The sequence below is a fragment of the Mauremys mutica genome, chromosome 6, assembly GCF_020497125.1.
Source record: "Mauremys mutica isolate MM-2020 ecotype Southern chromosome 6, ASM2049712v1, whole genome shotgun sequence".
NCBI classification, from domain to species: Eukaryota; Metazoa; Chordata; order Testudines; family Geoemydidae; genus Mauremys; species Mauremys mutica.
The window spans coordinates 88041056-88326034 of record NC_059077.1 but is presented as its reverse complement, the minus strand read 5'-3'; the positions used below and the strand labels follow the sequence as shown (position 1 = coordinate 88326034).

At 42.0% G+C, this 284979-nt stretch overlaps 4 protein-coding genes and 1 long non-coding RNA gene across 13 annotated transcripts; 2 read left to right on the top strand and 3 right to left on the bottom strand.

Moving 5' to 3' along the window:
- The first annotated feature begins 24362 nt into the window (after window positions 1-24362).
- SLC1A1 (solute carrier family 1 member 1) lies at window positions 24363-95013 on the top strand. Its single transcript, XM_045021997.1, has 12 exons — window positions 24363-24455; window positions 47800-47940; window positions 68739-68831; window positions 70492-70606; window positions 73017-73059; window positions 74493-74600; window positions 79475-79659; window positions 80898-81005; window positions 85965-86087; window positions 86678-86872; window positions 87630-87764; window positions 92990-95013. Exons 1-12 carry the CDS (start codon window positions 24365-24367, stop codon window positions 93234-93236), a joined length of 1584 nt encoding a protein of 527 aa, XP_044877932.1. The 5' UTR covers window positions 24363-24364; the 3' UTR covers window positions 93237-95013.
- On the bottom strand, window positions 36050-112428 carry LOC123373161. The gene is made up of 3 exons (XR_006580591.1): window positions 112328-112428; window positions 40697-40905; window positions 36050-39280 (listed from the first exon to the last, which is right to left on the bottom strand). It is a non-coding gene; the product is annotated as an uncharacterized LOC123373161 (long non-coding RNA).
- Window positions 112429-127359: 14931 nt separating this feature from the next.
- On the bottom strand, window positions 127360-173360 carry SPATA6L (spermatogenesis associated 6 like). 5 transcript variants are annotated; one of them, XM_045022380.1, is made up of 13 exons: window positions 166797-167046; window positions 162372-162509; window positions 159586-159634; window positions 159380-159421; window positions 155178-155302; window positions 149170-149247; window positions 147542-147817; window positions 144639-144750; window positions 141713-141756; window positions 137889-138082; window positions 131717-131810; window positions 131448-131564; window positions 127360-127925 (listed from the first exon to the last, which is right to left on the bottom strand). In XM_045022380.1, exons 1-12 carry the CDS (start codon window positions 166818-166820, stop codon window positions 131466-131468), a joined length of 1275 nt encoding a protein of 424 aa, XP_044878315.1. In that variant the 5' UTR covers window positions 166821-167046; the 3' UTR covers window positions 127360-127925; window positions 131448-131465. The 5 variants fall into 5 exon arrangements, with proteins under 5 accessions (XP_044878315.1, XP_044878311.1, XP_044878314.1 ...); XM_045022376.1 differs by lacking the exon at window positions 166797-167046 and adding an exon at window positions 164477-164621; XM_045022379.1 differs by lacking the exon at window positions 166797-167046 and adding an exon at window positions 164477-164621 and having other exon boundaries at window positions 147542-147814.
- Window positions 173361-173545: 185 nt separating this feature from the next.
- On the top strand, window positions 173546-276642 carry RCL1 (RNA terminal phosphate cyclase like 1). Of its 3 annotated transcripts, XM_045021906.1 has the most exons (11): window positions 173546-173704; window positions 175338-175619; window positions 176525-176618; window positions 239147-239218; window positions 240811-240986; window positions 248441-248515; window positions 249683-249807; window positions 252143-252268; window positions 258532-258688; window positions 269477-269580; window positions 275017-276642. In XM_045021906.1, the coding sequence occupies exons 1-11, from the start codon at window positions 173612-173614 to the stop codon at window positions 275165-275167; spliced, it is 1455 nt and encodes a 484-aa protein (XP_044877841.1). In that variant the 5' UTR covers window positions 173546-173611; the 3' UTR covers window positions 275168-276642. The 3 variants fall into 3 exon arrangements, with proteins under 3 accessions (XP_044877841.1, XP_044877840.1, XP_044877838.1); XM_045021903.1 differs by lacking the exons at window positions 173546-173704; window positions 175338-175619; window positions 176525-176618 and adding an exon at window positions 232061-232297; XM_045021905.1 differs by lacking the exons at window positions 239147-239218; window positions 240811-240986; window positions 248441-248515; ... (3 more) ...; window positions 269477-269580; window positions 275017-276642 and adding exons at window positions 180516-180631; window positions 180988-181110; window positions 183068-183232; window positions 185209-188798 and having other exon boundaries at window positions 173551-173704.
- Window positions 190211-208917, bottom strand: AK3 (adenylate kinase 3). 3 transcript variants are annotated; one of them, XM_045021907.1, is made up of 5 exons: window positions 208595-208917; window positions 196796-196915; window positions 193763-193935; window positions 192218-192336; window positions 190211-190613 (listed from the first exon to the last, which is right to left on the bottom strand). In XM_045021907.1, the coding sequence occupies exons 1-5, from the start codon at window positions 208740-208742 to the stop codon at window positions 190490-190492; spliced, it is 684 nt and encodes a 227-aa protein (XP_044877842.1). In that variant the 5' UTR covers window positions 208743-208917; the 3' UTR covers window positions 190211-190489. The 3 variants fall into 3 exon arrangements, with proteins under 3 accessions (XP_044877842.1, XP_044877843.1, XP_044877844.1); XM_045021908.1 differs by lacking the exon at window positions 208595-208917 and adding an exon at window positions 206073-206093; XM_045021909.1 differs by lacking the exon at window positions 208595-208917 and adding an exon at window positions 202547-202565.
- Window positions 276643-284979: the final 8337 nt, after the last annotated feature.

Genomic DNA, 284979 nt, shown 5'->3' with positions numbered 1-284979 from the left:
AATCCACTCTGGGATAGTCCGCTTCTGAAATGCTCAGAGCAGAGGGGAAGATTTACTTCTCCTGTCTTGCTTACAACACTCCTGCTGATACATCCCAGAATGATGTTGTCTTTTTTTGCAACAGTGTTACACTGTTGACTCATATTTAGCTTGTGGTCCACTATGACTCCCAGATCCCTTTCTGCAGTACTCCTTCCTAGTCAGTCATTTCCCATTTTGTATGTATGCAACTGATTGTTCCTTCCTAAGTGGAGTACTTTGCATTTGTCCTCATTGAATATCATCCTATTTACTTCAGACCATTTCTCCAATTTGTCCAGATCGTTTTGAATTTTAATCCTATCCTCCAAAGCACTTGCAACCCTTCCCAGCTTGGTATCATCTACAAACTTTATAAGTGTACTCTCTATGCTATGATGCAGACATTGAACAGAACAGAACTCATAACTGATCCCTGCGGGACCCCATTTGTTATGCCCTTCCAGCATGACTGTGAACCACTGATAATTACTCTCTGGAAAAAGTTTTCCAACCCGTTATGCACCCATGTTATAGTAGCTTCATCTGGGTTGCATTTCAGATGCACTGCTGTTTCCCTGGGCTACTTCCTATCTATTAGCCACTTTTGCTACTTTCCTGCAACATGTGCATAACATAGCTCTATTATGGTTCCCAGGGCTCTGGCTTCTCCCTAGGTCCTCCCAGCTCCTTCTTTCTCTTGCTGGAACTCCAACCTGTTAGGACTGCCCCTCTGTTCCCTACACCAGACAAGCCAAACCCACAAAAAATATGCAGAAATTGGGCGTGTTTTTGGCTAAATTGGCTTGTGAGTTGCTTGTTGGCTAGTTTTTGGCTTCTAGTTTGGTGCTTGTTTGGCTTGGAGCTTGTTGCCTTTTTTTTTCTTTTTTTTTTTTTAACCCTTATCAGCTCCTGGCAAGCAGGGGCAAAGGGGGACAAGCAGCGGCAAGGAGAGGTAGAGAGTCAGGGGTTCACAGCAGGCCCACCACAGTCCCAGACTGCACGCTGGAGGGATCTAGTCACATAGAGTGTTGCAGTTCTTAGGGATTGGCTTGTTTTGGCCTTGTTTTGAAATGGAATTAGCTTGATTTTTGGCTTACTGTGAAAGTTGGGGAGCTTATTTACTGCATGAAAGTTGGCAGCCGTGCCCTACACCCTTTCCTTCTTCAGTCTACTCTAACCCTAACCCTTCCCAGAAAGCTGGGACTCCCTTCCTCTTCTCTCCTGGACCTCCCATATAGCTTTCACTTCCTTCTTTTATGAAGACCCAGCTCCTTCCCTACTGAGTCTAATAACAAATCAAACCTGAAGCAGCCTCCAGGTGAAGCAAAGTGGGCTGATCTCTCAGACTCCTTGTTCCCTTATCCTGTTCGGTAGACACCCCATCACACAGGGTTGCTGTGAAAATTAATTAATTAATATTTGTGAACCACTTGGATACTATAGTGATGAGCACTACAGAAAAGCCCATGAAAAAATTAGTAATTTTCTCTTCAGAGACGGCTTTGAATAGTGTGTGATAAATAAGGCATAGGGCCACACGTTAAACAATGAGGAAAAAGCAAAATATTGTCCAGGCTGTGCACTGAATGAGGCAGGAGTCTGTGGAAAAAATAGCATGTGACCATGTAGTTAAAAACTATGGCATAATGTATAATGTATATGGAGCTGAATTAAGGTTACACAGGCAATATTAATCCTGGCATTTCCTTACTTTTTAGTGCTTAATTTAGCAACCTTAATAATGTTTCTAAATGTAGTTTTTGTGTGCAGTAATTTATTTACACTGTAATAGACATCTTGGGAATAAATATATCAGGATTTATATTTTAAATATTTGGACAGTGTTGGTTTTCCAAATCAAATTTACAGAAACGATAATTTTCCTTGTTAGTATCACATGTACACCTGACCTTGCCATCATTAGCCCCATTTACAGACTGTCCCTGATCCACCTTCTAAGCTCACACTCTTCAAGCCACAACTGTCTTTCCCTCTGGATTATCTAATCACAGCCTGAAGTCAGCAGTGGATTATGTTGTTATACTAAATCTTGTTTGCAAGGAATCCCATCTGTATGGCAAGCTCTTTAATGGTTCTCCTTTAAGAGGATTGGGATGCATCCATTCCTGACTGTATCCTAATTACACATTGAACATTGCCTATAGTCACAGCTTTGGTTTCTTGGCATGACAATGGGCATATTCCTCTGAAGTCAAAGATTTACTAGAATGAAGAATCCTTGATGCATGCCTCAGGTTATAATTCACCCCCAGCTAATGATGAGTTCATACTCTGTGGCAGTTTGTTAGGTTTGCATAACAATGCAGTCTAGTGAAGTAGAATGAAAACTACCCAATTTGTTACCCAATTTGCTCTGGTCCTCATTCCCTTGAACTTCTGCTTACATATTTTCATTTTCCCCTTTATTAAGTTGTCATCTTAAAGTGCTTTTCTTAACACAAACTACACAGAATGCTGTTTAACTTCAAATTAATGGAAAACAAATTATTCTCTCCCTCTATAATAACCACATGATGCACTCTGAAGATTCTCAGATTACAGTTGCTTATTACAAATTGCTAGACACCACGGAGGCCATTCAGCCAGCAGTTTCCTTGGCTAAATCTTCACTACACTGATCACCCAAGGATTAGCACCTGGGTATGAGCACCCAAGGTAGCCTTGAGCAGCTGAAAGCATCCCCACTGCAAAGCTTTACCCGTGTTACAGTGTACTTGCTGTTTCTCCACTCGCCCGTGTTTGTCTGGGGGCATGTCCCATCGTTTTTTATGCTGAGACACTCAAAGTTTCTTTCACAGTCAATGGTGTCAATTGCAGGAGAACTTGTTTATCCACCAGAGGGAACTGTGGGAAGGGAATTGGAGGACTATCAGCACTCAGGTGATGTTGCCTGTGTCCTCACTGCACAGTTGGTAGGTTCCAGCCTGAATTAAACTGGAACCCAGGTTCTAACCTTCACCCCCATCTGGGTAAACTAGCCTAGGCTTAAAGCACCTCCAGACTGAAGTAAGGGGTTTTTCCTGTTTGGATGGTTTGGGGGATTGAGCTAAGAGCCTGAGTTAACTGTGCCATGAAGACAGATCCTTTAAGGGCAATCCCCTTCTCCTCCATCACTACCAGTTTCTCTAGTCCAGTTGCCCTGACACCTGTCTGTATATTTTCCCACTCCTCACCTAAGGGAACATGAAGATGCACTGAACAAAGATGACTGTTTTAATTCAGATAATTGTATCCTACCTTTCACTATAGCTCTTTTGGATTTGTTTGGAGAATAGCTGTTATCTTCATAAGAAATGAATAGCACTATTCAGTATTATTTGGAAAAACATATGACTGGTTATTAAAAAGAAATCCAGCCACACAGGATGTTGTTTTTACCTTTGCATCCTGACTTCAACAAATAGATTAGCATCCTTACATGAGTACTGATGCAATATATTTCAGCTAAACCAAGGTTTGGTCTTTGTATGTATGACAAGTCATCTTCATTTCTATTCTTCAAAGGGTTTGCCACTTTATGCTGTTTGAATAATAAATTCATTATTTTCTTTTTCAAGAAAATTGCCTAGATTCTTAGGAAATCCAGATATCTGTGGACACAAACATCTTCACAACATGTTCCATGCTATTCCTTGTGCATTGACCACCCGCCATGAACTGATTTGTATAACCACTATTCTCTTCTCAAGACCCACATCTGCTGAAATGCGTATGAGAAAAATACCTGTTAAAGATGGCTTGAGGGTCAGGGGGGATGCCTTCATCTCTTTATAAGTTTTCTAAAGTGTCGTGTATTTAATTATATATCTCTCCCCTCATTCTTCATATGTCACTTGTCTTCTGTCCAGGAAAGGGACCGTGTTTTGACATGTATTTGTATAGCATTTCGCTCACAATGGGACCCTAATCCTGGCCCTTTGACTGCCACAACAATCTAAGTATCATTAAATAATGCCCATCATTACCTGGCACCTAAAACATGTGTTGGGTCTACTTAATGAAATCTCTTGAAAAATGACTTTGTTGGACTAGACCAAATATTTTCTCATGAATAGTCAGCACACTGATCACAGGAAGAAAAAAACTAGAGGAGAAGAAGACGAAATATTTGTTGTAACTGTGCACTGCATGTTGTCCTATCACATAACTTTTTAAGTAACTGGTACATGGCATATAATGCAGCGAGCAGCAGCAGCAGTGGAACACATATATCTATAAATATGGTAATGTCCCTACAGCTAATAGACTATCAGATTACCAGTGTGCTGTAATGAACCTATAAATGTCATGCTTCATGTATCAGTGATGATAGCAACATGAAAGGCACTCTAGTCACAATCACAATTCCTTCCAATTCTTTCTTCTCCTTCCCTAATAGGACACTCCACTCCCCCCGCCACACACACACACACCCTTTCTACAAGAATCGGATGCCCCTCTTTCACAAACTTTGTGAGTTATTATCTGGGAACTCATATACCTTCAGATTCTCCTCCCTGTTTCATAGTTATCTTGATATGGAAAGTAAACAAGCAGATGCATTAAAGTATTCATTGATCTGTGAAAATAGTTTCCTAATTTGGTGCTATATTTTAGTTTATTTCTGCCACAACCAACACCTCCTGTATTTCCCTAAGTAATGAAACTGGCATACGGCTTACACTGCAGATGGAACATTAGAGGCATGTACCATATCTTCCAAGATAAAGAGAAAGAGTTCCACAAGTTAGACTCTGAAGGTCTTCTGGAAATTAGAAGGATAACAACATCCCTCTAACTCTAAATACATAGGTAAAGATAGAGTACCAATAATATCAGAGTTCAATCCAGCTCATTGAAGTCAATGGGTGTTTTGCCACTCATTTCAAAGAAAGTATAATCAGAGTCATTGTAGGACAATCTTCCTTTAATGGAATTCAGAAGAAATACCAATAATTCCTCTCTCTCTCGTTTTCATTTTTTTAAGCTAAATGTCTGTCCACTTATTTCTTAGTCCAGCTTTGTAACTGTGATAGCTGGCATAAACTTTGGTGGCAGTGTAATCAAATAAGTGCCTATGAGAACAAGGGCAACTCTACCGAGAATGAAGGGGGACCAAGACAGAGATGCCCAAAGTGCTTTGCATGAGAGTCCAAGTTCACAAAGCAATGTTCCAGCAATATAACAAATATGCAAATAGAAAGTGACAAAGTGGCAGTAAGATCAATACACATGATGGGATAGGACCGGGGGGGGAAACATTAAGGGCTATTCTAATTAGTTCTAGGGGAGAGATGACGTCTTCTGATTAACAAATGCAGGCCAACATTTTCAAAAGGAACCAGTGATTTTGGGTGCCCAGCCTGAGACACCTTAGGCCTGATATTCAAAGTGCTGAACATCAGCAACTGTAGGGAGCTGCAGGTGCAAAACATCTGAAAAATCAGGCCCAAGGTGTCTGAGTTAGGGAGCCAAAAACTGGAACAAATTTAATATTTTTAATATTTGGCCCTTATTGTCTAGCCTTGTAGAATCTCCAAGAACTGAATTATTTGATTAGTTAGTTTTGCACGCAGTGAGACCAAATCTATAAATACTACAGTATCACACACACACTATTAGAAGTAGTCACCTTCTTTAAAGATGTCTTATGTTCATGAGGGACAGCACAATGCTAATCCCATTAATTCATAAAATATTACAATTATAAAGTGTATGGGCAATGCAGAAAAAGTCATAACAATGTTACATAAACATTTGTAAATAAATGACATGGGGGAACAACTGTGATATCTCTTGTGTCAAGCTGTAAACCACACAGGGGCTGATTCTGCAAACCCTATTCACACTGAGTAGAATTTACAAGCCCATTGAAAGGAATGAGACCATGCATGTGAGAAAGTAGTATTCAGAGTGAATAAGGATTACAAGAATTAGGCCCATAGCATTAATTAAGGTATTGCAGTAAAGTAGAACAAAATTTATATTAATATATGTACTGTAATAATACATTATAACAGGAGGGTTAATATTTTTAACTGGACACTGGCTCAGTGGATCTTTTCTCTTGCTGAGAAACCAGCAAAGGAAAAGTAGCTAAGACAGTCTGTCAGCAGCCAGGATGGCCCAGAGGTAAGTCCCCTTCTGTCTCATTTTGTGTGAGATCTTTAATCTTCCTGTTTTCCATCTTTTATTGCCCTTTAACTTTACTCTTCCTATGGAGCCTCTGTGTGAGGCTCTACTACCTCCTGGCTGAGGACTGCTTTGGTTTACAGCATTAGGCAAGTAGAAGGTGCGAGTGCAGGAAATGGTCTGAGATGGTAATCTATGCAATGGTAGGGTGCCAACTGCAAGATCTGCCTGGAGGAACAGAAAAGTTGCCAAGCTTGTCAGGAAAGTTAGTGATATGGTTATGGAACTCACATTTCAATCTGTGACTGAGTGGCCTCAACAAAACTTGGAACACATCTGTTAATACTGTGATCTGTGTATCATTATACACTTGCTTCACTTGTCAAGCATTTTTAGCACATTAGTAACTAGTGGGTTGGGTTCAGGGTGGGAAGATGTATTTTTCCAGGTATTTCTCATTAATAGTTTTTGAAGAAAACCTGAAAAGTGATCTACTTCTGGCAGAGAGTTACTAGCAGGCAGGCTTAAATAGGTTTCTACAGAACTAGTCTTTTAGGACTACTGTAAACAGAGATGGGTCTATGCCATGATGGTTCTGTGGTAATCCAGATCTAAACTTCCCTACAGTGTGAGGTAAAATGGACTAAATGTTCTAGTTTGAACTCATATTTAATAAAATGGTATTTTTCCATGAATGTTTCCCCTATTTGCAACTGTATTTTTAGTTTGAACATCTGTAGGAGCTTGCAATTTATTTCTGTTTTGAAACAATGATTCATTGATTCTCTCCCCCTTATCCAGAAGAATGTCCCACACCTTTATTTCTTTCTTTCCCTTCTGCACACCCCCTGCACAAAATGTATTTCTTGCCTTGTAAAAAGGCCCAAACATGGAGACCTAACCATAAACAATCCATACCTTTGGGGAATGGTGAAATCTACCCTCTAGCTGGGAGGAAAGTAAAGAGCAAGTAGGATGAATCAAAGTGCAGTGGCTCAAGATCAGCAGGTCTTGTCCTCATGGATCTTGGACCATCTATGTGCAGCCATGCATTCCCTGGGCCTGACTGAAGCAACAGCAACATGACTCACAAGGCTGCTGCTGACTGCCTCAACACCCACCTGGCATTGCACTTACCCCTTCCCTTAAGAAATACAGCAGAAAACTTCCCGAACATCTACTCATAGATAATGTAACCTACCACAGTAATCTGAAAAGTACTTTTTAAACACTCCATTTCAAAGCTTTCTCACTGAATAGTAGCATCTGCTGGTGATATACTTGTTGCATTTTTCTGGCAAGAAAAACCATTACAACCAGAAAACAGCCTAAGTATGGATCTTTGCTTTACTCAAGTTAATGTCAAGATTTCATAAGAGAGAGAGCTCTTGCAAAGTGCCTAATTAGTGTAATTTCACTGGTAAGACTGACACACAGAAGATCTTCAGAACTTAACTGATACCCTTAGCTCAATGCAGTTTATACATTTGAAATCTCATGTTCTGAGATTTTTCTGCAGTTTCCTCCAAGTTAAATTTTCTGCAGCTTCCTGCACCTTGTGATCTTTGTGCAGTGCTACTGTGTCTATAAACTAAGTGACCATGGCCTTGGTGAAAGTCATTTGACAGAACAAATCTCTCCCCACATATCTTATAATTTCTTCTTTACATCTCTGTAATATATGAGGTGACATAAGCTAATAGAAGGAAACTATCAGCAATGAATTGTGCACATATTCGTTTATCACAAAAGGAGGAAATGTTTGATGGCAATCCTTAATGTACATTATATCTCCTCCTCTTCCATGTAAATGCAGACAGATGATACATTGACTTGTCCTTGGGATGGTGTCACACAGCAGAGCTGATAATAAGTCATTCACGACCACACTGCTGACTAACACACCCAGAAAATCTAGACATATGCAATACAATACTGCAAAGACCAATATCCTAAACTATTTCCATTTGCAATGCAGGATGTATTTTTAATTTAAATCACTTCAGTGGTCTGAGTAGGTCTTCAGTCCTAATCAGGGTGGAGTCAGATTACGTAATTATTAACAATACATGTCACAATTTAACTGTCTCACCCATGCTATAAGATAAAGTGACCTTCCTTCATGTTATATTATGTTCAAAGAGGAACGCCATAATACTAGTCCTGTCCCTGATAAAAGGCATGTTCTGCCTTTCTCTGTGGGTTCATATCACACTGTCATAGAATATGGGAGAGAACTACAGTGGACATATCCTCATGCAGTCACAGATTCGTGAAACGGGGTTTGGTTTTCTCATTGAGAACATCTTTATTTGTCATACTAAAATGTTTAACCAGTCCCTATGAATGAACATATTAGTCTGAAATGGGCATAGCACTTGAAGTTCTGCTGCACATTTTGAGCCAGATTCATTATTGTCCTTCAGCCCCTTTGTGCAAGCACAGCTGGTGGAAAGAAGCATAGGGCAGGCAGAAGCACATACACACACACACCCCAGTGAATAGCACAGGCACAGAGGGCCTCTGTGTCAAATACAGAGGCAGCTCTGTTCTGCCCCCTCAGAAGCTTCTGTTGCTGGGGGCATTCCAAAATCATCCACAGGCATACTGGAGGTTAGCTGGAGTTGGAGGTATGGCTGGAGTGGTCCTGTGCCCTGAAAATTCCCTGCTGCCAAAAGCCACATGGAGATAATGGGAATGCTGGGGACTGTTCATATCCTATGCCAGGGATGAACTGGCCCCACAGTCCCTGAACAGCGGTGCAAGCCACCTGCTCTCAATTCCTGCACTGGCACAGGGATCACAATCAAGGTATTATGCCTCCTAAGGAGGTAGGGAGTCCTGTTATTAGATTTTTCCTGGGTTATCTGCAGTGTTTTATCTTTACAAAGACTGTTTTATCTTTACAAAGACTATTTTATCAGTTCAGAGTTTTAGAAAGGCTTGTTTATACTCACAAAGCATTTCAAGTCAGGACTGTGAAAATATGATAAACCTGTAGTCAATAAAGTTAATCATAAACCTATCAGGATGCTCAGGTTGAAGTCCTGATTTCCTATTGATAACTGCCAGTCTTTATCTGCTATGAAAAGATAACTGCTCTAAAGTAAGCAGTGACTCCATGACAACATGCTATTATACTGCTCAAATTTTAACCTTTCAACAGATACAAAAGTAATTACATTAATTTTCTTTATATTTTTATATTTCACATTTTAATGCCCTTCAGGTCAGGGACTTCTCAGTAGTTAATTACCAGATGGATTAAGGCCCTGAGGCAAATCCAAGGGACTTCATGTTTCCTACCATCTGTCCATTAATAAATAAATAATAAAGTAGTTACACTTAGCACTTGTTAGCACTTTTCATCTGTAAATCTCAGAGAGCTTTACCAAGGTCAATAAGAACCATCATCCCCATTTTGCAGATAGTGAAACAGAGGAGCAAAGAGGTGAAGTGATTTCCCCAAGATTATATAGTGACTCACTGGATAGAGGGGGAGCACTAGTGATGCCTATGTATCTTGTGAATGAATATAAACAATAATTCCTTGGAATACTAACAGTACTGCTGAGATAGCTACTTATATAACTTCCACTAACATATAGTCTTTTGTATAACTAACAGCTGTCCACACTGAGCATTCACCAGGCTAGATCGTACTACACTACACTACAGCCATACCCCTGGGCAATGTAAGTTACACAGACCTAAGGGACAGCGCTATGCTGGCAAAAGAAGTTCTCTCAGTGACATAGCTACCGCTGCTCAGGGAGGTGGAGTAATTATGCCGACAGGAGAGCTCTCTCCTGTCAGCATAGAGCGTCTGCACTAGCAGCGCTACAGCAGCACAGCTACATTGGTACAGCTGAGCCACTGTAGTGATTCTAGCGTAGACTAGCCCTGGCCCTTCGCTTCTGGTCAGTAGGAACCAATACCTACGTTCCGGCTTCCAGAGTTTGTGCCAAGCGTCATTGTTATCTCATCTCCTTTACCATAGGAAACTTTCCAAATGCCAGTGATCCTTCCAGGTTCACGAGCCCTGCTCCACAGCACTAAGGATGGAATTTGACATGGCCTATATGCTCATCCCTCTTAAAGTTGTGCAGGGGTGTGTCCTGCCTATGGAGCATTCCTTCAAACAGCCAACTACTGTATCTGTGATTTGCTCCAATATCGTTCATGAGGAGATTCTTACTATGGAACACATAATGGACTGCTCCTAAATATTCTCCACCAGCTGAGGTTGTGCCATCTCCAGTACTAACAACCAGTTTTCTCTCCAATTGTCAGTGCTTTCAGACAAAGATAAATCTGTGTGGAAAATACCTGCATAGAGATAATGAAAATCACAGAATTTCAACTTGCAGAGTTTCTTCCAGAGCATCATATGGTTAAACAGGCAGGGGCAAGACCCACCAAATTCATGGATGTCCTGAGATGTCTGGAGAAATCCCACAGTTCTCAGGACACCTGTGGAAAATGGAGGTTGTTGCATAGAAGACCAATGAATCCATAATGTACTCAGGTACATCGTGTTCCCTATAGCATTAGCCGTGCCCCTACGGACTCCCAGGTGCAGACTGTCCCCCAGAAATCCATTCTTAAGAGCAATTTCAAACATGAAGGGGAATATACATCCAAATTGCTATCTGTGTCAACATTAACTTCTGTAGTGCGGAAGTGTAAGATCTACTGTATATTGGCCTAAACATCATCTAAAAATAGCTGATGATAAGAGCGTTTTCCATGAGGAAATATTAAGCAAACAAATCCCAATCAGATCATCCTGCTACATTTTCCTTCAGCAGCAAAAGAGCCTTTTAATTCTGTTTATGCGTATCTCGATAAGGTAAGGAGACTGTCAATAGTTCTTCTCTGACTTGAACCCCCAATAAGGTTTTAATCTTTTTCGTTGTCTAACTAATCGTTTTTGGACATATCATATTTTGCAATCTCTTTGAGAAGTAGGAAACTCAGTATATGATTCAAAACCACTTCTCCCAGGTCACTTACTATATCCTGCTAATCATAATTTTCACAAACGCATTCCGTCTTGACTGCCACAGGCAGCATTGAGCGTTCAGTATGCAGCAGGTACTGTGAGAACTTAATTACATGACCAGTGCAACCATTCCCAAATTGTATCAGCTTCTGTCAGTTGAGAATGAGCCATTTCAAATACTTGTCTTTGTAGACATTCACCAGAAAAATCTCTGTGTGATTCATTAAAATGGGTTATACAGCACAAGCTGAAAACCTGGCCCTCACCCAAATCAATTCAGCATCATTTTTCTTCTCTTGCTCCCCATTTCTCTCCTCCCACCTCATTTATATTCCCAGACTTCCCTACCTTTACTATTAGTCAGCAGTCATCTGTACAGTCCTTTACTTCTTGATAATAAAGCAAGTCACACAACTTCTGTCAATGCTGCAGCCTGTTCCCTCTGCCAGAGACGGAGTATGTCACCTCTTTAAGATACTCAGCCTTTGTCAAGAAAAACTGGAAGTGTCGTGTTCACATCTCCTACATGGCTGAGCCGTTAGGATTCCAGAGAATTACAAGGCACTACTACTCACAAAACAATATGGAGTTGCATGCTTTTTTTAAAATCCTCGCTGCAGACACCATCCAAATTTAGATAGGTTGGGCATCAACACCAGTGCAAATTTATTTCCCCTTATTATTTATCTATATTGTGGTAATGGCTTAGAGTCCCAGGTAGGGTGCAGGACCCCATTATGTTAGCCAATGTAATAGCACACAAAAAAATTGATGGGTCCTGCCCCAAAGAGCTTAAAAAACAAAAAATAAAACTCTCTCTGCAAGGATGTGTTTGTTACAATATTGCCAATGCCAAATGTTAACAAAACCATGCGTCAGTCCCTAAAGAGCAATGAGGCTATCTTAAAAACCATGAGATTTCTAAAACATACTACATTTTGAGTTCTTTTTATTGGCCTTCTGGGTTTCCAGTCTTTAAGGTGCACTGGGGTTACATTTTTAAACTTTTCTCCACAGTCATAAGGGCTAAAACTTACTTTTTAAAAAAATGGAAGCTGAGATTCTCATGTATTCAACTTCAAGAGAAACACCAAATATTGCAAGACTCATGATAAAATCATGAGGGTTGGCTACAAAATCATTGTTTATCTATGCCCAGAATGGATTTTGTGAACAATGGCCAGTATTGAAAATAAATTGAAAAGTTTGGCCACATGGCTGTAATTATTTTTAGTATGCTTCGCAGTCCAGAATTTTTGAAAGCTTTCCCCATTTTGGCCTCTAGATCTTTTGGGAGTGTGAGTTAACCTGTTTTGTCAAACTTGCTCAACACAGTACAGATTAATGTTCACCCACTCATCCATTTCTATGTGTTACTCAGTGATTTAAGCTTTAAAACCCTCTTGTCATTTGCTATCATTATCTTCTGCAGGGAAAGCATTCTGCTTCATTACATTATGTCTTCATTAAAATAAAACTTCAAATGGCATGTGGGTGAACAAAGCCCTCCAGTTCCATCTACGCCATTTGTAAAGAGTGGCAAAGAGCCCATTGCCTGCACAAATCAGTAATTATATAATTATATTAAAGTAGCTACATGTATGACACATCAATATTATATAAGGAGTCATTCTGCAAAAGTGCAGGAGTGGCAATAAAATATTATTCTGTCCTTCACTCTTCATTTATCATTATTGTTAATGCACATTTCACACTATGGAAAGGAAAAAATGCCAACCTGATATGGCAACATAACAGCATAATCTTTTTAGTGGAACAATTTGCTATTCCATGAGCAAAACAATATTTGCTTAACACACTATTATTTCTCAGTTTCCTGGAAGAAAAGAATTCAGTGCAAGCATAAGCAGGACCAAATTTTCTGTTTCTTCCTGGAGCTTGAACACCATTGCTATTATTAAACAACACTTGTTCTGAGCTGGAAGATCATTCCCTGTGCTTGGGCAGGAACAAGTATAACTAGGCCATCTCTGAAAAGTGTTTTTTCAGCCTCTTCTTAAAAACCTCCAGTGGAGATTCCACAACCTCCCTGGGAAACCTATCCCAGAGCTTAATTATCCTTACAGTTGGAAAGATTTTGGAATATCTAGCCTGGATCTCCTTGCTGCAGATTAAAGCCATTACTTCTTATCAGTGGACATGGAGAACAATTGACCACCGTCCTCTTTATAACAGGCCTTAATGTATTTGAAGACAGTTATCGGGTCCTTCTTCAGTGTTCTTTTCTCAACATGCTGAGGTTTTTTTTAACCTTTCCTCACAGGTCAGGTTTTCTAAACTTTTTATAGCTTTTATTGCTCTCCTGTGGACTCTCTTTCCAATTTGTCTGCATCTTTCCTCAAGTGTGGCACCCAGAACTGAACATAGTACTCCAGCTGAGGCCTCACCAATGCTAGGTAGAGTGGGACAGTTACCTCCTGTGTCTTACATATGACACGCCTGTTAATACATTCCAGAATGATATTAGCCTTTTTCACAACTGCATCACATAGTTGACTCAAATTCAATTTGTGGTCTACTATAACCCCCAGACCTTTTCAGCAGTACTACGACCTAGCTAGTTATTCCCCATTTTGTAGTTGTGTAATTGATTTTTCCTTCCTCACCAGTACAGTACTTTGCACTTGTCTTTATTGAATTTCATCTTATTGATTTCAGACCAATTCTTTAATTGTCAAGGGCATTTTGAATTTTAATTCTGTCCTCCAGAGTGCTTGCAACCCTTCTCAGCTTGGCATCATCCACAAATTTTATAAGCATATCCTCCACTCCATTATCCAAGTCATTAATGAACATATTGAATAGTATCAGACCCAGGATAAACCCCTTTTGGATCCTACTGGATAGGCCCAATGCAAAAAGTCTGCATCCAGGTAATCCCACAAGCATCACATACAATTTTTTTACCACTTAAATTAGGAAATTAAAGTTTCAAAATATTTCCTCTGTTGGAAATTATTTTAATTATTATACAGCTAGGACCCATTCTACTTCCCTTTTGAAGTCTATGGTAATACTCCTGTTAGCATCAATGCCAGCAGGAACAGGCCTTAATAAAAGTTATGAGAGATTTGGAGTGATTTTTTAAGATATAGTAGAGTCATTAGTAAGGAAGGTTTTTTAAAACAATATGTAAATTAATTATTCTGGGTTTTTTTAATAAGAGATAAGGAGTTGGCACTTTTGTGACATACTCGCAAAGGGAAGAAGCTATTATGATGCGGCCAGTTAGTTTATGCAGAAGTGATGTGGGTTTCATGGAGAAAAGGTATCCAGCAGAAGCTGTCACCACCAGGCAATACACTTGCAACTTGAAAGATAAATTCCCTAGAATACATTAATGTATAGGGCCAAATGCATCCCAGTTATAGCCCTATCGGCTTCAGTGGAGTTGAACAAGGATGGATTTGGCCCATAATGTTTTATCATAGCCTTATTAATTTGGCATGACTTTTATAAAACTATTAAGTATCAGACGGGTAACCGTGTTAGTCTGGATCTGTAAAAGAAGCAAAGAGTCCTGTGGCACCTTATAGACTACAGACGTATTGGAGCATGAGTTTTCATGGGTGAATATCCAACGAAGTGGGTATTCACCCACGAAAGCTCATGCTCCAATATGTCTGTTAGTCCATAAGGTGCCACAGGACTCTTTGTTGCTTTTATAAAAATATTATTTAGCCTTTCATTGTTGATTGCAGGCCAAATCCTGTTGTTTTGATTCATGTTGACACACATGCTGATCAGCCAACCTATTTTGAACAAACTCAGCTGTGGAAGATACAGAGAAGGGTTAGTAATCTGATAAGGGTACGGAAGATCTTTGCTAAAACAGCAGAAGAAGCTATGCAATCTGGAGGAGAGGTGGTTACAGGGAATCTTACTGCAGTATAAAAGGGGATCAGAAAAATCAAATAAGAATCTCTGTGTGAATTTAGAAGCAGCAACAGGAAAATACATAGACAATATTATAAAATTAAAAAAGAGAATATAAATTAAATACATAGAAGGATACTGCGGATGCAACTCACATTGATTTAAATGGGAACTCGATATGCAGATAAGCTGCAGTTTTAGGGTCTTCCCCGCCCCCCCCCATCAAAAGGTAATCATCAGCATTTGGTAATCTCTGCCCCTGGAGGTAATGGTAGACTCTACCCAAGGTTGGGGTTTTTTTTGTTTTTGGGGGTGGGGGGAAGGGGTTGTGGTTTTTTTTTAAATAGGCATTTTGACACTAAAGTTATCTTGAGGGTTTAAACTTGATTATGTCATTAATTATGGCGATTGTCAAATTTGACGTCATGTCATGAGAGGATCAGGTCCACGCCAATTGGGTGGGATCTGAGAGCTGCAGGTGCTCAGCATCTATTGTGGTCCTAATTCAGGGAATGCTTACTTGCATTCCTGAAATGGGGCCAGGATCAGGCCTTTTATTTCCACTGCCTGTTTTCTTTTGAAAAGATAAGAGTAGAGCCAATGCAAGGCTATTTTGATGAAAGCTAAATTCTGTAATTTTTAGAATAAAATATTGTCTTTAACAGGCTTGTTTTTAGATAATTCTACAAAAGATTGCAGCTTTCCTCTTACCTGCTACATAGCCAAAATATAACATCAGTGAGAAGAGTAACCAGTGCAGCATGCTGGACTCATGCCAAACGATGACAACTGGAAATGTTTTGAGTACTTACAAATGCCATATTTTTTATTAAATTATGTTTTCTGAAAATTAGCTATATTAGGCAGAAGTGAAATTACCTGATAATTTGAAATTTCCTAGAGGTTGCCAGGCTTCATGATAAGAATAATTGATGCAACCTTCCAATTTAATGGACTTTCCATTAATAAAAAGGCAGAATAAATCATTCTGTCAATGGCTCATGTAGGATATTAGCAACTATTTTTGGCAATTTTTTCCAAATGCTTTAGTTGCATCAATGTATTTCAATAAATTTAATATTCACAATGGAAGAATTCTCCTTGAATTCAGCACTGCCCTGAGACAGCTGTTCATATCCAGCCTTGGTCAGTAATGACTAAAAACCATTCCATCTGATGGTGGTTTGGTGACCTGCAGTATGTGAAATGACTTTGGTTGTCTCTATCCAGTTCTGAGTAGACATGTCTCCATCACAAAAACGATCACAGCTGGTAACGACTGGCAAATGTGGCAGAGAGAGTGCAAGACTGAATTAGCAAGACTCAATTGTTCTTTCTCTTCTAAAGATGATGCCTTCAGGTCAATTCTGAGGAACAATGGTGGGAAAGGTTGCACCATGCGATACCTGTTCTATGGCTCAGCATAGGATTTAAATCTCCAGTGCCATCTCTCTTAGGTACTTATATATCTCCCATCACTGCAGTACCTGAGCACCTCACAACCCTTAAAACATTTATCTTCACAACACCCCTATGAGGTAAAAAAGTACAATTATCTCCATTTTACCGATGGTGAACTGAGGTTCAGAGAAGATAAGTGACTTGCACAGGATCACACAGGAAGTATGTGGCAGAGCTGGGATCTGAACCTGAGTCCCAGGTTAGCACCCTAACAACCAGGACTCATGTCTGTGCACTTTCATAGAAACTATAAAAAAATAGGGCTGAAAATGACCTCAAGAGGTCATCTAGTTCAGTGTTTCTGAACCTTTTTGATACCAGGCTACAGCTTGTTGCCTTCCTAAACTGTGTCATGGAAATCTCAGGGACTGGTGCTGGTCCACAGACCGGTCATTGAGAAATGTTGTTCTAGTCCACCCCCATACTGAGGCAGGATTAAGGTCATCCCTGAAAGGTGTTTGTCTAACCTGTTCTTTAAAACATCCAGTGAGGGGGATTTCAAAACCTCCCTAGGTAACCTGTTCCAGTGTTTAACTACCTTTATAGTTAGAAAACTCTTCCGTGCTACAAACTAAATCAATTACTTTTTGTCCTTGCTTGATATGGAGAACAATTGATCTCCTTCCTCTTTGTAACAACTTTTTACATGTTTGAAGATTCATTATGTTCCCGCTTTTCCCTCCCCTCCCATCCTCCCAGCCTTAGCCTTCTCGTATTTAGACTAAACTAGCCCAATTCTTTCACCATTTCCTCATAAGTCCTGTTTACTAAGCCATATATTTTTGTTACTTTCCTCTGGACTCTCTCCAATTTGTCCATTTTTTCATGAGCATAAACAAAACAGTAATGGCACATTTACATGATCTGATTTGTTTTTGTGTGTGTGAAACTAAGCACCCCCGTATTCATACCCTATGCACTATCATAATAATCTTTGCACAAAATACAACATATCATTTGAATGTAATGTATCATTTGAAAATTAACTCACTGATCATTAATATTCTTTCGTGATGTATGTATGTGGTGGGTTTTAAGATTTATGGGTATATGGGAGAATTATGACTAAAGTGTGTTTAAACAGGCATGTCAGATCTGCCTTACACAAAGGAAAGGATATTTGATTCTCTGATCAGCCCAATCTTCAGGCAAAGATAATGAAGGTCCCTTTACAAATTAGGTAAACAAAGCTATTAAGCTAATAAATGGGGGAAGAAAGTGCATGGAGCTTCCTTTACCACCAGACTCCATGTCACCTTCCTCACAGCTTGAATAAACTTTAGTTTGAGGGGTTTACTAGTCTATAAAAATGGGGGCTCTGAACCTCAACTGATAAGCAATTGAGTCAATTTATAAAATATTATTGTATTATGAAAGTGTATAGAGTGAGGTCTTTTCTGTAAGCTAAGGACACAGTGGTGATTAATATAATTGTGAAATGTATGTATTATATATGAGGAAATATTGATACTTAATTATATTATGCCTGCAAATCTGTGGCCAAATGGGGAGAAAAAGATATCCTTCCAGATAGGAGAGAAGGCAGCCATCTACCTGTCTCCAGTGAGATTGAGCAGGGTGTGAGGCTGGCAGACCAGGTGCCAGCATAGGTGCTGGAACTAGGCGTGCTGGGGGTGCTGCCACACCCCCTGGCTTGAAATGGTTTCCATCATATATAGGGTTTACAGCAGTGGTGGGCAACCTGCAGCCCATGGGCCACAAGTGGCCCATCAGGATAATCTGCTGGCAGGCCACCAGACAGTATGTTTACATTTGCACGGCTGCCCACACTCCCAGTGGCTGCGGTTCGCTGTTCTCGGCCAATGGGAGCTGCGGGAAGCGGCGCAGGCCATTTGTTTTATTTTTTTACTTTATTTTATTTTTACTTTATTTCAGTGTTGTGTTTGAAGGGAAGAGTGTATTTACCCCAGTTAAGTTAATAAGCTGTGATGTGTTCTGTGTCATTCAAGGAAAAAACCCTAACATTATTTCTCTGAACTGTCCAGGAGAGGGCTAAACATTCAAGATCACATGGTTTGGGGAAAATTCAGGAGTGGGAGTCACCTTGCTGGTTGTAACCAAGAGTGGTGGAAGCCAGAGTGGGGCTGTGGGACTGTAGACAGGCTGCAGAGCTCAGAGCTGCTGAACCAGGGTTGTCTAGCACACAGACACTTCAGTGTGTGACATGCATGATTGTAGGCTAGTTGTGAGCATCCCAGGCTGGGAGCTATAGCAGCAAAGCACTGTAAGTCACCCAGAGTTGTAGGGCAAGTGGTGACACAACCCCTCACTGGTCTGGATTGCTCCTCAAACCTAGTCACAATCTGATACATCTGGAGATCTTCATAGGTATGAACGTTTTCCCCAAAAGACAGGCTTGAATGAAATAACTATTAAAGAGTTCCCTATTGTCTCTCTATATTAAACATACTGAAAATTTCATCAAAGTCTTCCACACAACATTTAATAGTTATTCCAGAATGTCTTAATGTCACACAAAATTCAAGTGTCTTGTTTAAATAACATACAGCCTTTTGTTTTGCTCAGCAAGTGTGATCACTGGGTACACAAGCTATATGGTTGATTACCACCCAAATTATTCGGGGGGGGTCATTTTCCATAGCTTTGCTCATTTTTCAAATAACTTCAGTCTCTCAGGAGTGATCTATGAGCCTGTAATTCTTTTCCATTTATTGGGATACTTTTATTACAGATTCTTTTCTAGCTCCCCATACAGAAACTGCCAAGTTGAATCTACATCCAAGATCACAGAATCATAGAACTGTAGGACTGGAAGGGACCTTGAGAGGTCATCTAGTCCAGTCCCCTGCACTTATGGCAGGGCTAAGTATTATCTAGACCATCCCTGACAGGTGTTTGTGAAATCTCCGTCATTGGAGATTTTTAAGAGCAGGTTAGACAATCTCCCCAGGCAATTTATTCCAATGCTTAACTACCCAATCTCTGTCATTCTATAATAATAAGATGAATTTTTAAAAGCCTATTCATAAGAAAGTTTAGAACATCTCTATTTCACCTGCATAAGTCTCTTTTTAAATGATTCCTTAATTTTGTATGGATGCAATAAGTTATCCACATTGTGGTCTTAAGTTCATGACCACTGAAGTACATTTGATGAAGGCGGCAAACTATCTAATGTTTTAAGGTAGCAGGGTTCTATCCTGGCTTGATTAAATATTGTTAGGAACAGAAAACTAGCAAAATGGAGCAGAAGCAGTGTCCTACAATAGTAAATAAGAGGTACATGGATCTATTCAGTATGATCAAATAGGAATATTTGACATCTCACCAGAAAGTAAAATAGTGAAGAATATTTTAGGTTTATATGGCACATTTCTTTCTGAAAGATCCCAAAGCATTCACACGTTGTATAGCATAACGATTTAGATAATTATAAAGCTGTACAGCACCTCTGGAATGCATCTGCTTCCCAGGTGGCAAAGAATAGCCAATCAGCACACTGCCCAGTACTAAGGCCAAGGGCACTGGGGTAAAACCCTATTTCTTACCCCCAAAAAAGTGCTATGAAACCTTTAATGTCCACACAAAGAAGCAGACAGGATGTTGTTTTTAAGAAAAAAACAACAAGGAGTCCTTGTGGTACCTTAGAGACTCTCAAATTTATTTGGGCATAAGCTTTCGTGGGCCAAAACCCAAGAAAGATACTCATACACAGAGGAGACTGTGATGTTACACCCCATATTCTTCACAGAAATGTGTTTCTGATATGACTAAGTCTTAACTAAGATATATTTTATGCGAGATGGATCTTGTAAGGTATTGGAAAGGTTATGATTTATTGAATGTGATTATCCAATTTGTATGCATGTCATTTCTGTATATAAAGTTAAGAATATTGACTATGTAACAGTTACAACTGTGTGTATATTTGGGAGACACCCACCAGACAACCGGCCATCACAGCCTTGATGGGTCATCAGGAAGAAACAATAAGACTGTGAAGATACTAATCTCTCTCCTTCCTGATAGTGTCACAGCAATGTCCCAGGATGCCTATCAGGTCAGATGATAAGATCACCTGATACAAAGTGCCACCTTGAACACTGCTGGTCCTTTTCCTTGGTAGGGGGATGGGGATCAAACAACGGTTTCCTGCCTTTTAATCTGGACTCTCCTCCATTGCCTACCCAAGAAGAAGGGCTGCTGAAAGTACCTGAAGGGACAAAGGAATCAACCTGAGGTGAAAGGCCGGGGTGAGTCCAGACTGAGACAGGGGGTCCAGTCTGTAGAACAAATAACTGGAACTCTAAGCTACAGAAACTCTGCAACTTGCCTAAAATAACATTTAGGATGAGAAATTACTTCTTGAAACCAGTCTCTTCAAGATCTTAAGCTTAGTGTGCATGTTTTGTTTTATTTGCTCAGTAATCTGCTTTGTTCTGCTTGATATCCTTTATAATCACTTAAAATCTGCCTTTTATAGCTAATAAATTTGTTTTGTTTATTTTTCAACCCAGTTTGTGCAATTTCTAACCGGGGGGGGGGGGGGAGAAGTTGTGCATCTCTCTTCACATTGAGAGAGAGGGCAAATTTTTATGAGCTTGCGCTGTGCAGATCTTTCTATACAGCGCAAGACAATATCCCTTTGGGTTTGCACTCCAAGGGAGGTGGGCACCTAAGTGCTGGGGCACGTCCCTTAAACTGAGTCTTTCCAGAGCTGATCTCAGTGTCTGTGTCTTTCTGCAGCTGGGTCTGGCCCTGCCTGTGTGTGTGCTAGAGGAGACTTAAGAGCCTGGCTCAGCAAGACAGGGTAAAGAGGGCCCAGGGTGGCAGAACAGACGGGTTCAATGGTATCCTAGTACATCAGGTAGCACCTTAAAGTGGGGCAACCTGTCACAGAGATGTAATGGAACAATTTATTTTCCTCAGAACTGGGAGTTAGCCCTTCCAAAATGTAAATGTTTGATTTCAGGGAGCATAGTATTCTAAATGTAAACAGCTATTACCTCCAGCTCGAAGAAAGAGTAGTGCAATATAGACCTGTGTTCAGATAGCCATGCATAGAGAAAAGGTACATAAACAGAAAGGCTCACTTCCTTTTTCTGACTCTGTAGTCTTGAGGCTGGTTTAGTCAATACCCTTGTGCAAAGTGGGTGCAAAATTCAATCAAATCCTAATCCTTCACTCACTGATGGTGGAGATAGTGTACATCCATGGTGCACAAGGATTAAATGTCAATGCAAGGTGGAAGACAGTGGCAAACCAGGGCCGGAGTTTCAATGTTCTGCATGGACCTGCTTCTCTTGAAGCCAATGGGGTAAGTTCAGGCCCCATTGTCTTTTTCTTTTAGAGCAAGTCTACATTACAGCGCTACATCAGTGTAGCTGCACCGATGCAGCTGTGCTGCTGTAGCGTGTCTGGTGAAGACACACTATGCCGACAGGAGAGCGCTCTGATGTCAGCATAATTACTCCACCTCAGCAAGAAGCAGAAGCTATTTTAGCTGGAGAGCATCTCCCACCGACATAGCACCAATGTCGACAGCGCAAAACTTGCGTTGCTTGGGGGGAGGGGATATTTCACACCCTTGAGTGACATAAATTAGATTGATTTAAGTGGTAATGTAGACCTGCCCTCCGTCTTTTCTTTGATGTCAAATCACACTATACAGTACATGCTTATAGCAAAAACTATAAATTAGTGTCTTCATCTTTACTTAACTATTTCTTTGTTCAAAATTGTATTTGTTTTGCTGCTTCTTTGTTTTTTATAACACAAGTATTCTGCCAGCTTTCATTTTAAATTGTCTATAACCATTTTTATTTTTAATTAATCTAACATGATACTTATTCATCTGTTTCCTTTTGAATGATGAACCTGCAATAAAGTTAGTTGGGAAATTTCCATCTAAATTAAATAGATGATAAAATAGATTTCCCCCCCCAAAACATCTAAGTTTTCTACCTTCCAACTAGTTCTCCCACATAATCATTAATCTGTTCTGCATGGGAATAGCAAATCATCCAAAATTTATACTGGAAAAGTTTGTAAATTACAATGTCTAATTTAAGCAAATAACAAGAATAGTAGTAATTTGCCACCTCACATTCTGCACCACTACAGTTGAATCATTAGAAGATTCGGCTTGATGGTACCAGCCACTGTCTTTCCTATACTTGCCAACTGATTTAAACAAAATTGGAAAACCAAGCCAGAACCAATATATTTACAAATACATATTAGAGGAAGCCTTCCCATAGTCCCACTAGGCATGGGATCCTATTAATACATGCAATAATCACAGGGCTTTGGAGCTGTGCTCCGGCTCCACTCCAGCTCTATGCAAAAACCTGTAACTCCATTGCTCCGGATCTGCTCCGCACTCCAGCTCTGGGCTCTGCTCCAAAGCCCTGAATAATCATGCTTACAACATAGAATATTTTGCCCTTTTTTCTATTACAGTGTCAACATATCATATGAGAAAGTGAATAATGTTTCTTCAGACTTCTAATTTTTAAACTTACTAGGATAAAACCCCAGTAGAAAGTCCTATTCCCTTCTCTTCCCCTAACTTTTTCTGACATAAATGATGGAGCAGAGTATTTCACCATAACTGGAAAGTTTCCCTACTCAATGAAGCATTCCATAGGTAAGAACCAGTTACACCAGGAGTGAAGGTAAAGGAAAACCCCTACCCACCCAAAGACTGATTATATTTTGCATGTCTAGTATAACAATAACTTTGCCTGGGTGTGGCACGCTCCTCTCTCTGCCTCCAGTGCCTCCACTGCAGACTACTGCAGGCAGGAGTTGCTAGAGCTAAGCTTGCCATTGGTAATGGAGTGCAGTATATAGAGTAATTATGAGCAGTCTTTGAGTGGGTGGGGGTTTTCCTTTACCTTCACTCCTGGTGTAACTGGTTCTTACCTATGGACGTATGTAGTAGTACTACATTGGGTTGACCACTTGGTCACCAGAAGTGGTCTACAGCCAACACTTGTGTAATCATTGTGTGTCACTAGTCTGAGTCAGACTCTTGGGTTATATCTACACTGCAATTAGACACCCATGGCTGGCCCATGCTTTAATTACAGAGTAGAGTTAGGGCTTGGGGTGGAGTCTGACCTCTGGGACCATCCCAGGAGCCGAAAGCCCAGGCTCCTGAACGTCTACACAGCAAACAGCCCCTTAGCCGAGTGCCAAGAGCTGGAGTCAGCTGGCAAAGGCCAGCGCATGTGTCTAATGGCAGGGCAGACATACCCTTGGACAGGACAAGCCAGCTTTAGGAAAATGTTTACTATTTTCCCCTAGTCCAGCTCACTGAAATGGCCTTTAAGACATGTCCCTATTGTTCTTCCCAAGGAAGGCAATGCAGGGGTAAAGGCCAGTGGTGGAAGGGGTTTGTGAGGGTCTGGAAGAAAAGTGGGGGTGGGGGAAGAAAAGTGGAGAGATTTGTGAGCGCAGGAGGAGAAGTGGGGGGGGGGCACTAAAGACAACTTCCCTGGGTGCCCCCAGCTTCTCCTGCCAGTCTGTATAACTTACAGCGGGCGGCTGGTCCGGGGCTGACACCGGTGTGCGCTTGGGCTGTGTGGGTGCAGGGCTGGCGAGGCGGGAGCGCAGGGCTGGGGCGCGGCCAGGTGTGTCTGTCTCCTGCCTCCGCCCCACGCTCCCTCCTCCCGCGCCGGGGAGCCGCAGAGCGCAGTAGCGGCCACACGGGCGGAGCGGCGGTGGCAGCGGCAGCAGCAGCAGCAGCAGCAGGAGGCGCCGAGCTCGCAGCGCAGCAGCAGAGCTCCGCTCAGCGCGCACACCCCGCGGCTCAGCCCCGGCCGCCCGAGAGCCGCCGCCGCCGCTGCCGCCGCTGCCGCGATGGCGAGGAAAGGCAGGAGGAGCTGCGACTGCCGGCGCTTCCTGAGGAACAACTGGCTGCTGCTCAGCACCGTCTGCGCCGTGGTGCTGGGTGAGTGGGGCCGGGCTGCGGGAGCTGCGGCATCCGCCCGGGCTGGGCTTGGGAGGATGCTGCTTCCAGCCAGGCGAGGAGGCAGCAGGGTGATTTCCGCGGCCCAGCCGCAGAGACCCCAGCCCCATCCCTCCCTCCAGCTATTCCTCTCCTGCCTCGTGGCTAAGCCCTGCTCTTCATCGTGGTCTTCAAAAGGGGGAGGGGGATAAAGGGCCGCTCTAACAGTCCCCCATCCACGCAGCCCCGGGGGGCTTACAGTCCGAATTCTCCCACCCCCAAATACCTTCCCTTGGGGCTTTCTGGAGCATGTCTCCGTGGAAACAGCTGCAGGAGAATCAGCATCCTAGTTTAGCCAGGCAGCGGCACGTTTGTGATGATGCTGATGAATGTTACGATCTCGCAGCGCAGCAATCCGATTACCGTATTTTACATTCACACGGTGTGTGTGTGGGGGCCAGTGCTGGAATGCCAGTAATGACAGGGATTCATTTCTATAGCACTGCCTACCCAGGGGCCCTATCCTGCGTTCCTTATGCACCAAAACGTTACTATTAAAATCAAGGGCGCTTTGGGTACACAAGGAATGGAAGATCCAGGCCCTAAAAGTCTTTCCTGAATGTCTGGCACAGGCACATTTTTGCTTTAATTCTCCTTCCTGGCATATATCACGGATAATCTTCCCTCCCCCAAGATGGAGAGTTCTTTCAGTGTAATTATTTACCGAGGCAGACACTTCAATCTCATGTAGGCAGGCTCTCTTTCAGCTTCGACTTGCCTCACTGTAAAATAAATAAATAAAGACCCTCCGTGGTTTTCCTGCCAGGATTTGCTAAATAATTAATTTGTCATCTCATTTACTTGACAGATTGTATGGTGGATTGTTAGAAGTGGAAATTACTCTTATGTAGCCAATGCACTTCTCATAAAATATTAACACCTGTTAATGACAGAAACTTAAAATAATTAATAATAATTTGAGACAAATTGATGTCAGACTGAATAAATATTTTTCTGTTCCTGCATATTGGCTTTCTTGTTGGTTAAATTGTTTTTCAAGGTTAATGACAGAATATAATCATTACACTATAAAAATAAAACCACAGCTTGAACTTTGCTGTTCTGCTTGTTAAAAACAGAAGTTTTACACAAATTAAATAAACCAATTGCTGTTATAGCCACAACAAGAAAGGGGGGGGAGAGAAGTATTATGGACTCTCCTAAAATTTGATAGTATGCTTATCTAGCCCCTGTCTATGCCTTTTCTGCTACTTCATCACAGTCTCCAATATTTATGCCACAAACTTTGAATAATAAAAATATAATTAATAGGCCTCTGAAATTTTTTCAGTCTGACATGAAAAATCTGCAAACGTATCTTCTGTATCAATAGGGGGTTTAAAATGTCATGGGAATGTAATGCTCATTAGTGGTATCAGACTGATAGACCCTGAAAAATTGAAGTCATTTGTGTATCCACACTACAGGTGCAACACACCGCAAGAAGCTTCCGCATACAGACTTGTCAGCGTGCCTCAAATCTGACAAGAGAGACCTCCTCTAGATAAAGAGGGGAGTTCGTTCTCAATGGCCCATTCAGTGTTAGGCCTGTAGGTTGAGGCTGTAAACAAAGATGCAAACAGCGGTGGTGTTTTTTGTATTTGAGCATCTGCCTATCCAGGTCACAGGCCACTGAACTTTTGGTAATCTCTGATGCTTAGTTTGTGCCAGCGTCCTACAGTGAAAAATTCTGCTTTTTGTTACCAATCCAATGTGCCATCTAGTTCCCTCTAAAGTGGTTTCAAATGGATTTCAATATTTTAGGGAAGGATCATCTTTTTTTCCCCCGAGGAAAAAATGGCATGAATTTCTGCAAATCAGAGAATGTGACCAGAGTGGCTGAAAGGGTGGTTATTCAAGTTTTGCATGACACATTTAAAGATATTTTTGCATGAAATATAATACTTGTCACTGGCATATCTCCCACCCGTTTTTTTCTGGTTATTATTTTATGACTTTTTAGATGAGGACAGCATCCTTTACTTTTTTGCTCCTACACAGATATGTTGCTTCCATTGTTTTATTACTTACATTTGCCTTTGGACATTTTTTGTTTTTTTCAGATTACTTAGTAAATTATTTGAAGTATGTGTGTGTTTGCAGGGGTATAATTATTATTATTATTTTGTGACTCCCCCCATACTCTAATCTGGAGATAAAATCAGTTTATGTCCTCATGCATGTTTTTGTGTGTGTGTGTTGTCATCTAAGGGCTAGATTTTCAAAATATCTGTGCTCAGTTAGGCACTACAATAAGTGGCCAGATTTTGAAAAGAGGTCATTACACTGGATGCTGAGCTCTATATACACCACCACTATTTGTTAATTATTATTATTACCCACACACAGTTATTGTTCTCAGATATGTTTTTCATGAACTGAACTAGTTATTTCCTAATTATAGAAATGCTACCAAACAATATTCATTTTCACATTAGCGTCAACAAATAGAACTGAAATTTATGGCCTGACTGCAACCCCAGGTAAGCAAAATGCCTGCTGACTCCAAGGGGAGTTATACAGTGCAAGAGTTAAACGAGGTGCCAAAATATTGAGGTTGAGTGATGTCGGAATTATGGGGAAGACTTTCAGATTACAAATAGGGGGCGTACATGCAAATTCCGTATGTGCCTTTGAAAATCAACAGACTAGAACCTTAGTCTGCTTTTTTGATTAGTTACAAAATGACATAATATTAACGGAGTAAATCAGCTTGATATAAAGCGATCTTAATCTTCAGGAACAAAGTTGCCTATTGCAACAAGCTGCATGATATCTGCTATATTTTTTATGTTTCTTGGTGGTGGTATAACTTATATACCACAACATCAATAAAACCCTTATCAGAACAATTTAATTGTAATAATAAAATGTCATTTCCTTATTACAGTCTGAGGAATGTTTGCAATATACCAGTGGTTCTCAAACTTTTGTACTGGTGACACGTTTCACATAGCAAGCCTCTGAGTGCAACCCCCCTAATAAATTAAAAACACGTTTTTATATATTTAACACCATTTTAAATGCTGGAGGCAAAGCAGGGTTTGGGGGTGGAGGGTGACAGCTCGTGACCTCCCAGGTAATAACCTCACAACCCCCAACCCACAGTTTGAGAATCCCTGCAATATACCAAAACTCCATAAGTCTCAGAATTGTAAGCCTTTCTTAATTAAATTAGCAGACATACTGGTTTTCTGCATACTAGAGCACACAATTTAGTTAGGAAATAGCTTTTTTCTTTATAAAGATGGTTAGTTTGAAGGAGGAGTATAACATCCCATAAAGAGAAAGAGAATGTAATTCAGAGATCATTCTGATGATAGAAAAGATACCTGGCTTTTATAGAAAACTATATATATGGCAAGGGATGGATATGAATACTGCAAATTACTCAAAAGAATGTTTAAATTGTTAAACTATTTGGGGATGCAAGCATTTTATGGTGGTTTGATATAGCTTTTGCCAATCATCACTAAGGAAAATAAGTAAGCTAGAGAACAATATCACACTCACCTCTGGAGATTAAAAACAAAAACAAGAAAGGTTCAAGATTCTGGTGGGGTTTTCTTCCGCATACTTGTAATATAATGTGGGAAGCATTTATTTATCTGCCTGAGCTATTCATCTTTTCATATGAATAACCTTTTTCATTTTTAGAAACCCATCTTATGTAGTTTTGAATTTCTTTTTTTACAATCTGAAAAGAGATTTATGATCTGTGGTTTAAGATTTATGCAGAAAGCATTTTAGAAGCCTCATGCTCTTTTGTGTGTGAGTACATCCATCTGCATTAACTGAAGAGTAAGAATAAGGATTTTTTTAAAAAACGATTTGTGTTCAGAACTGTTTATTCTTAGTTTCTAAGAAATACTGTGTGTATTCAGTGAAATAACATAGACAACATGCTATAATTTTTCAGATTTCAAGCAGAAGAACTTTTTGGAACAATTTTGGTTGGATTTTTTATGTTTTAGTTTTTATTTGAAAATGACCCTTTGAATTAAAACAACAGACTGAAGTGATTATTTAGAAAGCATACTTTTTCTGGACTGGCTTACAGCTTTACAATCCAGACTGAGAAAAGGGTAAGAGCAGAGAAGGGACTGAACTGTCTCTCTGAGCGTCATGCTTGTGACTTTGAAATTTCCTTTTAACAAAAATATGTGTGCCTAAAATACAAATATTCAAGGAAAGAGCACAAGACTGGCCAAAGTGAATTCATTTATAAATTCAAAAGAAAGTTTACAGAAATTTTGTAGATTGTTTCTGTAGGTGAACCAGAGAGTTAATGCAGGTCAGATACCCTCTCTCTGTTTTAGCAGTTCACATTTCTTTGCCAGGGTAAGCAGTTACCAATAGTGCTACATTCGTGTTGTCTAATTGCAACACTACACAAAGGTGTGGAGGTAAGCAAGTTAATCTAGAACACTACAATGTTATTTATAGAGTGATTATATGTTTGGGTACCTGACATTACATAGGTAGTTATTTAACTAATCAAGAAAAAAGACAATCTGGTCTAATTCACTCCTGAACTTGAGAATGAAAAACAAACCTTCCCCTCCACCCCCACCATCTCCTGCAACATACACTAAATAAAGAGAGTCACAAAGCATATTAACTAAAGAGAATGAAGTCATTTTGCTTGGAGGACTTTTAGACAAGCAACTATCCCACTCTCCCCCTCCATATTGTGCATCTGCTTAAGAATCAAAGCAACATTGACAGGTCAAATTTGTCCCAAATGTAGATTTTGTAAAAATATTATTTTACAGAATTGAAGGCCAATAGCTAAGGAACCTATAAGAGAAAATGACGAGACTATTTTCATTCTCTAACCCCAGAGAAAATCAAAAGTAAACAAAGAGCATCCATGATGGAAGTTACTGTTAAAAATTCTTTCACTTCTCAAACTGTAACATTACATGGAACATGGCCAACAAGATTTTAAAAATATGTTTGCTATATTGACAATGCTGCTATATTGACAATTGATGGGACTGAGGATGGCAAGATTCCCCTTCCGTGGTCAATTTTATATCCCATTTACGAAAATGACTGTAACCACTGCATTTGTGAGAAGTGAGGAATAGAGTTTCTGTACTCTGCCATTAACTCCCTTCTTTTCTCCACACTACATCTGCCTATTCACTTAGACTACTTCCTGAATTCCCAAACAGAACTCAGACTATAATGGTGGCCACTAAACAGTTAACATTTCTTACAGTCACCACATGCGAGGAAAGGAGATGATCAAAGAAGGCCAAAACATATGGCAGGGGTTAAAGAAGAGCTGGGAATGGGGTGTGGTAGGGTTTAGGGAAGTAGCAGGAGCTGTCCATGGTAGTTAGGAAGGCACAGCAATGGGAAAGAGACAGAAAATGGGTTGGGAGAGGGGGAGAAGGGTTGAGGAAACAGAGGAGGGGAAGGCAGCATAATAAGTGGGAATATAGTTGATGGGGAGAGCAGAGAAGAGAGCAGGGAGAAGAAGACATGCTTCTCTGCAAAGCACTTGTTAGCCAGAACCATGGAATCCTGCCAGAGGGAAAAAACAAAGAAAACTAAATTGAGAATCCTTGGTTCATCTCCATGCTGGAGGCAGGAGAGAAATGAGCTCATTGAAGGCCTGATCCTGCACCATTGAAGCGAATGGGAATTTGGTCCTTGACTTCAATGAGCATGGGATCAGAGCCTTAGCTTGTCCAATCTTTTTATGAGAAGCATTACATCACTAATGCCATGTTTGTTTTCCCACCTTCATCTCCTTGGAGGAGGATATGTGCTAGGAGAAGAGACACTGGAGTAAATAAAAACAGTGTAATTAATGGTGAATTACAGAGCTATAATTCCTGCTCAGGATTTTGATTATTATACAAACTACAGGCGCTTCATTTCTGTTTTTAACAGTATCACTTCAGTAGTATCATAGGCCCAAATTCACCATTGCCCATTATTTATTCTAAAATTAAAATATGATTATTTTATATTTCATAGTAGTGACATATGTCTGTCTGATATCGTACACACAAAAATACATTAAAAGAACAGTAAGGCTGCAAAATCAAGCACTCAACAGTTAGGAAGTGCTAGAACTAAAGCTGCTTGTGCAACCTTAATTTGGCCTCCTTGTGTGTATGCATTGTGCTACAGTCTTTAATTATACAATAACATATTACTATTTCCTCTGGACCCCTGCTTGATTCAGTGCACAGGATGGATTGTACATCCTTAATGAGTAGAGAGTCAATATTTTATTGTCTTTTCATTGAACAATGTCTGACCCCATGGCTTATTTACTGCACCGTATTCAAACCCTGTTCTGAAGGCAGAATTATTAATTTCCTCATGGGTTATTCCATAGCACTCATTGTAGTATCTCAGTGCTTCACAAGCATTACCTTATTTTCACACCACAATGAGATAAAGGGTGAAATTATCCCAGTTTTACAGATGGACAAGTGATGCACAGAGAGATTAAGGTAAAACTATCCAGTAATTGTGGGTGCTCAATTTAAGAACCTTAGGACTCAATTTTGCAGTGTACTTAGCATTATATAGCACTTTGTATATTCAAAGCCTAACTCCCATTGTCTTCAGTTGCAGAAGTAAGTCCTCAGCTACCTGACATGGAAATTTTCAACATTAACAGTTAAAATTTGGCAAAGTTATAAGCAACTGAAAATAGGGCCTTATACTGGGATGAGTCAGGAACCCTTAATAATAGACAGAGTCAGAGAAGGGATAATGTGTGGGATAATGATGACGACACCTCATCTTTCAGGGATAAGATTACAAAATAGACTTTGGTTTCACGTCACTTATTAGACCTCCATTTTCCATTGGCCAATTAGTCACTCTTTGTAGTCATACATATTTTGTCCTGAGATCTCCCTGATACAGTTTAGCAAGGCAGTCCCTGGTATCAAAAAGGTTGAGAAACACTGTATCTGACAAAGGAAGGAAGTGTTATAATGAGGAAATTTACTTTTAGAGTAGCTGTGTAACTTCATCAACTCATTTATGAGTAAGGCTCCGTGTCTGTGATGGAGGTCATGGATTCCATGACTTTCTGTGACCTCCGTGACTTCTGTGTCGGTTGGTGCAGCTGGCTCTGGGGCTGCCCGAGCAGATCAGTTTTAGTTATGGGGTATATAGTACAAGTCATGAACAAGTCACAGGACATGAATTTTTGTTTACTGTCCATGACTTTTATTAAAAATGCCTGTGACTGAAATGTAGCCTTATTTATGAGATAGGAAACACAAAAATTCCACCTTGATTTGGGAAGGGTTAAAGATAAAAAGAAAATTAACCCCTCTGTAGCTGCAGTTGATGGGAGTGTCCAGCCAATCAGCAAGACTCTCCTCAACCTTAATACTCTAAGATGATAATGTATCAACAGGCACTTGGGAATGTGTACAACTTCTGATTATTTCTTTATAGAGCAACCTTTACTTTGCTGTTATCAATGTTTTTATCATTTATTTTTACTACCATTGTGCCCAGAGCTCCCAAGCAAGATCAGGGTCTCAGTGTGCTGGGTGCCATACATACACATGGTAGAAGATCTTTCCAGTCCTGAAAAGTTTACAATCTAGACAAGACAGACAAATGGGGGGGAGAAAGGAAACACTGTTATCCTCATATTACATATTGGGAACTGAGGCACAAACAGATTAAGGACCAGAGCCCACTGAAGTTAAAGGGAGTTTTTTCAGACTCTGGGTTACACAAGGAGTCTATGGCAGACCTGAGAAATGAACCCAAATCTCCTGAGTCCCTGTTAAAAAGGGGAAAATCTTGTTAAACAGATGCTGGAGGAAAAAAAGAGTTTACCTACGATTTTGAGGAGAAACACAGCCTTTCTTCAAAGTAAAAATACTAGTTTGACAATCTTCCATGGGACATGTTCATTTAAGAAAACACGGTGTGAAAATCTCATTGCCAAGGGCATGAGACTCTGCCTCTGGGTGTAATTATATCTACTAAATTTTCTTACAAATGCCACTAATTAAATAGAGAGACAAGGTGGGTGAGGTGTAGTATCTTTTATTGGATCAACTTCTGTTGGCAAGAGAGAGAAGCTTTCGAGCTACACAGGGCTCTTCTTCAAAATTTAGTAGGAGTGCTACGTATTTAATCATTGAAGGGCCTGCTGCAGTCAAATGTAACCATGGCTTCATGAGTTGAGCAAGCCCAGAAGGCCATAGATGCTGAATTAGTGGCAGGTCATCTATGTAGGAAGAGGAGCAATCAACTATAAAAAAAAATAGCCTTATATATTTGGGCCACAGAGCCCTATCCAGGGAAAGGATCATTCTACCATGAATGCGTCCTACCCTTGGAGTAAACTCACTGCCTGACCTGAGGTGATACTGCTGGGGGTGTTCTCTGTAGGTATATATATCTTCTTACTATATGTTCCATTCTATGCATCTGATGAAAGTGGGCTGTAGCCCACGAAAGCTTATGCTCAAATAAATGTGTTAGTCTCTAAGGTGCCACAAGGACTCCTGTTCTTTTTGCAGATACAGACTAACACAGATGCTACTCTGAAACTAAATCATGTTTTCTTTATTTAAAAAACATTTTAAATTTCTACATGTGTGTTTTTGAATATGGGGAGCATGGGTTTTTCCCAGCCACTGCAGTCTTGGTGGATGGGGGCTACCCCTTATTAGGAAAAATCCTTTCCGCCCCATCCCTGTTCAATCTCTTTTATTTTTAAAGGTGGGTGAGACTTTTGTCTGTTGTCAGCATCTGTTTAACAAGGTTCCCCCCCAGTTTTTCCTCCTTCTTTCCAGCTACCAGGAATTGAACTGTTAGCTTCGAATATCCTCAGACATTTGGCCCCTATAAAGTTGAGTTGTTCTCTGAAAACTGCCTGTAGAAACGGCACAGGGAGATCCATGTCTACATTGTCTACACTGGGAGAAAAAAAAAACAAGTGTGTTCTTAATGTGGGTTAAAACAGCAGTGTTGCCATGTCTTCACTGTTCTAACTTAGGTTAGTAGTTTGAGTTCAACCTCAGGCTCCCCTACAGGCTTTAACTCGAGCTGCTAAGAGCTCAGTATTTGCAATTTCCATTTCCTTGTTCTGTTATCTCTGGGGTTCCCTTTATCTTGGCTTTTCTCCTGAACCATTTCTGTGTACTTGCAAAACACAGCATGAAGCATATAAAAGAGGATGAACCATCTTTGGAAACACATTTGTGAAAACAGAACTGTTCCTATTTTTGTGATTAGGACAAAACAAAGAGATTATGATAAAGCAAGTGAATTACTGTCTGATAGGTTCATGATAATGTTGGTTCTCCATTAAACATCTGATATTCACTTCCTTTCTTTAAATCTTCAAATACATCTTTTATTAATTTGGAATTTTTAATGAATGCAAACCAGACATCCTGAGTCGACAGTTAGTCTGGAAGTTTAATGAGAGGTTTCAGTTTCTTCCTGCTGTGATACTACGTGTAACACAGTAGTACCTCTTTAAACAGCTGTGATGCTTGTCTCCCTTTCCTTCTCCAAAACTCAGTACAATTCAATTCAATTAATTTATACATAGTAGCACAGAAAGACAGAATCTGTGCTGTGAGTAACAAAACACAATCTCTAAAAGAGACTTTGGATTGACTATTAAGACACAAAACAGACTGTGGATGGCTTTATTTCAAAGTTTCACACTAGTGTTGAGGTTCGAAAAGCATCCTCAGACTAGAAATTTATCTACAGAACAAAAGCAAAGATAATTGAAGTTAAACTCAGTTCCTTTGCTGTCTGACAAGAAGTTCTGAAACTTTTTTTTTCAAAGCAAGATTTGTTTATTGATTTGACAATTAAAACATTCCCCTGCCTCTCATGTAAATTGGCTTTTTATTAGGGCTGTCAAGTGATTTAAAAAATTAATCTCAATTAATAGCATGATTAATCGCACTGTTAAACAATAATAGAATACTAGGTCTGTCAAGCGATTAAAAAAATCGCAATTGCGTGATTAAAAAATTAATCGCAATTAATCGTGCTGTTAATAATAGAATACCATTTATTTAAATATTTTTGGATGTTTTCTACATTTTGAAATATATTGATTTCAATTACAACACAGAATACAAAGTGTACAGTGCTCACTTTATATTTATTTTTATTACAAATATTTGCACTGTAAAAAACAAAAGAAATAGTATATTTCAATTCATCTAATATTAACTCCTGTAATGCAATCTCTTCTTTATGACGGTTTAACTAACAGATGTAGACTTATGTAAAAATAAAACTGCATTCAAAAATAAAACAATGTAAAACTTTAGAGCCACTTGGTCCTACTTCAGCCAATCGCTCAGATAAACAAGTTTGTTTACATTTGCAGGAGATAATGCTGCCCACTTCTGGTTTACAATGTCACCTGAAAGTGAGAACAGGCGTTTGGATGGAACTGTTGTAACCGGCATCACAAGATATTTATGTGCCAGATGCACTAAAAATTCTTATGTCCCTTCATGTTTCAACCACCATTCCAGAGGACATGCGTCCATGCTGATGACGGGTTCTGCTCGATAATGATCCAAAGCAAAGCGGACCGACGCATGTTCATTTTCATCATCTGAATCAGATGCCACCAGCATCTGGTTTTCTTTTTTGGTGGTTCAGGTTCTATATTTTCCTCATCGAAATATTGCTCTTTTAAGACTTCTGAAAGCATGCTCCACACCTCGTCCCCCTCAGATTTTGGAAGGCACTTCAGATGCTTAAACCTGCAGTCGAGTGCTGTAGCTATTTTTATAAATCTCCCATTGGTACCTTCTTTGCGTTTTGTCAAATCTGCAGTGAAAGTGTTTGTAAATCAAACAACATGTGCTGGGTCATCATCTGAGACTGCTATAACATGAAATATATGGCAGACTGTAGGTAAAACAGAATAGGAGATATAAAATTCTCCCCCAAGGAGTTCAGTAACAAATTTAATTAACGCATTATTTTTTTTTAACTAATACCGCCAGCATGGAAGCATGTCCTCTGGAAGGTTAGCTGAAACATGAAGGGGCATACAAATGTTTAGCATATCTGGCATGCAAATACCTTGCAGAGCGGGCTACAAAAGAGCCATGCAAATGCATGTTCTCACTTTCAGGTGACATTGTAAATAAGAAGCAGGCAGCAGTATCTCCTGTAAATGTAAACAAACTTGTTTGTCTTAGCGATTGATTGGCTGAACAAGAAGTAGGACTGAGTGGACTTGTAGGCTCTAAAGTTTTACATTGTTTTATTTTTGAATGCAGTTATTTTTTGTACATAATTCTACATCTGTAAGTTCAACTTTCATGATAAAGAAATTGCACTACAGTACTTGTATTAGGTGAATTGAAAAATACTATTTCTTGTTTTTTACAGTGCAAATATTTGTAATAAAAAATAAATATAAATTGAGCACTGTACACTTTGTATTCTGTGTTGCAATTGAAATCAATATATTTGAAAATGTAGAAAACATCCAAAAATATTTAATACATTTCAATTGGTATTCTATTGTTTAACAGTGCAATTAATCATGATTTATTTTTGGGGTTAATTGCGTGAGTTAACTGCAATTAATTGACAGCCCTATTTTGTACATGAAACTTCAGGCCTAGATCCACATGCAGAGTTCAAACTGATGAGCAATTTGGACATATAGATAAAGAACTTTATAAGAATTTTTCAATAGAGGGAGATTTGGAAAGAATGACTCTTAGGTGCCTTTCCATGCCATAAAAACCAAAATAGAGTAAAGCCACTGAAATTGATGGATCATTCCTCCCCTACCTGAAGAGCAATAAGACCACCAGTAAAATATTTCCTACCACTGATTTCCCACTGACTGTCTAAAAGAACCTCTGTAGGACTCCTGGTGCTGTTTTCCCATTCCACAAAAATATAAAGACACCTTCTGCCCATATGCCCCAGTAAACACAGATAATGCACCAATTGAGGCTAATCACAGATATTTGCATTGTAATCTACCTCTTCCTTTTCCAGAAACACTGTAGCATTCTTGCATCTGACCCTTGCAAGCAATACCTCATCTGATGAGTACATATAGTCTCATGCCTTTAATTGCTTTCTAATGCTGAAGGGCATAACTATAACAGATTAAAAAATTGCCAGAGTCCAATTCATTTTTTTAAAATTGTTCCTCGTTCGAAGTGTTTCACATTCCATGCTTACTAGTTGACATCTTGAGAGACAGAGTGTAACACATCATGTCCATTTACAAAGATTACAAATTTTCCAACCCTAACACTTTCACAATATATTGCAAAACAAACATTTCTCAGACCTCGACACCTTTTAGGAATCACAAGCAAACTGACCTTGCTTAATCAGAACTCCATTTCTAGGTCATCTCTTTGATTTCTCAACTTTGCTGTAGGGATTAGTTTGAGTAATAGTTTCTCTACACGTCACTATCGTGTGTCTTCAGTCTCTTACTAAACAGCCTTTCCAATCTCAACTATTATAGCCAGAATAAAAAATTTTAAAAAAATCATTCGGCATCAAATGAAACATTTTTTTTATTTTGAGCTTTGTATGTTTTAGTTGTTTTTTCATTATATTAAATGAGATTTCTAAATAAAAAGCCATTTCCAGCTGAAAAATTAAAACGGTTCATTTAGAACTTGTCAGAATTAAAATGTTTTTATTTTGGGGGAGAGGTGTTTTTTTATTTTTTTAAGAAACACAGACAATTTGGTGAAACCCATATGAATTCACAAAATGTTTTGGTGTCACCAAATTTGCATTTTTCACTGAAAAATGGTTCGGTCAAAGATTTTTGCCCTGCTGTACTCAGGAGAGGGCAAGTAGATTTGCCAGTCAATAGTTGAAGCCATGTGAGTGGAGGAGATTCTCCAAAGAAAGGGTGTAAAGTGAGATGGGAAGAAGGCTAAGAACAGAGACAGATGGTGAGTAACTCAAAGCTGATAAGCTCGTCTCCTGCAGACTGGAAGCTGAAATGAATACTATGTCTTGAGAAGACCCAGGTTTATTATTTGTCATCTATCTAGTCCTAGTAATCAAGAATAATTAATGACCAAAATAAAATTTAAAAATATCACATTGAATGACATCAGATTTTTAGAACAACAAAAATAGAGGTCTGAAACCAATAGGTCACTAGAGTTGTTATCTTGACCCATCCAAAATAACTCATTAGGGGAAGCACGGAGATCTGATTGTTGGGAAATAAGCACGTTTTTCAGATTATATTTGAAATTATTTTGTAATAAAAACAAAGTGTTCATTATGTTGTGGCTATAAATATTTTACTTATTTGGCTGTCTGTAGGGATTCATTAGTTTTGTTCTATTTTCAGGTTGTGTTTGATCTATACAAAGAGCAAAAACGTATCTCTGGTGTAACTCATTGACTTCACTGGAGTTACATCATGAATGAACTTGACACCAAATAACTATGCTGTAAAGTTTTCATTATGTTGCTGAACAATGTCCATATTCAGATTAAATCTAAGGAGCAGTTCTCACATCTTTAGGAAATGTATGTACATGTATATACAGCACAGAGAAAGTCCCCATGGATAAAACCCCATTCTGTCCTTCACTTTACCCTAACTTCCCAGCAGTATTGTTTTATCTCAGTATTCTGAGCTACACATTTTAAATATTTGGAAGTGGAGTGAATATAGAGTCTGCCTATGTCATATGTAAGTTCTTTGGGGCAGTGACTATCTTTTTGTTCTGTGTTTTTACAGTGCCTAGGGCAATGGGGTCACAGGCCATGACTCTATGGCTCCTAGGTGATACAGTAATACAAATAATAATAATTATTCAGATAGAGGGAAGCTAAGTTTACAGTGAACAGAAAAGACATTCAGGTGGTCTAAATGAACTGCAATGTAAACATTACAGTCTGGTCATAATAGCAGCATTGCAAAACTCTGCTCATCCCTAGTCCTGGAGACATTCTTTCTCCCTCTCTACATGGGCAAATAAAGTATTTTTTAAAACAATCATCCTCGGTGTGTGATAGGTGGATGAGTAGAATGTGTGGCTTGGCGGCTAAATTTTAATGCAAGGCTGCCTTATAGTGAAGTTGTTTTGAAAAAAAGTAACTTTGCTACAAGCCAAATCTTGGCCAAGTGTCTCTGTGATGTGGAATGTGGCTGGAAACTGCATGGCTCTCTGGTTGCAGAGGCCTACACCCGTTCTGTGAGTGAGGGGAACACCTCAGTGGTTACCACATAGTGCTTCTGTAGTACCCAACTTTTCCCCTCAACAGAACTCCACCTCACCTGCATTCATGGGGAGCACTGTACATTCAGAGCTTCTGACTCTAGGCTCTTGGGCAGCTGGTTCCGCCCCAAGTGATTGACAGTTTGTGCATAGGTGCTAGAAGTAGGGCTGCTGCTGCATCCGCTAGGTTGAAGTGGTTTCCATCATATACAGGGTTTACAGTTTGGTTAAATGGCTCTCTGCACCCTCACTATGCAAATTGTTCCAGCACGTGTGAGATTGTGCACAGGAACTTACATGGGCTTTCCTGAAGACAATCTGCACCTGTGGCTGAATTGTTAGAGGGCACAAGCAGGGTCCACCAGGCTAAAGAACCCATTATGCCTCCCTGTTCATTTCCCAGCAACATACCCATCATTTATTTATTTTTTTTAAAATAAGGATCCGGCTTTTGTTCTCCTCTCTTTCTTCATAGTATCTCCATGAGGAAAGTGCAGTCATGGGGGTCCAGTAGCCTCCATGTAGAGAATCTGTGGAGAGCTGCAGGAGTAAAACAGGGGATTTTATTTACCCAAGATGAACTTCCCTTTCTTTCCCAGAGCATGTTTGCACTGCCACCTGTGGAACAGGTGTAGAGCCCCTCCATCCCTCTCCAGTCTTCAGCTGACTAGCCACATTGGGCTGGTGTGCTGCCAGGCTACAGGCATAAGAATTTCATGGGTTACTCCATCAAAACCATGAGCTACTTCAGCAGAAGCATAGGCCAGGGTTTGGAGCTGTAAAAGGGTTTTACTGTACACATCTTTCTAAAGCAAATTGGTAGTTTGGAAGATGCCAGCATTCTGAGGGTAAAAATCTGTTACTGCAATTTTAAAAATTGCTGGTGAGACTAAACCCTGACTTTGCGGGCCCATGCAGCTTTCTAGAGGCTCTCAGAATCTTGCCTGTGTTACATCAGCATCGGTATCTTTATCATAAAAGGCACTAGTTGTCAAGTAACATGCAAAACAAATCTGAGCAGAGATGAATTAAGAGGTTTATTGTAATCACTTGTTACACACCTAGATTTTAGTACAATGTTGTTGCACTGGATACACCTGAGTGATTAAAAGTTAGCCAAACTATTATAAATCCTCTAGTAAGACCAGAAACAACATGGACCTTTATAAAATATTAATGAAGGAGAGCAGATTCTCTTGCAAAGTGAAACAAGTTGCCTGTCCATGTTGCAGTCTAACATGTTAAAGCTGAACAGTTTTTGTATTGTCTTTCAAAAGATGTCAGTTAACAGTGGTTCCTAAACTTGTCAATCCTATGAATGGTTAATCATAAAAAATAAACCATTTAATGACACTGTTGATATGAAAAAAACAGAACAAAACTTTGTCCGCTACAAAGAATATACACAAAGCTGTCACAAGATGTATATTACTGTGGTCATGCTTCCGCAGCAGGGGTGGGCAAACTTTTTGGCCCGAGGGCAACATCGGGGTATGGAAATTGTGCGGCGGCCATGAATGCTCACAAAATTTGGGGCTGGGGCATGGGAGGGGGTGAGGGCTTCGGCTGGGGGTGTGGGTTCTGGGGTATGGCTGGGGATGAGGAGTTGGGGGTTCAGGAGGATATTCTGGGCTGAGACCAAGGGGTTCAGAGGGCAGGAGGGGGATCAGGGCTGGGACAGGCGATTGGGGCATGGGAGGGGGTTGGGCTGCAGGCTCCAGGCATCATTTGCCTCAAGCAGCTCCTGGAAGCAGCACCATAAACTGTTGCTAGATTAGCATCTAACACAATGTAACAACAATACAAAGGAAATCGCGTCAGTCACTCCTACCATATCACCTGGGCAAATGGAAAATGGTAGATACATTAGAGGATTTGTGCCTCCTAATTCAAGGCCAGATTAGAGTTGGGCCATATGTGGATATACAGGAGGGAGTGCAAGGAGCCTTTACTCACCTCTTTTCTCTTGTGCAGCCCATGTAGAACCCACCCAACTATTGTCTTTGTGCTTGGAAGAAGTGCAGGGGCTGCTTCCTCCATGCAACCCCGAGGCCATGGCCCTGCCTTGTTGCACCAGGAGAGCTAGCTGACTGGCTGTGGAGATATGAAGGCACATGGCTGAAGTGATGTAGCTCCACAAAGGCCCCCATGTGCACAGCTGAGTCCTGAGGAAACAGGAGAATGTTGACAAGGCACCTCTTTTATTTTTTTAATAATTCCTAAATTTCTGTCATTTGCCAGATAACACAATGGTTAAAGGGAAGAAGCACTGTGACTGTAGTTATCTCCCTGCTAATGTTATGCACCAGTCCTAGAGAATGTTTCAAAAACAATAGCTATAAATAACAAGATGGAGAGACATACTTTAAAAGTGTGTCAGATTATGACAAACAGGTGAACGCCTACATGATGCCCCAAATGAGACAGACACATCTAAGTACCTGGTTTGCAGCTGCACCATTTAGAGGGTTCCCTAATCACAGCTTACCTAGTCTCTGAGGTTCATACCCACACAGAGCAGGCAGGTACTATCACCTACTTAGAGAGCTCCCATCCCTCACGGATTTTGAGAGGCCTCAGATTTGATAGGAGTAGCACCACAGTTCTGCTTTGCAGTGTAGCTAACTCCAGATGCTATCATTTCACATCATTTCCTGCTTCCTCTCCATTAGGCAGAGCTATAGGAGAAGCACAGGGTTCCCTCTTCAAAAGGCAGGACACCATACTCTACAACTTTCTGTGGTGGAGACTCTTTTGTGATGAATTGGTGGGTAGTTACCCTTTCTTATCACACCTACTGCTATTAGGGTTAGTAAATAATTGATTTTTTCATTTGCTGGCAGTTCCAAAAATATTTTCGGTGGGAGCTGGGGTGGGGCGGACATTGATTCTGGTTGAAGCCAATCCAGAAATTTAAAAAAAAAATTCAGTAAATCAAAAAAGTCTATTTTGGGTTAAATGAAATGTGCTGTGCCTGTGCATTTTTAAAGGGCTTGAGTCACAAAAGGGGAAGGGGAGGAGCCCATCTTAATAACCATTAGCCAACTAGTTATAGGTGCTCAACTGGGATGTGGGAGATCTTGCTTCAATTCTTTCTTCTGCCTGATGTGGAACAGGGATTTGAACTTCAGTCTCTTCCCATACAGGAGTTTGCCTAGGGTTGCCAATTTTGGTTGGACATATTCCTGGAGGTTTCATCACATGACACCTTAGTTAAATCCTTAGTTAAAATTAATCTTTAATTCCTGGAGACTCCAGCCCAACCCTGGAGGGTTGGCAACCCTAAGTGTGCCTGAATCATTGGCCTATGGGGTATTTTGGGGAAGAGGTGTCTCAATATCTCCTGTTGAAGTTGTTCCATTTTTATTTAAATAATTAAGTGGAGCAAGGAATTGAACCAAGAGCTCCTGCATCCCCTATTCTGCATCTTAAATACATCAGAAGCAGAAAGTCTGCTAAACAATCAGTGGGGCCACTGGACGATCGAGATGCTAAAGGAGCACTCAAAGATGATAAGGCCACTGCAGAGAAACTAAATGAATTCTTTGCATCAGTCTTCACTGTTGAGGATGTGAGGGAGATTCCCAAACCTGAGCCATTCTTTCTGGGTGACAGATCTAAGGAACTGTCCCAAATTGAGGTGTCATTAGAGGAGGTTTTGGAACAAATTGATAAATTAAACAGTAATAAGTCTCCAGGACCTGATGGTATTCACCCAAGAGTTCTGAAGGAACTTACATTTGAAATTACAGGATTATTAACTGTCATCTGTAACCTATCATTTAAATCAGCTTCTGTACCAAGTGACTGGAGGATAGCTAATGTGACGCCAATTTTTAAAAAGGGCTCCAGAGGTGACCCTGGCAACTGCAGGCCAGTAAGCCTCTCTTCAGTACTGGGAAAATTGGTTGAAACTATCGTAAAGAACAAAATTGTCAGACACATAGATGAATATAATTTGTTGGGAAATAGTCAACATGGTTTTTGTAAAGGGAAATCATGCCTCACCAATCTATTAGAATTCTTTGGGGGGGTCAAAAAGCATGCAGACAAAGGAGATCCAGTGGATACAGCGTATTTAGATTTTCAGAAAGCCTTTGACAAGGTCCCTCACCAAAGGCTCTTAAGCAAAATAAGCAGTCATGGATAAGAGGGAAGGTTCTCTCGTGGATTGGTAACTGGTTAAAAGATAGGAAACAAAGGGTAGGAATAAATGATCAGTTTTCAGAATGAAGAGAAGTAAATAGTGGTGTCCCTCAGGGATCTGTACTGGGCCCAGTCCTATTTAACATATTCATAAACGATCTGGAAAAAGGGGTAAACAGTGAGGTGGCAAAATTTGCAGATGATACAAAACTACTCAAGATAGTTAAGTCCCAGGCAGACTGCAAAGAGCTACAAAAGGATCTCACAAAACTGGGTGACTGGGCAATGAAATGGCAGATGAAATTTAATGTTGATAAATGCAAAGTAATGCACATTGGAAAACATAATCCTAACTATACATATACAATGATGAGGTCTAAATTAGCTGTTACCACTCAAGAAAGAGATCTTGGAGCCATTGTGGATAGTTCTCTGAAATCATCCACTCAATGTGCAAAGGCAGTCAAAAAAGCTAACAGAATGTTGGGAATCATCAAGAAAGGGATAGATAATAAGACAGAAAATATCATATTGCCTCTATATAAATCCATGGTACACCCACACCTTGAATATTGTGTGCAGATGTGGTCGCCCCATCTCAAAAAAGATATACTGGAACTGGAAAAGGTTCAGAAAAGGGCAACAAAAATGATTAGGGGTATAATACAGCTTCCATATGAGGAGAGATTAACAAGACTGGGACTTTTCAGGTTGGAAAAGAGGCGAATAAGGGGGGATATGATAGAGGTCTATAAAATCATGAGTGGTATAGAGAAAGTAAATACGGAAGTGTTATTTACGCCTTCTCGTAACCCAAGAACAAGGGGCCACCAAATGAAAATTAATAGGTAGCAGGTTTAAAACAAACACAAGAAAGTATTTTTTCACACAGCGCACTGTCAACCTCTGGAACTCTTTGCCAGAGGGTGTTGTGAAGGCCAATACTATAATGTGGTTCAAAAGGGAGCCAGATAGATTCATGGAAGATAGGTCCAACAATTGCCATTAGCCAAGATAGGCAGGAATGGTGTCCCTAGCCTCTGTTTGCCAGAAGCTGGGATTGGGTGACAGGGCATGGATCACTTGATGATTACCTGTTCTGTTCATTCCCTTTGGGGCACCTGGCATTGACCACTGTCAGAGGACAGAATACTGGGCTTGACGGACCTTTCGTCTGACCCAGAATGTCCGTTCTTATGAGTACCCTAAGAAGCAGACTATCAAGCAATTCTCATGCCCTCTTGCCCAATGACTATTCAAGTATTTTATAGAAAGTGGAACCACTGCAGCAGAAGTGGAATAACAAGACGGGAGAGAAGAAGAAAACACAACAGACTGAAACTTTGTCTACACTAGAGAGTTTCTACTGTTCCTAATATTGGTTCAGTTTAAAAGATGGTAGCAACAGCAATAACTATCCTCTAAATTTGATCAGAACAGGTCTAATCAACATAGTGTTAAAACACTGGTGTGTAAATGAATCTGTTCTATACTAGACTACATTTCCTATATTGCATTGCATTTCCCAAGGATAGAATTCCACAGTCAGAAAAGAGGTGCTGACATAATTCATGCTGATGACAGCTCAAAAAGGGATGGAACCTGTGATTCACAAATTCCAGTACATAGGCAAATATGTGCTGCCTACCAAAATTCCCCCATTACTTCAGTTGAATAAAGTATTCTTCTCACTTCCTGGTCCTAAATTGTAATGTAGCATTTCTAGCTCCATTTTTAATGGCTGTCCTATTTTAACTCCACAATGCGTTGAGGTGCTACACAAGTCATTAAGAATTAATTGCTGCTTGTCAGAATGTAGACTGAATAGGGAAGTGGCAGCACAGACATTTCAAAATACTACTGAGAGGTAAGCCTCTTCTATGGCATTGTCTGAGTTTCCAAAGCAAACAAACAAATTACATGGGTGAAAGACTGAGGAATCCCCACCCCCATCTTAAAAATTTGAAAAAATGGCATGTAGAAGTGGAATCTAAAAAAGTGGAGAGGGTAACAGAAGATCAGGGAAAACAACTTAAGAATGGTGACCCAATTCCACTTTTCAGTAACCTTATTAAATACATGGAAATCAAGAGGAGAAAATCACCCAGATATATAACCATTTCATGAGTAAGTCACCATCTGGGATAATTAAAAAGACACTGTTCAAAGACATTTTTGTCACTGTTCTTACAAGTAACACCTAAGATGACTGTAACTGAAAGAGATTAAAGGAAAAGAAATATTTTCCCTATTTTTCAACTTGCTTGCCATGTGCCTCTGACAGCTCTTTGGGTATAATCTGTTCCCTTTTCCCCCTGTCTAGTCAACTAGACCCAATCCTGGAGAAAGAGCACGTAAGCTGGGCTCTGTGCAGAACCTGACTGAAATCAGTGGGGCTCTCTGCGAGTGCAGGGGTCAACCTGCACCATTGTCTTTGCAGAGCAAAGGCCTTAATCAGTTTTCCTGTTTGTGTTGGTCTTTTATGCAGCAATGTGGGAGAGAAACACGTTTTTTAAAATAGGAAAATGTGCTTTTGAAACCACAAAAATTGTCCAGGAGGCACAAGGGCAAGTATAGCACCCAAAGCTACGTTGAACTCTGTTTTTTGAAACTGACTAGATTTTAAGTAGATGGTGTCTCTAGCATTCCCTTCTCCCCAATCCAATGCTGCCAGCCACTCTCAGTTCTTAATTTTCCATTTGCCTTCTCACCTAAATATTGCATACTTAGCAACACTGAACATTTCCGTGCATGGGCGGCTCCAGGCATTTTGCCACCCCAAGCACGGCAGGCAGGCTGCCTTTGGTGGCTTGCCTGCGGAGGGTCCGCTGGTCCCGCTGCTTCAGCGGACGCCTGCGAGAGGTCCACTGAAGCCACGGGACTAGCGGACCTTCCGCAGGCAAGCCGCTGAAGGCAGCCTGCCTGCCGCCCTCGCGGCGACCGGCAGAGCGCCCTGTGTGGCTTGCCGCCCCAAGCACGCACTTGGCGTGCTGATGCCTGGAGCCGCCCCTGTTTCCGTGGCAGAAGTGATGGGTTCTCTTCAGCTCGTGGCTCAGCCTGACATCAGTTCATACTCCCTAGCTAGCACCTCTTTATCCTTACAGTGGGAGATCAGTAGCTAATGTTTCCTTTTCCCATCTCGCCCCTTGAAGGCATTTTGGAAAAGTTAGCCACATTTGCCCCCCAGCCAGAGCTCCTGCCTAGAGTAAAGGAAGTAAGAAGCAGATCTGTTAAATAGCAAGACTTTTTCCCTAAGATTTCAGAATTATTTTTAAAGACCAACCTTGCTCCAAGACTGTACCTATTCCGTTCTATATTAACAAGCATTTGTATATATGATGGAGCTGTAGTTTATATACATTACAACACCTTATTTTAAATGTAAACTCCAGTCCTGAAAATACTTACAAATGTGCTTAACTTTAGGCATGTGAGTAATTGAAAACACTGGGATCTAAATTTAAACATGTACATAGGAGTTTGCAAGATCAGGGCGTTAGTGACTTACCTTGATAAATACACATTCAGGGGGTTTTTTTTTACATTTAGGGCTTTAAGAGCCTTCTTTGGAATTAACATAGAACTCAGACTAGTTCTTTTCCAACACATTTCATTTAGTCACTTAGATTAACAGCAGAGAGTTTTGTGTCTCTCCTTCCACTGATGAAGGACATTTACATAATATTGCAAATATCTTAAAGGTGGTTAAGATTCAGGGTGTTGCAGGAAGGTTAAACTGTCTGTGCTCACTGATACAAATAAATCAGGAATAGCTTTTTAGTTGCTTAGGATTTGGCTGAAAGGTTAACTTGCACATACTTACAAGCAATATAAACAAGGTAGAAGTTCTGGCTTTGGAATCTATGATTCTATAATTATTTAGGGAAACAAGAGCTAAACAGCTGACAAAACATTAGTAAACGTGTCCTAACTCACTGATTTTCATTTCTTAGTCCAGGTTAAAATTGAAAATAAAGGGTTTGTTCAGTCAGAGTGGAGGGATTAACTCTCTTGGACTAGGATTTGTTTTCAATAATATTTACTATCTTTTACCTCATTCCTTTAAGCAGAGTAATCACCTAATTCATTTAAGAGAAAGATACGAATAAATACAGATGTGTCTAGTAATTTCTTTTAGCCATTGATTATACTGACTGGCTGGTATTTTCTGGGTGGCTCAAATGGTGGAATAATGCAAGTATAATTTGGTTTGAATAGTGGTTTAGGTTGATTGAATACCTGGTGATTATTAAACAAATGTAGGGACTACAATGATGCTGTGTGATTTTTCACATGATGTTTTTCTTTCTAACAATATGGAGTATATGAACTAAAAATATTGCTAATTTATATATTTTTAGTTGATATGGAGAAGCCAAATTAGAAAATTCCTTACATATCAGATCATCTTAGTTTCTTTTTAATATACCAGTAGCATTAATGTGATAAATGTTTAATTTTTTAAAAATTCCATTTGCAAACCCTCCTGGTAGAGGTAAATAGAGTAAGCTGTACAAAGTCCTGCTGGCCTTGTAGTTACGGGACAGGGCTGAGCCTCAGAAGACCTACGCTAAGATTTTCCAAAAGAGATGCTTAAAGTTAGGCCCTTGTGTCCTTATTTGGTTGCCTAAATTAGTGATCCTCTCAACTTAGACATCTTATTTTATTAATTATTGTATTACTTTGTTACCTGACCATAAGGGAAAAGAGAAAAGACTAAGGTGTATGTATCTCTGTTGCTAACATGGAGTCATTTAAAAAGTCACATTACTTTGGAAAAAATAAAATTGGTAGCCGGTTTTGTTTTACCCATTTTCTTTAATACTTGTATTTTTTTCTCCTCCACCTCTATGTATTTATGACAACCTACTGCATAATCCTGAATATGTGTTATGTTTTAATGTACCCTCTAGGTATTGGGGTAGGAGTTCTAGTACGAGAATATGGCAAGCTCTCCAATCTGGATAAATTCTACTTTGCATTTCCTGGAGAGGTTCTGATGAGAATGCTCAAACTCATCATTCTACCCTTGATCATATCAAGCATGATTACAGGTATGACTAGAAATATGCTGTTTGTTATATTCCTTCAACTACTGTTTGGTATTTCTTCTAATTTTTTATGAAAATAAAGTGTAAGAATATTTTATTAAACTCTTTTATCTGCAATCCTAGATTATAAAAATTCTATTTAAGTGAAATGTTTCTATATAGAATGTGAATGGAAATAGAAGATTAAGTCAGAATGTGATAGATGATACTGCTAAAAACCAAATGTATGATAAAACTCTCCCATAATCATTTGCAGGTTTTGTAAATAATCTCTCCCACCCCATTCTTGATGGTGGATTAAGTGTTTACCAATTATGGGTCGAAATCTGCAAATTCTAACTCTGAGTACTCTCTATGAATGCACAGAAATAAGCTTTAAATGCAAAAGGTGGCAGAACTGGCTGTCAAATATGCTCTAACTAAAAGGTCGTTGTGGTGTTTTTTTCATTTGTTTATTTTTTATTCTCTCATTTTTTGTTCAGGAAACAAAAGCTCAAGTAGTCTTCCTTTAACATTCCATAATAAACCCACCCATGTTTGCCAAAGTGCTCTACTCTATCATCTCCACACAGTTTTTGCTTTTGGCTTGTGTTCAACATGCCCTTTGTTGTTTGGCTGGGTTATCATGGAAAGGCCTTAGGGATTTGACTGAGGAGAGGAAGATCACCTTGTGGTTGAAGAGTGAGTGAGAGAATGCTGAGCATAGGGATGGCATGAAAGAAGGGTTGAAGACAAGATTGGTAGGAAGGAATAAAAGCAGCAGTCAGAGGCGTGTACGCTGTAAGGGACTCAATCCTGAGTTTATTGAAGTCCACGGCAAAAATACCATTGATTTCAGTGGTGCAGGATCAAATGCTATGCAGTAATTGCCAGGAAATGAGTGCAGCAATGGAGGCAGGAGTGGAGTTGGCCAAGCCTTGGAGGCATGATTATGGTATAAAGGTGAGAGGAAACCAGTGAAGGGATTTGAGATGAGAAGAAACAAGAGCAGCAGCAGAGAAGGGTTTTGTTTTGGTTTTTTTGTTGTTTGTTTTTTTGCAACATTATTTTGGATACACTAAAGGGAGACCAAAAAGGAAGTTGCAAGAATCAAGATGAGAAATGGCCACAACATAGACAAGGGTTTTATCAGGAGTGATTAAGATGAAAGAGGAGATTTTAGAGATTTCCCAACAGCCAGGATGTGGGGGGAAGAAAGAGAGGAGTAAAAATGCCCTGAGTTTTAAATGATGGAGAAAGCAGTGGCAATTTTATGGCACTGGAGATGGGAGGGAGAAGAAAGCAAAGAGGAGTTCTATTTTTTATCATGTTGAATTTGAGTCAGTGATAAGAGTTCCAGGAAAAGCTATCAAGAGGAAATAAGCCCTTTTCTCTTTTCAAACAAGCTGTGAAGTAGGCTCGCTCCTTTGAGTGGTGAATGAAACTGGACCTGGATTTTCAAAATAAGTGATATAATCTGGTTAATTTGTACAGGCTTCAGAGGAGCCAAATTAATTATTCATGAATAAGGCTACGATTTAATTGTGAGTATTTTTAGTAAAAGTCACGGACATGTCATGGGCAAAAAACAAAAAATCACGGCCGCATGACCTGTCCATGACTTTTACTAAAAATACTCATGATTCAATCTTGGGGGTGGGGTGCTGCAGGGGGAAATCCGGGGGCCTGCTGCCACCAAAAGGGGAGTCCCAGAGGGCCCGCCCCCACTCCAGCTGCCGCCAGGAGAGGGGAGCCCCAGGAGGCCCGCAGCCGCTCCAGACAGTGTCATTTCCTGGGCAATCGACATTCCAGTTCTTTTCAGTAGTTTATATATTGCTTTAAGTTCTGTAACTCCTGGAGATATTGACAATAACTTCCACTATCCAAATAGCTATGAAGTGCTTGCTAAGAAAACAAAACAGGCATGTCCATGCAAGGTAGCTGTTTACACTGCTATCACTATTTTCCTTCCTCCTGCTGTGCAAGACATTGAGTGGATACTGCTTTTGCCACATGTACAGTACAATATGATAGTATTGAGGAACTGTCACAGACTGAGGTGTCATTAGAGGAGGTTTTGGAACAAATTGATAAACTAAACAGTAATAAGTCACCAGGACCAGATGGCATTCACCCAAGAGTTCTGAAGAACTCAGATGTGAAATTGCAGAACTACTATAATTTAAATCAGCTTCTGTACCAAATGAGTGGTGAATAGCGAATGTCATGCCAATTTTTAAAAAGGGCTCCAGAAGTGATCCCAGCAATTACAGGCTGGTAAGCCTGACTTCAGTACCAGGCATACTGGTTGAAATTATAGTAAAGAACCAAATTGTCAGACACATAGATAAACATAATGTGTTGGGGAAGAGTCAACATGTTTTTTGTAAAGGGAAATCACGCCTCACCAATCTACTAGAATTCTTTGAGGGGGTCAACAAGCATGTGGACAAGGGGGATCCAGTTAATATAGTGTACTTAGATTTTCAGAAAGCCTTTGACAAGGTCCCTCACCAAAGGCTCTTAAGCAAAGTAAGCTGTCATGGGATAAGAGGGAAAGTTTTCTCATGGATTGGTAACTGGTTAAAAGATAGGAAACAAAGGGTAGGAATAAATGGTCAGTTTTCGGAATGGAGAGAGGTAAATAGTGGTGTCCCCCAGGGGTCTGTTCTGGGACCAGTCCTATTTGACATATTCATAAATGATCTGAAAAAAGGGGTAAACAGTGAGGTGGCAAAATTTGAAAACATAAATGGTTGTTACTAGGAGGAGAGAAGAATAGTTCTTCTTAACCTTTGAGGATAGGACAAGAAGCCAGGGCTTAAATTGCAGCAAGTGGGGTTCAGGTTGGACATTAGGAAAAACTTTCTAACTGCCAGGGTGGTTAAGCACTGGAACAAATTGCCTTGCTTACAACACTCCTGCTAATACATGCCAGAATAATGTTTACCTTTTTTGCAACAGTGTTACACTGTTGACTCATATTTAGCTTGTGATCCACTATAACCCCCAGATCCCTTTCCACTCCTTGCTAGGCAGTTATTTCCCATTTTGCATTTGTGCAGTTGATTGTTCCTTCCTCAATGGAGTACTTTGCATTTGTCCTTATGGAATTTCATCCTATTTACTTCAGACCATTTCTCCAGTTTGTCCAGTTCATTTTGAATTTTAATCCTATCCTCCAAAGCACTTGCAACTCCTCCCAGCTTGATATAGGCTGCAAACTTTATAAATGTACTTTTTATGCCATTATGTAAATCATTTATAATCTGGTCTCTGGAATTTCCCTTGATACAGGATACACTTTAAAATAAATTGACCATGATGGGTAAAATCTTAACCCCAATGAAGTAAATAGCAAAATTCCAAATGATTTCTTAAATGAGGCAAGGATTTTACCTGATGTATTTTCAACACTGGGAAGCAAAATCCCCCCTCTTGTGTAAATGGAGAGCTTGGCAAGAGATACTTTTCCTCTGCTGTCTTGGTTTCCCAAGCTGTAAAGGAGAGATGATAATACTTGCATGGCTACCTCACATAGGTATTGTGAGGATGAAAGGCCTACTCCTGTTGAAGCTAGTCAGAATTTAGCCTTTGATCTTATAGGGAAAAGGACCAGGCCCTAGTAGCTAGTCAATGTAAGTGCTAGGTGATAATATTATTTCTGACTTCCCATCTCCCCTGATAAAGCTTTAGAAGATCTTATTAAAATATGAGAAATGTGGTTATTAGGCTGTCAAGAGCTCTGGGAATATAGGAGATTCAGTATAATACAGTGTTCTTTTTAATTAATTTTAGTTTACCTCAGAGACCAAGTTGTAATTATTCTCATCTCCCCATAACTAATTTTATTGGCTAGTAGATATAAATTTGACTCTGTCCAAAGGGCCCATTAAAGATAATTTGGCCCAAAATAGCTAATTTATTTGGTGCTCACTGAAAAATTAATCTTTCAAAGTGCAATTTCCCTAAGACTGGTAACATTTTGGACTTTACCTGTATAAAGACATAAATGTCTTAATCAGCTAGAGGAAAAGAATGATATTTTACTCAGATTTGCCTAATAATGTGTCATTCATCTGCAGCAATTCTTCACATAAAGATTATGGTTATGCCTAATAGGAAATAATAAGAAAGTTGTAGAACTGGCTAGAAAGGGACTAGATACAGTTCACTAGTGATTAGAGAAAGGGACTTGGTTAATGGATGAAATCAGTTATAATTGGGATGAAATACTGTTGAAGAGGGAGCCCGTGGGGAGTTTGTGGGCTATTGTGGGCTTGATTTACTAGAATTTAAAAAAATTCCAGAAGGTATGCAGATACAGGGTATGCAGGGCCGCCCAGAGGGGGGGGCAAAGGGGGCAATTTGCCCCGGGCCCCGGGCTCCGCAGGGGCCCCCAAGAGAACAGCGGAGGCTCCCGCCTCCACCCCTCTCCTGGAGCCTCAGTGCATCAAGCGCCGAGTCTCCGCTGGGGCCCCTGAGCCCCGCCCCGCTCAGAGCCGCGTCGTCAGGGGGCGGGGCTGGGAGCTCTGGGCTGAGCTCGGCTCCCTCCGCTCGGCCCGGAGCTCACAGCCCCCCCCACCACGCGGCTCTGAGCGGGACGGAGCTCAGGCCCCGCCGGCCACACGCTGCGGCTGTTCCGGCGAGGCGCTGAGGCTCCGGGTGAGGAGGGAGCCGGGGGTAAGAGGCCGGGGCGGGGGGGAAGCGGGACCAGCCGCTGAAGCGCAGCCCGGTCTTTGGCGGCGGGGCCCCCTTCCGTTCCGGGACCCGCCGCCGAAGTGCCTCGAAGACCCGCGGCGGGCACCCCCCGCCGCCGAATTACCACCGAAGACCGGGCTGCACTTCAGCGGCGGGTCCCGCTTCGGCGGTAATTCGGCGGCGGGGGGGCCCCCACCGCGGGTCTTCGAGGCACTTCGGCAGCAGGTCCCAGAACGGAAGGGCCCCCCGCCGCCGAAGACCCCGGGCCCCCGGAATCCTCTGGGCGGCCCTGAGGGTATGTATCATCTATTAAACCTGTTTCCTAATAGAGCTCATCTGATTAGTTTCAGCCTCTATTCTTCACAGACTTAAATTTACAAAGTGGTTGTTTTGCAGTCTAACTCTAGTAAATGTGAAAGCTGCTGATGAATACTGCAAATGTGTGAATAATGTTTAGTGACTGCCAAACATCAGTGCATAGAATCATCTGACTCCATATGCGTTAAGAGAAAGGAAGCGGTAGGAAATAAATGATGGACTGAAGTAATGAAAACAGATCATTCTTCTGAAGCAAAATGTAAATATTGTCAGCTTTGTGCTGATTCACCTAATCAAAATTTATCTTTCCTTGTAAGTGTGTAAACCCCAATTACCACAACAGGTGCAAACCCCAGCTTGTCCTTGTTTGCTGGTCAGCATCAGTGCAGTGGCAATGATTGCTAGCCATCAATGACTGAATCGGGGCTATTCCAAATGCAGACTAGACCTGAGTAAAAATCCTTTTCCCCTTACACTTGCTCAACTTTCACTGTTTGTTGTGATTATACCATTTTACTAGCTCTGAAGTCAGCACAGAGTGCTCCAGAGCAAATAAGACCTGCATTTCTATGTAAAAAAAACCAAAAACTTTTTTTAAAAAAGGAAAAATTGTTTATACCTTCTTTGTAAATCATAAAGGAGCTCCCCCGCTCCCTCCCAAAAAAGGCATAAGCCAATTTTTGTTTCCTGTAGTGTTTAGGAATTAGGTAGTATCCCTTTAAATAGTATTGACCCTTTAGTGTTCCTCACTGTCTTCTGTAGTTCAGAAGCCACTATAGTCTTGCAGAGCAGCAGTGTGTATATGTAGCTAGGCCCTACATATATATAATTAGTAAACAGTTATTTGGACCCCACTGTGCCCAGCTGGTTACTTTACATCATGTCTATTGTGTAAAGAGCAAAAATACACATTTCCCTTGTAAGTCACCTTTACATTTTTGGGCTGAAGGATGCCAAAAGCAAATACCCCATGATGTTCAGTGTTACTGAGGCAGAGAGAACTGCAGTGTCATGGGCTATTAATAGACAAGGATTTGCTTCCATTCTCTTAAGACTGTACAGCCAGTCCTGTCCCATCAATATTGGTTGCCATCATGAAACACAGGCAGGCTCTGCATTATTTAAGGTTTTTAATTATAATAATAAAATTTTGAAGTGCTGTTCTGGTTCACAGAGCATGATCACCACCAACTCTCAAGGGCAAAGAGTCTAGAGAAAGCATGCTGCTGTATCTGCAGCCTTCAATCTCTTTCCAACTCATGTCACTGAGGATCTATTGCTTGTGGCAATCTGATCAGACCAAAAGTTGAAGTAATCCACTGTGCTGTACTGGCTTTCTTTATGTGCCATGACCCCCTTCCTTTCCTGTATTTCCTTATATGTAGTAACATTAATGCCACAAGCAGTTAAAATACTTACTGTCTTAGAGTTTCCTTTGTAGGAGCCTGTAAGCTAATAATTGCCCCTCTGTTCCTTTGACTACTGGTAATGCCTGTCTAAATAAAGCATTTTCAGGGCTTGCCTCATTAGCAGTATTCACATCATATTTTATGTGCAGTAATTGGGAATTGCATGTCTCCTATATCCATTAACTAACTCTACATTTTCCTGTGAAATCAGTTAGCCTTTTTTGTTTGGCAGTGATGTGTTATCCCCCCTCTAATTTAGACTTTTAGTACATCCCACGTTCTACGTTCACATCATGGATTCAGAGCCATATAAAATCTGGTTTTGTTTAATGTATTCCTTAGTTTTGTGTGAGCTAAGTACTATACTAAGGGTTTTGTTAAACGTTAAAATGTACTGGAGAATGATCCCATATAACACTGTGGGAATTAATACTACAGGTAACCAGGTCACTAGCTATCATGAAATAGTCTATTTTGGAATATGTCTGTTGCCGGTAAAGCAGTAAGTATATCTCTTTGTGTGGAGCACAGGAAGTATCAAAGACTTTACTTAACCTAGTTATTGTGTCCCTTCAAGGAACAATAGTCATTAACTTGGACTTATCTAGCCTCTGAGACCTGATTAAAGTTCCCTGCAAATGTCATTTGCAAGTGTGTTAGTTTTTTCTTTTTTTTCTTCTAAAGTTGGATTCTGTCTCCTATGTTTTTGTCTTATGTTTTATTATCGAAATGACAACTTACTGAAATTTTGCAGCAAATGTTTCGGCAGTGAGCAAATTACTTTATATCCATCCATATAAAGTTTTAAAGTTGGTGAATTTGCATATTTGGTATGTGATGGTACTTTTTGTATTCAACACATATTAAACTGCTGATTACTAATTAGTTTCTCATATCTTTCAGGTATGGAAAAAGTTATTTGAAATGTTATATACTTACATTTTTCTAATAATTATGATTGATCACTTTTTCTATCGTCTGTTTTTAATTCATTTGTGTCTTTTATTCTGAAAACGTTCAGTAGATACTTTTTAAAAAATCAATTAGTGAGTGAGTTTAGCTTTCCATGAGTTGTCAGAGCAAATGACAAACATTTAAGTGTCTTCTTTATACTCTATCGAAACTATCTCTTGCTGCGCTTGGTTATAACTGACAGTATTCTTTCATTCTGTTAACAACAACAAAAGCTAGGTAGTGCATTCTTCACTGGACAGCTAGAATGGGTTTCATTCTTGGGTCTAATTCTAGAACAAGCAGAAACCAATATGTGATTAGTGTATAATCCTTACCTATGCATTTATTTGTCAGCAGCCCTGCAGTTGAGATCCCACTCACTGTCAGATATGCCCAAAAAACCTACATCAGCATCATAGTGCAAATTGCTCAGCCCATACTATATGCAGAGGCACACTACCTTTTTTCCTAATTATTTGGTGGCGAGGGGTTAAACTAAGGACTGAAATGACCCCCAAACTTCCATTATTATTCATTGAACAGTGAGCAGTCCTATACAGAGAAAAGCAAGTGCCAGGATTTTCAATAATGCTCGGTTAGATTCCTAAGCCCATATTTAAATTCCTAACTGACTGGACTGATTTTGAAAAGTGCTGAGCACCCAACAGCTTCCATTAAATACAACTCACAATCTGGCAGCCCGCTCCCTTCATCATAAAATATTTCCTTACAGTTAAAATTTTAGGGCCAAACTTAACCTTTACAAGCAAACAAATGTAAACTATGTGTTTTATTAGCAGTCATAGAATGCCTCAACACTAGAAAGGTTTACACTGAATTTTGCTGTGAAAACACTTAACAACTGTGGAGCAGTGACAATTACACCAGTGTTTAATGTAAGGGTTATGCTAGCTGCTCTAGATGTAGATAGACAACATTTTAAAGCTCTTTCATAATTCTTAGGTCATCTAGTCCTGGAGAATGAACGGCCTTAGTCAAGACCAGATCCCTCTCTTCTCCCCTGCCCCCTATGCAAACTCTAGTGTTCCATGAGTAGAGATGGTTGGAAAATGGAAGGTTTTTCTTTGTTTATTTTTACTCCCCAAAATGTCTTGTTTTTCCATCAAAACATCTTTGACCTGAGTTTTCTGACCACATTCTGGCTCCAGTTCAGCAAGGTACTTTAGCATAGTAAGAGCATGTCTACACCACAACTGAAGATGTGATTGCAGCTCAGGGAGGCATACCCATTCTAGCTTTAATTTAGCTAGCATGGCTAAAACTAGCAGTGAAGAAGCGGTGGCATGGACCTCAGCACAGGCTAGTTGTGTCAGTGGCTACCCAGGGTTCCAGGCAGGTTTGTACAGCCCACATTGCTGCATCTTCACTGCTATTTTTGGCCATGCTAGCTAGATTAATGCTAATGTGAATATGCCTATCCGAACTGCAATCACACCTCCAATTGCAGTGCATACATAGCCTAAGACACAAAGAAAGAAGGATTTACTGTGCAATCCAGATAAGGGAATAAATTTAATTTTCATGTATTATACTTTATAAAGTCAAGATTCGTGGCCATTGTGGAAGAGATGAGTTTTTGGAAAGGGTGTGAATAAGGAGAGAGTGGTGTCATTGTAAACTAGGACTGGAAGATGATTCCAAATATGGGGGCAGTATAGAAAAGACAGAACCAGAAACGGGAAAAGGGAAATTGACAGGAGGGTAAAAACTGGCATCATTGAACCATAGGAGTAGGCTGCTCTTAATTATGCTGGGGTCACACTGACTGGGATTAACTGCAGCACAGCACTTTCCAGCCAGACCCTTTCCACTGCTGAGGGTGGTAGGCGTGCAGCACAGAACAATTGTGGCAACTTCATGCTGCTGGGAGCATCACTTTACAGCAGTGGTAGTGCTTGGGGTTTGTTTCCACACTCCTTTTAAGCTGTTCCAATGTACAGCAAACTCTGCCCTCCTATGTCGTGAGTCTGGCTCAGTTTTGTCTTCTGTATTTCCACATTTACTTCTCTCCTTTAACCTACTTGTCTTACTAATGTAGACCAGTTGGTTGGTTGGGGTTTTTTTTAAATGTTGAAAACTGGCCATTTTATGGCATACACAATCACATTCCACTTCAAGTCAACCTGCAAGATAGTGCAATTTACAGATATGGTACACTCTATTTGGTGAAAATATTTCAGGACACTTTATGCAATAACACAGCTGCATACTCCTGCCCAGTGACACTTTGTATAGCCATATCTTCTATACTTAGGGCTTGATACTCATTTACAGTAAAATCAAATACAATGCTTTTAAAAGTGTAGATTTCACCCACTTTTAGGAACACTGCCAGAATGGTGTGAATGGTGTGAAATAATTTCTCTAACTTCATGAATGCAGCCAGAATGAGCTCTCAAGCCAAAAGCATAACAATTAAACTACTAGTTGAATACGTCATTCTGCAGACTATTTGAATGAGCTCTTCAAAACTCAGTTTACAACCTTTTTTAAAAAAAAAATGTTCATCTACTCTGAGTTTGTGAAAGGAGACAGGATGATTTACTGTATAACTGCTGGAGCAAGAAAAACTGAATGCTCTGTAACGCTAATTGCAGATTCAGATGCGCTAATTAAAAAAAAAAACAACACTACCAGTTGTTAAGCCAACTACATGCAGGGAATCCTTTGCTCAGGCTGCTCCATCTCAGCTCATCCTGGCCATATCTAGATACTGCAGAGATCTTCTAATTGTGTGTGAGCTTGAATGGACTTTATGGTACAGTAGTTTAACACATCAGAAAGGAGACTGCAGTTGTAGAGCCAGTCACAGGGAGCACCAGTGGGGATGCATCAGCTCTGCAGCATACTCACCCATTTCCTTCTGACCCACTGGGGATGTTTTGTGGGGTTCTGTGAGGTTCAGATTCTGCATATGGGGAGGGGGACAAACTGGGGAGAAGGCTGATTTTGTTTAACAAGAATACTGTACAATGTGTAGTGTTATTACCACGCCAAACTTCAGCACCTGGAATAGCAAGACAATCGCTACTACAGTAAGAGCTATGCACTGTGACTTTGAATGATATGATCTTTGAAGTATACATATTATACAAAATCTGTTATGGTTCTTCTGCGAGTTCAAGGATTCCCCTAACCCCGTGCACTCTAGGGAATCTCTCAGACCCATAGTTTAAGGGCCAGTATACACTGCAGTCAGCAGCATTTCTGCTCCCCACTGCAGCAGGATGACAAAGTTATACTGCCAGACTGAGGGTTTGGACAGAAACAGTTTACTAGCTATCCCTCTGGGATACTGGGTGGGAGAAGCAAGGCAATGGACAGCTAATGAAGGAACGGTAGGGAGGAGCAGGCCAGTCATCTACCCCTGAAAATATGAGGTGAGTGTGTTCCCTTCCTCTCAAGGAGAGGGGGAGTCTGGGGCCTGTTACCAGAGGAGTATTCTAGAGTCAGCAGACTTCTCCCAGACCCGGGCATCTGAAGAAGTCAATGCTCAGGGCAGGGACAGCATGCAGAGACCCCATCCCCAGGGGCCGCAGGGACGTGTCGGCTGCTTCCAGGAGCGGTGTGGAGCAGCGGAGCGAAGATGGGCAGGAAGCCTGCCCTAGCCCCGCTGTGCTGGCCGCCGGGGGCCCCCGGGCCCTTTTAAATCGACCAGCCCTCTGGTCAGTTGCCCCCTTGCCCCACCTCCCATCAGCAGGCCTGAGGCCAGGGATTATTTGCTCCCACTGATGGTCATGAGGAGGGGAAGTGCCCAGGCCTGCTGATGAAAACATATTTGTTTTATTTGCAATGTAACATTTGATTCACCCATTCTTTATTGTCAGGCAGGTGAATACAACATTCGCCCCTACTTAGATACAGTGGTATTGCTCATTTCCTAAAATGGCTTTGAGTTCATCCTGCTCTACTCAGTCATAAAGGAGACCACATGCATGAAGACATGCAAGCTGAATGCACATGTCACTGGAGAGCTGAATTTAAGATCACAGACCTTTCAAGAAATTGCAGAATAGTGTAAAAGACCCTTCTCCATGTGAAAAGATATTTGCATCTATAGCCTGATGTAACATATGATGGCATGAATTACATGAAAACATGGTAGAAACAATACTTGCAGAGTCTAATATTAAATTTTCCAAATTTCACTGCAACTAACATCCATATATGTTTGTTACTACTAATTAGCATTAATGTCCTATGGAAGATGAATATAAACTTGAATTCTTTTATATAATAAAAAGAGGAGGAATATATGTAATAAGACTCCAACACTGGACATAGAACCCTGGATTTTCAGTTCCTAGAGATAAAAGAGTAACTCTCATAGCGGGTAGCAGTAGTAAGTGCTGATCCTTATTAGACTAGCCATTAGAGGACGATACAACACTCTTGCCCAGCAAGTTACAAATAGGCAGAATAACTTTCCTTAGATTTGATTATTTTATATTCTCATTAAATTCAGATTCAAATTTGGATAAAAGTGAGGAACAACCCCCGGATTTGAGTGTTTACAGGGCTTTTGTGTGTGGGTAGCTCCAGTGGTCACCCTTAAAAATTTAGTAATCTCTTTAGATAAATTTTCAAAACTGATTAATGATTTCAAGTGCCTCAATTTTAGGGTAACCTCTTGCGATGCCTTGAAGGACAGGGCCAGCCTGGGGGGTGATATGGGTGGTTGCCCTAGCCACCACCATCCAGGGGCACCAATGAATATCCGGGCACACTGCCTGGCTGCTCTGCCATTTTTTGTGTTTTGGCTCAGTTGCTCGGGGGTGCCAGAAACGAACTTAATTTCCTCCTTTGACAGGGTTACTGCCCTAAAGGATAGAGAGGAAGCAGTAGATGTGATATATCTTGATTTTTAGTAAGGGTTTTGACACAGTCCCACATGACATTCTCACAAGCAAACTAGGGAAATGTGGTCTAGATTAAATTACTTAGGTACACAGCTGGTTGAAAGACTGTACTCAAACAGTAGTTATCAATGGTTCACTGTCAAAATGGGAGGACATATCTAGAGGAGTCCCACAGGGATCAGTCATGGGTCCAGAACTATTCAATATTTTCATTAAAAGTGTGATCATGGAGTAAAGAGTATGCTTATAAAATTTGCAGATGACACCAAATTGGGAGGTGTTGCACACTTGACATATTGGAAAACTGGTCTGAAATCAAGATGAAATTCAGTAAGGATAAGTATAAAATACTACACTTAGGAAGGAAAAATCAAATGCTCAACTACAAAATGGGGAATAGCTGGATAGGTGGGAGTACTGCTGGAAAGGGTCTGGGGGTTATAGTGAATCACAATTTGAATATGAGTCAACAATGTGATACATTTGCAAAAATGACTAATATCATTTTAGGGTGTATTAACAGGAATGTCATATGTAAGAGACAGGAGGTAACTGTCCCACTGTACTGGGCCATGGTGAAGCCTCAGCTGGAGTGTTGTGTCCAATTCTGGGTGCCACACTTTAGAAAAGATGTGAACAAATTGGAGACAGACCAAAGGAGAGCAACAAAAATTATAAAAGGTTTAAAAAATCTGAACTATGAGGAAAGGTTAAAAAAAACTGGGTATGTTTAGTCTTGAGAAAAGAAGACTGAGGCGGGACTTGATAACCATCTTCAAATATGTTAAGGGCTGTTATAACAAGGACTGTAATCAATTGTTCTCTATGTCCACCAGCAGTAGGATAATAAGTAATGGGCATAATCTGCAGTAAAGGAGATTTAGGTTCCTTATTAGGAAAACTTTCCAACTGTAAGTATAGTTAAGCTCTGGAATAGGTTTCAAAGGGAGGCTGTGGTTTTTAAGAACAGGTTGGTCAAACACCTATCAGAGATGGCCTATGTTTACCTGGTCCTGCCTCAGTGCAGGGGGCTGGACTTGATGCATTCTCAAGGTCCCTTCCAACCCTATATTTCTATGATTCTATGCTCATACTAACAACACTACACTACACTACTGTTACTGCCTGCTGAAAAGCACTAACTGCATTTTGAGATGTCTTATGTATTTCCCCCATTCATGCTACTGTTGTGACAGCCTATAAATAAAATTTAAACATATGGTTCTGTTTACATAGGATGTCCATGGTGGCATTTCCAGAGCTTAGTATTGGGAGGTGGCAGCTGGAATGGCTAAAATAAATGAATAAAATAAAGCAGCAGCAAGCAGCAATTGTACTGGTGTGAGCTGAACACTGCACTAATGGTTCCCTGAGCTGCTGCAGAAATTTCTCATTTCAAGCAGTGAAGCAGATGCAATTTGGTGCAGTTTTAGACTGCATTTTATCCATGGATCAGCCTCTGAATTACTATGCAAATATGGATAATAGGGGCGTGAACAAAGGGGGACAAGCAGGGGTATGGGCCCTGGGGCCGCGACGGGGGCACAGAGCTCCTCCAGCCACGGGCCGTGGTGGGGGCACAGAGGTCCTATAGCCCTGGGGCCACGATGGGGAGAGTGAGTTCCTCCAGCCCCAGGGCCTCAGTGGGAGCTGACAGCTCCTCTGCCCCGGCCAGGGCACAGAACGTGCCTCTCCAAAAGCGGTCAAATTTAAATTCCTGTGCATGCTCCTGATAATAAACATGATGCAAACAGATGCAATAGCTCATTCTTCCTCTCAAGGGCCCTTGCTTCTGTTTAATATATTTTACAATGGCAAATTAGGTTCCAGAGAATGGGGGCGGGGGGAGGGAGCTGACCCCTATGATGCCCCAGTGGGCATGTTCCTAAATGTCAATTATTTCCCTGCAACAGTGTGATTTGGTTTCTCTACAGACCAAATACAAATACCATGCAGGATTTTGGGTGGCTGGTGGTTGTTGGCCAGGCAGTAAACACCATAATCTTTTCATTAAAGTAACAGAGGAAGTGGGATGGTCCTTTGATTAAGTCGTTTGTCTCAGCAGTCAATTCCACACAGAGCACAACCAGTTGCCGTCTGGCTGGGAACTGGCCAAGTAAGCAGTATGAAATCAGTCTCAGTATAGAGAGAGTTTAAGTATTGGTCATCAAATGTAGCACCACTGAAAAACACAGTTAAATAGTCTGCCTTTTGCTGATTCTACTTAATGGCCAATTTATTGTGTGGGCTATGTGGGATGGTGGAAGAAATGGATTCTGTCAGTTTCCACTAATCTTAAATTGACTTGTTTCAGTCTTGCTAAGAGAACTGATGAGAAATACTGCAGATATGCATTTGATGATGACTTTCACTATTTCTAGAGCAGGGTGGGCAAACATTTTGGCCTGAGGGCCGCATCTGGGTATGGAAATTGTATGGCAGGCCATGAATGCCTGGTGGGGAAGGGGGACTCAATGGGGTGTAACCTGGGGGGGCTCTAGAAAGGATGTTACCGAGCAGGGGCAGGGAGGACTCATGGGGTGTGGCACAGGGCACGGGCAGCTCTATAGGGACAGTACCAGGGACTCGTAGGGGCCCTGCCGGCAGTGACACCAAGGCAGCCGTACCAGGCACCGTCATGGGCGGAGGCACTCTAGCTGGGACGAGTGCGGCCCCTGGGCGGTTTCGAGGCTCTCAAGGGTGGGGCTGTTGGAGACCGTGAGGGGATTGGGGTGCTGCTGTGTGGGGAGGGGCTGCCACATAGGGGCGGGTTTCTGATCCTGGAAACAGCACAGTGAAGTCGTGCCTGCACACTGTGGCTCTGCGTGCCAGAAGATGAGGCATATCATGGGAATTATGAACTGGGGGCTGGGGAGCACTGGGTGGACAGAGCGGGGCAAGCCCCTGACCCCGCTCCCCAGTGGGAGCTCGAGGGATGGATAAAAACGTCTGATGGGCTGGAAGTGGCCCGTGGGCTGTAGTTTGCCCACCCCTGTTCTAGAGTCACAAAAAAAGTTGTAGGTTTCCGAGTGGTAGCCATGTTTGTCTGTATCAGCAAAAAGAACAGGAGTACTTGTGGCACCTTAGAGGTTAACAAATTTATTTGAGCATAAGCTTTCATGGGCTAAAACCCACTTCATCAGATGCATGTAGTGGAAAATACAGTAGGAAGATATATATACACAGAGGACATGAAAAAATGGGTGTTACCATACTAACTATAACAAGAGTAATCAGTTAAGGTGGGCTATTATCAGCAGGAGAAAAAAATCTTTTGTAGTGATAATCAGGATGGCCCATTTCCAACAGTTGACAAGAAGGTGTGAGTAACAGTAGGGGGAAAAATTAGCATGAGGAAATAGGTAGTAGCTCGATGTGAGACTTGGTCTTGGACTGGGACCACTACAAAAGAGGTTGCATTAACATGGACATCATCCGTAAGGGGCAATGGAAAAAGAAGTCTCAAGAATTTAAGCCCTTGCTCTCAAACAGAAAGCTCCTGAGACAGGTGAAAGGAATGAGAAACATGCCAGGACAGAGTTGCTCATCCACCGAAGAGATCTTAAATATCCGTAGTATATAGCTCCACCCGGTTTACTTCCAAATCTCTAGGGACTTTTGAATTAACTAAGTAGAGTTCTAATAAAGCAGAGTGATACAAATTTGGCATGGCAGTATAATGAATGAGTGGCAACGTTTAGGAAACAATAAGAAAGTTATAGAACTATTCAGAAGCCTAGAGGAAAGGAGAATAGGTAGAGCTCATTGGTGATTGGACAGGGTGAGCCTTGTGTAGTTAGTAGGGGCAAAGAGTTGTCTGTTACTGGAAGAAGAAAAGAGAGGAGTTCATGGAGCTAAAAAAAATGAGGGATTATTATTTTGAAACTTCTGAAAGAAAGTTGTCAAGCAGCAAGACAGAAAAGACTGGTGCCCATCTCAAAAAGTGTAAAAAAAACTGATCTCTTCTGATTCTTCAAGATCAAATGTACTATTGGATGAAACTTCGTCTATTGAAATGGAAGATCAAAACAGTAATGATCCTGCAAAATATACCAGCAATAAGATGTTAAAAGTTTTCAAGCAGCTCTTAAACATCAGCTTCATTCAGGAACAGTCTCGGATCCTCTTTGATACCAAAAGAATAGCAAAGATTACTCAAGATTACTCAGGATTATTCCATAAAGTAAAATGAAATGCAAAAACTTGATTTTGAGGAAACTGAAAGTTTCTTTTATAGTAACGCATCACATTCAATGTAGCACAAACGGAGCATCTGAAAGAAATGATTGATGCCCCAGCTTCTCAGTGACTCTCGGTGGCACTTTAAGGAACATTGTGTTTCTGCATTTGCCTTCAGCTTTGCACTGGGCAAGAGGAAGATTTTGATCAGAACACATCATTCATTTTATACAACAAGGGTTTTCAGAGAGCAGCAGTAATTTAACAAAAGAAAATCAAAAGAGGTTTTGGGGAGATTTAAGAGATTACAGGTGACTGTCGCTAGTCTCCAGTGTAAGTGGAAATTTGGCTTGATGTAATTAACAAAGAATTGGTATCACACAAATACAAAATTTTAAAAATGGGCCAGAGAAGCTATGAATCTTTTCTATTACTTAGCCAGCATCACTGATCCCAAATGCAAACGTCAAAGATTGAATCCTGAAAGGAAGAAACATGACAATTGTCAATGTTGCCACTTCTGGTATTTTTATCGCAAGTCTTGCCATATTTCGTGTTTTTCTTAAAGACCAAGCTCCTGAAGTCTTGTAATAATGTAAGAATCTCACTTTTTTAAAGTTAAGTCTCTAGCCCTCACAACTGAGGAGAAAAGCAAGAAAAAGTTACCTCCCCTAAAAGCTCAAAAACTAGAACGTAAATAGAAAAAGCTCAATTTTTTTTAATTTCAATCATTATTTTTGAACGATAATACTTATATACTATAACCTAAAATTATTTCCTTCTCTTCTAAAACTGAAGATCCATATTTCTGCACTAAATTTCTGTTTGCAGAGAACTTTGCGTTTTAGTCCATTATGTCAATATGGTGACAAATTGTGGAAGTAAAATCCCAGAAGATAGGACAATTGATTTCAGAATGTTGTTACATTTTAAGATGCCTGCATTCTGTTCCAGCACATTTGATACATAGATTTATAGATTACAAGGCCAGAAGGGACCATTGTGATAATCTAGTCTGATGTCCTGCTTAACACAGGCCATAGAACTTCCAGGAATTAATTCCTGTTTCAAGTCCAATAGCTGTGGTTGAACTAGAGCATGTCTTTAGGAAAACATCCAATCTTGATTTAGACTTCCAATAACTGAGAATCTACCACATTTTCCTCTATACAGTACATTTTCACTCTGTTCCAGTACACTTGGATGGTTTGGTCAAAACTTGATACCTATCAAGGTGCTAAAAAGTAAATAAAACCGGTAAAAAATTATGGTATCTAAGGGCAGATACAAAAGCATGGTAGGGCTATTATTGTATTCTCATATTTTACTTACAGAATTGCAAGCTTTATGTTTTTGATAATGTGTTTGCCACATTTGAGCAATAAATATGCTTATGAACTGAAACATGTAGTGTGTTTTCTGTGTTTCATTTTATAAAACCTCCAATACTCTTTTCAATTTTTTCCACTGGGATTTTTGAGTGATTTTTTTTTTTCAGAAAAAAGATTTTTGGGGGGAGCGGGGGGGAAAGAGGGAGAACAACACCCTTGTGCTATGCCAGTATGGTAAATTACTCAATCACTCCTTGCTAATGGGGGACTAATGCATTTGTGTGAGAATTGTTTTCTACTTTTTAAAAATAAAGTGTACACTGCGTTTTTCTATGTGAAACAAATCCCAGCAAAGGAAAAGTGCACATTTTTTAAATCAGCCTGATGTACCAGTATAGATCTCCATCTCTAGACACTGTCTGTGGGAGTTGTCATGAAATACTGCTTTGCTCTCGAGGTTGGTGGTGTAATCATAAAATCTGAAGAAAATCCATTTTTCTATAAGTACTTTTTTTAAAAGTATAGCTCTTCTCTAAAAAATGACTGCATGAGAATAGCATGTTTTTACTCAGAGCAGCTCACCATCACCTCAGTTTATGTTACTGGCAAATATATTTTTGGACTCTTTTTTTAGGTTTGGACTACTTTTTACTGCTATTAACGCAGCACACCTAGTACTGCAATGGGCGAGTAAGCTGAATTCTAGCATGGCTTGCTCATCAGCAACAGAATTGTTAAATGAGTTAAAAATGCAGGGCCATATTTTGCCTTAAGTTACGCCACTCTAACTCCATTGAACACAATGAGACTGCATAGGAACATCATTTTGGAGCCAATAGAATTGCTGTGACAGGAACTTATCTTAATTCTATAATCTTTATTATTAAATACATGAGGGAAATAACCTAGCTTGATTTTTCAGCTCTCAGGTTGAGTTAGCAAGGCTAGCAGATTGAAGAGAATCTTAAATCAGAGACTTGTTTTTAAGGAACCCCATCCCTTTTAGTGTTTATGGTAGGGTTTATATTTTATCACTACTGAAGCCACACTTGGAGGCCAGAACTGATATTAAGTGCAACAAGGTTTAATACAAAATACATAGTTTCCTTAACTTTATATTTCCTACCAAAATATGATTTGTATTTTAGCAAAAATCTATCCATTTCCTTTTTACAAAATGGTTTAAAATCTTGTAAGTGAATTTATCATTTGTGGGAGGTGTGGGATTGACAACCCGGGAAACCAAAATCCTTTTATTATACATGAAGCCAGTATAAAATTCATTATCACACATATCTCAAGAGCACTTATAACTATGATATCCAAGCATGGACAGTGGCTGTGCAAACTCCCCCACTCTACCCTATGTATTATACCAACTTCCTGACATGAAAAGTGAAAAATGATAGTCTGGTCTCCCTGCACATTTGCTTCTTTGATGGGATTGCTACCACAAAGATACAATCAGCACTAATTGTGGTGCTGTTTTTTCTGCTGATGACCTGAGAATTCTGGGAAATGGGCTTTGTCCATTTGCAATATATATATATATATATATATATATATAGGGCTTTTTACTGTGCCCAGAGTGTTTGTTTCATCGTACATATAGTCTTACTGTACATAACCTGGTTCTTCTCTGTTCTCTGTTAGGTCTTGTAATACCATGAAAGTCCAAGTAGTCAAATAGTTATGGGTCTATTACAGGAGTGGATGGGTGAGGTTCTGTAGTCTGCACTGTGCAGAAGGTCAGACTAGATGATCATGATGGTCCATTCTGACCTTAAAGTCTATGAGAAGAAAACAACATACTAAGAGAATCTCCATACTTTTTTTAAATTGTTGTTTATATATATTGTGGAAAATGATTGAATAGTACTATCAGGATATTATCTAAGCACCTGATGCTCAAGCTATTGTTATCATGTGCACAGAGTACATTTGCCACAATCCTTGCTTTGGATAGAGGTCCATATGTGAGATTTTTGTCTTTGAAAATATTTAAACTTACACCCACTCACTTTTCTGAGGTTAAACATCATGAGTAAGTCGTTTCTTTTCTAGTCTGAAGAGAAGCCAACCAACCTCTGAGAACCTGACTGCATATACTGATGAGTGCAAACATGAGGGGATCTCAGAGGTATAACAAATAGATAGTAGTGAGTCATTAACTAGCTGTGGTTATAGATTATTGAGTTTCAGAACCTGTTTTGGTGCTTGTTTTACAATTGTACCCTGGTTATTGAACTTAAGATATGTGGGCATGATTGTAAATCTTTGAAATAGTTAAATCTTCAGTGCAGAATTGCTTTGAACTTAAGAGAACCTCTCTCAAAAGCCTGGTATTTGATATATCATTGCCAGAGGTTAACATTTCTTAAAGGTGACTTCAAATACAAATTCCACATCAGAATTCCTGCTTGACTCCTGCACCATCAAAAACTGTTCTCTCTTACTGGCAGTGGCAGATCTAAGCACAGTGGTGGAAGCAGCTCTACTCACTCCTGCCCTTGTCAGAAGAATTTTAAGTTTTCACTTTTAAACAGAAAATAAGTTTTTTGCTTTTCTGGTTACAAAGAAAAACCTTCCATGGCAGAACCAATGCATTGTTTCTTGCCTGAGTATGTACCCAAGCAGACTGAAACAATAGCTCCGAGTGGCATGAACTGCCTTCATGCTTTTCAGTGGGTACTAATTCTGAAGCCAAGTGGCAACTTACAAATCTGAGATCTTTTAAAAGTGAATATCCCAACAGCTTGGGAAAAAATTCCATTATATCCAGATAGGGGTGATAAGTCACTTGCCTCAGCAAGTTAGCAAAACACTGAAGCTTTTTCCTGCAAGCTCCACACATGCGAACAGAATGTGGTGTCTCAAGCAAACACTGTAAGTCTGTTACAGAAAGTTTTCAGGGTATTATTAGTACTGGGTGCTTGCTAGTTGTTTAGGAAGATTTAGGATGATGAACTATCTCCTTCATAGAAATAAATCACTTTATATACACAACACGTTTAGTCTTTAAAATTGGTTCATTTCTTTTTTTTCTCCAGGTGTTGCTGCTTTGGACTCCAGCGTTTCTGGGAAGATTGGTTTGCGTGCCGTTGTATATTATTTCTGCACTACAGTCATAGCTGTAATTCTAGGTAATATCTGTAGCCTTTAGAAACCTTAAAATATTGTATAATTGGAAGTTTACAGCATCATGCAAATACTGGGTTTTCACTGCTAACATGGAGATTAGCACTTGAATCAATTCTCAGTGGTCCAACTTCTAAAGTCGGGTAAGATCTTTCTTAGGGGCCTGTGACAAACCTGTAATGAATATGGGGATTTCAAGAAAGAATCTAAAGGCCTGATCCCATACTTCTGAAATAAGTGGGAGTTTTGCTATGGATTTCAGTTCAGGGACTCTCTGCCCAGGTAAAGTTTAATTATCAGCATGGTGTAATTGACTGAAGAGTATTCTGCCTTTTTGCAGGCCAAACATAAAAACAGATAGAATCTTCTCAACCAGAGTCCAAAAAGCAAAGTTATAAATTGAGACTTGTTTCAGCCACAGTCCTAGAAGCACAAATACACAGTGTGACTCACCGCCCCGGAGAGAGAGAACCCCTGCTGCTGCTTCCCTGGTCAGCTCCTTCCCTCTCTCCATCTCACTGCCAGGTTCCACTCCTGCCTTCCTGCAGCACAGCCCTCTTGTAGTCCACTAATTCTATGCAGCAGCCCAGTCCAGCCACCTTGCAATTCCCTGCACTCAGGGCAGGCATCAGTGGCCCTTCTTCTTAATCCAGAGGAGAGAATTAACCCCCTATATGCCAACTTCTCTGTAGGGTCAAAAACAAGAACAAATTATGGGCCCAGATATCTCCCATTTATGGAAATAGTGTAAACTCATTTAAAGGCAGAAGTCTGCTCCAAAAATGACCCATTTGCACATGAAAAGGCTACTTAACAGTTGAAAAAATGGGAGTGTCGATGCATGAGCCTGATTCATCCCTAGCAAAATTTCACTGATGTCAAATACCAGGATAAATTTGGCCTGTGACTTGCTGAGCTTAGGATAATACTTTATTTAGTTTAAATATGTATGTGAGAAACTTTCAGTGATTAATTGCAAACCAAGATTGAATACAGAATACGTTGGGAGTTTCTGGCTCCTGCTTTAGAATTTCAGTTTCTGAGGGGAGTTTACACGAAGTTAGTTCTGCCTGTATCAATAAAAGTAATTCATTGACAGAGGTGTTGAGGGATCATGGAGCTACAGTTTGATTTATTTTTGTTCATTTATTTTGAACAAGAAGGAACACCATGACAAGGGCTTAGCTTTTATTATTCCACTGATCCCACTGAAGTCAATGGAAGTTTTGTCATTGACTTCTTTGTGAGCAAGACTAGGCCCTATGTTTACAGCATGTTTACAGATATTTTTAGTTCTGTCTGTTTCTGAAACTTAGTCTTGTGTGAACCTAATGCTCTAGGCTATCTTTACAAAAGCAAATTCAGTTCTGTGGATTCATGGAATGAGACAATCCATTATCATCTGAAAGCAGTAATGAAAACTAGCTGTGTGAGGAAAAATTAGACCAGCTCTTGAAAACATTACAACAGGAAAAAGCAACCATTTGCTCTTAAAGTAATTGCTCTTGAGATATATATAGTTTGAATAGATAATAAACTCAAGAAGAAGAATGTCAGTAGGGTCTGACTCTACCAGTAGCATCATAGAACTGCCACTGCCACTCTATTCTATTGGTAGAACCTACTCTTTAAGGATTCCAACTACGGGGTTTCTCTTGATTACAGGGATTGTGCTAGTTGTGACCATCAAACCTGGGGTGTCTCAGAAAGCTGATGAAATTGACAGAACAGGCAGTACCCCTGAAGTCACAACAGTGGATGCCATGCTAGATCTGATAAGGTGAGTTTTTCAGCTTCCATACTGTTGCTTCAAAAGGCTAAATGATAAAGCACAATGATTAAAGTGCATAACATACAAATGCTTCACAATATCATTTGGAAGAGTAAGGATACAGAAAAAAACCTATGTTCCCAAAGGTTAGATAAATGATCACATAGCTTTAGATGGATTCCTACAAAACAGTTTTGTAAAATACCCTTTTGCCTACACTAGCACCTGCCTGGGTTGCTTTTGCATATAAGGTGGTGTACATGAGACACTTCCGATAGTAACTCACCCAAGGATCCAGCATCAACATTGCTCCTGCCGTTTATTTCCTCTGCCTCCAATGGAAACAAAATTTTACACTTATTGTCCTATCATGAGAAGAGTATCCAAAAAAAGACAGATCAAAAGGCTAGTTGCCCCATGGCAGCTCTGGAATTCTGTTTCCTAGAGCACAGAAGACTGCATAGTGTAGCTGTGCTTTCTCTTCTCAATAAAGGAACAAAGGTAACTGATACACTGCATGTTTGTACATTTCCTCTGCTTGCCTAGTCTACTGGTTTGCTGTGTCATCTGGTTTCAAAGCAATCTGGTTACTTGCCTTCCCTGTCCACGGTACTGTACAATGATGGATAAATGAAGTGGTTAGAAAAAAACAGCCAGGTGAAGTCTGTACAAAAGACCTGAGCTACTGGTCTCCCCAATACAATTTTTCATCCGTGGCATCAGCTGAATAATATATAATTTGTTGAGAGGAATGCAGACATCAGACCAATGGGCTTCTTTCCCAGTAATGGGTCAGTAATGATAACAATGTTTTATGGCTTCCCAACTCGCCCCTCCCCCCCACAATTACAGTTAGACATTGCCCAGAATCACTTACATCTGTGGATGCTTTTCTTTCTGTGGCATTTTTGCTTAATTTCTAATCTAAAAATCAACAGCTGAACAGCTAGGATAGATGTTCTCATCACCTTTCACTATCAAAGAAACCAAAAACTGGCTGATGATTACAGCAAATCTTTATTGGCATGATATTCATAAAATATCTGTCCCTCCTCCACCATCTTCACAGCTCACAAGGAGGCCTGTGTGACACCACCACGACCATAGTTCTTACTGGTGCCACGGTGTCCCCCACCCCAAAGCCTGACATTCCCAGTCTCTGTTCCCCTCTCACTTTGCAAAGCAGGAGCAGCAGGTGGCTGAAGAAAACCATCTCTCCCTATTGCAGCATAGCTGCAGCAGAAGCACTCAGCTGGGCTCCACCTGGTCAGCCATGCTGGAAAACTTAAGGTGGCCTGTTGTTCACCACTTCGGCAATGCATATGACCATGTAGGCCTAGCATGCACAATGATTCTGTCAATGCACCAGAGGAGCATATGCAGGTTTAGAAAAAGTAATTGAATTACTTTTAGTTTAGATAATTGTCCAGTTTTAGTCACAATCTCATGGCTACCAGTCTCATAAACCACCTGGAGGTCATGACCTAAAAGTTATGATGGAGATCTAATATTCTGCTACTATGAATTATAGCCACTTTTGCATCTCAACTGTTTTTAAGGGCAAATCCTGATGTCCTGGTTCTGGTTTCACTCAGTCCACACTTGTGCAGAGTGCCCAAGACTTCAAAGGAATTTTGCCTGACTAAAGAATCTGAAAAATAAAGAGGATTTTAAAAATGATTTGGAAGGGATATAAATCCTCATGCTTCAGGGCACAAGTCAACCTCTAAATAATGGGGTTAGGAAGAAACGATCCATCAGGGTAGGTTATCCCATAATTGCTCATTACAGAGTTTCTTGCCACTTCCTTTGATGCATTGGCCACTGTCTGAGACAAGCAACTGGATTACATTGACCTCTGGTCTGATCCAGCATTGTGATTTCTGTGTTCCTAATTTTTTCATTAAATGAAAATGGTTCTTGATGTTGGAACATGTGGGAATCTTCCAACAGCCAAGATTTATTTTGGAATCCAGGCTTATAACAAAACCTGTTCCCCCACCACAATGTTAATAAACATCATTCCTCTTCCTGTATATCTCTGCCCGATACATGGTGAACTATATAAAAATGAGTTTAGACTGATTACTGTACTCCTCATGCAAATGAGGGGGACAGCACAGTATAGAGGAAGGATCCTGGATCTGGTTGTTCATCAATTTAAATGTCAAATACTGAAAAGTCACCCTGGAATTCCACATTAGATTAAACAGACACCTGAGCATTATAAATCTTGAAGCTTTGTCTTGGCCAGTGCTTCAAAGCAGACAGTGATAAATTCACCACTGTTTGGGAAGAGTGATTGTGTACAACAGCAATATGCCCCATTCTGTTTTTCGACTAGCTGGTTATTTTATTTTGGAAAATAGATTGTTTTTAGTACACCATAATATTGTAAAGTCTTTAATTTATTTAACAGGAATATGTTCCCAGAAAACCTCGTCCAGGCTTGTTTTCAACAGGTAAGGTCAAATATTTTTTGTTGTTGCAGTTTTTATTCCCACCTGTTCAGTTCTTCTTATTTCCAAGCCCCGAGGATGTTCCTTTGCATTGCAATGTAGTAGGAATTAGTTATGAAAAAGGATGGCTCTTGCACAACACTGAGACAAATGTCTAGTGGTAAGAGTTCTATTGTTAAAAAATCTCATTTTCCTTTCCACTGAAATAGACTTTTTATTGCTGGTTCAAAAAAATTTATTCATCCCTTCCAAGACCCACTGCTTTGGTAACTAGAAGAGCCACCAAAGCAATATGTGAGCATAAAGTTTGCTCTTCAGAGATAATGCATGGGCAGAAGTGTAATAATTTTATAATTACCTGATTGCCCTGTTCTTACAGTTCCATTGAGAAAATCTTTAAACTCTTCCTCTGTCTGATGAAATCTGCATGCACACACCCCAAACATCTCTCTTAAATCTGCTGTAGATGGATGGAACTGATGTCTGGGTGTCTACTCTGCATGATATACACAGATTATAGTTGAAAGATCTCTCTTGGAAAGAATTAGACCTAGAAGAGTTAAGGTTTTTATTGGTGCTACAGCAGAGATAAAAAGATCCGTCCACCCAACAGTCCTGTTCCCGATTCATTTGCATCGAAAACTGGGGAAAAGACCTTTGAGGAAATTCACAAATATATTTGTTGAACTTCATGATGTCGTCTGCTTCCCTTTTTTTGCCTTCCTTAACAGTTGCCTACCAGAGTTATTGCAGGGCAATAAAGCTCATCTAATACAGAACTAAACTTTTCCCAAGAAAAGATGTTAATCTTTCTGTACAAAATACTGTGTGTGTGTGTTCAGTATGTATAAGTGTTTATAGCAGTAGTAATTTTGTATGTATATTTTAAGGACAAATCCTGCTCCTTGCACCAGTCTTGCGAAAGGCTTCCCTGCAATAACCCATCTTTGTACCCTCATGGCAACAGCATCTCCCTCGTGGAGTATATGTTCTCCACCAGCAAATGAGGAATAGCTGGTGGAGCTACATAGTTGCTCTGGCTCCATCTTCACTACCAACCTCTCAACAGTGACTCTCAGAAATTCCTCTTTGAACGTCTGCTCCACTATACCCGCATATTGCAGATCTCTTGTGCTGGGTTCAGGAATCCTGCTCTGTCCCCACAGAACTGCACAAGTTCCACACTGCACCAGAAGGGTGGGGAGCAGAATTTGCATGATGGTATCTGTGTATGAGTGTGCCCCTTTCCAGTGGCTCAAATGGAGAAATTCAGTCACTCAAAGTCATTTGAAAGCTTTATGTGTTTGTATGTAATTGCTGGCCAAAAACCTTATGAAAGTCAGAATTACATCTTTTCCTCAGAATTACTGGGTAGATTTGCCATTGTTAATTTTCCTACTGTAATAAATGTTATCATTTCCTCCCACAAATTTCAGTATAAAACCAAACGTGAAGAAGTGAAACTTACAAATGAACTGGAAAAAAACAGCACCACAGTTACAGAAGAGCCTGTTACAATTGTCATGACAACAGAGGTTTTGGAGGTGCGGTTTTTATTATTGTATTCTGTGTTACAAAGAGAGGTATAAGAAATAGGGAAGGATTTGTAGACTGATATGTGGTTTGTTCAATATATTAATGATCTGGAGGAGGAAGTAAACAGCAAGTTGGTGAAATTTATCTTGGACAAAAATAAGGTAATACGCAATGAGGGAAAATAATCTAAAGTTCTCATGTGATGAACTCTAAACTTGCTGACTCACTGAAGGAAATAGTCATTACGGATGGCTTGCTCAAGATATATGCCTAATGTGCAATAGAGATTAAAGAAGCAAATAAAATAGCTGTGGGTATTACAAAAAGAAAAAGAAAAGAAAAGAATGTGACCACATGATGGCATTCTGATAAATGGTAGTAGTTAAACGTTCTTGTGTTTTGGTAGTTCCTCAAGAAAAATATAGTACAGAATGAAAAATAAAGAAGAGATTTAACAAATATGAGCACAAGTATGGAAAGACTTACATATGATGACAGCTTGCAAAGGCTAGGGTTAGCCTGGAGAAGAGAGGAGTAAGAAGGGATTTAATAGATGAACACAGAATTATGAGCAGAACAGTATAATTAATATTGATCAAGTATCAGAGGGGTAGCCGTGTTAGTCTGGATCTTGCATCTGAAGAAGTGGGTATTCACCCACGAAAGCTCATGCTGCAAAACGTCTGTTAGTCTATAAGGTGCCACAGGATTCTTTGTTGCTAATATTGATCAGATGCTCTTTTTTTTAAAACTGGCATCTCATAATATAAGAGCAAAGGGAGATTTACCTAACTTAAATGCTAAAGTGGAAGGCAGTGGAGAATCAGGCCCTGTGTCTATTTAACTTTTTCCTCATACAATTATACTGCACTTAAGATCCATATCCAAATCAGATCCCGGCGGTCTGTAGCACACCCCAAGCACTATCTCAGGGGAGGCTCTAGTAGCTTTCCTCCCCAATATTTTTGCCCAGACAGAGTCTGTCTTATCCATTCCGACCCTTCTTATTTCTTTACAGTCTACCTCATCATTGATATACAATGCTACTCCACCACCTTTGCCTTTATTTCTGTCTTTCCTAAACAGCACATAGCCTTCGGGGTTCAGCTGACCGCCATATTTGGGGTCGGGAAGGAATTTTCCTCCAGGGTAGATTGGCTGTGGCCCTGGAGGTTTTTCGCCTTCCTCCGAAGCATGGGGCAGGGGTCGCTTGCTAAAGGAGTGGGGGGATCAGCTTATGTGGCCTGCATCTTGCAGGAGGTCAGACTAGATGATCATAATGGTCCCTTCTGATCTTGAATTCTATGATTCAATACCTGTACTCCAGTCATGACTACTATTCCATCATATTTCTGTTATCCCTATAATATCCGGTTTCACTTCCTGCACCAGTAACTCTAGTTCCTCCATTTTGTTACCTAGGCTCCTCGCATTGGTGTACAAACATCCTAATTCTTGCTGTTTGGCTTCACTCACATTCTTTACCCGATTAGGCCCAGACGTTCTACCGCCAGTATCACCTATTAGAATTGTATCTACAGTACCCTTCCTCCGTATGTCCATTCTCCTACCCATGACAGTATCCTTTCTTGCTTGGTTTTCTTCCCTCTCAATGTTAAAATTTGGCGTGGAGATTACCTGGACATCTCCCAACCATCTCCCCCCAATTCCTAGTTTAAAGCTCTCAATCAATGGTGCCAGCCTCCATCCTAGAAGTCTATTTCCCTCCCTACTCAGGTGAAGTCCATCCCAAGAGAACAGTCCTCTGTCCATGAATGCTTCCCAGTGGCCATACATCCCAAAGCTCTCCTTATAGCACCACTGCCTGAGCCATCTGTTGATCACCATAATCTTGTCACACCTTTGTTGTCCTTCTCTAGAAACAGGCAGAATCCCACTGAAGATCACCTGAGCCTCGATTTCCTTAAGCGTCTTCCCCAGTCTGGCATAGTCTCCCTTGATACGTTCCAGCGAGAATCTAGACGTATCATTCGTTCCCACATTAAGGACAATCAGCAGATTCTTTCCCACTCCCGTTAGGATCCTCTTCAGCCTCAGATCCACATCCCATATCTTAACACCTGGGGGACAGCACACCCTTCTGTTCTCTGGATCAGCTCTGGTTACAGGCCTGTCTATTCTTCTCAATAAGGAGTCCCCAATCACCTAGACCTGCCTTTTCCTGGTGACCGTGCGATTCTCCGGTCTATCTCCTGTTCCTTCTGGCCACAAGTCCTCTCGATTCCTATTCATCCTTGCAATCCTCTGCAACCCATCCCGTATCCTCCTGGGGCTCATGTTTGGTGTCATCTCCATTGACTCTTCCCCTCTCCTTATAGGACTAGTTGCTCTTGTCTTCTTCCTTGCGCTCTCACCTTCAACGGCCACCTGCTGTGCCCCTTCTTCATTTTCCAACTCCGCAAAGCTGTTCCTGAGCTCCATTGCACCTTCACTAGCCCGTCTTTTCCTCTGCCTGGTTCGCTTAGTCACTTGCTTCCACCGTCCACTTTCCTCACCCAGCAGTCTCCTCTCAAGAGTTCTTTGGTCCTGCTTCCATCTGCAAGTCTGAACTTTTCCCTTCACCCTCCTAAACTCGACCAGAGTTTCCACCTGCATCTCCAATCCTTGGCTCTTTTCTTCCATCAGGCGGCACTTCATGCAGACGCAACTCTTTTCAGGTACCCCCTCCAGGATCATGTACATGCTGCAGCTTCCACATCCAGTCATCTTCATTGTGTCTTCCACTGCTTGGGTCACTACAACTGCTGCCTCTGTATCTGTCATAGGCTTCCCACCTAAATCCTGTAAATTTGGGAAACACAAACCAACCCAAAACACCACCATCCACAGCAAAACAAACCCTCCACAAGCACCAAGACACTGCTAGAACACTGCACACTCCTTTCAGTAGCCTGTGTGTTCTTCTGCCTGCCTCTCTTAGTCTTCCCCAAAACTCCCCCTGTGAACTCCCACTCAGACTCCCCTGTTTACAGCTCTGTTTGCTAGCTCCTGTGCTTAGGGATTAATAAGAAGAACTATTGTTATAAACTGGGGAGGCATCAGTTGGAAGTAACAGAGGAGGAGAAGGACCTCACAGTATTGGTCGATCACAGGATGACTATGAGCCACCAATGTGATATGGCCATGAAAAAAGCTAATGCAGTCTTGGGATGCATCAGGCGAGGTATTTCCAGTAAAGATAAGGAGGTGTTAGTACCGTTATACAAGGCACTGGTGAGACCTCATCTGGAATACTGTGTGCAGTTCTGGTCTCCCATGTTTAAGAAGGATGAATTCAAACTGTAACAGGTTCAGAGAAGGGCTACTAGGATGATCCGAGGAATGGAAAACCTGTCATATGAAAGGAGACTCAAAGAGCTTGGCTTGTTTAGCCTAACCAAAAGAAGGCTGAGGGGAGATATAATTGCTCTCTATAAATATATCAGAGGAATAAATACCAGGGAGGTAGAGGAATTTTTTAAGCTCAGTACCAATGTGGACACAAGAACAAATGAATATAAACTGGCTATCAGGAAGTTTAGACTTGAAATTAGACGAAGGTTTCTAACCGTCAGAGGAGTGAAGTTCTGGAACAGCCTTCCAAGGGGAGTAGTGGGGGGCAAAAGACATATCTGGCTTCAAGACTAAGCTTGATAAGTTTATGGAGAGGATGGTATAATGGGATAGCCTAATTTTGGCAATTAATTCGTCTTTGACTACCAGTGGCTTGTGATGGGATGCTAGATAGGGTGGGATCTGAGTTACTACAGAGAATTCTTTCCTGGGTGCTGGCTGGTGAGTCTTGCCCACATGCTCAGGGTTTCGCTGATCGCCATATTTGGGGTTGGGAAGAAATTTTCCGCCAGGGCAGATTGGCAGAAGCCCTGGGGGTTTTTCATCTTCCTCTGCAGCATGGGGCACGGGTCACTTGCTGGAAGATTCTCTGCACCTTGAAGTCTTTAAACCATGATTTGAGGACTTCAGTGGCTCAGACACAGGTTTGATACAGGAGTGGGTGGGTGAGATTCTGTGGCCTGCATTGTGCAGAAGGTCAGACTAGATGATCATAATGGTCCCCTCTGACCTTAAAGTCTATGATTCTAAGACCCATAACTAATTGAACAATACAATTTAGGTCTTTCATTGAAATATCATGCATCAGATTCTACCTCATTATACTCCTGCAAATCCACTAACTTCAGATGAATTATATTCATGTAACTAAGGGCAAAACTGGATACCTTGAACATGATTCTCAGTTGCACTAAGGCCCCTTTACAGTGATCTGGATATTGGCCCCTGCACAGAGGGCCTCCCTGTCTGGCACAGAGTTGGCATAAGAGCTGTACTGTACATCAGCCCTGCTCTTAATCCCCAGTGCAGGAAGTGAATCATGTTCATGTTGGGGGTGTGGCTAGAGCACACTATGCTATAGTTATTCTCTGCTTCCCAGGGCCCTGGGAAACTGTGCAAATTAGACCAGCCCCGGGGCCACTGTAACTTACCCTACAGTATGGACAGGTCCTTGCATTCATAGGAGCTGGAACTAGGGGTGCTGGAGGTGCAGCAGCACCTTCTGCCTTGAAGTAGTTTCCATCATATACAGGGTTTACAGTTTGGTTCAATGGCTCTCGGCACCCCCACTATACAGATTGTTCCAGCACCCCTGCTTGCATAATTTAGGATCATAAAGGCATCTTAAAGCCACCTTAACCTCCCCCCACCCCCACCCCCACCCACTCCCTGCTGTAAGTGTGAGACCAGAGAATCAGGCACCTTGTTTTTTCAGTGAAAGATCTAAGATGTGTTTTCATTTTAGGACCCATGTAAACTAAATATACTGTTCCTGTTCAGTAACTCTCTTCTTGGTTTCAATCTACAGAACAAAACCAAAGAATACAAAATAGTGGGCATGTATTCCGATGGCATTAATGTGCTGGGCTTGATTGTCTTTTGTCTTGTCTTTGGAATTGTTATTGGGAAAATGGGAGAAAAGGGACAAGTTCTGGTGGACTTTTTCAATGCACTGAACGATGCTACAATGAAAATTGTTCAGATAATCATGTGGTGAGTACAATGATATCCTGATATTTTCTACTATCTCCTTTAAGCAAGTTTTTCCATTAACTTTAATGGAAGCAGGATCACGCTCTGTGTTGTTGTTTTTTTACATCGCTTCTTGCAGCAAACTACTTTAAAAGAAAAGTAAGTCCAATAAATGGCTTGCAAATTCAAAATACGAAACAATATGAGCCAGTTTAGAATTTGAACCCTCATTTATTCGGAATTCACAAATACAAAGTGGTCACGTAATTTAAAACTTCAGCATCATTAGCCCAATACTAATAGGTTTTGTGAGATTATACTACATATACTTTGGACAAGGAAACCAGATTACAAACACAGGTCTTGATCTTGAAATTGGAGTAAAATCCTGCAGCCTGACCACACAGGTGTTCAGTACTCCATCATCTGTACTAGGACTTTGTGGAAATCAGATTACAGGATCAGGGCCATAATTTTCACCCAGGCCTTTATAGGGTTTGACCCTGAAAACACTTGATAATGAGAGTGTGTTGTTTACTACTGTGACCTGAAAAGGACCGCCGCTCCTGGCAGTGTGCATTATACACGCTAATAAGAGTTTATAGGATCGGGCTATAAGCATGTGAGATCACATGTGAACAGAGCCAGAGGTGATCTGGCTGTAAAGCAATAGCTTTTGCCTTAATTAAATGGTAGTTCTGTTCTTTATTACACAATGCGAAGACCAATGCATTGTCCTGATATAGTAAAATATATATTCTTGTATAAAGATATAGACCCTGATTCTGCACTGAAGTCCATGTGAGAAGAAGGGAACTTTCCCACCTCGATCTCTTTGCAGGGTAAGGTTATAGGCCCCAATCCTGCAAACTCTTACATATGTGAGCAAAGTTATGCACATGCATAAGATTCTGCAGGGTTGGGGCATAGTCTGTAATCGCTCACCCTTCTCTCCAACCTCTGTTAATATGTCTTTACTCATTACATGTAGGACTGTGGTTACTGCTATATTTACTTTGATGCCTAAACAGGCAAACACTAATATTTTAATGTTAAAAATCACTTCTAATGTAGTACATTTGAAAGTGAGTAAGTTCAGCTGTACTGCAGAATCCTCCATCAAATTCTCCTTTATTTTTACAGTGATGAAAACAAATCTTTCTTCTTGCAGAAAGAAAATGTTATTGTGCCAGATCTGTATAGCAACATTAGCTTTAAAAAAGGATGCGCTTTTAATTAAGCTGTTTTGTGCACCGTAGGTATATGCCACTTGGCATTTTGTTCTTGATTGCTGGGAAGATAATAGAAGTTGAGGACTGGGAAATCTTTCGCAAACTGGGTCTTTATATGGCTACAGTACTAAGCGGGTATGTCGTTCCTTGAAGGTAAAATGAAAATGTCTGATTTGATTGGACCACACTTTATTAGGTTTTACTTATCTACAAGAAACCAGCCTCTGCTATACCCAGAAAGAGAATGATATAAAAATAAGATCTGAGAAAAGACCCCGTCTATAAAGTCATTTGAGGATAGTTTGCATTAGAAGTGCACCCTTTACTTTAAACTATCAGCTGCCTTCCAGCCAGGGGTGCTGGAATAATTTTTATTGTGGGGGTGCTGATGATGGAAACCATAGTGTTTGGTGTTTGTTATTACTGCTTCAATCCAGCACCCCTAGTTCCAGCACCAGTGCTTGCAGCATAAAATGAAAAGGTGCATATGGAACTCAGTACTTTCCCTCTCTCTTAGCTGGCTCCTCAGTAGGTATGTTGCTTTTGAAAATGGGGTGATGCCTCCACTAAGGAAAGATGGGGCCAGGGAAGGAAGTCTCCTGGTATGAAGAACCCTGCTGCTCCCGCCAACTTCTTGTTGGTGGCCCGGGTTTGCCAACCTATTGACAAGGATGCGTTGCCCTCCTCAAATTTGGTAGCTCCCTACGGATCTTTGGGAAGTGAGAGTGATCTGCATCGAGGACCTGTGCCCCTACACCAGTGGTAGCCTCTGGTGGCTTAACTCCAGCTCCATTGTGTGGGAGAGGGAGAGGAAGGCAGCTGTGCCCCATTTCCACACAGAGCAGGCAATTTGCATCCAGAGCGTCTACACTGTGAATTGATTTGGAGGCATGATCTGAGACATTGGTTCTTGAAGACAAGAGTAGCTGACAAAGCCACAAAAGCAGTATCTACTCTCTAATTTTAATCCAGGGCAACTCAAAGAAAAAAAAATCTATTTTAGACCCCATGACTCTGCAAAGTGCTCCTCGTGTGTGGACACTTACACTACACTAATCCCTTTGCAGGTCTGGGGCCTTAGAAAGGACAGTTTAACTGCTGTAAGCAATTTATCTTATAGCAATAGATAATCCACATCTCTGAGGAATATCCCACAAAGAACACTGTTAGAAAGATAAATACATGCTTACAGTACCATTAAGTTAGGTGTATTTAAATGTCTGTTTCCAAGGCACTGAAGCATAGCATCCAGATTGTGTTGGTTCACTGCCTTAAGCTTCAGCTCTTCAAAATTTCATCAGCATACTGATGATTTATTCATGTTTTGTTTAGAGGCCAGATCCAAAGTAGCTTCAGAGCTTCTGCCCCCTTTGTATACAGGCACACACTATTCTTCAAAAGCATTTCACAAGCTTTCTGAAAACTGAGCAGGAGGGAAGGTAGTATAAATGGGTTTAGCACAAGCCACTCGAAAAAGAAATGGAAGGATCTGATCTTTATTTTTTAGTGAATCTTTGTTAGATACTGGGTTTTTTATTTCAAAAGTTTTTGTTTTTTTTTAAATTGTGTACACTTTCATGTTGGGACTAGCAAGAAAAAATTTAAACTTCAAATAATGATTGTTTGAAATGTAATTACTATATAAATATTCAGAAATGGAATATTTGATTCTGATATTTCTGGACTATTATTGCCCTTTGACTTCAGTTTTATCTAGGACACTAAATATTATTATTTGTTATGTGGTAGCACCCTAAGGCCCCCAATCAGGCCCCTGTCTTCCTGGGTGCTGTACAAACACACAGGTAGAGACACTCCCTGCCCTGGAGTACTTACACTGTAAATGAAGTATTGTTACGCATACTATCTTTCTGTTTCGATAGCAGCCAAATGCCCCAGGGCATAACAATTGTAAATACGTCCCCAAGTGCTCCTTCGAAGGTCAAGAGCTCTGACTTTTCAGCTTTGTAGAGAATAGGCTCTCACTCTGCAAGGCCCAATGATGCACACTCCTTGACTATGCAGGAACTTATGGGAAACTCTGCAGAGAGCCATGGGGAAAGGCAAAGGGCAGCACATTCTCTGCAACTGTGAACAGAAGGGAAAGGGTTTAATGACAAGATTCACAGAAGTGAGGGTGACAATGTATGTAACTGGCATTAGACAGCAGGGAGAGGGAAAGGTGCCTGCTCTTCCTTCTCCCATCTTTAGGCAGCTAAATACCTAGCTCCCCTTTACTATGTAGGAGAGCACAGTAGTTGTCCCTCCTCATCCTCATTACTATATTTTTCCCCTAGACTCAGCTGGGTTTTCATTATTAATCTCTTCCATTTTGACCTTCTTTCTTGTTCTTCTCTGTCTTTATATTTTGGTCTCCTCTTTCTCTGCAGGTTTCTGTTCTGATTTTTCTGCAATCATCTTTTCATTTTTTTCCTATGCTTCTCTTTGGGTTTTATCCATGTGTGATGTAGAACACCCTCAACTTCCATTGCATTCACCCTTTATCCTTTGTCCCTGTCTTTGTACACTCCTTTCACTCCATCCCTTCCGTCCCTCTCCTGTCTCCAGCTCCCATCTCCTATCTCATCTCTTCCCAGATTTCTTTCTTCTGTCCTTCCACTTTTTAATGTGTTCCTCAATCACCCCATGTCTCTTTCTCTCCCTCTATTCCACTCCCCCAAATCCCTGTATAATTTCTCTCACATCCCCAAACGTCTTCATGTTTCTGAACCCCATTATGTCTCACTCTCAGATTTGTTGTAATGCATCTCACCCCCAATGTCTCTCCTTCAAGTCATCCAAGGGTATGTTGCTCCCAGTGTCTCCCCCACCCAAACCCTAATTGGTTCCAATGTCTCCCTCCTTCACTCTCTGTCTTCCCCAGTATCTCTCTACCCCAGTGTGTACTTCTCCATCTCACAGATGATGTGTTAAAATGGGGACACTTTAGCAGCCTAAAGAAAGAGGAATTGACCTAAGATGCACCATGAGCAGGCCAGAGGAACCAGGGCCCAAAGTGAAGCTGGGGAGGAGAGGACAGGGGACTAAGTGGTGTCCTTGTAATCTGCTCCTTCTGCTCCTTTAAAAAGCAAAGAACTGCATAAATCCTGATGTTTTTCTATGTTCTTGGGCAACAGGCTTCTATCTCAGGAAGAGCTCTATTTCCCAGAACTTCCCTTCTTGCTGCTGATAGGATTTTTTTTTTTAACTGTAAACATTTTATCATCAACTGAGAAAGGAAGTTTTATGGAAATAAATTTTCATAAATAGTAGAGCAAGATATGACTAAATTACTGGCATGAGTACTGAGATGAGCACAAACATATTTACTTGGGATAATTCTGATTAATTACTGATTCTAACAATACCTAAGAATACAATTTTCAAAAGTGCTTGTCAGTTGGGAGTTGTTAAGCCCTAAGTCACTTAGGCCCTATAGAAAATTTTACATTTAGTAACTTTTTGTAAAAGAGGTCCCAACACCAGCACATAACATTCTTTCCATTCTCTCTTTATTCACTTGTTGTGTTGGATTTAAAATATCCTTTCTGTGCATCATCATAAAGGGCTTGATTTATTTTCTGTTAAACACCTGGTTCAGACTTTTTAGAGACAACCAGTCTGTCCAAATTTGGCTTAAATGATTAGATATATACTGTAATCTTGTTTTTCACACTTATGGTTTAACCAGCTCCCTAAAATTCTGCTTTCATCCTGTTTATAGGCCAATGATCATTAAATTTGCTTTTACAAGAAAGGTGAAAAAGTTCCTTTTTCCAATATTACAAAGAGTAAAAAACCTTCTCCATCCACTTCCTTAGCCCCCAGAATCTCTCAACACTTCCATTCTGCTTGCTGGACCAAGCACTCACATTACAGATTAAAAACTATGAAGTCCAATGGTGTAAAACAGATCTCTCTTCCTACAGTCTGATAACTTCCCCATTTTATGTGCCACTGTAAATTTCTGTTCCGTAGGTAGCTATTGCTGTGTTAATTGCCTGATTTTGGCAGAACAGGTGGTCCCAGACTTTCTCAATATCTTTATCAGCTGCTGTGAGATCATTAAATGGTGTTGCAAACACACTCGTGCTCCCAAGAACATCTGTACACAGTATTCAAGATATGGGCGTACCATCGATTTATATAAGGGCAATGCCGATAAAGGAGCTACAGCATACACATTCATGACCTCTATGCTCAGATTACCAGATGTGTGCTAGGCAAGTATAGTAATTAAAACACCCAGGGCCAAATTCTTCCTTCAGATACATGCTCACAACTCCAATTAACTTCAGCAGGAGTTGCTCACATATATCTGAGGGGAGAATTTTGTCCTCCTTATTCTATCAATACAAATAAAAGTGATCTAAGTAACAGTGTTAAATGACAATCCTTCAGCATCTAACAACATTCAGTACTGTAGGGCAATATACTTTCATTTACACCAGGATACATCAGGAATAACTCAGTTGAATATAATCGAGATTTACACTAATTTAACAGAGTAGAATTTGAACCAAATTTACATCTGCAATTTCCCACAGTACAAAAATGTGATGTTGAGATGGATGTAATCAAAGCCATTATGAAAACCCATCTGTAAACCAAATTTCCCTTTAACCCCAATCAGAAAATATTTCCAAAGGTGATATAATACTTTTTAATAGTGCTAATCCATTTTTTAGCTCTAGCCTCTAGTCTTAGTTATAAGAATATTTTGGACTTTTTCAACACTGCCCCTGTTCTTCTGTTTAAATATTCTTCATTTCTTTTATTTGTTTTACCATCTTCAGTTTAACTTTGATCCTAACATATTAATTAGTTCATCTGATTTCATATTGTACATTGAAAACAGAGACATATAATGCCTCCCCCCAAAAAAAAGTTTCAGGAGAAGTGCATCTGTCCAAAAATTACTAACATAAATTGGGCATAATTTGCCCTGGAACACATGCATGTAATTATCATTGAAGTCAATCTGAGTTGCACACAGGTATCTGAGGGCAGAACTGGACACAGGTTAACACCTCCTCATTAAGACCATGAGATCAGATAGATCTAACTATTTGAACAGGCTGTTTTCTTTTGCAGACTTGCAATCCATTCCGTTGTAGTTCTGCCACTGATCTACTTAATAACAGTAAGGAAAAACCCTTTTCAGTTTGCCATAGGGATGGCTCAGGCACTTCTGACAGCCCTCATGATCTCCTCCAGGTAATCAAAATAATTTTTTCCCCTCTAGCATTAATATACTTTGTAATCATCATCTCTTTAGTTTATCTGTTGCTCTGATTTTATTGCTGCCTGTGTTTCTCGTCCTGATCTCACATGAACCATTGTAAATCCATTGGGTGTAAACCTAGAGGAAGTATTACTCTTATAATTATTTTTTATATAGCACCCAAAAGTGTGCTGTTGACTACAATGGAGTTATCCTGGATTTATACCAATGCTTTTGAGATTAGTTTCTAGTCTCTTGAGTGTAAATCCAGGAAATAGTGCTGTAAATTAGTTCATTGCTCACAAAATATCTGAAGCTAAATTGTGTCATTGCTTTATTGTGTTATTTTAAGAATAATTAAAACTTTCAGTTATTGTTCCAGGAATTAGAAGAGATGGGAATTATGATTTCAATTCAAGGGACAAACTGTACTTTCATTGTATGTGCACAATTCTCCTTTACACCCCAGGGCAGAATTTGACTGCAGTTTGGCTTGGGAAAAAAAAAAAAAGTACATCAGATTAATAAAAAAACAGGCATCCTAGTAGTGTGGTGCTCATTTGTTTGTTTATTTATGACCCAGTTCAGCAACTTTGCCTGTCACCTTTCGCTGTGCAGAAGAAAAAAACCATGTCGACAAAAGAATTACCAGATTTGTTTTACCAGTCGGAGCTACAATCAACATGGATGGAACAGCCCTATATGAAGCTGTGGCAGCTGTGTTTATTGCACAGCTTAATGACTTAGAGTTGGATGTTGGCAAAATAATTACCATTAGGTGAGGGTGATACCATAACATGAGTTGGGTTGTTAATTTTTGTTACTGAATTGTGGATTTACTTCAGGCACCCTAATAGAATCTTGCTGATTTCACACCTGTCATTCACACCACTTAGCAATAAGGGTCAAATTTTCACCTCTTCCACAAATCCTCAGTAAATAAGCCTTGCACAGAGGACCTATCTAGGAATTTGGGGTGGGGAACGAGGTAGCAGTGCATGGGGCCAGAGTGTCTGGAAGCTGTAGGTACAGTAACAGCTGAAGCTTGCAGTACACCCCCAACCTGGACATTTTGTCTAGTAGATCTGCATACTTTGCAATCCCATTGGCCATGCCCCTCACCCCTCCTAAATTCCTCATCAGTGCTGCTGTTTAGACAGCTCCAAAGCCCCCAGGCTGGAATAGTCACCATGGTGATTGCCCTGTGCACCAGAACCATGGTAGCTCCATAGCCTGTACACCTTGTTTGCCTGCCCCAGGAAAGGCCAGGATCTACCCCTAAATGTGATCAGCCACTATGTCAACAACAATGCTGATAAAAACATCTGCAAATGATAGAAACCCAGTGGGGCCCTGGATCCCACATGCTTCTATGCAGGTATAACTCCCAGTGAAGTATGGGATTGGCATGAAGAAAGATTTTTAAACATTAGTTTTATATTTCAATGAGCACACAATTGTGAATGTAGCAGAGAAATCCACGCAGGAGGAGGACATTTTCAAACTGGCTTTTCACTGATTTGTCTGGGATTTAGTGTCACAGCTACTGCAGCCAGCATCGGAGCTGCAGGGGTCCCCCAGGCTGGACTCGTCACCATGGTGATTGTTCTGAGCGCAGTTGGGCTGCCTGCTGAAGATGTTACCCTTATCATAGCAGTTGACTGGCTTCTGTAAGTTTAATATATTCAGCATTTAATTATTTCAGTAGTGTATTTTATACATGGTGCATGAACATCTGTGACCGGACTTTTAACCCTGAATTTATGTCTCCTTCTAACTAGGCTGTTCAATAATATGTTTAAAAATTAACTGAAAATAAGATAACACTGCCACACATCTGATTTGTAATACAATTATATAAACAACATCATTGTTAATCAAAACAGCTAACAGTCTGATCAGATCTGGGCCCTTTTTATTATTCTTTTATGTGAAGATGACATACAAGGCCAGATTTTGATAAAAAAACAAGGACCAAGATCTGTACACTCTATACATACAAAAATTACCACAATTGCATATGCACCTCAATAGTTAAATACCTGTTTATACCCCCATGTGCCCCAATTCACCAATGCAGTTATGGTAACTGCATATACAGAGTACACAAGAAAATGGCCTCAGTTCATGAAAATCTAACTCAAAATATACAGACTACAAAATGTCTGAAAAATGTAAGCAAAAATATCCATTTCAATCAGAGGGTATTTGTAAAATAATGTTATGGTAGTTACATAATTTATTTGCAGTAATCAGATGCAAGCCACAAACATAACATTCCAGCTAATTTTCACAAAGCAAACCCTTTACTTCTGTGATTTTTGTTTTGTTTTAGAAGGGAAAAGTTCTAAGCACATGTCCAATGTACAGTCGCACAGGGCTTCTGCAGTGGCAACTTCTTTCCTGCGTGAGCTGCTCTCCACACTGAAAGATCGACATGGGCATGCCCCCCGCCCACACACACACACACACCTTGATTCCCCCTTTCCAGCTCATGAAAACTTTCCTGATCCCGTTAAGCTATTTTTCCAGGGGAGGGACAAAGATCTCCTGGGAGCTTGTCATGTGCCTTTTACTCACAGACCTCTCTCCAGGAAGAAAGGTCTCAAAAGTTTTGGCCTTGCCCATTTGGTTATCTTGGGGCACCCCTAATGCCAGGTGCTGGACTGATGGAGGAGAAAGTATCCTCTGATTAAGAATGAGACACCCAAGCCCCAGGGAAGCAACATGATGAGGTGCTGGAGTAGAAGACTGGAGTAAGATCCTGGGTCCTGACTGTCATGGATGTACAGTGTTAGCTGGAGCAGAGCAGCTGCTCTGTGCCTCAGTTTCCCTATCTGTCATTTGGAGATAGTGGTGCTACCCACTTTGTAAGAGGCTTAGAGACCTATAGGTGAAAAGTTTGACCAAGTATTACTCTTAAAAAAAAGGAAACCATAGCAGGAAAAATCTCTGATCTGTGAGCCACCCACTTTGTGCAGCCATCCATTCCTCCTGTGTGTTACGGTCAGACAGCTGATGGCAGTCAGAGTTACAACAGGATGAGCATTTCTATTCCTGTATTCCCAAAACAGCCAGATAAAGTCTCTCCAGGGTCGTCTTAGCTGTCAGCTGCCTCAATGTTGCCTGAGACTCTCTGGAGTTGTCAATCAGTATCTGCAAAGTGGGCTAACAGATGGGGGAACAGTGGAATCCTCTCCCTAAGGCCCTGTCTAGACTAGGAATGTAGTATAATTTATAAACACAACTTAGCTCATGTTTTTATACACAATCTATGTCCTAGTCTAGACATACAAGCGAGGAAGAACCACTGATGGTCTATGCCATCTTCACTGAGCCACAGAAAACAAATGAACAGGGCAGTGGGATTGTCATTTGTTTTTATTATTATGTACATTTCTGAAGTGTTTTGTACTATCAGGGTCCCATTAAATTTAATTTAGACATACGAAGTTCCCCTCAATGAACAAAACTCCCATCCCCTCACCAATGGACTGATGCATCCAACCCACAATGGGGAGCCAATCTAGGACAACTCACACATAACCTATCTTTGTTTGCATGAAAAGCGTTTGGAAGAGGTCAGAATGCTTTTACCAGAAAACCCTCCTCTGGGAAGTGCCATGCCCTTAAATAGAAAGATTTTTCAGTGCTAAAGATGCCTTTAGATGGCTGTTACTGTGCTACCCATAGTAGTAATGTGACCAGTCCCAAACTCAGGAACCATAAAACTTTTATAATACCACATACCATATATTTCATAGGGCAGATTTTCAAGACCAGACCTTCCTACCCTGGAATCCCCTAAAGAAGTTTGTTGTTGCCATAGCTGTTAAACCAGGACCTGTGATCTTCTAGTTAACATCAGCAATGTGAAATTACTTGAAAGGAAGAGAATCTGAATGAGAGAGCATCATGCAAAAGAAAAGATGGGCTGTTCCTAAGGATTCAGTATAATCACAAAATTCTACACTATGTGCTTTTAACCAGTGTACTGATATTTACAGCCAGTTAACTTTACAGCACAGTGCCTGTAAATTGGTAATATTCCACCTCTTTTTAAGTTAGTGTTTTGTGTCTTATGCAGATTCTTTCCTCCCTTGAACTTTGGATTCTGCAATCTTACATTTATATGCACTGAAATTTGATTTCCTACCACTCTTAAGCAACAGTCAGTTTTAGTACAAATAACACAAAACTGGATCCATAAAGTAAAATCCCTTTATCAGCAAAGCTCTAAAGATAATGACTAATGATAGCACCTGCATGGCAGAGAAGAGGCAGCTGCTTCTGCAGTACCTAGCTCCGCAATGAGTCCGTGCCAAACAAAATATTTTTCTGATTCAATCATCTTAAATAGATTAATTCATTTTTTAAAATGTAATTAACATCAGGCTGATTTTTCCACTAGTGTGTTCAGATGGGGTTCAGCATGGGTGTACTGCAGGACAGGGCTTGGGAAGCGTTCCTGTGCAGAAAGAAGCCAGAATGTTCCAGCTGCGCTCCCCAAGTGGGGAGTTGCTAGCCAGCTGGCAGCAAAGGGCTGTGTTTCTGAGTGGGCTGAGTTAGCAGCCAGGCCTCCCACACCACCTCACCTGGAAGGATTTGCTGAAGGAGCACACAATTCATAGTTCATAGACTTTAAGGTCAGAAGGGACCATTATGATCGTCGAGTCTGACCTCCTGCACAACGCAGGCCACAGAATCTCACCCACCCACTCCTGTATCAAACCTGTGTCTGAGCCATTGAAGTCCTCAAATCATGGTTTAAAGACTTCAAGGTGCAGAGAATCTTCCAGCAAGTGACCCGTGCCCCACACACAGCCTCAGCGGGTGCATATCACATAGCATACCACCAAAGTCAGCGGAGCTATTTTACACCAGCTGAGGACCTGAGCCTGTTTCTTTCAAAAGCTAATGCAAGGGCTGCTCTTCAGTGTGCTCCCCCATTTCCCAGAAGCATTCCACCTACACTATGTTAGCGTAATGCCTTCAGCTAGCACTGCTCCTCTCCCTTCCTGCTCCCAGCACAGCTCCACCTCTACAGGTACATCTTCACTACAGGGTTAACTCAGGCGCTTCCTCGTGTGATACATGGTATCCATACAAGAGTATTTTGTGAGTAGAACATAGATACACTTCACTGGTGTTTGCAATCCTTTGTATTTGGGAACATTTGACTTTTTATTTGCAAGAATAGTCACAAAACTACCATGAATAAACATTTGTGCAAGTATTACCACCAGAGGCACTATCGTGGCCATCTTGAAAAGCTTTTTGCCTCCACCCCATGCACTGGCATCAACATCCCCCAAAATGTCTCAACCATGCAGAGGTCACATGGAAGGAAAGTCTTCAGCCTCCAACAGCTGGCAGCCGGGGGAACAAACAACAGACACACTAGTTTTCACATTCCCTGTCCCAGTTCCATGCCAATTTACATCTGGCCCCAAATTTCATACTACACTACACGACAAAGTATGGTCACTCCTCTGCCAAGTGGTAGCATTATTATTTATTATTATTATTTATTATTAAGCAGGAAATTTGGTGCCTTTCTGGTCAGTTTCTCATTGTAGAGGAAACCAGTGACATGGTGCCCAGCTATTTCTTAGTGTAATTTGTTTTATGTACACTTCAGACACCTGTTTTTAAACAGAGATAGACAAACAGCACACAGGCAACCCCTCTTTCTGGACTCTCAGCCAAAACTGCCCTCTTCCCAGGGAGCAACTCTGCAACGAAAACTGATTCCAGTTGGAACGATTAAGGCAGAGAGCAAACTCTTCAGCTGGTCACCAGAGCTCCCCCGCCCCTTGCAAAAAACAAAACAAAAGCTTCATAATAAAACAACCAACAGCACAGCATTTCTTCAAAGACTGGATAGTGCTCACATGAAAAAGAACTTGTAAGTAGAGCTGGGCAAAAAAATTTGGAGGAATAGTTATTCTCCTCCAAAACACAGTTTTGACCAACCATGAACTGTGTCAATTCACTAAATAGTACTGACAACCCTGGTCCCCTCCCACTCTCCCCCCAAAAAGGCTTTTCCGGACTCTGATGCATTGCAGCAGTGGCTTCTCTTACAACTTTTAGCCCAGTTGGTAGGGCACTCACCTGGGTTTGAGAGGCCTGGTTACAACTCTCCCCTTGGCCTGAAGTCACCCATATTGCAAGATAGTGTCCTGGCCATTAGGTTAAGGGATCTCTCCTGATTATACTGTTCGACTATGTATAAACAGTCATTGGAACAGGGACTTCAACTTGGGTCTCCCACATTCTAGCAGCACTCTAACCAGGTATAGAGGCATTCTCACTCATTTTTCCTGCCCCTCTGACTTTTCATTGTCAATACAACAGACAATGAATTTGTTTAGCCCTAAACTGACTTTTTCAATTTGCCAGAATGTTTCACAATTTTTAGATGTAGTTTGACCTGAACTGATTTTCTTTTCTTTTTTGGGGGGGGGAGGGGTGGGAAGATGGGGGGGTGGAAACAGGACAGAGAATCAAAAAAATCACTTGTTTGCCGAGCTCTATTTGTAAAACGACATGTAACCGCCACCTGGTAACTTCTGCCATAACAGAAATGTAATGTTACTTACTGTTTCTAAAAAAAATCACTTTTTAGTACCAATAATTCCAAGTTTTTTCAAATTAATATTGCCTAGAGGAAAGAGTGAAAAAATTCTGCTCCTAATTCCTACACCAGTGAAAATCCAAAGTAAACCCACTGGAGTTACACCAGTATAACATCTGGCTCAGTGTCTACAGTATAGTTTAATTTTAAACTGATTAATAAAAAATATTTGTATTTAAATAACGTACAGTTTCTAAGAAAGCACATTGGAACCAGAAATCCTGGCATGTCTAACACAACATTTTTACTCCATAGGGACCGGTTCAGAACAATGGTAAACGTCCTTGGAGATGCCTTTGGTGCAGGGATTGTGGAGAAGCTCTCCAAAAGAGAGCTAGAGCAAATGGATGTCTCTTCTGAAGTCAACATAGTCAATCCTTTTGCCTTGGAAACAACAATACTCGATAATGATGAACCGGAGACCAAGAAATCCTATGTCAATGGAGGTTTTGCCATAGATAAATCTGACACCATATCATTCACCCAGACATCACAGTTCTGAAGCCTACAGTTCCGTTGGCACTGAAGGATAATTAAGAAAAAGCTAACAACAAACTTGAGTATATTTGATTTGATACACAGACTTCCGTTTTTTCCCCCACTGTTTGGATTCGCAGCATTTGGTCCCTGTGGGCAAGTTGTAAAATTTGTCATTTTTTAATCCTGTAAGATGGATGAGGCTTTGGAATGCCTATTTGGAATCATCTAGCTCATAAGCTGGATGTTAGAACCAGGCCAGTGAAGTGAAGCAAATGTGCTTCTCTTGGGCAAAATGCAGTGCTTCACACCTCTCTTCCATTCCGCCACTCTCTGTATGGAATTCTTCTTAATATTTTTGCCTTTCACATTTTTACAAATGACACTGCATATAAAACACCTACTGTAACTTGATAATGTGCCAAATTGTTCAAACCAGCTGCAGAAGTGAACAACACATAGGGCAAACAGTTTTAGAAAGAAAACAGGCCTTAAGGGTTCTGCAATAAGTGTTTTAACATTTATGAGGTTTTATGTTGCTTTTATTTTAAGCATTATGCTTGTTGGAAGTTATTGGTCAAGGAAAAGCTTCTAATGTTATATAGTTGATTTTTCCGCCATATGAATGCCAACAGAGAGCAGAATTGAACTCTGCATGTGAAGCAAATTGCTACAGGTTTGCTCTTCTTATACTTGAATGAATTATTGCAAAATGAAATTCTCTGCCAACTTAGGTCCACTTTGATAGTTTATTAAAACATCTCGATTGGAAGTAGCAAGAAGACAGCTTCAGTATTGTCCATTTTTTATTTTAGCCTAGTATTTCTCAGATGCAGGGCAGGCGGAGGTCATGAAGATTAAAATAGCTACTCCTAGGGTGACTTCCAAATCTTTTCTGCTCTGAAAAAGGAGGACATAATATCAAGTGTAGATGAGGCACTCCTTTTTCTAGAGAGATGCTACTGGCTAGCTAAGCTTTTACAGAGCTAGTTCGTTTGTTTGCTCCTTGGTTTAACTTCTTGGTTGAACATGTGTTATTTTGCAGCTGCAAAAGCCCTATGCCCCACCATTTCAGTGCCAAACCCTACCAGCTAAATCGTACTGTTTTATCAAAGTTTCTGGACTAAAGAAGCCATGTGTTTTAGTGACTTGTTATACAAAGTGACGACATCACCATGGGCTTCTTCATAAACACATTCCATAATGTCAAGCATTCTATACAATGCTGGATACGATATTTCCATGGTGCAACATCATTCCCCAGAGGGAGGAATCGCTGTTAAGAACAAACTGTTTGCCTTGCATATCTACGTCATGTCAGCCATCTGATTTGCAGAGCAAATTGAAATTCATACCCAAAAGTCTCTTTTTTCTTAAATAAGCTTGTCGTAAACACAAAATTACATTTACATGCTGTCAAAATATTCAAGTTCCTGGATTGTTAGATAGTAAATTCAACTCTACACTTTTGTATTTACGTAAACCTGGAAATGTGCCAAAGAGAACTGAGAAGAAAATAATCCTTATGGTAGGTTTTGATAAACTGCACCTTAAATTAAATCTGCGAGACAATATCCTGTATGTACTTAAAATAAACATTGTAAACTATAACATAGTGTGACTCTAAAGTAAAAATACTGATATGTTTATACAAAATAAAGGAGTGTACAAACTAAGTAAATCAATGCTTTACCGTGTGCAGAACTAGTATATAAAATCTTCATTTGTACAGCATTGTTAATAGGAGGAAAAAACCCACCAATTCCCATAGTTGTCTATAGTGTGCTTTGCCTTTTTTTTTTTTTTTGGTAACCAGCCTCTTATAAGGCACTATGGATACTGTTCCCATTGTGATCTAAATAAATATTTATTTCATTATTTCTCCATCCTACCATCCCCTCTTCATCCCTCTGTGGAATTCTGTATTTCTCCTGTTATGGCAGGACGAAACAGATGAACTGCTAATACACTACTAAATCGCTTTTGCTGGCAAACATTTGTCATTTTACTATGTATGGATTGCCCTTTTCAGTAAGGAAAGCAGACTGTTCCCTCAGGGACCCAATTTTAAGACTGCAAGCAAAGCCTTTACCTACAGAGGGGCTAGGGGAAAGGATCCGTCTATCCAACACATACTTTAGCACTAAGGATCCCATGCAGCCAACCTGCAACTGATACTGCTAGGTATGGGGAGCCGCAGCACCAGACAACGTACCCATATACTGAAGATATTGTTAAGTCCAGGAGTGCCCGTCCTCACATGTAGTTTTGGCCACATAGCTTCTTAGTGTGTGAACCACCAAGTATAAGTCAAGCGCTTGCCTTCTCCCTCCACATTATCCTGCTGAGATTCCACACCAAAAATCATTTCCCTTGCATGCAGGTGTGGATTCCTTCTTCTAGGGTTCGCCACATATCTGGCCCCCCACACAAGGGAAACAGAATGTTACTGCTGCCTTCGGCCCTTATGTGACTGCACAAGCAACCTCGGAATTGGACCCAACACTCTTTAAGTGGCACACGTGGTTTTAGCTATGCCATTTCCACTGAAATCAGTGGGAGTCACTTGTTCAAAATCATGCACAACTCTTAAAACCCTTCAGGCTGGATTGTCCAAATTTAGTGAGACTGGAGGTCTCAATGGAAACCTTTCTAGGAACCAATGGAGAAGAAAGGGACTTCAACTAGTTAGCATATATGATACATTTATGTAAATTTTAAAAGATAAAAATGAAGCCACACAAACATGACGTGCTATTTGCTTATACCTGTATCTTCCTTGAGAAGAACAGAAATTGCTTATTGTTTGTTTTCACCAGCAAAAAACTGCAGACTAACAGCTTTATCCTTCCTCTGGGTTACAGGGGTTCAGGACCCATTGGACCACCAGATTGCACCTGGACACCTCTCCTTTAGAACCCTCTGTGTGCGCGCACACAGGTGCATGTACGCACACCACCAAGGCCTAACCAGTTTGCTGAAGGGATGGGGCCATGTTCCTAATGTTACCTTGTAAAGGCTAATGCTAGCTCTACCATGGAGCAGTGGTTCTCTGTCCCTCCTACGTTGCGGCTGGTACCTGAGCACATATGCAAAGAGGTCATCTGGCTTAGGGATGTAAATATCAGTTTTAAAAGTTAACCAGTAAAACGATTAAAATTATATCGTTTAACCAGTTAAGTGTTAACTGATGTCGCTCCGGTGGCGGGCTGGCGTGGGGTGGCAGGGGCTGGGATCCCACTGAGGCCAGGGCCGCTCCAGCCCACCAGCATGGCTGGGGTCCTGTGGGCCCGCCCAGTGGGGGCCGCTCCAGCCCACCTGGCCCAGTAGGGGCAGGGCCATGGTCCCGCCGGCCGGCCCAGCGCAGCCATCCACAGGGGTTAATGGTTAAGGTCCGGTTAACGGTAAGCCTAATGCTTACCAGTTAACTGGTTAACCTTTTACATCCCTAGTCTGGAGGTGGGGTAGGGGGGAGGAAAGCTCTTGGCACCCTCCCCTCATGTGCACCTGTGACGGGCCAACCACAATTGGCACAGAAAGTGGAGTGATAACCACAGTGGGGAGTGATAACCTAGAGAGTGTTGAGTTAGTAAACACAGTATTTACTACAACATTTCTACAGCCTGGCGATCATTATCACCACTTTCAACAACATCAAAATGGCACCAGTGCACGTTTTGTTTTATTTTAATAAGAAAGAAAGAAAGAAAGAAAGAAAGAAAGAAAGAAAGAAAGAAAGAAAGAAAGAAAATACAAATATATTTTAAATAATAAAGAAAGACGAGTGGTGGCTATCATGGATTTTCCTATGACCAATTCCTGGCCCCACCAAAGTCAAAAGAATAACTCCCACTGGCTTCACTGAAACCCAGCAATTACCATCTAAAGAGCCATATTTTGCCCTTTCGTTTTCACACAGAAGTTCCCATTGAAACTGAGTTGTGCCTAACAACAGGTCAGAATGTGACCCAGAGGAATTTGCTGATCTCATTTAGCCTTGACAACGAAAAGAAAGTGGCAAATACCATTCTAAACAAAGCCTTTTTCTCTCTTCCAAGCCTGCTTCTTTTCTCATCTCCATCACTTTTACTCCTACATTGCTCTGTATATGGTGTATGGTGGTGTAAGTCAGGAGGAAAATCAGGCCCATAGACTTTCATACAGTAACACACACACAGTCTGTGCACTCTTACTGTATGCTTCTGCCTGAGAATACATCTTCAGGGTACACAGAAAAGGGTGACAGTGGAACTAGAGCATAGAGTATTTCAGTCTAACCCTAAATTTTAAGTGTATCACCACAACCAGTCATGGTTTCCCTCTGTAACAAGCACCGGATTTGTTACTGTAGTTACGACATGCTGAGCAATTATTAAATGAAATGAGGAAGTCAGTGTCCAGTCTCTTTTTCTTAGCAAATGGGTGTCATTCTTTAAGTTATGCTCCCACTTACAGCAGGTAAATCCATGGCAATTTCATCATGATGGCAGAAAAAGTTTTACTGTTACTATCTATTATTTGTATTAATGTACCTAGGAACCCCAGTCAAAGATCTGGGCCCCATGCCGTACAGATGAATACTTTAAACTCCATCCACTGTTGGTCATGGCTGCAGTTGATAGCATGGACTCTGAGCATTTTACAACTCTCCGTTCTGCTTGCTCATTGTTTTCCTGCTGCAATAGCAGGGATTTTTTCCCCACCTGTAGTTGTAGTATATTAACTAGAAGTATAGCTGGGGTTCTCTTTCTCAGCCTGGAGTGCTAAGAAGGCCGTCCCTAGGAGGGTACAGGGCCCGGGGCAGAAGTGATGGATTCGTCTCTTCCGGGACTGACCGCACTGGCCAATTGCACCAGCCCGCAGGGCCCCCCCAGAGCGTGGGGCCCAGAGCGGTCTCCCCGATTTGCCCTACCCAAGGGATGGCTCTGATCACTAATGAATACAAAAGTCACAAAATGGCATCCTACATCGTTAAGAAAAAAGCATTTGTCATGCAAGGAAACCCATGATTATTAGTTACAATTTACTAAGCACAAGGGGACAGATTCCTAAAAAGTGTGGCACTTATGGATGGCTTAATCTTGAAATCCTCTCATGTGAGTGACAATAACAGGGTTAGGCTCCTGGTCTTTATAAAATGAAAAAGCAGCAGCTCAGAGCTACACAGCAGCAGTCAGATGGGTAACTAGTGATCCTACATACATGTTATTGTGGTCTCTAGTGTGATACAGCAGGGCCAGAGGGGAGCAGGATAGTGATAGATGGGAGGTATACAAGCCCCAGGATGATCAGGGCCTTATTTTCTGTGGACTGAGGAGAGGAGAGGAGACTACAGGTTAATTAGAGCACTTGGAGCCAATTAAGGCCCTGCCAGAGACCTAATAAAAAAACCCTGCTTCAGTCAGACAGGAGAAGGGACAGAGAGCTGATAGTAGTTTGGTGGAGTACTGTTATTGACCAGAGGATCAGAATACCAGGGGAAGGGAAACCCTGCCCACGCAGAGCAGAGGGACTCCCCAGGCACAGAGGACCAAGAGAAACCCTACCCAAGGGGAAAGAGGGTAAGAAGCCTGTGAAGCCTTGTATAAGTAGGAGCATTGCCAGCAGATCGAGGGACGTGATCATTCCCCTCTATTCGACATTGGTGAGGCCTCATTTGGAGTACTGTGTCCAGTTTTGGGCCCCACACTACAAGAAGGATGTGGAAAAATTGGAAAGAGTCCAGCGGAGGGCAACAAAAATGATTAGGGGGCTGGAGCACATGACTTATGAGGAGAGGCTGAGGGATCTGGGATTGTTTAGTCTGCAGAAGAGAAGAATGAGGGGGGATTTGATAGCAGCCTTCAACTACCTGAAAGAGGGTTCCAAAGAGGATGGATCTAGACTGTTCTCAGTGGTACCTGATGACAGAACAAGGAGTAATGGTCTCAAGTTGCAGTGGGGGAGATTTAGGTTGGATATTAGGAAAAACTTTTTCACTCAGAGAGTGGTGAAGCACTGGAATGGGTTACCTAGGGAGGTGGTGGAATCTCCTTCCTTAGAGGTTTTTAAGGTCAGGCTTGACAAAGCCCTGGCTGGGATGATTTAGTTGGTAATTGGTCCTGCTTTGAGCAGGGAGTTGGACTAGATGACCTCCTGAGGTCCCTTCCAAACCTGATATTCTATGATTCTAAGCCAAAAGGGGCTGGGACTTGGAGTAGGGAGTGGACCCGGGTCCTTTCCCCACTCCCCTTCCCCCCCCCCCCCCCGCAACCAGGGCACTAGTGGAGCCATCGCTGCCCAAGAATAGGGGCAAGGGGCGGCACCCTGATCCATCACACCAAGGAAAAGCTTTAGACCCACCACAATAGTGTCGGCCATTTGCCACATTAGGCACATCACATATTAAAAACCATCAACCAGCATGGCTCACACAGGTCAGGAATAATAGCCATCCTATCGGCCACAGCAACCCGCACGGGACAAACCCCCAAGGGCCCGATCCTGCATTTCTTGTGCATCCCAAACAATAACTGAAGTGGGCAAATGGCGGATTGGGCTCAGACAGTTCCTAGTGTCCTGAACCTAGGCATGAGAATCTTGAAATCAGTGTTGAGATCAGTGGTTGAGGAGTCATTTCAACTGCAGCTTTAGTTTTCTGCTGTCACCAAATGGCTCATAAAGTGAGTAGCAAATGAGCTAGAAAGCAATGCTGGTATTCATTAGATGAAACTCTGAGCAACCCACACGGGCGAGAAAGAGTTAGGGGCAGATCCCCAGCTGGGATAAACAGGGGGAGGGATAGCTCAGTGGTTTGAGCATTGACCTGCTAAACCCAGGGCTGTGAGCTCAATCCTTGAGGGGGCCACTTAGGGATCTGGGGCAAAAATCAGTACTTGGTCCTGCTAGTGAAGGCAGGGGGCTGGACTCAATGACCTTTTAAGGTCCCTTCCAGTTCTAGGAGATAGGATATTTTTCATAGGATCTGCTCCTAGTCTCCACACATTATCCATAACATAGCAGGGGGGACAGTACCTCCTTAAGAAAGACAAGCCAGCTGAATTCTTCATTGACACAGCCACTTTTTACACAGCACTTGAAGGTAGTAAGTCTCGTCTCCAAAGAGCTTGCAGGGCATATTCTTGTGAAGGATTCTACTTGGCACCAAGCCTATGCTATTGCTACTTGACAGTTACTTAGGACTTAATCTATAGATCCTTCCTCTGCCAAGTATTCCAGTAGTGGGGTCACGACTGCTGAAGGAAAGGAAACACTGACAGCTTGGAGGCACTTGTGCCAATCTGACACCTGAACTCCTGTAGAATTAATTGACCAAGAAAGCCATTTGGGAAAAGCTCCATCAAGGCAACTCCAGTCTGAGAGCAAAAGTGATGCTGAGAACAGCCTAGAGTTGACTGCTTGTCCTGTACCCAGGCCCGGCTCCAGACACCAGCCTACTAAGCATGTGCTTGGGGCGGCACCTTGGGACGGGGCGGCACTCGGGGTTTGTTTTTGGTTTTTTTGGTTCGCCAGGCGGCGCTGGGGGGAGGCGAGGCTTGGGAGGCATGGCGCCATGCTGAGGGAGTGGGGACTTCGGCGACGCGGCGCTCAGGGGGGTGGGGACTTGGGCGGCACAACGCAATGCTCGGGGGGGCGGGGACTTGGGCGGCGCAGTGCGGTGCTCGGGGGGGTGGGGGACTTGGGTGGCACGGCGTGACGCGACGCTCGGAGGGGCGGGGGACTGGGGCCGTGCGACGCTCGTGGGGGGGGCGCTCTTTGTTTTTGCTTGGGGCGGCAAAAATGTTAGAGCCAGCCCTGCCTGTACCAGTCATCTGGATGCATGGAGGACCTCAGCCACCCAAGGCTGCCAGCTAGACTTTTCCACCAGCAATTCATCCATTTAATTTTTTTGTAAATAAACTACTTGGCAGAAGAAACAGGGTGGCTGTAACAAAGTGCAGGAAAATGGCCTTGTACTAGGCAGGGCTTGAGCATTCTTGGTGAAATCCTGGCTCCACTGAAGTCAATGACAAAATTCCCACTGGTTTCAGTGGGGCCAGGAATTCACCCTCTGTTTCATTTGGTCAGCGGGGGTGGTAGCGTGCAGGGGGTTAGGTTTTCTTTTTGGTTTTCAGCACAGGTGATGTCAAGTGCGTCAGAAGGATTAATTCTCTGCTGATTTTATTTTAAAAAGAGCTCCTTGGGGCTCTGCTACCCAGTTCCTACAGACAGCAATGCCACAAATGGAAAATTAGAAAGGCTGGATGAAGGGGTGAGCAATTTAGACCCCTCCCTCCACATACTCAATACCTTTTCATCTACTTTACATTTATTTAGAACAAATAATAATAAAATTAAAATTACAAAAATAGAAACAAAGTTCTTCCTCAGGTTTAATAATAGCTCCTTAGTACGTCTCCTTCAATGGGACTACTCATGAAGTGAGGTTCTATTCAGTGTGAGTACGGATATCACAATCGGACCCTAAATTAATCCCCCTCTCTGTATGAGCTCTTACACTGAACAGTACCTGTCACCATGAGTCCTTTTAAATCATCTGGGAAAGTTGTGCAGTAAGGTACCAGCCAGTATAAACGGGTGTCACAATCTGGCCCTATCATTTCCATTTTCTGGAGTTGATGCCCCAGGTCCCCAAGCATTGGTTATTCCCCACTTTTCTCACAGCTGTTTGCCACCATCCTAGCACCTATATGGACTCTTTCTTCCAAAATTATTGTCATTTCTTCTCCAGGGAAAAAACAGTTCCAACTGTTGCAGCAGACACTCCCTTAGTCAGAAGCCAGATGTGTCAACTCAAGGTGCATCCCAAATGCAGGTCTTTTACCTGTAAGGATGAAGGGCCATTGACAATCACTAGGACAGCTATGGGTTTTTTTAATAACTTTTAAAAATGATGGTATTGTGTGTTTCTGAAACTTCGGTATGCCATTACTTATCCCAGTAAGACTAGCTAGAAGCGCTGGAGAGATTGCATTGACTTCCACTGTGGTCTTTTGCAAGTCATCTATATCTGCGCTTTAGTTTCCTTACCTGTAAAATGGGAAATGTTTTTGTTTGTTACAATTCAAACTCATAATTCCATTACCAGGGACCGGTTTCACTTGTTCTTAGTTTGCCCAACACCATATTTAAATCCTAAAATGGATGGATTTCCTCTGTGGAACCCAGAGAAAGAATCACTGTTTGAAAGAGGGAGGTGTTGTCGCCACCAGAGTGCTGTCATTCTAGCCCCTTTGCTGCTGCTGCATCACCTCACCTGGCTTTTTGTTGAAATCCATGGAACATCAAGATGGATGTGACACATTTGGCAGCACTTTGCAGACCAACGTAAGTCAAAAATTGATCAAATGTCGTAACTTGAGTACTGAGATTTTAGATTAAGAGACCCAGATTCTGATTTCAAAAGCTGCACTGAAGCTAGCCTATTTTTCCTAAATCTCTACCATTTCCCCCACTGCAACAGCCCCATGAGAGGTAGCAATTGTGCTCCTTTGTAGCCCATACACTGCCGTTTTAGCTATGGTGTCATTTAAACCTGCTCACAACAGTGCCGAGAAGGCCAGTGCCCTGCATACACCACTGCTCCCATCAGTGCAGCAGCAAAGATAACAGCAACTGGGGGAAACGTTAGGGTAGAAAAGGCAGTGTAGACAAGACCAGTTACATTGGTGTAAATCCTACTCACCAGCGAAGTTACAGTAGATTTACAGCAGTGTAATAGAATCAACCCAAGATGTTTGTGATCAGAGGGAGAGACCTTTGTGTTGAGCTAAAAATAGAAATGTGGCACATGTGGAAAGATCAGTGACTGCAAAGAAGGAATGTTCCCTCGGATAGAAAGATAATGATGCGTCTCAGAAAGAACCCCGACAGATTGCATGGAGGATGGAGTTTCAACTGAAGAAACAATTGCTGCAATAGGTGAAAAGTGCCTGGATCTGAATTAAAGGCAAACAAAGAAGAACTGAAGCGTGAGAGAGCTGTGAATAGCTCAGGACTTCTTCTAGCGAGCAAGAAGAATTCAGTTCACTGTACTGTCAGGCTGGAATGACGTCAGCTACAGTATAAAGGGGAAAATGTGTGGGCTACCGACTGGACAAAATTTGATGGTGTAAGGGCAAACAAGCTGAGACTGCATTGGTCCAGACAAATATTCTATTCACGGCATATATGCCACCATGGATTCCATTTCTGGAGAGCAACATCTCTTATGTATATTAACAGAGTTTTGTTTTCCATCTAGCTTTTGGGGCAAGCAGCAAAACTCTGTAGAACCTAGATCTCTGAGGCACTATCTGTTGGCATTTCAGAGATCAGGAATCAAGTGTGGGTTGCTGTCTGGCCTATGCACAATACAGAAAAAGAGTAAGAATGGACAAGTGCAGCAATGGGAACATAGGGAAACAGGGATGCTACGTTGTGTGGTGAGGAATGTATCAGGCCAGTATACAGAGCCTGCTCCAGTTCAAAAGCTGCCCGTTTGGGGCATGTTGAATACATTTAAGCAAATCAGGATTCCTGGGTGCACATTTCAATGTCCATGCTCAGTGTTCAGTGCTTTCCCAGCTCATGTTTGAGCTAAGAAAACAAATGAGGGGATAGACTTGCATTGGGAAGCACAGGACCCCCGTTTTTCTCCCACTTACAAGAGTGAGAATGAGGAGTGTCCCCTGTGCTGTCAGGGGAGGTATACCAGTATAAAGCCGTGCATAAGCAGAACCAGGCCTAGGGAGTTTTCTTCTGGGCCTACTGCCAGGAAAGCAGCACACAGTAATGCAGTCGTAACACACATACACACACAGTAGAAGTACCATTAATAAACACTTTATTTTGTATTAACATCTTTGTGGCGGACCATCTCCCCCTCCCTCATTGTCCAACTGCCTTCTCAATAGCAGGTGTGTGTATATACAGCCAATTTTTTTTCTTTTTTGATCAATGTTCCTTTCCTGATGATCAGAGTAAAATGTCATGGGCCTGCCAAAGTAATTCTTTGTCTTTGTTGCCAAAATTTTGCATTGTCTGTCCCAGTACAGAAGGGTGTTAGGCAAAAACATAGACTTTCCACTCAGTGAGCTTACGTTAAATACTGCAGTGCACATGGGAAGCAGGACAGCAAAGGAAACCAGACATGGGCCTTCATTTACCCCAAAAACGTAAGCAAATCCTTTATCCTAAATGCAATGACTGTGTCTTTTTGGACACTCCAGGCTTCCAACTATAACAGAAAGTCCCAGGAACATTGTTACAAGGTATTCCAAGTAATAAAAAGTAGACATGATAAATGTTTTCTATTTATCTCTTGGCATTATGATTTGTGATCAATAATGAAACCATAATGTCACCTACCACAATACACAAAGACAAATCCGGGAGAGTAGAAAGTAACCCAGTTCAAATTAGAACACTCCAAATTGCTATTGTAGGAACTATTAATTTTAAAAGCAATATAACAATCCTCCAGGGATGCTGTACCTTGCCAATTTATTTTCAAATAAGAAATTATTAGATGGTGTTGCCCCTCTTTCTGCATTTTTAATGGCAATTTTTACAAATTTTAAAACTGCAGAGCTTTGGTTTCCTTGCAGCTACAGTCTATTATTGTAAATGGAGGAGGAAACTTATTAAGCCTAAAAGATGATGCCTGTGGCACAGTATGCCTTTATAAGAGAATATGGCTAATACAACAGCCACTTAGTACTATATGACTATTCATTCAAGGGGACTCCCATTATACCATGGAGTTGGGTGATGCTTAATCAGTTTGTGATGGCATCAGAATCTTGAGATGTGTATATCCACCTCTATTAGTATACAATTTATACCACCATAACCATAACATACAGAGTGTGCAGTGTGACTGTGCTGGCATTGCGAAAGCACCATTAACTTTTGGAATCTCCTGATTTTTTGTGCATTTGATCTCACAAGCTGCAGTAACCCTACTTTTCTCCATTTAAGGTCCAGTCCTGTTCCCACTGAAGTCCATTACTTCAAGTCCCATTGACTTCAATAAGAGCAGGATCAGATCAAATAAAGATGAAGTGTCATTTGTATGTTGTCATCTGAGGTGTAATTATTTCACATATCCATCCATGTGGCTCATTTGAAGCAGGAGTTGCAACATATTCATCTTTTAAATTTGCTAATACAGTATTTACTCTTGTGTGCTATATATGGTCCCTCGCTGATCTAGAGTTAGATACCCATAGTTTGAAAACTTTTAAGCTAAACTTTTTTTTTTCAATTTTCTGATGATTATTTACATTTCTTTGTATGGACTGTGCATTCTGTAAATTGTTGAGTTTATTTCACTCTTGACGGGCATAGCATACAGGAATGCTTAAAGGCCTGAGCCAGCAGCATATTTAAGCACCTGCCTAACTTTGAGCACCTGGTTAGTCCCACTGACTTCCACAAGACAAGTCACATGGTTAAAGTCATGCACATGCTTAAGTACCTGGATGAACCAGGGCCATAGTACTGAAAGTTAACCTATAGGGTCATCACTCTCTGACAGCACTATACATTGACTTGCATGCATAGCAGAAAAGTTCAACAATCCCGTAGGAAAAGGTCCTCTCCTACAGTTACTCAGACAAAATGCCCATTGACTACAATGAAAGTTCTTGATCAAAATCCAGTCAATAGGACACAAGTGAGCTGTAAATATACCACAGCTCAAGTGCTACAGAGAGCTGTGCGAAGTTAAGGAGACCTGGGGGAGGGGAAATCAGCTTTTGCACTCAGGCATGTTCTTTATTTTTTGGTTCCAGGCCCATCCACAATGGTCTAGGCACTTTCCAAACATGAGCAAAGGCACGGCCCCCATCTTTCAAAAATTACATTCTTTACAAAATAAATTATGACGGTGCTGTTTGTTGCTGTTATTAGGCTTACTACAGCACCTACTCAGAGCACCTACTCTGTGCTAGGAGCATACAGACCCAGTCCTTGTCCCAAACAGTTCACAATCTTAAGATAACAAGCAACAGACAATGGGTGAGGGAGAGGGATAAACACAAAATACATTTTTAAAAATTAGATATCAACTGTCTGCAACTACCCCTAGCCATTATTAGTTGCCTAATAACTTACTGGCATCACAGTAGATGTTGGTCTTGAGGAGGGATTTGAAGGAGAGAGTAAAGACCTTAGAGTAAGGTTAAATCAATCAGTACTGCCAACCAATTGTAGGACTCAGAAATTCAATCCATGCCCACTCTTCTTGGCTAGCTTTACAACATAGTACACCCTACGACATCTGGCAATTCATGTAAGATGATCTGCAGAGTCTAGCTCTCTCCTATATTATAAGTAAAAACATTTGAAAACATATGGTCAGAGGCTTAGCTGCTGCAAATTGGCACAGCCAAATATTTGGCCCTTAAAAGATACCAGAAAATGTCACTTGCTTTCTTCAACAACAAAAAAGAAATCTAGGCTACTAGCACTGGAGTCAGATAAGACAGTGTAAGGCTTGATCTGACAAGAAGTTACAGACTAAGAGTTCTGTAACATGACATTATGTAGTCCGAGTAGTTCAACAATACTAGTGATGTCTATTGGCCTGTTTGCTTCTTAAAATGTGTGTTTGTGGAGGTGGGAAATTCAATACAGATTTATAAACTTGTTTAGCTACAGTGTGAGAATGACAAAGTGTGGAAAACTGTACAGTAGTTACTGGAAAAATTATGCCGTGTAAACATTTACCATAATACACTGTAAATCTGACTTTATCATACATGACTAGTTTCCATTCTTGATTTGAAGGTACTAGTTTTGTACACAGTATTTTGTGCCACTTCTAAGGAACTAAGAGTTCATTTGCACTGTTAGTTATGATGTTCAAGGAAAAATGAGGCAGCAATAAAATAACATGAACCTGGTACAGTGAACGTTATGTATATGTGAAATATTTAATCTTTCTTGCAGCAGGTGGAGGAAATAGCTTTGCTCTCCAAATTTAATAGTGTTGCTGCTTTAATTCATCCTGGAGAACTAATTATAAAATAAATCTACAGATTTACTTAGAGCCTTAGTCATAGTTTACTTTTTAAACAGTGGGGAGGGGGCAAACAAAGGGCCATAGAATCATAGAACTGGAAGGGCCCTCGAGCGGTCATCTAGTCCAGTCCCCTGCACTCAAGGCAGGACTAAGTATTATCTAGACCATCCCTGACAGCTGTTTGTCCAACCTGCTCTTAAAAATCCCCAATGATGGAGATTCCACAACCTCCCTAGGCAATTTATTCCAGTGCTTAACCACAATGACAGTTAGGAAGTGTTTCCTAATGTCCAACCTAAACTGCCCTTGTTACAATTTAACCCCATTGCTTCTTGTCCTATCCTCAGAGGTTAAGAAGAAAAATTTTCTTCCTCCTCCTTGTAATAACCTTTTATGTACTTGAAAACTGTTATCATGACCCCTCTCTGTCTTCTCTTCTCCAGGCTAAACAAACCCAATTTTTTCAATCTTCCCTCCTGGGTCATGTTTTCTAAACCTTTAATCATTTTTGTTGCTCTTCTCTGGACTCTCTCCAATTTGTCCACATCTTTCCTGAAATGTGGCGCCCAGAACTGGACACTATACTCTAGTTGAAGCCTAATCAACGTGGAGTAGAGAGGAAGAATTACTTCTCGTGTCTTGCTTACAATACTCCTGCTAATACATCCCAGAATGTTTGCTTTTTTTGCAACAGTGTTACACTGTTGACTCTCATTTAGCTTGTGATTCACTATGACCCCCAGATCCCTTTCCTCTGTACTCCTTCCTAGGAAGTCATTTCCCATTTTGTATGTGTGCAACTGATTGTTCCTTCCTAAGTGGAGTACTTAACATTTGTCCTTATTGAATTTCATCCTATTTACTTCCTATTTACCCTGTCAAAGAAAGCTATCAGGTTGGTTTGACACGATCTGTTCATGACAAATCCATGCTGACTGATACTTATCACCTCATTATCTTCTAGGTGATTGCAAATTGATTTCTTAATTATTTGCTCCTTTATCTTTCTGGGTACAGAAGTTAAGCTGACAGGTCTGTAATTCCCCGGGTCATCCTTATTTCCCTTTTTATAGATGGGCACTATATTTACCCTTTTCCAGTCTTCTGGAATGTCTCCTGTCTTCCATGACTTTTCAAAGATAATTGCTAATGGCTCAGATATCTCCTCAAGTATTCTAGGATGCATTTCATCAGGCCCTGGTGACTTGAAGACATCTAACTTGTCTAAGTAATTTTTGCCTTGTTCTTTCCCTATTTCAGACTCTGATCCTATCTCATTTTCACTGGCATTCACTATGTTAGATGTCCAATCGCCACCAACCTTCTTGGTGAAAACCGAAACAAAGAAGTAATTAAGCACCTCTGCCATTTCCACTTTTTCTGTTATTGTTTTTAACCCTTAGAGTTCCTGTTATTTCAGACTGCAAATCACCATCTGTTTCTACACCCTTTTTGCAGAGAGATGAGAATTCTTTACAATAGTTCTAATCTGTATCACTGCACCCCATAAACTGTTCCAGCCCTTTCCTCTTCCAGATATTGCATCCAAATGGAATTTTCATGTTAAAGATTCTTAATTGACAGACAGGAGAAACATATTTGGAACTCTGTGGTAGACTTATTCAAGAAATATGGGAGTGGAAAGAAGAAGCTGCGTCCTTCTCCTGCTATGTGGGATTTTACTCCTTCCAAGGTTAAGTGACACTATTGATCAAAATGAATTGAAAACTACAGCCCTGTGGCTGTGCACTGTGGAGTATCGAAGTGGAAATAAAGAGTTCTGCCATTGCTTTTCATTTCTATAAATCACTTCCACAAGGTGCTGATCATGGACAAACATTTAAAGCAGCAATTTTTAAAGATGATTACTTTGATCTTCTTCCAACTGATCAAACATGAAGTAAAAGTTCTGATTCCTTTGAGAGAAAACATTAGGATATTCCAAGGTCATCTTATTTTATCTTTGAAAAAGCACCAAAAAGCCAAAACCAAAGTTAATCGGATTCTACCACTGAAGATAGCATCCTCCTCTTTCCCAAATGAAGTTCTATGACACCAATGAAGTCAAGTCTTAGCTAGAGCCTGCAAGGTTTATTTAGGAAATAATAATAGGTTTTCCCTATTATTTTGTAATGGCCGCTCTTATGACTGAAAGCAGAGGCACCCAATAACAGGAGAGAGAAAGCTGTTGCTTCATCCCCGCTCTTTTAGAGATCCATACAAAAGGGACTAAAGAGATGCTTGCTCATACTGACTGATTTAGATGTCCAACAACTGAGAATAAACAAGGGAGTATTAATACTGCATAAGCTACAAGCAAACTCAATAGGTTTCAGAGTCGACAAGGTAACATATGGCATAAAAATACCAATGTCATGGATTTACCACATCACACTAGAGATTCAGAGAAGTCCTATGGCCTGTGCTACGCAGGAGGTCATATTAGATGATCACAATGGTTCCTTCTGGCCTGTGAATACTGTGAATCTATGAGGCTGACAGAATGTATGTTTTCTGGACCATATTATCATTGGCTTTTATGTCCTTGCCTAGCTGAGATGGTTTCAATGCTTTTCTTTGATTTTTCTTTGTTTGTACAGTATCACATTTCAATGCAACTATAACGGCGTTAATTTGGGGGCTATACCTGCTGTCTGCACATCCCTGGGAATGAAAGAATCTCTGCTCTTGGGAGCAGGAAAAGAATGCAGGTTGCCCCAAAATAACAAACTTCATGAGCAGCGACTCGGGCAGAGCTTTGGTCTCATTCCTGAGAGGAGACACTGTCAGCAGATGGATGTCAGTGGTGATATAAAGGGAGCCCTACAATCTCAGTGAATTCTGATGCCTAAGTACATTTGACTGACATGTAACATGCCTGTCATGCAACATGTCAGTAGCCTCCCTGTGTGACCTGTATTAGCTGTTATAAATTCCTGTCCTCTGCTCCATCTCCTTACTCGCTCCCCTGTAACTTGCAATTTCTGAAAACCAGCCTCTGGACTATAAGGAGACCCATTCTGTGTGCAAGAGAAATGCAGGGAGAAGAAATCTCCCTTGGTGATGAATGTCACCACTGCAAATCACTGACATCCCTCTTTAGAGGGTGTTTTAGTTTAAACCCAAATAAGAGGGTCATCTCTGCACCAAGATGGGAACAATCCATCTTGGGATGCAAAGAGATACATAAATCTGATCTGTGATAAACAATCTCAGAAAATGACAGTTTGGAGACAGTTTTCCTGGCTCAGAGAGACAGATAACAATGAAATGGAAATGAATGGCCTTTGAAGTTTACCTGCTTTAAGAAGAGAGATGAGACAAAATTCCAAGCTTTTTTTTGCTTCTCATTACGTGGAGACTTATCTCAGGAGTTCAACTCCACATGGAATATGGAAACAGCATATCACCTGTCCCAAAGGGAATTAATGATGAAATAAGAGCCTAGAGCCCTCTGAAAAAGTGAGTGTCCAGGAGACTCAATTAATTATCTTCATTTGCTGACACCAGTTTTTCCGAAGTGTGATGAGTGACTGCAGATTACTTCAGGGAAGATGTGAACTGACATATCAAAAAACTTTAGGGAATGAAAAACTACAGTTTCTCAAGCAGGGCAAAATTATGATTGGCCCCTCTCTTTACAATGTCACTGCAGTACTATAATTCTGAACTATACTTTGTAATTAAATAGCATCTCAGTCTTTATTTTTTTAGGCTACCAATTGACTGTCCTTAAAGGAACGTAATCCTATGAAGTATCTCAGGCAGCTGTTTAAATACTGAAAACATGCTCGCCATCGCTGTTACATAGGTGTGACACCATTACTCCTGAGTTATACCAGTGTAAGATCAAAGCACAGACCAACTAACATTTAAAAAATAATTGTTTTGAGTCTTTAGCGACTCAAGCCAAACAATGCCAAGGAACCAAGCATTAACTGAAAACTATTAATGCATATTCCTTAATATGTACAAGGTACTGGCTTGGATTTGCCTTGTTTTAAGCAATGTCAATACAAGGAGTGAAACAGATTGACAATGTCTTTTAATAAAGTTATGGCTCAATCCTGTGCACACAGACAAGTGGTAAACTGTGACTTCTCTTTTTCTTCTGAACGGTTTGTTTTTCTGTTCCCTAGTCCTCCTAGCCCATCCCTATCCAGTTTGTCCTGTCTGGTATTTATATTGGGAGCTTTCTGGGGCACAGAATGTCTTCCTTGATACTTGTGGCGCACACACCATCACAATGGGGCCTGATTCTTGATTGGAGCTCCTAGTTATTACTCTAAATAAACAGTAATAACAGCAAGAGTCACATGTTCCTACAGATTACTCTATATTCAATTACAGTAGAACAAAAACCACTGCTATGGCACCTACCCTCATTTAGAAGAAAGAATTAATAGCCCTAATACAACTAACATGCAAATACCCTATCCCTGTATAATAAGTGCTAGAGCTGGCAAATAACATTTGAACAATTTATTCCAATAATTTCACATAATTATTCAGATTTCTCTAGCAATCAGTGTAGCACATATTTATATAGACCAGGATCACATTGCTTCTGTGCATAGCTAGACTTAGGTCTGGGGCCTCTAACATCCAGTAGTAGAGAATCCAAGTAATTTGCAACAAAATTTACACTCTCTAGCCTGAAGCATATCTTGACAGCTCAGTTTTATCTACACACTTTCACATGCTCTCAGCCTTCACTACTAGACTGTGAATCAGCTATTTTAGAACACTCTTGAAATATGCTAAGATGAAATAGCCAACATCTACAGTAGCAATTCTCAGTATATGTGGTGTATGTTAATACTGGGTATATAAAGCAGTCACACCCTAGTTAATGAGCCACAAGCAATGTTCATGTTAAGGGTCCAATGGTCTGCCAAAGGCAGCCACTGTGACAAAGCCATCACCCCTGAAGAAGAGAAAGCTCAAGGAGGGGGAAAGTCACTGAAGGGTAACTCCAAAAGATTATCCTAATGGTGTAACATCTCTTCCCTGAAGCCCAATAAGGGAAACAGGAAGCACACTGAAAAGCTGGGTCTTCCAGTCTCCTGCCCACAACATTACAGAGTGAGACTTGGGCACTTGCTTACCTGAAGAAACTTCTTTCCTACTGTTTTAGCTCTCCTCTGGATCCAGGAGCACCCTAGAAGACCAGCTGTGCTTGCTCACTGTTGTGAGATGCCATTTTGGCATCAGGTGATTGGACCCCATGCCAGTGTCGCTGATTTATAACCTCATACAGCCCCACCTGGTGGCAGAAATGTAGTAGTGCGGCGTCCCATTGAGATGAATGGGAAGTTGCAAAAGCTCTGTTTTTGTTTCTTCATTTTTCTTTCCTTTGACTTGTCATTTCATGGGTGAATGGTTTTGGTTTCCCTTTACTTCCACCTGGTCAGAGAAGACTGGGATATTGTGTCAATAGTGTCACAAAGCCAAACATATACACACAAAAAGCTAATGTAATGGAGGGGATGAAGTTTGAGGCTCAAAGCCATTCTCCTTCCTCGGGGCGAAGCAGACCAGAACAAATTAATTGCAGGCCAGAACTATGCAAGGCACAGAGTTTCTTAGCAAAACGGGGATGCATTGTAAGGGGTAATTATTTCCTGAACTGCTATAGCGTGGTTCAATTCATTCAGTGATGAATATTTAAATGAAAAAAACAAGGTTCTTTTTATTATAGAGCACAACCATGACTTGTTTCCATCCTTCCTGCCACCACTAAGGTGAGTCTGCAACTCCCAATTTCCATTCTATGGGCCAGATCCTCTGCCCTGCCAAGATCTCTGTGCAGTCAGCGAGGCAAAGCCAGGATTGTCCTGGTGTTGGGGACTCCGGGACTGGGAGAAGGCTTGCTATGTTGCTCTTACACCAGCCCCTGTTGGTACACACATTGCCCACTGCCACACAGGGTGTGGGGGGGAGAGGTGCCAGGGGTGTTGTGCCTGGCTGTAGGTGGAAGGGAGCCAGGCCACAGAGTGATGCTCTCAGCCTCTCCCCAAATGGAGGAATGCTCCCTAGGGAACTGCTCTACAGTGTCAATACGAGCAGCTCCAGGACCAGGGGAGGCATAAGCCATCTTTGCCTTCCTTCACTTAACTACACCCAGCAGGTGCTCAGTGCAAGTGAGGTGCAGCAATCTCTTTTTAATGACAATGTTTGGCCAGGCATGCTGCCTCGACTCTGCAAGATCAATCTGCATTACCTCCACCAAGAACCTCTAAGGGCTTACCCTTCACTCAGGATACACATCAGTATGGATTACTGGGATTTGTACATGCTCTTGAGTTTTGCACCAATGTCAAAACTGGTCCCCAGTGTCCTGAGTTCCTGCCTTAGCTATGATATATCATGAAGAGAAACTTTACCTTCAGAATCAGAACAACATCTTTCCACATTTATTGTATCCCTTACACATTTTTACTAGAGAAATCCCAAAGCACACTTTATCATAACAAATAATAAATTAGTTGTTGCCAGATTAATACACCTTAACAAGAAACAACACCCCAGAACCAGATGCCCATCACAATATAAAACTATGATTTAAAATATTTTGCTGTAATATTCTGTCATATTTCATTTACAAAAGTAAAACATATGTTTATGAATCTTAAGTGAACTGACTTCAGAGCCAGGAAGGGTCTTAGAGACTAATTTTAGAGCTCTTTAGGTTCTAAAACAGTCAGGAAACTGTTTCCTGCCAGTTAAATTGACTACTGACTTAAAGATGTACATTTTGAAACACAATAAACCTGCAACGTCTCACTTCTGTTTTTACCATTAATCTTTATTGTTTTAAAATATGCAGATCACTCATTCAATTTACCAGAAGAACATAAGAACATAAGAATGGCCCTACTGGATCAGACCAAAGGTCCATCTAGCCCAGTATCCTGTCTTCCAACAGTGGCCAGTGCCAGGTGCCCCAATGGGAACGAACAGAACAGGTAAACATCAAGTGATCTATCCCTTGTTGCTCATTCCCAGCTTCTGGCAAAAAGATTTCATCTGGAATCTGAGAGACAAGCTGGGTGGGTTTTTGTTGTTATTGGGAAGAGGTGTTTTTTTATTTGCTTGGGGGGTGGAGAGGGCTTGTACATTATCTAGTGTAACACAGATTGTGCCAACACACATACAACCACACTGAAGACACTGAGTTTGCACAGGAAAAAGGGAAGGCAGAATTTGGCCCTGCAGTTAGAATATCATTAATAAACCTGTTGATTATGTGAGAGACAGAAACTAATCTAGCTCATTCACTCGTAGTTGTGATAGCTCTGCAGTACCTAGAAAATGAAAAGTAATAAAAATATATATTTTCCCACTGAAGTAAGCATCTATGATCATGAATGTACACAAGCAGTAGATCTAACAAATTTGAAGTACTTTTTTTAGAGTAAAATTGCTTGATAAGGACAAAATACTTGAAGGCGTTTCAACCATCCTTCAAATTTGCACACTTCTATTTTGGTGCTTACTTTTGAGATTGTGCAAAACTTGAACAAGGGTGCCCAAAGTGTTTGCATGCACAGAGTAAGAAATTGAGGCCTACGAGGTGCTGAGCACCCTTCATTTCCATTCACTTCAAAAGGAGTTGAAAGGACTCAGAACCCAGCACCTAACTCACCAATCTACCTGCTTTGTATGTGCAAATACATTTGTGAATCCACAATGGAATTTTGCCCACCTGAGAATTAAAAGGCAAAAAGTAAGTGCATAAAAACATCAGCACACAAATCCAGAGGCCATTTCAAATAACTGGCCCCAAATGAAGGAAAACTAAAGCCAACATTTGGTTTCTGTTGCAGTACTTGTGTTAATCTTATTTTTACAATATTCAAAACATCAGCAAAGTTGGAAAACCCATTAGACTGAGGATGGTATAAGGCTGCCATACAGGGAATAGTCTTAAAGAAAGTAAGACAAACTCCATTTTAAACAAGACTGTATTACTAGCACCCCAAAATATAGAAAACATCCCCGAAAGAGCAATCCTTCACTGGCAGGAGGATGGAATGGATGACCTGTCTTTCTCCAGGTTTGCTTGCTGTGATTCTGTGACTCTTGGGTTCAGGCTAAATTAACTTCTGCTGGTGAAGGGAATCCAGAGTGGGGATTCAACCTGGAGAAGGTCACTCAGGGGAAGTGAGTTCTTCCAGGGAAGGGCTGATTTAATTCCACCCAGACATTATACAAGTCCTGCAGGTGGAAACTGCAGTGGATATGTGCTGCATAAACTTCTTTGGGCACGTTCTTTCCCTGGCCAGCATCAATCATTCTGGGGACATAGCTGTCTGGCTGTGTGACCCTCAGCAGAGAGGAGACTGGGTACATCATGCTTTCCACAACCCCGCGCAAGGCTGACTTTCTGCTGCAGGGGGCCTTCTCAGGGTCTGCATTTGCGCAGATCCTATGTTTACCTGGCCCTTGGTTTCTGGACTAGCCATGGCCATCAATACTACACAGTTCCTGGGGCCGGGTGTCCCTCATGTCACTTACAGTAGCTGAGAGAGAGACAATAGGTTTTGCTGATTTGGTCCTGAGGGGGTGTAATAGAATTCTTACTAGAGAATGCAGGTGCTAAGTGAGACATTATATGGGAGAGACAAGGCACGATGAGGGTGGGAATGATGGGGCCTGCAGGACAGACGTCAATTCTAGTCTTGGTCGGGCAGAGTCAAACCTACAGGGGTCATAGATGGAAAAGATTTATTAGACCTTCTAGTCCCTCCTTCTGCCAGTACCAGACTTAGCATCTCACTGCTAAAAATAATATGCAAAACATTTCAAACATTTCCACATTTCAAATAAGGGAGTGCTGGTAAGGAAACAGCTGTGTGTTGGTTATTACCAGCAGCTGACATGGGACTGAGCTCATTTCTATAGATATGAGATCATTACCCTGACTTTTCATTAGCTTCTGATTAATTCATGAATGACCTTTCTATTTCTGAAAAGCTTTTCATGGATTGCAAAGAAAAAGCGTTCAAAACCAAAGAGAAGTCAGCAACACGCAGTTTGGATAAATACCACACAGCAGCTGAACAGCCTAAACAAAGTGAATGTTGAAGTCTGCAAATGACGTGATCCTTTACACTCCTCTACCTCAGCAGTCTATAAAATGCCTCCAATGAGAATCTTAAAGGCTTTAAAAATAGTTTTTGTTCGTTCCTACTTTATTATTCCCATTGCACTCCTGAGGATTGGACAAGCATGACTGTGAGTGTGATCCTGCTAACCCTTACTCCAGAGGCGCTAACTCTGTGGGTGCTCCGGGGCTGGAGCACCCACGAGGAAAAATTGGTGGGTGCTCTGCACCCACCGGCAGCTCCCCGCCCCGCCCCAGCTCACCTCTGCCTCAGCTCACCTCCGCCACTGCCTCCTCCCCTGAGTGCGCCATACCCACTTCTCCTCCCAGCGCTTGCCACCGAGAAACAGCTGTTTTACGGCATAACAAGCTGTGTGAGGGAGAGGGGACGAGCAGGAACGTGGCGCGCTCAAGGGAGGAGGTGGGGAAGAAGTGGGGCTGGGGCGGAGATTTGGATTTTGTTATAGAACAGACTCCTGACTGGGCTCAGTTCATTCTCTCCTTCCTATACAAAGCTGAGCTTACAGCCTATTGTTGCCTGATTTGGGGAGGGTTAGTAGGGACAGTGGAATTTATCCACTTAATTTAGTTTTATTTAATAATTAATTTTCTAATTAATTAAGAATGTTAGTAATAATTAATAGATAGTAATAATATGGGTATGGCTCGCCAATATGTGTGATCAGAAGATAAAAGTTCGTCTTGAATCAGGCTTCACAGAATTTAATACAAGGAGATTGGGGTATAACAGGAATTTACACTGAGACAGAATTAGTCAAACAAGACCTTTTATTTAAAACCAATAAAACAAGAAGTAAATGTAAAATGTTAAAAGCAGTTTGATTACAAAGTTACAAAATATCACAGTTCTTTAAGAGATATGATATGATATCTAATGCACTTTGCAGCAAATAGTACTAAGTGAATTTCACACCTCTGCTAGAGGAAGTATAGTTATAAAGAAACTGGTTATGAATTAAACCCTTCTTAGCATAGATGCTTTAGAGGTGAAGTAGAAATTAAGAATTATTTCATACTTACAGCTGTGAAAGGACAGAACACTACGACTTATTATTAGTTGACAGCTTTCGTAGGTGTAGGCAGGGTGAGGCGATGGAGAATAGAAGGATGGGTGTATCGCCTGCCCTAATGGTGGATTATCACACCTTTTATAGGGAGAAATCCTTCCTCCTATGCCCAAATTTGTCTTTCCCCATGGAAAGGTGAGGGTACCTGTTTTCATAGGCTGACCTTTGTATACGTATTAAATGACGCATCTGCGGGTGTATGTGTTACATTTGTGGTCAAAAAATACCCTCCTTTTTACCCTAACTAGGTGAAAGGTTAGCAGACATTCGAAAAGTCCCTAGACAATTTGCGTAGGTTTGTTTCCTATTATCACTTTTCTGAGTAAGGGTCTTAAAGGTTGCTTTCAGCATCACAGAGGAAATAGGCCAGGATGTCTGGTCTAGAAGCTTCTAGGTATCATTACAGTTTATTGCAAATTCTATTAATCTATGCAGCCTACACACTTTTATCAAAAAGACATTTTATACAGACCAACAGATTAATCCTCAGGGCTACACGCCCCCCTTTGACGGGGTGGTTTACATAAAGAAACCCCATCACCTAGGACTTAACATCTGTGGGGCCCTTTTTAGTTTCATACCTGGGCAAATTTTGGTATGTATCAGGAATGGGCACCATGTATATATATTCATCTTTATCCCCAGATGGTGCTCGTCTGTGCATTTGTTTAGGTGATTGTCTGGGTGTCTGTCTAGGTCTCTGCCTAGGTTTTGGTTTGGGTTTGTTGCGTTTATACAGCATATAACCTAAAATAAGGAAATTAATCCCAATCCCAATTCCTTGGATAATTATCCATACTTCTAATTCGAATTTTTCTTTAGAAGTTGTTGCAGGCTCATTTCCTTCATTCATTAATTGGGTAATAACTTGTTGGGCTTTATCCATATTGTTAGTAATTTGAATGAGGTGAGTCTTTTTACGAGTCATTAAGGATTTTAGTTGCAACCCTAATGGTGGAATATAAGCCAGAAAAGTAGGTATACTTTGAATAGTTAAATTCTGGTAATCAGGGTTAGACTGAATAATGGTAATGTTCTCAAAAATAGGAATAGGGGAAATAACTTGATTTCCTATTACCGTGGGTTGCTTTGGGGTAAAACAGAAATTTGGCTCTGTGACAGGACACTCCAAGGGACCATATTGGTACCTTTTTTGGTTGGTAACCACGCAAAATTGGTTCCTTCCAGCATAGGTCACCCTCTCCATCGGAGTCTTTCATGTGGTCAGCCTCACCAGGCATGACGATGATGAATTCTGTGCTTTCTCTCCCTGTAGTCCACACAAAACAGTGTTTGTTTCAAACACATTACACCTACAGATATACTGGGGTCCCTTTTTAGAACAACAGGCCATTTGTGGTACCTTTCAAGTCTGAGTTGGAGTGTGATAGACTATCAGGGGAGGTGCATTAACGCGTTCCCTGTAGATGTCATCTTCGAGGTGACCTATAGAATGGATAGCAGCCAATTGCCTGTACACATCTCTGTCTGGGTCAAACACTGGTAACGAGACCGTGAATGAGACATACAAAGACCGTGCCATCATACAATCTTTTGTAAGAGAACAACTGTCTCGGTTGGGGTGAAGTGTCACAGATCCTATCTCTCTCATAGCACCCACTGACAAATGCTGGCATGTATCCAAACAAGTGGATCTTTCCTTTTCCAGCTTTTGAAAACATTTAGGACAATACCAACTCATTAGTTGTTTATCCTTAATTAAGTCAGGGACTTCTCCTAATTTTAAGGATTGTAATGCATCAGTAATTGTGCTTACAACATATTCCCCATATGCAGAACATATAATTTCTTTTCCCAAATGCTGATCTCTTTTCTGATCATTGTTTAAAGCAATTAACTTTAAAAGCAATTAACACATTTTTTTCCAACCACTAGAGGGTAGTGCAGTTACTTCTACTAATTGATATTCAAAAGTAACATCCTCCCCCCGAATTCCCTTAACCTGTTGAATCGGGTTGTTGACCAGTTTTGGATTAAGTATAATAGTCCGTTCCTTTTTTGTTGGTATGTTCTGTTGCTTGGGCTCAGACAACTGAATACCATTTGGTCGTCTGGTTTCCTGGGGTTGCAATAGTTCGGTTTCAGACTTAAGATTTTGGCATAGTCCTACCCTTAGAGCAACAATAAGGGTGTAATAAGTCAAAAATGTCAATGTCAATTTCATAATTGCAAACTGCTGGGCTCCAATTGTTGCGATTTCGTCTGATCACTTAAGTCCTGAGGAGGAAGTTGCTCCTGCGACCTGGACGATCGATACAGCTTTAACTGGTTAGCATGATAAATCTTGTTTCTATTATGCTTTCCTCCTGTTATTCTGATCTTATATACTGCTGAACTGAGTTTATTAATGATTTGGAAAGGTCCAATCCATTGATTACACAACCCATGTTCTGGTGACTTATATGACAATAACATTACTTGATCTCCTACCTCCCAAGTATTCTCTCTCTGGTTTTTGTCAAAGTAAGCCTTTGCCTTACGTCTGGATTTTTCCAATTTAGCAGCTACCTGCAAGTGAATGTGATTTATATGTTTTTGCAGATTTTGCAGGTAGGTATTCATTTTTATTCCCTTTAATTGAGTGCCACTAGCTTGCCAAATTAAATGTTCTGGTAATCTTATTGTTCGGCCTGTCATCACTTCAAAAGGTGTTTTATCAGTAGATGCAGCCGGTGTCGCCCTCAATGCCATTAAAATTAAAGGCATGAGGGTGTCCCAGTTACGTCCATTGGCATCAACCAGTTTCCTCAACATCACTTTTATAGTCCGATTGGTTCGTTTCACCATCCCAGATGACTGTGGTCTGTATGGGATGTGTAGTCTCTGCGGGACTTCCATTAATTTAAGACAATCCCTAAAGAACTGTCCTGTGAAATGTGATCCCTGGTCTGATTTTACCTTTGCAGGGATCCCCCAGCGAGAGAAGACTTGTTTTACCAAGACCTTGGCAGTGGCTTTTGCAGTATTGGCTTTAAGAGGAAATGCCTCTATCCACTTTGAGAAAGGATCGATAATCACCAATAGATATTGGTTACCTCTTTGGGTCCTTGGCAAAGGACCTACAAAGTCAATCTGCAAAGCCATCCACGGACCTTCATACACCTGGGATCTTAGTGGCGCATTTCTTTTGGATGGAGTAGGATTAGCTTGGGCACATGCCAGACAATTTTCACAATATTGTTGCACATCCATCCTAAGAAGTGGCCACCACCCTACAGATGCAAGACGTTGGACAGTTTTGTCCACTCCCTGATGTCCTCCTGTAGGAGTGTCATGGACCATGTACATCATTTCCCTTCGTAGGTGAGCTGGAACTACCCACACAGGGAAAGGACCTCCTGTATACATGAGAACTCCATCTACGACTTGTAACTGCTGTTCATGTCGTTTGTACAAAGGGTCTATTGTTAGTGATCCCTCTTTGTCTATTTTGGAAAGCTTTAGAATTACTTTTATTATGTCCTTATCCAATTTTTGCATATCTTTTAGATCTGGTATTTTGGGTTGTACTAATTTAGTTGGTGTGACCTGGTTTAGGCGTCTGTAATCTATTGTGAGACGCCACGAACCATCCGGTTTTTTAACAGGCCAAATAGGTGAATTTGCAGTGGAAGTACATTTTCGTAGTACTCCCTGTGTCAGCAAGGACTTAATAGTCTTTTCTATGTATGGATTTGCTTGTTCTGGGTATGGATACTGTTTTTGGGCTGAAATTTCTCCTCCTTCCACAACAATAGTGACGGCCATGCATCCACAGTCATGTTTGTGTTTAGCAAAGGCATTTGCATGTTTGTACAGTACTGCCTGTAACTTAGGTTGGTCTGCATGTTTAGCCACTATTTCGTCCAAATCATACCCTTCAGGTTCAAAGTCCTCCACTGGAGATACCATGCCACACTCAGGTATGACTACTGGAGAGTCATCCTTTTCCTGTTCTACTGAAAGACACAATAATTGGTTACACAAATCAAGAACACATCCCTGTTTGTATAAGAAATCAGTTCCCAATAAGGAATTCTTTGGGTCTGCTAACTTCATTAATGCAAAAGTATGATTCTTTCTTAGGTGACCTATTTGTACTTCAAGGGGTGTAGAAAGTGTGGTAGTAACCTGATTACTTGCAAAGGTTGCAAGTGTCTTGGTACATCCTGATGATAGAGGAGAGGATCTAGGATCCTCGACATGGAGAATACTGATTGCTGCTCCAGTATCTATAATGAGATTCCTGTCTAGTCCCTCTATCACTGCAGATATTGTGGGTCTTCCACTTGTATCTCTGCCTAACGGGGTTATGACTACACTCGGGGTTGTTTGTAGTCATGCAGCATATGCTGTTAGATAATTAAGGGGTTCCTCCTCTATCTCCTCAGAGGCAGCCAATTCTGGAGGAGTGGCTGTCCACTGGGAAAAAGGGGATGGATCGACGGAGGCCACTGGACGGTTCAAGGTTGCTGAGCCTTGGCCTTCCATCATCATCAGCTCATTCACACGGGCATGAAGTTCTCGGATAGCCCGTCGTTGAGCCTCAAGCGTCTGTTGCACTGTTTTAAACATTTTCACAACTGAGTCCTCAGTTTTGTGCAAAGGCGGTGATTTAGGTCTCTGCAGACGTGAACTGTTCTGTGCAGCATCTGAAAAGAAAGGAACACGATCCCGGGCTCCTGCATAGGATCCAAACGCATAACCCTGTCGAGGGGCCTGGCCACTCGAAGGTCCAGGGTTATTACGTGGGTTAGGGTCATTTTGCCAACGTTGATACTTAGGGAATTTAGGAACTCCTTGTCCTAATCCTGGCTGAGGTTGAGGTCCCTCAATCCTCACCGTAGGATTAGTTTGTGGTTCCTGAAGTACTGCAACCGGGGCTCCACGCCGACCTAATTTAGAGCCTCCCTGTGCATGTGCTTTAGCCAGCAAGGCTAATGTTCTTTTTAAAGAAATATCATCAGTAATATGCATATTAACCATTTCTCTTAACTGAGGAAGAGAATTATTAACAAGCAGACTGATATATGGCAGTTCATCTGTTTCTTCTTTGATATGACTCCGCCAAGCTGCACTTAACCGCAAATGAAACTGATGTGGAGTTTCATTAGGTTTCTGCTTTAAGTTAGACAGAATTGCTACTCCAGCTTGCCCTGGGTGCTGGTTATGTTCCAATAGGGCTACTGTCTCTTGAAAAGTTTTCTCTCCTACCCTAAACTTAAGTGGCAAAGTACTCCACAATGCTCGATTCACTGTGAGTTGTAAGATTTTAACCCAATCCTCCCTTGGTAAGCCAAACACTTTTGCTGTCTTCTGCACACGTTGTGCATGCATAGCAACTGAAGAATCCTCCATCATTCCTACTTGCTTAGCTACCAGGTCTAAGGTTTTAATATCTGTGACAACTGCTACAGGACAATCAGAATTGGAACCTGCAGTTCCTTCTTCTGGATCTGAATCTGAGCTTTCATCTGAGCTTTCATCTGAGCTTAAATCTACAATTTCTATTCCTTGCCTCCTTCTACCTGGATTCACATTTTCCTCATCTGAACCATCAAAACTTTCCACTGGAGATAATCCTGGGTATTTAGGATAATTTTCCATGAAATGTCTATGGCTTACATTCAAAGTGTCTCCACACTGACGCAGGACATCCCTTAGTCCACTGAAATCTGGTGTAGTAGGGCGTTCTACCAATGTACTAGGTGATACCAACATATACCACGGGGGTGTAAAGGACCCATGAAATTCCTGGGGTCTAGGCAATATTGATTGCCCGTATGCCAATAAATGTCCACCCAAAGGGACTGGATTTTCTACTCTATATGGTGCTAATGTAACATTGGGTGGAGGAGCAGGAATCCTATTCCCTGCTTGTTGTTGTAGCTCTCTTTGTAACTTAGAGATCACTACATCACATGCATTAGCTACAAGTGTTACCTGTGATACGGCCTCTTCTAATCCTTGAACAATGACCGATTCTAAAGGCACTGCTTCTTCACTCACAGAAGCTGTCTCTACAGAAGCAGATTTCTCTTTTCCTGCTTCTCCGTTTGTGTCACTAACTGCTTCACTGACTGTGACACTTGTCTCCACCTCCTGAACTGTCACTTCAGAACTTCCGTCTGCTATTGGCAGACTGTCAGTTTTCTCTGCACTGCCAATTTCCTTTGACTCCACAGATTCAACCTGCAACTTCACTTCTGAAGGTACTGTGTTTGCTTGAGCTAATTCTCTTGTTTTACTTCTAGTCACTGGTCCAATAGGATTTTCTACCTCTGTTGGTTCCACCATACCAATAGGGATGGGAATCAATTCTTCAACCTCCTCTGCTCTATTTTCTCCCTTTTCTAGTTCTTTAATTTTTTTCAACAGCCGACCACGGTCTACTTTATAGGCTACCAGCATCTGCTGAACTTCCCTGAGTAACTCCATCTTTTTATCCAATTTCTTTCCCAATGAACTACAAGCTACAAGCAAGTATTCAACAGCTATTTCCTTCACCACCTTAGCTTTTTTCTTTTTCTGCTCTGTTTCTTCCTTAAATACATTACTTACAAAACCCCACGGGTTTCTTTGCTCAGAAATTATTTCACCATTTCTCAGCTGCTCCAAACCTCCACCATGTTTCTGAATATATTTTCTAGCAAAGTTTTCCAAAGCTAAACTGCTAGAAATTCCAACACACTCCACTCCTGTTCTATCTTCACTTTTAACACTCTTACTACGAAATAGAGAATTCATTTCTTTCTTTTCCTAGTATATTCACTAGAATCTAGTATATTCACTAGAATCAAACCTCTGTCGATTTACTTCTGATACACAAAAAGGCGTCCCTTTTACAGAAAACAACAGGATAATACCCCTTAACCACCGGTTTAAGCACTATATATCATAAAAGTCCCAAGTAAATAGAGGGAGCGGGGATACTCTCTTCTCTCTTCTCTCGATGGCTTATAGCAGATCGAGAGGTCTTTCCCCTCTGTCGGGACCTGCCAAATATCGGGGAATACTGAGGCAGACGGATCAGAGGTGCAGTCCGGAAGAGTTAATGGGACTGAGATAAGGTATCTTTGAACTATTCAAGTTCTGACTGATTGCGGCCTTTCTGGCGGCTATGAATACCTTGCTTTATTAACTCCCCGCCACCACTAGTGTGGGTCACCGGATCCAGATGCTACTGCAAATATTTTATTCGGTACCATTCATTAACTTCTTCAACATATAAAAACCCCTTTCTGCGCGCTTATAAACACTTTAATATTCAATTATTACTTTAATATTCAATCATCAATACAGTTAAAACCCTTTAGGCAAAAGTGAAAGTAAAACCCGTAGGCTGTTTAACCACAATACAAAACGGAAATACTGGGCGTGCTGCCAGCAGCAATAACCACAGGAAGTTGTCTCTGGTTTAAGAGTTCCAGAGTGCACTGAAGTTAACTATTTACTTGCGTTTCAAAGGGTCCAGGAATATCTGGATACCTGAAATTCCTGTCACACACTCCTTAAATCTCCTCCTGGCTGGCTCGCCAGTCTGTTGCCTGATTTGGGGAGGGTTAGTAGGGACAGTGGAATTTATCCACTTAATTTAGTTTTATTTAATAATTAATTTTCTAATTAATTAAGAATGTTAGTAATAATTAATAGATAGTAATAATATGGGTATGGCTCGCCAATATGTGTGATCAGAAGATAAAAGTTCGTCTTGAATCAGGCTTCACAGAATTTAATACAAGGAGATTGGGGTATAACAGGAATTTACACTGAGACAGAATTAGTCAAACAAGACCTTTTATTTAAAACCAATAAAACAAGAAGTAAATGTAAAATGTTAAAAGCAGTTTGATTACAAAGTTACAAAATATCACAGTTCTTTAAGAGATATGATATGATATGATATCTAATGCACTTTGCAGCAAATAGTACTAGAGTGAATTTCACACCTCTGCTAGAGGAAGTATAGTTATAAAGAAACTGGTTATGAATTAAACCCTTCTTAGCATAGATGCTTTAGAGGTGAAGTAGAAATTAAGAATTATTTCATACTTACAGCTGTGAAAGGACAGAACACTACGACTTATTATTAGTTGACAGCTTTCGTAGGTGTAGGCAGGGTGAGGCGATGGAGAATAGAAGGATGGGTGTATCGCCTGCCCTAATGGTGGATTATCACACCTTTTATAGGGAGAAATCCTTCCTCCTATGCCCAAATTTGTCTTTCCCCATGGAAAGGTGAGGGTACCTGTTTTCATAGGCTGACCTTTGTATACGTATTAAATGACGCATCTGCGGGTGTATGTGTTACATTTGTGGTCAAAAAATACCCTCCTTTTTACCCTAACTAGGTAAAAGGTTAGCAGACATTCGAAAAGTCCCTAGACAATTTGCGTAGGTTTGTTTCCTATTATCACTTTTCTGAGTAAGGGTCTTAAAGGTTGCTTTCAGCATCACAAAGGAAATAGGCCAGGATGTCTGGTCTAGAAGCTTCTAGGTATCATTACAGTTTATTGCAAATTCTATTAATCTATGCAGCCTACACACTTTTATCAAAAAGACATTTTATACAGACCAACAGATTAATCCTCAGGGCTACACTATGGATCCTATGTACAGCTATAGAATAACCAGACTTGCTGAATTCAATGAGGCTACCTGCATGAAATGCAGGCTACTAAATGTTCACAAGAGCAAGGAACAACTCGAAGCTTACTATTAAAACCAAAATGCTAGTGTACCAAGCTTGCATCCTCAGCACTCTCATGTATGGTGAGGAAAGATGGACAACTTATACTCATCGGGAGAAAAGGTTAATCAGTTTCCACCTAAGTTGTTTACGCCACACTATCCTGCCATTTGGTGTTGAGTAAGCCACCAACACAGAGGTTCTTTAAAGGGCAAATTTACCAAAATGTGACAGCCCTGCTCAAGCAAAGATGACTGCGCTGGCTGGGCCATCTGAGTAGGTTGGACTACGGACGTATATCCAAGGACATGCTATACGGGGAGCTATCAGAGGGAACAAGAACAACAGGATGTCCCAAGCTTCGCTATAAAGACACATGCAAGCGAGATATGAAGGAATTTGGAATTGATCCTGACCAATGGAAAATCTTGGCAAGTGATCGTAACAAGTGGTGCCGTTGTCGCCATCAGGGTATCAAAGTCCATGACAGGAGCTGGCTCCTACAGCTTGAAGAGAAAAGAGCCCGTAGGAAGCAAGGAGCTCCCAACAAAGATACATACATTTGCAATAACTGCCAAAGATCATGCAAATCTTGGATTGGACTATTCAGTCACATGAGACATTGCAAACCATCTACATCATAGGCTGCAATTCCCACCGTCTCTCACAGATGAAAGGATGCCAACAAACAACCACCTGCATGAGTAAGACTGGTTCATTTAAGGGTTAGCTGGAGGTCAGACTAGATGATCATGATGGTCCCTTCCCTTAAAGTCTATAAGTCTATGAGGACAGTCGGACTCACAGTCTTTAGTTAGGCTCTCATTCTGCAAAGACAGAGCATGTGCTTAGCTTTACACACTGTGAGCAGTCCCATTCACCGCAAAAAGCTAACCATATGCATAGATCTTGGTAGGATCAAGGCACTGGAAGGGATGATGCCACTGTTTTCATTCTGACTCTCTCCAATGAATTTTAGTGGGGCTACAGCAGAACCTCTAGTTTCCTTCCAAAGATCTCTTATAATTCCTTTCCAATGTTTGCATCTATGACTTTCTCTTATTTCTCTGTACCCTGTGTGGTTGGTTTGTACTTGGCAAGCCTCTGACAATAATTCTCTTGTATTATTATGAATAATAACTTAGCATAACACCATAAATGATGCTTCACCAGACAAGCCTACAGTTAAACATGCAGAAAAAGGTTCTAGATGCTATCTTCATAATTTTATTACAAATTCATTTTAAATAAAATTATTTTATTTAATGCAATTATTTGAAATATTTTATTAAAAGAAATGTTTCAAGAAAGGATACACATTTAACATAGGTTCATTTTAACTGGTTGTCTGAAAAAATGTATGTCATACAGTAATTCAGTATTCAAAGGGTCTTGTTTCCTCTCTATACAAGTGCACCAACGAGAATGATGTGCATATATTGAGAAGAGAACTGACTTCTGAAAAAAGCAACTCATTCTAGACAGGCAGTTCTAATGCTGGAACAGTTGCAGGTAAGGTCATTCCAAAGGTGATACTTGCAGAAAATTCTGCCAACAACCAAAGCCCAAAGATCTCCAGCACCATTATTATTATTTTTAGTCCTTAATGAGCTAATATATGTACACTCTTATGAAAATATCTGAGCCACACACTGCAATCATTTAATCAGACGTGCTTATCCAGCACAATACAGAGTCTCACTTTAAGAAAGAGATTAGACATAATGCCACACAGAAAATGAACCCCTGATCAACTCTGAGATGGAGATGTCCGTCTCAACTCTTCACATTGGAGTCCAGCAGTCGTTGAGTTGTCCCTGCTAAAGGAGTTAGAGTGTATATTACAAAATAGCTCCAAGAATTTTTGTTTAAAAAATTATTTCTGAAGTCTGTTTTCCAGGTAAGTAGTTTTTTAGGTAATTGTAAACTCAGAGAAATACGAATTTGAAAAACTATTTTAAGTTACAGGACACAAAATTAAGTCCTCTTAATGTACTTATTAATTTACCTCCAGTTAACAATGTTTCCCATACCCAAAGGATAAGCAAAAAGAGCCTAATCCTGCACTCCTAATTTGGGTGAAACTCCCGCCCAATCTAATGTGACTTTTGCCTGAGTCAGGTCTACAGGATTTGGACCAGGATTATTATCCTTTTGTGCAGATCTTACCTTGCTTCCAAAGAAGGGGATTCAGTCACTCTGTGGCACCGCCCCAATTCTCTGTTTCTGCAGTAAGCCACATATGGAGAGGGGCAGATGGGACAGTGTGCTATGCACATTATCCCCTTCAAAACTGCAGAGTCAATTGAAAAGGTAAGAGAGCCTAAGGCTTTATTACTTTTTCTGTAGCTTGCTTTTGTGCCATTGACCTCAAAATTCCTGGAAGGGATGTTCAAGAGGGAGTGGCCCGGGAGGGAAACCCTGTTAAAGTGCCTCCATTACAGCTGTACTGCTTGCCAAGGAGCCTGCTAGGGCACCCAGGGCCCTGGAGTCAGTGTGGGGGAATAGACCATCCTGGCTTCCTATGGATCAACTCTTAGGAGTTCTGGGGCTGAACTCTCTGCACACACTGTGCCCTTCCTATCTCCCCCAAAATGATCTGGGAAAAATCTGAGGGAAACCTCCCAGTGTCTCTGGCTCCCATGAATCTTCCATGGAAATGATCAATCTGGCCTATAGTAATTACCCCAGTCCTGTCAGGAGGATTTTCTGTTGTAAAATGTAATTACTATGCAATTAAGTACATGAAATTTACCACCTAAGTACTCTCTATATAACCCTTCGATTTTAAGTCTGAACTTGTAATTCTACCAGCCAAACTAAGTCTTTAGTGCAATTTTACATTTCTCAAGCAGAAACTGTTACTTGCACTATCAGTGCTCTGTGAAACTTCACTGAGAGAAGCACCTCTGGCCATGTACAGCCTCAGAGATGGATTCCTGTTAAAAATGAGATGGATTTAAATAAGCTATAGGAGAATTTGGTTAAGGTGGAGACTGAAGTAGTTCGTTAATCCATAAACCAGATACAGCATAATCAGTAGCAGTGCAAGCATCACCACAACGCTCCCCCATATGACTCCACCTTGACCTAGAGGGAACACTTGTAGATTGTGAGAGAGCTGTTCAGTTTCCATGCCCATTCAGCCTCTCAGTTTAGGCAATAAGAAAACCAGTTACTGTCATCTGTGAAAATTACATTTTAAATTATACTTGGCATTTCAGAGACAGTTATAAGCAGCATCCAGTTCAAGAGTGTCATCAATTGTGACAGCAGCCGTACAGAACAGGATCTACATAACTTTTCTTAAAGTCACTGCACACCTTGAAGAGAACATAGTGCTAGGCTGAGGAGCAGCAGCACGACTAGAAGCTCACATAGGCTATCTCAGTGCTAATTACGCAAGTAGGGAATTTCCACCTTTCTTGCCATCCTTTATGTTCACCCTAGTCTTGCCAGCACTGGTGGCCGCTCACGCGGATGCCAGGTATAGTAAAGGAGAAAGAACTACAGGGGCTGCTGTCTGCAATTCTCCCATGTTAGGAGGTGATCTTGTCAGATGTCATAAGCTAAGAGTGAGACTGTCTCAATATTTGGATGGGAAAACCCCAGCAATGCCCTTATTGCAGCAGGAAGTCGTGCCGGTGAAAAGTGGCGCACTTCTTTTTGAGGCCTTACTGAACATATGGCCTTGTATAGTGTTGGGGACACTGTGCTATGGGAGAGGACACCTTTCAAATGAGACATGAAAGATAGGTCCTGGCTGCAGGGTGGTCATCAAAGATACTCCGGCTCCTTATGCAAGAACGTGATTGTTGTTAATCCTGGTGTCCCAATCAAATTCCCATTTGAATTACAGTAAAACCCTGATTATCCAAAACCTAGTTAAGTAAAACAAGGAGGGTGAGGTAATATCTTTTATTGGACCAATTCCGTTATCCAAGGGTTGGAACTATCTGTTTTGTTGTATTGCATCCTCAGCTGCAGAGGAAGGTGGAGAAAGGTGCTCCCTCAGGGCTTGTCTAAATGAATACTTTCTGCAATAGCTTTTTTTGCAGTAGCTGCTCCAGGCTTGTCCCCCTTGTAGGTAAGCCCTCAATTATATGTGTGCGACTCAACTAAAGTTAACAGGGTTGAATTTGTGCATGATTAACTGAGAGCAGAATTTTGCCCAGTTTTTCATTAATAAAAAATGTTAATATCCCATCCAAATGAGTGACATTTAGGTAAAAAAAAAAAAAAGCAAGCGTGTGATGGAGAAGAAAATATTTAACATACTCTTTAGGGATATGCTGACAGGTGTGTTTACTCACAGGATTTGTCCTTTAAAATCCAAATGAACTAAATCACAGTGGGCCAAATTCTGAAGTCCTTAATTGGGCAAAGTTCCCCTGGACTTAAATGGGATTTCACTCAATGTACGCATGATAGAATCTGGCCCTTCGTTTGCTGGCTGAGAAATCAAATCACAGACTGCTGTTTCACACAGAGTCAATGGATCAAAAATTAGGTCTCCAGTGAAGAAAAATGTTTGAGAAATAGAAACATATTAAAGTGTGGTTATGGTCAGAAAAGGGGCTGTGTAAAAATGCCATCTTCTTACTCATCAAATCTGCTCCATGTATGTATCTTGAGCCATGTCACCATACACTAGAGACCTCAGTCATTTTTCCTAATTTTAATAGCTGACCAGTTTTTTTACTCCTGCTAATAATGTAGAGGTAACATCTAGGAAGACTGAGCTGGATTCCTGTTCTCTCTTATAACAGTGGCTGAGATTTGCACAAGAGCCTGAGATTGTTAGGCACCCAAATCCCACTGAAATTCAATGGAAGTTGGGCACCTTAACTTGCCTAGACTCCTTTGAAAAACCTAACAAGAACTGTTAAACAAAGTTCCAGCTACAGAATCTTTGCTGTCAGTGATGATGTACTAACCAGAAAGAACCTAGAATGACTTTCAGATCCCACTATGATGTTTGCAGCGTTTGGCAATTGGTAAACAAAAAGAAAGAGAGAGAGAGAGAGAGAAAAATGTTTTTCATGTAAACTAATGAAATGGTATCCTAGAGAGACAACAAACAAGGAAATCCATGATGCCACTTTTAGAGTCACTTTTTTGAGTATAATGGCTCTTAAAGTGACTAGGAGTTTAAGAACACAAAAAATATAGCTTATTTTGGCAATTACAAGTAAATTGCAGTTGTATAGTCAGGAAATAAGGCTGCTTAGCATACTTTTACAACAGATTTTCCTGCAGGAATACTAGAAATTTATAAACTTCCTGGATCCGAAATAATTCCAGTAAATCTAAAAGTGAAGAGAAACATTTAAGCAGCTTACCTTTCTGATGACAACTACTTAGTAATATCTTTGCTCCAGTGAGTCATCCTGAGGGGAACTCCTCAAAGAGATGGACCTTCTTTCAAGGACATCATCAATTTCAGAATCAGTGGCTCCCTGAAAAAGCCTGTCTGATTAATTTCATTGTTCATCTTCATAAGCACTGTTAATGTACTTAGCCAAAAGTAAACCTATCAGCTGTTTCCAGGGGAGTTAAAACACTGTCATATCGGCACCAGCTGCTCTCGAGTAGTAATATTAATACTCACAAAAGAAAGTCTCTGCTTTGCCTGGTTTGAGGTTAGGAGATTCTGCACTCTCTTGTGGATCTTTTCCCAACTGAAATGAGGATTGGAGTATAACCTGCAAAAATGTATCAAAACAGTCACATCTCAAATTCTCCTCTGTCATAAAGACTTTTTTTTTTTGCCCAGTACCTTATTCATAATGTCCTTTTTCACACACTGGCCTGTTGCATCGCAAGAGAGCAGGAACAAAGTTCAGCATTCAATGTGATCCCAAACAGAGAGAAAGAGCGTGTGTGTGTATGCATATGCGTTTATTCATTCCCAGCATGCTCTTATATACAATATGGTAAGCAATCACAATTGCTAATTAATTAATTAAACCCACACAGCCACAGCTGTAACCCATAGGGTAATTATCATCCTACACACCTGTCTGACTTATCATCCTATTTACAATTAGCTGGCCAATAAGAATGAGCCCAAGGCCAGCCCTTCACACACAGTTCCCAACCCAGAAGCCTAAACAATCTCAGCATCTCACATTCTATTCCCACACTGGCCCATTAAATCTGGAGCTGGCAGGTATAACCAGTTCAAGAAAAAGCAAGAGAATTTCATGTCATGTCATTGAGAATATGACCCACTATTTAAAGGACCCACTTAAGATGGGACTCATCAATCTTTTGGCTGTGTTCTTCTTACATGGATGTGTTAGTACTGTACAAATAAAGAGGACAGGAGAAACTGATGTATTCTAATAATGTATCTTAACAGATATTAGTGGCCAAGGCCACAGTTCATGTGATTTCCATTGATTTCAACTCACATATTTCAAGTTACACACATATTTAAGTGTCTTGCTGATCTAAAGCGCAATAGGTATTTTCTTCCTTCTTCTCCTTCTTTCCCTTTTCTGATCTTTCACCCCATCTTTGCCCTTCTGTATCTTTATGAACCTTTTCCTCTCTCATTTTCTTTTTTGTCTCCCTCACACTCATTATTCTCAAACGTGCAATAGTTTTACCGGCAGCTGGTTTCTCACCGACCACCCACCTACCCCTTCACGCTATTTTTCTTTTATTCTGCCATTTCCTTCAGCTTTTTATTATCTCCATTCATCTCTCGCTCTCTCCCTGCTCACATTTGGTGATACTTACTGCTCATTCCCATTCCTTCACTTGAATTACGTTTCATTTTCCTTTTGCTGACATTTTCTCCTTTCTCCCCCACACCAGGTTCCCAGCTCATTCTTCCCCTCACGCTCTCCCCATTTTTCCTAACCTTTCCCCCTGTCTCCTCAAATATTTTCCTTTTCCCCACCATTCTCTTTCTCTCCCCTTTGATGCTGTCTTCTGCTCTCTTGCACCATCCCTCCTCCCCCCACTGCATACAGCAAAATAATCCAAAAAAGTCTTCCCCTCCCCTGCTGGCAGCATTCCCTCCCCTGCACAGAGTGCCATCGATCAACTATAACACCTTTAAAAGACTGCATTATAGATGGTTCTGCCATGTAACTAAATGCACAAATTAACGTTATCACTGAAGCTTCCAGGCAATTTGGACATTCGGTTTAAGTCACGCCTAGTATGTGCTGCAGTGCAGGATTTGTACTCTCTTGGGCAGGACCAGTGCATTGATAACAAGTAGGAAATGAATAAGCAAAGTAAAATTTGCAGGCAATGTCACCTGCTGGTTAGAACAAAAGGCCAAACCTCTGGGTTCTAGCCTGCTCTGCCACTCCCTTACTTTCAGGTGAAGACACCTGTATGCCTCAGGTACCCACTTGGTAAAAGGGCCTAATGCTGTTTTCCTAACTTACATATGAGGTGTGAGGATTAATTAATGTGCATTAACAATAACATTATTGAGAAGTAGTGCAGCTAGACCTGCTTTGATTATTATAAGCAAATGCAAGACTGCTCCTTTATTCCTTGAGAGATAAAGTCCAGGATAAAGACGTTTTTTTCTTTTGTCCAAAAGCTCACATTAAAGTAAATGAACATGAAAAAGCACCAGAATGATTCTTCTTATAGTCAATAAACATCAACCGCCAAGGAACAACACGTATTCATCAACGAAATGCAGCGCTCAGCACCATACTTCCATTATGCGCAGCAACTCAGAGAGTAACTATGCTTTGCAACTCCAGTAAAAGAAAACAGTATTTTACAGAGCTGATCCGCAAAGTGCAGAGCCAACATATTGTTTGCACATAATGATAATGAACAGAAAGAATCCAGTTCTTTAAGTGCAGTCCTGGTGATCTCCAGTGTTACTCTGATATTATCACAGTTTAGCCCTGCAGTATATTGCACCACAAAACTATCTCCACAAGCTGCCATTTCATAAGTTGCCAGAAAATCACAACTTTCCAACAACAAAAAACACCCTTAGGTTTAATGAGTTAAACTGTTCAAAATCCTATTCTGCAAAAGCTGCCTAATTCATTTGTTTGCTCACAGATACAACCAATCTTGACAAAACTCTGACACAATCCACACGTGTACCAATAACGTTCACACTGCTGTGTATAATGGGACAAGTTTTCAAAACACAGCCTCTACACACACAATTTTTTTTTTGCACATTAGTATTTGCAAGTGATCTCCTAATGGAAGCTCTGTCTCCATGTGCAAAATGGGCATAAAATACACTTAAATTGGATTTGAACATATAAATGATATCACTTGACACAGCCAAGAGATCTTGCACACACAAAAATCACAGGGGCATGCAACTGTGTGCACAAAAAGAGGCTACTTTGAAAATTTGGCCCCACAAGTTCATCCTACCCTTGTGGCCATAATCAAGAGTTTCATGCGAGATTTGGACTTTGCTGAATTGGTGAAGATGGCCTCTTCCACAGAACAATCATGCTACTATATCTGTGAAATAAGAGGCTGTCATTTTTCTAAGGTCCATCCCAACCTGGCTGCCCTGAAGGTATCAATGATTTTAGCCATTTAGTCTACCCAGAAAGAGAGGGTAGGATAGGAGGCTTGAGCAGAGAACTGCTCATGCCAGAAAACCATTGGAGCAGCATAAAGGAAGGAAAGCTCTTTATTAAAGAAACAGCATGTAAAAGGATGCTTTATTAATCAGAAAACACCACAGCTACTTCCGTACCTGTTGGGTTGTATAAGTAAAGGAATTGGATACTTAACTTTTTGAACTTTAGGCATCTGAATATGAAAGTTTAGTCCTAATCGCCCATTTATATTATAGTTAAAATTGTTTGAGCACCTAATCACAACGCTTTGCAATACAATTTGTCCCATCTACACAGACAAACATATTAGAGGAACCCTCTTACAACCCTGTGTTTTTCTGTTCTTGATGATCTCTTGAAGATAAAGAGTCACCAGTGCTTTATTTTCACATGGCATGTAATGAAGGGGAATTTAGCCAAATTAAGCCATCCTTAGTCTGAGGCTAGTCAGCGCCTCTTTTTTCACACAGAAGCACCTATTTTCCCATCCGTTACACAGACCTATAAACAGAAAGTAAATGGAACATTATCTTTCTGGACTCTTCAGCCTACATACTACATAGAACCTAGCAGTTAGAGAATCAGTGCAAACTGGACAAGGAATAATCAGCAACAAGCCATTCCTAACAAAGACCCTGATCCAGCAAAGCACTTAAGCATGTGCTTAACTATAAGCATATGAGTATTCCCAGTGACTTTATTGTAGCAAAACTGGGACTACTTTCATGGTTAAGTTAACTACATGCTTAAGTGCTTTGCTGAATTGATGCCTAATGGGAAAATGATTTAAAAGTTATTTTGATTGATATCCAAAATACTCTGTGTATGGAGGACTGCGGGGGGATGGGAGGAAGGTGGGATTAACGATTATTCTGAAAGACCCAAGCAGAGACACAACTGTTCCTTAGATTTTCAGACCTTGGGGGCAGGGACTGTCTTTTTGTTCTGTGTTTGTACAGCTCCTAGCACAACAGGGTTCTGGTTCAATACAAATAAACAAACAATAATATATGTTTTTGACCATTTTTCTCAGAAAAAATACCATTTTTTCTGCCCTATTAAGTTTCCCATGTGCTCTCTAAAGTGTAGAGCTTTTTCCATTTCTACTGCAAAACATACTGAACTAGCTCCAGCTTCCCCCCCCCAGTGCAACATGTAGCTGCCAACAAACTGTTCTAACCTCTGACCTGCATGTTCTGCAATACAGGACCAATGGACACCAGAGAAATTATTCTTCTTGTACTTTTGGCAACAAATTTCCCCATTCAGCCGAGGCAATCAACAGCCCTTAACATATTTTAGGGTGATAGGCAGACTGAACTCAGCAATGATATCAGCCTTAACTTCTGACTATCAGGTTAAAGTAAGACTCAGGCTGTATTTATAGATAGATACATTAAAGGAAGATTGAAAAGATTGGGACTGTTCAGTTTTAAAAGTCAAATATCTTGGGACATGATATGGCTAAAGACTAATGAATGGTGCAGAGAAGATAAATCCTAGCTATTCTTTCTCACAATATAAGAGCAAGGTGGGCAGTCAGTGAAGCTTAAAGGCAACAGATTTAAAGCTGATGAAAGAAATACATTTGTTGTCTGTTTTTCACACAATGGATCAGTTGTGTATGGAACTAATTGTTACTAGATATTACAGTCGAACCCATTTATGTCGACCTCGGTTAACTTGCCAATCCTGTTAAGTCGACGGTTTACAAGTGGAACCGCCAGACTCCCTCTTTGGCTTATGAGTTTCTCATCTCTTATGTCGATTTGCCGAACCCTAATATCTCGAGCCCGTCCCCGACCCACCGTGTCCCCAGCCGCCGGCTCCCCGGCTCTCCAGCCGCGCGGTTCCCCAGCCGCCCGCTTCCCGCGTCCCCAGCCGCCGGCTCCCCGGCTCTCCAGCCGCGCGGTTCCCCAGCCGCCCGCTTCCCGCGTCCCCAGCCGCCCGGCTCCCCGCGTCCCCGACCCACCGTGTCCCCAGCCGCCCGCTCCCCGGCTCCCCAGCCCCGCGGTTCCCCGCTTCGCCGTCCGCCCGTCCGCCCGGCTCCGCTTCCCCGCCCGGCTCCGCTTCCCCGCCCGCCCCCGCATACCCGGTCCCTGCCTGTCCCCGCCCGCCCGCCCGGCCCGCATACCTGGTCCCTGCCCGTCCCCGCCCCACATACCTGGTCCCGGCTTCTCCTGCCGCCCGCCCGCCGGCTCCGCTTCCCCGCCCGCCGGTCCCCGCTTCCCCGCCCCCGCATACCCGGTCCCTGCCTGTCCCCGCCCGCCCGCCCGGCCCGCATACCTGGTCCCCGCCCGTCCCCGCCCGTCCCCGCCCCACATACCTGGTCCCGGCTTCTCCTGCCGCCCGCCCGCCGGCTCCGCTTCCCCGCCCGCCGGTCCCCGCTTCCCCGCCCCGCATACCCGGTCCCTGCCTGTCCCCGCCCGCCCGCCTGCCCGGCCCGCATACCCGGTCCCTGCCCGTCCCCGCCCCACATACCTGGTCCCGGCTTCGCCTGCCGCCCGCCCGCCGGCTCCGCTTCCCCGCCCGCCCGTCCGTCCGTCCGTTCGTCCGTCCGCCCGGCTCCGCTTTGCCGGATCCAGCCACGTGCAGGCAGCGCGGTAAGGGGGCAGGGAGGGGGTGGGGGGGTGGATAGGGGTTTATCTCGATCATTGGTTATCTCGATGGCTTTTGGCAAACCCCTAGGCCGTCGAGATAACAGGGTTTAACTGTATTGAGGCCAAGAGTGCATTTTTATGGCTAATAAGAACATCCAGTTAGATAAAGTATGATTTAAAAGATCTTTACAGTACATAAACCTCACATATCAGAACAGAAGCCATTAACCATTAATTGACTGGGGTTAGGAAGAAACTTCTTCTATGAATGTATTTTTCCCCAATTGTTCACAATGGTGTTCTTGTACCTTCCTCTCAAGCATCTGGTATTAGTCACTGTCAGAGACAGGATATACTAGACTAGAAGAACCACTGGTTTGTTGCTGTATTGCTATTTCTACGTTCCCATGTATGTTATCACAGGTCTATATCTTTCAATAATCACTCTCTGAGCACTGTCAACATGATCCACAGAAACATATCTGAGAGTCACAAACTCAACACCCTTAGAAAGTAGCTTGAATGTTTTTGGTCATTCAACATCACTGCTCCTACTTACAGCATCATGTCACTCAATTACAGATTTTTATATAGGATCAATAACCTGTGTTGCAGAGGAGAGTGACTCCGAACAGGACTAGGTGATCTGTAATGTGGGGAGGTGGCAAATGATGCTGTGCGGTGAAATGTCAAATCTCCTTGAGTAGGAGAACTGCCCGGGTAATTTACAAGTTCATCTGTTTCAAGAGATGATGAATCATGTTCAGATGTGGCCTGTTCATCCGGTTCCCTGATAACCTGTGGAACAAATAAATATTTTTCTTTAGTTAGAAAGGACACAGGGGGAAGGGAAGGGAAGGGGGTGGGGAGAGACAGACAGAGGGGAAGGGAGGAAATAGTGACAGTCTGCAGTATTTTGTTGCAATGAAGGGGGGGGGGAATATCAGGCTGAAGTTGAAAACTCATAATGCCATATCTATAAATGGACTGTTTTAAGTATGAGCAAACCCCAGACCTGGGCAGGTAAATGGGAGCACTTCAAAAATGTGGACCAAGCAGAAGCTCTTAGTTGTGAGCCACATTTTCTAATAATAAACAGAATCTATCACACTGCTGGACAGCTAACCATTAATCACTCACAAAAGCTAATAAAAGTCAACATTTCAGCCAGTCAGAAACAAGTTTATTTGTGAAAATGCAGCGTAGCGTAGGAACAGATAAGCAAGCGATTTCTACTGTAATGCTCTAAACCTTAATTGTGCTGTATTAGAATGAAGCTCCTTCCCACACAGTCAGCCATCTTGACTTTTGATGTTGCAAGGGATTAAGTAGAAAAACAACACAAAGAAGGGCAGTGAAAAAGGCCTATAAAAACACCCGCACCTGCCAGTTGGGAGTTTGCCAGTTGGGAGTTTTTTGGAATATTGACTTCAAGGTGCTTGTGATAGGACAACAAAGAAGTCTGTCTACAGAGCTTATAATTAAATACAGGGCCAGAGCTTGTGCAACAATGTCACTCCAAGCAAACAACTCCATTCTCTCAGTCCCTGAAGCAGTCCAACTTTGGATACTGCTCTTCAGTTCTCTGGCTAAAACCCAACCGAAACCTTGTAGAATCCAAACCTGTTGCAAGGTGGTGTGTCATATTCTGTCCCAGTTACACCCATCTTACCCACCTCACTGGAGTTAATGACATTGCTGGGTAAAAAGGGGAGCAGAATTTGGCACACTTTCTTTAGAAGAGCCACCTGGGGCAAAAGTACCTCATTCCATTGTTTGCCACAAAAATATACCTGTAAGACACTTTCCCATTTCCCATTCAAATCAGTCAGTGACGAAGCAGTGTAACACAGTTCAACAAGAGACAGGCTGACTTCCAAATGAGCTCACTCATCAGATATTCTGCTATGGAGAAAGACTCGGGGGCACTGTAAAAGGACGAGACTTTTACTTCACTCGTAATGCAGCACAAGCACAATGGAATTTGGTCCAAACTCACCCCATCCCTGGTATTTGCATTTATTCTTAACTAATGCAAGGGCTGAGGCAAATCTTAGCCCGAGCTCCTTCCTGAGCAACCTGTGCTTCAGGATCCTCCCTGTAATAGCTCTGGTCAAACCATGTGACTCTCTCTTGGCTCGGAGAACTCCTCTTTAGACTTTTACATTCCTGGGGTCAAGCTAATGAGCTCCTCCTAGCCTAGCTACCAGGGCGAGTCAGCTCAGTCGCTTTGCTCCCCTGCACATGGTCCTGTGTGCTGACTCCTGGTCATAAATGCTGATGGATAAGCCAGTCTCTGATCACAGTCTTTTTTATTCTATGGGTGGACTGTAGTGCCAGGAACTAACACTGATAGTGCTATCTTGATTAAGCCAGGTAAGTGTGGTGCAACTTTGCACAATACACCTCAATCCTGATCCAAAATACCCATATCTATTTCAGCCCCATACATCTCTTTTGAGCCAAGACTTCTGACTGCGCAAGACAGCCTGGTGTTTTTGTTTTATGGGCAGATGGGAACCAGGGTGAGAACAACAAACTCATTTCCACTAGTAATCTAAAGCAGGATTTAAAGCTCTCTCTTCAGAGATGAAGGACATATACAACTAATCCCCTGGACACCTCTCCCTCCCCCCCTTTAGTACAACAGGCAAATTCTCTAAGCTAGCCAGAACACAGCAAGAGTGCAGCACACTAATACAACTATCTGTGGCATGACTATCCAATAGCTAAAATAATTACATTTATACCAGTCACTTGGGACAATAGAAATAAAGTCACTATAACAGAACAATGTCATAGGATCAGCATCTCCTTTTCTGGAAATAAATGTTTGCCCATGCCTCAACATTCATCTAATAGCAGCAGATGGTTATCCTTTCACTATGTTCTATTCCATTCATATTCTCTATTGATCATTCTATAAGACAGGAATGGCTCTGGGTTAGGGATTTTGCAGAATCTTAACCTTCAGCTGTATCATACTCTATCTATACAAAGTCATTTTGGATCAATGGAGAGCAAGGGGGTGAGGAAGGGTTCTTTGGTCTAATATCTGTTATACATCATTAATTATGAGGTTGATATTTAGGGAGAAAAACAACCAGCATTTATTAACATTAAATTAATAGGACAGGATTTGAAAATTTGCTGCAATTTCCTTGAGAGACCTCCATAGATATTTTCCCAAATCCACACTTTATTCATGTCATATATCATTTTTCAAGAGCCATTTTATTTAGAGAAAAGAGTAAAAAATGAACATTGGAGGGCACTTTTTGACTCCTAGCCTAGAACTGGTAATAGGATATGGAACTTTCCACCTCTAGGTCAATCTGGCTAGCTTGGTCATGACTCACAGTTGTCACTGTCTGATGGCTCTTTGATGGTCTGTGTGACATGATTTGGTCTGATCTTTTGTAAACTAGTGTCAAAATCAGAAAAAAAATATAATCACAATTGGCGCTAACACATCTACTACAGTGGCCAATGATTGAATGGGAATGGAGAATGGGCAACCTTTTTCCTCCAATGTGGTCTTAGATTTTTGCACATTGATAGGATTTAAATATTTCAAAGTGAATTTAGTACTGGTGAAAGATGGTAGATTAAGAGCACCGGAGATGGAGATGTGTATTGCAGAACAGTAATGCAAACCCTCTGATGCTATCCTATCGATGTGCCTCAACCCAGATGTGTACAGACCGTGTAGAAGTGAGATAGTTCACATTTATTTCTTGGCCTTTCTGCTAAAGTTGCTGAGAAGGATATCAATCAGAGTGGCAGCGGATTTTTTTTATGTGAATACCAGTCCAAACTGAGACTATTAACTAATTTCACAGAGACATACAGTAGCTTACCAAACAACTGTCAGATAGTAATGACTTCCTGTTAATACTGCTCTGAGATTGAATTGAAGTGATGACTTCAGGGCAAATGGCACCATATTCCATTAAAACTGTATGTTTGTCTAGGACATGATTTCTATTATAACAGATTTCCATGTAGGTTTGTCACAGCTTTAATATCTAAAGTCCTGGGTCTTTGTCACCCTGGCCAGATCTCTAGTGAGCTAGATTCTTCTAAGGAGTTTTACAAATTTGGCTCCGTAGCTGTCCAGTGTAATGAAGTATGGGTAACTGGCCTGATTTTTAAATGGTTTCAACCTATTTTTATGGTAAAATAAAGAATTTTTGCTGAAAACAATGTGACCTGTAACTTTTTGACATCGTGTTCTACATATTTGTGAGGTTTTTTTCCCCCATAACTAGAGCAGGACTTTTCTCATAATTTCCCATTACAGATAACCAGACTTAGCCATTACTATCCCCCGAGCCATCAACTCCCCTCATTTAATTCTCTTTTTAAAATATGTAGATTAAACTACTAACGGAAGCGATGTAATTTTACAGTTATTTTTTAAATTACCTTAACTGAGGAATTTGATGCGTCACAGCTATCAAAAGATAAAACTAAAAGAAAAAAGACATTTCAATGGCTGATTATTAGCATTTACTCTTACATTACTATTTTCACTGTTCATCAACATATCAGCATTGAACTCAAAACAATCACAAGATGACTAAAAATGTTCCTTGTAGAGTATAGGAATATAAGAGCTGCCATACTGGGTCAGACCATCTTGCTTGGTACCCTATCTTTGACAGTGGCCAGTACCAGAGCTTCAGGGGGAGCGCAGAGGGGCATGGATCAGCGTTCATGTCGCATTCCCTGTCAGTACCTAGCCAGGGCCAGGGAAACCAATGATCCAACCAGCAGACCAAATTTGGTGATGAATCCCAGCCACATGCCACTTAAACCTATCTCCTAGAACTGGAAGTGACCTTGAAAGGTCATTGAGTCCAGCCCCCTGCCTTCACTAACAGGACCAAGTACTGATTTTTGCCCCAGATCCCTAAGTGGCCCCCTCAAGGATTGAACTCACAACCCTGGGTTTAGTATGCCACTGCTCAAACAACTGAGCTATCCCTCCACCCACTTGAAGCATCTTGCACATACACTAAGAAGAAGGAGGAGTGTATAGACCAGAGCAATTATGGAGTCTTGCACACCCGACTTCTGGTAGTCAGAGGTTTGGGTCATGCCAAGCATAGTGTAACATCCCGGACCATCTTGATTTAATAGCCACAGAAGGACCTACCCTCCCATGAACGTTTCCAGTTATTTTCTGAATCCAATTATTCTTCTGGACATCACAACATCCCAAAGCAACAAATTCCACAGTTTAGCTGTGTGTCGTGTGAAAAAGTACTTCATTTTGTTTGCATTAAACCTGCTCCCTATTCATTTCATTGGGTGACCCCTGCTTCTTGTATTGTGGTAAAGGAGAAACAACACTTCTCTGTTCACTTTTTTCACACCAGTCATAATTTTATAGACCTCTATCATATCCCCCCTTAGCTGTCTTTTCTAAGATGAGTAGCCCTAATCTTTTTAGTCTCTCCTTATAGGGAAGCCATTCCATACCCTTGATCATCTTTGTGACCCTTCTCTGAACTTTTCCAGTTTCACTATATCCTTTTTGAGATGGGTCAGTCAGAACCGGACACAGTATTCAAGGTGGCATTATGGTATTTTCTGGCTTATTTTCTATCCCTTCCTTAATAGCTCCTAACATACTGTCAGCCTTTTTGACTATCGCTGCACACTGAGCGGAAGTTTTCAGAGAACCACCCATGGGTGACTCCAAGATCTCTTTCGTGGACGGGAATAGCTAATTTAGAATCCATCATTGTATTTGTATAATTGGGATTATTTCTTTCCAATATGCATTATTTTGTACTTATCAGTGTTGAATTTAATCTACCATTTTGCTGTCCAGTCACCCATTTTTGTGAGATCCCTCTGTAACTCACTGCCACTTACAATTTCTACAGCCTGATGTAACAGTCATAATTTAAAACCTCCCATTGGTCAAAGGAATTGCAACAGATGATCTAGTCTCTTTAGACTGCCAACTGCAGAAGTAATACATAGTGCAGTGGTTCTCAACCAGGGATCCAGGGACCCCTGGGAGGCTGTGAGCAAGTTTCAGGGGGTCTGCCAAAACAAAGCAGAGAGCAGGGCCAGCGTTACATTCGCTAGATCCCAGAGCAGAAAGCTGAAGCCCGAGTCCTGTCGCCTGGTGTTGAAGGCAAAGCTCAAGCAACTTAGCTTCATGGAACCCCCTGTGGCATAGGGACCCAGGCAATTGCCCTGCTTGCTACTCACTAACACCAGCCCTGGCTTTTTATCTACTGGATATGAAGAAAAACAGATGGGTGGTGAAGTTTTTACAGTATGTTGAGGGGGCCTCAAAAAGAAAAAGATTGAGAACCCCTGTCAGTGGATATGTTGAGGTTAATTCAAATGACCAAGAAACTGAAATATTATGGTCCAGATTCTCTCCTTCGCCAACATCCGTTTGGCATAGAGAGGAGGAGCTGCAAGGATCAGGGAGGGGGATCTGAATGTCAGACTTTGTTGTCTCCATCTTGTGAATTATTACTAATGAGAAAGGCTCTAGAGGCACTGAAGTTTTGCCAGGTGAAATGCACTGGAGGATCATGTCCTCAGTAGTACCTGTGATGGCTCTGCAGGGCTAACAGGAGCAAAGGGAACTATAAACATAGCATTGTTAAGAAATGCAACAGACATGAATTTAACTACCCTAAAGGAAATATCTGAGTAAGAAGGTGGCATTTTTACAAAGTCACTTTTCCGAGTAGAAGTGACCATTTGAAGAACTTCCTCTTTGAGTATATGGCTTTATTTCTTTTCCCAATGTGCTGATTACTTGATGACTATTCAGCTTGTGACAAGGATCAGAACAAAGAATACAAAAAATTATATATCTTCATGGCCTCAGGTGGCCTGATCCAAAGCACGTTGAAGGCAATGGGAGTATTTCTACTGACTTCAATGGCCTTTGGATAAGTCCCTTAGAGAAAAGACTTCCTGACTGAGGTAGCACATAACAATGGAGAAGAGGAGGTAATGTTGGTCTGTGGGCAACAACTCTTTCCTTCAAAAAAGCATGCTACTAAACAAGAGAGAAATCAGCTCCCACGCTAAACTGTCATGTAGTATTGATGTATACTGTAAAACAGCAGTCATGTTCCTCTATCCCAGCAATGGCTGCAATTCAGCAGTGAGCATATTTTTGCATTTCAGGCCAGATTCTGCCACCCTTACTCACTCCAAGTAGTGCTTCAATCCTCAAACAGCCTCTTTGAAATGGGAGTGGAAGAATGCGAGCCATAATTTTCAAACACCTTTAGAATGAGGATGAATGGTGCTATTACTTCTATAATTAGCATCATTTTATTTTTTATTAAAAACAAATTATAAGTACCTCGTTTCAATTGAAATTCAAGCGAATTCCTTGCTGAGCTCACATTTTGTTTTGGATTTCGATAAGGTAACTGTGATGAAGTTTTTTCACCAAATGGGTTAGCACTGTCTACCTGAAATGAAAGAGATATGGTATGAGGTAATATCTTCTATTGGACCAACCTCTGTTGGTGGAAGGGACAAGCTTTCGAGCATCACACGGTTCTTCTTCAGGTCTGGAGAAGGTTTCCAGAGGTCCAAGCTAAATACAAGGTGGGACTGATTGCTAGGTTCACACATGTTGTAGGAGACCACTTAAAATGAAGTGAGCAATTAACACTTCTGCAGAAGTAGGCTAATGGGGGTTATTAGGCAGCAGGATATGTCACAAACAGTTGTCATGGGCCATAAAATCAGTGTCTCTACTCATATATTCAGCATGTGACAACAATCAGAAACACTGAAAACAACTATCTAAAATGAAGGAATAATATGAAGCTGCATTTTTATTCTGTGAAAACTAGGTCTGGACATGAACATATTTGCAGCTGCGTACAGCCTATAAAGAAAAGAATAAAAAAATATTGTTTCTTCCCTTCCCTCCATTTCTTTCACAACTACAAAAATATACAAAAGAGGAGAACAGTAAACACAGCACAGTGCAGAGATTTCAGCAAAACCACCTAGTTTAAAAAACACTGGGATTCTGACATTACTGATGTTTTTAGAATAAGGAAATGACCAGTATATAGACATCATCTTGTTATAAAAGAGGTAGTGGATGTTGTGACGGGTTGGATCACAGAACCCCCCTTGGAAGCTGGCACACGATGTGCCAAGACTACTTCTATCCCTGCCTTCCCTGCCAGCTTGAGGCACCAGCACCCTGTCCTGCTGAGCCAGACACTCCCATCTGCTCCAACAAAGACCCAGGGTCTGAATTACTTGCCCCAAAGCTGCAGGTTTACCTGAAAGCAGCTAACAGAAGTGTTCCTGTCTTTAACACTCAGATGCCCAATTCCCAATGGGGTCTAAACCCAAATAAATAAATAAAGCTTATGCAGGGTAAACTAATAAATTGTTCGCCCTCTATAACACTGATAGAGAGATATGCACAGTTGTTTGGTCCCCCAGGTATTAATACATACTCTGAGTTAATTAATAAGTAAAAGGTGATTTTATTAAATACAGAAAGTAGAATCTAAGTGGTTCCAAGTAACCAAGTAACAAGTAACTTGGAATCTAAGTGGTTCCAAGTAACAGACAGAACAAAGTAAGTCACGAAGCAAAAGAAAAGAAAATGCGCAAATCTATGTCTACTCAAACTGAATACAGATAAGATCCTCACCAGTTCCAGAATGCTCCCTTTTACAGACTAATCTCCTTTTAGCCTGGGTCCAGCAATTACTCACACTGTAGTCACTGTCCTTTGTTCTAATTTCTTTCAGGTATCCTAGGGGGGGTGGAGAGGCTCTCTCTTTAGCCAGCTGAAGACAAAATGGAGGGGTCTTCCAGGGGTTTAAATAGACTTTCTCTTGTGGGTGGAGACCCCTCCTCACTCCTATGCAAAGTCCAGCTCCAAGATGGAGTTTAGGAGTCACCTGGGCAAGTCACATGTCCATGCATGACTCACAATTTGTACAGGCAGCATCCACTGTTTACATGCTACCTTGAAGGTCCTCAAGTAGACTTCTTATGTGGATTGGAGCATTCCAAGATCCACTGTCCTTTGAGTGTTTCTTGATTAGGTACTAAATTTCAACATTCCTTTCTCCAGGAACTGACCAAATGCTCTACTAAGGTTATTTAGAAATCAAGGCAGTACACAGCCAACATTCATAACATTCAAAGCTTCAAATACAAAAATGATACATGCATACAAATAAGATTAATACATTCAGTAGATCATAACCTTTGAGATATGTTACATGGCATATGTAGTATAAAACACATTCTAAGCATATTTCCATAAAGCCTTATGGAAGGTACCGTCACAAATGTGGCACTAGAACTTCGAGTTTTCTTTTAAATTTGTGGTTAGGACAGTTTTGAAAAATGCATTCATCTTCATGGAACAGGGGACTCAAAAAATGTATGCCCCTCACAGACTGCAACAGGGTAGCTATAGAATTTTAAAACATTATAAATGACCATTTAAAATAAAGTAAAACTACAAACTGGGGGGAAAGATACATAGATAATTTAGTGGACTGGCTGGGGTGTTAGGTAGATAGATAAGTAACTAGATATATACACACACACACCTCACATGGGCACTGTGATACTTAATTAGCTAGTGTTTGTAAATTACTTTGAGATCTTCAGATGAAAGGCCCCATCAGTTCAAAGCCCACTGAAATCAATGGAAGTCTTCCCACTGACTTGAATGTTCTCTAGATTCGCCATTTAAGAAATCCAATGTAGAAAAAAAATGGGGTTTGTTATACCTTGCTACACTAATGGTCCATCTAGTCCTATGTCCTGTCTCTGAGAGTGACCAGCACTGGATGCTTCAGAGGAAGGTGGAAGAAATCTTATGATGAACCATTAAGGAAAAACCTGCCCCATGAAGACAGCTTCTTCCTAACCCCAGACAGCTAGTGGTTTGTTTATGGCCTAAAGAATGAGGGTTTAAGTCTCTTATAATTTTTATCCCATCTAAATGTAACTTTGGATGTCCTTATTAATCATACAAATGTCTAATCTTTTCCTGAATCTGCTAACAAGCTGACCTCAATACTATCTAGTGGCAGTGAGTTCCACAGATCAATTAAGCATTTCTTTTTACATTTACAAATTTGCTGTTGGTTAATTTCTCTGGGTCTCCTCTTGCTCTTGTTTTAGGAAGGATAATAGAAGCACCCAATTTACTCTAATATCACAATAATAAAAAAATGACTTAGTAACAGCAATTTTAAGACTTACATGTCTAACAACAAATGGTGGCCTGGTTTCAGCATCCAGTTTGTACCCAAGAGATCCCAGGCTTAGCCTTGATTGCTGCTGTTGGTTTTCTTTGCAGAACTGACATAGGCGCTTTGTAGCATTTGGAGATGGAGAGCGGGATCTTAATAATCTTGTAAGACTCTTACAGATCTTATTATCCTTTTTCTTTGTTTTCTTACATCGTGCTGGTGAAATGCTCCTTCGCCTGGGTGATACAGAGGCAGATCTTTGTATCCTCATTCTGTTTCTGCCCTGCTAGATAAATTAATTGTCTCATAAAGTAATTATCCAAGCAGAAACATGTACAAGCTATTTGCAAACCTCTCTGTAAAAGACAGTCAGCTGAGCAGTGTTTAAAGTCAATGGGAGGCTCCTACACATCTAAGAGCAGAATATGGCTCTATGTGGCTACAAATTAAAACTGGGGAATCTGTGACTCTGTGCTGAGAAGCGACAGAAAGTCAATAACAGAAAGAAGGGAGCAGGGACTCAGGCCTATCTTTTTTATCCATTTTACCTTTGTTTGACAACTTCTCATCCAGGGCTTGATCCTGCGAGATGCTGATTGCCCCGTGTGGTGCTAGTAGAGGTCTGTCTCATCTTACGCTGGGGTTACGTTCCGCAGTCAGCACGTAAAGCGAAAATCGCGTATAGTCAAAATTACATTGAGTGTAATGGCGGGCACAATCGCCCGCACTACAGAAACAGTATTTAAATTATTTTTTTCTTTTTTATTGTTTTTTTCTTGTTTTTGCTGAACATGTAAAGCTGAAATCGCGCATATTAGATGCGTCTAAGATGCGACAGACCTGTAGTCCCAACATCTATTGAATTAAACTGGAGTTAAGAGAATCTCTAAAGAAGTATTCAGCAGCTCGAAGGATTGAGACCTAAAGTCAAAATCCTGAGTTCATGACTTCAATGAGAGCTTGCTTGAGTAAGGACCTGAACATTTGGCTCCGAAGAAGCAGTAATTCTGAAGGAGCCAAATTCTGTAACCTTTAATTGAAAAAAAGCTCCCTTGACTTCAGTGAGAACTTCGTTCCAGAAAGGACTGCAAAATTTGGACCATAAAGAATAATTATCTGGTAATGTACCTAACCCTGCTGGTGCAGAGGAACAAATGATACTGGAGATTGTGTCTTGGCTAGTTCCAGAGAAAACTGAAGCTATGTTGGGGGGCTTGGGGGAACCAAGCAGAAGAAACAGCAACCAAGAGCTTGAAAAAAATGAAACACTCACAGCCAGAAGCAAACCATTCTCAGTAAAGGTCCATGGGTCAGGGAAATCCTTCCCACCAGAAATCACAATCAGCCCAAGTCTAGCCTCTTTTAGGAGACAATGCAAGCCCCATTCTTTTGTGTTGGCCTTTCCCAGAATAATCAGCAACATCCTCCTGACAATAACCACCAAATAATGAGCCCTCTTGTCATAGCAGGTGAACTGAGGGAAGAATAAAGAGATTTTGCCTTTCAGTGCAGAATCAGTGTGATTCTTATTGCTGCATGAGGCACTTAAATGCAATGGTGACAGGTGCACTGTGACAGATTAGATCAAACATTAATGTTTCTGTCCACGTGTGTGTGTCCTTTATTTAAAATACTTACATAAAACTGCTTTCTATATTGAAGTGGAAGCTCAATGATGGTCGTTCTTGTAGAAAACTCTATTTTTGGTGCAATTCCCTTAAAAATAATACAGAGGTGAAATCACTAAAAATAATGTCACAGTGCAGGTGTTACAATTTTATAGAGATGAGCAACCGCACCTCTAATTCAGTAACATTTCCTCAAGCTTCTTAATTATTTCAGAATCAGAAGTGACTAGAGGAAGCACTAAAACCAAAAAGGGGTAATAACAGATAGCAAAATGAGAATGAACTTGCAATGCAAAATGGCAGCAAAAAGAAGCAAAGTGCTCTTGGGTTGCATATTCAGGTAACACGATATTAAGCAGGGAGGCAATGCCCTCTTTATGGACCTAATCCTTGCAAAGTGGAGAAAGATGATGGTCCAGAAAAACAATGTAGAAAAATATGTAAGATACTAGCACAACCCCAGAGATATCCCATGCCTCAAAGAGTAAGAGCTGGGATGAAATGAGAGAATAAATCTTTTTATAGATTTGAGGGGGCAGGCAGCTCTTTCCTGTTTGTTTAACAGCTGTATTTACTAAACACCAGTCTTCCTAATGGGCCCTTCACACTCCAAACGACACCCTCCAAACAGCTGTGAAAACTGAATCAATATTTCAGTTTTCCTTTCAAGGTAGGTGAAATGGTGACAAATATTGCAGAAAGACAATTATAATCTGTAATTAACAAACACAATCTGTTAACTTGCAATCAGCTTTGGAATTTGTATTTAATGTAGTTCCGATTTCTTTAAAAGCAGTAACTATGAAGTCACCGTAACTGTACGAACATTAAGGACCAAGTTATACCTGCCCCTACATTTTTGCACTGAGATGGCGAGAGACGGAGCAAGAAGCCATAAACTTTCTGCAGTATAAAGGGTAGTGCCAGTTAGCAGTGCCTGCGAGGCTCAGAGCCCTAGAGAAAGTGCATCTGCACAGGGAAAAGACAGGTCAGGGCCCTATCCTGTGCACAGGCAGCAACTGTAAGCAAGGGACCTCTGTGGGAAGCACTGGCTATACTTTTATGAGGACTTCTACACACTATCACTTACATTGGTATAACTAATGTAACTCAGGGTTGTACATAAGCCACTCCCCTGAGCGACATACGTTACATCAACCTAACCGGAGTGGACAGCGCTACTGCTGCTGATAGGGGCTGGAGTAATTAAGTCGACAGGAGAGCTCTCTCCCATGGGCTTAGAGCATCTGCACTAGCAGCACTGCAGAACTGCTGTAAGCTCTGTAGTGTAGCCAGAGCCTAAATGTATAGCAGCAAGTCCTGCTGCTCACCACACTTCTCCAAAAGTTCTCCCCCTCCCTCACATCACTTTACCCTCTAAGAGGCACAATTTAGCACTAAAGGGAGACATTCAATTTCCAATCTAGTCTGTTTCAAAATTGAGTTATGTTATGTCTCCCCAAATCCATTCAGCCCATCATGACTTTTAGCTTAACTATAATGACTTTAGCTGGATTAGAACAATAAAATTAACAACCAAATGATCAAGTTAGCACAGTGAGAGGCTTCCTTGATTACAAGATGCATTCAGGCACATTTTATTCTTAGGTTCAATCTCCGGTCAACGACACTTGCTATTAATGGCCAACTGAAAACTGTTTTGAACCCTTAAGGGTAACAAATTTGAAGGGGCAAGAACTTCTGGGACTGTGTTGCCAACACTGCAGAAAAATCAAATTTATCTGCTTGAAGCTGCTATTGAACATTTGGGGGCCGGCAGCCTCATCAGGCTATAGAAATCAGCATTCCTATTGTTTCAGTGCTTTTACTCCACATAGTGGCTTAGTGACTAAAGAAGAATCAACCCATTATGACAATGTACAAACTGACAATCTGCTAGGCCACTTTACCCAGGTACTGAGTGAGGAGGGAAAGGAGAGGAATATGTCAGTTGTTGTCTCTAAAATTACATTTAAATACTATGAAATTTGCTACAAATGACAGAGTGCAGGAACATTTAACAAAGCTGTTAACCACCAGGCCACCTGCTTTCAGGACATATTGACCTTGATGGAAATTCCGTTTTCATTGTTCCATTGCATTACAGTGGAAGAACATGGGTCTCTGTATGAATTTAATTGAACTAAACAAGCCCAGGCACATAGAGGCAGCAAAGCATATGCCAAGACTTGATGTAGAAACATGTGAATGACTCAGAGTAGAAGACCTTCCCGCCCCATCAGACTATTCTTTTCTGGCTTGACAGGGAACATTTACAGATTCACTCACCAGTTACAAAAGGCAGCACTAATGGAGCACTTCACTTGTCCTACTCCGTATGAGCCTGAGGTCAAGGTGTCTTTCCATTTATTTCAGTGGGCTTTGGATCAGGCCCTATGGTCAGATCTAGATTTCTAGAAGTCCACTTGGACACTTCACATAATATTATTGAGTATTAGAATTTTCTTCTCAGTTTCTTAATGAATTGTTACATACTCTCAGTTCTGACTCATTGTCTCAGACTGGTGGAGGCAATGGCATTTAAATTTATATTAAAAGAGGGACAAAATAAAACACATAACACCAAGTGAGATCAGACACACTAAAAATAAGAGACTAAAAATGAGACACCTGGTCACAGCAGCATAAAACTGAACAAGCAGAATGCAGAGAAATGCCGTAGACAACCACAGCAGCAACAATATTTAACTTTAAATTTACTTAAGAGAAAGAGATAGTCCCACAACTGGATCAACCACTTTTCAGTTGAAAAGCCAGAGCTGAATTCTTAGGTACCAGTGGACAAGTGACTAGAATTTTTGCCCGAGGGGAGGACACTGAAGATGTAATTAATTTCAAGACAATAAACTGGAATCCTACAAAACTAGTGTTTTACAGAGTCACTTTCCACAGTAGAACAGTATTTAAGGTTGAATGTTTGGACTTAAGTTTTGCACTTCCTGATTTGAGGGTTTAACTGTGTAACCTTAATGCTGCACTAACACAGCTTTACTGCATTTAATCTCTAAATATTACAAATGCTTTATGTTGACTGTAAAACACTGCAAAACAGGTAGTTTTCTTTATTACACAGTCTCACAATCTAGGAGTATCAAACTGTAATGTGGTGGCAAGATTCTTCTGTTGATCCACCCTGTTGGCAGATGATGGACCCCTCAGGGAGATGCTCCTTGATTCCTGCTAAGTCATTGTGGCAGATGTGGCTCATTAACTCTACCCTATATGTGAAGGAAGTGACAGAGGCTTTGCGCATAGGGAGCCTGGGTCTAGGACAGAGAGCTCTCTGTAGGGAAACCCTAGGAACAGCTACGCTTAGGAAGAAGCTTACATTTACTTGTTGATATTTCAGTTGTCAGTAAAGCCAAACCTCACAAAGGGGTGGACATGCTTCTGCTCCCATTTACAATGCTATAAATCAGGAGTAAATGTGGTGAACTCAATGGATTTACAGCAATGTAACAACAGCCTGACATAAAAATCCCAGTGTCCAAAGATTCTGCTCAGAGAAAGTCCAGGAAAGGACACATTCAGGGCCCAATCCTGTCAGCCTCACTCGTATTAGTGGCTGCAGTTATTTCAATATAACTGCTCATATGAGTGAAGTATTCACATGAGTCAACCTGCAGGTTGAGCCGTTAGGTAACATATAGTATCAATAGAAAATTCAAATGATGTACAAAAATACATTCTCAGTCAGTCAGGATCATAATATGGGACTTAGCAATGTGATCGAAAATTTGGATGGCCCAGCGCATTTGACTTTTGACTTTTGCTTTGCTGGACACAGAGGGTTTATTCATCCAGTTTTGTAAGTCACCAAACCATCCTGTCAAAAATATAAATGGGAGTGAGAGAAGGCCACTGTGTTAGTAGTAAGTCATCAATATAATAGTGAAAATCTAGACTATTGCAGTAAATAAAGTCACAGTTAAAGTATGAATGCAATGTACTCCGCAGAGAATTATAAACAGCACAAGACTGGACCTGGAAAATCAAGATAGCTCAACTGAAAAATGTATACGTTGTTAACAGAAACAATCAGACACGGCAAATAAGAGTAGTTAGATAAACCTAGAACATCACATGGACTAGAATACTGAAAAAAATAAGGATGACAACAAAAGAGATGAATGTGGTATCAAGAATACAGTAATGTATTATAATAATTAACAGAATTAGTCTTAATAAGACAACATTAATCAAAACCTAGCTATTAGCTGCTATAATCTTAGCACTATTAGTGGAGCCCCATTTTAGATAATTAAATCTAATGCTGCCTTCTATTTTTTGCCCACATTGAAATCTCAGCATGAAGAAATGCAATGGGCTATTTTTACATTCAATCCTTGCAGCCCAAATACTTCTTTATAAATGAAGTTCCAGCACTGGTCCTACAAAGCAGTTGGGAAGATTTGAAGGGGAGCCGTACAACTCCAGTACCAACAGACTTACTAACTGAGACAGTGATGATATCTAGAAAAAGAGAATCTGCTGCAATAGTGGGCATTGTTAATATTCTAAGTGATGAGTTAGCTAAATTACCAGGATTTTAGAGTGGATCATAGTTTGACCCTTTCTCCCCTGTGAAAAATATCAGGATGTGCATGGGCAGGTTGGTTAGTAGAAAATAAGTGAGCAGAATTAGCCTTGTTTTGCTGAATTGCATGATTGACGTAGATGTCACTTTTGTCTCTCTCAACAGACAATTAGAATGAGAGAAAGAACGGAAGTAAGCGTGTACAGAAATTTTAACTCTCAATCAAGGCAATGGTAATTTTTTTTTAATCTTAATTATAGGGAACATCAGGAAGCTGAGGTTAATAAAGCCATTCAAAGGCTTGTTACCTGAAACACTGACTGCCTTAACATTGAGAAATTATTCTTCTCTCATTACTGTGGCAACCAATAAAATATTCAGATTTCCAACACCACATCAAAATACTCAACATGATCATCTCCAGATAATCTGCCCTTGACCTACCTAACACACTAGATAAAATGCTACACATGTGGCTGATATTAATTATATTATTTTATAATATTCCATTCTCATAAAAGAAAACTGGATTAAATGTACAACAGTAACTCAGGTGTTATAAGTTTATATGGGGCCATTAAAGTATCTCTGTATTAGGCAGAACTTGCCAATGGTGAGTAGAAAAATGTTCCTGGTATGTGTGAAACTAAACCAGCAATTTATGCAGAATTTAAATTTTTATTTAAAACTAATTACATTCCTAGCCCTTATGGTATTGAAAATATTTTTCTAAATGTGAACCAATGCAGCTTTGAGACTCCAGCAGAGTATTGCTGCTCATAGCTTTCCCAAGCAGTAACGGAATAAAATGAACAAAACCTTGGTCAATTTTATTGCTTCTACTGCATAATCCAATCAGTGTCAGTGAAACTGATGAGAATTTTGTCAGTTTTATTCTTCTGTTTCTGCTTCAGAAAACTAAGAGCATCAGGAAAGACAGGCACTGGACACACTTACAAGGACAGAAGACCCCCCAAAAAAGACGATTCGGAGAAGAGTAGGGTAAACTAAGGAAGAGAGAGAGAGAGAGTGTGTGTGTGTTAGCATGTATGTATGTGTGCGCATGTTTGTGTGTACATGTGTTTAAATGGCTAGGAAAGACTGTGCCCCCTAGCACAGTCAATGAGCAGCGCCCTGGAAATTTACCCAACACCCTGCCCTTTCACAGCAGCTGAGGATGGGAACTTTGCGGCCGGGCCCCCTCACCCATCTTTTACATTGGCCTCTGGCTAGTAGGTTTAATCTTCAGTCAGGTAATGCCTGGTACATTTTTCAGGACAGTACAGAGCCAGACAAGGTGCTTGAGCATGTCTCTCTGTTCAAGAGCAGTCCAAATTCATGTCTCAAACTGAGACCCTCACAAAGTAGCATGCCCTGTTACACTAGCCTGCTGGGCCAGACCTCTCTCACTTTCTTCTTTTCAGCTACCCATGTCAAACCCCCATTTGGAGACAACTTACTGGGAAACTAGGAGATGTTTTCATTAGTAACTCTCTCTCCACACCAGGATACACAGGAGTCAGCTTGGGCTCTGGGAAGAGAAAATCTCGAGTATTCTCTTCATAAAAAGCGAGACTGTCCCCCACTGAAAGAGTGAAAAAAAGGAAGAACTGTTTCCAAGATGGTTAATATTTTTTTAAAAGTCACACGTTCTATAGCAAGCCCTTGACAGAGTGTGCAAGCCCTCCCTGGCTCACTAGGAGACCTGCCCCCCTTTCCACATTAGGAATGACTCAGTCAGAAGTACATGAGGTCTTTGGGATAGGTGTGCACCAGCAGGAGTGTCACAGGGAATCACAAAGGGTGGTATCCCCTGTGGATCTGCTTTGAGATTGTATGAGGATGTTCACAAGTCCTTTGGGCCATGATGTAGGAAGCTTTCAGGACAGCGGCACTTTGCTCCTCTTTGGTATACTGCCCTTCTCCAAATGGTAAATGGGGGACCCTCAGCAGTGTAATGAAAACAACAGAAACACTGATAATCAGTGAACACTCTCTATTCTGCTGTGTGCTCATTTTTAATTTGTGAGAAAGGCTCCAGTAAGGTCATACTTCTAGTTTTAGGGACTGAGAAAATAACTGCTTTTAAATCAAATGACTTGTTAGTCTCATTTCCATTGCGCTGACTACTCTGCTTCTGATTAATGTCTCTATCTTGAAAGTGAAATGAAGGAGGCAGAAGGGAGAGAGTCCATTTATTCCTCCATCTGTAATGAAAGATTAGGCTTAGCACAGCAACACTGCAGCTTGATGCCATCTTTAACACTCAGTTTGTCACCAGTGCCCCAAACTATTTTGGGATCGGAATGACTGCATAACCTCAGAGACAAAACGATCCACATGTATTGTGGGGAATTTCCAAAGCAGTGCAACTTTGGAGAGCACACCAAATTCAAATCTGTCCTTCGCTTTTCCTTTATTAGGGCCCAAGCTTAGGGGACCTGAGCACCATCAATCTCACTGACGTGACTAGGAGAAGAAAGCATTCAAGATTCTGCCTTTACAGAGCATGGCCCTTCCAGAATATGCAGAGTGTATTTGTCTATCCATACAGGGTCAAATCCTGATCTCACTGATGTACACTGGGAGTTTTCTTAATATCCTCATGGCACTAGGATTTAGCTCATTAGCATTTAGAGAGAGCTTTACTTTTTTGAAGCACTGTACAAACTACTAATTAACCTAATTAATTGTCTATTTAAATAAAATCAAACAGGAATGTTTGTAATGGGCTTATAAAAATCATATTTACACGTTTATGTTTGTTCAGTATAGCTATCGTCATAAAGTGATTTGCAGTGCTGTTGTAGCCGTGTTGGTCCCAGGATATGAGAAAGAGAAGGTGGGTGAGACAATATCTTTTATTGGACCAACTTCTGTTGGTGGAAAGGACAAGCTTTCGAGTGATACCAAACTCCTGTGGTCTGGAACTGGTAACCAGATCCTCTGAGCTTAACACAAGGTGGGACAGACTGTTAAGCGTAAGTGGGCAACAAAAGGTTAGATTGTTAAGCATAAGAGGTTCACACATGCTGTGGTCCCTTTATGCTTAACAATCTAATCCTTTATGGCCCACTTCATCTAAAGGTGTCTTCTATAGTATGCATGTATCCCTCATGCTTAACAACCTGTCCCACCTTGTGTTTATCTCAGACACTTGGTTCCCTGCTTCAGATCTAAAGAAGAGTGATGTGTAGCTCGAAAGCTTGACCCTTTCGCCAGCAGAAGTTGGTCCAATAAAAGATATTACTTCATCACAAGTGATGACAGGAAAAATAATAGGGGTTACTTACCAAGGAAACTTTTGTTCTTTGAATGTACTCTCTCCATACAGCCACACTGCAGGAGTCACATACCCAGCCACCCAACCATGGAACCCTTTTGAGTACTGCTGAGTCCGGGCTTCAACTGACTTAGAGTATAAATATCCCCACCTTTCTAACCATCCTGTTGTTCTTCTCTATTTCTAGAAGCCCATGACATTGAGCTCTGAAGCAGAGGGGAGGAAAGCGGTCAGGGTGGCACTATATAAGCTATATATTCAGAGACAAAGGCCACTTTGGTAAGCAACTCATTTTTCTCCTTCATCACATTGCTTCCCCAGGATAGGAGACTAACACGGAGATGGACTGTGACGCACCATTTGCTAAACTGTGACTGAGGCACAGCCTTCCTGAAACCAGCATCTAAACTTGCTGCAGTGTCAAGCAAACACCAGTTCATGAACCCCAAGTAGCAGCCCTGCAAATTTCTGATAAGAACATGTTCTGAATACCTGCCAGAAAAGTTGCTACTCCCCTGCTTGAATGGATTCTGTGACATTCAAATACAAGGACCCTGGCTCACTCATAATGAGACTAAAGGCAAAGCCTTATCCACCTAGAATATATGCCTACACTGCAGTTAGACACCTGCGACTGGCCCTTGCCAGTCGATGTGGGCTCACCAGGCTCAAGGGCTGTTGGACATTCAGACTTAGTCTAAGGCCCTCCCACCTCGCAGTGGTCCTAGAGTCTGAGTCCCAGCCCAATCCCAAACATCTACACTGCAATTAAGCAGCCCCTTAGCCCGAGCTCTACGAGCCCAAGTCAACGGGCACGGACCAGCCTCAGGTTTTTAATTGCAGTGGAGACATACCCTTAGAAAACCTTTGAACTAAAACACCCTAAACTTCAGACTTTTCTCCAAAGGCAATGTATGGCCTATTGGTTTTCATAAAAGGCTTTGGGCCAGATTTTCAAAGACCTTAACTCCTAAGTAGACACATAAATGAAATAGTAACATTTTCAGAGTGTTCAACTTTTGGAATGACCACACTGGGAGGTACTGGGTGCTGTGCAAGTTTTGAAAATCTGGCCTTTACTTCTGTCTAATGAGCAGCTGCCAGTTCTCACCCTCTAGAGTGTGCAATCAGGCTACTGATGGAAGGTGGTGAAGCTTTGGGAAAAACACAGAGAGATGTATTGCGTCAAAAGAAAATCAACTATTTTTGTTCAAAATTTAGAGTAACGGCTACGCTGCAGTTTGTCCTTATGAAAGATGCTGCATATTGTGGCGATGGCATATTAGAGCCAGCAGCTCTGATGCTAGCACAGCTAAGAGTCAAAAAGATAGAAAACTACAGTAAAAGGTAATAAAGAGAGCAAGATTCTTAATCCTTCTCAGCTTGATCCTTTATAGCTGGGTCATTTTTAGGGGCTCTCTAGAACTCCCTCTTGGGCCTTGTTTACACTAGAAAATAGAAACATGGCAGCAACCAGTTTCACTGCACTGGTGCTGACCCTGGTACAAAACAAACTGGAGTCCATGCTAGTTTCACTATCAAGCATTACATTTGGATTTTTTAAAAGTTGAGCAAAATCCCTTCATCCACTTTTTGAGTGAAGAAAGAGTGAAAAAGATACAAACTTCCCATTGTAAAAAAAAAAATCTAACTACATATTTTTGCAGGTCTACAACAAAAAACGGAGCTCTACATTATTATTCGTGTTATATTTACATATCATTGATGAACTATAATGGTAACAGAGATGAGAAAATCTAGAAAAAGAAATTAAAGTAATTTGAATACTCCTAACAAAGCAACCGGTAATATAAAAATGCATTAAATATATTATATTAGTGGTAGAGCACTACCTATTTTTTAGTAATGAAAACTGCCAGTGATTTTACCACACATACAATTGTTCCATATTTGATTACCTTAAAGAGTAGGGTTATTCTGCCACCCTGTGTCCACTTGATTTTTCTAACTCATAAAAACCACAAAAAAAGTTGTTATAGAGCCAATGCTAATATCTGCTAAATGGAACTCTAAATTATTATTCATGTTACATTTAAATATCATTGGTGAACAATAATAGTGACAGAGATGAGAAAGAAATTAGATCAATGACAGGGGAAAGAAATTAGATCAATTTGAATAATTCTAACAAATCAACCAGTAAGTCACTAGTCAGAAAATGTATCTTATTTTCGCTGGTAGATGATCAAAGTGTATGCAGAGTTGGGGGTGGGGACAGCAGATAGTTGAAGCCCCTAGAAGAGGAGATGGGAAAGAGGAAGAAAGTGGGGAGGCAAGGCTCAAAGTTAACACCCACTGGGATGCTCCTTTCAATGTCTAATAAACTGCTATTTTGTAAAATATTTACTAGCCCATTACCTGAAGATACTAGTTGAATTAATCCAAACGTTGTTACATTGCCTAGAAAAAGACAAAAAAAATGTCAAGGTGGCTGAGAAATTATAATATATTCAAAATACTCCTGTAGCATAACAATAAAAAATAAGGATGGATAGAAAGATTTGGAGCAACTACACTGTCTTCAGTTATACATGCACTCAGAATGTTCTTTAAATTATACTTACTTTCAAGCATCTCTGTTACAGCAGCCGGGTCTACAGCACTTTCAAATACCTACAGGAAAGTAATACCGAGTATATTCGTCCTTTATAATACAAAAAGTATTTTTATAATCTAGCAGTTATATGAACATTTTTATATATTCAACAAATATTTCCCTACACCATGCTGTGTTGTCATTAAGCAAAACAAACAAACCTGGGAAATACTATATATTTTACTCCGTGTGACATGTTTATTAATGTCAGCTGTAAAATACTGTAACAATTTGTTTAAAAAGTTATGTAAAGTCTTGAAAATCTTAGTTGTTTAAACCTGAAATTTCACACACTGTAGCCTCTGAGTCAGACTTAGAAGTGAGTCTAAAGGGTTTTTCAGGAAATCTCCCACTGTTGCACTAACATTAGTATAGTTCTACTAGTAGAAGCAATGGTGGAAGAGCTAGTGTAGAGGGGACACAGGTTTTTTTTTGAGAATACAGGGTTCTTGATCAAACCATGGGCCTCAACCCACAGTGCTGGCTGCCATCAGTGCCCTGGCTGCTATCACCCTGAAGCACAGGACAAGCCCTATATAGGCAAGAGAGGAGTTCAGGCGTCTAAGGCAGTGGTTCCTAAACTTGTTTCACCACTTGTGCAGGGAAAGCCCCTGGCGGGCCAGGCCAGTTTGTGTACCTGCCACGTCCACAGGTTCAGCCAATTGTGGCTCCCAGTGGCCACAGTTTGCTGCTCCAGGCCAATAGGAGCTGCTGAAAGCGGCGCGGGCCAAAGGACATACTGGCCACTGCTTCCAGCAGCTCCCATTGACCTGGAGCCACGATCGGCCGGACCTGCGGACGCGGCAGGTACACAAACCGGCCCAGCCTGCCAGGGGCTTTCCCTACACAAGTGACGGAACAAGTTTGGGAACCACTGGTCTAAGGTGACAATCCTATTTGCTATTATATAATTTGCAAAGATTGTACATAAAATCAGAACATTTTATGAACATGAAATAAATATAAATACATTTTACTTTGCTTAATTTCATCCCATTACTCCTAGCCACAATTTGCTGGTCCACCCTAAAAGAGATTCCTCTGCCTTGGGGTAAAAACATGACCTCTTTGAAGTCAATGTGAGTTTTGCCATTGACTTTAATAGGACCAGTATTTAACCCTTAGTATTTTACCTCTTTCAAGCAGCTGTGGTCAGCTATATCTCCACTGAGTCATGTTTTAACGCCGCCCTTAAGCATTTTTGTTGCTTTTCACAGAACCATAGAAATGTAGGGCTGGAAGGGACCTCAAGAGATTATTTAGCCCATCCCTCTGTGCTGAGACAGGATTAAGGATTTTTTTTTTCCACCCAATTTGTCAACATCTTTCAACCTCTGATAATATTGAAGCTTTCAGGACAGTACTACAGTGGTAGGCTTTTTGGAGGAAGGAAACTAAAGAGTGCATCTTTGCTAGGAAAAAAGGTATGGTCTTATGTCATGTAAGATAACACCTGGTAACAAAAATGAGGCACTATCTTAGTGAAAACATGGCAGTTTGTAGTTTTCATACACGTTAGCAGGTCAAAGTAAAGACTATGTGGGAGCCTAGGATTTATCTTGACCTGCTAACACTTGTTAAAACTATAACTCCCTAGTCTTCACAGGATTTTACTTCGTGTTAGTTATTGCGGATTAGCTAACACAAGGTAAGAACACACCTTTTTTCCTAGTGAAGACAAGGCTCATTTCACTCTCAAGTCATCTTCAACTGTCACTAAAGGCCTAGGAAGTGAAAGGCATTTAATCATATTCCTTAGAAAGTGGAATCTTATGAGAGATGTGGTAAAATTTATTTGTGAAAACAGAGCCACGCAGAAAGCTGTATGCAAAAAGCAGGGATTCTCCTAACAGAGCAGAGCAAGAGCCATTAGGGAAAGAATAAGGGTAACAGATGAGCTCTGTACTCTTAAAAAATTTCTACATGTGTATTAAAACGATGTTACCTGTAGTGGCTTCAACATAGTTTTCTTGTCACTATGGGCAACGCCAAACTGTGCTAAAATCATTTTTAAAAACCATCATCAAGCATAAATCACCATTCATCAATATACAGATCCAGACTAACACGGCTACCCCTCTGGTACTATTCATCATTATGATAGCCAATGAGCAGAGAGAGGTTTGTTTGTTTTTTTTATCTTTTATAAACATTTTGGAGTTAGCCAAATCATTTACTCCCAAGGAAATTCAGGCTGAAGACTTGTGTTCTTGGTTATTTCAGATTTTAAAATGGTATGTAAAATGTTGGTTAAAACGTTCATCTGTCACTTATTTGAGTCATTATATTTAATTCTATGCCTGCCAGGATCATGAAAATCAGATGATAGTCATCCCATAGTGGAGACGTTATTTTGTTTCCACAGAAATGGGATCACAACCAAATAAATACCAAGCAAGAGAACTAACACACTAATGTCCTTTCTGGGATTATATAGGATTGTTTGCCTGGGAGCACACTCCAGTTTAACCAGTGAGCCACAACCTTGGGTGTTATTGTCATGAATAAAAATTCAGATAGCAAAATGTTAAATTTTAGAACCTGTTCCCAGTTACAGTCCCTCAAAGATATAACAGATCTGATTCTTTGCTACCTTGCATGGGAATCAAGTGTAAAATGATACTAAATCAAAATTTTCTACTAACTGTACACTGGTGGTAGCATTTTACACCCACTTTGCACAGGTGTAAATTACTATCCATAGTGGAAGGCTGTAGAGAATCAATCCCAAAGCATGTAATAAGTGAGAATCACCTTTTCAAACCACATCTTCTCATGAAACAAGAGAGGGAAAATTGGAGGAAGGCATTCTGTCTCCTTGTATTGGCCCAGGATGCAGACACTGAGGTAAATGTCATGCTTCTCTGGCAGGAACACACCAGGGCAAGTGACCTTATGAAAGAGAGAAAACAATCATGGTGATGAGAATTCTTTTAGGACAGCCTTCCCCACTTTGTCCCATCAATGTGCCTCATGCACAATCTGCAGGGACTACCATTATGGTCAAGTAGGTAGTACAATATCTGTGCTCTGGGCTTCTCTGTTGACAAGGGTGCCAGTTAGGGTCCAGTTCTATCTTCAGTTACACCAGAGGTGGGCAAACTACGGCCCATGGGCCACATCCGGCCCGCGGGACCCTCCTGCCCAGCCCCTGAGCTCCTATCCCGGAGGCTAGCTCCCGACCCCTACCCTGCTGTTCCCCCTCCCCCACAGCCTCAGCTCACTGCACCGCCAGCACAATGCTCTGGGTGGCAGGGCTGCGAGCTCCTGGGGCAGAGCAGCTGCAGAGCCGTGGCCTAACCCGGTGCTCTGTGCTGTGCAGTGGCGTGGCTGGCTCCAGCTGGGTGGCACAGCTGCCTGTCCTGGTGCTCTGGGCAGTGCAGCTGTAGCGCCGCCAGCCACTGGTACTCCAGGTAGCACAGTAAGCGGCAGAGAGCACGGGAGGTTGGATAGAGGGCAGGGGAGCTCGTGGGAGTGGTCGGGGGTGAGGCTGTGGATAGGGATCGGGGTGGTCAGAGGGCAGAGAACAGGGGGGTTGAATGGGGGCAAAGATCCTGGGGGGGCAGTCAGGAATGAGAGAAGGGGTTGGATGGGGCAGCAGGGCGCAGTCAGGGGACTGGGAGCAGGGGTTGGTAGATGGGGTAGAGGCCGTGGGGGTGCCATCAGGGAATGGAGGAGGAGTGGATGGGGCAGGAGTCCCAGGGGGGCCATCAGAGGGCGAGACTCAGGGGGGGGTCAGATAGGGGACGGGCCACACCTGGCTGTTTAGGAAGGTACAGCCTCCCCTAACCGGCCCTCCATACAATTTCAGAAACCTGATGTGGCCCTCAGGCTAAAAAGTTTGCCCACCTCTGAGTTACACCAATGGAAGTTACAGCTGTATAACTAAGGGCAGAATTGAGTTATTGGAATGGAATTTTCAAAAGTGGCTAAAAGTGTACATCTACACTGCAGAAAAACACCTGTGGCTGGCCTGTGTGAGCTGGCCCAAAATATTTTCTTTAGTTTTGCTCCTTTTATTTAAAAAAGTGTTAGTGTGTTGTGCATTTGCTGGTTTTATGCTTCCTATATTTGGGACTTTCTTATTTCAATAACTGTATTCATGGTGATGAAATGTCATGGATTTTAACATTTTACTGAACAGATACTAAAATATTTTAATCTGATGCCAGAATAGGAAATTCAAAGGCTAAGAGATGAGAGAAATGTTTAAAAATAACTATTTGCACATCTGATGAAAAGCACTATACAAAAAATAGATTATTATTATCTGCTCTTGCTAGACTATGAATTGACACAATAATCCCTAAAAAGACTATTACACAATTAATATTGCACAGTGTTGTAGAGGCCTGACATTTACCTAACCTTTACCATTAAACCCCTTTCCCCTTGATTTAGATCACACCCTTCTGTGTACTTCCCATTGTTTCCACAGTATAGGCAGTGTACATCGTATATGGAATCAGGGCTGCCATCCATCACGTCCTCCTAGGGCTGAAGTGCGAAGGCCGTGTAAAAGCAATTAGAAGGTCATTTCGTTTTGCTTCACAGAGTGTTTATTATTTATTTACAAGCTACCGCGTAGAATCCTTTAAACACGCAGTTTCCTTTAAGCGCCGCTGAGAAGGGAGAAGGCAGAGCTAACCCGGCTGTGATACACGAAGCACTCCACGCCCAGCTCCGGGGACAGGGGCAGCGGAGAGGTGATGCAGGTCAGGGCTCGGTCTTGTCGCGTGTACTCACCTGGGAAGGCTGTATGTGCTGCTCGCGCCCCCTGGAGCCCTGTCCACTTTTTGCCCTGCCCCTCCCTCCCTCGCTCGCTGCCCTGGCTAGTGCTGGCCCTGCACCCGCCTCACCGCGTGGATCTGCAGCTCCACCACCGCCTTCAGCGGCATCCTGGGGCGGGGGGTTCTCCCCGCCTCCGCTGTCCGGTTCACCCCGCGGCCGCTGCTGTCCGGAAGGGGAAGCGTCCCGTTGCCGTGGAGACTCAAACGTTCCAACGTTCGCCTTCGGAACGCGGAGGCAGCCGGCGCGCGCCCCCTGGCACGCGAGGCTGTAGCTAAGGCTCCCTGCGAACCGCGAGAAGCGGCGGGTTGGGGGAATGCTCCCCAAGCGACGCTTGAGGGCGGAATGCAAGCGTGCCATGGAGCCTGCCCAGAGCTATGCATGTAACTACTGTGTGCAATCTGCGTGCATGCAGGGGAGTTGCGAGTAGGCCTGGGCTATGTGTGTAATACGTGTCTATAAGATTTGTAACACATGCCTATCTTGTGTGAGTTCTGTAGATGTGGCACATGTGATGTGTGTGACATGCATGCATAAACACAAGGCTGTGTGCATATAGTCATAGAAATGTAGGGCTGGAAGGGACCTCATAAACCCATAGGATTCCACAACCTCCTTTGGTAACTTATTCCAGCCCTTAACTATCATTATAGTTAACTATCCTTACAGTTTGACATTGTAATTCGAGTGTGTACAGTTGTGTGAGTACATGATGCAATGGGTTTTATATACAAGGTTGTCTGTATAAAGTAATGTGTCTATGCAATGTTTGGTGTAGGGCTGTGCATATTAACATCTATGTAGAACCGTGTGACAGTTTCTCTTATAAAAAGCCCAAGTTTTATGTACCTCCTACCCCCAACTTTCTGGAAATAGTCTCCCTTCCACTTGACCTTTTACTTGTGCAGCCTCCAGCCAAAGCAGATTATTTTCTGTAAAGGGTAAAGCTAATCAGACAGGTAATTTGTAACATATTGGACTTTGGAAAAACAAACACAAGTTTTTAATCTTTTTAAAAGTCTAAACTTTTGTCCACATATATTACAAAACTAGTTTGGTCTAAAAAGAAGTTACCAAATTGGTCAAGGGACCGTTGCTGATCCAAGGTGTAATTGCTAGTGGTCTGGGCAGAACTGGTTGGTCACTTAGGGATGTTTTTTCTCCTAAACCCCAGTCCTGCAAGCATGTACAAATGTGCATAGTTTTGCTCAGATGAGTAGACATCAATGGTACTATGCACACAAGTAAAGTTACACATGTGCTTAAGTGTTTGTGTAACCCACACACCTCTTGGGTGTGGTGCTCTGTTCCATCTAGTGGCACCAAGACAACTTAGAGAAAGATTGAGTCTGCTCTATGGCCTTAGCTAAGAGACAGATGGCTTTTAATTCATGTGGTAGAGACTCATGCATTTAGCTCCAGAGGTCCCAGATTCGATCCTGCCCACCAGTGTTACATTTGCAGGATTGGGGATTTTGTTTCCAACTTCTAAATCTCATTAAAATACAATATTGACTAATATCACTTTCCAACTTGGAAATCCAAATTGGAGTTTTTTTATTTAAATCGGATTTCTTTGATAAAATGCCTTTTGAGGAAAAACCCTATCTAAAGATAGTTTTAATTAAGGTACATTATAGCTCAAAGATATCTCATCATAGAATAGGGATTATAAATTTTAATTCTATAGTATGAGACAATATATTCATGTAATGTTTAAGAAAAGTTTTGTAAATGAGTTCCAGTAGTTCATGGATTAGGGACCCAATTTTATGGGATTCCAGGGGCTTCTGTATAGATCAGGGGTAGGCAACCTATGGCATGCATGCCAAAGGCGGCACGCGAGCTGATTTTCAGTGGCACTCACACTGCCTGGGTCCTGGCCACCAGTCCAGGGGGGCTCTGCATTTTAATTTAATTTTAAATGAAGCTTCTTAAACATTTTAAAAACCTTATTTACTTTACATACAACAATAGTTTAGTTATATATTATAGACTTATAGAAAGAGACCTTCTCAAAACATTTACATGTATTACTGGCATGTGAAACCTTAAATTAGAGTGAATAAATGAAGACTTGGCACACCACTTCTGAAAGGTTGCCGACCCCTGGTATAGATTATTCAGGTTAATCTTTCTATCTACCCAATGGGACTCAGTGCTCAGTTTAGAATAGGGGTCAGCAACCTCTGGCACACAGCTCGCCAGGATAAGCACTGTGGTGGGCCGGGCCAGTTTGTTTACCTGCCACGTCGGCAGGTTCAGCCGATCGTGGCTCCCACTGGCCGCGGTTCGCCGCTCCAGGCCAATGGGGGTGGCGGGAAGCCGCGGCCAGCACATCCCTCAGGGAGGGAGGTACCACTCCATCACCCTCACTTGGTCACTTCCTACCAGAGTCTGCACTGGGTCTCCCATGAGATGTCGGGTTCCCTGTTGTCAGCAGAGCCAGTCTCCTCCAATGGCTCCTCCAGTCGCCGGGTTGCAGGTGGGCCCAGGGCGGCTCTGATTCCCGGCGCAGTCAGGGGCTGTGGCTGGCCCACTACAGACGCTTCCCAGACAAGTCCTTTCCCTGCAGCCTCCAGCCCAGAATGAGCTGGGTTCCTTCCCTTTATACTGCTTGAGCATTTGGAGCATGCTCAGTGTCGCCAGGGAGGCGGGACTTCCACTGTCAATAGTATGGTCTTAACCCTGTTTCTGCTAGTGCAGGGTAAGCAGACTCCATCACAGTATCCAAGATGAGAAGAAATTTAGAAGAGAGTCCCAAGCTAATAACATACAGTTGCAGTGCTCATTTGATGCACCTCCTAGCCAAAGACTTCAGTCAGGGCCGGCTTTAGGCCTATTCCACCAATTCCCCCGAATCGGGCCCTGCGCCCAGTGAGAATCCCTTCCCTGGCTAGAGGCGCCTTTTTAATTTTTACTCACCTGGCGGCGCTTTGGGTCTTCAGTGGCACTTCAGCGGCAGGTCCTTCACTCTCTTCAGGTCTTCGACGGCACTTCAGCGGCGAGTCCTTCGCTTACTCTGGGTCTTCGGCGACACTTCGGCAGCGGGTCCTTCAGTGCCGCTGCAGACCTGGAGCGAGTGAAGGACCCACCGCCGAAGTGCCGCCAAAGACTCAGAGCACCGCCCAGGGAATACAAGCCCCACGTGTTTTTTTACATGTTTTTTTTTTTAAGTCATCCCTTGCAGGGCCCCATCGAAACTGTTTGAATTGGGCCCCGCACTTCCTAAAGCCAGCCCTGACTTCAGTGTTCCAGAAATAAAGGCCAATGTTGTTGAAATTGAAAATACTTTCATAACAACCACTTTGCAGCAGCTGCTCTAAAAAAGTGGGAGGAACCAAGCTAACTCTCCCATAAGACATGCAATGGAACTCAGTAGTGGACTGTTTTGAGCACTATATCAAGAACTGGCCTAATCTGATGACAGTTTGTGAACAAAATCATGAAAAAATAGATGGCACTGTCACAGCCAAAGTTCTCAACATTGGCCTTAAGAGAAACGTTGAACACATGCTGAGTACTCTGAAGCCTATTTCTGTAGCTTTGAACAAAATGCAGGGAAATAGCTGTTTTATTGCTGACACTGTTGAAATTTGGAAGGAGCTGAGTGAGATCTTAAAAAGAGAACTATGCAATGACAGAGTTAAATTACAAGCATTAAAAAAACAAATGGGACAAGCACTATCTCCAGCTCATTTTCTTGCAAATATTCTCAATACTCAGTACCAGAGTCAAACCTTAACTGTTGAAGAAGAGGAGTTGGCTATGACATGGAGATCCAGCAATCATCCCTCCATAATGCCAACTATAATAAACTTCAGAGCTAAGGGTGAACCATTCAAGAAATATATGTTTGCTGATGATGTTTTAAAGAAAGTCACACCAGTGAACTGGTGGAAGTTACTTAAGCACTTGGATTCAGAGACTGTTGAAGAGATAATCTCACTTTTAACAGTAGTAGCTTCTTCTGCTGGTGTAGAAAGAATATTTTCTTCCTTTGGACTAATTCATTCCAAACTGAGAAATCATTTGGTAACCTGAAAAAGCAGAAAAGCTTGTATTTCTTTTCCAGATTATGAACAAATAGGAAAATGAAGGTGAAGATGACTGAGTTAGCTGCAGAAGCCAATATTTTAAGTTTCTCATGTTGACCTGGCTGACACAGTCGATTTAATTTTTTTAAAATATTTCATTTAACTATTTTAGTTAAAAACAATTTTAACAAAAACAAACCAGATTTTAAAAAACTTGAATGTTTAACTAAATTCAAAAATTCATGTGCTTGTTTTGTTAAAGTATTATATATTTGCTGTTGAAGAAAAAAATCCAGAATACATAATGTTGTTGTTTTAGTTAAATAAAACAATTTAAATGCCTGTCTGATGATGTTCTCCTCCTCCTAATACAGCATGGCAAGAAAATCCTCCAAATATTAATGTAGAAGCAGCAAAGAATCCTGTGGCACCTTATAGACTAACAGATGTTTTGCAGCATGAGCTTTCGTGGGTGAATACCCACTTCTTTGGATGCAAGCAGTCCTTGCACTGCTTGCATCCGAAGAAGTGGGTATTCACCCACGAAAGCTCATGCTGCAAAACATCTGTTAGTCTATAAGGTGCCACAGGATTCTTTGCTGCTTCTACAGAACCAGACTAACACGGCTACCCCTCTGATACTTGACAAATATTAATGATTAACCTGTTGAATTGGAGATAGTTCACCTCCCAATTATTTCATAAATATCTGCTTCAATTACCTTTGGTAAATGAAATAAACAAACAATCATTCATTTTCTGATATAGCTGTAAAACTAATCTGAAAAGTTTTCAAAATAAATCACTTTAAAAATGTATAGTGTGTACCTTCTAAAAATTAAATCTACATCTCTCTCTCTGAGTTGTGAAGAATAGGTATGTATTAAGGTTATAACAACCAACTAGAATGCACTTTTATGTAGAAATCCATGATTAAATCGAGTCTTCCTGACTAGTGATTTAAATCAATTTGATGTAAATTAAATCCACCCTGACTTGGATGCTCTGAAATTTTACATTGTTTAGTTTTTGAGTGCAGTTATGTAACAAATAAAATCTACATTTATAAATTGCAGTTTCACGACAAAGAGATTGCACTACAGTACTTGTATGAGGTGAATTGAAAAATACTATTTCTTTGGTTTATTTTTACAGTGCAAATATTTGTAATAAAAAATAATATACACTTTGATTTCAGTTACAACACAGAATACAGTATCTATGAAAATGTGGAAAAGCATCAAAAATATTTAATAGATTTCAATTTGTATTCTATTGTTTAACAGTGTAATTAAAACTGTGATTAATCATGATTAATTTTTGAGTTAATTGCATGAGTTAACTGCGATTAATCAACAGCCCTAGAGAAAATATATTATTTTGCCCATGTTAAAACATTTTTTCAACTGTTTTATTGAGAAGCCCTAGCATGTTTGGTACAGGGACTTGAAATTTGGCAAAGGGGTTGTTGCTCCTGGGTCAGGGATATGCCTTTTTGCCACCCTCATGAAAATCTGCCAAAATTCAGCCAAGTTACAAGCTTTCTCAGTTTAAATAGGCTCAGTACAGTCTTGTTAGAATTTTTCAGCTAAATTCTCTGAAGATTCCATCTGTGCTGAGCATGCTCCAGCCTTGGGCTATAGGATATTAGCAGGACTTTCCTGGCAATTGCTCTTTTTCTCAGCTGGGGGCTGCTGTGGGGCCAGATACAGGAACTGAGAGGAGGAAAAGTCTCTTCTGTGCTCTCAAGGCTCCCTCTACTTGTAGCACTTAGGATAAGAAGAACTCAGCCTGGCTGGAATGCAGAAAGGGGTGGAGAAGGAGAAGCAGAGACAATTTGTGCTGGGGAGAAATAGGGGCACAGTGCAGACAGAGACAGATTGTGTGGATAGAGCCAAAGAAAAGTGTGTGGGGATAGGGACATAGAGTGGAAGCCGAGATAGGCTGCACAGAGGGATAGATGTGGAGGGGGCAGACGTAGGCTGGAGGGATAGGAACAGTGGGGACAGAAAGCCTACGAGAGAGGATAGGGCAGTGGTCCCCAACACAGTGCCTGCCGGCGCCATGGTGCTCACTGGGGCATTTATGTGCGCCCGCCTAGTGCACCCACCTGACAGAGACAGAGAACTCAGGGTGCGGGCATGGTGTTCTCTGTTCCCAGCAGGCATGGGGCCCGCCTAGTGCCCAGCAGGGGAGAGAAGCCACGGCCCCGTGCCTGCCGGGGACAGAGAACTCTGGGGCTGCAGGCTGCAGGTGCCAGTGTTCTCAGTCCCAGGCAGGTACGGGGCCACGGCTTAAGCCGGAGAGAAGCCACAGCCCCACGCCTGCCGAGAACAGAGAACTCCGGGGCTGCAGGCTGCGGGTGCCTGTGTTCTCTGTCCCCGGCAGGCGCGGGGCCCGCCTAGTGCCCAGCAGAGGAGAGAAGCCGGGGCCCCGCGCCTGCTGGGGACAGAGTATTCTGGGGCTGCGGGCGCCAGCTTCTCTCTGGATTCATATATTATGTAATATTAAATATGATGTTTTTCGTATTATTTAATGTACAAATACAAAATAAGCCTTGAAAAATTGTTGGCACCCGCCACACTCTTCTGAAAACATGAATGTGCTACTGGCCACAAAAAGATTGGGGACCACTGGGATAGGGCTAGAGACAAGCTATGGGGGGATAGGGCAGAGGGGGCAGCAGAGAGAAGATGCAGTGGCAGAAGCTGTGGGGGTGGATAGTGCCCAGTGTGGGGAGGAGATAAAGACTGTAGCATCATAGGAGCACAAATAGGGAGTGGGGGTGGATACAGGGCCGACTCCAGCTTTTCTGCTGCCCCAAGCGGCAAAAAAAAAAAAAAGATGAGTGGCGGCACTTCGGTGGCAGCTCAACCGCGCCGCTTCTTCTGCGGCAGTTCGGCGGCGAGTCCTACCTCTCTTCCTCTTTGGCAGCAATTCGGCAGCAGCTCAGAGAGGAAGAGAGGGAATGAGGGACCCACCACTGAATTTCCGCCAAAGACCCGGACGTGCCGCCCCAATACCGGACGGAGTGCCACCCCTTAAAAATTGGCCGCCCCAAGCACCTGCTTGCTACGCTGGTGGCTGGAGCTGGCCCTAGGTGGATAGAAGCAGAGAGGTGAAAAGAAACAGGCTGCATGGATACATGCTAGGGCAAGGGTAGGCAACCTATGGCACGGGTGCCGAAGGCAGCACGCGAGCTGATTTTCAGTGGCACTCACTCTGCCTGGGTCCTGGCCACCGGTCCGTGGGGCTCTGCATTTTCATTTAATTTTAAATGAAGCTTCTTAAAAATTTTGAAACCTTATTTACTTTACAATAGTTATTTACTAAAAAATAGTTTAGTTATATATTATAGACTTATAGAAAGAGACCTTCTAAAAACATTAAAATGTATTACTGGCATGCGAGACCTTAAATTAAAGTGAATAAATGAAGACTTAGCACACCAATTCTGAAAGGTTGCCGACCCCTGAGCTATGCTACAGTTTGAACCCAGTGCCTCTTGTCCTGCCCTCTGTGGCAAAAGAGAACAACTTTTCTCCATCTTTTTTATGACAGCCTTTCAAGTATTTGAGGACTGTTATGTCCACTCTTAATCTCCTTTTTTTGCAAACTAAACATACCCAGTGCCTTCAGCCTTTGCTCACAAGGCTTGCATTCCATCCTTTTTATCATCTTTGTTGCTCACCTCTGAATCCTTTCGTTTTTCCACATCCATTCTATACATTGGTGACCAAAATTGGACACAGTACTCCAGCCGAAGCCTAACCTAAACCAGCACTAAGTAGAGCTGTACTATCACCTCCCGTGATATAAAAATAAACTATGTTAAAATAAAATTAAGAGTGCAGTCAAGCCTTCAAAAGTTAAGAAATGATAGAATTCAGGCTGCCTGTGCAACTTTAGTTTGGACCCCTTTGTATATGCATTAAGATACAGTCTTTAATTACATGATCATTTTATTTTTTTCCACATAATTCCCCCCCCCCCCCCGAGACCCCCATTCAGTGCACAGGGTGGATAATTAAGAGGGGAATGAGATGGTTTTCAAAGTGCTGAGAACAGTGATTTTACCTAAAAAATTACCAAAAAATGATAGTCTAGGAAAACAAGAAACTGTAGACTAGAATTTAATGATTCTGGCCTGCAATTCAGGGATGTGACTGCCACTATTTTAGAGAGAAAGGTGGGCAAGGTTCTATCTGTTATTGAACCAACTTCTGTGGCGAAAGAGATGAGCTCTTCAGGTCTTCTGGGTATAAGCTTTAAAGCTTTTCTCTCTGACCAACAGAAGTATTGGTCCAATACAAGATATTACATCACCCCACTTGTCTCTCTAATATCCTAGGGCCAACATGACTACAACAACTCTGCAAATATTATCTTAATTCTGGCATTTCCTAACTTTTGACTTTGCAGCCATAACTTTATTTTAACAAAGCATTATTTTGGCACGTCCATCTGTCAGATTAAAAATGCTTAAATCGGTATGTTCTGCTATGACAAAGGTATTAATAAAAATAATGTAATTAATTATGGATTACAATAACCTTGCAAACAGTTACCTGTTTGTACGCACTGGATACACTAGTGGAGATATCTGCAAAATATCCCAAGTTTAATTTGTGGACCGTGATTATTAGAAGCCCATTCTAAAGCTGTATTTGGGCGCTATGAGGGACACACGTCCCTGCTGGCTGGGCAGACAAACGGATGGAGGAGATCGGATTGTTTATGGGACTTTTGCTACGAATTCTAACGACACCAAGCGGAGTCACATTTATCTTAGTGGGGGTTTCCCTTGGCCAATTTCCTCCTTTTGCCAAAGGCTCCAGAGCCAGACGTACGCGGGGCTTCCTCAGCCCCGCGCGGTGCCGGCATCACTTCACTCTAGTCAGTTTCCCAACGAGGCTTAAATAACAAACGTGGCCCCGCCCCCGCGCTCCTGCCGCACGAGCTGGCGGGCAGCCTCCCCCGCCCCGTGGCTCCCAGCGGGCGGTGGCGTGCGCCGTGAGGTCACTCTGGCGGCCCACCCGCCCCCTGTTTCCGGAAGTGACGCTCGGCCTAATTTCCGGCCAGTCTGGTAACGGTAACGGGCCTGCGCGAGGGGAGGAGCCGGGCGGGGGCTGGAGGGGCCGAGGCGGTGGCGCGCGTCTCTGCGCGGGGATGGCGCTGTGGCCGCCGCGCTCCCGGGGTCTCCGCGCGGGGGAGGGGCAGGAGCCGGACCCGCCCTGCGCGCCCCGCCCGCCGGACCCGCAGGTACGTTCTCCCCCCACTCCCGGGATCGGGCCCTGCGCTGGGCTCGCTGCCCTCTCGCGTGGCCGTGACTGCGGCTGCCCCGCCCGCCCTTGGGCGGCGCTTCCAGCGGGGCTCGCAGAGCTGGCAAAGCCCCCGGGCCTGCTGCGAGTCCGGCCCTGCCAGAGCTGCTCCCTCCTCAGCGTGGAGCCGTGGGCCCCGCTCGGCTCCTCCAGCCCCAGCTCCGCCCGCATGGGGTGAGCAGAGCCCCGGGGCGCTCGGTAACCCAGCCCCCATGAGACCCTGCCCGGCGGCCCTCGCCGGCTGCCGTTCGCCCGCGTTGGCGGCGAGTAGGGTGACCAGATGTCCCGATTTTGGGGTATTTTACTTATATGGGCTCCTATTACCCCCCACCCCCTGCCCCGATTCTTCACGCTTGCTGTCTGGTCGCCCTAGCGGCGGGTGCGACGTGACGCTCCTGATGGGAGCCAAGTGCGAAGCCTCTGCAGTGAAGTGATGCTGAAGGAGGCGCAGTGTTTCCTGCAAGGAGAGGTGGCCGTAGGGTGCGCCTACCCTTACGCCAGTGTGTGCCCCCCAGTCACTCAGCGCTGGGTTTGTGGGCGGTCGCCAGGCCAGCACTTGAGTGTTACGCTGCCTTTTCCCATTCTCCATTGCACTGCTGGGTGTGACTGACAGAATGAACTATGTGCAGCCGAGTTGCATAAACACTTATTCAATCACTGTTGTGTTGAAAAAGTCAATGTACAGATATATGGGGCTCCTTTTTGAGAGGTAACAGTCTGGGTTTGGAACAAGCAGGAACTGGAAATCCTAGAGAGGCCGCATAGTTAACTCCTTGGAATACTATATATCTCGTTCCTTTCAAGACATTCTCTTCACCTTTGATTCTTGGGTAAGTTTGAGCAAGCAGCAACTTGTCCCCTTTCGTTAAAAGGAGATCTACCATGTTTCAAAGCCCAGAGTAAGCATGAGAAACTGCAGATAGCTATATAGGAATTCATACTCTTTTTTCTGGGTGTCTGAGGTGGGGTTTATATCTACTAAAAATCCCGCCTATGTTTATGTGAGAACTAAGTAAAATAGGTTATTTTTCTACATATCTGTCCTTTATACAAGGTGTTTTAAGCAAAGAATATTAATCTGTTTGGCATTTAAGCAATACTCAGAAAGTCCAGTTATGGTCAGACACTGTAAAAATGCCACTTTCTTATTACAGATTTATATGTATTTAGAGTTAATTCTGGTGTTTTGGCTATTGTTAGCACTGCAGAACCAGAACAGCTAAGAGAGAGCCAGCTGGATCCTATTTTCGCCCATACTTCTTCATAAAAATTGTTTTCTGCTGTTTGGTTGGAGAAGCTTTGTTACTGCTGATACATGATCCCTGAGTTTGCAAGTCTGGGAGTTATTAAAATGTATTTTATGTGTAAACTGAGCTAATTTAATGTGGAAATCACTGAAGTAAACATCCAACTGTATAATATCAATTTTAGTCACTGTTCAGAATTTAACCTCACTTTTCACAAATTTGCCATCTCAGAATTCTGTTCTGCAACTAACCTTACTTGTTTGCGTGCTATCTAAATTCTCTCCACTTTTCCAAATAAACAAATCTGATTTTTTTTTCCCCATACAGATATATGGCCATGGGATTGAATTGGCTTGCCAAAAACAAAAGGAGTTTGTGAAGAGCTCTGTGGAATGCAAATGGAATTTAGCAGAGGCCCAGCAGAAACTTGGTAGTTTAGCACTGCATAACTCTGAGTCCCTGGATCAGGAACATGCCAAAGCACAGACTGATGCTTCAGAATTGAGACAGAGGGAGGAAGAATGGAGACAGAAAGAAGAGGCCCTAATACAGAGGGAAACACAAAATCTGTGGAACACAGATTCTGTTAGCAAGGACGTATTTAATAAGGTACGAACCATATCAACATGCATAAAAGCAGGTAAAAACAAGGGATAGAACTGTTAGGTAAATCAAGTTATTTATATGGCACTTGTCACTGTAACATTGTGAGTGTTGTTCGTATCCAGAACAGTCCATATGACAAGATTAAGTTCTGAATGAGTATCCTTTCATTAATTTTATTAAAATCCACCAAAAAGTACGTCCTGCTCTGATATCAAAACATAAGAAATGTTTTTGTACTGCTAGCAGGGATCTCACATTGCATTGCTCCAAAACAGCAGTTGTCTCCAAATGATAAAATTAGCATCAAATCCTACCTTCTTCATATTAATACTTCAATATTAAACTTACAAATACACCTCTAGCTCGATATAACACGACCCGATATAACACGAATTCGGATCTAACGTGGTAAAGCAGTGCTCCGGGGGTGTGGGGAGGGCTGCCCATTCCGGTGGATCAAAGCAAGTTCGATATAACACGGTTTCACTTATAACGTGGTAAGATTTTTTGGCTCCCGAGGACAGCGTTATATCGAGGTAGAGGTGTACTAAGGGGGGGAAAAAGTTAGGCATTTCTCGAGTTTTAAAGACTTAGTGCCTTGCTACCTGCCCTGTTAAATACTTTAGTAGATGACAAAGCTATTCCAAGCAATAATCCAGGACCAGACGTTAGGAGTCATTTTTTTAACGCTGGTGTTAATTGTCAAAAAGCCCAGTTTCTCAGACATTACCTCATGTACGTTAAATTAAGTATATGCATCAGTGTGTTTGCAGGTTTTTGGCCTACAACTATAAGCATTACTTTTTAAATGGAAATTCAATAAAATGGTGTTCGCATAATGATATAGTTTAAAATAGCATAAAAAAGGATTCTGTGATTAAGCTCTCTCCCTCCTCCCCTCCCCACAGAGTTTTATTAATCAAAATAAAAGAAAAGAAATAGAAGATGAAGACAAATCCAAATCATTCATGCAGAAACATGAACAAAAAATTAGACATTTTGGTAAGTACCTCTCTTTTCCAGCTTTGGTAGCTTTAGCTTTATGCATTCTGTTTAGATAGACACTTCGAAATGAAGCATCTGGCTAGCAGAATCAAGCTTCAGGTTTCTGGTCTATCAGGGTTTGGGATTTTCTTTGATAGTCATTAGAAAATAGTCCTTTCCAAGTAAGAGGATGCATGCTGCAGAAGTTTATTGAATCCTACAGTCAATAATGCTTTTTAGATAAACACTATTTTAGTGCTCAGCATAACTGACGTCCTTGCAAAAGAGGGTTCTGTCTACTTTATCTGACACTTCATGAAAAGTGATACTAGAACAGTGGTATTGTAAATTCTGAAGCATTTTTCTTTTAAAGGGAAGCATTTTTTTCCTCAATGTTTATCAAAAATGTATCCTGCCATGGAAATGGCAGTTAAGTAGCTAAATTTCTAATATTTTAGTTCAGTTATTAGAATCTCTTGTAGACTACAGCTGTGTTTGCTGGTTGAACACAAAGAACCTACAGGTCCAAGAACGTTTCGGCTTTGGGGGAAAAGACCTTTTAAAAAAAATACTGTTGAGAGCACTAATTAGTTGCAAACAAACAAAAGATGGAAGGAGCACCACTGCTTGGATGGAAGATGAAGATTTCTCTTCCACAGTAAAGCTACTTGGTTGCAGCTGGGGCATCAGGGGTTCTGGTATGCTCCTCCTAACCTCTTTTAGAAGCCTTTCTGTGACTAGCTCTAGTGCAGGGATGGGCAAACTTTTTGGGCCGAGGGCCACATCTGGGTGGAGAAATTGTATGCGGGGCCGGGGCAGGGGGTTGGGGTGTGGGAGGGGGTGTGGTGTGCAGGAAGGGGCTCAGGGCAGGGGTGCAGACTGCAGGAGAGGGCTCAGGGCAGGGGGTTTGGGTGGGGGGGGTATATGAGGGGGCTCAGGGCAAGGAGTTAGGGTGCATGGTGCAGGCAGGGGGCTTAGGGCAGGGAGTTGAGGGGGCAGGATGCAGGAGGGGTTTGGGCTCCAGGGTAGCAGTGGCACGCACCGGGGCCAGGGCAGGCTCCCTGCATGCCTGTCCTGTCCCTAGCCCTGCGCCACTCCGGGGAGGGGGCGGCAGAGGGCTCTGCATGCGTTGCCCTTACTGCGCTTCCAGGAACCTCCCCGAAGCTCCCATTGGCCGTGGTTCCCTGTTCCCAGCCATGAGAGCTGCGGGGGGGTGGTTCCTGGAGGCAAGGGCCCCAGGGCCGCAGGGATGTTGGCCCGGCCGCTGCTGAGAGTGGCTCGGGGCTCATGGCGCCACTGGGCGCAATCCCGTAGGCTGGATCCAAAGCCCTGAGGCCGGATCCGGCCCGAGGGCCATAGTTCGCCCACCCCTGCTCTAGTGCCTGCCTTGGCTGCTGCTTGCAGCTTTCACCAAGCAAGAACATAGTGAGCAACTCTTGTTTGCTGATTGGGGAAAGAGATAAGCAGCATTAGCAATGATGGCCTTATGTGCAGAATCAGGAAAAAAGCGCTGCATCAGCTTAAAATCTGCGGAAATTGATTAGTACTTCTCAAACCTCCTTACTGCCAGACCCTCTGCATGTACATGTGCTTCAGAGCGAACAATATTTACTGGGCATTGAGTGGATTTTTCAAGTCCTGTATGTAAAGGTGTTAAGTATTTAATACACATCTTTGCCATGTAAGCCACAAGAGGAATAGCTGTAATACACATGATGGATTTACTACTGAAAATAACTTTTTAGTCAAATAACCATCTATTAATAGTAACCCAGGTGTAGAGTAGTTTATCCAAGTATATCAGACTATCCACTAGGTGTCACTTTAACTCTATAATTGAAATGTGATCAAAACCATTGTACTCAAATGCCCTTTGTCATGTAGTGTTCTGAAATTTTGATGAATATCTTGAATGTGTCCCATTGTTCTGAGTCTTTGGTTTCTGTATGTGTAGGGGCATAGCTGTATTGGGGCTGTTGATTACCTGATGGAAATCATCCCTCCAACTAGGGATGGGTTGAGTTGGCACTTGGTATGCCATACTGGCTTTTCTTTGTGGTGGTATATTTTTAAAAACAAAAATGGTTTCTAGTCCTCTTAGTTTCAGAACAAACCTTGCAAATGTGAAGTGATGCATGAAGTTGTCTCAGTATATGCCGACAGACGTGATTGACCTGCCTCCATGTCACTGAAATAACTTTGAAGTCCAAGGATGACCACACAAGGAACAATATTAATTGTTCCCCCACTAATCATTTTAGCAGAAATATCTACTTACTAGCTTTCTGGGTGGAATGCGAAGTACCAAATCTGTGTTTAGACTGACCTCTGCTAGGACTCAAATACTTAATTGTTTTGTAATCTCATAATTTCTTAATATGGTGAATGAAATAAGGTAAATATATAAAACCTTGCGGACTTCATGAGAATTCTCTAAACTTTTTTTTTTAGTATTCTGACTTCACTAGTGGTTTTGGTTTTAAAGGTTTTTAATATAACTTTTCCACTTTGTTTAGGACAGTCGCAAGCCATACAACTTGATGATTTCTCCTCCTGGTTCATACCATTTTACACTTTGGTCTGTTTGTATTTGGTCTCTGCATTATAACATCCTACCTATAAATCAGAGGTAGATTAATTACTTTGTCTAATAGTACCTTTTTCCACTTCTGACTTCAAACCTGGATTAGTCTCTTATAGTTGAGAAATTGCCTACTGTGTAGTGTTCTAGAACTGATCCCATACCGTGTAGCTCAGTCGCCTTGGACAGAAATTCATAAAACCTAATATTCCTTTATTGATGCTCTTGTGTTCTAAAGAAAAGCTCTAAGTAAATGAGAAATTCTAAATGCTAAACTCACTTCTAATTTTTATGTATAGGAGACATCTAATGTGCAGATATATCCAGAAATATTTTCCACAGTTTCCTTTATGAGGAGTTCTTAAACTTTTTTTTATCGTATGAAATTTTTAATAGCCAGCAACATATGGTTAGCCAGCTAGCTCTCTGCAGCCCACCAAGAAGTGTTACACAGGTATCCAGTGGTCTAAGGCCTGTAGTTTGACAACTGATGCACTAGATAACATGGAATATCCTGGTTTTCTAGTGTTGCAGAAGTTCAGTTAATGAGCCTCTTTTTGTCTCATATATTTGGATCATGTTGAGTTTAGTTGAACTATGTGCATTATACAGGAAAATTATAGAGGAAAATTATTTTGTTCTTTCTGTCTTCATTCTTCTGCTGTATTGGTAGTTGAGAAGCTGAAGTACTCTAGCCACTGAAGAGATACAGAAGAGGCAGTGCAAGCTTCTCTAGCCTCAGTCCTGTTATAGAAACCACATTTACAAGTGAAAGTGTCAGTCAGTCTTTAATGGACTCTTAACATAGTCTTTCTGCTGAAACTAGCAAAAAAGGTGCCAATCATTATTTTGGTCACATGTCAATTAGGAGTTGGAATGAGACTAGCTCACTTAGCCTTAGTCTTCTGTGTCACTCTTCTGTTGGCAGGTTGAGCATTCATTGAGTGGTAATGAATTTGTCATTATGCTATGTCTACACTGGCACTTTTGGCAGTAAAACTTTTGTTGGTCAGGGTGTAAAAAAAATAAATAAAATAACATACACCCCGACGAACAATACACCAGTGGGGACAGCACTATGCCGCCAACCTAGCTACTGCTGCTTATTGGGGTGGTTTAATTATGTTGGCGGGAGAGTGGCTATACAGGAGACCTTACAGCGGTGCAGCTGTAGCAGTACAGCTGTGCCGCTATAAAGTCTGCAGTGTAAACATAGCCTAAAACTCTCTATCATATGGGGTCAAGTAATAACTATCTGGTCTCCATTGCCATTCAAATACCATAAGCAGAGTACTTTTATGGTAACACTTGGCTTTCTAATTCCTTTTCACCAGGCATGCTAAGCAGATGGGATGATAGCCAGAGATTTTTGTCTGACCATCCATACCTTGTATGTGAAGATACAGCTAAATATCTCATCTTATGGTGTTTTCACCTAGAAGCAGAACAGGTATTAGGCAAATCTTAAATTGCTTTGAATCTGGGAGAAGGTATACATTTTTCCTGCTTATGCTACAGAAGACTATCCACATAGATCACATTAAATGATTTATCTATCCCCCCTTCCCCTTACACCTCCCCCATGTTTCCAGTTATCTTACTGAAGGGAACCTCGATAATACCTTTAATTATGTTTGTTCTTCAGTAGTTCTGTCTCCGTTTCCCCCACCCCCCCACGCGCATCCCCACTTTCAGTTTGATCTTGTAAGATGAGAACTGGTGATCATGAAAGTAAAACACATTTGAAATCTTAGTTACATGCTTACAGTCTCTTTAAAAATGTAACTTTGTAACTTTTGTTTCCAGAAAAGAGCTCTCATGGAACAAGTAGCACACCAAGCAGTTGTTATGCAGTTTATTATAGAAATGGCCAAAAGTTGTAATGTGGATCCCAGAGGCTGTTTTCGTCTATTTTTCCAAAGAGCAAAAGTAAGTCATGATTTCATTTTAATGCTAGAGAAGCTCTTGCAGCATCTGAGAGGGATCAGTGTTCAAGAGCAGCTGAGATTTCTTCCTGACAGCTGCAAGCTAAATATGTGCTAAGGGAATAGCCCCAGGCTCTAGGGGAAAGGTTGAGTTGTTGGCAGCCCTTTGTGCAATAATGGTCAGTGTAACCATGAGAATGGAAGCTCTGTGGATGTTGTTGTGCTGTTGTGAGTGTCTAAAAGGAGAACAGAACATAAAATCAATGTGTACTTCATTTATAATCATACAATAAATGTAACATTCTTTCATGCACAAGTAATATAGAATGGTGAAAACTCTCCCATTTCCTCTAGATCCTTACTCTCTGAAAGAGTAGAGTTCCTGCAGAATCAATATTTTGTGCTCTAAAAACTAACTGTAGAAGAAGATATAGACACTGGACAGGAGGTGTCTCCATTGCACTGCTTAACCAGAGAGATAGATTCAGGACTAGATTAACTTCTCAAGCAGCTGGGCTCGTGGTGTGCCATGGAGACTTCATGTGCCTTCTTAAGGAAAGGGCACATTTTTATGCCTCTGTAATGACCAAGTATAGCCATCCAGGAGCAACAGTATCAGGCTCCAGAGAGCTATGACTTTAAGGCATGTTAAAATCTTGGGATGGGGGCAAAGAGAGGGCATTCCACAGGACCTATCTGTTGCAGTGCCCATTTGCCCCCATCGCCACGCTCCCAAATAAAAATGCTATTCCAGAAGAATTGCATGAGCAGTGTGGTCAGCAACTTTCTTCAGAAACTCTGGTCCCAATTGAATAAACTAGCATCTGGTCTGGCAACTACTCCATCACAGTAGTGCAAAATTAATGTGTAATACATTTAATTAAAACTTAGTACAGAACTGCTTAATCATAGTTAAAAGTATTTTTGCTGAACAGTGTGTGCAGTTCACAGCTCCAAAGTGCTTCACAAATATTAAGTGAAGTGTTCTAGAATCCTAATGAAAGATGGAGTTCTTGAAATATGAATTGATGTTGGGGAACACACCCTAATGTTATTGTAAGAATTCAAGAACTCCATATTTCATCATAAATTTGAAATCAGTGAAGTTTAACTGCAAAATCCACTTTTGTCTGAGTAAGTTTTAAATTGTACACTCTAGCAAAAAAGCCCATCCAAGCTGATGATGTCAAGATTTAATTGTAAAAGGAGTTAGAGATGCTAAGCAGGCAAAGTGATTTCTAAGTCACAACTAATAAAAAAGCATATTTAAGGACTTGGTGTCCCTGTTAGCTTGTTTTCAAGGACTCCATTGTTTACCCTGACTTGGGTCAGTCTTTGTCACAGCCTTCCACTTAACAGCATTTTTGTATCACTGTAGTGCACCTCTCTGTACCCACTTCTGCAGTTTGTACTGTTCCTGGCTGGATTGCTGCAAATCAAAGGATGTCTTTAAAGTGCTCATAGGGGCTGAATTTGTGCATCGCTGTGAACATTTCAAGTACTTAGTCTGACTGTTCATACTGGCAGATTCACTTGGGAGCGAGAGTGCCTTGTCAGTTAATGGGGGCCCAGCTTTAACTAGTGTTGACTTGCTTTTGAAAAGTCCAGTACTGAGTATCCCCTCTCCTTTCAGCTTCTAGGATGGGATGAAGAATGGCTTAAAATTAGGATCTATTCACCGCTCCTCAGCTGCAAGAAAATAGCCTTTTATCATTATCCCAACCAAAAATATTAAAAACACACACAAAAAAATCAAGAAACCTACTGATTTTTCATAAAGCTGCTACTGGTTTCTCTCCAAGACTTTCATCAAAGTTTAGGGTGGTGGTGTTTTCCCTTTTCTGTGCTTCATTGTGTAGCCTTTTTTTTTTTCCAATAATGTATATACTTATATAGCCAAAGTTTTACTTAAGTATTGCCCTAAACTCAAAACTATAATTGACAATCTTTTCTTTCTACAGGCAGAGGAAGAAGGTTATTTTGAGGCTTTTAAAAATGAACTTGAAGGATTTAAATCAAGAGTGAAAATCTCTTCACAATCACAAAGTTTTCAGGCTATGTCAGTTCAGAATCCCATTGCCCATACTGGTCTCAGTTCCTTAGGCGTGTTGGAGTTTTTGCCACAGGTAGGTTTTTAATAAATCCATTTACAGAAATCATGTAATTGTTTTAGGCCCAGAGTCTGCCATCTTTGCTCATGTGAAGTAGTACCTTTGATTTCAAATAGGACTATTTATGGAGTAAGGTACTAGCTGGGACTAAAGTTAAATATTCTGTACATAAACTATTTGCCCTCCATATAGATACTGAAAAAGCTATCTTTTTGTCTCCTAGACCCCAAATAGCATCCAAGTACAAATCCAAATGCACTTTATAACCTGATAATTCAGCCCTAATGCATTAGATATTCATATACTTAATCTACTCGCAAGTAATTTTATCTGCCACAAGTATGCTGGAGCAAAAATTTAAAAAAAAATGATTCTGTAATTAAATTTTGAATTTTATATTATAGGAGGTGAAAATGAGTTTCCAAGTAAAAATGAGCATAATGTTCTCATTAATGGAAACCTACAAGTAATCAAACCTAAGAAAAATGCAGCCTGTGATAAGAGAATGGGAACTGCAAGATACTTTTAATAAAACACTGAGGTTTCAGTGTAGGTGGCTTTGGATTACAAAGCATGATTTAAATGTTAGTTTAATGGTTATCTCACAGACATAAAAGAAACCGAAGGGTTTTTCCCCACTTGGATAGTTGAATGGGGTCAAAATTAAGACATCCTTTTGATCAAGATATTTATTTACACAGGTTCACCTGCATCTGAGGTAACTTAGAATAGGATTACAGTAGCTCCTCGCTTAATGCTGTAGTTATGTTCCTGAAAAATGCTACTTTAAGCAAATCCAATTTCCCCATAAGAATTAATGTAAATAGGGGATGTTAGGTTCTAGGAACATTTTTTTTTGTCAGACAAAAGACTATATATATACACACCATATAAGTTTTAAACAAACAATTTAATACTGTACACAGCAATGATGATTGTGAAGCTTGATTGAGGTGGTGGAGTCAGACGGTGGGATATTTCCCAGGGAATGCCTTGCTTCTAAATGATGAACTAGCACTCGGCTGAGCCCTCAAGGGTTAACACCTTGTTAATGTAGCCTCACACTGTACAAGGCAGCAGGGATGGTGGGAGGGGAGACAGCATGGCAGAGACACACAGTGTGTGTGAGAGAAGGAGGTGCATTGCCTTTTAAATACGCTGACCCCACTCTAAGTACACTGCCTTTTTAAGTAGATCAGCAAGTTGACAGCAGCTGCTGCCAGCAAGCTTCCTCCCTCATCCTGAGCCCTGTCATCCTGAGCCCTTTCATGTCCCTCACTGCTCTGTGGAGATGGGGGGCAGGAGTGGGGGAGGGGGACACCCTGACATTAGCACCCCCTGCTCCTACCTGCACAGCAAGCAGGAGGCTCCTGGGAGCAGCTCCAAGGCAGAGGGCAGGAGCAGCACACCGCAGTGCCGGGAGGGACAACTGAACTGCCTGGCAATTGATAGCCTGCTGGGTGGCTGCAGCACAGGGAACTTGGGGGAGCAGGGAGCTGATAGGGGGACTGCTGTCCACCCTGGTTCCAAGCCCCCACCAGCTAGCTCCAATGGGCTGCTCTTTCTGCAAGCAGTTGACAAAGCAGGCAGCTGCCAAACAACGTTATAAGGGAGCATTGCACAACTTTAAACGCGCATGTTCTCTAATTGATCAGTAATGTAGCAAAGAAACAATGTTAACCGGAACGATTTTAAGTGAGGAGTTACTGTATGTATATTTCTCTTTAGGTTCTCTTTCCATACAAGATGAATAAAAGCTTAGTACAGTCAAAAGACTTCATAAATTTTATGGGGATACATTTTTAATAAGCTAAATTACCATTACTATTAGTCACAGGCAAATCCTTATGCATCACATTCAAACTTGCGTCCTGAGTGTGAGATGCAGACAGTTAAAGGGAGCTAGGCAACTGACCATGAAAGCACAAGGTGCAAAATTAGAATCTCAGTATTTACTTGTGTAGAATTAATGTTGTTTTCTCCTGTTGCAGACTGCAGACTCTCTTCAAAGCTGCGTAAACACAGGTCTCTTTAATTTAAACTCATTGGTACACCGAGATGATGAGGAACCCAAAATGATGGACACAATATAGTACTGTTAAGACTGAGGCCAAGTACTTTTATTACAAAGAAAAGAACATGGCTCTTTTCTTGACACTTACTTTTCTGGGTGCTGCACTTTATTTTTTGCGTTTTGGTTTTTGGAAGGAGGGTAATCCAGAAACACATTTGTCATTTTGTTTGAAAATGTGCTGCTAGATTTTTGGTCCTCTTTTAGGAGAGGGGTTCTCATATGTTACCGAATGTGAAACTGGATGTTGTTTCTGCTACTTAAACTTGCCTTTATTCTTAATTTTAGGAATCAAAGTATGACAAACAAATCTGCACAAATACAATGTTTACGAGAAGTGGTTGATTCTAGTTGGAATCTGCGATAATCTTTTATTATGGACATGGACGTGTCTTGCTCTATGAATACTAAAGATCACAATTGTACTCATGCTATACTGCTGACATAGTAAGCGCTCAAATCCAATTTTATCATATTAATAGCAATAAATCAAAAGCTGATATCAACTTGGAGGCTCAGATTAAAGCAGTGGTTTTTTTACCTCTACTACAGGGATTAAAATTTTACTTCATGCTTTCAGACAAAGGACTTATTTCTGATTGTCAAGTTATGTACATTTTAGAGACAAAGTGTATAATTGCTTAGTGAGTTTTGAGCTGCATTTCTAGCAGCATGGTCACTGAGAAGCTGATTCTTCTGTCTAACATTTAGTGTTAACTTAAAATATTAAGGTTGCATTACAAAGTTCCAGTGTGAATAAATATTTCGGGTGAGGGAGATTGAGGGTGGGGGAAACAACTTCAGGATAAGATTGTACTGCAGCCAGGTTCTCTCCTTCATACCAGTAACAACGAAAGACTGAGTGCCAAAGACTGAGTGAACAGTATTGATTTACAATTCAGATTTGTTATGGTATTTCAAGCTTTCCTCAGTTTAAAAGGAAGAGAGTTCTGTTTCAATATCAGCCGAATGATTGAGGCCAAGTGGTTAACTGCTGAGAGTAACCATATATAGGGCAGTATCTTAAGAGCCCTCTGCTTTAGAGCTCTGCAAAGGTCAAACTCTTTAATATTTTCAGAATTTTGCCATAACAGTCTTTGCAATCCAAAACTGCTGCTTTGCTGTAAAATGAGAAAATATCTAGGCATTTGTACTGTGGTATCAGGGAGGGTCAGTCCTATACTGAAACAGCCCAGATACATAGAGGCTGTGTACACAGGTGAAAAAAATATTGAAAACAATTAGGAATGCTTAATAGCAATGTATTAGTTTATATATACTTCTTGAGTCATATTCTCTACTGCTTACTAACCCTTTTGCATTGCTTAAGTGGCATAAAGGGGCTGGAAAGCAGCCAAATTTCCTCAGCCTACAGCATACCTAGGCTGATGCAGAACTAGCATTGCTGGTCAGCTTCCTCTGCAATCCCTCTGTAGCCACAAGTGAAGGGAGCAAGTTTGAAGAACTACTGTGATTTGGCTTTTCTTTGCTAGTGGGTGACTACAGGCAGTAGTTATACCTTGGAGTGGCCCCTAGTCTGTCCTAAGGCATGCAGGGGCCAGTGGTGGCACAGAACCAGTGTCAGAAACGGAACCACTTCTCTGCTCTGCTCTCCTTTCCTCTCCCTCCTCCACCTCCTTCCCCCCCCCCCCCCGGCCAGCACAATCTGGGCCTTTGTCTCCATGTTCTGTGAGGAGCAGGCCCGTCACATGCTTGGTTATAGAGAACCATAAGAGCATTTCTTCTTTTAAGTACTACAGAAGCCTTATGGATGGGAATTTTGGGGTGAGAACAGTCAAGCTTCAAAAACATTTGCTGGGCCTTCATTGAAATGTCTGTCAGCTACTAGCATGAGGGGGCTGATCTGTGTTTGTGATATGGTTGAGATACAGAAACAACTTTAGTGGCACATTCTAATTGTAGGTCTCCAGTACACCAGCCTAAACACTTGTGATCCCTCTAGCAATCCCTTACTGAGAGAAGATAACAGCTCTGAGTGGGCTCTAGCCAAAAGCTGCAGAAAACATGAGTATATTCTCCAATGCTATAAAACCTGTTGTAGCTGAGTAGTGTCAGTGGAATACAGTGAGAGAAAGATTGCAAAAGGGCATGTCATTTCTCTTATCACTAACTTCCCCCTCAGAATGTCTGCACAGTATGAGATGTGACCTAGCTATGCCGTAATTCATCTCATAAACACAGTTAATCCTGTATCCTACAGAAAGAACTGAAATGCCATCTGCAGGTGCCTGTTGCTCTGGTATCTAAGCCCTGAGGTTGTTGCAGGCATGTGAAGAACAGAACACACTTCTGCTAAAAACCTCAGGGCCATCTTGGAGAAAGGGCAGCCTATATCCTGTTCTTATGGAAAGTGAAGAAATGTGCATTTAGGCTAGTGCAAAGGTGGGGAGAGCTGTTGCTTTTTGTCCGGAAATGGTCTGGAAACCCCAGTAATGCTGGTGTCAAATGGAAATATGGAATCAAAGTTTTGTATGGGAATGCTAAGGCAACTGTCCAAAGGAATCTAGTCTTCAAGGAACATGTGTATGTCTAGAGGTGTCTCTAAGGACATAAAGGCTGGTGGCTGCAAAATTTGTCACTTTTCTTTTAAAAAAAAAAAAGGACCCAAACTGAACAGTACCTACCTCAATAGCCTTACACTTACAACAAATGAAAAGCTTTCCAAATTCCTCAGATGCTTTTCTTGGAATGTGTCAGTACTGGTGGTGATAATACTTTGGAGTAAAAACCCTACTGTAAAGTATTTTAGCTGTGCTGGCACTACTAGTAGATGACCTGTTTGGATCAATACCAGAGAGGAGTGATGCTCTCAGCAGCATGGGCTGCTGTCAGTTATACTGGTTTCATAAAGTTTAACTATCTGGATGTGATGATTACATTGATTTCGGTACAGATCTTGCTGACCAGTTTCTGAAGAAGTGGGATTGAGGGAAATGAAATCAACAGTCTGTAAAGCTGAATAAATGGGTATGGGAGTTCCTTGTAAAGACTAGCAGTAGCTACAAAAATCTGGACTGCTTGGTATTTGAAAGAGCCAGGCTTACAGAGGGCTGTTCACCTCAGCCATCAGCGTCCAGTGTGGAATGGGAATGAGGCTGGTTCCCTACCACCAAAATATGCAATGTACTCATCTCTATTAATCTTACGGGAGAGACTATTACCCTATTGTTTTAATCTTTGCTCTATAACCTCATTAACTGGATTAAAGTTACTCTACCACACCAAATGTGGTTTTGTTTCCAGTGGGACTCTTCTAGGTGCAACTAGGTAGTCAGAATTTTGTTAATGTTGTAACTTAGTGGAGTGAAATAGCAAAAAGGTCAGTTTTGTAACTTTAAATGTGGATAAATAAAGGCTTCAAGATAGATAGCTATGCTTTGTCAAGCTAACATGTTTAATCAAAGAAGCTTGAATACTCTTGTGGCAAGATTCTCCCCCACTGCTTTGGAAATGAGATTTTAATTTTCTGTAATAAAACATTTTATTGTAGTGCTGCGTGTGACTGAAATTTTAAGATGACTAGAACCCCTTCTTGACTATTGTATAGTGTCAATGTTCAGGATTCACTGTATTCATGAAAATAAGATCTCTAATCCATTTTCTTTAGTATGCTTTCTAGTGCTTTTTCTAATCAAGCTTCTCAAATAAGGGTGGCTTCTTATGTTAAGTAAGAGGCCAGGCCATAGCCTCATTGATCTCAGGAGCAAATTTTTCATTCTAAACTTGACTCTTCTGAATTACATTCCATTACTCCTAGGAGTACAAGCCCAAATGATTAGTCTTCCTTCAGGCAAGTAGATCTACATGCTGCTACTGCTGGAGTAGTCTAACTAGATGTGTAATATCTAAGGCCAGCCCCAGAAAGGCACTGGTACTCTTAATTTCCATTGACTTCAGTGGAAGTCAGGAGCCTATGTGCCTTTGTGGATCTGGCCCTACTTTCTTCCCTTGTAATTCAATAGCTCTCCTGAACTCTCATTTTACTCCTCTACTACTAGAGGGTACAGATCCTTAAAGAGAATTATCTCCTTGTGGGCTAGGAATGTAGCCAAAGTTACCTTGACCTTTTTCTTGACCTCACATTGTAAATTCATGGCTTTGAATATTAAGTCTGGTATGCTCTGCACTCATGTGCCTAAATCTCATACAGCTGTCAAGTTTTTTTTCCCCTTTCATTGAATGGGTTTTTTATTAAGTTTTCCAGACAAATTTTCTGCACTGTTCAAAGTGACTGGTCACCATTTGCCTAAGCCATTTTGTGAAAGCTTACCAGGTGAGGTACAAAATCCTTACCATGATCATAAGCAAAGTTTCAGTTTTCCATTGCCTGTTGAATTAATTCCATGGGGGCAGAATGGTACATTGGGATACTGTTACTGGTAACACCACTGATACTGGAAACTTCAAATTTTCAGTGTGTGATTTACCTTGTGATAATGATCCAGTTCGGAAGAGTGGGGCTATCAAGACAACCTAATCCTACGAACAAGTACAGGAGTTTGAACTGTAACCAGCTCTGAGAAAGTTATCATTGTTTTCCTTACTCAGCCTCCAGCTACACCACTTTCGCTACATGACTTTGGTATCCACAGTATCTAGCTAAAGGCATCTTTTCCACAGTATAGTAAGTACAGTATAAATATGCATTGTTCTACATTTGCTGAAAGGTGCTTGGTAAGCATGAGCAGTTGTGACACTTGCTGTAATGTGAATTTTGAACACTTCTGCTCATGAGTTTTTATAAGCCATCTTGCTTAATGCATGTTGAGAAAAAAATGTGCGTGCCTTTACTCAAATTCATTTTTCAAAAAATGTGCGTGCCTTTACTCAAATTCATTTTTCTAAAAATCCACCTAAGCGTTTCAGAAAAAGGACACTGACTTTTTTGGCAAATGCAGACATAAAACTTTAGTTGCTTTTATTACAATTAGTCACTATTTTACAAGAATTAGGTAAATTTAATATAAAAATACAGCTTTAAAATTAGTAGAGAGAAGTGAAATCTGAATGCACAAAGTTGAAAAGCTGAGGGGTGACAGTTTGAAATTAGGTCTTAGCTACTGATCCATTTGGCATGTAAAACAAAACCATGAATTTTTGCAAGTTTCTAACATTCTGGACAGAATCACTCTGAAAATGGAGACAGCCGGTAGCTTGTGCTTATCAATAAAGATCCAACTTCATCTGTGTGGGGCAGCTTCCTCCTGGCTCACTTCTGGTAATTTGGTTTGGAGGAAAGCATGCACCATTGGCCAGATCTTGTTGGTTTCTGTTCCAGAGAAAGATTCCAGTACACTTTTCTTCCTAAAGGGGAGACAAAAGAACAAATGTAAACAAATCAGTGTTGTCCATTCTATCAGCATCTCCACTTCAGAGTTGAAAGATACTTCAAAGGTTATCCAGGTGGAGGAGTATTAGCAACATTGTTGACATGTAAGAGTTCAGCCCCAAGAGCAACCTTCTGTTTTCTAAAAAGTAACTAGGGATGTCAAAGGTTTCATGCTGTTTCTGGAGTGGTACACATGAAAGGGAGAGTGAAGTTAGTGACCATATCAGATCTGGTCTATTCCAAAGGACAAAAAGCACTCTGACGTAGTCACTACAGAACTATGAAGAAAATGGAAACAAAGAATGAAGGTTTGAGTGGTAGCCGTGTTAGTCTTTATCAGCAAAAAGAACAGAACAGGAGTACTTGTAGCACCTTAGAGATTAACAAATTTGAGCATAAGTTTTCATGGGCTAATGAAGGGTCGGTCCTAAGGTAAACAGATACTACATAATCATTGCTGAACATAAAATGACAGACTGTATTTGATTGCCTCTAAAAGCCTTGTTTTAGGGCTATGTCATTGTTATATATAGCCCAGTGGGCAAAATACTAAATTTTAAAGTTATTTCATGTAAACAGAGTAAAGCTGTAACTAGAATTTGCCTTGGGAGTGTCTGTTTAGTTGCCACATAGATGTTCTGTCAATGGCATTATTACATAGAGTACACTGTCGTCATACTATGACTTGATAAAATACATCTGTGCCCTCAAGGAAGTCCACTGAAGTCAGTAAAACCATTGCTGACCTAAAGTACCCTCTCCAACCTCTTCTCTCCAGAGAAAGCACTCCCTCCCTGTCCAAGACATGCAGGGAAATTACTGGGAGGCTTTGGACTATTGAGTGACAAACAGTCAATGTAGTATTTGGGTAAATGTCTATTAACATCTACATCCATTATTACCCCAATGGTATTCATAAGATATCTGCACATTAACTAGAGCACCTTTGCTTAAAGAGACAGATTTGGAAAAACCCATCAACTATTCCAAGGCTTGAATACTTTTCTCTCCCCACTTTCCCCCTGCAGTGCAGCATACCATGTTCATATCACACTCCTGTTTTTAAAGTATCTGACTCAAATTTTGTATGTATTCACAAATTTTTCTACCCACTCATGTCTCATCTTACTGATTTTTAGCCCATTATCCCCTAGCAACTTTTACTACCCTAAGTCCTTGACCAGCCAGTGAGGTAAAAACAAACAATTGGCAGACATTTGATACAATGAAAATTCTGGGAAGAAAATAGCTACTGAAACAGAGCTCCACAATTGTGGAACTTGCCCTTGCTTTTGAAGTGTTGATCATTTTGATTGTTACTGTAAAGCTTCCTATGACTGCAGTAAAAGGTGCTATACATGACTGTACCTTTTAGTTCCTGAAGTACTATTGGAAAAGAGGTTTTAATCAAGTAAATAGGGGGATCTACCAGTAATATAACATATGCCATTATGAGAGGGAAAGTGACTTAAATGCTAAGTAGTTATTCACCAATGTGGTATTTGTGCATTAAGAGAAAAACAGATGTTCCTGTTCATTCTAATGTGGTGAGAAGTATTTTTGTTTATTTACTACTTACCGGTAATAGTCCAGAACAGGCTTTGTCTGTGCCTCATAAGCCTTCAGTCTCTTGGTAACAGTCTCTGGCTTATCATCATCACGCTGAACAAGTGGCTCTCTGGTAATATCATCAAGGCCCTAATTGTGGTTAAGAGCAAAATGGCTTTATATATCTGTTTAAGTGGACTTTGTGTTATTCTGTTAGTATCAATTTCTAGTTAGTCAAAGAAAAAACAGCTCTCAGCTAAACTAGAGGACAAGCTACCATCCATATCTTATCTGGTGAGACGTTTACTTTCAGCAGTTTACAAAAGATACTTCCTCAAACACCAGATGCATGGAGTAGCTGTGGTTTTCAGATTGTAGTAGAGGAGCACAAGTCAGTGAAGTCACATGTACTACACACAGGAACCTATGCATAGTGACCCTTGATGTATGGTGGAGCAGAATGGATGTCTAGAATTATTTCAGTAACGTCATGAACTGGCAGAACTAAAAGGCAGATATGATTTATGGTCTCTGAGAACAGATTGTAAAAGGTGAAGAGCAGCATGGCCATATGGTTGGAAGTTAGAATATGGAAGAGATGTTACAATGATTAGTGTACAGCAAACAGCATAAAAACCAACAGCAGAACATTTGCAGGAATGACCAAACAGAACATGGGCCTAAATAGCAGGTTTTTACTTGAACCTCACCTTGCACTTTCAATTTTTTTTGGAGGCACTTTACATCTTAAAATAGTGAGGTTGAGTGATTTAAAACAGCACTAATGTCTTCTCAGGCTACTGCTAACAAGTGGAAGTCATTAGAACTTAATCCTACATGAGATACAAGTTTTGCCCTCACTTACACACATGCAACACTCATTAAAGTCATTTTTGTGTATATCAGAGGACAGAATTTGGCCCAAAGTATAAGGGACACCAGGGGCGGCTCTAGGAATTGCGCCGCCCCAAGCAGGGCGGCACGCCGCAGGGGGCGCTCTGGCGGTCGCTGGTCCCGCGGCTCCGTTGGACCTCCTGCAGACTTGCCTGCGGAGGGTCCGCTGGTCCCGCGGCTCCAGTGGACCTCCCGCAGGAACGCCTGCGGGAGGTCCACCAGAGCTGCCTGCTGCCCTCCCGCGGCACGCCGCCCCAAGCACGCGCTTGGCGCGCTGGGGTTTGGAGCCGCCCCTGAGGGACACTGAAACCTAAGCGTTCTCTTAACAGTTTTGACTAGCCATTTATTAAGCTGATTTGACCTGAGAGTTATACTAGCAAGTAGTTTTGGAATTGTTTTTAAAATACTTTAACAAAGTGCACCAGTAGCATCCTGTGATAAGCATATCAAAAGTCAGTAATGAAAAAGCATCATGCTCTTATAAGGACTCTGTTGCATTTCAACCATTCAAGAATCCACTTCTTGATTTCACTCCTGTTCCAAACTATTTCAATGCACCATAATATGCATATTATAATTCCAGGACCTCTGCTTGAAGTAGGGAAAGAATGGGTTCCAGGTGCATTAGATAAATACAATCACAACTCACACTTAGCTTTACATCTTACAACTTAACACTTACAACATCTTTGGGAGGATTGAATTCAAGATTGTAGACTCTGCCACTAGCAGGATGGATCCAGCGTGCAGTGAGCCGTTGTTTAATGGTCTCAAATGGCACATCCAAGTTAATCACAGTATCTATCTGACATGTTTCATCCAAAGCCTCTGCCTGTGGAACTGTTCTGGGAAAACCTTTAAGGAAAAATAAAACTAGTAGGAGAGCAAAGGCAGAGTTACATTATTTAACACATAGTAAATGGCCTGGATCCAACATAAAAGAAACTGGTAGTCAGATAGCACAACAATCTCTACTCTGGAGTATCACTTTACTTGGGGTTACCTCACCCCCTTTAGTTTTTCTGGATATTGTCCTAGAGTGTCTCCACTCCCCTTTGCTAGCCCTCTCCTACCCTCTTTCCTCATTTCACTTGCCAGCTACCTCCAAGACAAAGTAAAAATCCATAGCTGCTTTTATTTCCTGTTTCCTCCCATTCATCTTTGTTCCATCACTGGCCACTTTGACTGGACATCAGATTTTGAAAAGTTCTCCACAAAATCCATTCTGAGCAGCCTGGGTGATCTCAACATTCATTACAAAACTGATTTATTTCCAAAGTAGTGCAAAAGTCAGGACTAAGTAGGGAAGTAACTGGTAGTAGCCATAAAGGGTCAAATTCATCCTTTGTGTCACCACTGAAGTTTACTGGAGATGTTAGTTTCCTTTTAAGCAACATAATCCCTGGAACAACAGGCTCTGCCCTAAACTATCTAGTGTCCAAAGTTCTACTAAAGAACAAAGTCAGTAAAAATATTTACTTAGATTGTATAGGAGTCTGTGGCATCATTAACAAAAACTAGAAATATACTGATTTTTTTTGCCCTTTCAACCATACTTTTGAATCAAGGCAATAGTTAATTTTAATCAAATTATTTCAGATTAATAACAGATCTGAGCAATGGGGTGTCTTTAAGATAACATCTTCATTCCTGAATAAACCTAATCTACCTTGAGAGAAAGAAGAGAAAGGGAACCAATGTCTCTGCACAAGGAGTTTAAGCACCTATTTCTAAAGCCTTGTTTACATGGGGCAATTGACCAGCAATAGCTACAGCAGAAGCAACTATTCCACTGTTGCTATTATTCTAGAATAAAAATTACTTTTCTGGAATAGTGTCCATAGGGTGAGTTATTCCAGTATATCTAATTCTGTTTTAGCTATGGCAGTAAATTTCCCCATGTAGACAAGCTCTAGCAGGTTTAAACTGAAGAAAGCCATTTTTGTGTAGTATTAGGAAATGGCAATTACTGCCCTATCACCAGAGTAAGGACAAATAAGGCAAATGAGCCTTACAACAAAGCACATATTGAAAAATCTGAGAAGGCCTTACAGCTAGTATTTCATCTTAATGACATGCCACAAAGCGAGGAACTGGTTCACTTATGCCAAATACTTCACTTTGTGTGTATATGTTACAGTCCTTCAGATCCCATTTGTGTTACAACAGGTAATCCTCTCATTCTATTTCCGAGATGACCTGTAGATGAGGGAAGGTGTCTAATAAATTAGATGTGTGAGAGTTGGGACTTGCAGCTCTATTGCTGACTCACTTTGTGACTTTGTCACTCAGCCATACTGTGCCTCTGTTTACTCAATTGGAAAACAGGTTTTACACTTCACAGGGTTGTTATGAGAGCTGAAGTGCTTCAAGACACTTGGATGAAAGGTGCAGTAAGTACCATTTCAGTGAAATCATATTTGACCCACTGCTATATCAAAAAAGGTACGTATACAAACCCCAAAAAGTATATGCAGAGGTACAATGAACAATGGATATAGTTTGAGTGCAGCGGAAAAGCATTTACAGCTCTGCAAAAAGAAACCTTACTCTAAAAAGGTCACTTCAGTGCCTATAAGTCTCTCCATCTGCAGTGGTTCAGTAAGCCAATAAACTGTTTTCAGCCTATGGAAACTCATACTTTGCCATATCAGCAGCTCAGTAAGCAACTCAGTCTGCCCTGGAGCTATCCATGATGAACTGCAGTTACAGAACTAAGGATTTTCAGATGAACATGTTTAGTAGACCAATATTATTTACATAGCATATAAACTCTATTGAACTCCATTGAATTACACCAACAATGATTTTGGCCTTAGGTCCCTGTCCCAAAGAGTTTGCAATCTAAACCGAGAGAGGACATGGGGACAGCATGTTTCAACTGTGGAGCCTTGCTTCATTCTGTCCAGTGAGGGCCAAAAATGCTGTCAGCTATACGGCTGCACATTCAGATTCACACTGTTGCAATTGACATCAAATGTGTCTAAAAGTAAGGCACAGATCTGAAGAACATCTGTCTTATTGAGTAGGTATTTCCTGCCCCCATTCACTCACAGGATTAAACCTATGTATTCCAACAAGATAGAGATCCTGCTGGGGAAAAAGACAAGCCAGTATGTAAACATGTAATTTCGGACTGCGTACATACAAGAGGGCACAACTGAATGTGTGAGTGTAATCTCAGTTTTGGAACTTTGTGGCTTGACTGTTTCACTTTGTAACTTTGCAAAAAAAATGGTTATACCCTGAAAGAATAAGGATTTTTTTAAAAAAGAAAAAACTTCTAGAACAAAATTTCTGCTATTTGTATTACACCATATGACCTAGGAGCCAGTGTCATGGACGAGATCCCCATTGTGATAGGCCCTGTATGAACCCAATACCATTTTGATCTTTTGCCTTCCATCCAAGAATCACAAAACCCTTTATTAACATTAATTAAGCTTCACACTATCCCTGTAAAGTAGAATACATACTATTATCCACATTTTATGTATGGGGAAACTGAGGCAGAGAGGCTGTGATTTCCCCAAGGTCACATAGCAGGTTAATGGAAGAGTCAGAAGCAGAATTCTGATTTTCTGACTCTCAAGACCCTGGCATAATTACTAAGTGTCCACTAATTGTCATAGAAGTAGATTGGAAAGATTTTGTCCCTTTCACATTTCCTGTTTTTCCTCACACACAAATGATTTCTCCTTGTATCTTAACTTACCATCCAGCAGCCAGTGGTACCGGTGTAGATTTTTCAGCTCATTCAACATCAGCCGTGTCATGAGGTCATCTGGAATAAGCTGCCCTTGATCGATGTAGGTCTTGGCAATGACACCGACCTCTATGGAAGCAAAACAAACATATACCAATGTAGCAATACCCCTCGCAGCCCAGAAATCTACAAATAACTGTAGGTCAGAAGCCTGAGGGTGGAAGGGTTGCGAATTATCAGTGATACACGTGGTATCTTTTAAAAATCTAAAAAAAAAAAAAATTCCCCCTCATTTTCACTACAACTTAAAGCAGATGCCAGTGAAGCTATTCACACTGAGTAAAGTTACTCATGTGTGTGTTTGCAGGACCAGGTCCTAAGACTGAAAACAGGAGAGTCACCAGTGGAGCCTCTTTAAAAAGGTAGAACAAACCAGGAAAACAAATGCACGGGGTCCAGTAAGAATGAAAGGGCCTAACTCGGCCTCATATTTCCTGTTCAAAAAGTTAAGGTCCTATTGACTATTTTTCTGCATGTAGTTTAGCATTAAGTTCTACAGTCTGGTGAATGTTAATGTCTTTTTCAGGTGGATGATGTTTTCACTAAAAGACAATATCTAAGTTCCAACTAGATGCCTCCTTGAGTATTTAAGAAAGCAACATGTGTTTGAAACACTATAGTTAGAGAATGTTATTTCTTTCAATTTATCCAGATTTACAAGGGAGTGTTTATAAGTGATATCTGCTTTCATAAATTGTTTGTGGACACTATTGTATTCACAAGGTATTGACTAACATTTAGTACCAGCACTCCCTCATTGGTTTGGTTAGATGGCAACCATTTATTATGGTTGATTTCTTCAAAAAACACAAAGTACACAAAACATGCCCTCACAAATTGCTATGTAAATATGCTATAGCTTAAGCAGAAGTTAGGGGTCTGATGCAGACATTATTTGATGAGGTCCTTTGGCTGATGTTATCCTGGTCAACTAGATCATTGGTTCTCAACCAGGGGTATGGATACTCCTAGGGGTAAACAGAGCTCTTCCAGGGGGTACATCAGCTTATCTAGATATTTGCCTAGTTTTACAACAGGCTACATAAAAAGCACTTGCAAAATCAGTACAAACTAAAATTTCATAGAGACAATGGCTTGTTTATAGTGCTCTATATACTATATGCTGAAATGAAAGTACATTTATATTCCAGTTGATTTATTTTATATTATATGGTAAATATGAGAAAGTGAACAATTTTTCAGTAATAATGTGCTGTGACACTTTTATATTTTTAAGTGAAGTGAAATTGGGGGTATGCAAGACAAATCAGCCTCCTGAAAGGGATACATTAGTCTGGAAAGTTTGAGAGCCACTGAACTAGAGGATCTTAATAGTCCCTTCTGTCCTTTAACTATGAAATTAGGACCCAGTCCTCGCACTGTAGAACATGATTGATTTTATACATGGGGGATTTTCAGAACTGGATCATGACTGTTCATTCAGATACTTACTTTCTTCTTGAGCTAGCTACAGGACCCCAAACAGGAGAGTTGTATGGAGATGGGAAAAAAACGAAAAACTGCAAGTGCCAAAACCTTACAATTTTTAAGATCTTGGCTGTAGTTCATCTAATTACAGTTTTCTGTATGCTTAAAGACCTAGGAGAAGGCACTCAAGTACTATGGTGACAATGGCAGTAAGCAAACCTGAAGAGAAACAGAAGCTTTCCATTTACAGAGTATTACTAGCTCCTTCCTTAGCAAGTCTCACATGCCTCGCAACTGATGCACTCAAGCACTGGAAAAAGTGGCCTTCAGGTTTTGTTTGTTTTTAAAGCAGCAATAGAAGGGCAGGAACATCTTCCTTAATTAAGGCAAAGTGTTCATATTCACAACTAGGCTTTGAAATAACACTTTCACTTAGAGATGGACATCAGCCACACCAATCAGGTCCAGATTTCAAATATCCCAAGTCTAGGAACGATCAAATTCAAAGTCATGGCAGTTTTAAAATCAAAACAACTTGAATTCAGAAACTTCTATTTCTTTGTGCCCATGCTACCCCTTTCCTAGTCCCAGGATGTGCTCTTGGCCCATCCTTCTCCAAAAGGCCCAGTTTTCCTTACTCTGCCTACATTGCAGAAAGATTTCCCTCACCATGATCAGCACTACACAGAAGGAAGAAGACATGGAAACCTGGCCCTCACGAGTTTAGTCCTGGTTAGCTAGATACAGTTACATGGGGTGGGAGAACATCTTCTTCATAAAAATGGAAGGCGAGCCTCTCTTCGCCACAGAATGGAGCTCCTAGGACCATATATTCCCCTCTGCTGGGGCCCTGAGGTTTTGGTGGCAGGGGAACACAAAGCAGGGGATTACACTCCTTTGCAGTCCCACCAGTTCCCACACAACAGCATGTGGGGCAATTTAGGTTTTAGTTGTATAAACTCACTCTACTTGATCTCCACGGTAGTTGCCCCAGAGCAGCCATAGGGCAGGAACTCAGTCAATGGCACTACAGTTCCTCAGGAAAAAACTCTCATGCATTGAAATTCCAAGTCTTTATCAAACAGTATTTTCTCCAGCCACCCAAAAGCAAACTGCAGAGTAGCCAGGATCTAAAAACCTCTCATGCAGGCACAAAGTGATCACTTTACTAATGGGGCCAGAGATGAAGGAGGGCTTCAGGAGCAGAGTACCTACAACTGAAAGCATTAATCTGCCAACTACTATACTAATCAGGCTAGGAATATATTTTTATACTGTCCACATCATCCTATATACACACATTTTGCAAAGACTATAAACCTTTGACTCAAATACCTAGTATCCTGTAAAGTTTCTCATTCAAGGGGTGTTATACTAGGGAAATGTAGCTGAGTTAAAGCTGGTCCTGAGTGTCTTATCCTGGAGGAGACTGTGTCACACATTTTAGAAATCCAAATATTCAATCTTCTCTATTCCTCTCATTTTATGCGAGTTCAAGTAATTTAGTAAACAGTGTCTACCACCACCACAATATCATGAAACCAGCTCTCAGTGCTAACATCGTGCGCTCATCATGCATATGCCTAGCTTAACCTGCTTTATTAGCATTACTGAGAGCTCCCCACCCTTGTTAACATTTCCATTTGCCACAACTGGCACGGATCCCATACCCACCCAGTTCTGGGTGTGGTTAGGGAAAAAGGGCAGGGACAACATACATTCCCCTACTGCAACTGCCAAGCAAGTAGTTGCTTCAAGACAGATTAAAAGTGTATTTTAAAATACACTTTTAAAGAATGTCAACTCTCCACCTGCTGCCATACTACTTTTATCCCGGGTGCTCTAGCAGTAAGGAGTGTGGGGAATTCCCATTAATGACATTGCAGGCACACACTACAGACCCATGCTACTAGCACGGAGGGCTGGATTCATCACTCTAGTGCAAGTTTAGCTATTTTCATTTAGCAATGAAACAAAGAGCAATTGGGACTGGGTTTTCATTTTTTGTTCTTTGGGGTGGGGGGGAGCAGGAAGGGAAGTGTCCGTACTGTGAGCAAAACCTTGCTAGTTTAAACCCTGCTGTAACACTGCAGCAGTGTCAGGAACACCAGGGTTGTCCTAGTGTTTCAAAAATTGGAGTGTTTTGCAAACTGGAAAGAGGATCTCAATATGAGAGGGTGGGGGAAGGAACTGGCTCTATTCTTTTATATACCTTATTTCTTTGCTGCAGCAGAGAACCATTGGCCTCATCTACACATGCAAATTGTACCTCTTATACTGATACAACTAAAGTGGTACACCCTCTAAGTGCAGACAGGGAAGGGGAATAAACTTATTACTCCTGGGGAGATTCTGTGCATATTTTATTTGTCAAATAATGCAATATAATCACATCAGTTTCAATTGTTTTGGTAATTTATTTAAACTACAATACAGAAAAAAGAAGTCACAATAACTATTCAGCATTTCCTAAACACATGAAAGTTAAGTTACAAACACTTGGTAACTAATACCCTGCATTCAAGTTATAACCCTGAATTTTCATTTAAATTACATTACAGAACTCCAAACGGGAGGGAAAAAAAGTAAAATGTCATTTTAAATTGCTCAGACGTTCACACATGAAAGTCATACAGTTTTGCTAATCATTATCCTGGACCTGGCTGGGTACTTTGAGAAGTGCTTGGTTCTGATTGTCCTGATATTTTATTGACTGCTTGTTAAAAGTTTTATTTGCCCTCAAAGTCTTTCCCCCCCTCTCTAAATGGGTAAGTAAAATAAATCCTGAGCTACTCTATTATGCCACTCTAGCACAAGAAAAAAGTGAAGAAGATCTGTGTGCTTTCTATCTGAGGATTCCCTTACTGTCATTTATAATAAGGCTCCTTTACATAACTCTGGCAATGTAGGGGCCTTAAAACTTTCACAGGTTTTATGCTCCTGGGAGAATTGACTGAGAATGCTCCTGGGAGAATTGACAGTTAACTAACAATAGAAACATTAACAATGTTACTATTTAGGCAGTCTGCTACATTTTTGCTTCAGAGAATGAGATCAATTAACTCAGGCAGGCTGCTACATTTCTGCCTCTACTCTGCCTCGTGCATAATAAAAAGCCCTACACTTCCATGCCAATAGAGTGACCAGACAGCAAGTGTGAAAAATCAGGACAGGGGTGGGGGTAATAGGAGCCTATATAAGAAAAAGACCCAAAAATTGGGACTGTCCCTATAAAATCGGGACATCTGGTTACCCAACACGTCAGTGAGCTGCAGTTGTCTCCCCCTCCCCAGCCCTGCCTCCCACACGCCCACGGTGATCAATCACCCAGGCGCACACACCCAGACCCCCTACCCTGTCTCTGAGGCTGCTCCAGACATGCTGGAACAGACGTGCTGCCTGGTCTGCCAGGGAAGAGGCACGTGTCCCATGGCAGTTTTTTTTTTTTGGCGTTTTTCTGAACGGGGGGAACAGAAAAATGTGGCCCATATGAATTCTGTCAGGAGTAACGTCTACCTGAATAAGGCTCTTTATGCCAGTATAAATACATCCACACTAAGGTCATGCTAACTGAAATAGTTATACTGGTACAAAACCTGCATGTATACGAGGCCATACATTTTTACAGAAATCTGGGCCCTGAAAATAATGTAGGACATGATCTGGTGAACTGTGGACCTAGAGCCATTATAATTCTCAGTTCCTGCCAAAAGCATAAAATGGATGTCTATTTAGAAAACTTCTGCAATAGTTTAGGGTGTCCTTGTGGGAAGTTACTGCACAGAGCCAACAAATTTCGACCATGTTCACCAGGCAACAGGTTGCTTAGCAACAGAGAAGAGATCACAAAATCTCCTCTCCAAAGCAGGAAAGCATGATAATAAATGCAGACTGCTCAGGACCCTCAAGAACATGCATTCAATAGGATTCTTCTTTTCAACAACTGAACCCTTGCCAACGTTTTTAACAGGGTGGCAGATGCTGAAAAGGCAAAGTCTAACTCTAGTTAACCTTCTATGGATTAGTAAACAGTTGTAAATCTTTTTGCTTTTCAAAATAAGACCTGCTATAGAATTGAGAAATGTGGGTTTTTTCCACTATTTATTTCTTTGTGGAAAACAAGATTGTTACCCCCAGTTTTCCTACACAGTAATGTTAAAACTTTGAGAGGCATTTCCAAATAGCCTCCCATCCATCCCCTTCCTCCCAGTTACCAAACTTCTTGAGTGTGCCATCTACACCCACTCTCTCGGCTTCTGTCTTGATACTCACTCAAGATGGCTCTGCTCTCCTCAAGGTCACCAATGACCTCCCAGTGAACAAAATATATAAGGGATCCAGATCTTGCTATATAACGCCTTCCAAAAGTCTCTTCTCTATTCTCCTTCTCCACTGTGATAGGCACTGTACAAATACAACCTCAAAGAGCTTACAGTCTAAACACAGAACAACAAAACAACAGGTAACTACAGACAAGACTGATGTAGGAATACAAGGAAACAATGAGACAATATTGGTCACCATGATAGGCAGTGATCGCATGATAGCACAAGAGCAGCCTAACCACTGTCCAGTTAGTTATAGGCATCATAGCAAATGAGAATTTTTAAGAAGGAATTTAAATAAAGTAGCAGCTTTGCAGGTGTTTACAGGGACCGACTTAGTGTGAGAAGTAGCACAGGAGAAATAACAATAGTGCTTGTCTGAAAATTTAACAAGGGAGCAACAGTGTCTGGGATCATATGCCGATCGGAGGTGGGAGTCAACACCTCAATGAGAGATAATAGGTACGGGGGTGGAGGGAGAGAGGGGGAAATAGGCCATGCAGGGCCTTGAAAGTAAAGACGAGTAGCTTATGTTTGATGCGAAAGAAAAAAAGAGAGCCAGTGAAGGGATGCAAAGGGGCCGACAGAGTCAAAGCAACAGGTAAGGAAAATGATCTTTGCAGCTGAATGTATATAAGTAGGGCAAATTAAAACCAACCAATTGATTTCATATGAGAGAGAGAGAATGACTTTTTTTAAAACTACACAACTACTTTTTAATCTATAGAACAAAATCGCGTAAGAAAAATTTTAGGTAATTGTGAAAGGTGCTAGATTAACTGCTCTAGTGACTGAAATCTTTTAGTTACCTCAATAGGTATAGCATCGGTAGTGCAAGAATACTTCATACCTACGTAACTCATTATAGCGTCAAAGTGCTGAAAATCAACGATTACCTATACACTCCTGTATAAACTCAAATTGTTCTGCCAAGACAACTGAAGAGAAGGTTTATATGCAAGTCAAAGAATGCTTAGAGTGTCCTGTCCACACTACAATCACTATCAATGTTAGGAATGTTTAGCTTGTCTTAAAAAGACAACCGTGTACCAATCTAAGGCCTTGTCTACACTGCCACTTTACAGCGCTGAAACTTTATTGCTCAAGGGTGTGAAAAAGCACAACCCTGAGTGATGCAAGTTTCAGTGCTGTTAAGTGGCAGCATAGACAGTGCACCAGCAATGGGAGCTACTCCTCTTGTGGGAGTGGGTTTTTTACAGCGCTCTCTCCCAGCACTGGTGCCTCGACTATACAGCCACATTAAAGCCACCGTGGCAGCACTTTAATGTTGGTAGTGAAGACTTACCATCAGACGCTGATGGGAGTAAGACTATCAGCTGACATCACTATTATTATTAGTCAGTATCCAAACACAGCGTAGCTACGTTTAAACCCAACTACTTACAAACAATTAAAATGTTAGTGTAGATAATACCCACATTTGAAAATTCTGCCCATTGTTTTTTAAACAGTCACTGCTGACACAGTTACAACAGCTCCTTGTAAACAAGGTAATATTAGGGGTTTGGTGTTTGTTTGTTTGTTTTTAAAGACACAAGACTAAGGCAACATTTTGAAAAGCAATTACTGATTTCAGGTTCCTCATTTTCTGGTAGGTGAACCTGAGACATCTTAAAGAGGCCTAATTTTGAAAGAAAGTACTTAGCACTTTCTGAAAAGGCAGACCTCTTAAAAATCATAGAATATCAGAGTTGAAAGGGACCTCAGGAGGTCATTTAATCCAACCCTTGCTCAAAGCAGGACCAATCCCCAGACAGATTTTTGCCCCAAATCCCTAAATGCCCCCCTCAAGGATTGAACTCACAACCCTGGGTTTAGCAGGCCAATGCTCAAACCACTGAGCTATCACTCCCCCATCAGAGTTTGGGCATCCAATATTTGAGGCACCTCAAAATCACTAGATACTTCTGAAAATCTTGGCCTATGTCACTAAAAAGTCAAATAATGTTTGGCTAATAAGGGGTGAGGGGCAGGGCTGGCTTCAGGCACCAGCCCAGCAAGCAGGTGCTGGGGAAGCCACAGGGAAGGGGCGGCATGTCCGGCTCTTTGGTGGCAGGTCCCTCGGTCCTTCTCGGAGCAAAGGACTTGCCGCCAAATACTGAAGCGGTGACAGTAGAGCTCCCGCAGATCACGATCACGGTTTTTTTGCTGCTTGGGGCGGCAAAAACCCTGGAGCCGGCCCTGGTGGGGGGGGGGGGGGGAGGGAGGAAGCTACAACCCATCCATGCTTACAAATACAACCATGACAGCAGTGAGCACCTTTAAATATTCCCTAACTTAAGGGGTCATCTCAACTCTTTTTTGACTTCCATGGGTGTTAGGACTCGGCCCACAGGAAACAATGCAGTATAGATGGAACCTCAGTGCGTGCTTATGAGACTTTTTATGCCTTGTCCAGGGACAACATCTAAGAGTCTAGGTTTAAGATACAATTTAATGTTAAAACCACTAGAACTAAACACTGAACAATATTCACTGTACTTTTACTGAGCACTGCTTTATGTCCAAGTGCTTTCAAGACATTAAAATCCTCTTATATAAATATTCCACAGAGATATTCATGCATTAAATGAGTTTCATGCCAGCTGCCAAAGCAAACACATAAAAAACCCTCTGCAGATGGATAACATTGTAAGAAAAATTAAGGGGAATGCTTTAACCTATACTGCATGTAGAGTCCAGCCACACTCAATGCTTCATCTATTTTTAACAAAACATTAGAAAGAGGTGAAACACAGATGACCGTTTTATAAATATGCACAATTAAGGTAATATTAACCCCATTTCTGCTGGTTCCTGATAAAGCTCTCTGCTGTAAAGCTCCCAGCATTCCATCTGTGGTGTCAGGACTGTACCTTACCCCACCTACCCAATGCAGTAAAATGGTTAAACCACAGTTCATCCAACTGTGGTCCATGGACTATAGGGACGGGGGGAGGGTGTCCTGTGGATAATTAGCTAATTGCATGATACTGTCTAGGAAAGGGAATTAAGGAACAGCTAAAAATGCTTCTAATAATACCACCATTACTTTTCCCTGTAAACTGTGACTGTAGTTGCCACAGGAATGTTATGTGATCACGAATAAGAAGGGACATGTTTCACAAGATAATTTCTCTATTAAGATATGGTTCATATGAGAAAAAGTATGACAGCCCTGAATTCAACAAAAAGCCTTAAGTCATCAGTATCACTGCCAAGAAGCAGTGTTTCACTATTATGAAATGTGACTGCTTAACCAGTTATTTGGGACACTAAATCTACCCCCTTACCTCCAGATGATTGTGTTTCTATTTAACTATATGTACACATCAGATTTGTTTCTCAGCACCTCAACACTTTTTAAGTATTTTATTTAATTTAAACACATGACCAAAAAGGCCCCCCTGCATTTCACCAGTTCAGCTCTCCCAATTTTTTGCGTCCCTTAACCAAACTCCCCTCTTACCAACCTTTGGAATCTCTGAAAGGAGGAGCTGTTGTCTCCTTCTGGACTCACTCTCTCCCTCCCAGTCGGTCTTATTAATCATATCACGCATTTATGTAGCACCTTCTGACCCAAAAGAACCCAATGCACTTTACAAACTGTAACCCAAGTCTTCAGAAGTCCCCCTGCTAATTGTGATGTCATGCCATAATGAGGGCAAGGCGAGTGAGGCACTTGCCTCGGGCGCACAAAGCTGAGGGGCACAGAAAGCGGTGGAGATATTTATAACTTGGGTGATCTCCCCCCCCCCCGGCCCCACCTGCCACCCCCCGCACCTTCCCCGAGTGTCCCTGGGCCCCAACTTGCTCCCCAGCCCCGCCCCTCCCCTGCAGCTCCATGCTGCCTCCCTGCAGCAACTGCTGCCGCAGGGTCCTAGTGCCCCCCAACTCGACTGCCAGGGCAGACTGACTCTGAGCCTGCCCTTCCACCTCAGACCCTTCCCTTTTCCAGCGGGACCCTCCACCAGCACAGGGGGCCCCCCACCCGTCACCACTCCTGCCCCATGCTGGGCAAGGAGGCAGCCCCTTCCCTCACCCCCAGTGAGGCTACAGTCAGGGGCAACAGCAGGGGAGGAGGTGCACGCAACACCCGATGGCACCCACTATGGGGGAAGCAAAGGAGATTCCTGGACCTGAGAGGGGCCCCAGGAGCACATGCAGTGACAGTGGTGGGGGTGAGTGTGCTGCTGGGGGGTCAGGGAAGGGGAGCTCCTCCCCCAGCGCTTGCTGCTGCCGGCAGGGAAAGGGCTGGGGGGAGTCCTCCTCTCTGTCCCCTGTCCCCGGAGCAGCCTGCCTGCACCCCAAACTCTTCCCCAGCTCTGCCCCACCCCAGAACCCACACTGCCAGACAGAGCTTTCACACCCCCACTGCACTGAGCCCCTCTGCCCTAGCCCTGAGCCCCTCCAACACCTCAAACACCTTATCCCCAGTCCCAGGCAGAGCCCTCATCCCCCCGCACCTGGACCCTCTGCCCGAGCCCCTCCAGCATCCCAAACACTCATCCCCAGCCTCAGACAGAGCCCTCATCCCCCACACTCCTACTCTCACCCTGAGCCCCTCCCACACCCCAAACCTCCCAGCCCCAGACAGAGCCCTCACCCCAACTCTCGCCCTGAGCCCCTCCCACACGCCGAAACCCTCATCTGCAGTCACAACCCACAGTCCTCACCCCTGCACCCCCTCCATCTGCACCCTTCCCATCTCCAAACTCCCTCCCAGAATCTGTACCCCCTCCCTCTGCACCCCCTCCCATCCCCAAACTCCCTCCCAGAGCCTGCACCCCAATCCCCTGCCCCAGCCTAGGGCCTGCACCCCAGACCTCCTCCCTCACCCAAACTCCCTCCCAGAGCCTTGGGCAGGTCGGGGGGGCCGAGTTTGGGCGGGGGCGGGTTCTGGGCACCACCAAAATTTCCACAAACCTGCCACCCCTGATCCTGCCCTGCAGACCTGAACTCCCAGCATTCTCAGGACACATGCTGATCCCTAGTGGCCACTGCTGATATCCAGCACCTCCCTCGTCTCTTAACCTGTGAGTCCCTCTCTGGATTGGAACTGGACTGGAACCAAAGACCATCTTGGAAGCAACTTTACCAGCCCAAGCAGCCAAAAATCATGAGTTTGACCCCCCAAAATCACAGGCTCTACCGCCACCGCTTCATTCATTCTTCAGCAATTCGGTGGCAGGCCCTTCCCTCCGAGAGGGACTGAGGGACCCACCACCAAAGAGCCGGCCCTGGGGGAGGGCACAATTTTATATTCTTGCCTTGGGCACAAAAATACCTAGTTATGGCTCTGTTCCAAAGTCAATAACTTGGGCCCTGGTTTTTAGAGCACCCAAAACTTCGACTGAAGTCCATCGGAGATGTGAGCACTCGGTACCTCTGGAGGAAAGATATGCCAGGCATCTCAAACAGTGGAGATTTGTTAACAAGCATGCAACTGTTTCACCACTGAAATGCAAACAGCTGGCAGCAGGAATGGGTGGACCACTAGCATGCAACCTGAGTAAGAGAGTTATGGCCAAGGACACCCAAGCAAACTCTTCACTGAGTGCAGTGAACGCACGCCACCACAGGCTATTTTGATTTACTGATCTCAGAAGGACAAAGGGCCCACACAGTCCCCGAAGGGAATTCAAGTTCAGCTCTAGGCAAGGGAGCAGGGGACAGCAGGATCCCCATTACCCAGACACCTGTGGCTACAGCCAGTTCATTCAGGCGTAAGGAGCTGGGCTGTCACTACACAGGGCAGCTCCTAGCACTCCCGTTCCTTGGCGACAGGATAAATGCCACAGCCAGGGGTGGGTAGGCTGGGTACACGGGGTCTTACTGGACTTCGGATCCTCCCTGTGCCAGCTCAACCATCCCCCCTTTCAGGGTCACTTCACCAGCCAGCCTCAGGCTCTGCAGGGCCCGCAGCCTCTGGGAGGAGACACGGCTGCTGCTGCCGCTGCCTGTGCCCCCTGCCAGCCAGCCCGCCCGCCCCTACCTGTCCTTCTCTGCAGGTGGTCCCGGAGCAGGTCCCCGCTGGAGAGGTGCTTCAGGGCGAAGCGCTTGACGATGCGGGAGGACACGGTGCCCTTGCCGGAGCCCGGCGGGCCCATGATCACGGCCCGCAGCAGCTGCTGCACCACCATGCCGAGCCGCCGCGCTAGGGCGCGGGGAGGGAACCGTTCCGCTGGCCGGCGCCCCGGGAGCCTCAGCTGGGGCTGCAGCAGGGCTAGTGCCGCGGGTGCGGGCTCAGCGGGAGGCAGCTGCTGCTGCTGCGGGACCGCGCTGCACTCGCGGGGCCAGGAAGTGGAAGCGCTGCCTAGAAAGCCCAGCCCAGCCCCTCCTCCCCGCCTCCAGCCTTCCCTTCCCCGCTGCAGCAGGGCCCCCCCGTCTCTCCCCCTACCCCAGCCAGCAGCTCGAGCTCCCCCCGAGCCCACACTCCCTACAGCAGGCGGCCCCGGCCCTTCCCCGCTGCGCTGGGCCTGGGAGGTTGCAGGCTGGAGGCGGGGCGGGGAAGCTGGTAGGAGAAAGTGGCGCTGGTTCTAAAAGGCGCCTCATGCCCCATCGAACACTCACACGGCAGCCGAGGGCAGAGCAGCCCCTAGCTTAGCTGCTGGCCCTGGGTCGGGCTCCCTGGGCTCGTTGGGTGACAGGAGGGAAAGAAGAAAAGTCGGAGGGAGAGAGACAGAGGCAGGAAGGGAAGGGGGAAGATACAGAAGGAAAGAAAGAAGATACTGTCAGGGCAGGAAAGCGGGCAGCTGTAAAGGTGCCCTCCGCGGGTCATGAATCAGTGGCACAGTTCAAAAGGACTTGCCAGGTTCTGAGTGGGAATTAACAGAGGAGATAAAGAGGGGATTCCTGATTAATTTCATATCAACCCTATAACGTTGCCCCCAGAGTGAAAGTTTTAGCACTGCTCTAGTCATCTCCTTGAAGGCCTTGGCTGGGACATCATGCTTGGCAAACAAGTCCACTATTCCAGCTAAGACAATGAAGCACTGCTGTACAACAGTTCACAGGCTGCAAGACAGCTCTGTGTCCAGGGAACTAAGTGAAGCAGCTCAAGAAGCAAACAAAGATGAAACTTTTCAAGACAATAATTCTGGCACAGAGACAAAAAACGCTGAAGAGGTTGCTGTCAGTCCGATATTGGATGACTATGCCATGTGGCAAATGGTCTTGGGTTAATATTTTCATAGCTGCTAAGAAAATGCAGAAAAGGGTGGGTGCCAGTGCACAGGGCCGACGATGGGGGGCGTAGCCGGTACAAATTACAGGGGCCCGGTGGTCCGGAAGGGGGCCCGGGACCTGGCTTCATCGGCCCTGTTTAGCTGGTCTGCCCTTGCTGGGGGGCTCAAAAAAAATTTCACCGGGGCCCAAACCCACTCTTGGCGGCTCTGCCAGTACATAGTTTTACACCAGTTCAGATGACAAAGGGCTCAGAGGTAGAGCCACTGCACAGAGTGGAGGCAGTCATCTGGTCGTGGGCTATAAAATAGGGGTAAATATATTACAAAAATCAGCTCTGTAATAAAAAACATCATTGACTCTGCCACAGGCGAGCTCCTTGTTCTAGTGGGGTTTCATCATAGCTGCAACATAGAAGGATAGAGAGGAGGCAAACTCACATAGGATTTGTTGTAGTGCAGTACATCATTGGTCCATCAAAGTCTAAATTAATTTATCTATGTAATTGTGCAATCCTGTATGTAGAAGAAAAGTATTTTTCCTGACACCAGCATGTGCCTGAAGCATGAGATTTGATTACCCTTATCTTAACATGCTAAGTAACCATTAACTAAAGTTTAACTTGGTTATGTGCTGAATGCCCTTCTCACTGCTGCTGGGCCTGCTCTTTACTCATGTGTAAAACTAAAAGCTATAGGACCAGGACTCTTCTTCAGAGCATTAGTCACTGTTTTGGCTTTTGCTCTTTACACAATAGCATAATATAAAGAAACTACATGGGCCTGGGGAATCCATATAACCATGCTTATTATATAGACACAACATGTAAGGCCAGCTATACTTCTGCTTTGGCTGGGTTCAGAGGTCTTCTAGAACACAGAACACAATGAGAACCACTAAAAAGCTCATAAACTATTTAAAGAAATAGGATATTCTACATTAATATAGCCCCACAGTTAGGTCATTCTTGGAATATGCAGAGGTCACCTTTAAAACCTTTTTGACCAAGTGGTTCCTAGATTTACAACTTTCCATTGGCAGTACATTTACAATTTGCAGTTAAAGGTTCCTATCAAATATTCTATCTGAATCCACACATTTTAATAACTAATGCTTTTACATATCTTTGAAAACAGGGTATAACATAAAATAATATAGAATTTTAATGCAAAAAATCAGTTATAAAGCTGCACTTCAGAATCTGTATAAATACACTTGCAGGTAACAAACAAGATTTAATGGCCGAGTTGTTATTTTCTTTGACATGGGGGGGGGAAGGCTCTGTCACATTGGGAGAAAGCAAAGCCCTCCTAAGAATTTTCTTAATTAGCTTGAATATTTCAAATAATTAAACAACCAACCAAAACATAAGCTGTCATTCTCCAAGCATCATGTTTCTGAAAATAATTGTATATCTTAAAAAATCAGTAAAGGTAAGTTTGTAATAACCTAGTATTCTAAGAATAAATTATATTAACAATTTTGTAATCTACATTGAGGTCTACCTGCTACGTCCCTTACCCTCTCCTAGGCCCCTGAATGTCAGTCAGAGATGAGGGAATGGGACAACCCTCAGAGCCACTTTCCTCTGTAGATCCAATCATCCCTGGACTCCTGGTCCCAAGCACCAGTGGGGTGCCAGGCAGGGGAAGGAGGATACATCTTTTTGTTGCATAAGTATAGCAATACATTCATATAGCATCTGTTCCTTTCGTCACATAAACTTGCCAGCTGAGCTGTATTCTGCAGCTTTCTTTCCAGGGACCCTCTCAGGAGCATCTTATCATGATTTCTGACACCAGGATACCCTGGCTGCCGGCAGAGTGAGTCAGTTGTGGGACATGCTAGTGTCGTAAAATAGTAGTCTGGAAAGACAGCAAATTATTTCCCTTTGTTTGGATATGGCTGCACATGGAACTGACACTAGGGATTTGTATAACAAATGACAGTGAGAAGGCCTTGGAGGGTAACAGACAGCAATGGGATGAGACAGAAAGGGCCGCAAAGAGGCAATGTGTGCATGGGGGGGGGGGGAAGAGAAAAGAGAAAGAACACAAAGGAATAGAGTAGAAATGAGTGAAAGAGGAAAGCCGAGAATATTCTATGCAAATCAAGATTTATGAGATATAGATTTTCTTAGGATTGTGTAGTTGAAAACATCTGTGACCCAGCCGGAAACATCTGAAGCTCATTTATGCAGTTGTTCCATATGAGCAATTCCTATTGAATTCAATAGGAGTCTGTCTATCTTAACAGAAGGTTAAGTGACTTGATTACAGTCTACAAGTACCTACACAGGAAGCAAATATTTAATAATGGTCTCTTCAGTCTAACTGAGAAAGGTATAACACAATCCAATGGCTGGAAATTGCAGCTAGACTGGAAATGAAATGAAAATTTTAACAGTAATTAATTATCAATTGGAACAATTTACCAAGGGTCATGGTGGATTCTCTATCAAGGACAATTTTTTAATGAAGACTGGATGTTTTCTAAAAGATCTGCTCTAGGAATTATTTTGGGGAAATTCTATGGCCTGTGTTCTACAGAAGATCAGACCAGATGACACAATGGTCCATTCTGGAAGGCGAATCTATCATCTCTTTCCTTATACTAATCATTTTTTTAGCCACCAGTAGCTGTATAATTAGTGTCCTAAGGTTCTGCAAAAAAAGTAGTGAATATAGCTCAGCTGAAAAATAGAAAACTGTCAGTGCATCAGACTTCTTCCTCATTAAGTACAGTCTAGAATTCAGCATTATATGATTTGGAGTTTCCACAACCACACATTTCTGAAATGCAAAAGAAACATGCAGAGTTTTGGCTTAACTTCATGAGTTGGAAGCAGGGAAGCAATTGTTGCTTTGTCAAGAATTTGTTAACTAACATGCTTGGCAGTATCATGTGCTTAAGAATTCGTACACATATAAAGCTACATTGCTTTAGATCCTCAGAAACATGATATCAGAGCACTTAAATTCTAATCTCTCTATAAAGATATTTGTGTAATTGGAGGAGTTCCAGTATTTCACTTGTCTTAGGCATTGTGTACTATAGCTAAGGGTGAATTAAGTCCCAGTTAAGTCCCAGGCAGACTGCAAAGAGCTACAAGGGTATCTCTCAGAACTGGGTGATTGGGCAACAAAATGGCAGATGAAATTCAATGTTGATAAATGCAAAGTAATGCACATTGGAAAACATAATCTCAACTATACATATAAAAGGATGAGATCTAAATTAGCTGTTACCACTCAAGAAAGAGATCTTGCAGTCATTGTGGATAGTTCTCTGAAAACATGCACTCAATGTGCAGCGGCAGTCAAAAAAGCAATGTTGGGAATCATTAAGAAAGGGATAGATAATAAGACAGAAAATATAATATTGTCTCTATATATAAATCCATGGCACATCCACATCTTGAATACGGCGTGCAGATGTGGTCGCCCCATATGAAAAAACATATATTGGAATTGGAAAAGGTTCGGAAAAGGGCAACAAAATTATTAGGGGTATGGAATGGCTGCCATATGAGGAGAGATTAATAAGACTGGGACTTTTCAGCTTGAAAAGAGATGATTAAGGGGGGATATGATAGAGGTCTATAAAATCATGACTGCTCTGGAGAAAGTAAATAAGGAAGTGTTATTTACTCCTTCTCATAACACAAGAACTAGGGGTCACCAAATGAAATTAATAGGCACCAGGTTTAAAACAAACAAAGGGAAGTATTTTTTCACACAATGCACAGTCAACCTGTGGAAATCCTTGCCAGAGGATATTGTGAAGGCCAAGACTATAACAAGGTTAAAAAAAGAACTAGATAAATTCATGGAGGATGGGTCCATCAATGGCTATTTGCCAGGATGAGCAGGGATGGAGTCCCTAGCCTCTGTTTGCCAGAAGCTGGGAATGGGCAACAGGATGGATCACTTGATGATAGGGTGACCAGACAGCAAATGTGAAAAACTAGGACAGGGGGTGGGTGGAGGGTAATAGGAGCCTATATAAGAAAAAGACCCAAAAATCAGGACTGTCCCTATAAAATCGGGACATCTGGTCACCCTACTTGATGATTACCTGTTCTGTTCATTCCCTCTGGGGCACCTGGCACTGGCCACTGTTGGAAGACAGGACACTGAACTAGACAGACCTTTGGTCTGACCCAGTATGGCCGCTGTGATGTTCTTATGTTCTAATTCCAGCTTCCTTTCTGAGACCCCTTTCTCAAAAATTTCTCAAACCACATTTAAGTGAATTTTTCCATGCTTTATCTCTGCCCAGAGATTATATTGTTTGGGGAAAGTTTGAGCCAAAATCAGGCCAGCATTTTTGATGTACTGGGTGCTTTAAAACACCCTTTTCCCCATGTGTGCAGAAATGTTGTCCATAGATAACAAAAGAATGGCTTGGGAGGATGCAGGGGAAGAGGGAAATAAGGGCCTGGAAATCAATGGGAATCTTTCCACTGATTTCCATCAGGTTTGGATTAGACCCTTAAGCCTGGTCTACACTAGGGGGTGGGGTCGAACTAAGGTACGCAACTTCAGCTACGCGAATAGCGTAGTTGAAGTCGAACTACCTTAGTTCGAACTACTTACCTGTCCTCACGGCGCGGGATCGAAGTCCGCGGCTCCCCCGTCGACTCCGCCACCGCCGTTCGCGGTGGTGGAGTTCCGGAGTCGATGGGAGCGCGTTTGGAGTTCGATATATCACGTCTAGATGAGATGCGATATATCGAACTCCGATAAGTCGATTGCTACCTGCCGATCCGGCGGGTAGTATGGACGTACCCTAAGTTTGACTGTTGATCATAGTTTTGTAGATGCTTGGAAAACCATATGTATAAGCCAGGCTTGAAGAAAATTGGTCCAGTGCATTTTAAGGATGAATGTTTAAAGTGGGAGATTTCACACTAACAAGATAGAATTTGCTATGAGTGGTTTTGCTTGTTTGTCATCCTAAAAAGTTTGAGCAGCAAATGTGAAAAATTGAGATGAGGGTGGGGGGTAATAGAAGCCTATATAAGAAAAAGACCCAAAAATCGGAACTGTCCCTATAAAATCGGGACATCTGGTCACCCTATTTAAGGTTGATCATCCATTCAAAGCCTGTCAAGCCCAAGAGCTCCAGATCAAGACAATTATATGCGCTATTTGGCATTCTTACTCTGTTTAAAAATAAGGACATTCCTTGTAGATAGGAGTGTCAGCTCAACATCCAGGTTGAGAAATCAAACAACCACTCAAAAGACAGGAAACGCAGACTAATGAACCACCTTACACTTGTTTCTTTGTTCTTATGCCTTGAATATAGCAGAATGAAAAGGGGTTACACCACCGTCTCCTATGGATCAAAGAGAACCAAGCTGCTCTCAGGAGATCACCTGGAAGCAGAGCCATCTTCATAGAGAGTGTCTTAATTTCTTAGGGCATGATGGACTGTGTGAGGAGTAAGGACTTGTCTACATGTGGAGTTATTCTGGAATAGCTATTGCTCTTTAAATTCACACCCTACCTTACTCCAAATTAATTTTAAAGCGTAGACAAGCCTTAAGGGTATTTGAACCTGGGCCCCAGCAAAGCTCTCACAAATACTATTGAGATCAATTTCCTCTGGCACTGATTCAATCTCAGTAGAGGATCTGAAACAAACTATGATTTATCTTATGCTTCCATTTTCAGAAGGTCACCTATTGCATGTAAATTTAATTCTCCAATATCTGAACTATTATAAAGCGGGGGACAACAAAGGAATGTTTGAATGGTATATTGAACTCCAACGGGGAAAGGCAAGGACATTCAGGGTTAAAGGTGATCCTCAGTTCTACACATAATAAACAGACACAGCGTGATCTGAAGTATCACAAGTGTTGTGATACTCAGGAGCAACAAAGTTCAGAAGGGACTGATTTTTACCTTTATCTTTGCATATCTTGGTCTTTGTAGGATTCAGTCAAACCCAAAGAACATATCAATGATTTTTGCATGCAAGTTACCTCAATTCAAGATGAAAAATTGCCCCTTAATGAAATGTAAATGAATCTTTAACATAGATGTCAACAACATTTTGGTCAATAGGTGTCGCTAACAGGACATTTAAAAATGCGGTTGCTCATTGTAGGCATTTTCGGAGGCTTTGATAACCATAAAATTATTTGACACAGGCCTTCTTTCTTCTATTTTCCAGCCTTTCTTCTTGTATCAAAGTTCTTTGTGGTACCAGGTTATCCACCCCATTAGATGTTTTAGGTGGGCTGCCAGATAATATTTGACAAAGTGAGAAAAATCCAGTCCCACAGATTATTTATCTTGCAGGTAATTTTACTTGATTCTGCTTCTCTTCTCTTCCCAAATGAACCATGCAAACATGTGAGTTCACAGCTAACAGGTCAGGTACTGGACAAGAAAGAGGAATTGTAGGAGGACATTCATTTCAATAGTTCCTACTCTGCCTGCTAGAAATAGAACTGACTATTTTGTTCAAATAGTGTGAGATAGTGTTTCTCAAAACCAGATCCTCAATTGGGATAAATTGGTGTAGCTTCACTGACTCCTACAGTCTTTATATTCAAGTGGGTTACTGCCATGGTATCAATAGCCCTCTTTATTCCATTCCATGGTGCCATGTTTCCAAGGGTAGATGTTCTCTTAGCATCATTCCTATCTTAGATATGTTTATTCTGAATATATATTGAAATTATGCTGGATTCCTGTATTAGGCTAAAAATTGTGGGCAATGGTGTGGGAAAGATGGTTTTGAGGCAACATGTATATGGAGGAGAGGACTCAGTAGCTTTAAGGGAGGCAGAGATACTGTAGATGGAACAGTGCAAGAGAAGGAGCAAAACCTGTAGTGAGCAGGGAGCCAATACCAGAATGAATGGGCAGGCTGTAGGTGGTATGCAGGCAGAGTTGGTGTGGGACAGGCCTTTGCAGAGCTCTGAAAAGCAGAATAGCAGTTTGGAACTGGATTTGTTTTTAACTGAGATTTCACTTCATGACTAAAATAAAAAGTAATTTTGATTGGATTTTAGCTTAAATGCCATTGTCCTTCCTCCTAATAGTGTTGAATATTCTTCATGACAGCTTCAGCCCTTGCATCCTATGTTTGTTATTTTGTTTTTAAATTCAGCTTTTGATGTTTGGGAGTTCTTACTATTTCAAACTATTGTAAATAACAATCTAAAGTGAGAAAATATGCATTCCTTTCCCCATTTCATGTGAACAAGCCCCAGCACAGAATTTGCCATGGGCAAGCTGATCCATAATGTGTTTCCTTTTGTTCTCCTGGCTGCTCCTTACAAAAATATCACCACCTGCGCTCATCGGTCACCTTTTTCAGTTCCCACGCACCCTAGAGAAGTTGTAGTAACTTATGTCTCCTTTCACTCAGTGCTATCACTCAGGCTGTTTTCAGAATATCCAGTAGCAGCTGAGTCAGTTAATTAGAAATTCCACAAACACGCAACACCCAGTATAAAAAGGACCCTTGGCCCTCTCCACTCTCCAACCCTCCACCCCAAGGCATAAGAGGAGCTCCAGATCCTTCCACCGACCTCAACTCCCAATCTCTTTCCTCTTCCCTTCCCCATATCTCCTTATCCTCAAGGCAAATAAAGGAGCTCCAGGTCCCTTGGCTCCCACCCACTTTCTAGGGCAAAAGGAATGAAAGTTCCCTTTGCCTCCCCCATTATCTCCAGGGGGAAAGCACCCTCATAGGTTTCTGTTCTCTCTTGTCCCAGCCCATGACTCCCCAGTCTGACCCAGAGGAAAAAAAGGCCATTTCAAATAATAAAGTCCAGAGAACCTTAGAATGAAATTCTGCACTGAATAGAAATTCTATTCACTTCATTTCAGCTTGTATATTTCTTCTAGTGCTGTTTACTTGGCAACTTCGCTGTTATCTATCTTGTACCTCCCATTTTTGAGGCAGAAGAGTGGAAGGGAACCAGATCTGCGTGTTGGCTACAAAGAATAGGAGAAGAAGGGCAATTGAGTGAAGAGGAGTGGTCAGCAGGGGGAGTGGAGTTGAGAACCAAAGAGGGATAAAATAAAAATTCTTGTTTTATTTAAAATGACTCAGAAATTACACAAATAGTCACCTAAAGACTTTATTAGTGTTTCCATATGGGTTGAGAGGGGAAATGTTACATACCTTTCTGGTAAGTGTTCTTTGAGATGTGTTGCTTACAGCCATTTATTTCCACTCCCTCTATAATACGTAAATAGCAGTACTTTCTGTATTCTCAAATGTAAAGATTTGATTTCTATCTGTCAACATGCCACTGGAAACTCTACTTTAGACAATGTTGCAAATTCTAAAGTTTGTTGCACCTTTTGGGTAACTTAGGCATCACTTCCTGTGGGGATATAACACAATATGTATTCTATAGGACTAAGTCACCCCTAGTTATGCTGGTGTGTTCTTTTTCGTTTTGGCCCCGATTCCAGCCACTGGTGCAGCTTTGTAACTGCAAGCCCCTTGTAAAAGAGAGACAAAGCTTCTATTTGCACTGATGGTGCTTACCCCGATTTCCAGCCAAAGTAACTTCCCTTGGTGCAAATAGAAGTTTATTATAGGGATTGCATTAATGTAGGTATGCAGGTGGCTAACTGGTCACGGTCAGCTGGAATCAGGCAAATCCAGTGTAGACAAGGCCTTAGATACAGAAGTTTCTAGCATAAATAGAAGTCTTCAGCAAAGGCATTAGAAATAGAATGACCTTCTCATTGAAACATGCATGGTGGCGCTATATACAATCAGTAGTTTTATACTCAAGGTTTTTTTTTTTATTAATAGAGGGGTTTAAATGAAACTTATAGGCCAGTGGTTCTCAACCAGGGGTCCACATATCCCTGGGAGTACGCAGCAGTTTTCCAGGGCATTAGTCAACTCATCTAGATCAGTGTTTCTCAACCTGGGGGTCACAACCCCCAGGGAAGTCACAGGACAGGTTTAGGGGGGTCACAAGTGCAGAACGGGCAATAGAGGATGGCAAGCAAGGCAATCCCCTGGGGCTCCGTGCCACAGGGCCCCCGAAAGTTAAGTTATATGCTTGAGCCCCAGTCAGCAGGGCTTGGGGTCAGGGCTCGGGCTTCAGACTCCTGAAAGGGGCACAGTAATCTGGAAAGGTTGAGAACCACTGAGCTAGACAAACGACAACCTTGATTTAATTATGTGTATATGTATATATGTGAAACAGAGCTTTCTATTTTTGTATATTATAACACAATCATGTATAAGAGAGAATGCCATTCTGTTCTTTATTCCCCCTTAAGAAATGGAGTACATGGATTTGTGTGTGGGTCTATCTTTAGTGATAACACAAAATAGTAGCAAACATTGGCCTTCGTATTTCAAGATGAGTTAAAGTAGTAGCCCTGCATGGAGCGTAGTGGAAAATGGGGTTAGGAAATAGCAACTAACTACATATTTGTTACAAGGGGCTGTTTTGAATCTCTTCAGCTTCTCAGAATACCTGTCACATTTATCTCACCCACTCTCCAGCTATATGGCGGGACAGAATCCAGCTGAACTGTAGACAATGGTCTAAAAGCGTGATTGATTTGTCTTGTTGATAGTTAATAATGGACCTAAGGAATGAATTATTATATTTCAGTATTAAAACTGCATATTAGAAAGACCTGGTTTCTTATTCCTGCCCAAATGGCAATCTTCTGAATTCTCTTCTGTCCCCTTCCAACTTAATTTAAGAGATCATTCCACAACAAATTTATTCTTATACCTTTCCAGGAGTATGTTGATTAAGGTAACAACCTGACAAGGAGACGTAAATAAGACACTTCTCACAGCGCACTCTGTATGTTGCACAACCTAAACCATGCTAGGGCTTCAATTATGTGTTTTGATCCAAAGTAAATAACCACTCTGTACATTATTTGTATTGCAACCAGACTTTTGGGTGTGTTTTGCATTTCTCTCTTCAATTTTAAACATCAAAATGAAAGGTGACTTTTGAGAAATGAGTTAGAAGCTCCTGGGCCAGTGCCTAGTAAACAGCTGTCCAGGTCACAGAAACCATTATTAGCATTGACATTAATTAGTATTCTTGTTGGCAGTTCCTGAAATGCAACCACCTCAAGGGGTGAAACGTGGCTGCTAATTTAGCTAATTAACATTTGAGAGCAATGTTACACAATTGTTTTAAACAGAAAGTCCATCACAGAAATTAAACTGCAGGGACAATAACTTAGTTAGACAAAATATTACATTGTAATTAATATAAATGCAATAGAAAAGTCAATACAACCCAATTGAAAGAAAATGGTGTCAAAACAAAACATTCCAACCTTGTCAAAATGAGAAAGTTAGAAATTCTTTGTCTGAAAATTGTCAAAGTGGAAATGTTCCTATGAAACCTTTCTATTTTGACAAAACAACATTTTCCAATGGACAAATGTTCCCTCAAATATTGTTCAACCAGCTCTCACTGTAATATACTTGAGGAGCTAAATGCTACAAAGTATACTTGTGAGGTAATGTACGTATGCAGACTTCATCCAGCATATTTGTTTGCTCCAACGGAACCATTGTTGTCAGACCCTGATGACCAAGGCTCTGGGTACTATGTGGCATATTAGGCCCAAAATATGTGCTAAAGATCCCTATTTATATAGCCGAACTGCACTAGACTCTGAGTCAAGACTTGTTATTTTGTTTTTTACCCATTTTGTTATTTACCCATTCACCACTTGTGGTTTAGCATCAGTTATCTGGTAAGGATTCTCTGGGTAAGAAGCCAGCACATCTCTGGCACTGATTTTTCCCCTCCTCAAAGAGAGCTTTGTCAGGCAGATAAGAGGCTTTGTTGTGCGTGTACTGTGATGCTTTTAAGATATAGACTTGAAACTCTTCTCAGTTCAGTAACAAATGTATGACTGAACAGGTGAAAATGATTAGCAGGAGCCAGCATAGAGGGGAAAGGAAAGATTAACTCTGCAGAAATCTCACTTCAAACTTTTCATGAGCTTTCATCCAGCAAAGTGGATGAGGGGAAAGCAGAGTTGGCGTTAGGCTGATCACAAGCCACTCAGAAAGTTTATGATTTGTAAGGATATTAAACCTACATTTTGGAACCAAAGTGAGAAAAATTAAATATGTAAGAAAAAGCATTATGCAGTTACAATATATGAGAGTGTCTTTTAAAAGCATCATAATGCATTTATAGAGTTATGTTCATATAAACAGTTTATGTTTCATGTATAGAAGTTAGATTAAAAACATAAAATACTCTTGCTGGACAGTTGCACCAAACACTAATTTCTTAGAATTCAGAACCCTAACACACAAGAACCCCAAAACAGAGAGAGAGAAAGCAGGCTGCACCCTAAAATAGAAAGGCACAATTCATCCTACCTTGTGTAGGCTAACTCTCTCCACACTTAATGCACAAGATCCAGATTACAGGCTTCCTTACAGAGCCCAGCGTACAGAAGGACCAAGAAACCCCTTCAAATTACAAGCTCTAACTTTAAGTGAGACAGTTTTCAATATGCCACAGCAGTAAAGTCTACAATGCTTGATATGCATAGACTGCAGGCCTCAATAATCATCCTATTCCAGCAGCCATTATAGGCTGTTCCTTTCCACATCATGGTTGAAACTCTGGTACACTGTTTACACTGCTGTTGTTATCAGGGTTTCTTTAGAAGTTACAGTAGTTTCCCTGATTAGTGGGGACCAGGATTCTATCCTGAGAACCATACTGTCAAATTATGTTATCCCTGGAGGTAGCTTACGAGGTGGCTTTATAAGAAAAAAATATGTATGTAGTATGCACACTAATCAAAGAAGCTGTGCTAACAACAGTGAGTCCTAATCACAACTATTGCAAATGCAGTTTTAACTCTAATGTTGATAAGTCCTGTCAGTTTCAGTATGTGGGAGAGCACTCTTGTTGAAACATTCCATGGAATTTAATGGAGAATAATGGAACCAATACTGTCCCTCAGTCTGTCCCCTATATATGTTTCTCTAGCAGCATTTAGGGGCAATTCCTCTGGTACAGAAGCAGTATACAGCCACCATATGCAGCCTTATGCTGTGCCTTCTCCTGCCCCTTCCCACAGCATAGATTGGGGACATCCCAGCAGTGAGGTGGGGATGGAATGGGGTGAGTCATGAGTAGGAGGAGAGACCACTGCAGTGCTCTGCACGCCAGAGAGTCTGAGCTGCTCCAGACTGTGAAGCGGCCAGTAGAAGAGCCTCAAAAAGCCACTGTAAATTAGAGAAGCCACCAGGGCTGTTCTAATTTATGTTAGGGGCCACTCTGGCTTCCGGGCAGCCCAGAGTCCAGATGTGCAAAGGTGGTTTAATGCTTTCTAGTCCCCCTCCCCGTGGGGCTGTATTGTCTATGCTGCTAAATACTCCTGTAGGACTGTTAAAGAAAGACATATGGAGAAGATAGTCTCTATTAAATTCTGTAGGTGTTTACAGTAATTTCTCTAGAATCTTATTACATTTGTATAGAACTTAAATTCTATAGGACTTTCCCATAAAGAAATAAATTAACATTAGTCACAGTGGAGAGAATAAGAGAGCAGGGGGGAGGGATAGCTCTGTGGTTTGAGCATTGGCCGGCTAAACCCAGGGTTGTGAGTTCAATCCTTGAGGAGGCCACTTAGGGATCTGGGGCAAAAAATTGGTCCTGCTAGTGAAGGCAGGGGGCTGGACTCAATGACCTTTCAAGGTCCTTTCCAGTTCTAGGAGATTGGTATATCTCCAATTATTACCTTTTTAGCCCCATCTACAGGAGAAATTGAGTCATATTACACATCAGTCCCCTTGATGAACACAGTGTAGCTGCGGAAGTGGATAGGGTCAAATTGTAGTCAGCATCTAGCGTGATCATCCCTGCTCATAGGCGCCGACTTCCCCTCTTTCCCGGGGGTGCTCGACCACCATCTCTGCCCCCACTCCACCCCTTCCCCACCCCCATTCCAACTCCTTCCCAAAATCCCCACCTCGGTCCCACCTCTTCCCTTCCTACTCCCCTGAGTGCACCATGTTCCTGCTCCACACACACACCCCCGAAGCATGCTAATGCCACCAAACAGCTGTTTGGTGGCAGCCAGGCGGGAAGCACTGGGAGGTAGGCGGAGAAGCGGGAACATGGCACGCTCAGAGGGGAGGAGGAGGTGGGGCAGGTGAGGAGGGGAACTTGGCCGCCGGTGGGTGCAGAGCACCCACTAATTTTTCCCTGTGGGTGCTGCAGCTCTGGAGCACCCACAGAGTCAGTGCCTATGTCCCTGCTAGAATGAGGAACCACAATGCTCTCTGCATTAGGTGTGGAATTTGGCTTGACCTTATCTAAAACAGCATTAAAATTGTGTTCAACCATGTCTGAGAAAGATCAGAGGTGTGGCATTGGATGTCAGATATAGATCCATTTCCAGTTTAGATAAAGCCAGAGCATGTGTGTGTGAGAGAGACAGAAAGTGTACCACGTATGTAGAGAATGGGGTGAGTGAAAGGAAAGGAGTGGAGGAAAGGAAGCATGAATGAACCTTCTCAATAAAATACTAGCACATTTTACAACAGTGGTCCAAAACACTCCACATCACAATTGAGTTATTTCATTGTTTTAGATCATTTATTGTAGAACACTGGTCTCATTGTTATAAAGATGTGTGCAGCTAAACAAGTTGTAAAGACACACATAGGTTGCTACTGCTCATTCTGAAAAATGCAGAACAGTTCTGATTTTGAACACTTATGCTGCATTCAAATCTTCTATAGAGCACAACAATTAATGTGAAAAGGATAATTAAAATGTTTAAAGCTGCTATAGTACCATACATTTGTTTATATTCAAGATGTATATATATATATACATATACACATTCGAAAACTAAGGTCAAGAGTTTTAAAACTGGGTGCCTAAAATAAGGCTGCTAAATCCACATTGAGCCACCTAAATAAGTTTACTTCTGGGAGAATTCTGCGCCCCTGCGCATGCGCAGAATTCATGTCCCCCACAGATTACTTTCTGATGGCAAAGCACAGGGAAGCTGCAAGAGTGGTCATGCACCGCTCCCCAGCAGTGTGGGTGCATAATTTCAGGTGCCAGGAGCATCCAGCAGAAAGGTAAATCACTGGGGGGAAGGGCCGGGGACGCCCTGGCCAGTGGCTTCTACCCAGCTGCTAGTCCCGGCTAGGCTGGAAGGACGGGACTTCCTCTTCCCCTGCAAGGAGCATGCAGGGCTAGGTCAGATCCACCCCCAGAAATCTCTCCGGCTGCAGGAAGCTCCGCACCCTTACGCTTCCTGCCTCCATCGCTCCTCAGCTGTGGTGGGAAGGGTCACTGTATGGGGAGCTGCTCCCCCGTCCACCCAACCCCCGTTCATCTGGACCTGCCTCATAAACAGATCACCCCATCAAACCTCACCCCCTGCACCAAGCCCCTGCACCTGAACCCACACTCCAACAAGACTCACCCTCTGCATCTGGAGCCCCTCTGAACCCAGAACCCCCACTGAGCCCCACCTCCCTGCATCCAGACCCCACTGCTGCACCCAGACTGCCCCCCCACAACTGATCCCCCACCCCAACAAGCCCACCCCACCTGCACCTGGACCACTCCAACAAGCCCCCCGCACCCAGACCCACACCCCACTGAGCCACACCAATCCAGCACCCAGACCCCCCTGCTGAGCCCTCCACACCCAGACTCCCCCAATGAGCCCCAACCATCTTCACCTGGACCCCCTTGCAGAGTCTCATTGCCCCTGCACATCCCGCCCCCCCCCCAACGAGCCCCTGTTCATCCGGATCCCTCCGGCACCGAGATTGCTCCACCCAGAAACACACCTGGATCTCCCCACACTAAGCCCCTCCACACTTGGATCCTGATGGTCTGAGCCTGCCTGCCTACATCTAGTGTGCTTGGCATGTACTGCAATACAACTAATAAATAATAAATCATTATTACATTAAGTGAAAGCTAATATTGGTTACATTACCTAGTTCATAGATCCTTCCCAACTTCTACAATGTAAAGCCATTTTGTAGCATATCACCTCCAGGAGTAACTTTTCTACCTAAATAAATATAGACAGTGAATGATAAATTACAATTATAAATATAGATAGCCTCATAATTCTGTTCAAGAAGTTCTGGTGACTGCACCAACCAATTAAGCTTCACTCTTGTGATTTATGATATCACTAGCACCCTTTGGAAATAATTATAGTACTGTTATTCAAAATTAGTTTGTCTTTTTATTTGTCTGAATACACTGCTTCTTCTCCCCCTCCGATCCTACCACTCCTGTTTCTGCACCACCCTTCTCCTCACACTGCAGCTTCACCTCTTCTGCTCCATACGGACAAAGCTACTTTACATCTTGCTCTGGTGGCATTATTTTCCCTGCTGAAAATATTGCCAGCCCTAAGCATTCACAAATCATGAATCAGGCTTAAAAACAAAACAAAACAAAAGACCACCACAAGGCTGGCTTTATATATATATGCTTAGGGATCTTTCTATTTACCTTCTGGTTTCTGACTTTCTAGGTTAAACTCAGCTTCTCTCCAGAGCCACAGCAGGTAGAAACTTATTTTTGAAAATGAAAGCTGAGATTTTCACCTAATCAGTTGATTCCAGGAGCTGGGGCTTTAAGAAAAACACCAGATATCATGAGACTTGCAATAAAATCATGAGAGTTGGCAACACTACTTCATTAATTTTTTACTCCACATCACTGAAGCAATAAGAAACTTCTTCTCTAGCAGTGGTGATTGGTTTGGTTTCAAAGTGAAATATTGTGCCTGCAAATCTGATTGGAGAGTTGTGTAACATATTTCTAAGGTGCCTAGTTCCATACTGCACTCATGAGTGGAGCCAGCTGGGCTGCAGGCAGTCATGCCTAGTGGTTGAAACAAGAGTTCAGCATACTAATTGGAGCTGGGTTCAAGGGGGGTAAAGTCCAGGAACAAGCCAACAGTCAGTACCAGAGACAGAAGCCAAATGCCAGAGCGTCAACCAGTCATAAGCCACAGGCAGAGCTAGGGATTGAAGCCAGAGGGAGCTGGAGACAGAAACAAGGTGCACATTGAGCAACCACTGATGTGTTGCAGGGGCCAGGCTTATAAACAGGGCTGCTAAACCAGCAGCGAGTCAGTGTTCTGTGGCCATTGGCTGTCAATTCCAAGCCAGTGCAGCTGGGCTCATTGCCTGCCTAGAAATCAGGGAGCAGTCCAGCAGCTAGTCCTAGCTGCGCTGGCCCCCGACAATGAGTGAGGAGAGGTGTCTGTGGGGTTGTTTGTTATTTTTGTACATGAATCACAGCAATCCATGTATTATTCTACATTTTAAGTATTGCTTCAACTGCTTCCTTCTTCCTGCAAAAAGTTGGCAGCATGAGTCTTGAAGTTTGATTTGCAGTGAACATAGTGTCTTCAAGAGATGCACGATCTTATGCTTTCTTGCACACCATATAATAACACATTGATATAAGCATTTTAAAAGTGACCATGTACTGAAAAGCAGGTGGGGAAAATAAAGAATGATACTGTTCATTTTTACAGCATCTTTCACCTGAATTTCTGAAAGCACTTTTAAATAAGCCTCACAATACTCCTATAAAATAGGTAAGACTGTGGGGCCACTATGCCAGCAGAGATCATCTGAAACCCACTCAAGATGACTGTCCCTAGATTTAAACATCTGGAGGCTGGTACGGTTCATTCTCAGTGGACAGTACTGCTCTTTCTGTGCTGGTCTGATAGAGCCAAGAGCTCTGAGCTGGGGCTGGTGTAACTGAGAAAAGAAATTGGCCCCAGGACTAGGAATCATACATGGCTCTCCCACAGTGAAGTTGGTGGAGCAGCAGCACAAAGTGACTGCAACACAACCAAGAACCAATTCCTCAGCATTACCATTCAGTGCATGGTCCAAGTCACATCTCTTTCCTCAAGCATTTGCCTAGTGTGAGGTGTACGTGCTGGGGGATAGTTTATTTGTCTTTCCATTTCTGCTGGTTAACTGTAGCAAAAATTGTATGCAGTTCTTAGTTATGGAGATGCAACCTGAGACTTGAGAAGTGGACACATTTTATACTTAATGATGCACATAGAAGTGCCCATTTTAATTCATAATAAATAAAATCAGTATATAATTTGTCCATTTTAGAGGCAAAACACACACAGGCTGAATAACTAGCCCATGGTCATGCAGCAAATCAATGCAGAGCTGAGAATTGTACACCAAAGTGCTGACTCCCAGGCCACTGCTTTGTTGGAACTCTAAGGGTCCTCCTCCATTTTACCCCACTTGGTACACCTCGTCCTCTGGGCCCTACATGGCCATTAATGCCCTTCAGGTTATGACTTTCCTTCAAAGGAGCTCAGTATTGCTCTTTGATTAGTAACAGGCTTGCTTTTGTATGATTCAAGAAACTACTTTCTCTAAACACAAGCACACACCACAGATTGACCCTGTTATCTCTACAGTATTCCATGCTCTGATCAATGCAGACCAGAAGACCAAGGGCCAACTTCTGCTCTCAGTAATATCAGAAAGTAAACCTGCACTACCAAAGAAATTAACTGCAGGACCAGGAATCAGACCAGTGCTCCCAAACCAGGCTGGCCTTTCTGCTTTAATTTTCCTTCAGTTGACAGGATATTTCAGCAGAGCAAGGCAGCCAATGACAAATTACTAAAAAGATAGCGCTGCCTGAAGGAAAATGCCATCCAGAAGCAGATTTAGTCTTGCCTTGGGACAGTATCCAGTTCCTTATACCGCATTTCACTCTAGGATTTGAATTATTTACATGTCAATAAATACAGAGCTGAAGGGTTTCAGAGAAATGAAATCACTCAGTGACACAGCATAACATAACAGTGCTACTAAGGACTGTTAACGTCTATGGCCACATACCACACAAACACCAAACACACACATATGGAGTCAGATATAGAATTAAGAGTTAGTAATTAGTATACACAGTGATTTTCATCTACAGGATACTTACAAACATTAATAAATTTTTATAGCATTCCTGCATCGCAAGGATTATTATCTCCATTTTACGGATAGTTGTAGTTAGTTATTATTAATAATATTATTATCCCTCTGTATTATATCATAGGGATTTTTTTGAACAAATAGCCTTCACAACATACAAAATCTTTAAGCATAAAAGGAGAAAGCTACTGTCTAAAATTTATCCCCCATGACCATGAACTGACTTCATAGGTTGGGTAGATAAACCCTCTGCAGAATTCCTGCATTTTATGTGCTCAAATGCACTTATTCTCCTTTGATTTTCCTTAAAATTCTCACAGTGCCTAAGACTGCTGTCCTCTGGGGGTCACTGATTGTGATGTCTTGCACTCCTAACGTGTTCCTGAGCTGCTCATTTGTACCCATAGGGATAGTTCCAAGTACTCCAATAAAATCACTAGGGACATCTTTGTTCCAGTTTTCCATAATCATTCCTCTTCATGATAGAGTTCTTCATACTTTGCCATTTTCTCTTCGTGTTTCTTTTTTTATGTGTCTATCTGCTGGTATGGTATTACCATGGTCTTGTTTGTCTTCTTTTCTATAATGACTATGTCTGACCTGTTTGCCTGCACTGTTCAGTCTGTGACAATTGCCAGATTCTTTAAAATCTTAGCCTCTTCATTCTCTAGAGTACTTTCAATTTGGTGGTTGTAATACTGCATCATTGGTTTAACTTCATACCTGCCACAGAGGTTCCAATGCAGATGCTTGGCAATCTCATTGTGTCTGTTCATATATTCTCTCCCAGCCAGGCTCTTTCAGGGAGTCAATACATGCTCCACCAACTCTTCCTTTTTGAAACACATCCTGCAGTTTAAGGAGCAGTTCTGTTGGTCAGTTTTGTTTGGAATGTAATTAAGCCTTAAGAGCTGCTTTTGTATACTCATGAGGCTCTGTCTCTCTTTTGATGTATCCTTCTACAAGCCATGAGTTTGTTAAATACTTGTATAATAGTACTGAGGATCCCAAAGTACCTTACAAATATTAATTAATTTAGCTTCACAAGACTCTTGAGAGGTGGGTAAGTATTATTATCCGGACTTTGCCTTGTCTGTTGCTCATTTTTTGGCTGCTGCTTTTTCTTCATTTTGAGGAGTTGGTTTGAGAGTTTGAGGTTGGCAGATTCAATAACTCAAGAGGAAACTTTTGGTGGTGGGCAAGGAACTATTTGAAGAGTAAGTAACTAATCAGTATCAGTAAAGATGGTCATTACATTTTTAGAAAATAAACTTTTTGGTATGTTATTGTCATGCTGGGAGTTGGGTGAAACCTCACTGAAAGTGGTGGGTGTAAACAGCTGCCCTTCAAAATGTAAGAAACAATTACTCACACTTCTTGTCAACTGTTGGAAATGGGTCATCCTGATTATCAGTACAAAAGTTTTTTTTCTCTTGCTGATAATAGCCCACCTTAATCGATTACTCTCGTTACAGTTGGTATGGCAACACCCATTATTTCATGTTCTCTGTGCATATATATATATCTTCGTACTGTATTTTCCACTGCGTGCATCCGATGAAGTGGGTTTTAGCCCACGAAAGCTTATGCTCAAATAAATTTGTTAGTCTCTAAGGTGCCACAAGTACTCCTCATTCTTTCTGGAATGAGATAGCTGACACAATAGAAGCTACCATTCAAAACACATTCAACACTGTTCAGCAGTCCAACTCCAAGCTACATGAGCAGAGGAGGTTGGGTATTGCTGAGGTGGAACTATGCTTGTGTGTGCAAAGAGAAACGGCAGAAACTCCCAGAGAAGCTGACAGAGAAGCAGCAAAAATCCAAGGAGACAGCCAGACCAAGCACTGGGAGCATGGTCCTGAAAAAAAAGCCTAGAAAGAGATTTTTTATAGTAAAGTGCTGGCCGAAAGAGGCTTGGAACTGTCAGCAAAGAAACTGTCTCCTGCTCTTTGATTCCTGCTGTACTCAGGGCAACAGGACTTTATGTACATTGTTTATAAATAAACAGGAGTGGATCAAAGAAATAGCTTGCTCCATCACCAATTTCTCCTACTGGAAAAAGCCTTCAAGACCCCAGATATTGGCTAATTGCTTGGTTCAATAGGATCATGTAGAAGCTGCAAGTCAACTATTGACATCCACTCCTCTAGCCTTACTCCATAGTGGGAATGGTGTGAATTAAAATCACCACAGTAAACTGAAGGTCCTGAGAAGGTGGACAGAAGAGGCGTTGGTCAGTTGGCAGATGGAGGTTTATAGACACCAAAAAGAGTAATGTCTTCACTTTTATAGCCTGCCATTCAGTTACATCATTTAGACCTAATGATTAAACTAGAGTTCCTGGAATACGTTTCCTGATGTAGGATGCCATCCTATGTTGCCTATGATGGAAATGAGACACAACAGCAAAACCAGGAATTGATAATTGAGTGTCAGTAGTAGAGTGTGTTTCCTGACGTAAGATGACGTGTGCTTCTTGTTCTATAACCAACTGGAGGAGGATATACCTCTTGGTCACTGAGATTCCCTCAATATTGAGGTGCAACACCTTGAAAGCTGACCCAGTGCTAGGGTTTGTGATGTTGGCCCTGAAAAGAACCTCACTGGAGGACTCCTTCTGGCTGTATTTGTCTTTCACTTTTTATGATGAGAACTTGAGATCCTGTTTGTTTTGCATTTTGTCTACTTTAGCTTAGTTTTTTTGCTGTTAATAGGGTGTTCCATATGAAGACAGTATACTTGCTCCCCTATATTAATGATAGCTGCATGAGAAGACTCATGTTACTATTAGGGGTCTTGATACTGCAACTTTTACTCATGTGAACAATACCTTGCTGGACACATAGTTCCATTGAAGACTATCTTTGTCATGATTACTATTAAAAATACAGTCATGAGTGTAATTCAAGCAAGCGACACTAGCCGTTCCCTCCCAGTATCTTAACCTTAGTGCCTTACAAGCTTAGTACCCAAATTCAGATCTATGCAGCCATTAGATAATTTTTTAATAACGTTAGACTGTGCCACAAGGACAGCTGCAAATAAGGGGTGGTGAATGCTACATGGCTCCAGGAGCATTCCAGGAAAGGAACTGTAGTTCAGGAGCCACAATCCCTTCTGCTCAGCCTCTTGTTCAAGGAGATAGTAGTTTGCTGCTGGCCATCCCAGCAGCCTACGTATTTAAAGTGAATGTTAAAATTATATAAAGCACAGGTTGAGAAGAGTGCCTGTACATCTGGGTATAGATTATCCACAAAAACAAACTTTGTTTTTAAAAGTCATATGATACATATACTATACCACAGTCTCACTCTATCTCAGCTTTGTTGGCTGGCACATTAGGAGCAGAGCCTAATCCTTGCCTGCCTGCCCACCGACTTTGGGAAGAAGGGGGAGTAGTGAGCATACAGTGCCTTCCTCCCCTGTGTATCTGGACTCAAGATTTGGGTAGCCACCACAGGAGTATAAGAGAAGATCTAACCCATAATGTGTAATGATAGCAATAATAATGTAGAATGTGGATAAATGACTCTCAATAAAAATAATGTAGCATTGATTATGTTACATTAGTTTGTTACTGTGAAGATGTAACATAATGGTACATTCTGTTTTATTATTACCAATTCAGACAAAGGATTTAAATACATTAAAACAAAATTTAAGCTTTTTTTTCATATTCTGCATTTGTAGTTGCATCTGACTGATTTGAGGGTTCATTATGGCTACAGATTGGTGCTTTTACTATTATTACACTGCTTTTGATCTTGATTCAGGAAAACATCCCTGTTTAGGAAGGGTACTTAGGTATGCCCAAAGTTAAGCATGTGCTTCAGAACTTTCCTGAATCAGGACCTTTATTACTAATACTGTGGCTATGAGTCCTACTTCTCTGTTATTACTAGTATTGATCCATTACTGCTATGATTATTGCTATTGCTGAGATTAACTGTTACTATTGCTTCTGCTGCTGTTTTCTGACTACTGCTGTTGCTATTTTTGCTACGGTTTTCATAGTATTCCGATTACTGCTTTTCCTGTTGTTCCTAACCCTGCTGTTGCTTCTGTTATTACTACTGGTATGTTGCTGCTGCCAGTCTGGCTCTTGCTGTTCTGGCTACTAACACCCGTCCCGCTATCCCTATCATTGCCACTGCACTGCTCTTGTTATCTTGCCCACTGCCAGCTCTGAGCCTCACCCACACCAGGGACTTTCCAACTCAGCCCCCTCTCCCTCTGGGAGGGGAGGCTCCGCCCCCTTCCCCTTTGACCCAGATGTCTCAGCGTTCCGTCTTCCTGTTCCAAACCACGTGGGCGCGCTGGGCACTGCCGCGGGGTCTCAGCGGCGCCGCGATCGCAGCAGCGCTCAGGGGGCGGCCCGGTGGCGGCATGGCGAGCCAGCCGCACTCTCTCAGCTACGTGGGGTGCAACTTTTTGCGGCAGCGGCTGGTGCTGTCCACGCTGAGCGGGAGACCGGTGAAAATCCGCAAGATCCGGGCGAAGGAGGAGAACCCCGGCCTCAGAGGTAGCGTGCGGCTTGCTTGGGCTAGGGAGGGCGTGCATGGGGGTGGCATGCAGAGGGGTGGGGCGGGAGAGGAGTTTTTTTAGGGGGGCAGGGGGCTTGGAGCGGGGCGGGGCCGTGATTTGGGGGGGGAGGATGGGACGGGTTTGTGTGATGGAAACAATCTGAATCTGGGATCGGTGCTGGGGGAAGGAGCCGTTGTTTTTAAAGGAGGCACTAAATACGAAGTGCGGTTTGTTTTCGTTCATAACGCGCATGGGAGGGGGGAGCAGATGTGGGTTCGTCCTCCAGACAGGGAGCATGGGTCCCTGCCACCCCAGCACGCTGTCAGGGATTTGCATGGTGTTCTTGGAGCAGGAGCTGAACCCCATGTTGTTGGTTCCCCTAAAGAACTTGCCGTAACCCGAGTTACACTGTGAAGCCCTTTCCCGAGAGCATGCTTGATGTACTGTATCTACCTTTGACAGAGTCCTAAGAGTACTTAGAAAAGAGAAGAAAATGCATCAGCAGCAATTCCATACCTTGTGCTAGTGAAGTTCTTTGAATTGAACTGCTCTCCCAGTGCTATACCTTCTAATAACAGGAGTATGTTCCCGAGGTTTATTGCAGATCCCAAAGTGAACATTGTTTTAAAGTTTGAAATAAGACTGTCCAGGAATCTGTGCTGCATCCGACGAAGTGGGTATTCACCCACGAAAGCTCATGCTCCAATACGTCTGTTAGTCTATAAGGTGCCACAGGACTCTTTGCTGCTTTTACAGGAATCTACTAACAGCCTCATTGGAGTGAGGTTTGGCAAGCCAAGCTGGCCCATTTCTGAACTGGTGGATCTGGATGGACCAGCTATGTGTCCAGTCCCTTTATTGGTGCGGTGTAACAGGAGGCATTGGTGGATGTACTCTCTCTGGCCCCATGCACTGCAGTTAGTCCCTTGTGAAATGTTTTAACGAATTGGTGAATTGAGATGCAGATGCTGTGAAACACGGTGTAAGTCACAGGAAATAGATGCAGGCATCATGACTACTTGTAAGTGACAAAATCATTTTACTAATGATGTGAAATATAAAGTCCCTTAATCATGTGTTCAGTATTTTTACATATAAAGTTTATTTCTCCCATATGATTCTATTTAGTACAAATATAAGGAATTTGACCCTTAAATCTTATGCATCTTCTCTTGGACTTCTCTCCAGGAATAGAAGATGAACACTTATAGCTCGCCCTGTATTTTTGGCAGCTTCTTATCTTGCAGAGTTTCCTGATCTGTTGATCTGAAAGAGCTTAATATAAATTATTTGGCAGGCAGGTTTCCTCCTCAATCTAAACCTCTTGACTTCTGCCAATGCCACTTCTCAGGCTGAACTGCAGTTATTTGCACACCAAGGGAGAGTGCTGAGTTCTGAATTAACTTAACCCCTTGGGTTAAGAGAGCTGGGTGTTGCTGTGCACAGTTCAAGGAAAACATCCATTCAGTGTGTAGCAGTGCTCAAACACCCTCCCCAGCATTAAGTTGTATTTAAAATGAGTTATAAAATAATCCAGAAAATAGTATACTGCTATTGAATAAGACTGGAATTTTTTGTAGGAGTCTAAAATACCGAGGTGTCCTACTTCAACTGAAATTCACTGGAATTAGAGCATCTAGGTACCTTAGGCTTCTTTGAAAGACCTGTCCTAAATCAGTGGATGGCTGCCAATTGGAACACTGTGTTCAGTTCTGGTCCCCTTAACTCAAAAAAGATACAGAAGAGAGAAAAGGGACCAAAGTCAGGTGATGGACACAGTTTAAGGCATGGAGGGATGGTCCCTGTGAGGAAAAGAACAGGCCTGTGTAGTTTAGAGAGGCGATGAAGAAGGCTTGGTCTACACTACAGAGTTATGTTGACCGAAGGCAGTTTACCTCAACCTAACTATGTCATAGTCTACCCTAGAATGCTGCTTCTGCCGAAGTAAGTGGCCTGCCACACTGACGTCATAACTACACCTCTGTGAGAGGTGTAGCGCTTATGTCAGTGTAATTATGACCAGGCAGTGTCCTTGTAGACACTGTGTTACTTACATGGGCTGTTGGCTGTCAATTTCACTCAATAAGGCCTCACAACTGGAATTGTGAAATTGAAAAGAAAGGCTGGTAGGCTCCCTGCTGTGAAATTGAGCCCCACATCGGGCTGACAGCCCTACTTCAGTCAGTGCAAGTGCTCCTGGCACCACTGGCAGAAGGAACGTAGTGTGAACACCAACAGCCAATTGAGTTACTGCTGTGGCTGTAGATCTACCTAAATTAAGTCAACTTAATTTTGTAGTGAAGCAAACCCTAAGAGATGTTTTAGAGGTGCTGTGCATTGTGTGGTGACAAAGCAGGAGAAAACAGGGAGAGGGAAAGAATCAGAGGGCTTCCATGGGATGCAGTGGACCCCCATTTCTCTGTCTCGCTTCTTATCATGAGAATTGTCATAGGTGGCCTTGAAGTGGGGAATTCCCTATGATTGTGCAGTGAATTTTAAAGCCTTTACATTCTTCAGTGGGGTAGCATTTGACCCCCTCTTCCAATGAACTAGTCCTTTTGGTTGGGCAAACTTCATCAGATTGCTGTCAGAATCCCCTGTCATCTTCCAAGCATCTTCATTCATAGACCAAACTGGAGCGGGGTTCCCCCTCCCAGTGACCTTGTTCGCTCTATCTCGCTGTGCTCTCCTCTGGGCCATTGGTTAGCTCTGGCCATGTAGGCAATGGAAGATTATTCTGTCTGTTCTGTGGCTTTTGCTGCTGCAGAGAGATCAATTGATACTGTAGAGGAAAGGGAGAATATGCCAAGAGTGAAATGGCATGGATGATTCTAACACCCTGATTAAACAGTACACAGATCTTGGGAGACAGACCAGTCCTCGCTTACAGACAGGAACCTATCCTTGCAACAAAGCCCGTTGCCAACTCTGTCCACATATCTATTCAAGGGACACCATCATAGGACCTAATCACATCAGCCACACCATCAGAGGCTTGTTTACCTGCACATCTACCAATGCCTCTCTGCCATGTACATTGGCCAAACCGGACAGTCTCTACGCAAAAGAATAACTGGACACAAAGCAGACGTCAAGAATTATAACATTAAAAAATCAGTCAGAGAACACTTCAACCTCCCTGGTCACTCAATTACAGACCTAAAAGTCGCAATACTCCAACAAAAAAACTTCAAAAACAGACTCCAATGAGAAACTGCAGAACTGGCATTAATTTGCAAACTGGACATCATTAAATTAGCCTTGAATAAAGACTGGGAGTGGATGGGTCATTACACAAAGTAAAAACTATCCCCCCATGCTAATTTTCCCCCTACTGTTACTCACACCTTCTTGTCAACTGTTGGAAATGGGCCATCGTGATTATCACTACAAAAGTTTTTTTTTCTCCTGCTGATAAGAGCCCACCTTAGTTGATTAATCTTGTTATAGTTGGTATGACAACACCCATTTTTTCATGTTCTCTGTGTATATATCTCTTCCTACTGTATTTTCCAGTGCTTGCATCCAATGAAGTGGGTTTTAGCCCACGAAAGCTTATGCCCAAATAAATTTGTTAGTCTCTAAGGTGCCACAAGGACACCTCGTTCTTTTTGCTGATACAGACTAACACGGCTACCACTCTGAGCGCTTACTCACTAGAATTGCCAGATCTAGGGATGGCTTGCCTCTAAACAGGACTGGGTGCTCCAGGAACCATTCAGATTCTGGATCAGATGGTCCCACTCATTGACTGCTGGTGTCAGCACTTAGTCCTGCATGCCTATTGCTTGTTCAAGCTGTGCCTCTGCCTCCCATTCTCAACAGTTTTAATTGGTCCTCTTTCACTCTTTGCTGTCATCTTCCCTCTGGCCAAATAGCTGCAGCTAGCTGCAAAGATAATGGAAATAAATCCATCTACTAAAGATTTCAAAAAGCTTCCCCCAATGTGTGTAGCTTTAAGAGAGAACCCTGAGCTGTTATGGGCAGGAACCCATCTCCATTCTTGTACAGCACTATGCACATCTATGGCACTGTAGAAATGCATTTTTAAAAAATCTAATTCCAGTTGAGTGTCTTAGGATTTCTTTGCATGTACGGTTCCTGAGAAATTAGTTTTCTGGAGAGTTTTTCAGTCTAGTTCTGGGTGGAAATTACAATAGACACCATCATAGTTGTGCTAGTTAACACCCTTGCTCAATGAATGGTCATCAAGAGTAAGCCACTCCCTCTCCCAAAAACTCAGTTCATCTTCTGTCAGCGTTCAAGTACATGAGCAGAACTGTGTGGGGAAGCCTGCACAGCTGTGCCTGACAAGTAGAAAACTTCAGTCTACAGGGTGGTTTTAAGGCTGTACCTGTCATGACCAACAGGTCTTAAATCTGGGTCAGTTCAGTTTCCAGTCAGCTGTTGGCTCCCTACTCCCATTCAGCAGCTCACTACTGACTGACTGCATGGAGACATCATGAAACCTGAAGCTCCTCTCAGAGGCCTTTCTGGGTCCTGATTGGAGGAACACCAGGACCTCTGATTGGTCTGGACTAACTATTTAAACCCAAAGAGAGGCCCAGGAAGTTGTCGGCACAACTGGGCGCTACCTGGTTGCTACATTGGTCTTGCCTGGCTTCCTTGCCTTGCTCCTGATCCTTGCCCCTGGTCACCGGATCTGATCCTTGGCTTGACTCCTGCTCCAACCATTGTACCCAGCCACCTAAGTCCCAGCCCCAACAGTATCTGTCAAAACCACCAAATTCTCAAATATTAGTACTTAGGTTGAATGCTATGATACTATTTAACTATTTCATTGCCCCAGTCAGATGGTTGGTGGGAGGTAGAGCAGGGGTTCTTAACCTTTTTCTTTCTGAGCCCCCCCCTATAAAAACCCCCCAGCCCACTTGTGCCATAGCTATTTTTCTGCATATAAAAGCCAGGACCAGCGTTAATGGGTAGCAAGCCGGACAACTGCCCATGGCCTCATGCCACAGGGGCCCCATGAGGCTAAGTTGCTCAGGCTTCAGCTTCAGCCCTGGGGCTTGGGGCCTCAGGCCTTAGCCCCATGAGATGGGGCTTCAGCTTTCTGCCCTGAGCCCCAGCAAGTCTAATGCCAGCCCTACTTGGTGGACCCCCTGAAACCTGCTCACAGCCCCCCAGATCCCTGGTTGAGAACCACTGAGGTAGAATACGTAGATTTTACCACTCCTTTTAACAAAATACAGCTTTGATTGATTGATTGATTGATTGCCAAGGTGGATTAATACTTGAATTGTGACTAATGCAAGAAAAGTGTTCAAATGAAAAACAGTGAATTTGCATTGGTATTTGCAATCCCTTTTATTTGATTTTCATGACTGAATATTTGTGCAAGTGAAATCTTGTCTGCAAGGCTGTTCTCAGAAAAGGTTGTAAATATTCACGTAACACACATTCGCCCTGGAAATCATCACAGTGCCATCTTGAAAGCTTTGTGAATGTAGGAGTCATCAAAGCTGAGAGTGGAACCAACACCATGTGACAGCAACCATCTACAGCATGTAAATATTGATTAATGAATAGTGAATAACTGGAACAGTAGTTGTGGCAAATAGTTAATGGTTTATGCAACCACTTTGATCAGTGGATGAAATAATTCAGTAAAAAGCAAAATATGGTCACAGTTTAAAAAGGAGCTATAATAATTTAATAACTTATGAGCTAGAATTGTACAGCCTGCTCACAATTAAGAGGATGCTTTTACTTTTTCAAACTGACTGGATTTTAAGTTTAAATTCAACATAGTTTCAGGTTCTGCACTTGCTACTGAGTCTCCCTTCATATGGGGTGGATTGGCTATATTCACTTACTTCTTTCTTCCTTGTTACTGTTTAAGAGAGTCCATAAATGGGAAATTGAGCAACTAAGTCTGCCCAAAGTGCTGTAATGCACACAGTAAACAAATGGGAAGTAGGTGGGAAAAATAAATATTTTTCTATAATCTTTATTATTGTCACTTCAGGTGTTTGTAGAAACAGCAGATAAAAAACTTTCCAGACCTGCATGTTGATGGTGTCTGTTTAACAGCTCTTTAGCAGCAGCACTTTGCATTTTGAAGTCATCTTCTGTAACAAAAGGCTTAAAAATCCTTTAAAAAGATAACTTATAATTACAGGAAAAAACTGGTGGTTGTTATTATTAACTTGTAGCACATAAGTGTCCTGGTCAGGGCCCCATTGTGTTAGACGTTGTACCTGTACATGTAATGCAGAGATGGCCATTGCCCCAAATAGCTTGCCGTCGAAGTATAAATTGGGAGACAACAAACTAGTGAAGAGTGGAGGAGGCCCAGGTAACAGTGAAATGATGAGTGTAAAAAAGCTGCTCAGCTGCCTGGACTCCCCTTTCCCACTCACTCCACATGGACACGTGTACTCTTGTTTTGCTCTAAGCATTTTCCAGTGTCTTTTCCATGGAGTCTTAATGAAAGAGGGTTCACTGGCGATTTTGTGTAAATTCAGAGTTATGCCTGTACTGGGAGAACATCCCAGCTATTAGATTTGATAAACATATTAGGAATATTTCTCTTACCAGTGTCCATATGCAGAAAGAGAGAGGAGGGCCTTACCTCCAAGTAGCAGTGAACTCTTGAGTTCTAGTCCCAACCCTGATGCTGACTTCACTCAACTTTTCTGTGCCTCTGTTTCCTCATATCTAAAATTGGGAGTAATAGTAGCCTGCCTTCTACCTTCTTCCTCCCAGGGGTACTGAGAGGAGAGAAAGCTTTATCAACATGTGTCTCGTGAAGGCTGAATACTTTTCCAGGAATAACTTCCTAACTAAAAGAATTTAAAATCAATCCTTTTTCCACCCCCAACAGATTTTGAAGCAAGTTTTATACGACTGATTGACAAAGTGACCAATGGCTCTAGGATTGAGATAAACCAAACAGGTAAACTCTCTTCTTCTCTGTTCCTTTCTTCCATGGTATGTCACTTGGAGCTGGGAGAAGGGACCTGCTTGCTGGACATAGACAGATTAGATGGTGGTCTGTTTCCAGAGGACCAAGTGTTAAATACACAAATGCTCTGAGATGAGTCAGAACGAGCCAAAGCCAGGAAGTTCTAAAACAGTGATTCACGTTCCATTAAGTTTGCTTTCCGCTATAATGCTGTGGCTCAGAGAAATATGAATCAGTCATAACTTGGAATTTTCTGGGAGGGGAATTCTTGGTTTGTGTGTCAACTTGAATTAGTGGCAATGATTCACTAGGTGGTTGTAGTCCTTCTGATGGGTTGCCTGCATTAGGAATTGCTGCACTGGTGTAGTTACCCCAGCATAGATACTACATGGGTGCTGTTGCTAGTGATTTTAGTTGAGATGAGATGAGACTGTTTAACTCAAGACTGTAGCCACCCAAGGTGAACCCTTGATGATGTAATATAACATAACTAAAATTAACTTTAAATAAAAATAAAGGCTACAGTGCAGTTTCCGCTTCCTCCCCCAGAAGGGTAAGTTGCGCCAGTGTAAGCCCAATTTAACATCCGTCTAGGGCACCTGCATTGATGCACGTGCACAGGTACAGAAATCTCTAATGTAGGGAAGCCCCGAGTTAGTACTGACCTTATGCCCAGTATGGGAGCAAATGAGATACAAGCATCACTCTTTTGGTTTTATGTCTCATATAAAGGAGTCCTTGCCCTCTTCTTGCTTTTGCAGGGGCAGCTACTAGACCTCTGGGTCAGTCTTGCCATATTAGTTCCTATTGACTACAGCAGGGGTAGGCAACCTATGGCACGGGTGCCGAAGGCGGCACACGAGCTGATTTTCAGTGGCACTTACACTGCCTGGGTCCTGGCCACCAGTCCAGGGGGCTCTGCATTTTAATTTAATTTTAAATGAAGCTTCTTAAACATTCTGAAACCTTATTTACTTTACATACAACAATAGTTTAGTTATATATTATAGACTTATAGAAAGAGATCTTCTAAAAAGGTTTAAATGTATTACTGGCACGCAAAACCTTAAATTAGAGTGAATAAATGAAGACTCGGCACACCACTTCTGAAAGGTTGCCGACTCCTGGACTACAGTGTGAACTATGCTTGCACAGAATCAGGCCTGCACAGAATCAGTAAGGCAGCTGACCTACCAGCATGAACTCCATGCTGAGATTGGCCTGTCCCACTGGGCCAGTAATAACTCAGCTGCCTTGGAAGGTGAAAGCCGCTAGTGTAGTGTTCATTGATCTTGATGATGGTAATAGATAGATCCCTTGGTTTATGGGTAAAACGGATACACCATGTTAAAACATGCCCATCCTATTCCTCCATCCTGGAGTGCCCGGAGCTGCAGAGTGAGTTGCTGAGGTAAGTGGGGTTGAGAGGAGTGCATGGGAATTGCTGCCCGCCCCTGTTGTAAATTCCTCTCTTCCAGGAGTTGACCCACTGTGGACATCATTGTGTATCAGAGTGTTACCCTTCCTTAGTTCCTAGTGTGGTAATGACACTTGTTGTTGTTTTTTTTTTTTGCTCTCTAAAGGTACCACCCTATATTATCAGCCTGGCCTTCTGTACGGGGGGGTGTTGGAACACGACTGCAGTCCCCATCGTAGTATTGGCTATTATTTGGAAAGTCTGCTCTGCTTGGCGCCTTTCATGAAACATCCATTAAGAATCGTCCTCAGGGGAGTAACAAACGATCAAGTAGACCCTTCAGTAAGTAACGAAACGTCATTAAGTGCCCTGACAACTCTTTTCTTCTTTCCTCCCCCATCGACAGAAACCCCCACTGTATTTTTAAGTAGGTTTCACCACACGCTATACTACGTTATGTCTCGGGAGCCATCAGATTAATCAGGAAGTAAACACCACATCTCAGTCAGTGTATTCTCCTTCAGCATTTAGACAAAACAGAATTGGGATCAGAGAAGCTAGAAATGGAAGAGACTTTTTAGATCTGTACCAGGGTTTTACTGATCCAGAATCACACCCTGCAACTGCCCTAGTTTTCCCTTTTGGGGGCTTCTCAAAAACTACACCCAGCCAGTTGCAAGTCAACTATCCCCCCTTTTGGGAGCGGGGGGGAGGGTGTCTGGTTTATTTAAGCAATATCTTAGTTCAGCTATTAGCATAAATCAAAATAAGTCTTTCCCCCACTCCACAGTTCTTTTATCCCCTTGCTGGGATCAACAGCTCTTTCCAAGACCATAAGAACATAAGTGCTGCCATACTGGGTGAGACCATGGTCTAGCCCGGTATCCTGTGTCCCACAGAGGCCAGAATCAGAACTTCAGGGGGAGTGTAAAGAACAAGTCAGTTGGAGTGATCCATCCTTGTTTTCCCCTCCTGATTTCTGGCAGTCAGAGTTTTAGGGTTGTGTGTGCCCCCTGTGACAAGATCATAGGGCCAGATTTTAAATATGCAGATAGGCACCAAGTGAGATTTCATAAGTGCCTCATTGCCTGACTTCTACTGATTTAGAAAGAAATGCAAGGAAAAACCAAGAGGGAAAGATAATATAACAAAGGGAAGTAGAGCAGACACGAGCAGGGGAACATGACAGAAGGTGAGGAAGAAGGGAGAATACAACACCGAGAAATAAGGGTTGGTGGGTGACGAGGTAACACTGAAGACAAACAGGGAAAGACCACTGAAAGACAGACACACCAAAATACAGCAAAAGGACAAAAAAATAGAAAAAGTGAAAGATGGAAGAATCAAAGCAAGGTATACAGGACAACTGTTTACAGAACATCTAATGCCAAAATATCCATGAATGGTTTCATTCTGTTTCTGCTCCCTTCCAATTATTGCAGTTATGGCACTTCTCATTCCAGACCAGCTCTGCACCTTCCCCTACCCCTGCATCCTGGTCCCATCACTAGCTTCTAACCCAGTTTCTGACTTCAGTTCTGTGCTGCTGCTGCTGCTTCTCATCCTTTCCTGGGCAATCCTTCTAGGCTTCTCATTGGGCCTGCCATTTGTCCCCCCCAACAAGTTTGCTTTTCCTAATCTTAAGGATGAGAGAGGTTGATTCTCCAGAGTACTATTAAAAGAGGAAATTGTCTCTAAAGTTTTGAGGGGCTGTTTCTGTGAAGTAGGAATGCTTCTTGTTGTTTGCATTGTGCAGAATTGTACTGATGCTAAAGTGAAGCCCACAGTTCATTTGAAACAAAGGTCATGCAACAGTAATTCAATTATAGAACCAAAAGTGCTGTACATAATTTACTTAGCTGCCTTACAGTTACAAGCCAGTTTGCAGAAAGGAAACAGCCTGATTGTTCAGAAAGAAGCTAATAAGAACAAACGTTCAAATGGCTCTTTGAAATTAGCCACAGTTGCCATGAATTGCATTAGTGACAGTTCAGTGCTCCATCTAAATAGTCTTATTATGGAAGAGGGATGAGGAAAACATATGGGTAAAAATGCTGAGGTAATGTCAGTTTAAAAGCTATTGGCTGTGAGAGAACTGGTGTTTTCTTTCAAATGTACGTTGGAGACTGCCATCCTTCCTGTGATTAGATTAAAGGGATGCTTTCAGCTGGAAATCTAACCAGTTTAAAAATGCACTGAGTACAGTTGCAGATGTTAGACTGGCCCTTCAGTCCCCAGCCAGTATTTATGGTTTACAACTACGTTTTCTTGTTATTTTAAAAAAATGTTTTATTTTCCTTGTTCCTTTGTAAGTATCCATACAAATGGGAGGGGAAATGGAAAACTGGGTATTATTGCTCTGTGGAGAAAGGTAATTCCATTTCATGGAGGATTTTAATCTTTAAAAAAAAAATCCCATTTGGAATGGGGAAAAAAAATTGAACTTCTCTGTGTAGGAGAATGGAGTACCAGGTCTGGGACAGTACACTTCGTGGGCTGCCGCAGACCCTGGGAGACCCAATCTACTGAGGAGCAATGGTCTTTGGGAGTCAGTTGTTCTCAGCTCCCTGTCGGCACACCAGATTTGCTGCTGAAGAGCCAAGAACCTGAAAGGCCAAGCTTCTCAGCAGGCTGCCAGGCGGGTGAGCTGCCAGGAAACCTGGAACATTGTGCGATTCTGCCAGAGTCACAATCTCCACAAAACGTTTTAATTTAGACAATTTGGCATTCTCTGACGGAAAAACGTTCCATCAGAGAATTTCCAAAGAGTGTTACTAGTTATACACAACGGGCTGTCAAATGGCACAGAATGAAATTGAAAAAAGAAATGTTTTTCTCTCATCTTTCATTTTCTGCTATTTTAGATATTCATCGAACCAATAATGTTTAAAAAAAAAAATCAAAGGCAATTTTATTTTAAATTGCCCCTCTTTAACTGTGATGGAGAAAATCTTCCCTGTAGAATTCACTGGGCAAGAGCACCCGAACTTGAATGCTGTTTTCAAGTAAGCTTTGACACACATCTAAATATTTAGACCTGATTCAGGAAAACACATCCTTGTTGAGACGGGACTTAGGCCTTGTCTGTACACAGACATTGCACCAGTTCAACTAAAGTTTGTCTAAAAATCCAAGTACTAGTTAAACCCATGCAAACCCCTTGCATGGACACTCTTGCATTGGTCAACTTACTGGCATAAGCCAGGTTTAAGAGTGTCTCTGCAAGTTTTTCACTTGTTTAAATAAAATTATTTTAAAATACCCCTCTTGTCACACCAATGCAATTGTGTGTGTGTCAACTAGGTCTTAAACACGTGCTTCAATGCTGTCCTGAATAGACTTCTTTGTGGGTAAGTATAGTTTTAGTCTTAAATGGACTTGGTTTTTGATTATTTTATAAGCAGATGGTGCCTGGAGCTGTGCGTGGAAAAGCTGTAGTGGACATTTGTCCAAAAAATGGTGTTCTAGTTTATCCATCTGCATGTCTGGCTCCAAGACTCAGTCTGTTTATTAAAAAGAGCAAATTAACTTTAACATATTATAGATAGTTTAAAATTTCCTTTTAAAAAATGCTTTCCCCCACTGTAATTAGCATGAGAAGAGAATCTCTCCATCACAGTTTAATATGTGGACAAGAAAGAGAGCAGCCTCTGTGTATTGAGGAAGCTTTTTCCATTGTAGTTGTCAATGGGATGTTATCGTTTTTTGTGATCTAACATCTTTACGTTGGGTTCGGCTGGCCTGAGCTGAGTGGGAAGCTTCCCCAAGTGTGTAAAACCAATCTCATCCTCACCTGCAGAATCTAAGCTTTCATTGTAAAAATCAACCCCCCAAAATGCATTGATCCCAGCCTTTACAGCTGTGAAGAAAATCTTAAAACATTAACCAAAGGTCACTGTTGTGGCGAGGGCAGTTGCTGCTGTTACACTGTCAGGCCTGTAGGGGAAACCCCACTCATTCTATCTCAGTTCAGCTGCAGAGCAAGTGAGTCGGAGGAGCAGCTGCAACAGTCCCTGCTGATTCCTCCAGCTCTCTACACTGGGCAGGTGAACAAGGAGAATGAGGATCATTTGCTCATCTGGTTCACCTCCCCTGGGCCAGGCTTGTTCCCTCCCTGCCTCTTGCTAGCCTCACATTGGTTGGCCCAGGTCAGGCCTGGAGCGCTCCTGATACCTTTCAGTTGCCTTCCATTGCTGACCCGAGCTGCAGCCTCTTGCTGAGCTCTAGCTGTTTCTCCCTTGGCCTAGGAAGGGGAGCAGCAGATGCCTGGCTTCTTTTCCCTCTCCAAGGGAGGGCCAAAGACCTCACCATATCCAATAAGTCTTCCCTAAGCAAGGGGACAAGGGGTACAGCAGAAACTCCTCCTCCTGCCAGGGAAGATGCTACTAGTGGAGCAGATGGGAGGAGGGGTGATACCTTCCATAAGTGGAGGACTTGTGGAAAGACTCCCCTGGGCTATGGATCTGGCCCATAATGCCTTGGATGCAAAAGCATCTTTCTGACTGTGTGCACACACATACCCATCATCCACCACTGGAGTGAAACAAACAGCTGTTTAGCAGCAGGCAGCAACACTGTCTAACCATTGGCAGGAAGTGGAGGATACTAAAGCCAATTGAACTGCAGGGAAAATGTTCCAGACTGGATGGATGCTGAACCCAGATATTGACACCTCCACTGTTGCAAGTGACATGACCGAGAGTTTTATTTAAGTTTTACATGTTGCCAGAAAGACAGCATCCCTAGCTGCAGAGTGCTCCTAACACCGTGTTGGTTTATTCAGAGAAATGGCAGAATTTCCCTTCCCACCCTCTCTCCTGGGTCACCCAGGCTATGCTCTACAATACTCTGAATTTTGCATGGTGGTCTGACCAGGCCTGCCACTTCTTATCTTGTGAGATTTGCCAAACTCACATCTGGAGTTGGTGTAGCTACAGACCACTCAAAATACCCCTGCACAACTCAGATGGGCAACGTGCCTCTTTATGAAGTGGAGGAGATGGCATCTCACCAATACAACATTCAAACAAGAGGAAAACAGATCGGGATTATCCTGACGTACTGCAAATGTATCGTGGCTGCAGTAATCTGATTTTAAAATATATACCCCTAACAATTCCTTAACCTCATCTGGGCTCTTGAGTGCTAACATAAGATTCAGGTTCCAGGACTTCATAATTGAAATGTTGTTCACACTGGCATGAAGTTGATTATACAGGGTTCTAGCTGGGGAGCAATTAAAAAGCAACCCCTCCAATAATCTGTTTAAATTCAACAGCTGTTTGTAATCCCCTCTTAAAAACATAAAAACAAAATTTTTCCCTGCTGACTTTTTGTCCTTTTCTGTTTTCTAAATCCTGTTTTCCTGTGTTTCTATTGCTGCAGGAACCAGTCTGACTCTCTGCCAACATGCCAGCATTATCTGTGTTAGCAGAGATGGGCACTATGTTGAGGAGAGTTTTAACTAATGGCTGTCTAGGAGAAGGAGGATTGCCTATTGTTGGGGGTTACTTTTGTTGTCGTCTCATTAAAATGGTGGTTTTTTAAATGTTTCTTGGCAAATGAATAGCTTTTTAAAATGATTTTGCTTTCTTAATACAATAAAAGGAAAAATGAGGAAACATTTGGTCACAAACGCTAACCTGTATAAGTGTAACCACTGGACAGAGGTATTAATTCTGGCAGCATTTTTGTAATGCAGTCCTGAGTTTTGTTATGGCTGCCAAACCTTGGTAGAGCATGACAGTGTATTGCGGTTTACAACTAAGGCTCTGGTGATGGAACAGCTCCCATCCAAGGATGCTCTGGAGGAGGGATGGTTGTGTGATTAAGGCACTAGACAGGGATTTAGAAGATCTGGGTTCAATCCTCAGCTTTGCTCAGACTTGTGTTGACCTTGGGCAAAACCCTTAATCTGTCTGTGTCATGGGAATAATAGACCTTCTTTGGGCCCCATCACTTGTCTTTTCTATTTAGATTGTAAACTCTTTGGGAGAAGGACAGTCTATATTATGTGTCTGTATTGTGCCCAGTACAATCCTGATCTTGTTTGGGGACTACAGTATTACAATAATTCTTGCAGTTGTTGAAGACAAACTTGGACTTTAAGCTGATCTGGTCCCATGGTGTGGTAATAACATGCCTTCCCCATAGTTACCTCCTCCAGGAACTATTTTGTACCCAGTGGATTGCAAAAGGGGGTTTCCTAGCTTGCACAGTAGAACTGTTCTTTTTACCAGAACTAGAACACTTTCTTAAAAGAGAGAGAAGCATTGTGTAACTGTCATGTAACCCAGATAACTTGTCAGGATTTCAAGAGGACTTTCAGAACTTTAGGCACCTGTGTGTGTATACATAAACAAAACCATGCTAAAAGAATCATATTTGATTATCTGGATCATGATGTTCATGCACAAGGGGGCTGAATTAAGGGTCACACAAGCAACCTTAATTATGTCATTTCCTAACTTTAGTCCTTGACTTTGCAAGTCTAACATTCTTTTATTATAGTTTTTTGCATGTATCATCCTAGGTTTTTAAAAAACAAAACTCAAAAACAAATTCCATCATGTGGCATCATATCAACACGCACGTTGCTCAGAAATAGGGTTTGAACTTTTAGAGCCACGTGGAAAATGTCTGCCAGTTGAGCTAGCAGAATAACTGATAGCAGAAGTAAGTTGCAATCATCTATGTGGGCCAGCTACTAGCTGGAGATGGGGTGCTTTTTTGCTAGTGGATTTCACAGATATTTGCTGCCAGCTGAGGACTGGGGAGACTCTGGAATCTGGGTTCCATTGCAGATTCTGGAGGGGTGTTGGTTCTAGTGGTCACAGACCACCTAGCCTGTCCTAGTCGTGTCTCTTCCAATCCCAGTGTCACTCTCCTTACCCGGATAGTCCCAGTTTTCCTCTGGGGGCTTCCTGTCTGAATTCCAGTCTCCCCTCATCCATCTCTGGTCATTCTCTCTGCTGCTCTCCCAGGTCTGGCTCTTGTCCTCTCTGCATTCCATTCAGGTAGCTTCCTCAATGCTGCCTGAGTGCCAGGAGGAGGAGCTTTGAGAGCGAAGAACAGATGGTCTCCCTGCTCTCAATTCTGGTGCCCCGTGCCACAACTGCCAAGAGCAGCAATTGCAGGGAAGGCTCTGCTCAGCCGTCGACTTGGAGCATGCCCAGTGCAGACGGACTGTTCAGAGGACTGCCAAACTCTTAAGTCTGAACATATCCAAACTGAAACTATTCCCAGGCTCATAACTTGGCCAAATTTGGGGGCTGTTTTCCCACAGAATGAGCAAAGGGAACATCCCGACACCAGGGTGAGCTCCCCGCCATCTTCCCCCTGCCTGATTTCAGGTCCCTGCTCCAGAGTCTGGAGGTGCTAAGGTTTCTTAAAGAAATGGTTGTAAGAATTCAACGTGGACAAAACATGTTTTTCTTTAACCTCATTCTGAAAAGCAGCTGCATTGTTTTTGCTGCAACTTTCAAACAATTGAAAGTGCACACATCTGGCATGGGAAATTTCAGTCCAAACAGTTAAAGTTTGGGCAGAGTTATAAGCAACTGAAAACAGGGTCTTATAATGAGAAGTTTCAGGCAACCTTAATAGTAGGCAGCACCATCAGCTGTGCCTATAATATGTATGTATTGTTTAGTCTGGAGGGCCCATCCCTGTTAGACTGCTCGTAATTGACTATCCTTTAAAAACCTTTACATGATTCTTTAACTCTCTTTGAACATAAATATTGCCTGTTTCATTTCATGGTAGTAAAGAGGTTGGCTTTTTGTGCTTTATTCTAGGTGGATGTTCTTAAGGCAACAGCTCTGCCTTTGCTGAAAAATTTTGGAATCGATGGTGAAGGTTTTGAATTGAAGGTAATAATTTTTAACGTTGGCTGAAATGACATTTTGCCCTGGTTCACACAGGGCTACGTGTTTCCTGCCCCATTGTGTCTTTAGGAGACGTACTATCATTACTAGGTTTTAATAAATGTGTTACTAGAATTTTTTTGCCTGTCTTGTTGGCCTTTTAGGGTTTTAGCAAATCCAGACTCCAGGAGTGTGCAGTGGGGGAGAAATGCCAAGATTATTAAGTGGGAGAGGTTGGAAGATGGCAATAATAGTCATTCCCCTTCCTCTCCATGTTCTGCTTCCCCCAAAAAGGTCGGCATCATTTCCTCCTCTTCAATCCATTCAGTTTGCATCTCCCTTTGCTTACACTTCTGACCCCTACGTACTGATAGTGGGATTGTCTCTCTCTTTCCCCCATCCCTTACCACTAGTGCAGACAGACAACCACTGAATCCACAGTCTTATGCACATTCAGGGCTGCCTCCAATCTGAGGAGGCGTCTCCCCCACAATCCACTAATTATTGTACCTTTGGCAGATCCCAAAATGTGGGTCTGAGCTGGGTCAGGGATTGGGTAAGGAGAAGAAATTGTGGTCCCTCCAAATTTAACCTTATTTAAAGAAAACAAAACAAACACCCTTCCTCACTGTTTCCTGCCAGACAGGAGTTCCTAACTATTAGCTGACTTTTTTTTATTATCTACTTAGTGTGCACGCAAGTTAATTATTTAAAATATTTGCTGTTTCTGACAGACTGAAACATCTGTATCCTTGTTGCTTTCTGTTTGGTTAATGAGGATGAGTTGGGGATTTGATTTAGTCCTTTGCATGCTCAGCATCTGAGAATCTTCATTAAATTCCTTCAGAAGCAAGTCATTTCTCCAGCACCAATGCACAGAGCTGCTTTTATTATCCCTTTCACTTAATGTTCAATGGAGATTTCTCAGTGGCAGGCACTGTCCATCCTATTTTAAATTAGACAGAGAATGATCTTTACCTCTTGGTGTAAATTAGCTCTAGCATCGCCGTAGGTGTTAGAGTTGCCTTTCCTGGATTCATGTGACACTGGCCTCTACTGTTAATGTTCTAGTATAAGTGGAATAAAAGTCATCTGTTTGAATTTGTAGATGTTGTCTTTCATTTGTTTGCTAACCTGTTTGCTCCTTTTTTTTTTTTTTACTGTGGTGGCCAGATAACTAGAAGAGGAATGCCCCCCAAAGGAGGTGGGGAGGTGACATTTGCCTGTCCAGTTAGGAAAGTCTTGCGACCCATTCAGTCCATAGACCCTGGCAAAATCAAACGGATCAGAGGAACAGCGTATCTTTTTCCCCCCCTGTGTTTCTTTTCATTAACCTTCTGCGGATAGCAATTTATCATGTGGTTCAGCGTACCCCAGAGTAATATCGATATGTATTGTTGTGCTTATCACACAGGTTATTGGATTGCGACATAACAGTATGAAGTCCTTATCCAAAACTCAACAGGAAACAAGTAAATAAAAAATGAAAACATGAGAAGGGTGGGGTTTTTGGTTTTTTTTGTTTGTTTTTTTTTAACCAGAAATGCTTAAGTAGCAAGGAAAATAGAAATGCTTTCCATCACTTACTCCTTCTTCAGCATGGAAGACTGGACTAGATGACCTCTTGAGGTCCCTTCCAACTCTACATCTATATGATTCTGTGTCTTGTAGCAATACCAAAAAGAGAACCTCACTCTTAGATATATTTAAAAAACAAAAACAAACCTTAGTTGGTTTATTGTAAGTTGACCTGTTAGGCTCCTTTCTTTTAATAGTGATTCATACTAAATGTGTGTAGGGTGAGAGCCTAAATTTAAGCTCAGTTTGTACTGCACAGCACACACATTCATTTATGCCTCTTCTGTGTTACTAGTATAGTCTGTTAACTCTTAGACCTCCAATAATACAGTCAGGGACGGAAGTGGATGATGTGTAATGCAAGGGAAATGGAACACTATGGCAAAATACAAGCTCATACTGTGCAAGCATATGGAGCAGACCCTCATGTTTAGGGCTTTCTTTCCTCTTGTTTTTCACACTGTATCTTTCTCAAACCTTCTGTTCCTGTCGTATTAAGACAATAAGAAGTTCACTCAATCAGAAGTGTAGTTATTCTCTTCCCTGTGGGGGAAACAGTGTGGGAGTTCACTCCCATGAGCTCCTGCTCTCCTTCAGTATTGTGTAACTTGTAGCTCATATGTAACTATAAATTTAAAAAAAAAAAAAAGAAAAAAAGGTCCCAAACAATCCACTTTCCATCAGCCTGAAGGGAAAGCTGGAGCAGAGACAGGTTTCCTGCCACAGGCATTGACTTATAGTGCATTCACCTTTTACTTGTGGCACTTTCGTGTTATCTCCCTTGTGATGTACACGAGAATGGATCACTTTGTCCAGAATCTCAGATTGCAGCGTTGGGATTGGTACATTCTCACCAGACTAAAAGAGTCTGTTGATTCAATCATATACTGTAAAATCAACAAGGATGCAGCTAGGTGTTTGATTGCATTCCACTCTTTGTCACAGTCTTTCCAGAACTGTCACTTGCATGAAGAGAACAGTGTCTCCGTGCCTCTCTCACCTCCACCCTGTATATTTATACTTTGTTTTGTCACTTCACACACAGATACATGGTCATAATCTTAACATCCCCTTTTCCTTTCTTGCCCCTGTTTCAATGCACCATCACAGGTCAGCTACACCGGAATTGGCTCTCCCCTTTTTAAATCTGGCCTTTCTTTTTTTATTTCCCTGAGCTTGCTCACTCTTATCAGACTCAGTGGCAGGATGTTGCCTCTGTCAAGCCAGATGAAAAGCAATATTGTTCAAGTGTAGCGAGAAGCTGATTCACCGGCATTTTGCTTTCTATCCGGCGGAAAGAACATGAATATTCCGGACTTTTGAACATGGTTTTCTCCCCAACATACAGTGGGGCAGTATTGCTTCCTTGAAACTATGGATAGAGCGATCACTGATCGCTGTTACTGCTTTAATGGCAAAATCTGAAATATTTAAAAAGCATGGAAGGAGGCCATTGGAGATGAACCCCACTTCCATGACTAGGGATCATTTTGGAGAGAGGAAGTCTTTGTTTAAAGATTTGGTACCCCAGCTCTGTAAAGGTGAGAGAGATCTGAAACCCTCTCCCCTAGAGGAGGTCCTCCAGCAAAGCCCAGGAAAACCAGAGTTCACTTTGTTGCTATTTCTAAAGCACAAAAACAAGAAGAACCCCAGCCACCCCACCAGTCCTTTAAAAGGGTAGGACAAAACCACAACCATTCAGGCCTGCACACATTAAAAAAAGCAAAGGGTGTAATGCAGCCCTTTTAAAAAAATATCCTTTGAAGGTCACCTTTTAAGACGAGTTTGTTTAGTTATAATAGGGGGGAGGTCTTCTGTACGGGCTTCACTGTCAAAATCAGAGAATTATAAAAAGATGTGTAGAAAGCAATAAGAATGCATGCAGCTATAGAAAAGTATAAATTCAGGTTGAAAGATGGGCTGGCATCCATGAGTGGACGTAGATTGCAAAGCCAAATATCCAAAAGAATGTATTGAAACCTCTTTGTGCACTAGCCATCTTTCTGGTCTAAAGTACCTTCCTGTTGTTATAAATTCCTTGACTTCATAACGTAGGTATTCTGTCAGAGTGTCGCCACAGATAGCAAACAGAATCGTGGATTCAGCAAGAAGCATCCTGAATAAGTTTATACCAGATATTTATATCTACACAGATCACATGAAGGGGACCAGTTCTGGAAAGTAAGTATTGAGGATTCCAAGGAATCTAACTTAAAATCATACTAATGTTTTTTTAAGTTTGCTATTTTGGACTAAAGTATGCTGTCAAGTTTGATAGTGCATTTAATCTTTAGCACCTGGTCATCTCTTTTGCTGTTTAATGAATGAGTCTTTACAAGAAAAATGAAATACTTGATTGTGCAAGTCCTCAAAATATTGTGTCTAGATTTATGTAGTGTGCTTCTTAACTATGCAATGTAACATTACAGTACATCTAATGAAGGTAACATTTCCCTGAGTGCATTCTTGAGTGTTTAATTTGTTGTTTTAGTCTAGCACTGCGTATAAGGTATGACAAAAGTTCAGTGAGTGGAGTACGTATGGTGTGAGGCTCCGATTCGAATCTGATTATAGCCGCCTTGTTGGAAATGGTGATACCTGCAGGGTGAGACCAAACAATTTAAATAAAGTAAAACTCATTACTGACCTATACGTGGTAACTTTTTTCCCCATACACACTTCAATTGTGAAGTCTGATGCCTAGGAACTGAATGAGAGAGAGCATGTAAAAGTCATTATACTAATACATTTTATTGATCTGTTTCATTAGCAAAACGTGAACGTGAAGCAAGGTGGAGATATTGTAGTTCTGACATAGCATGACAAACTGAGGAACTGTTTTGTTAAGATCTGCCAATTTCCAGTAACTTGTCATTTGTGGGTGAAGGTGGAGGAAACCTTGAATAACTGTCTCTAGCCTTTCCTGTTTCTAATATGCACAACACCCCGAACAAACACTGTTCCAGTCATTTTCTCTTTCACTTGCTTAAACGATGCACCTTTTTATTTTTATTTTTAGTTGTTGGTGACCACAGGGAAGGGGAAGTGCTTTAATTGAAAACAGGCTGGTAATTGGAAGACAAAGGAATAAAAGTGTATTGTGCATTGTTATGAGGTGGCATGAATGATCACCTGCAAAACTGTTTCTTTCTCCAAAAGATTCAAAAGGCCAATGTGTTGTAAACACTGTGAAGGACATGTGAACTTTTGTTTTAGTGCTGATGCCTATTGTACCTCATGAAAACTGTGCCATGTTCTTGTATGCATGCCCGGGAGTCCTGCTGAAGTCTAAGGGAGCCCTGTACATGCATCCAAGGGCAGAACGTGGTCCTCACACCTGTTCTTCAGTACGGATTTGTAGTTGGTAAAATAGCATCATCACAATAATATACTTAATACCGTAGTCAGTGTGCCCTGCTTGCATCTCTTCCTTAAGCACCAGGTCTTTCTTCTAGTGGCTCCCTTTTGCCTACTTTCTTGCCAGAGCTTGCATTCCTAGAACTGCTTCCCACTTAATGTTTGCCAAGTACCTTCCCCTGCCACATGAGAAAATTCTGTCCAGCTCCATAAGCCCACAATTTGCTCTCTCCTGTGATTTCTCTCTGAGTCTTCTATTGCAAGTGCTTTGGGGCCCAGAGTCCGACAAGTTGTGGGTAGGAAGGGTGGCTTAGTGGGTGGGGCATTGGGTTGGGGACTTAAGAGAAGTGGGCTTTGTTTGCAGCTCAGCCACAAGGCAGCCTGTGTGACCTTGGGCAAGTCATTTGATCCAGTCATTTTGATTCAGTTCCCCACTTGTAAAATGAGGGTTATACTTCCCTAGTTCATAAGGGTGTTGAGGATAAAATCCGTAAATGGTCTTGAAGCTCTTAGATATTGTGGTGATGAGGGCCATATAAGTGCCTGCTTGCTGGGTGCGTTTTACCCCTCGTTTGGCACCTTGTACATGTAAACTGCATGTAAATCAAATACTTTGTGTTGGATTTTCAGAAATGTTGAATATCCACAACTCCAGTCATAGCCGCTGGGAACTGCCAAGGGCTCAGCAGCTGAAAAGTGAAGTCCTTTGTATTTACGGTGCCTTTGAGTCAGAACAGCTCAAAGCTCTTTACATTAGATTATGGATAAAAATTCAAAAGCATCTAACAAGGTGCTTCTAATGAGTTAGGATGCTGTCACCCCTGAAAATGGTATTTAAGTGATTTGGAAAGTGTTATCCTGTCTCTGGTTACGTTTGCAAGTCTAAAAATCTGCACAGAATAGTTGTTGACTATAATCTACTTTATGTGAAATGATTGCTTGTTTCAGACAGTTCCTTAGAAACTATGTTCTTTTCTGTCATTCCACCACACTTCACTTAACACTCCTGGAGACTAGGTATTGTGGCTCAAGGTATTAACAGTAAGCCAAGGTTGTGAACCCTTTCACTTCTGGGGCATGATTTTACCTGACAGCAAAGTGGTAAAAAGAAGTTAACTGAGACAAACTCCTTTTAGAAAGGTCTGCATTGTAAAATACTATGGCATTTAGCATCTGGGTTGACAGCCTTTGCAGAGAAGGGTTAAGGACTTAATGGGCCTGGATGCTGAACTCACCTCATTCTTACAAATGAGATTCCTTGGTCTTGGTTGGCACAAATTAGCAAGGTAGCATGTGGAAACCTGCCCTGTCATTTCCAGCATTGTCCTTGTTTTGTGGATAAATAGGATTGGCAGTGACTAATCAAGCACATGTGCACCATCCTGGATTTTGACTTCCAAGGTAAAAAGGATTGCGGAGTCCCTTCCTCTATGCCAGCATCTTCAGGAAATCCATCATCTGAGCCTCTTTCACAACCCCTATAAAGCACCTCTGAAAAGGGGAGCGAGAAATCCTTTGAGTTGTATTCCTCTGTTTATGTGTCTTGGGACCTGCATCAGAAAGTTCATCAATGCAAATGGTAGCAGATGCCCTTTGCAACTACAGGAGGAATCAGATCTTCATTTGTGTGAGCCAAATCCATTGTCATCCTGTGCAGGTTTTGCTAATTTATGAAAGCTAGAGAGCATGTTTACTAAGAGAGCATTGTCATGGTTGCTAGCCACCAAGAAATGATGTCCTTTGGCATTGTTCCCATCTTACTTTCCAGATGCTCTTTCTGTCTCTGTTCCAACTAGAAGGGTAAGAAGAAAGGACATGTCTTAATATACTTCCCACATCGCTCTGCAAACACAGACGGTTAGATATGGGTGGGATCACTACTGTCATGCAATTCCTTGTGCGTTCCACACACTCTTGAAACTCCCTTTTGGGAGGATCTAGATGATGCTGTTCTGCAGTAGTGCTGGCAAGTAAGCTTTCGTAGAAAGAAATGGACCTTCTCCATTTGACTAGGTGGAGAGAGTTAGGAGCAGAGTGGCATCCTGCGTAAGCCCCCTAACTAGCAACAACCAGAGAATATATTTGTTCAGCTTCAGTGTGTAGCACTTCCTTTGTTGCTGTAATGAGGTGTATTCAGCTGGCCAAGAGTGCATCAGTTTAATTCTACATGGCCTGCTGCTGGGACGTGCGATCTGTGGGGTTGTGGGTGGGGAGAAAGCAATACAGGTGCTTTCTCCTGGGGGACTGGGGTGGAGAAGCTGAGTAGTGGTTCAGCAGCAGTGCGTGGTAGAATGGGGCTGATTTTACTGCTTTGCTCTTCAGGTCAGCATGGTTTGACAGTACCTCGTGCTCGTTAAGGACCTGTCCTCTTGTGCTATGGCCGCCTGAATCCTCCACGAGTTCTTGAGGGAGCCACACCTTGTCCTTCTCAATTGAAGGGATTACTGGGGAGATGCAGGGTCTCTGACAGGAAGAAGTAAATTAAGGGTCCTGTCAAAGAACAATCCCCTCACGGGGAGTGGGGGCAGAGTGGGGAGTGAGTGAGTAGCTCAGCTAAGAAGGTGAGTGAGGTGAAATAGGGGGCGAAAGAGGTGTGTTAAAAATCCCGGGGTGTAAAATTCAGAGGTGGAGATGAGACGGGGGTTGGGAACAGGAGCAAATGAAAGGTGGAAACGTGGATTACTTAACTCTAGGAGGAATTTGAGTTTCCTAATTGACTCCTGTAGTTGAAGGAAATTCAAATGGAATCTCTCCTCCTTCCCTCACACCCCAGACAAACAATTAAAACTGAACTCCCATTCATACCAGAGAACCCTTTCCTCATTGACCCTTTGCCAGCCAGTCTCCATACGGGGGCCTCTCTTGAGCAGAGATTGCCACTGAGAAATCGTGCCAGGCTGTGGCATAATTGTCTGCAGCAATTAGGATTGAATGACATGTAATTTACTCAAACTGAATTCAGAAAAGATTAAACTGTTAGTCATTTGATTTGTCTTGTTGTATCCCTCCTTTGAGCAATCATTTACCTGTTTCTATACCTCCCACCCTCAAGATCTTCTTTTGAGATAAGTTTAAAGCAAATTGCATTCATGGCTAAGGAAACTGGCTTTGATTTTTGTCTCTCATATGTGAGATGCGGTACCACAAGTTCTTTTTTGTGTCTGTGTTCATGAGCTTTTTCTCAGCCTTGTGATTAGTGAATTAACAATTGGAGACTTATAGCTTGTGATTTCATCTTGCTTGTCATATGTGAGCCATTAGAAACGAGAACAAGGCAAAAGTTCTCCTTTTCAGACCATTAAAGTGATACAGAAAAATCTCTCCAAACTCTGAGCAGAGTAAAAGCTATGAATATGCTGGTCGGTGGCAGAGAATGCTGCTTTATTTGTCACTCTGTGTGAACACATATACTTTGGGATCCTTAGGAAGTTGCTATCGGAGATGTCAGGTGGCTTGTGCATTCATCTACATCAGCATTTCTCAGCCTTTTCAGATTGGTGATCCCTTATTCAAAGGCAAAAATTTTCACGATCCTCTTACTTTTATAGTAAATATATCAGTGACAGCAAGTGTAGTATATAATTTATTTGCATGTGTGTTTCAAGTCATTAACAGAGAATACTTGATCTTCAAGGGGAAGGGTGTGCAAGGAGTGAGGGATCGAGATTGTCTTTGCTTGAGGTTGCAATACAAAATTTCAATGCCTCCTGACCCCCCAGATTGCCCTTCATGACACTTTTGCACCCCTGAAGTTGCAACCCACCAGTTGAAAAACACTGGTCTAGACAATGCACTTTTTTGTGAGTTTGCTGCTAGAATTCTCCATCGTGCTCATGTATGGGGCGTTTGTTGTAGATCATGCATATTCTTCTGAAACAATAACTTCTTGCCATCATTCTGAGCCCTGGGAGTTCTGGGTGCAAAATCATCCTTAGTGCCATTTTTGTGAACGAACTACATATTTTGACTGTCCTACAGCAGTCAATGGTGCTTTCTTTTCCTAGCAGAACTAGATCTTGTCAGGCATTCAGGAGCCATAATAAACCTCAGGGGCATTAGAAGCAGCATTGAGGAGGTGCACACTGTGTAGTTTGGCTGCATAGCTCTCGTGCTTTGTGTTTGGTATGGAGGCATTCCTTGCTGTTAGGTCAGTAATAATGAATTTAGATTTACACCATTCTGATGAAAAGGCCTGAGTAGTGGAGAGGGAGTCCAGTGGCACTTTCCCTAGTTCATGTGTTGTAGGAAAACTTACACATTGAGGAGAGTTAAGCTAACTTTATTAACAGCCATTTTCCAGTTTTCTTCTAAAGTTTAAAATGAGACAACTGTATGAATAAAAGACAAAGGGTATTGTTTGGACTTCTCAGTAAACTGTGCTCAGCTATCTCTGGATTTCTGAAATAAGGTGGGTGGGGTAATATATTTTGTTGGACCAACTTCGCTGGTGAAAGGGGAACAGGCTTTGAGCCACACAGAGCTCTTCTTCAGGCTTTCTGGTAAGACAAACCCCATCTTCACACCTGCAGTAAAATAAAGTAGCATTGTATATTGGCATTATTCTGGGCTTCGTGGTAAGGGGCTGCTGCCACAAATAGGAGTTATGGAATTCTTCTATATAAGTGATGCTTTGACCTGTTGGCTTAAAGTGGAAACAATCAAGGAGAACTGGTGAATAATACAGGATTAAAGTATTAATTACTTGCATCTGGTGCTACATTTGTATTCTGATCTTGCCAAATCTGGAAGCATCCTTCCAAATAGAGTTTGGCTCCTTAGAGAATGTTTGTTTTGTTTTTGATTGCAAATGAGGTGGAAGCAACAGTAATCAGAGAGATGAAATGAACATATAAAGACTATTCATGTTAGGCTTGGGAATGGCAGCGATATAACCAGCATAATAGCAGGCAGCTTTTGGCTTGGTTTAATCCTGAAATGCTGTTAGAGTAACCAATTATTCAGTGCAAGTCAAGTAGCCTCCTAGCAGAGAGATCTGTATGAGAGAGTTAAAATGAACTCATTTCTTCCTTTTAGCTCTTCACATACTGTAATCAGATACACCTTTCAGTTCTGTCATTGTCTTTCAGGTCTCCAGGTTTTGGCCTGTCCCTTGTCGCAGAAACCACCAATGGGACTTTTCTGGGTGCTGAACTGGCATCTAATCCCCAGGGCCAGGGAACTGCTGTACTCCCGGAAGAGCTCGGCCTGAACTGTGCAAAGCTGCTGCTTGAGGAGATTTACAGAGTAAGTAGCCAAAGTATTCTCTCTTTCACTGTCCTGTGATGTAGCTGGAGGAAAGGTAGTGTGCAAGGGGAGTCGCTTTCATTTGAAGCATATTTCTGTCACATCTAGCCTTTTGCTGGGCTTCAAGTACCAGTTTACTGCTCTTTAAAAACACAAATTGAGGGTTTTATTTTTCTAGAATAATAAGCGTAGTTAATATAGAAAGTATATTAAATTGCATTCAGACAGCCATTTTCTCCCCTGGATTTATTGAGGCAGCCATCTTCGTATATGTTGGTGTACATAAACGTGGGACAGTGGCTGATTCAGGTAGTTGGTAATCAGATATAGAACTGCCTGCTTTGCATCCAGCCAAAGAAGCGACCTGTGTCTGTTGCTGTCTTAATCAGTGTGTGAAGAACGTTGTTGGTGGATCTTGTCCTCCTCACGCTGTGGTGGACACCATTAAAAATAAATGACTTGCCACAATATTGACTATACTGCGAGATGTCCCACATTTACAATGTGTACCACCCTGAGTCATTTGGGGGACAAAACTTTCTGACTGCAGGGCCCCAAGTACTCCCCACCTCTGTCCAAAAACAACTGGGCTACTTTCGTTGGACTGGCTGTAAAAAGCTTGTTGTCTCTGTTGTGTTGTCATGAGCTTTTTCACTTGAGCAAATGTAATAATTCTTTTTAATGAGAGAATGAGATTGCTGCAGGGTCAGTGCCCAGAAACAAACAAACGAAAAAAGTCTCTCAAGTGTGAAATGTTGCCGGAGATACAGGAGAGTTGTAATGTGCATCCTAGCAGAACTACTACATGCTGTATTTGAAAATCCATCTACATTTTGCTTTTTAAAAAAAAATTGGTTGCTTAGCAGTTGAGTTGACTTGCCCAAAATAACCACAGTGATTAGGCCAAAGGATGACATCTGAGATGCTGCCTTACTGCACAAAATTGGAGTCATATCAGGCGCAGCAGAAAGCCTCCCTGGACTGCTTTGTGCAGGGATTCATGTTTTCCCTTCCTGTGCTCAGGGATCCTGTTTGAAAAAAGCCTAGAAAGCACTTAGTGGGGTCCTTTTGAGATATAGCTATGTCAGACTGAAAGAGGACTTCAGGGCCATTGGGTTGGTGGCCTAGTGTCAGGGCTTCCTCTCTTCAGTTGGACTGGAAGCACTGGGCATCTGGCTCTCTCAGCCTTTTGGGGCCAAGGTAAAAGGAAGAAGATACAATATGTATAATGTGTTTATAGTGGCCTCTATGCAGTAGTCTCATTAGCGACTGCCTGAATGATGGGTCTGATTTGTGGTTAATATCAGCAAAATAAGTGAACGGGAGGAGTGGAAGGGAGTACATGAAAGCCTCAGGGGGCCTCATTTGGAATATCTAGATCAGCGGTTCTCAACTGCGGGTCTGGGGCTCTCAGCTGGAGGGCCACAAACCGGTTTCAGGGGGGCCACAAAGCAGGGCCAGCATTAGACTGGCAGTGGCCCAGGGCAGAAAGCTCAGAGCCCCAAGCCCCCTGCTCCCACCCCACGGCTGAAGCCCTGAGCACCGTCCAGCTGAAACCCTGAGGGCCCTCCCCCTCTCTGCTGGGCCCTGGCATTTGTATGGCATAGGGGGGCTTCAGAAAGAAAAAGATTGAGAATCCCTGCTCTACATCTCGGTTCTAGTCACTAGATCAGTGATGCTTGCTTCACCAGTGTAATAAATGGCGTTGCACACCTGTCGTCAGAATTGGTTTGTGCACTGTACGGCAGCATCTTCTTAGTCATCCAGAGCATTTTGTGTATGAATGGTTTTGATTATCTGGATCATAAGGGGCAGATACTGTATCTTGCTGTCTCTCTCTTATTGATTGATAGAGTGCATGGTACTAGAAAGGAAATGGCTGTTTTAGAGAGGATAGCCCTCTTAGTGTGCTCTTTTTCTGTTAGAGTTGAAAGGCTGAGGGAAAGACGGTGCTTTGCCTGGCATCCATCCTCTATACAAGATAAAGGAGGAACTTCGTTATATCTGCCTAAAGTAAGATAATATCGTATCACTATCTGCTTTAGTTGATATGGTTTTGGGGGGAGGAAATGAGTTTACAGACCCGCTCATTTGGTACGTGTAGGGGGGTGGAATTATGTATTAGAAAGTAGCCAAGGCAGCATTTGAGTAGGTAAATGGTGTGTATTGCAATCTACCACAAGCGTACTCTTTGTATTAACTCTAGAAAAAACTCGTGTTTGTTAAACTGATTTTAAATGACTACTGTTCAATTGTGCTGAATTCTCATGTGGATAATGGGCTTTCAGTCTTACAAATGATTCAGCAATTGCCATCTTATTTATAGTTTCTGATTAGCAAAAAGTGCTTATCCACTTTAAGTACTTCAAATGCACTCTGAAATGAGAGAAGAAACTACTGGTGTTGACAAAATTTAGCCCGCTCTTATGAGGCACACATGTACAGATTGTATTTAGTGCTGAAAATTTAATTTCATTGGAAATAGCTAAAACTAATGTCACTGTGAGTGCTGCCAGGTTAGATAAAAGTATAGTTGCTGTGATTATAACTCAGTAAACTGTCTCTTGAATATATTGCAACTCATCTTATGCTATAAATTTCAATTTTTCACTTGCTTATAACTTTCTCAAATATCTCCTTTTGGGCTGAAATCTTCCATACTTGGTCTCAGCTAAAAGGTTTTTTGGGGGGTTAAGTTTGTGAAAAATCTGTTAATCCATATGAGTTAGGCAAATGGGCTAAACTTACTTTTTCAGTTTTAACATAATACCTTAACTGTTCTCTTCATATGACTGAACTGTAAAATTTGCAGACTTAACCTCTGGCTAGTGCATAATGAGGAAATGTCTCAGTATTGTATGCTGTTGATAGCACCACTGGTACTCTTATCACCTAGACCTGTATTCAGGAGGTCATCCGTGACTCCTCCCTTCGAATCCGGACTGCAGTTTAATCCCATTACTGCTTTTCCACAGTGTTTTAAAAAATCTGGTCCTTAGTGTCCATGGCTACGGTAAATCTCTCATCAGCGCCCCTGTCATTTCTTGTCTTTCCTCCTACACACACTTCTGCTTCAGTCTTCTGGTTCTTCACCTTATCCCCCTCCAATGCATCAAAAATGGTATTTCTTGTCCCTGTTTCCGTGAGGTACCTAGCATATACTTGAGAGCTCAAAATATTAACAGATAGCTGGGGTGGGGAGGAATAATTGATTTTTCACACTTACCTAGCATGGGCAGTTACCTGTAGCATTAAATACAGTGTTGGCTAAAGGCTGGGAACCCATGTCAGAAATGCAGACGATTGGACTTCACTGGTATGGGGGGGTGTCTGAGTCTGTTTGCCTGTCCACTCCACTGAATCAGGTCTCAGAACTCACAAGTAGTTACCGTAACTCCTCACTTAAAGTCGTCCTGGTTAACGTTGTTTCATTGTTATGTTGCTGATCAATTAGGGAACATGCTCGTTTAAAGTTGTGCAATGCTCTCTTCTAACATCTGGGCAGCCGCCTGCTTTGTCTACTGCTTGCAGGAAGAGCAGCCCGTTGGAGCTAGCTGGTGGGTGCTTGTAACGAGGGTGGACTGGCAGCCCCCCCATCAGCTCCCCGCTCCGCTAAGTTCCCTGTGCTGCAGCAGGCTAGCAATTGCCGGGCAGGTCAGCTGTCCCTCCCCCCACTGCCATGTGCTGCTCCTGCCCTCTGCTTTGGAGCTGCTCCCAGAGACTTGTGCTTGCTGTGCAGGGGAGGAAGGGTGGGGGCTAATGTCAGGGTGTCCCCCTCCCCCCTGCTCCTGCACCCCACTTACCACTTCTCCTTATAGAGCAGGGAAGGGACATGATGGAGAGAGACAGAGAGAGCCTGGGGCAGCAGCTGCTGTCTCAACTTCCTGATCCACTTAAAAAGACAATGCACTGGGTCAGCTTACTTAAAGGGGCAATGCGCATCTCTCTCCCCCACACACAAGGTGTGTGTCTGTCTCTGTCTGCTATGCTGTCTCCCCTGCCTCGTGTTCATGCTGCCTTGTATGAGAGGCTACATTAACAATGTTTTAACCTTTGAGGGCTCAGGTGAGTGCTAGTTCATCATTTAGCAGCAAGGCATTCCCTGGGAAATATCCCACCCTCTTCCACCCTCTGACTTCATCACCTCAACCAAAGTTCACTATCATCATAGCTGTAAACAGTATTAAATTGTTTGTTTAAAACTTATACTGTGTGTGTATGTATATAAATATAAAATATAGTATTTTGTCTGGTGAAAAAAATTTCCCTGGAACCTAACCTCCTCCCCCCCATTTACATTAATTCTTATAGGGAAATTGAATTTGCTTAACATCGTTTCGCTTAAAGTTGTTTTTTCAGGAACATAACTACAATATTAAGCGAGGAGTTACTGTACTCTACTTTATTCCAAATGGCTTAGATGCAAGGGGGAGTATGCAGTCTCTATCCCCAAACAGTGACGGTCTTGTGAGGGATGTTATGAGCCATGCAATTATTGGGGTACTAGGCTCTGTTACCGTATTGGCATGTTTCTACTGAGTGCACAAACTGGGTGCTGGCCTACAACATACTGATCTGAGTGCACATATTTTTGACAGTGCAGCTAAGGCCATTCGTATTTGAAAGCTTGGCCCTTTGTAAGTGTGTTTTTCGGGGAGGAGGAGAGTCACAGCCTGCTGCTATATGCCTCCAGTAGCAATTACCTACAGCAGCAGCCACTTCCAGCGCTTTATTTACAAAAGCTGAATTGCAAATCTTACTCCTTTGTTTAAATTCTTAAAAACCCCACTCTGAGTCTGCTGCTCCATGAAAACACCCTAGAGCCCTTCAGATGATAGGAAGAATCAGAAATCCAATTTCCTATCAAACCCTTATTTCCACATGGCTTCCCAGCAGAGGTGGCTATTTTTTACTTAAAAAGCAATAAAAACACCTAGCTCTTTGTAAATTAAAACTATATGTTATCCAGCCTCTAGGAACACTGCTCTGTTAATCATTACCCCCTTTTTTTTTTTGTTTTTTTGTTTTTTTTGTTAAGCACCCAAAAATGTACCAACTACCTTGCAAAATAAATGGATACGCGGCTGGCCTGAAGATCATATGTTCTAATGGCATAGCTGGCAATCAGCTAAGTTTTAAGAAAGAGGCAATGCCATAAGGCAGAGTAGGAAGGTAGCGAGGTTCTCAGAGCAGCAGATCAGATATCTGTGTGTGTTGGCACTGGTGTGAGGTGCAAAGCAGTGTTTGAGAGAGGAATAGGACTGTTGGTGGATCAGGTGACCCCTTTGTCATTTTATACATTAATGGGCTGATGTGAGCTGTGGGTAAAGTGGTTAATTCTGGCCTGGTCTAAGATGTGGGGCTGTTAGCTAACGCAGCTTTAAAATTCTGTTTTCTAACTTAGTTATGCCACCAGTGTGGATGGGGCACAGTTCTAGGGAAACTTTTGAGACCATGTACTCACCCAGGGCATGATTCATCCCTGGGTTATTCTGGCCTGGGCCTTTGTAACCCGAGGATGGTGGCAGAAAGCCTTCTATAAGAGGGGCTCCAGTGGCACAGCTCTTCTCTGGGGGCCCTCAGCCAGCTCAGTCCAAGGAGTGGGTACCTGATGGGCAGCACACTGAGTGCATGCCTTCTCACCCACCTGGGATTCTTATGGCGCCTCAGCTACATGTTAAAGCTGCCCACACTCGGGAAAGGCAGCAGTGCAAACACTCTGCCCTCTTCTGAGGGGAAATTTCTTTCCTCTCTGCCCTAGATGGGTGCATCCTGCTTGATTAGGGTTCAACCGAGCCTCTAGACTCAAGCAGTTTTTAGAAGCTGTTTTTAAAAAATCAATCCCTGTCCACATTAGCTTGCAAACCTTCCAAGGGACGTAGATTGGTATCTTCTGTGATTTTAGCACTATTGGACATAGTACTTCATAGGAATAATCCTTGAAAAGTTTCATCAATAGACAGTACTCCTGACAGCTGCTTTTCCCCTGCTTGTTTGGGTTTCTTAAAGTGGTGGAAGCACTGGATTGGGGCTCGGGAGGGTGAGGTTCTAGGCCAGCTTTGCCACTGGCTGCCTTTGTGGTGCAGACAGATCATTTCACCTCCCTGTGCTTCTCTTTCCCCTCCCATCCTTTGTCCATCTTGTCTATATAGTTTGTAAGCTCTTTGGCACAGGAACACTCTCTCACTGTGTCTATCTGGCATGTAGTACAGTGGGGCCCTAATTTAAGGTGGTACCATAATACAAATAATGGGCAACAATAATCTTGGTGGCCTTTAGTAGTGATCTTATTGCTTTCCCCATTATTTTGGGGAGAGTTTGGATTTAATCTGAAATTTTCCAACAGAAAAGGTCTCTCTTGAATGTAGATCCATATTCAAGTGGTTAAAGAGGGGAGCTAGAGTAGTCATGACCATTGAAGTGTAGGAACGTGGCATAAAATTTCGTCAGCCAGCCAAAGTAGAAAAATCAATGATCGGAAGATGTGTTCCCATGTTGAGTATAGTTATAGCAAAAAGCATGTCGAGAGCAAACAGCATCCTCTATGGAGAGGAAGAGGAATGTGCTGAGGAAAGAGAGCCTCAACTATACACCCCCACGTGCCCTCCAAAATATATATCCCAACAGATATCTAAGGCTCATGCTGTATTGAAGCCCTCTTTTGCTGCACAGATTGTTTCTAAAGCAAATGTTCATGGGGAGATAATACACCATCTTGTTCTGTCTAAGAAGCTCTTGTACACAGCTATGAGTTGAACCAGTTGAGAGGGGAAGTCCGAGTTTTTCCTGTCTGTGGATCAGATGTCTATTTAGTAAAGATGGCTATCCCTGCGTACAGTTAACAAGAGAAAAACTACACAACTTTTGACTGTTTTCCTAGCTATACTACTTAGATCATGCAGATCAGTGACTAACGAGCAATTGATCTACTATTTGCTACAAGCAAGTTGTTGCTGATAGACTAATACAGGGGTAGGCAACCTATGGCACGTGTGCCGAAGGCGGCACACGAGCTGATTTTCAGTGGCACTCACACTGCCTGGGTCCTGGCCACCAGTCCAGGGGGCTCTGCATTTTAATTTAATTTTAAGTGAAGCTTCTTAAATATTTTAAAAACCTTATTTACTTTACATATAACAATAGTTTAGTTATATATTATAGATTTACAGAAAGAGACCTTCTAAAAACTTTAAAATGTATTACTGGCACGCGAAACCTTTAAATTAGAGTGAATAAATAAAGACTCGGCACAGCACTTCTGAAAGGTTGCTGACCCCTGGACTAATATTTAAAAAAAAAAAAAAAAGCTTAAATAACGATAGTCAATCACATGTAGCTAGAACATCTGGGAATTACTTGAAAATAAATAGTGCAAGACAAATGCCATGTACTCTTTAATCTTTTAGTCATCCAGCCTGCACTTTGTTATTTCTGTACCATTGCAATTGCAATACTTGAACTTCAGGCACTTGGCCTTTTTTCTGTTTCATGTTACCTTTGTACTCTCCAGGCTGAATAAATTCACTTTAAAAAGTTAACAATAAACAAAACCGTGTGCATTGGTCAGCAATGGTTGGACAGAAGTCAGTGAAGTTAAGATCAGAAATGCTCACTGTTTTGAGAAATCATTCACAGGCAAAAGATAATCTGGATAGAGGAGTTGGGCTCTAAACTGAAGTGAAAGGAATAGCATTTCATTGTTTCTCCATTTTACATTCAAATTAGTTGTAAATACTGATGTAAGACTGCAATTACCAACTACCAGGGTCAGTGCAGGACAATTTCAGAGCTCCTTACAAAGCCATTTGAATGGGGCCCCACAGCTGCATTTTGGAAGGGTCAGTGTGCAGTCTTCTTGACACAAACACTCTCAAGTGCCCAAAAGTCCAATGCCCAGCTAGCTGTGGGGGGTTCAGCACCCCAAGTGTAGGGCAGAGGAATAAGTAATGTCAGCAGAACGTGGGGGCGGAAGGAGTGTTAATGGAAGGAGTCTAGTATAGGAATGAAGTTACACCCTCAAAATCTCCAAATCAAACAGCTGTCCATGAACATGTTGTCCCAGTCTCTTGCTTTCTTTGCATTCCTTTTGGTACAGAATCCAAATCAAGGCCTCTGTGCTGATGTTCACAGCCCTCTATGGTACTGCATCTCGCCTCTTCCTCCACAGCCATGTCCTTACAATGTTGTCGAACAATAAACCTTTAGTAACTCTTTTCCCTAAAGGTTTGTAAGGATCCTTCCTTCCACCCTGTCATCTTCACTAAGCCAATTCAACACTGAAGTCATCCCATTCATCAGGTGGGAGGGATAGCTTAGTGGTTTGAAAAATAAAATGAGCAGATGTTGCTTGCCATGTGGCTGAACAGTAATAGCTCTAGTGTGTGATTACATGTACAATTTTTGAAATGGTTAGTTTGGTTGGCTCAAAAAAACATTTTGTAGAGCCTATTAAGGATCTGATCCAAAACTCACTGAAGTCAGTAGAGTCCATCCACTGATTGATGTGAATTTTCGATCAAGCTGTCTATGAGAGAGTCCAAATTTAATTTTATGCCAGATTTTTCTTTCATGTGTTTTGAGTAGCTTTCTTTGGTAATAAAAAAGCTAGTCTCTCTTCCAACTAAGCAAGATAAAATGTATCCCCTTGCTCAAATGCAGAAAGCTGCAAGCAGTTGCAGGAATGGCTTGTTGCTATGTATTCGTTATAGTTCAACCCTGTTTGTCAGAAACATTTCAGGGCCATCTAAAAGTAAGGATTGAATAGTCAGTTTGCAATTTCTGGATAAACTGCTCATGCTAGGAGGAAATGTGACATTAGGATAAATGGGGTTTTACTGTGTAATCGGGTTTGGTGTGTATCCAGAACCATGTTCCCTACTTTCTAATTATCAAAAGAAAGATTTTTTCCTAAGTAAAGTTGAAAGGCTGCAATTGTTTCCAAGCCATCTAGACTGTCTTGATTAAAGGGATACTGTTAACTAGTTTGGGAACAAAATTTAGGTTATTTAATTATTATTTTTATTAATAATAAAACACATTTTGTAAACGCAAGTCTTTACAGGCTATCTCAAAATGTCCAATCAATTTTTGTGTTGATTTAAAGGGGCAGTGTCAATGTCAAAATGACACTGCTGTCTGAAACGTTTTTGCTTTTGTTTATAGTAACTGAAAGATATGAGAGACAAATATAAAGTTCAATTATATTAATATAGCGTCTTAGCTTTAGAACAGAGCACACAGTACAATACATATAAAATAAATACGAGTTTTAAAATCAACACAACTCAATAAAATTAATACCAGTTCTTTAAAAAATACAAAAACAAAAAACAGAAGTTCAGCCTTGCCCCAGAATCAGTTACAACTTTAAAGTCACAATCCCTGCAACAATATACAAAAATAAACTAACAAGGGTTAGAAATGCATTATTTCATTTAGGTCATAAGGAGTCTCTTTTTCATATATTTGTTTTAGCAGTTTATCAGGCAAATAGATCAAACCCCCTGTAATAGAAACATTTTCACTACATAGCAAGTATTCTTGCTTTTGAGCCAATGCAGTAAAAGGCATCTGAGCCAGAAATGGGGCTAGACCTTTATTTTCTGAACAAGTTACCAGAAAGTAAGTAGTGTGGTAGATCTTCAACTTAGCTAAACCTGCATGGGCGAAACTCCTCTCCCCCAAACAGGCTATCTTCATAGTTTGAAAACAGAGTCACAAATGCCCTCCTCGACATATTTGAACAAAAGTATTTCTCCAAACTATGTCTGCTCTTTGAAGAAGAAAGCCAAGGGGGCAACTGCCATGTCCAGTTGTTTGAAAATATCTTCTGCTCTAAATTTAATGGAGATACCACACACTTGCCTACATCCCTAGCCAGGTCAAGTTGCAACAAGCACAAGGAATGGAGAGAACAACGGACTTTCAAAAGCCAAAGTAACTCTAGGGGTTGTGTACTGCTCAGCTGTTCCCCCAGACATAACCTTGGACGATGCTGTAGATTCATATGCTGAATACTCAGCCAATAATTCAATATAAAGGCATTGAGCTTCACTCAAAACAGCGCACTTCCCTATCTCTGCCCTAAGTAAAGCTGCCAGGGTGTAATTTGAGAGGCAGAGCTTGGGAGAAAAATATTATTTTCCCACAGGGTTTTTGTTTTGTGCATTTGATAGCACTTTGTGTAGTTCCACATAGCCTGTGTTACTTCTAGTTGTGTGGATTTTTCACGTAGCAACATCAGGAGACAGAAATGTTCTTTGAAAACAGGAAAATGTGTCTGCACAGCTACAATAATTGGCAGCCGGGGGTTGGGAAGATGTAATACCTGAAACTATTTTTAACCAAGTTTTTTGAAGTTGAATAGCTTTCAGGTTGTCCCCCATTTTAAACATTTACCTAAAGAGCTATAACCCAAGCATTTCAGTAATCTAGTAGTGCACATGAACCTGAAAGAGAGTAGTCTATTTTCACTTGCCACAAATAAGTGAAATGCAAAATAAATATATTTTTCCTCTATTTATATTGTTTGTTAAATTTTAGAGATTCCCTGGGTTTTCATAATCAATAGTGTTAGAAAAATAATTTTCTTACTGTGGTTTTTAACTCAAGTCCCTTTCCAAATATGCCCTGTGAAGTTAGTTACTATTACAAAATCTGGATTTTATCTTTTGACCCTTGAAATGTGAGAGCAGTGATAGATCTGTGTTTTAAGTAAACGTTCCTTCATCTTTTTTCCTATTTTCTGGTTTGTATAAAGATTAATAATTAAAATGTTTGTGTTTACAGGGAGGCTGTGTGGATTCAACAAACCAGAGCCTAGTTCTGCTCCTCATGACCCTTGGACAGCAGGATGTTTCCAAAGTCCTACTAGGACCTCTGTCTCCGTACACGTAAGTTGTTCTCTTTAACTTCAATATCACATCTTGTTTAATTTGCAATTAATAAAATAACAGGTATTTTTGTGCAGAACATTTCATTTGTGGCTATGAACAGACGTACTTGTACTGATCATTTAATGATCAGCACATCATAAGTTACCTAGTGTTTATTTTTATACAAGGAAGAAGACTTCCTTACTTTCCTATTTTCCCTCTGATTCTAAGGCAATTAAACTTTCAGAGGCCAGTTTGTTGTTGGTTCTTGGTCTTGGATTGTTTACACATCAATTACATTTTTGTTGCCTAGCATAAGCTGTCTTATTTTGCCTAATGACCTCTGTTGTAGTTGTGCACATAATGGAATGTATTCTGAATGGCTGACTAACACCAAGATCATATCCAGCTCATGGCATGAGTGTCAAAGAGAAACAGCTCAAGGGTGTATCTTGTTGAGACGCTTGGGACCCTGGATTCTTAGAACTGTTATGGATTGCATTTTATTTTTGCTTTGGCCTTTTTTCTAACAGTTTTTCAAGGCAGTTACCAGTCTGAAGAGAGAGAAGTGCTGTGTTTCCCCATTGTTGGTTGGGATACAGAAGGCAAAAGGCATGCAGCTTTCCTGTTATCATAGCTGGCTGATGAACAATTGACTAGACCAAAGCAGTTACCAGAGACTGAATTGATCAAAGAGTACCCCTTTAAGGGAAAGGGGAGAGATGTGCATGTGTGGGGATGATATCAAACAGTTAGAACATGAACTGTCCTTTTTCGGTTATCATGGTACCGGTGCTGTATACGTGAAAGGTACAGTACTGTGATAACTGAAGAATGATGGTGCCATCACATGAGAGCTACAAACTGCATAACTGCTACCAAACCCTGATACCTCAGAAACCAACAGATCCACCAGAGTTGTGTGGAAGGGGGTTTGTATGGATTTTGAGGGGAGCAATGGAGGATTATCTTTATGGAAGGGGTGAAGTAGACCATCACAAGGTGAGTATCTACTTAGTGTTCAGTAATATCATCCAACGTCAGTGATTACACTATGCAGTTAAGAGTGTAATAATCTGATATTTTACAGTTTCAAACCACAAAGTTTGTAAAACATTAATTTTTAAGTGGACTGATTTCAGCTGCTTTAGTTGTTGACATTCTTGTAACGGTAGTGCAGGGTGGAGAGGTTTGGCAGTGGAGGAGGGTTACTATCAAGATCAGCATGTTTCATGTGAGATCATGTAAGGGTTGTTGGGTTTTTTTCTGTCTGCAACTTCTGTGCTGCTAACATTTAAGGGTTGAGAAATCTGTCTCCACAGCTACTGAGCATAGATGCAGGAGATATTTTAAAAAATAACAATGAGAAGCAAAACACTATTGAGTTCCACGCCATAGGCCCTCACCCACCCACTCTTGTAATAGACCCCTAATCTCTGGCTCAGTTATTTAAAAGTTGTCACCGATGGAAAATCCACCATCACCCTTGCTAAATTGTTCCCATGGTTAACTACTCTCACTGCTAAAAATGTACACTTTGTTTCCTGTCTGAGTTTGTTTAGGTTCTACTTCCAACCATTGGATTGTGTTATACCAGGGGTTGGCAACCTCTGGCACACGGCTTGCCGGGGTAAGCACCCTGGCAGGCCGGGCCAGTTTGTTTACCTGCCACGTCTGCAGGTTCGGCCGATCGCGGCTCCCACTGGCCGCGGTTCGCCGCTCCGGCCAACTGGGGCTGCGGGAAGTGGCGCAGGCCAAGGGATGTGCTGGCCACAGCTTCCTGCAGCCCCCATTGGTCTGGAGCGGTGAACCGCGGCCAGTGGGAGCCGTGATCGGCCGAACCTGCAGACATAGCAGGTAAACAAACTGGCCCGGCCCGCCAGGGTGCTTACCCTGGCGAACTGCATGCCAGAGGTTGCCAACCCCTATGTTATACTTTTCTCTGTTTCAACAAAAAGCCCATTATTAAATAGATGTTCCCAATGTACCTATAGACTGTAATCAAGTCACCCCTTAACTTTCTCTTTGTTAAGCTAAATAGATTGAGCTCCTTGAGTCTGTCACTATAAGGCATGTTTTCTAATCCTTAAATCACTCTTGTGGCTCTTCTTTGAACCCTCTCCAATTTATCAGCATCCTTCTTGAATTGTGGGCATCAGAACTAGACCCAGAATTAAATCAGCAGTCCCACCAGAGCTCGGTACAGAGGTAGAATAACCTCTCTATTCCTACTTGAGATTCCCCCATTTGTGCATCCCAGGATCTCATTAGCTCTTTTGGCCATAGCATCACACTGAAAGCTCATGTTCAGCTGATTATCCACCATGACCCCCAATCTTTTTCAGAGTCATTCCTCCCCAGGATAGAGTTCCTTATCCTGTAAATATGGCCTACATCCTTTGTTCCCAGATGTATACTTCTACACATAGCCATATTAAAACGCATATTGTTTGCTTGTGCCCAGTTTACCAAGCAATCCAGATCTCTCTGAATCAGTAACCTGTCCTCTTCATTATTTACCACTCCCCCAATATTTATCATCTTCAGACTTTCAGTGCAGATTTTGTTTTCATCTGGTCATTGATAAAAACATTAAATAGCCTGGGTCCAAAACTTATCCCCACTGGAAACAGAGTCTATCAAGGACAATTCCCTGTTTACAGTTACATTGTAAGACCTATCAGTTAGCCAGTTTTTAATCCATTTAATGCATGCCTTGTTAATTTTATAGTCTAGTTTTTTAATCAAAATGTCAGCTGAAACAATTTGACAAAATCAACACAAATTCACAAAATGTTTCAGTCGTGGGGGGAAAAAGCTTTGGCTATAAAATGTCACCCAGCTTTATTGTCAAACACTTCCTGAGATCATCTCATTGTTTGGGATTTGGCATCATGTTTTAACCAGAACAGCCTCAAAAAAATAGGAGGGTGTGTTTGTCTAGTGGCTCTATAATATGCACAAGGGATCATAAACTGTAATTGGCTGGCTGATGTCTGGGAAATGTGTATATATAGACATTTAAATGTTGAACAGACTCTTGTCATCATAGTTGTGTGGTTGGGGAGTAAGTAAACCTGGAGTGAAAAGATCTGACAGCAAATTCTGTAATAGATCTGCCTTCTTATGAAGGCAACCGTTAGCTAGGGCTGTGTTTGTGCAATATACCAACATTTCTAATTGGTTAGGCCACTTTAGCTAGCTTTGGGACAGTGTGTCACTTGGAGTCTAAGGATATGTCTACACTACAGCTGCTACAGTTGATGGAAGGGGTTTTTCTGTCAATGTAGTTAATCCATCTCCCCAAGAGGTGGTAGCTAGGTTGACGGAAGAATTCTTCCATAGATGTAGCTGTGTCTACACCAAGGGTTAGGTCAACTTTGCTACAGTGCTTAGGGCATGGAATTTTTCACAGCTTGGAGCAACCTACAAGGTCGAGCTAACTTTTAAGTGTAAAGTCAGCCTAACTTTACTGCTTGAAGTGTAAATCAATGTCAGAGAAATGACTTGTGGCAGCGATAATTTAGTGAACTACAGAACAAGCTGCTTTGCCCATAAAAAAACTTTTAAGTGCATGTGCAATTGATGTATCTCTCTTCATTTCACTTTGCGGCCTTCTGGAAAAAGAAGCTACTTCTGTAAACACTTTTTGTTTTGTTCAAGGCAGTGGTTTTTGTTTGAAGTTTGGGGAGAAGTGGAATGCTGCACACCATGCTGCACTCTGTTTCCCCCTGCAGACTGACAAGGCTGCACCTGGAGGTGGCTTCCATACATTAAGAACTGCAAGTTTGTGTGGACACTGGCAGCCTCTCCACCTCCCTCTTTTCCCTGATTTCCACCCCTCGTACTTACGTGACAAGACAGAGGAGGATTATTAAACACTGTCCCAAAGGAAGACCACAGTTCTCTGCCATTTCCTGCCAAATTCTGTTTGCTTTCACTGCTCTAAGAGGTTTCTGTATGGAAGAATGGCCTGCTCTGCTCTGTCTCTTCCATTCTCCCACAGTGTGCTCCTGGTGCTGCCCCCATTTCTGGACCATCCCACTATTGGGGGAGTGCCTTGGGACTTCCTTAGGTCTTGTAGTGCTTCAGCAGTGATTTTTGTCTCTCTCTTGCCTCCTGCGTCCTCTATGTCAGGAACTATTTCTTAAAATAGCATCGGGGGGCGCAGAACTGAAAAAGAATTTGATCTCAAAAGTGTGATCAATATAGTATTAAAGCTCTTAGGACAGGCTACCTGCCAAAAGAAGGCTCAGGAATGGTGTGCATGTCCCTCTTTCCAAAGGCTAAGCTTATCTGAGAAGAGAATCTTGGGAACCTAGCAATTGTCCCAGTGGATTAAACCAGCAGTTCATCCACTTAGATGTCTCTCTAACTGTGGTTGGTACCAGCTTCAGAGGAGAGGGCAAGCATCGCACAGTGAGCAATTATCAATTTTCCATTTTGTTGCCTTTCAGTTTCATTGACTATCCCCAAGGCGCATCTCATTTACCTTCTTTATACCATTCATTATTTTTTCTGTCATATCCACTCCAGTTTGTCTCCTCTTCAGAGCTGCTTTGTTTAATTTGTTTTGTCTCTCTTCCATAGAGAAGTCTTTTCAGACCTGTAATCTTGAAAAAATACATTTTCAGGTGTAAACACTTTTCCAAAAGAAGTCCAGAATCTGAATTCTTTTTTTTTTAAAGCGATACTGTTAGATTCCAAAGATATTTTAGCAGCGGGGAGCTTGTAAAACTGATCAGATATGTGCTTTTGAATCTGCTTACTGTATTCCGCCCCCCCCCCAAACATTTTGAATTTCCTTAGCTACCCTCAAAAGTATTTTTCAGAAATTCCAGTAAAGTTCAGTACTAAACATTTTTGGGGGGCAGAATGGATAGGGAACTGGATTGGGAGACATGGGAACTGGATTCTATTCTGATTCAGCCACTGACCTGCTGTGTGGTCAGGTTATGCTCCCTCTGTGTCTCAGTTTCCCCTCCCACTCTTTGTGTGGTCTATTTAGATTATTAACTCTTCAGGACAAAGACTGTCTTTTTGTCTTTTTTTTGCAGCGCCAGGCTCAGTTGGCGCCTTCATCTTGGCGTTGCTATAATACAAATAAGATTTTTTTCAAACCCATGCACCCATTTTCCTACCTCTGTACCAAGTAGCCAGAATGTGGGCGAGAGAAGCTTTCAAGCCACACAGAGCTCGAAAGCGTGTCTCTCTCACCAACAGAAGTTGGTCCAGTAAAAGATATTACCTCACCCACCTTGTCTCCCTAAAATCCTGGGACAAACACAGCTTCAATTACATTGCACATCTCATTGAACGTTAGTCTGTGCTCTACTTACAGGGCAAGACCTCTGTGTTAACTAAATGAGTAACTGATTTGTTGAAGATAGTTTAACACTTTTCTTTTTCTTTAAAAAAAAAAAACAAAACTCTCTTGTCTTCTCTCCCTTTCAGAATTGAGTTTCTGCGACATTTGAGAAGCTTCTTCCAGATTATGTTCAAAATTGAAACCAAGCCATCTCATGAAGAGCTCCAGGGTGGAGAGAAAGTCTTAATGACGTGTGTTGGCATTGGATTTTCCAACCTTAGCAAGACAATCAAATGATAAAATATCAGCAGCTTTTCCGAAAATGTGACGTCAAAACGAGTACAGCAGAGATGTGGTTTAGCATCTTACATACAACATGGTTGAGCCTCTTCTCCTTCTTTTCCCCCCAGACTAACGTGGTGGTTGCTGTATGCAACTGTCTTTAAAAGTATTGACAGTTTTACATTTTTATGGAGGAGTTAAGGAAGGAGACCTTAACAAAGGTGACCAAAAAGAGAATTGCAGAGCAAATAATTTCTCAAAATATGTGTGTGTCGGGGGGCGGTAATTACAGAGCCCCATCTAAGAAATACCAACATTGAAATAAACTGAACTCAAACTAGAACAATAGTTGTTGTTTTTAAGTTGTATGTATACAGAATTTGTCAAAGGCCTCAATCCTGAGAACACTTATGCACATAAAGTTATGCATATGAGTAGTTGCATGGCCCTTCATGGAACTATTTGCATTTATAAGGTCAAGTGTGTACATAAGTGTTTGCAGAATCAGGGTCTGAATCTTGAGTGTACATTAGATAAGGACCATAAAGACAGTGGAAAGTCTCTTACTGATGTTATGGGCTTTGTTCAAGCTTAGTGAACTGCCGGGTGTGGGGATATAGAAGAAATATCTGCCATTTAACTTTTCTGAAAATTAGAATATGTAAAAGATGTTTACCTATACTGATGTAATTCAACTTTCTTGCTCCCGGAGGCAGGGGGAGATCTTTTGACTAGGTATCTGCTTTGTAAATTGTTTTGTTTCAGATCCTTTATTTTACTATTAGAAAAATTGCTCGGGTTTGTTTGTTTATACAGTATTCCAAACACTCCAAAACTGGACTGTTCTGATCATTTGGGAAAGGTAGCCACAGGGTTTTGGTGGATTAAATGTATCACATCTGGATATTGTCTTGTGTGGATGCAATCTTTGTGGGTGAGGAGTTTGGTTGGGGTTCCTTTCTTAATGTCTGTTGGGTATCTTTCAAATTTCCAAAGGATGAAATATCCCACCGGGAAAGATCTTTTTTTCACACAGCAGAGGTGAGTGGTAGAGTTTAATATTGGACTGCTCTTATACAAGGAAAAAGTATTAAGCACATAGCCACAGATTGAAGTAGTTTTCCTCAGTATGACAAACAATGAGGATGACTAATTTAAAATAAAACCATTTCAAACTGTGCCACTGGCTGTTACAGTGGTCATAATCCTTTATAAACTATATTGATGCAATATGCTTTGATTAATATAGTATTACGCCATTAGAAAATCATGAGAATGCATCCTTATCCATTACCATTGTAAGAAATGCATCTGTAACATGACAGGTACATGTTGGATCCATATAGGAATTTGACGGAAGACTGTGTATATGTGTTGTAAATTATTGGCGGCAACAATACTCAGTATGTACTGTACTTGAAATTCTGTGTTTTTGTAGCAATCTGCCTACACATTTATTTAGAAAAATAAAATTGTGTAGATTTTTCTAACTGAGGCTTTTCCCCTTTTTTAATTTTGTTTTTCCCCAGACTAGCACTCTGAATTTTCAAAAGATAAACAGCTCCTCTAAACTGATACGAATGTGATAATTGTCACTTTCTAAAACTTCTGGGAAGAGCAAAATAGGGGTGACTTTTTCTTTTGTTTTTTTTTTTTAATACAATGTGTAGAAATTACTGTGAAAAGTGATAACGCTGGAATATTTTGTACCCTGTCATACACATCAGTGAAGGGAGCTGAGATGTAGTTTATGACATGGCACAGCCTAGTTGATATTACTATAACTAAAAAGCATGTCATGCCTTCATTGATATCCAGGACACGTGTCATAAAATGCTGCAGCATGTGTCACATGATGTAAATCATGTAACTCACCATTTTACGGCTGGGCCGTGTAATTCATTATGTGGAATTGTGTCCTTGCTCTTCAGAACCGTGATGGGGCACTAGGGTGCTATGTAGTCTGTGCAAACCACGGTCAGCGTACAAAATACAGCACCGCTCCTATGTTGCAACAGATGGACTTTCTCTTACATGCTTTTAGCCCACATTTGCAGTCTAACCTGGTTGGTGAATACTGTTTCCAGTAATTGATGGGGGAATAAGATCTCGGATTGGCTCTTAGCACCTGAATCTTTAATCACAATCAAATCTTTCAAATAATGCTATTTAGAAGACTGTGTTCCTTCAGGTAAGAAAGGAAACCCACTATGCTGTAAAGCCAGAATTGGGTGCCTGAAATTACCCTAAGAGCTCTTAAATGGAGTCCCAGAGATAGGGCTCAGTATTGGTTAAATTTCGACTGCGAGTTTCTGATGTGCAGCTCTGCAAACCCTTTCCATGTGTAGAGTCGTGTTTGTAAAGGGTGAGGTTGTGACGCTCTTAAGAGCTGCAGCTTAATTCTGCACATTAACATTTTTTCCCAAAAATTGTCACATGATCCTTGGTGTCTTGATAGTCTTCCGTCATAATATAGAGCAAATGCCCTAGCTACATATACACAGAGCCTCTTTTCTGCAGCAGTCGACTTGCAACCCAGTGGTTGAAGCAGATCAGAGTATGAGGGGAGCTCACCAGCACTGGCTATATGTAGTCATGGGTGTTAACCCCATGTGGTGAAGAATCACCTATGTCCTAGTGTGTGATAGGCCATGGTACAGGGAGTAGAATGGAATGAAGGCATTAATGTATGTGAAAGGAGTACATGTTCCCAAGCACTCTGTTGTGTATGTGATTGTGGAATATCCTTTCAGCTCCCATCCCACAGTCCTCTGTGGAGTTCCAGGGGAGGAACAGGACTGACAAGTGATTCTGTTTCCCCAGGATTCTGGCTGGGGGAGAGGAAGTCGGTGAAGTCCCTGAAGCGGGGAGAGAATTGGAGGTGGAGCCCCTCTTTTCCCCCTGGAGGGGAGGGGAAAGCAACAAGGGGACAGATCTGTCCATAAAAAAATGGAGAGTGATGGACTGCTTTGGACAACTGCTGCTCCAAGCCTTCCCGTCAATAGGTGGAGCCTTTTAAAGGCCTCAGCCAGACTCCTTACTCCTGCTTCTGCTTCATATTCCCCTGCCTGATGAGTTGTCATTCATCAGCCACTGAAAATACAGGAGGAAGATGATTGAGCTTACTCAGGAAAGGGAGAGGAGGGGAACTCTTCTGTCTTCAGCAGAGGCTGGACAGTTACACTCCCACGTACTGAAGCCTCTGCCCAGTTCTAGTTTGCTGGGCAGAAGCCGAAGCACCGGCTCCTGGAAGGTTACTGGCAAAATATAAGTACAGGGTTAACTTGCAGAGATAACATCAAGGAGCAGGTTCCTTTGAAGTTCCATGATCAGTCATGTTGGGCTGATGTTGAGGCACAGACCTAACAACCTTTATCTTCTGCTCTGATGTCAAGGCACAGGCGTCCTTGAAATGGCTGGCTCATCTGACGTACACAGGTGGCATAGACTTCTCTGAGGTTTTGCATCTCTATCATGCTGGGCTGATGTCAAAGCGTAGGCACATAACACACAAGATTATTTTATGTGGCAGCCACTTAGTGCCACAGAAAACTGTTGCTGCTAACTCTAGCGCTCTCTGAGCATTGTTTCTAATGTTAAAACTACTGATGGGAAGTATCAATGCGAACTTTAGTCACAATTAATCTTGTGCCACAAATCTCTCTCAAAAAATCAAGTTAGCTAGCAATAGTTTTTTAATATCAGAAGTGGATACAATCAAATAAAATCCCTGTCAAAGTAACTGGGGTTCCCCCCATGTTTGTCCGTGTTGTGTATTTTACACTACCGCCAGGCAGTACAGACATTTTGGTTAATTAAGAGATGGCAAGTCTAATTCAATGAACACTAGAATCCAGAACTCCAAAAGACTAGTCCCAGCTCTGCTACAGGCTTGCTGTGTAGCTTTGGGCAAAAACACAATTTCCATCTGTAAAACCTAAATATCTGCCCATCTCATGGCTTTTGATTATTTGTATAACATCTTGAACAGCTATATAATGGTTACATATTATCCTGTTTGCCTCTGGGGAAGACATGAGATATTCTCATCTCAAGGTGCTGTGGGTTTGCCACTCCTCCCCCTGATGAAAATGGCATCCACAATGAGATATATGCCCCCTAGACTGTCACTTTTGAATATACTGAGAAACTTTCTAGTAGAGATGGCCCTGAAATTACTTGGAATTACTGCGGAGGGAGGTGGGGGGTTGTGACAATGAGTACATTGCTCATTTTGCTTAATACAGGTAAAGAGTGGGAGGTGCTTGGTTTCATTGTGAATAAAAAGCTTTCAAAATTGATGTTGAAAAATGCATAGAAGGACTATACTTATTCAAATGTCGTAACTCTGGCTTCTGGTAAATTCTGTTTTTGTCGTCATGATTAATCTTTCCTACTTATGCAAACCGTTACAAGGCTCCCTGTCTTCTTTCTTTAATGTTAGTGAGTTTGTTGCTTCTAACCTGATCAGCCTCCCTGAAAGTATCAGAGAACACGATCATACATTGTTTATATCTCTTTTGTAAGTATAGTGTGCCCAATGCTCTTGTGCCCCAGTTTTTCAGTTCATTGAATCAAAGCACTGAGATTCCACCATGAAGTATTTAACTGATTGTCTGCCTTGTGTGGGTAGGCACAGATTATGGACTAAAGGTCTGGTCCTGCACCACTGAAATCAATGGAGCTTCCACATTGACTTCAGCGGGGACAGGATCAGACCCTAAACTCCCCAAATCCTGTCCCAGTACGCATTGGATTTGGTGTCAAGTCTGTATGGCTTGTCTGGAGCAGCTCTTACTTTATTCCAAAGTCCTGGCTGGGAATCAGAACTTTGGGGGGGGCGGGAGGGGGGCGCAGATATTCTCTGTACATTCCATTCCTTGCTGCTGTATGTATCCTCTTTGACATGGTTAGCATCCAGTATTGATAAATTATACCCAGATTATTTTTTTTAATATCTGCATCATCTTTATCTCTCCTGGTCTTCATATGTTCACCTATGTCACATGGTGGGATGGCCCTATAAGGGAGTTGAGGGTAGCCCCACCTGGGACTCAGGTGAGGGGTTTGAGGCCAAGAATCAGGTGATAGTTGTAGTTCTGTAGTTCACCTGGTCCATGGATAAAAGGCCAATGAGCAGCTCAGTTAGAGACAGACTTACAGGGAGCAGCTAGCCTGTTGTAGAAGACTAATGTGCTAAAATGGTCTGAGTCTTTCTTGGGCAGATGAATCCTATAAGTAGTGATGAGAAAGTGCACTTCCACCAGTAGGCCCCTCACTTGTGGAGTCTCACAAGGATCAGTTCTCTCTGGTTCTTTTTAAATGTCCACATACAGCCACTAGGTGACCTGGGCAGACAACCCAGACTCAAGTGCCAGCAATATGCAGGTAACACACAGCTCTACCAATCCTTCACAACATACAACCACACTACTACCATTAGGCAGTGTGGCCTCGTGGGCTGAGCACTGGGCTGGGATTCAGGACTCCTGGATTTTATTCTTGATTCTGCCACAGGAGTGCTGGGTGACTTTGCACAAGTCATTTCCCCTCTCTGTGCTTCAGGTTCCTTATCTGGAAAATATGGATAATCATACTGCCTCCTTTGTAAAGTGCTTTTGAGATTTACTGAAGAAAACCGCTATATAAGAGTATTATTTATTACTACTATCGCTCCTAGATGGCCCAGTGCTTGGATGAGATCAGACCATGGATGAACACCTGGCTGAAGCAGAACCTGAGCAAGGCAGAGGTGATGCTGGTGGGCAGAGGAAAGAATTTGCAGCTACAATGCAGTCTCCGCTGGTTGGAGGCACACACCCAGAATTGGTCAATTTAGTCCAAATCTAGGTTCCTCACTGGTGCCTGGATGCTAAGGTCTCACATAGCAACTGCAAGTAACTTCTACCATCTCTGCTTAGCTATGTTGGCAGATGATGATCTAGCTTCCCCTATTCACAACTTGGTCCCCTCTTAGCTGGATTATACCAGTGTGATATATCTAGGCATAAAGCCTTCAGTTCTTAGGAAACTAGTACACTGCGCTGCAGCATGTCTCCTCAGCAACACAGGCTACTGTGAGCACATCAAACCTGTCCTCTACACTGGCTTCCAATAGAATATCAAATCAAGTTCAAAAACTTGCTCTCCATGGTTGGGGCTCATCATGATACCTAAGGCCTGGTCTACACTAGGACTTTAATTCGAATTTATCAGCGTTAATTCGAACTAACCGCTCAACCGTCCACACCAGGAAGCCATTTAATTCGAACTAGAGGGCTCTTTAGTTCGAATTTGGTACTCCACCCCGGCAGGTGGAGTAACGCTAAATTCGACACGGCTAGCTCGAATTAGGCTTGGTGTGGATGCTAATCGAACTTAGTAGCTCCGGGAGCTATCCCACACTGCACCACTCTGTTGACGCTCTGGACAGCAGCCCGAGCTTGGATTCTCTGCCCAGCCACACAGGAAATGACCCGCGAAAATGTGAATTCATTTTCCTGTCTGGGCGGTTTGAATCTGACGTTCTGGTTGCACATCGGGGCGAGCTCCGCAGCACCGGCAGCAATGCAGAGCTCTCCAGCAGAGGAGTTCATGTAATCTCTGAATAGAAAGAGGGACCCGGCATAGACTGACCGGGAACTCTTCGATCTGATCGGTGTGTGGGGCGAGGAGTCTGTGCTTTCGGAGCTGCGCTCCAACAAACGGAATGCAAAGACCTACGAGAAGGTCTCCAAAGCCATGATACAGACAGAGGATACACCCGTCATGCAACGCAGTGCCGCGTGAAAATCAAGGACCCCAGACAAGCCTACCAAAAAATCAAAGCGGCCAACGGACGCTACGGAGCCTGCCACCACTGCCCCACCAGTGACCATGGACTCTGATGATGGGACAGTGTCGACGGACAGTTCCTCGACGATGTTCACGGACGGGGAAGATGAGGAAGGGTTTGTGGAGGACGAGGCAGGCGATAGCGCTTACAACGCTGGTTTCCCCGACAGCCAGGATCTCTTCATCACCGTCACGGAGATCCCCTACCAACCCTCCCCGGCCAGGAACCCGGATCCTGAATCAGGGGTAGGATCAGTCGGTAAGTGCTTTAACCATGTTAACTTTTATTCTTAATATAACAGGAATCTGAAGTGTGTGAAAAGGAGGTCTCTGTATATATGGTGATAGAACAGAAATCCTCCTGGGAGAACTCCACGAAGCTCTCCTGCCGTTAATCGATAAGCATCAGCAGGAGGTTCCTGGGGAGAGCTGCCTTATTGGGTGCTCCGTGATAGCACACTTTTCCCCGCGAGGCTTTCATGCGGTATTCAGGGAGCACTGCCTCCCAGAGCACGGCTGCATAGGTCCGTGGTTCGTGCTAGATTTCACGCAGCATGCGCTCTCTATCTCCTTCAGTGCCCGTTCTCACGGTGATCTCGCTCGGAGACTCCTGCATCTAAGTAGGGGAAGAAATGTTACGTTACGCCTGGTCCAAAGTATTTTTAATAAATAAACGGACAGACGGCATAGCACAGACTCAGCACGCAGCTGCGTGACGAGCGTAACGGAAAGCCAAAGAATCAAATGGACGCTCATGGAGGGAGGGGGGAACGAGGACGCAAGGTATCCCACAGTTCCTGCTGTCTCCGAAAAGCATTTGCATTCTTGGCTGATCTCCAAATGCTTCTAGGGTCAAACACAGTGTCCGCGGTGGGTCGGGGCATAGCTCAGCAATTTACGCACCCCCCCGACCCCCAGAAGTTAAAGGGAAAACAATCCTCTGTTGACTCTTTTACATGTCACCGTATCTGTACTGAATGCTGCAGATAGACGCGATGGTGCAGCACTCAACACCAACATCCTTGCTCCCCCCACGCGATGGATGGCTGATGGTACAATAAGATGGAAATCCATCCTCATCATCAGCCTATTGGCACATGGGGCAGTGCAAAAGGACTGGTAACCATGCGTACTAGCATCTGTGAGGTTGATCAAGGGCGCCTGGCCCTAATTTTTCATGGTAGATGGTGCAGTATGGCTGGTAACTGTCCTCATCATTGCAACAGGGGGCTGAGCTCCATCAGCCCCCACCCTTCATTGTAAAGAAAAGATTCAATTGCCCCTGGACTAGCAGAGGGATGAGTGGCTCCCTCCTCCACACCCCTTAATGTCATCTCTGGACTATCATTGCAGCTGGAGGCTTCCTTCCACTCATTTCTCACAAACGACTACCTGTGTCTTATTCATGCATTCTATATTACTTCATCACACAAGTGGGGGGACAATGGTATTGGAACCCAGGAAGGCTGGGGGAAGAACGGAATGAACAGCTGGGGTTGTTTCAGGAGCACACCCTGTGAATAGCGTTCAGCTCAAAATTTATGCAGGATTGGACAGAGAGCAGCTGTGGTCTCTGGTTGTATGATACAGTGGTTCTCTAGTACACTTGCCCATAATCTAGGCAGGACTGATTCTATTTTTAGATACCCAAAAAGGAGGGATTGACTCGGGGAGTCATTCCCAAATTTTGCTTTTGCGCCCCTGGCTGATCGACCAGGGGCATTTATGACAGCACCAAATGGCGCAGTGCAAAAGGACAGGTAACCATGGCCATCTTATTACCGTCTTCTTACCAGTTCATGGTATGGTAGACGGTGCAGTATGCCTGGTAACCATCGCTGCTGTCATGCAAAAGCATAAGCATGCTGCTGTGTAGCGCTGCTGGTCCGCCTCTGTCAGCGGCATCCAGTACACATACGGTGACATACACAAAAGGCAAAATAGGGTCCATTGTTGCCACGCTATGGCGTGTGCCAGGGCATTTCATGGAAAACGTGCTCGAAATGATTGTCTGCCGTTGCTTTCCCGGAGGAAGGAATGACTGGCGACATTTACCCAGAATCCACCGCGCAAATGATTTGTGCAACAGCAGGCACAGGGGTCTCAACAAAAAATTCACAGAGACAGCCTAGACTCAGTTAATTCCTTGCAATGATACTTTTTTGCGAACAATTAACTAACTGTTTCCCATCTCACAGCTTCCACTGTCTCCAGACCTTCCACAGCATCCACCTCGCAGAGGCTGGCGAAGATTAGGCGGCGAAAGAAAAAGACAAGGGACACGATTTTCGATGAATGTGTGGGCTGCTACCTAGCCGAGGCGGACCAGCAGAGGCAGTGGAGGGAGAAAGTCTCTCTGTACCAGCGCTCACACAGCGAATGGGAGGAGAGGTGGCGTGAGGAACACAAGCAGGCGACTCAAGCAATGCTTGTACTACTGAGGGAGCAAACGGACACGCTCCGGCGACTTGTGTATGTTCTGCAGGACCGCTGCAGGACAGAGCCCCCGGCAGTATCTCTGCAACCGCCCTCCCCCGCCACAAAGTCACATACCCCCCTCACCCTAAATAACCAGGAGGATGCCCGCCCTCGGCCGTGAATACTGTCACTGCACCCCAGCAGAGTGCTCAAGTAACCAAAAGCTCTCATACCCTACGTTTGCATAAGTCCTTCCCTTCCAGACTCAAACAAGTCCCAATCCCAGTCCCATCCCATAACTGTGTACTTAAGTAATAAAAATACTTTGCTGTTAAGTACTGTTTCCGTCATGTTTCTTCACTGAAAGTGTGTTTGAATGGGGTGCGTGGGGAAGTGCGTTGCTAATTGCATAGGACAGGCACCTTTCGCAGGGTACAGACACGGGGGCCGGATCAGCAGCGGGTAACACACACAGTGCAGTCAGCAGGCACCATGGTCGGTATGGGAGGTGGTTTCCAGGTTCTGTGTGGGCGGTGGGGATGTGACTTTTTAGCGGGGGAGGGCGGGTACAGATC

Coding starts and splice junctions, on each gene's coding strand:
- SLC1A1 (XM_045021997.1), top strand. CDS start 24,365: ATGGCGAGGAAAGGCAGGAGGAGCTGCGACTGCCGGCGCTTCCTGAGG. Junction 68,832..70,491: donor AGTCATAGCTGTAATTCTAG/GTAATATCTGTA, acceptor TCTTGATTACAG/GGATTGTGCTAGTTGTGACC. Junction 86,088..86,677: donor GCCCTCATGATCTCCTCCAG/GTAATCAAAATA, acceptor TTTATGACCCAG/TTCAGCAACTTTGCCTGTCA.
- SPATA6L (XM_045022376.1), bottom strand. CDS start 164,515: ATGCCGCTGAAGGCGGTGGTGGAGCTGCAGATCCACGCG. Junction 162,510..164,476: donor TGGAGCTGCAGATCCACGCG/GTGAGGCGGGTG, acceptor CTCTTTCATAAG/GTCACTTGCCCTGGTGTGTT. Junction 131,565..131,716: donor CAAAGCAGAGACTTTCTTTT/GTGAGTATTAAT, acceptor AGGCTTTTTCAG/GGAGCCACTGATTCTGAAAT.
- RCL1 (XM_045021906.1), top strand. CDS start 173,612: ATGGCGCTGTGGCCGCCGCGCTCCCGGGGTCTCCGCGCGGGGGAGGGG. Junction 173,705..175,337: donor CCCGCCCGCCGGACCCGCAG/GTACGTTCTCCC, acceptor TTCCCCATACAG/ATATATGGCCATGGGATTGA. Junction 269,581..275,016: donor GGACCTCTGTCTCCGTACAC/GTAAGTTGTTCT, acceptor TCTCCCTTTCAG/AATTGAGTTTCTGCGACATT.
- AK3 (XM_045021907.1), bottom strand. CDS start 208,742: ATGGTGGTGCAGCAGCTGCTGCGGGCCGTGATCATGGGCCCGCCGGGC. Junction 193,936..196,795: donor GTACCACTGGCTGCTGGATG/GTAAGTTAAGAT, acceptor TTTTCCTTAAAG/GTTTTCCCAGAACAGTTCCA. Junction 190,614..192,217: donor CCTGTTCTGGACTATTACCG/GTAAGTAGTAAA, acceptor TCTCCCCTTTAG/GAAGAAAAGTGTACTGGAAT.